Here is a 288,358-nt window from a genome sequence, read left to right on the forward strand (position 1 = left end):
ATAGTTATGCTTTCTTTAACAAGTCCATTCTCCACAGAAGAATCTGTTTATAACTACTCTTATATTCTCAAAATCAAGTAGTGAACTGAGCAAATAACCCACTGCTTTTTAAATTTTCAGAGCACATTGGGACGGCCGGTGATTCATTTGGGTGAGTGTCCAACTTCAGCTTAGGTCATAGTCTCACAGCTCATGAGTTCAAGCCCCGTGTTGGGATCTGTGCCAACAGCTCAGAGCCTGGAGCTTGCTTCAGATTCTGTGTCTCCTTCTCTCTCTCTCTGCCCTCGCCTCTCACTCTCTCTCTCTCTCAAAAATAAAAACATTAAAAAAATTTTTTTAAATTATCAGAGCACAATTATATATCATCACAATTATGATGAGTTAATATTACTTTTTTCCTCTAATCACACTTTATTTAATGTACCATTTTGGTCAGTTTTAGATTACTTAGTATATAAATGTAGGAGTCATAAGAGCAAATATTATATTAGTCCAATGGACAGTGCACAATTTTGGTTATTGGCTATTTTGACCTTACTTTTTTGACCCCCACAATTTGCATCTGACAATTTGACCCAATTTAAACCCAAGGATATTTTGACTATTTCTGTACACTAACATTTAAATCAGATTTATGCCAACATTAATGAATTTGGGTCAGTAAACTATTTTATTTGGTGGGGGAAAATACCTTCTATTAGTTAATTTTGTTTCTTAATTTTTGAATAGCAGTGTTAAACTATTTATGGTTTTATCCTTTTTTATTCTACTAAGCTTATTTTAATTAGACTACCATGTTTTGTGTCAATTTTAAAATAAATATTTGATTCATTGATTGTTTTATTTTACATTAAGATTCATCAACTTCATGACTTATTTTTGTGGATTTTACAGGATGATATGATTCCTCTATCAATTTTTGGTCAATAAATTTTTACCATGAGAAGTTTTAGTTAGTGTCAATTCTATTTTTTGTTAACTATTTCTCTAAAAGTTTAATTTCTTCTAAGGTCAATTTTTGCAGTGTTTATTATTGTTAATAATATGTGATTCTTCAACTTTTTTTTATTAAAAAAGAAAAAATGCTTCACTATATATATGCTTAGCATTGCTAGTTTTATTTTGACATAATTATTTCTACTTGATCTAATTTTACTTGGGTCAAGTTGCATTTTGTCTTAAGTGTCCTTAGGGTCAAAATGCCAGGATTAAAATATTCTACGATAATCTTAATTGCTCCTTATTTTTTCTCTTAGAATATCAGTGTTAGCTAGAGCTGTTACAATTGCTAATTATTGCTAAAACAGGTTTGACTCCACATAGAAATTCCAGAGAGCCTAGAGACATCTTGAGAGGAGCATATGTAAATTTAAGGGAAAAGGGCACATTTCTTTTTTAGGCAAAACATGTTATGTAAGGCTGACTTCTGATTCCCCGGGAAAGAGCTCTTTCCTTACCTTGGAGCTTTTATTTCCCCTGGCAATCCAAGCTGTCTTTCTCTTTCTCTGTACTATTGACTGCCTCTTGGCACAAAATATTGCAATCAATTATTCCACATCTGTGTGAACAAGGGTCTTAAGAAGAAGAAACTGATTAAAATATAGGGTCTCCTTAGGCTGTTAAATAGGACACCCTTCATTTTAGTTTTTGATAGTTTGCGTTAAGTAGCTGCAATGTGTATTATCTCTCATTATTAATACTTGAAATGGTTTGGATTTTGCCTGCCTACTCTTCAAAATTATTAAAAACAGATAAAGTTGGCTATTCTGGAGTGGGATTCATTTTATTTCCCAAATGTTTTTTATTTTTGAATTTTCTTGAGAATTAGGAAAGCTGCTCTCCTGGTCTTTTATTAACAACAACAATACTAAAATAGTTGTGTATATAGCACTTAGTATTTGTTGGAAACTATTCTAAATTGCCTTACATATGCTAATTTACTCAATCTACCCAATGACTCTTTGATGTTGGTTCTATTTTCCCATTTTACAGATGATGAAACAGGCATAGGAGAGATTATGTAACTTGCTCAAGCAAGTGCAATAAAGATCTGACAAACTGCATGAAGTTGTCTATTTTTAAAAAGACTTTTCTTAATGAAAAACAAACTTTTGGTTCCTTGCCTTAGGAAATGGGGTGAGCCTGTAATTTCTCATTTACATATCCTTATAGCCCATAGATAGATGGAGATGAAGTTTAAGGGATTTGATAAACTGGGTTTGGCTTTTCCACTTGTTTGCAACAGAAAAATGAAGTGATTTCTCCATATCAGACTGAGACCACAGATCCAATCCCACTCACTTATTTTTCCTAACGTGCCTCTTAGTGTAATTCTTCCCTGTAGCACATGCATGGTATTTCATAGAGCCAACAAAAATGGTCATATTACTAAGGAGTTGGTGGCCACAAACTATATTCAGATGAAATTTATTAAATTCTCAGTTTCTTGTTCCTTAAACAGGGAAATTACATTTTCCCTTCCATTCCTGCTTTTCCCTGTCTCTGAAAGCACTGATTCCTCTCACTAGCCTACCTCATTCCCACTCTGATTCTGTATCACAGCTTTCTTTTTTAATATGAAATTTATTGTCAAATTGGTTTTCATACAACACCCAGTGCTCATCCCAACAGGTGCCTTTTTCGATGCCCATCTCCCACTTTCCCCTCCCTCCTACCCCCCCATCAACCCTCAGTTTACTCTCAGTTTCTAAGAGTCTCTTATGGTTTGCCTCCCTCCCTCTCTAACTTTTTTTCCCGTTCCCTCCCCCATGGTCTTCTGTTAAATTTCTCAGGATCCACATAAGAGTGAAAACATCTGGTATCTGTCTTTCTCTGTATGACTTATTTCACTTAGCATAACACTCTCCAGTTCCATCCACGTTGCTACAAAAGGCCATATTTCATTCTTTCTCCTTGCCAAGTAGTATTCCATTGTATATATAAAGCACAACTTCTTTATCCATTCATCAGGTGATGGACATTTAGGCTTTTCCATAAGAATAGCCATAATTTGGCTATTGTTGAAAGTGCTGCTATAAACATTGGGGTACAAGTGCCCCTATGCATCAGCACTCCTGTATCCTTTGGGTAAATTCCTAGCAGTGCTACTGCTGGGTCATACGGTAGATCTATTTTTAATTTTTTGAGGAACCTCCACACTGTTTTCCAGAGCGGCTGCATCAGTTTGCATTCCCACCAACAGTGCAAGAGGGTTCCCGTTTCTCCACATCCTCTCCAGCATCTATAGTCTTCTGACTTGTTCATTTTAGCCACTGTGACTGGCATGAGGTGATATCTCAGTGTGGTTTTGATTTGTATTTCCCTGATGAGGAGTGACGTTGAGCATCTTTTCATGTGCCTGTTGGCCATCTGGATGTCTTCTGTAGAGAAGTGTCTATTCATGTTTTCTGCCCATTTCTTCACTGGATTATTTGTTTTTCAGGTGTGGAGTTTGGTGACTTCTTTATAGATTTTGGATACTAGCCCTTTGTCCAATATGTCATTTGCAAATATCTTTTCCCATTCCATCGGTTGCCTTTCTGTTTTGTTGATTGTTTCCTTTGCAGTGCAGAAGTTATCTTCATGAGGTCCCAATAGTTCATTTTTGCTTTTAATTCCCTTGCCTTTGGGGATGTGTCAAGTAAGAAATTGCTGCGGCTGAGGTCAGAGAGGTCTTTTCCTGCTTTCTCCTCTAGGGTTTTGATGGTTTCCTGTCTCACATTCAGGTGCTTTATCCATTTTGAGTTTATTTTTGTGAATGGTGTAAGAAAGTGGTCTAGTTTCAATCTTCTGCATGTTGCTGTCCAGTTCTCCCAGCACCATTTGTTAAAGAGACTGTCTTTTTTTCTTTGGATATTCTTTCCTACTTCATCAAAGATTAGTTGGCCATACTTTTGTGGGTCCAATTCTGCGGTCTCTATTCTATTCCATTGGTCTATGTGTCTGTTTTTGTGCCAATACTATCCTGTCTTGATGATTATAGCTTTGTAGTAGAGGCTAAAGTCTGGGATTGTGATGCCTCCCACTTTGGTCTTCTTCAAAATTACTTTGGCTATTCGGGATCTTTTGTGGTTCCATACAAATTTGAGGATTGCTTGTTCTAGCTTCGAGAAGAATGCTGGTGCAATTTTGATTGGGATTGCATTGAATGTGTAGATAGCTTTGGGTAGTATTGACATTTTAACAATATTTATTCTTCCAATCCATGAGCATAGGATGTTTTTCCATTTCTTTGTCTCTTCTTCAATTTCCTTCATAAGCATCTGATCCTGTCAAACGATGCAGAAAAAGCATTTGACAAAATCCAGCACCCTTCCTTAATAAAAACCCTTGAGAAAGTCGGGATAGAAGGAACATACTTAAACATCATAAAAGCCATTTATGAAAAGCCCACTGCTAATATCATCCTCAATGATGATAGCATTAGCTATCTATTAGCTAATCAATTAGCAACTGAGAGCTTTCTCCCTGAGATCAGGAACACAACAGGGATGTCCACTTTCACTGCTGTTGTTTAACATAGTGTTGGAAGTTCTGGCATCAGCAATCAGACAACAAAAGGAAATCAAAGGCATCAAAATTGACAAAGATGAAGTCAAGCTTTCACTTTTTGCAGATAGACTCCACCAAAAGTCTGCTAGAACTGATACATGAATTCAGCAAAGTTGCAGGATACAAAATTAATGTATAGAAATCTGTTGCATTCTTATACACTGATAATGAAGCAACACAAAGACAAATAAAGAAACTGATCCCATTCACAATTGTATCACAGCTTTTGGGTGCTACTCAGTTCCTGTTTGATGTCTGCAGGAAACCAAGATACACCTGTGAATGTCCATTGAATGTTCTGAATACAACCTATATGTAATAGTCTCTACTAAGGCTGCTCGGGTTTCTGCTTCAAACTTTATTGCTTCTGTCCCTTCTCTGAAGCCTATGAGACCAACTCTGAAGCTTCCTGGTACTCCACTCTCTCCACTTTAGAACAGGAAAGTCTGGGTAGGCTGTATCCTGAATTCACTATTTCTTGATCTTTGGCAGTTATAGGCATTTTTATTCAACAAGCATTTATGCAGGACCTAACATATGCCAATAGTTTTAGAGCCTGAAGAAATTTAGGGATCATCTTCAATCCCTCTGTTTTCTGGTTAAGAGACCGAGTTTAGAAGGGTTACAGAACATGCCCCAGATCCCTCAGATTGTTTGTGCTGGGCCAGGATTAGGCTCCGATCTTAGAACCTGGGCTCTTTCAACATGATGCTTTTTTGTGTTTATACTTTTAATTTGTGGTTTTTGGTTGTACCTAGACTTTCAAATATTCTTAAATTTCCCCTAAAAGCTTAAAAATGTTAACAAATATCCCCTTGCTTTTGTAACCAGATAACAAGGATGCCTTATTATGCAAAATGGGTCCAGATCCCTACCTTATGTTTACAATCAGAGATCCATGATACATATTAACAAGAGTGCCCATTCATTTATTTCTGTCTACTTTTATAGCTACATATTTATCACACAGTTTGGTGTGCTTTTATAGGCTAGAGTGGGAAGAGAACACTTTAGTACAAGGGCAAGAGGTCAGGAATACTTATTCTACATAAATTGCATGGAAGAGGTCACCTTTAGGTATTTATATAAACACACCCTTGGCCATCTTTGCAATACGAAACAATGCTTGGGAACATTCTGATCAACATCCTGCCTGAGTCAATTCCAAGAGTTGGAGGGATGAAAAGAATTATAAAGGGTGGAATTGTTTTACATAAAATAATTCCAATAAACAAGTCACTAAAGTGATAGTCTCCCTCCTAAAATAGTTATTTCAGTTGTGGATAGGTATGGGTAGAAGTTAGGAGCTATGAATATGAGGAGCCCAGAAATTCTTTCCTCCTAGAGCTAAAGGAAAGTCTATACTGTTAGTTTTAGGAACTGGACATTCTTTGCAAGGTTACTAGGTCTGACTTTTAAAGCCAGAGGGTGGAGTGTTTACAAATATAATTTCAGGACCATCCTTAGTGGAAAAGATTTCCACTTAAAAAAATTTTTTTTACTGTTTATTTATTTTTGAGAGAGAGAGAGACAGAGAGACAGAGACAGAGTATGAGCGGGGGAAGGGCAGAGAGACAGGGAGACACAGAATTCCAAGTGGGCTCCTAGGCTCCAGGCTCAGAGTGCTCACCAGAGAGCCAGATGTAGGACACGAACTCATGGACTGCAAGATCATGATCTGAGCCAAAGTCGGATGCTTAACAGAATGAGCCACCCAGGCCCCCCTCAATTTCACTTTTAAACATTAATAGTTTCTTTGCTCAGTGCTTGCTGAGAAAACTGGATAGTTTACATGAGCAAGTATGATTGGGGCTTGCAGCTATGAGCTGAAAGTAGTAACATGACAAAGAAACAGGAAACTTTAAAACCTGGTATTTGGTTAACCTGGTCCACTTTTATTTTTCAATCCTCTGGTGAAGTTTTATCTTTCCTTTCTTCATAAGCTTAGCTAACTTCTTCAGTTATTGACAAAGAAAGCTATTTGTTTTTTGTATTGATGAAACAACAGAATGGCATTTAATTGGAAATGTGAATAAAGAATGAATAAATTTTGATTTTGATTTTAAGTAATAATTTGTGTGCTGAAATTATTATTACAAAATTGAAAATCAACCTCTGTTTGGAGATTGATTTAAATTGTCTTAGAAAATGAAATAATGATACATTCTCAAAATAGAAAGTTCTATCATGGCAGATTCTTTCTGTGAATCACTGTTATCATCTCAATTGTAATCATTGCATTGAAAAGAACAAGTAATTATTCCACCCCAGTTCTTTCTTCTCTTTGTTTTAGGAATTCCTAAAAGTTTTAATCATCCTTAAAACCAAAAATACAAAAAGTAACATTGTTTAAAAATATTTCTGATATGATGCTTAACAGATTATTTGTTTTATACTGAAGTATGTAAGTAGTAAGAAGGGAAGGAATTACTTTTGCTTTCTTTGGATGTCTTGCATAAAACCATAAGAATATGAAAGATGTGTGCCAGCGAGGCAAATCTCCATTGGACTGTAGGTTAGTATTGCTGACAAATTTTAATGTGCATTTAACTGGTTAGTACTTAATGTTCCATACAGAAACCTTTGTGTTCTGAAATAGATTGCAGCATAGTGTCTAAGCAGTAAACATACAGAACATTCTCATAGTTGCATATGCCAAAGGGAGCAGAATTCCCTTTGACAATAACAGACATCTTTGGGAATACATTTTCAGGACACCAATGCTTGATTTTGAGCATTTGCTCTGAATTTGTGGAGTGTTGTGTATGTGTACAATGTGAAAGAGAGAGGGAGAGCCAAGATTGATTTTATTGTTATATCAAGGTACCCACTTAAAGCAGACTTTACAAACATATCTTCCAAAAAAAAAAAACAACAGAAAAACCCCCTGAGTTTATGCCACCTATGCCAGAACCCATTGGGATCTTCAGAACAAGTAATTACTCAAGTCAGTGATTGTGACAAGGACCTTGTCCTTGATTGGTCAGATGGTCTTGTTAAATGTGATACTTAGCAGGGGACTTTTTATTTTTCTTGATTGGTTACTCTGTCAAATAATTCTGGTTAAAGCAAAATTTCTTTTTTTAAATGTTTTTTACATTTATTTATTTTTGAGAGACAGAGAGAGATAGCGTGAGAAGGGGAGGGAGGGGGATAGAGAGAGGGAGACACAGAATCAGAAGCAGGCTCCAGGCTCTGAGCTGTCAGCACAGAGCCCAACACGGGGCTCAAACCCACGAACCGTGAGATCATGACCTGAGCCGAAGTCAGACGCTTAACCGACTGAGCCACCCAAGTGCCCCTAAAGCAAAATTTCTTGATAATACTGACATTTTATTCCAATGCCTGGCTTAGTGATGCAATACCAGCCTGAATAAATATTGACAAAAAATTGTTAGTTGTTTGTTAAACTTTTATAAACATAGCTAAATGCTCTTTTGAGAAAATACAAACTAATATATTTCCTAAGCATAGGGAACATGATGTAAAAATGCAATGCAAAAAGTTGGCTTTTCATATAATGAACACATTTGTTTAAGTTTATCTGTTGAGAGAGAGAGAGAGAGAGATTGAGAGAGAGAATCCCAAGCAGGCTCTGCACTGATAGCATGGAGCCTGATCCAGGTCTCGAACTCAAGAATGGTGAGTTCATGACCTGAGCTTTGGAAATCAAGAGTCAGATGCTTAACCTACTGAGTCACCCAGGCACCCCTCATTTAATGAACATATTAAACTGGGTCTAAAATATATAAAGTTTAGTATTAGCACTAACAATTTAATATATCAAATATGGCATGCATGCTAATCAAGCTTCTGTAATCATAACATCCCCCTTGTGCTTCACATATTCACTGCATCTTGATTTACATTGTTTCAGACATTTTTTCCCCTAAAATATGTGCTAAAGAAACTTGACTGCTCAACCTTGTCTTTTTTCTGTTCTATTCTTCATATGTTTGCTAAGTACTTAAACTATGAATCAGGTACAGTTTCTATTATGATACAAAGTAGCTTATAGAGTAAAAAGCTTTCCTAAGAAAAAGCATAGAATTTTTTTTAAAATGACACTGAAGAAGCACAGGACTGGAAAAAGAGTAGTGCAAAAGCCACATTAAATTTTAAAGGCAAATTATTGTTCAGCATTTCTAGTTTTGGAACAGGTTTTCTGGAAGCCATCATGCTTGTTGGTTTCTCTAATGAGATTTGAGAGAAAGGTTAAATTCAAATCAATACGGTAAAACTAGCTGATGTGAATGTGTCATTAACTTTAGCTAGTTATAACCATATTTATACATTTTCCTCTCGTGTGATTCACTATTTCCTTGACACACTGAATTTCCCCATACCAAATTTTCCTTCCTTCACCCAGTCTCTCACTCACCTTTCAAAGTCCAGCTCAAATGCCACCTTCTTAATTAAAGGCTTTCCTGGTTTCCTCAGCCAAATGTGAACTGTCCTTTCCCCTTATTTGTTATACTCCTCTTCAAAGCACTCAGTTCTTCCTGTGTTACAGTGTGTGTGTGTGTGTGTGTGTGTGTGTGTGTGTGTGTGTGCATTCCCACTTCTACACTGCAATTCTCTTCCTAAAGGATTTGTTTCTTTCTCATCTTTGTGTCTCTGGTCATGCTTCACAGGGTTAAGTGATCAGTGAAATAAAATCAGTTCTATTTGATATGCAGAGAAAACTGTTCGGAGGTTAAAATCAACTCTGGTCAGGACATGTTTGTATTTTAAGGTCTCTCTGTCACTGAACAGCATCACAGATTGCCTAAGTCTCTAAGTTCAAGAACTGTTGGAGATGGGGTGTGTGAAGGCCCATTTGGGTGGGTCAGAAAAGCCCAAAAGTGGTCATTTTGGAGGCCAGAAAAGCACCAGAAGCCAAAGCCAAGAAAGGAAGAGTAAAGGTTATCCCTTCTCTTTTTCTAAATTCTCACTAGTAAGATAAAAGAATATAGAGTGGGTGGCATTGGCGTGGGGATTAAAATTTAGTTGGCTTCTTAGGAAAATAGGAAGGAGAAGGGAAATTTTTCATTGAAAACCTAGGATGTGACAAACATTTTACACATTTATTTATTTATTGTAAAACAGTAATAATAATCATCATACTTTTTAAAATTCACGAAAATGTGATACTTTTTTTGTTTTATTTATCTATCTATTTATTTGTATTTTTAATATAATTTATTGACAAGTTGGCTAACATACAGTGTATACCATGTGCTCTTGGTTTTGGGGGTAGATTCCCGTGATTCATTGCTTATAAACAACACCCAGTGCTCATCCCAGCATGTGTTCTCCTCACCCGTTCTGGGCTGTCAGCACAGAGCCTGACATGGGGCTCAAACCCACAAACTGTGAGATCATGACCTGAGCTGAAATCAAGAGTCTGCCACTTATTTGCAACAATGTGGATGGAAGCAGAGGTATTATGCTAAGCAAAATAAGTCAGTCAGAGAAAAACAGAAGTCATCTGATTTTACTCATACATGGAATTTGAGAAACTCAACAGATGAAAATAGGAGAAGGAAAGGAAAAGTAAGATAAAAACAGAGAAGGAGGCAAACCATAAGAGAATCTTAAATACAGAGAACAAACTGAGGGTTGCTGGAGGGGAGGTAGGTAAGGGGATGGGATAAATGGGTGATGGGCACTGAGGGGCGCACTTTTCAGGATGAGCACTGGGTGTCATAAGAAAGAGATGAATCACTAGGTTCTACTTCCGAGGCTAAGACTACACTGTATGGTAACTAACTTGAGTTAAAAAAAAAAAAAAGGAGCAGGCTGCTTAACAGACTAACTCACCCCAGCACCCTGAGTTGTCTTTTAAATCCATTAAGAGCTTTTTATTTCTTCATGTACAGTAACACTGGTTATATTTTGTTGTAAAACTTCCATGATTTAGAACATGCATGGGAAATTTTTGTTTATTAAGCAGGTAATACCATAATTTAAGAGTTTTGACTAAATATATATTACTAAATAGATAAACACATCTTAGTAAGAGTGGGGGAAAAGTGAACATTAAGAAATAGATACAAATTTCAGAGACAATGTAGAAATGTTTCTCACTCTTGCACTGATACTAGTCTTGGCCTAAGTGGAAGGCAGTACTGATCTCTCCTTGGATTGGTATCATTTTGGCATAGAAAAATGCCCAGAGCTACTTTTTACTTGAGAACATAGGGCTGCCTAATCCTGAGTCAAAAACAAATGTCTCAGAAATTCTGTCAAGTCCCTGGAAGATTGAGAAGACCTAGGGGGCGTTAGTTAAGAGTTCAAGTGTTGGTTGGATCACTTGATTGGCTGGACGCATTGGTTGGGGCATTTGATTTTGTAAACTCTTGTAGCTGCCTTAATTCAGCTATCCCACCATTAGGAAGCCGCAGGAATGATTGGAATTGGCCTGTAACCTGAGTTATCTTCAACCTGAAGTACCCACCTGTGCACAACTGTGCAGACCTTTCCATTAAGCTGCTCTAAAAGATGCCACCTCAGTCCTCTGAGAACTTTCTCTTATGTCACTGAAATCAACACAGGAATCTATGGCTAAAGAAACCGAGAGCTACAGTGATTTTGCGGATAGAATCAATGTCTTTTAGAAGTAGAAACTGTACTAAAACCCCTCTAAAATATTTTACTCATTTAAAAAAGTAGTAGTGAGAGGGAAAATAACATGTTAGTTTGCAGGCCTTTGTGGCAAATAAAATCTGAAAGAATTACCCTTAGAAAAATGTTGGGAATCTTACCCCATATTATTTCTTCTTTATGAACCTTAGGCTAGAGGTACCACCTATCCTTGGCTGTCTTAAGCAGTAGAGGTCAACCGTTGACAGAAACATCACTGAAATAACCCAAGTGACTAAAAAGTGACACTATCTTACTCCTGTCTTGCAAACTCATCATTATCTCTCTCAGAAAGCAAGTTGGAAATCTGAAAGGCTGTCAGGCTTTTAAAATATGAGAGCACAGCACTTCTTAAGTCATTTTTATGATGCATTCTGGCCAATACTTGCATGCACACCATTATGAAAAGCCTAACTGGCATCAGCCTATGTGGGAGAATAAATATAAAATAGTAGCACAAATAACTTTAAAAGGACAGCTTTAGGAGACACTTCATTACTTGTTCATAACAAATATTGAACCAGTGGCTACTATGAACCTGAACTACTGTTCTGGGTAGTGGAACATACAGTAGGAAACAAAACAAAGCCCCTGTCCTCTTAGAACTTGTATTCTAGTGGAGAAGACAGACCATAAATAAGATGACTAATACATAGTTGAAATATGACTGTATTTTGAACCAGAGAAGTGACTTGCTAAGGTGACACAGGCTTTGCAGCTGAAATCAAGATGCCAGATAGCTTGTTGTTCATGTCCGTTAATTAAATGGACTGTTTGAATCTCTGAACTTGGACTACCTGAATGTCTGAAGTAATATGAGTATCTTTGTGGGACTTTCTGTTCGGAAAAAGTAGAATTTTATTTTCTTCCATGTTGAGTGTGTGTGTGTTTCTGTGTGTGTCTGAGAAAGAGAGAGAAAGCTTACATATAGCTATTTGAATCTCACAAACATGATGATAACAGAAGACTAAAAAAAAATCCCACCTCATATTTCATTTGTGGAAAGTTCCAAATAACCCAAATTAAATTATATTATTGAAGAGTGCATAGGAGATGATAAGCTACAAGGAAAATAGGAAAAAAAATGATCACAAATCCCAGGATAGTGGTTACCTCTAGCAAGGAGGTAACTGCTTAGTATTCCATTGTCTGACTATACCATCATTTATTTACCTTCTCCACTTTTAGTGGCCATTGAGTTGTTTTGAATTTTGGCTATTACAAACAATGCTTCCATGAACATTATCGTCTGTATATGTTTGTACACCTATGCAGTAGTTCAGGATAAAGTTTAGGACAGAAATTGCTCTGTCATAGGATCAGGCCATGCCAAACTTCCAAAGCGGTTCTACGGATTTTATTTTCACAGGAAGTGCATGAGTTTCCACTACTCCACATATTTGTCAACACCCCTTATTATCAAACTTTTCACTTTTTGCAAGAGTTTGGAAGGTATATAGTTACTTCTTTTTTGTGGTTTCATTTTCATGTGCCTAATTATTAATGAGATTGAATACGAATACTACTTTACTATTTATTGACCATTTGGATTTCCTCTTCTGAAGTTCCTACCTAAGTCTTTTGCTCCCTTTTCTATTGTCATTTTTTTTCTCTTTGACCCATAGTTCTTTATATATCCTTGGCATTAATAATGAAATGTTATAGTGTTACTACTATCCTCTATGGATGTCGTGTCTCTGTCTTTATTGAGTCTTTTGATGAACAGAGTTTCTTATTTTTGTTGTAGTTAAATTTATCACTTATTTCTTTTATGACTAGTACTTTTTGTACTATTGCTTAAAAAATCCTGTCTCTGAGGTCATAAAGACTTTATAACTTAACTTTTCACTTAAGGTCTTTCTATCTGGAATTGATTTTTGTGTCTAATGTGAGTAGAGCTCCAAGTTTATTATTTTTTTCTTTATAGATATCCATTGTCCTATCACCATGTGTTGAGGAAAATGTACATTTACTGATTGTTTGATCTGTTTTATAATAGTGAGAAATACTGAGAAAATATCTTAAAGTCTATGATTGTGGATTTTGTAATTTCTCCCTGTAGTTCTATACATTTATTTTTTATTTATTTATTTTAATGTTTGAGAGATAGAGAGAGAGAGCAGGGAAAGGGCAGAGAGAGAGAGAGGGAGACACAGAATCCAAAGCAGGCTCCAGGCTGTGAGTTGTGGGGCTTGAACTCACGAACCATGAGATCATGACCTGAGCCAAAGTCCACACTTAATCGACTGAGCCACCCAGGCGCCCCTCTTCCTCTACTGTTTTCAAAGTAATATATGCTAGTTCTACTCTTTTAAAAAGTGCAACATGCATACTTATTCAAATTAAAAATTTATTAATATTTCACCCTTTTCTATAAAAGAAGACTATAATGCTTCAATTCTTGGATTACATTCTATTATTGCCATAATTTTCTCATTTTATTTAACTCCACAAGACTTTATTGTTATTATTTATATAGCCAGTGATCATTCCTTCCCTCCCCTGTAGTTCTTCACTCTTCATTTCTTCTTTCATCAAAGACCTTCCATCTGGGTCACTTTTTCTTCTCTCAGAAATATATGTTAATGAAGTTCTGATGGCAAACACTTTTTTATTTTTATTTTTTTGCTTGAAAGTTTCTTTATTTCATTCTTTTTCTTGAACAAATTGTCACTAGATATAGTATTCTATGTTGGCAGTAATTTTCTTTCATTGCCTCTCTCCAACATCTTTATTCTCTTTCCAGAAATCTGATTTGACATATATTAAAACTTTTCACTCTATGCTCAGTGTATCAACTAATCTTTGATATTTTCCATTTTTAGTTTCTCTCGTCTGCATTCTAAATAATTTATTTTGAGTTACTTTCTTGTTTGCCGATTGTCTCCTTGGCTTTGTCTAATCTGATATCAAGCTTCTCCATGGAGTTTTACATTTTATCTATTGTGTTTTTCTTTTTTTTTTAATTTTTATTTTTTAACGTTTATTTATTTATTTTTTTAAATTTTTTTTAACGTTTATTTATTTTTGAAACAGAGAGACAGAGCATGAACGGGGGAGGGGCAGAGAGAGAGGGAGACACAGAACCGGAAGCAGGCTCTAGGCTCTGAGCCATCAGCCCAGAGCCGGAAGCCTGGCTCGAACTCACTGACCGTGAGATCGTGACCTGAGCTGAAGTCAGACGCTTAACCGACTGAGCCACCCAGGCGCCCCTGTTTTTTATTTTTGAGACAGAGAGAGACAGAGCATGAACGGGGGAGGGTCAGAGAGAGGGAGACACACAATCCGAAACAGGCTCCAGGCTCTGAGCTGTCAGCACAGAGCCCAATGCGGGGCTCGAACTCACGGGCTGTGAGATCATGATCTGAGCCGAAGTCGGCCAATTAACTGACTGAGCCATCCAGGCGCCCCTACTGTGTTTTTCACTTCCAGACTCCATTTGCTTTATTTTTGAATTTGCTAGGTAGTTTTTCAAAATAGTTCTTCCCATTTATTTTCAAGTTTGTCTTGTATCTCCGAAAAAAACCAAAGCAAATCAAAACAAAACAGTAAGCATAGTTGTTTTATAATCTGGGACTAAGCATGTAAATATCTTAAGACTTTATGGGTCTATTTCTGTTTTCTATGTATTATCTAGTTCTTTCGTGGTATCTTGTTTCCTTATGTAATTTATTATTTTTATTATTGTTTGCTGCATATTTTCTTTGGAAAATTATTTGTGAGCATTTTTAGAATAATATGCATTCCAATGGAGGTGTGTTGTTTGTCAACTGCCTAGGAATACCTACAGATTGCCCCCGTCCTTCTGAGAATACTTCACATACACTGCAAATTCAAATGAAGGTGTTCTCCCATCTTTCTCTTCAGTGTCAAGGTGATTTTGTTAAGGGTGAGGTAGGTTTCACTCTGAGGCTGTATGTAGCCCTTTGGAGTTCCAACTTAGTGAAGTGATGTTTTCCTACTTGACTCCTTATCTTGAGTAGCCTCTGGTCTGTGTCTTCTGTTTCCCTTGCTCCTTGAATTTTTTTAAGTTGGTAAATATCTTTGAGGCTATAGTAGCTTTAGTAGTACCTTTATCTCTGGGTTCCCACTTTCACTTAGATTTTGGACTGGTATTACTTCACTGTTTTGTCAGCTTTCCAGTGCTATTACGAAGATATTCTTTAAGTTTTATATCCAGAATTTGTAGTTTTTGTGGGGGTGGGAGGGAGTTGAACCTCTCATACTTTTGGAATTAGAGCTAACAGGTAGACTTTTACTTATGGGTTTATTTTCACAGTTTTATATTACTACCATCATGCCAGATTATGAGACAAACTCATCTTCAGTGTTAGATTCCCCTTCCCTAGTCTTTCATTCTCACCTCCAAATCTATCTAGAATGTAAAAGAAGTAAGATCAAAGTTTTCTTTTGACAATGAGCTCCAATATGTTCCATCTCTTTGTGAAAAATCCATTTTGTGAGGAAAAAATATTCATGAGCATTTCTGCCTCACAGATGCTCTATAGAATTTACAAGTATAAAATCCAGGCTATTTTATCTTCGACTTGATCCAAGGAGACAGGACTATAGGAGAAATTGAGATAAGTCCCCAGGCATCCATTCCAAGTGATTATCTTGTTTTGTAACACATACCCACTCCCCCACCCCCCCATCCCAGCCCTGAGCAAGAAGAATCTCTCTCTTTCTCTTTTCTCTGAATGGAGATACACTTTTGGGTGGGTCATGCAGTGGGTTCTGTGTAATTCCTGTTGTCTGCTATTCCCCCTTTTGTCATTCTAAATAGCTAGTCTGACCCATTGATGAAAGACCATAGTTTACCACAATTTTTCCTCAATTATCCTATAAGTAGAGGCATTCATCTAATATAGATTCTAATGTATATTTCACCTGTAGTTTTTATTTGAATAGAAAGTATGCACTAAATTGTGTTTTCTCCCCTACATTCAGGCCCAGGAATAGGGATGTTTTTCCAGTGATTATTATCTTCCATCTTCTTGAGTTGTGGCAAAAGTCAGAGTTAATGTGCAGTTTAATTTTGTTCTCATCAATAACCTGTGGACAATATGAGGAGGTAGGAGAGATGTTATCACTAGCTACCAAACTGTTTTATGCATTTGTGATAAATTGACAAATCCTTGCTATTTTTCTTTAGTAGTGTTTATTCCTAAATTCAACAAAAAGTTTTTTACTCAATTATAATTTTAAAGAATTTTCTCTTTTTTTTTATTTTTGTAACTATATAATGATGAAAACTATCATTTCTCCTAAACTTTATTCCTTTACTGTTCTATTGGCTGAATTCTGCAGATAGAAAGGCAAGATGAAGTCACTTATTTTTTTATTTAGGGCAAGTAAATATACTCTTCATTTTCTATCTCTGGTAGTGAAATTGTTATATTTTCTAGGAGGTAAGGGAATAGGGTCTTGCATTATAATGAAATGCACAACCTATGGTACTGAAAGAAAATAAGGAATTGTTCCAGTGCAATTAAAGTATGTCATGGCTCCTTTTTTTTTTTTTTTGAGCACCTGATGTTGAGCAATAAAATACAAATATGGTTAGAAAGAAATATTAGCAACCCCAAGCTGATAACATTCCAACTCAATTCATGTTCTTGTTTGCTTCTAGACTCTCTTTTTAAATCAATATCGATTCAGAATTTTATTCATTCTGAGAAGATATGTGATTATCCAATAATTCATGGCTGTTCTATAGCACAAATTCACTGCTTTGTGACAGTAGTCAAGAAAAATCATTTTTTCAGAAGTGCATTTCCAATGCCCCTAAATGTGCATCTTTCAGCACTGCCTATAAAATCAGTCTATGAAGAAGCAGCCCGAGTATTTTATATATGTTTTCTTTTGCCCGTTCAGTGGAAGTGGAGGTTGTTCAACTGAATGTAAATGACACATGTTCGTATAGGGCAAATTATTTCAAATGGTGATGCAAACTACTTAGAAACCACCACTGTGATTAGAAAAACCTTTCTTAAAGCAGGAGATTTGACATTCTTGATGTAACATAGGGTGATTTATCATTCCATATGTTTAGGAAATTACTCAGACTGGGAGAAAAACAACCATCTTAAGGTCATGGTACCACAGTATTGTTTGATTTGAATCGGTGCTGAAGGAGTCTCATTTGCATTTCCATTAATCTTGCCATGTCCAATGTGGGGTCGTGTTTCTGCCCTAGATGAACTTCTGGAATGCACATCATTTTCTGTATGAGGCATTGCCTTCATTAGGTGATGAAACATGTCACCGTGCCCTTTATTTCACCCCCACCAATTGTGTTCCTTTGTAATGCTTTTGGGATTGCCTCATCCTCTCACTGCTGCAGCGTCAGTCAGGTTCTTACCATCTTATGTTTGAAATACAACAGCAATCTTCTTGTTGGTCCCTCTGCCTTAACTTTCCTATTTCTTCTGCATCATTCAGATGCACAAAAGCATGTCAATTGTATTACTTTCTCGGAAGACTTGAGGGGCTTTGTAAATCTTGCCCCAACTCCTGGTGTGTCGTTCTTCTAACTGCTTTCTTGTCTCCTCACCGAGGCATAGCTCTTTGCTCTGGCAGAGCATGTGCTTTTGTGTGGCTTTCCCAGTTGACACATAAGTATCCTAAAATTCCTCTCTTCCAAAAAGCTATTAAGTTATTCCATAAATGTCACATCCAGCTTAGTCATGGAAACCTTTCTAGAATTATTGGTGTCCCTAAGGTCAATGTGAAAATTCAACTTAAGTTGGGTTGCATGGATTCTACACTGATATACTTTGGTTATGAGGGTAATATACATGTATTTTACTCCTTCCCATGGTCACCCCAAAGGCAGAAATTGATTCTTTTTTCATTATGAAAGAAAAAAAATTTTTTGCTATTTATCATTTTATATATGGCATAATGGACGTTCAGAGAGAAAAAATTGTAATTCTCCCAAGATCATACAGTCATAGGTGGCAGAGATAACATTTGATACCACATAATTTGATACCCAATTTTTATTCACTAGTATGGGATAATGTCTTCATTACTTCCTTTGTAAGCTCCTACTGGTCTTTTTGTTGTTGTTGTTGTTGTTTAGTTTATTTATTGAGGGAGAGAGAGAGAGAGAGAGCATGCTAGTGGTGGGGGGCACAAGGAAAGGGAGAAAACCCCAAACAGGCTCTGTGCTATCAGCTCAGAGCCTTATAAGGGGCTCAATCCCATGAACTGTGAGATCACGATCTGAGCTGAAATCAAGAGTCGGACACTTAACCAACTGAACACCCAGGCATCCCTCCTACTGGTACTGACATTACAAATTGAATGCTGAATTAATAGAGAGAGTAATTTTTCGCATCAATGCAATTCTAGGAGTCTATTAACTTGCCTTTATTCCAAGTGAAATCTATCTGCAGTGATTAGCTAGTAATTGTCAAGGTTGATCTCCTATTTGTGTTTTCATTACCTAAATAAAAGATATGAATTCAAAATTACATTGACATTAAAAAAAATTTACCTCAAAAACATTTATTGAGTGCCTGTTATGTATGTATATATGAGGCACCAAAGTAGGTAATAGCAATAGAACAATAACCAAACTCTGGTGTCTGCCCTAAAGGAGCTATGAATCCAGTAGGAGAAATAGTCATGTATATTAGCTTCCTCTTGTTGCTATAATGATTACCACAAATGTGGTGGCTTATAATCACACAAATTTTTTATCTCACAATTCTGGAGGTCAGAAGTCCAAAATAAGTCTTAATGGGCTAAAATGAAGGCATAGGCCCAAATGCATTTCTTTCTAGAGAAATGAATCTTCTAGGGAAGAATCCATTTTCTTACTCTTCCAGCTTCTAGAGACTGCCACATTCCTTGGCACACAACTCCCTTTCATCTTCAAAGCCAGCAATGGCCAATTGAGTTTTTCTCATATCACATCACTCTGACCTTGTTTTCATAGTCACATCTCCTTCTTTGACACTTCTGTCTCTTTCTTCCCCATTTATGGACCCTTGTAATTATATTGTGCTCACCTACATAATCCAGGATAATCTCCCCATTTTACAGTTCTCAACTTAATCACACCCACAAAGTGCCTTTTGCCCTGTAAAGTAAAATATTCACAAATTTGGGGAATTAGGACACAGGCATCTCTCTACCACAGCAAATGCCTTGTGGTATAGTGTACCAAGTGCAACAATGCAAATAATAAGTATATATGTCTCAGAGATGAATGCAATGAGCTACTTTGGGAACATATGAAAGTTATATGGGGTTATATGAAAGTTCTCAGCACTGATCTCTAGTCAAAGTGGGCTCCACCCACTGGCACAGTAGCCAGTAGAATGTCTTGGTTCTTGTTCTTCTCCTAGAGGATGTGTGGGTAATTTGTAAGGAAACTATATGATTTCTTTAGCCATTATCCAAGAACAAAGAGGGGAAAGGCATATTGTTCAAAGGGCACTATGCAAAACACCTGATTTAGGCTGGAATCATAGCAGTACAGAATGGCTAGAAGATCAAGTTTGAAGTGAGGGATGGTAGAAGATGAGGCTGGTGAGATGGGTCAGTTTGTGGGAGGCCATGTGTATTGGGCTAAGAAATAGGAATATTCTCCCTGTAAGAAATGGCAAAGACACGGTCCCTTATCTTTTGTTGATACTTGGAGGAGAGGGAATCTTTTCCTCAGACGAAGTGGCAGGACCTCATTTATACATAGAATCATAAACATGTTTGAAAAACAAAGTGTAAAACAAGTATTTAATTATTCACAATTTTCCACTAGCTGTTGTAGAATATTAAAGCAAGACTTAATTTTCTACTACATCATTTTTCCTTGGTTTTGGAAAGCTATCTGACTTGGTCGCTAATAATAGCTCTAATTCCCACTTTGCCCCAACTTACAGTTCTCTTTTTGCTCTCTAAACCACATTACATTCTCTGAAGAATATACTTGAAAAAATAATATTAAAGGTTTATGATTTTTGCTTTTTTTTAAATTATTTTTTATTATTATGATTAAGGTATAACTGACAAACACATTATATTAGTTTCAAGTGTATAACATAATGACTGGATATTTGTATATATTGCAAAATGATCACATAATAAGTAGGGTTAATATCCAGCACCATACATAGTTACAGAATTTTTTTTCTTATAATGAGAATTTTTAAGATTTAATTTGTTAACAACTTTCAAATATACAATACAGTATTATTAACTATGGTCACCATGCTTAGATCCCCATGAGTTATTTTTAAAAAGTAATTAATTATTTTATTATTTTTTAAAATTTAAATTCAAGTTAGTTAACATATAGTGTAATAATGATTTCAGGAATAGAATTTAGTGATTCATTACTTACATATAATACCCAGTGCTCATTCCAACAAGTGTCCTCTTTAATGCCCCTTGCCCATTTATCCCATCCCCCCACCCAACACCCCACCAGCAACCCTCAGGTTGTTCTCTGTATTTAAGAGCCTCTTATGGTTTGTCTCTCTCTCTCTGTTTTTATATAGTAATTGCTTCCATTCCCTTATGTTCGTCTGTTTTGAATCTTAAATTCCACATATGAGTGAAATCATATATTTGTCTTTCTCTGACTGACTTATTTCGCTTAGCATAAAACCCTCCAGTTCCATCCATGTTGTTGCAAATGGCAATATTTCATTCTTTTTGATTGCCAAGTATTATTCTGTTGTATATATACCACATCTTCTTTATCATTTATCAGTTGATGGACATTTGGGCTCTTTCCATACTTCAGCTATTGTTGATAGTGCTGCTATAACCATTGGGGTGCATGTGCCCCTTGGAATCAGCACTCCTGTATCCTTTGGATAAATACCTAATAGGGCAATTGCTGGGCTATAGGGTAGTTCTAGTTTTAATTTTTGGGAAACCTCCATACTCTTTTCCAGAGTGGCTGCACCAGTTTGTGCTCCCACCAACAATGCAAAAGGGTTCCTTTTTCTCTGCATCCTCGCCAACATCTGTTGTTGCCTAAGTTGCTAATGTTAGCCATTCTGACAAGTGTGAGGTGGTATCTCATTGTGATTTTGGTTTGTATTTCCCTGATGATGAGTGATGTTGAGCATCTTCTCATGTGTCTGTTAGCCATCTGTATGTCTTCTTTAGAGAAGTATCTATTCATGTCTCTTGCCCATTTCTTCACTGGATTATTTGTTTTTTGGGTGTTGAGTTTGCAATGTTCTCTATAGATTTTGGATACTAACTCCTATTATATGTCGTTTGCAAATATCTTTTCCCATTCTGTTGGTTGCCTTTTAGTTTTGTTGTTTCCTTCGCTGTGCAGAAGCTTTTTATCTTGATGAGGTCCCAATAGTCCATTTTGGCTTTTGTTTCCCTTGCCCCTGGAGAAATGTCAAGTAAGATGTTGCTGCAGTTGAAGTCAAAGAGGTTGTTGCCTGTTTTCTCCTCTAGGATTTTGATGGTTTCCTCTCTCACATTTAGGTCTTTCATCCATTTTGAATTTATTTTTGTGTATGGTGTAAGAAACTGATCCAGTTTCATTCTTCTGCACATCGCTGTTCAGTTTCCCCAGCACCATTTGCTGAAGAGACTATCTTTTTTCCATTGGATACTCTTTTTGTTTCTTTTTTTTTTTTTCCAAAGATTAGTTGGCCATTCATTTGTGGGTCCATTTCCGGCTTGTCTATTCTGTTGATCTATGTGTCTGTTTTTGTGCTAGTACCATACTGTCTTGATGATTACAGCTTTGTCATACTGTTTCAAGTCTGGAATTGTGATGCCTTCAGCTTTGGTTTTCTTTTTCGGGGATTGCTTTGGCTATTTGGGGTCTTTTCTGGTTCCATATAAATTTTAGGATTGTTTGTTCTAGCTCTGTGAAGAATGCTGGTGTCATTTTGATAGGGATTGTTTTGAAAATGTAGATTGCTTTGGGTAGTATCAACATTTTAACAATATTTGTTCTTCCAATCCATGAGCATGGAATGTTTTCCATTTTTTGTGTGTCTGCTTCAATTTCTTTCATAAGCTTTGTATAGTTTGCAGTGTATAGATTTTTCACCTCTTTGGTTAGGTTTATCCCAAGGTATTTTATGATTTTTTTATGCAATTGTAAATGGGATTGATTTCTTGATTTCTCTGCTTCATTATTGGTGTGTAGAAGTGCAAACCATTTCTGTACATTGATTTTATATCCTGTGACTGCTGAATTCATGTGTCAGTTCTAGCAGTTTTTTGGTGGAGTCTTTTGGATTTTACACATAGAATATCATGTCATCTGCAAAGAGTAAAATTTGGCCTCCTCCTTGCTGACTTGGATGCCTTTTATTTCTTTGTGTTATCTGATTGCTGAGCCTAGGACTTCCAACATTATGTTGAATAACAGTGGTGAGAGTGGATATCCTTGTTTTCTTGATCTTAGGGAGAAAGATCTCAGTTTTTCTCCATAGAGGATGATATTAGTGGTGGGAATTTAATATATGGACTTCATGATCTTGAGATATGATCCTTCTATCCCTACTTTCTTGAGGGTTTTTTTATGAAGAAAGGATATTGTATTTTGTCAAATGCTTTTCCTGCATCTATTGAGAAAATTATGTGGTTCTTATCTTTTCTTTTATTAATGTGATGTGTCACATTGATAATTTGTGGATATTGAACCAGCCCTGATTCACAGGAATAGGTCCCAGTTGATCATGGTGAATAATGTATTTAATGTATTGTTGGATCCAGTTTGCTAGTGTCTTTTTGAGGATTTTTGCATCCATGGTTACCAGGGAAATGGTCTGTAGTTCTCCTTTCTTGTGGGTTCTTTGATTTTGGAATCAGGTAATGCTGGCCTTGTAGAATGAGTTTGGATGTTTTCCTTCCATTTCTATTTTTGGAACAGCTTCAAAAGAATAGGTGTTATCATTTCTTTAAATATTTGGTAGATTTCCCCTGGAAAGCCATCCAGCCCTGGACCCTTGTTTGTTGGGAGATTTTTGATTACAGATTCAATATGTTTACTGGTTTTGGTCTGTTCAAATTTTCTATTTCTTCCTGTTTCAGTTTTGATAATTTATATATTTCTAGATTTTGTCCATTTCTTCCAAATTGCCAAGTTTGTTGGTATATAATTGCTCATAATATTCTCTTATTATTGTTTGTATTTCTGCAGTGTTGGTTTTGATTTTTCCTTTTTCATTCGTGATTTTAAAATTTGGGTCCTTTCCTTTTTCTTTTTGATCAGTCGGGCTAAGGGTTTATCAATTGTGTTAATTCTTTCAAAGAAACCGCTCCTGGTTTCATTGATCTGTTCTACTGTTTTTTTTTTTATTTTGATATCATTTATTTCTGCTCTAATCTTTATTATTTCCTGTCTTCTGCTGTTTGGGGGCTTTATTTGCTGTTCTTTTTCCAGTTCTTTTAGGTGTAAGGTTAGGTTGTGTACTTGAGACGTTTCTTCCTTCTTTGGGAAGGACTGGATTTCTATATACTTCCCTTTATGATAGCTTTTGGTGCATCCCAGAGGTTTTGGGATCTTGTGTTTTCATTTTCATTGGCTTCCATGTACTTTTGAATTTCTTCTTATTTTCTTGGTTAATCCACTAATTCTTTAGTAGGATGTGCTTTAATTTCCAAGTATTCATTGTCTTTCCAATTTTTTTCTTGTAGTTGTTTTTGTATTTCATAGTGTTGTGGTCTGAAAATATGCAAGCTATGATTTCAGTCTTTTTGTGCTTATTGAGGCTGATTTGTGACCCAGTATGTGATCTCTTCTGGAGAATGTTCCATGTACACTTGAGAAGAATGGGTATTCTGCTGCTTTAGGATGCAATGTTCTGAATATATCTGTTAAGTCCATCTGGTCCAGTGTGTCATTCAAAGCCATTGTTTCCTTGTTGATTTTCTGCTTACATGAGCTGTCCATTGTTGTAAGTGGGGTGTTGAAGTCCCCTACTATTATGGTAATATTAACAATGAGTTTCTTTATGTTTGTGAATAATTTATTTACATATTTGGGTTCTTACACATTGGGGGCATAAAGATTTATGGTGGTAGATCTCTTGTTGAATGGACCCCTTAAGATATAATGCCCTTCTTCATCTCTTGTTACTGTCTTTATTTTAAAATCTAGTTTGTCTGATATGAGTATGGCTATTCCAGCTTTCTTTTGGTGACTGTGAGCATGATGGATGGTTCTCCGTGACCTTACTTTCAATCCACAGGTGTCTTTAGGTCTAAAATGGGTCTCTTGTAAGCTGCATATAGATGGGTCTTGTTTTCTTGTCCATTCTGATACACTATGCCTTTTGATTGGAGCATTTAGTCCATTGATATTTAGAATGAGTACTGAAAGATATGAATTTACTGCCATTGTGTTGCTTGTAGAGTTGGTGTTTCTGGTGATGTTTTCTGGTCCTTTATAGTCTTTGTTGCTTTTGGACTTTTTTCTTTTGGTTTGTCTTTTCTCCACTCGAAAAGTCCCCCTTAAAATTTCTTGCAAGTTTAGTGGTCATGAACTCCTTTAGTTTTTGTCTGGGAAACTCTTTATCTCTCCTTTTATTTTGAATGACAACCTTGGTGGGTAAAGAATTCTTGGCTGCATATTTTTCTAATTCAGCACATTGAATATATCCTGCCACTCCTTTCTGGCCTGCCAAGTTTCTGTGGATAGGTCTGCTGTGAACCTGATCTGTCTTCCCTTTTAGGTTAAGGATTCTTTTTCTCTTGCTGCTTTCACAATTTTTTCCTTGTCTGTGTATTTTGTGAATTTGACTATGATATGCCATGCTGATGGTCAGTTCTTGTTGAATCTAATGGAAGTTCTCTGTGCTTCTTGGATTTTGATGTCTGTGTCCTTCCCCAGATTAGGAAAGTTTTCTGCTCTAATTTGCTTACATAAACATTCTGCCCTTCTTTCTCTCTCTTCATCTTTTGGGATTCCTATGATTTTGATGTTATTTCTTTTTAAGAAGTCAGAGTTCTCTAAGTCTTGTATCATGATCTTTTGCCTTTGTGTACCTCATTTTTTCTGCTTCATTATTCTCCATATTTTGTCTTCTATATCACTTAGTCACTGCTGTGCTTTGTCCATCCTTGCTGTTGTGGCTTCCATTTGGGATTGCATCTCAGTTATAGCATTTTTAATTTTGTCCTGACTAGATTTTATCTCTTTTATCTCCACAGAAAGGGATTCTATGCTCTTTTTCATCCCTAGCTAGTATTCTTATTATTGTGGTCCTAAACTCTAGTTCAGACACCTTGCTTATATCTATGTTGATGAAGCACCTTGCTGTCATTTCTTTCTGTTCTTTCTGTTGAGGTGAATTTCTTTGATTTGTCTTTTTGGAGGAAGAAAATAATAAAATGAAAAATGGAAATCAAAAAATTAGAAACAAAACAAAAAATCAAATAAAGGAAGCTAGATCGTAGTGTATTTTGGTCTGCTTGTTGAACGGAGCTTCATAAAATAGAGAATCTATCTACCCCTCGCCTGGTTTTGCTATGTCTCTCTTTGTCTCTCTCTCTCTCTCTTAAGAATAAATAGACATTAAAAAAATTACAAAAAAAAAAATTAGTGCCTCGGTGGCTCAGTCCATTAAACATCTAGTTTCAACTCAGGTCATGATCTCATGGTTTGTGGGTTTGAGCCCAATTCAGGCTCTATGCTGACAGCTCAGAGCCTGGAGCCTGCTTTGGATTCTGTGTCTCCCGCTCTCTGCCTCTCCCCTGCTCGTACTCTGTCTCTCTCTGTCTCTGTCTCTCTGTCTCTCTCTCAAGAATAAACATTAAAAAATTTTTACAAAATATGAAATAGAGAAAATAGGGAAAGAAAAGAAAAAAAGTAAGAAAAATTTTAAAAAATTAAAAAATTACATAATAAAATAGAATAAAATGAAATAAAGGAAATGAAATAGCATAACAAATTTTTACAAATAAAAAATAAAGTAAAAAAATAAAATTTTCTTTTTCTGTATCCAAGAAAGAAGAAGAAAAGAATGAAAACAAAGAAAAAAAGAAAACAATTTAAATAAAAACAAAAGCAAAGAAAATGAACAAATAAATGAACCAACAAACAAAATGAAACCCTAATGAGGTTTTGTCCAGTTTCCCCTAGAACTGAAACTATGAAGCCCTCTATAGTCTGTACACTAAGTAGGTGGTGTGACTTGTGTTGGTCTTCCAGGGGACATGCTTGGAGGGCACAGTTAGGTGGGGCTAGGTATAATAGTTCCATTCTGCAATAGGTGGTGCTGCTTAACTTACTGGAGTGGATCAGTGTGGCCCCCATGCTCCTGCAAGTATGTTCCTGCCTGGGAGAAGTAGAAATGGCTTCACCCAGCTCCCAAGTCTCTGGCACAGGAACTTCACTCTCTGACCAACCCATGATCAAGCATCCCTCCTTTGTCTCGGCCTCTGTTCACTTCCTGCCTGTACACTGTTCATGTCCAAGCTGTCCACCTGCCAAGTGGCACCTTCCTTCAGAGTTTTATCTCAGATAAAACACAACTCCACACTTCAGAGATCCCTGCGTCTTGGACCTCCATTGACTTTCTGGGGGAGGGGTCTTGCTGAGCAATGACTGGGTGCCAGCTTGCCCCAGAAAATATCGCTCAGTGGCAGAGGTTCAGAGATTATGGCAAGTCACAGTACATAGTCAGAACCAGGTTTCACCCCATTCTGGTTCCTTTATCCTAATACCAGCAAATACCTAATACCAGCTGCTCTCTGAGGTCCACTGGGACCTTTGTTGTGAGGAGGCCATATGGCCTCTATCAAATGCACTCCAAGCGGGGGAACCACCTCTCCCCATGTGGCACACAGACCCTTTAGACCCTGCTGCCTGCTGCTGGGGATTTATCCTACTTCCTCACCAGAACTGCCAGGCACTGAGCTCTGGAACTTCAGACTCTGTACTCCACTGTTTATAGAATCCTGGTGGTATTGAAACCCTCTCCTTTCTTCCCATCAATGGTTTTGGGGAACAGATTTCTTGTTCAGTCCCCTGTGAGTGTTTTCACTCTTTCTCTTTCTCTCCAGCTACTTTTGGGGAATGTTTTCTTGAATGATACCAATGTGCTGCATTATCCCTCTTTCTCTTTCTCTCTCTGCAAGAACCGCTCCCTACCCTCTGTGGCTTTTCTTTCCCCCAGTTCACCTCTCCACACCATGTGCCTGCTGAGTTCTGTGGCTCAAGTTATGCAGATTGTTGAGTTAATCCTCAGATCAATTTCCTAAGTGTTCAAAATGGTTTGGTGCTGATCTAGCTGCATTTCAGGGATGAAACAAGCTCAGAGTCTCCATGCTGCTCTGCCAAATTAACTCCTCTCCCCAAATTTTGCTTTTTGTAACTGATCAATGGTAGTTATATTGTTATTTTTCTTTGAGAAACAGATTGCTTTTAAAGAAAAGAGTCTTTCCAAGCATAACTTGCTGCTTTATCTTACAATTTGCATTCAACAAAATTATGTGAAATCCACACCCACGAGTTGAATTAATTACCCGAACTATTCTTCTTAATCTTCCTCAATTATTTCTAAGAAGAAAAATTGTATTGTATAAGTAAAATAACAACTTTATCTATAATAAGTAACTTATATTATAAATGTTTTTAGGGATTCTGTTGTCAAATAATTTTGGTGATCGGAGAATCACATGAACTTAAGGAGGTATTAAAATGATTGCCTAATTATAATTATTTTTTTCTGTAAGTTAGAAATATGATTGTATTCAACTAGCTAAGCCATAGGATAGTTAAGCATTGTGGCTCTTTTCACTTAGCTGGCCTCTCAGTCTATTTATTCCAGAGATGCAATTAGAGACTGTGAGGGCCTCTGAAAAAGCAAGGGCCTGTATGGATTTCAGGAAATAAAAAAATTTGCATGACAATACAAGTTCTGCCAACACATGGGGCAGGCTGAAGTCATCACTTTCCAGCTGTCATCACTATATGGAATCAGCTAAATCTTATCGTTTGACTGTGGCTTTAGTTTAGTATATTTTCAACTGAAATAAAAGGCAGCCAGGATTTACAATCAGAAAGTGTCAGCTTTTCAGACAGATTTGACAATGGCATTTCATTTACACTGTGATCCACTTTTTAACTTTGTAAAGTGCAAATCACACCAAAATTGGAAGCCAGCCTAGGTACCTTTTTTAAAAAGTAATCTTTTCATCAAATGTGGGGCTCAAACTCACAGCCTCTGAGATTGAGTTGCATGTTCTACCAACTGGTAGCCAGCCAGGTGTCCCTCCAGCCCAGGTACTTTTAAACCAGTTTTGACTATCTTTAATGTAAAAAGTGAATAATTACAAGATCAATATAAGTTGATTTCTCTGACTTATTTCAGTTAGCATAATATACTCTAGTTCCATCCACATTGTTGCAAATGGCATTAAGGAGGGCACTTTCCAGGATGAGCACTGGGTGTCATATGTAAGAGATGAATCACTGGGTTCTACTCCTAAAACCAAGACTACACTGTATGTTAACTGAATTTAAATGCTTTTTTTAAATTTCATTTTTTTTTTTAGTTTTGAAAGAGAAAGTGCATAAGTGGGGGAGGGGCAGAGAGAAAGGGAGACACAGAATCTGAAGTAGGCTCTAGGCTCTATGCTGTTAACACAGAGCCCAACACAGGGCTCGAACCTGTAAACTGCGAGATCATAACCTGGGCCAAAGTTGGACGCTTAACTGACTGAGCCACCCAGACACCCCTAACTTGAATTTAAATAAATAAACAAAAAGATGAATATAAGTTGCTAAGCCCTTTTCGTCTGCTTCCTCTCTCCGCTTATCTGTGGAAGTTCTTTGAGATCACCAATGAGCAACTTTCTGTCAAGTGGCTCAACATAGGCTTTGGAATCAGACCATGTGCCTTCTAATTATGCTAAGGGTAATAGGGCAAATTAGCTTCCCCTCTGTACCTCAACTTCCTCATTTATAAAATGGAATTTTGACAATGACATATATCACAGAATTATGGGGCATTAAATAACATAATAAATATACCAGGGATTTGTGTAGTGCAAGGGAGTACAACTCACATGTGTTCTATGTGTAATTGTGCACAATGGCAGATATATGTGCAAAGTACTTACAGCAGTCCCACATATAAATAAGCATTCAGTTAGTAATCATTTTCCAGTAGAATTCATAATCTCTCATTCATGGAATTCTTTAGCTTTCTTGAATGTCACTTTCTGGTTTTTTTCGGTAACTGTTTAATTTTACCTTTTACCCTTAACTGTGGTGTTTCCCAAAGCTCATACACATCATGATGACCTGCTTTTCTCTTTCTTACTCCATCAACTTTGGTCCGTTATGAACAGCTAGAATTAAGAATTATGTACAAACTGAGACTGAGGTTAAGAATGAGATTCAGAATAAAATCAAGTAGTCTTGGTGGTCTCCAAATCTGATTATATATTAGGATTATCTGATGGGACAATTAAAGATACAGATTCTCATGCCCACCCCATACGAAGAGAATTGTAGTATTTGGTGCGAGGGGCTGGTAACTTGTATCCCCAAACAGTTTTTAAGCTGTAAAGCCAGATTTGTGAACTAAAACCTGGAACCAGCAAGAATACCAACATTAGTGTTCCACATCAGAGTGGAAGATCCGAGTCTAAGAGCACAGGAGTCAGAGGGCAGGTAGAACATGGAGCCCAAGTTGAGTCAGTCAGGAATTGGAGAAACCTATCCACTCATGACCCCACTCTGTGCCCCATGGTACCCTCTTCATGTCTCTATCATGGCTCTACTACCCAGTGTTGAAATTATACTTTTGAGCTTATGTGTCTTATTCAACTGTGAGATTTATGAAGGCAGACTTAGTGTCAAGAATTCATTCTTGAATCTCCACTCTGTTCATAGCAAGAATACAATGTGTTGTTAAAATGAATTATTGAAACCTAAATCAAGACAAGAGAGTTAGTTTATAAGTGGGACTCTTTGGTTGCTATAAGGGACATGAACTAGCAAAAAGCAAGAAAAGGGAATTTGGTGTAAGTATACAACGTATCTCATGAAACAACCCTGGGCCTTAGGTAGGAACTGGACCAAGAAGCTATATAGCCCACCAGGACTTCCACCTCTGTCTCACTTAACGTATTTGCTTCAGTAATTTCTTTCTGAAAGCTAGTGTTCTCTGCTTCCCTGGTCTTCAGGCTTTATGTTTTGTACTTCTAATCTCCCACTGACTAACTTACTGTCCATTCTAATTCAAAATTTCTGGGATACAGTGACCAGGAATGACTGGCTCAGCTTGGGCCTAGTGTCCAAACGAGATTCAGTCCCTGCTTGCCAAGGAACAGGCATATGGGAGAAATCTACCCACTCCTATGGATTAGAGAGGAGGTCAGTTACCAGTTGGGCAGAATTAGACAAGCAGTCAGGAAAAGAGAAATTGACAATGTGTCAGAGAATTCGACATTGAAGTATATATGGACTATCTCAAACAGGAAACATTTTACATGCTTCCCCTTGGAGTAGAAGCCAACATTGGCATTGCAGGGGAAGGCCAGTGGGATCTGTTCTGTTGCAATAAGACTACACAGAGTGTGGATCCCAGGTAGGGCATCTTCTTAGCCTCTCCATGCCTTGTTTTATTTTCATATGTAAAGTGAGGCTAGTAATGGTTTCCAATCTATCTACATAATAAGGTTTTTGTATCAAAGTAAGCAAAATAATGCATATGAATGCTGTACACTTAGCATTTAATGCTAAAAACATGTTAAATATTATTGTTATTGTTGCTATAGTAACATTATAACTGCCAGGTCCTGCAGTTCTTCTTTGTGGAGTTCATCACTTGTCATGATATAAATTCTGTGACTTCCACATATTTATCTTAAGACTTGACCCAAGACTCCAGTTTAACTCTGGTTGAATGCTAGACTTACAATCAGATATCACTTCAAAATCAATCTCATGCTCTTTTTCTTATAACAATTTTACAGTTTCTTCCACCTACTAATGTTCTCAAACTGTTTCAGTGGCATCAATCTCTCCTTAAGCCTGGGCAAAAGACTAAAAGTGATTAAGAATTGGTCACTTGATCTCAAGCCATCTTTGACTTCTCTCTTTTACACCCCATGTCATTCATCAAGTTTTATTTATTTTTTTCATGTAATTACATTGACTAATAATGAACATTCACTGGGGGTTTACTATGTGCCAGATCCTGCTTTAAGCACTTTTTTTTTTAATTTACATCCAAGTTACTTAACATATGGTGCAACAATGATTTCAGGAGTAGATTCCTTAATGCCCCTTACCCATTTAGCCCATCTCTCCTCCCACAACCCCTCCAGCAATCTTCTGTTTGTTCTTTATATTTAAGAGTCTCTTATATTTTGTCCCCCTCCCTGTTTTTATATTCTTTTCGCTTCCCTTCCCTTATGTTCATCTGTTTTGTATCTTAAAGTCCTATTGTGGGTGAAGTCATATATTTGTCTTTCTCTAATTTTGCTTAGCATAATACCCTCCAGTTCCATCCACGTAGTTACAAATGACAAGATTTCATTCTTTTTAGTTGCTGAGTAATACTCCATTGTATATATATACCACATCTTCTTTATCCACTCATCTATTGATGGACATTTGGGATCTTTCCATACTTTGGCTATTGTTGATAGTGCTGCTATAAACATTGGGGTGCATGTGCTCCTTCGAAACAGCATATCTGTATCCCTTGGATAAATACTTACTAGTGCAATTGCTGAGTTGTAGGGTAGTTCTATTTTTAATTTTTTGAGGAAACTCCATACTGTTTTCCAGAGTCGATGCACCAGTTTGCATTCCCACCAGCAGTGCAAAAGAGATCCTCTTTCTCCACAACCTCACCAACATCTGTTGTTACCTGAGTTGTTCATGTTAGCCATTCTGACAGGTGTAAGGTGGTATCTCATTGTGGTTTTGATTTGTATGTCCCTGATGATGAATGATGTTGAGCATTTTTTCATATGTCGGTTGGCCATCTGGATGTCTACTTTGGAGAATGTCTATTCATGTCTTTTGCCCATTTCTTCACTGGATTATTTGTTTTTTGGGTGTTGAGTTTGATAAGGTCTTTGTGGATTTTGGATACGGACCCTTTATCTGATATGTCGTTTGCAAATACCTTCTCCCATTCCGTCAGTTGCCTTTTAATTTTGCTGATTGTTTCCTTCACTGTGCAGAAACTTTTTATTTTGATGAGGTCCCAATAGTTCATTTTCGCTTTTGTTTCCCTTGCCGGTAGAGACGTTTGAGTAAGAAGTTGCTGTGGCCAATGTCAAAGAGGTTTTTGCCTGCTTTCTCCTCAAGGATTTTGACGATTTCCTGTCTTACATCTAGGTCTTTCATCCATTTTGAGTTTATTTTTGTGTATGGTGTAAGAAAGTGGTCCAGGTTCACTTGTCTGCCTGTCGCTGTCCAGTTTTCCCAGCACCACTTGCTGAAGAGACTGTCTTTATTCCATTGGATATTTTTTCCTGCTTTGTCAAAGATTAGTCATATGTTTGTGGGTCCATTTATGGGTTCTCCATTCTGTTCCATTGATCTGAGTGTCTGTTCTTGTGCCATTACCATACTGTCTTGATGATTACAGCTTTGTAATACAGCTTGAAGTCCAGGATTGTGATGCCTCCTGCTTTGGTTCTCTTTTTCAAGATTGCTTTGGCTATTCGGGGTCTTTTCTGGTTTCATACAAATTTTAGGATTGTTTGTTCTAGCTCTGTGAAGAATGCCAGTGTTATTTTGATAGGTATTGCATTGAATATGTGTATTGTTTTGGGTAGTATTGACATTTGAACACTATTTGTTCTTCCTATCCAGGAGCATGGAATATTTTCCCTTTGTTTTTGTGTCTTCTTCAATTTCTTTCATAAGCTTTCTATAGTTTTCAGCATATAGGTTTTTCACCTCTTTGGTTTCCCTGTTTGTGCACACATTCTCTCTCTCCCTCTCCCTCTCTCTCTCTCTTAAAAAAAAGAAACAAAAAAAAAAACCCAAAGACAAAATCTTCTATCCCAGATTTTTAGGCTTTCTATAGTCTGATCCTATGGTATCTATTCAGTTTTTCCCCCCTCCTCCTATCCCATTATTTATTATTCCAATCAGGCTGATCTTTTCACCATCCCCACAAACATGCTAATCATATCTACCCTAGGTGACTTCATTCATCGCCACAGGTCTAAACTTCACCTGTCTAACTTAAAATATTGTGGCTCTAATCTCAACTGAAAGTGACATTTCCTTCCCTGGATCTCATAACACTTTCTTTGTACCCCTTTTATGATATAATGTTCTGCCTTGTATTATAACAATTTTGGTACTTTTCTTATTTCTCTCCCTGCTCATCAGTTAGGTTGCTGAAGACAGAGACCGTTTCACTAAATCTTGTATCCCCTGCAGTGTCTCTTTCAATGCAGAACACGTAACATGTGATCAATAAATAGCTACTGAATTTAACAGAATTCTAGTTTCATTCACACAAAATGTTTTTCTTTGCCTTTTGTTTTATTCTAATCTTTCACAAAAGTCTCATTTTCTTGAATGAAACCCTTGTGACTCTTCTAATCTTTGATGAAACCTACTTTCTTAGAAGTCTTATAACACTTAAGGCTGATACCACATAATATGGTTCTTTATTAGTTGTTTTATATGGTATGTTCATTGTTCATGTGTTACAACACAGGGCCTGGTAAATAAAGATTCTTAAGGACTTTTGTTGAATAAATCAATGCATTGATCTTGTCCCACCAATTGTAAGGTCTCTGAGATAGGGACCATGCCTTAAATATCTTCTGTGCCCTTGGATCTCTCAGCATATAATAGGTGCTTTATGAATATTCACTGACTGAGTGGCTCTTGGATTTCTGTTGCATGTTTGTCTTTACATTCCTGTTGTTTTGTCCTCAGCAGATGATTACACTAAAGAGGTCTCTGAGTCCTCAGACCTCATCTCCCCATTTACAGGCAGAGTCAGGTTGCTGACACACGCGTTTGGTGGTGGTGGTGGTTGTTGTTGTTGTTTTGCCATTCTGTTTAGGAATGTTGTCTTTAATTCCAGGATTAAGCCTTCTCAAAGGACAAATCCCTAGAGGAAGCAGGGGGTGGAGGGTGGGATTGCAAAATACAGATCCCTGGCCAGAATGATTTTACAGAACTTGCTCCTGGGTCTGCTTACACAGTACATGCCAGGGGAAAAAAAACATTCTGTGTGTACCTTGTACGGTTTAAAAATGAGGGTAATATATCACAATCATGATGCAACAATGCATCATGATGTGGCCTAAGATGTATAAAATAACTTCCATCCTAGGGCACCTGGTGACTCAGTTGGTAGGATCTTAAAATATCAATTAAAAATAATGTTTATATAGTATGATAGTGACTTGTATATACCATATAGCCAATGTGGCAGAGACCAACAATATTTCAACCTCTTGAAGGAAAGCCTAATCTACTGAGAGAAAGGGGAGAACTAGATAAGTAAGCATCTCTATGATATTTTGCACCTCACAAGATGCAATACTTGATGATGGCAGATGGTAGAATGGCTTTGCAGACCAGAAGAGCTCCAAGTTTTGCTACCCTGGATGCAATCTATAATGTTATTATCCAGAACAAAGGGAGGTATGTGTACAGTATGCACAGAATATGGTCCTTAACAACTCTTCCTGGTCTTGCTTCTAGCTGGAGAGAGGGAAAAGGATTGGCAGATGTAACCAAGGCAAAACTGATGTTTCCTTGGACCAAAGATTGAATACAGCATTACACTGGGCAGTAGCCAAGTTGTAGATTTTTCTTTATTAATATTGTGTATGTATTTATTTGCCATTTCATTGGCATATATGCTTAAAAACTTCTTTGTTTTAGATGCAGGTGATCCAAAGACATTTGATCTGAATTTCAAAGGGCCTGTTGCCAAAAGGTAAGCAATTCTTTTCTTGGAAATATATTTCTTGACAAACACAGAAAGCTTATCTTTGGTACCATTTTCTGGTCAATGGAGAATTATGTCTGTTATGAAGGGGAAATGACTTATTTTTTGCCTAAATGTCACGTTCTTTATGTAGAGAAAATACAGAGAACAAATCTTTCCATGAGTCATGGATATCCTGTCCTATTCAGCAAATGAACTGCCTTAAATTATTGGACCAGAGAGTGTGTTTTTCAAAAAGAAAAGCCTAAAAATGCTTTATAAGATTTAACCACTTTGTAGAGAAGCAAACACATTTGATAGTTGTTTGATGCACCTGTTTACTGTGTGATTCACCATTGTAAATGCAAAGTTGCTATGCCAACTTCTTCCACACCAGGTATTTGTGCTACGCAGCTTCCCAAAGCAGACAGCTTTCTTGGAGATAACCATTCACCAAGGCATCATGTAAGCTGTAGGATATTTTAGACTGCTCTAGGGAAATATGTACTTGTCTCAACTGGTGCTTCTTTCTCAAAGTTGTATGGCATTTAAAAACTATCCAGTAATTCATAGGCCTCTTTTATTATTATTTTTACCCTCTATTCCCAGGCTTCCTGCTAATCAAAACAGGGGTTTACAGGGTGGAATAGGTAAGAATGAGGAGAAAATTATGCTGTTGGCAGCTGGGTTTTGCTTAGCTTTCACCTTGATTTCTGGCAGTTGTATGTCATAACAGACTGTTAGGTGAAATAGCATGAATAGCACGATCAGCATGCTTGTTGTTTGAGCTGCCAACCATCAGCATGTACATTAGCGTTTACTGTTACGTGCCTATAATATTCCAGCTTTAAACAAATGTGTATTCAGTTTATTCTAATTCTGTAAAAAGCCAGGCCATTTGTTTGGGGTTACTTATTTGAGGGTGCACCAATGCCTTCTTTAGAGTAAGTCTGAAATCTCTTGTTCTTTCCATGGTAACACCATGAATACATTCTGTTGTCCAGTATACAAACAGCCTCATTCAGTATGTAGGTTACTTTTACTGCACTTACATTCATTTTCCAAAAACTAATTTGTGCTAATTGAACCTAGCCTATTGGCCTTAAGGGACCACTAGATATAATCCAGATTCAATAGTAGTAGTAGTAGAAGTAGAAGTAGTAGTAGTATATGGTAGTAATAATGAGGATTATAATATAAATTGCTGTCACATTTGGACAGACAAAATACAGATTATAGGTATGCCTTTTCTTCCTTTGTTTTCCATAACATTTATTTATTTTTTTAAATCTTTTAAAAAATGCATTTATTAATTTACATCCAAGTTAGTTAGCATATGGTGCAACAATGATTTCAGGAGTAGATTTCTTAATGCCCCTTACCCACTTAGAGCCCATCCCCCCTTCCACCACCCCTCCAGCAACCCTCTGTTTGTTCTCTATATTTATGAGTCTCTTCTGTTTTGTCCCCCTCCCTGTTTTTATATTCTTTTTGCTCCCCTTCCCTTATGTTCATCTGTTTTGCATCTTAAAGTCCTCATGTGAGTGACGTCATATGATATTTGTCTTTCTCTGAGTGACTAATTTTGCTTAGCATAATACCCTCCAGTTCCATCCACGTAGGTGTGCCTTTTCTAGCCATAGAGAAGAAAGCAGAGTTAAGCCTGGCTGGCTTTAGGTGTGGGGAAGGAGTTGAGATCTGTCTTCATTTATTTAGAATATAATGATGGAATCAGGTAGTCCAGGTAAAGTCTAAAAAACTGTGATAACCACTGTGAGGAAAGTAATTTATTTTTACTGAGGGCCTTTTGTGATGCCCCAGCACCACAAGGCCTTCAAAGGTGAAATGGTCATTATGTGGGCATACTTCCCCCACTCTTCAATCCAAGAACAGGGGAAAGTGTTGTAAAACCACAGGAGCTTAGTGACAGAAAGACACAGCTGACCCATTTGTAACTTTTCGGGCTGCAGGATTTTATAATGCCCTTCCTGGAAAAACAATTAGAGTGTTTAAAGAGCAAATGAGAAATCCCAAATTCTTCACATTACCTCTGGCAACAGAATGAGCTTTAATAACCTCTTTTGCTTACAGATATCACTTCTCTTCTGAAAGATCCAAAGTATTATCAGAGATCCAGGACAATTCTTACACCATTCTCTGCTTGTCAGTCAGCCATCTTCTATACACCTCTCTCAGTTCACAAGAACATCATTTTGTCCCCTTTATTCAACAGAATTTTTTTAAAGGTTGTTTTGCATTGGGTTGAGATTGTGAGCTTGGTAAAAATGAGTGTCTAGCACCCTTAGCAGTACATTAGGCAATGAAAATGAATGCACATAGAAAACAAAGACATAAGGCTCTTTTATAAGATGCTGCATAAGAAATTCCTCTTGTAATTTAGAACAAATAAATTTTTAATTTAATGGCAAATTATTATACTTTCTTCCATTATATAAAGAGAACTATGTAATCCAGCATATTTTTCTTTTGTACTGAATTGTAGAAGGCCCACTGATAAATTCAATTTCAATGCCAGCAACTACATTAGCCTTTGAGTCAAGAATTTCTTTTTGGGAATTTGAATTTCTATTTCTACTTTAATAACTCTCTTGCACCCAGGTGTTTTAAATCATTTCATTTAAGTTTTTTTCCTGGAAAGAGGCAGCATATAGGTAGACAGGTAAATAGAAATAAAAGGCCTACATGTTCCATAATTACCTTTTTCCTCTATACAAAAAATAGATGAAGGACATATGACTCATACTAATCAAATTGGTAGGTTTCACAATGCTTAAAATAACTATTATTATAAAAGGTAGAAAATCTATCTGAAATGTAATAAGATGCATTTATTTCTACCTGAAGCATTCGGCGGAGGTGGCAAATTCTCTAACTCTCAAGATGAGAGAGGAGAAACATTCATTACAGATGTGGTAGAGGGGATTCATTCACATAAAGAAGTGGGACTAAATGACCTCTAAGTCCTTTGCAATCTTAAAATTTCAAGACTGTGATTCGACTCTTAATGCCAAAGTACAGAAGAGTCCAGCTTCTGGCTTAAGTGACACACATAGAAAGCACTGTACTGATGCCCTCTTGTGAATTCTGAAGTGCCATTATCAAGTAGACATCTCAAGTTATTGTGAGGACACAATGTTGTTTCCTAAATTTATGCACTTCCCATATTGGCTACCTGTTGAAATAATTGGTGTGCTCTTTGTTATACCAATTATGACACCATTTATTTTTATTTCTCTTAATTTCCTTTCAGATTTTGAGGCTGAGAGTTTTCAAAGGGAGTGCTATGGATATAGGCTTTTTATTTCAAACTATTTTACAAATCAAAATGGTTTGTAGCCTCCTCTCTTCCCTCATATTCTCTCCAGTAGAGGTTTATTGTGTAGCACTCTCCTCAAACTGATTTTGAGAAGGTTACCAGTGATCTCAATCTTTCCAAGTGCAGTGGTGGTGACTTTTGTTTTAACCTCACAGCAGCATTTGACAAAGGTGACCACTCTCTACTTTTTGAAATGTTCTTTTCTTTTGGCTTCCTTGCCATGATACTCACCTGAAGCTTCTTTCACCTCATTGGCTTCTACTTTTCAGTTTCTTCAATCTTTGTTTGATCTCCAAATGTTGGAATGCCACAGGACTTGGCCTTTTCTTCTCTTTCTTTAGTCTGTTTTTACACTAGGCCAATAATTTTAAATATTATCTGTATGTCAATGACCCTCAAGCTTCTATTGCTACCAATGACCCTTCCATTGGCCTCCATGTTTCTGTATTTAGCTGCCTACTCAACATTTGTCTTTAGATTCTCAATACTTATTCAAACTTAATTTGGCTCAGCTGAAATCTTGATTCCTACTCCTGCTCCAAAGTTCTAAAACCTCCTGCCTCAGTCTTTTCATCTCAGAAAATGACACCAGTATCCATCAGGTTACAGATCCTTGGTTTCTTTTTGTTTTTCTCATCTCCCATATTCACTCCAATAGGAAGTCTTATTGATATAACTCCATAATATGTCACCAAATCAACTGTTTATCCATCTTTCCTTCTACCACCTATACTTTTGCACTGGAATCTAGAATGGTCCTCCTTCTTTCACTCCTGCTTCTCTTAAATCATTATCCACACAAGACCCTGAGTGAACTTTCAAATCACAGATGAAATTATGCAGCTCTTCTACTTATATATTTTCAATAGCTTCCCATAGCACTTTGATTAAAACTCAAATTTATGGGGCCTTTTGCGAGAGCCCTCTGTGTAACTCACTGACCTTATCCCCTATCACTCTTTCTCTCTTTAACCTCTCATTGTAGCTACACTTGCTTTCTTCCCATTTTTTGAACAAGTCTAAATTTGCATCCTCCTTGAGGACTTTGTGTTTGTTATTCCTCTGACTGAGATATTTTGCTCCCAGACTTTTGCATGACTGGCTTCCTCTTATCATCCTGTTCCTGTCATTGCCCCAGACGCCTTAATGACAATCCAGTCCTGCAGCCATACACACTCTCTCTCTCTCTCTCTCTCTCTCTCTCTTTTTTTAGTAGTTTCAGGTTTTAAATTGCAGCTAGTTAACATAGTCACTCTCTGCTACATTAATTAATTGTATTTATACGTTTTATCACTATTGAAAAACTGCTTTATTTATTTCTTCGCTTATATAATTAATGTCCTGTCTATAGTATCATGTCAGTGAAAATCAAGAACCTCGTATATTTTGTTCATCGCTCTATCCCCTGGACTTACAAATTCCCTGACACGTATGCATTTGTTGGATGACTAAATGAACTATCATCCTAGCTTTAAAACTGAAAACATGCTGGAAAGGATAGAAGCTAGTTGGAATGAAGGTAGGGAACCATTTAGAAGACTCCTTCAGTAATCTGCCTGACAAATGATTAAAACCTGGACTAAGGCAATGGCCCTGGGAGAAAAGAAATTTAAGAGGTAATGAAAAGGCAAAACCTTTAAGGCTTTAGGACTGATTGTATGTTGGGTATTGAAGAGAGAATCTAGCATGACTATGCCCAATAACCAGATGGATTGTGGTTACAATCACCAAAGTAGGGAACACATGAAGAAAAGCAGAGAAATCATGTGCTTAGATTTTGAAATGTTGAGTTGAGGATGCCTATGGCATATCCAGGTAGGAATATTTAGTAGAAAGTAAGAAATACACTTCTGAGGCTCTTTGAAATATTGATATGTTTATTTTAACTAAAAAGGTATCTAAGTAAAGAGGGAAGTTTGAAAGAATATTAAAGTAGAATAAAAAATGTAAGTTTTCCCTGATCATCCCTAGAGTAAACTGCAGGTACTTTCTCTGGTGCTTGCAGAGTACTCTATGTGCTTATAATATTGTGTTGTAGTTGTTTGCTTGGCTAACTCAACTGAACCATGAGTTCTGCTAAGCAGAACTGCACATAGTAGACCTGTGAGTAACAGTTTTGATCATGTTGCACCTCCTACTCAAGTTTCACTAGTGAGTTCCCACTGCCTGAACATTAATATTATATTCACATCTCTACACAGATTTGTCTCAATGTATCTGCCTAAACTACTCTCCCCTCCCCTTCCCTCCCCTCTTGTCCTCTCCTCTCCTCTCCTCTCCTCTCCTCTCCTCTCCTCTCCTCTTCTCTTCTCTTCTCTTCTCTTCTCTTCTCTTCTCTTCTCTTCTCTTCTCTTCTCTCTCTCTGTCTGTCTCCCCTGCCACTCTGTCTCTCTAGGGTTTTGAAACCCTTGAATGAGCTTTCTGTTGAACCAAACCAGTCCTGTATACTTCTACAGGGTCTGAAAACTTATTATGTCACTGTCCTGGAAGTACAACAACAACAACAACTCAGGGATGATGGCTGGCACTAACAAAGCTCACAAGAGACTGATGTATAAAACCAGAATGCCAATACAGTAATTTACATTAAGAAATTTAATTGCTGAGCAGACCTGGTCTTCATGTTGACCTGACCAGCACATTGCTCCCTTGAGACAAACTGCATGAGAAACTTAATTATCAATAGGTTACTTGATGAGTATATAGTTAGAACAAGGGAATTGCATGAGTGGGATGTCTAGTGACATCAGGTGCTGGCTGCCTATGGTGTCTATCAACAGAGTGGGATCTTCACATCAGTTTGACTTGGTGCCCTAACCTGGAGAGTGTTTGGAAGGGCGATGCTGTTTGATCGTTATTTGCAATTCTCCTTAGATTTGTTAATAAATTCAGTAAATTTAAAGTTAGGCTTGCTGGACTGGGAAGCTTACAGTATCATTGAAGTGACTACATACGTCTCTGCTTTAATTATGTGTTGATTTCATAGTTTAACTCTTAGAAAGTAGTATTATTTTCTATTCTCTCAAGTTTTGGGGAAGCACCTTACTGTTACATAAAGTGGTAGTCTTCCTTGCTTAATGGTCTGACTCAGGATCCACCTCTTCTGACCCTAGTCTCAGAGTGCCTTCCCTCCACTGTCATCCTGCAGCTTGTGCTATGAATGATACATACACTTGCTTTTTAACTTTTGTACTCATGTATTGTTTTGTCATCTGGCTTGTCAGTCTCTTGGACGACAGAGATCTACATTCAGTATAAGTGTAATTAATGATGAGGGCTGGCTCTTCCCTGCCCCGTCCCCCACCTCAATATACCACTGGTTAGAGCACCTACTCCTTGGATGGAATTCTGCTTATAAAGAATAGGGTTATTTCTTTCATAGCTATGCTTACAAATGTTAACATTCTTTTAATCTTCATCTTTCAGGTCTGCTTTTCTATGAAAAAAAATAAGTAAAATAAACAAATTCCATCTCCATGTCCTGAGAAGATAATATATGATCTTTATCACAGGGTGCCAAGTGTAGCAATTTGGACCTTATTTTTTCAGATTTGGATCATAGGTCAAGAAAATGGTCATACCATTTTAATGGTTTTGCTCTAACACAAAATGAATGAGATAAACAGATTAAACTGAACTTTTTACACTGGGACCTATAAATCTCTGACCTGCCTTGACATAGCATTCTGGGATCTGCACTGCATACAGTGTCATGCCTTCTGTGGACACTTCATGAAAACTAATTGAGTTGAAAATTGGTCTGAGGTAGATTTCATAAGCCCTGATAATGCCAATAACTCAGAGAACTCTCATACCATGCTCCTCTTAGCTGAGAGTTGCATTTAGGAATTTGAACACCCATATTACACTAATGTCATCTGAAGATGGTATAGAATTTGGATAGCTTCTCAGCAAGAGCTTTAAATATGACTTTAAAGTCTTAGAGTTCAAATCTATTAGTAAAGCTTTACTTATGCCTGTATATGGTAACTGTTTTGCCTCAAATGTGATAGCACTATAGCCATTATTCAGCCTCTTCTGAGGTTCACCCTTATATTTATTTATAGGTTCTATGTCACTTTGCTTCTTCCCCATCCCTGTTTTCCTTTATTCCTTAAACCAATATTTATAGTACATCTAACTTTATAATAAGAATTATGCTAGTTGGTGATAATATAAAGATAGGATGTCCTTTCCTCAAGGAATTAGATAATAGAAGAAACAGACAACTGAAAAGACTTTAAGGTTCAATGTGGGAAGTACAAGCTGTGGAAGAGAACAAAAGACCTGGCTTTCAGCTGTGGATGTCATACGTGGCTACTATTCCAAAGATTAATATTAATTTATTTTCATTCAACAAATATTTATTGTTCATATATTATTCTCCCAATATCCCCTAGGCATTCGAGATATAGTGATGAGCAAGATAAACAAGGCCTCTGGTTTTTGGAAGGGAAAAGAGACAGGCAGACAACATCTGAAAAATGAATGTGACAGTTTCAGAAAGTGAAAACTGTGAGGAAGAAAACAAAACAGGATGGTGTGATGATAATGCCTAGCTGAGAATGGGGGTGGGCTTTAATTTAGATTTTGTGGCCACAATAGACCTCTTAGAGCTGACAATGAAATGAGACTTGAATAATAAGGAGGACCTAGCTGTGCAAAGATTGAGAACATAGCACTTCAGACAGAGAAATAGCAAAACATAAAGTGTCTAAGGCAGGAATAAGCTTAGTATGTTCAAAGAGCAGAGTGAAGGCTGGTGTGAGTGCGGTATGATAGAAGGGGGAGAGGTTGGGGAGTGGGTTGGTAGGTGATTCCAGCAAGCACATTACAGTTTGTATGTACAAGTGTGACAGAAAGTCATTGGAGAGTTTTAGAAGAGTGAGTTAATCTAATACATGTTCTTAAAACTCATTTTTACTGCTGTGTGGAGAATGGCTTTTAAGAATCCAAAAGCATCAGCAGGGAGATCAATAGGATGCTTTTGCAGTCATCTAAGTGGAGGAGTCAGTGACTTGGACCATGGTGATGATAGTGGAGAAGGATAGATGTGAATAGATTCAATATATGTTTTGATAGTAGAGGTGAGAAGTGAGAGAAACAGAGGAGTCTAGGATAACTGCTAGATAGGTAACTGGAACAACTGAGTGGATGATGATCCTGTATACAAAGAATGGAAAGATTAGGGGAGGAGCAAGTTTGCTATTGCAGGACTTCTGTTTTGACTGTGTTAAATTTGAGTTGCAGAATAGATATTCCTATGATGATGTTATATATGACTCTGAAGCTCAGTGAAGAATAAAGTGAGGGCTGGATATTGAGAGTTGGAGGGTCATTAGCATAGAGATAATATTTAAAACCAAGTGTCTGGATAGGATCACTTAAGAGGGTGAAGAATATACCTAAGGACAAACTCTGGACTTGACAACATTTAAGGGAACCAGCACAGGAGATAGAAAAAGCACCCAATGGGTTAGCAGAAAAGCAAGGAGAATGAAACATTTTAGAAGCTAAATGTAGTATTACAAGAAGAGATGGATGGATGGATGGATGGATGGATGGATGGATGGATGGATGGAGTCAACTGTGTTGATTGCTTTGGGAGGTCAAGTAAGATAAAAACTAAGAGGTAACCATTGGATTTGGCAACACAAAAGTCATTAGTGACTTCATTATCTCAATCTCAATGATGTAGTGGGCACTTAAGTCTGACTGGGGAAACTCAGAGAATGTCAGGTGAAAGCTTGGAGGTAGCCATTAGAGATAACTCTTTCAATAAGTTTTGTTGGAAGATGAGGGGAATCTGGGATCAAAGTAGAGTTTTCTAAAGATAGAAGATACTACAACATGGTAGTGTGTGGTGCTGGAGATGATCCAGGACACTGATGATGCAAGAGAAAGGGGACATTATAGAAAGAAAATCCTGAAGATGGAATCTAGAACATGATCAGACATTGGCCTTAGGTAGGAACAGAGATTCCTAGTCCATACTGTAAGATGGTAAGCAGGGAATAAGACGTCAATATTTCTGACGATGAGAAGAGGGAGATTCTTACTGCTGGCTTCTAGTTTCTCAGTGAATTATGAGGTAAGGTCATTAGACAGGGATGGGCTAATGGTGGCAGTAGAGGTGGTAGCAGGCCTATGTGCCTGAGGATTGAGAGGAGAAAGTATGAAATGATCATTTTGGAAAGTGAGAAGGTGAACATTATAAATTATTAATCCAGAATATATATGTTTTGCATTTCCCATATAGTTTATTTTTCTAGTCTTACAAAGATTTAAGGGTGGACAAACTTTGGTCACTGTTCTGATGGAGCATAATGATTTTTAGACACATAATTAGATACCTAAATTATGTGAACAAGAAGATCCTGAGGTAGCTGGAATTGGATGGCAGTACCTTAGGGTAATTCACATACAAAGAGGATCTTGAACGATATTTTGAAGAAAGGATCATGCTGTCAAAGAGACAACTTTTATGTGATGGCTTAAAGACAGGTTAAGCATGTTCCATACCAAGCAGATGTGCTTAGCTAGTGTGGAAAGCAGGGACTATATATAACATATAGGTAAAAAAAAATAGAGAGGCTGGGCATATGTATGAAATATTGGAGAGGAAATATTGGCAGCATTTTTTTTTTTGCTAAAATGGAGGAGGAAAAAAGAAGAGGTTTAGGTAGATTCTAGATCATGCATTAGTTTTTTCTTTCATTCATAACTCTTATCTGTTATGCCCTGTGGGCATACAGAAGTGAATAGGACAGACTACGCTCTCAAAAAACTTAAAATTTAAACTACTAACTTTAATATAAAAATTATCAACTTGCTACACAGAGATACAGGCATAAATCAGGGCAATAGAGCAAAATGAGTGAAATGAATAATTATTCCCTATTGGAAGGATGAGGAAATATTTCTTGAAGGTATCATTTGAGCTGGACCTTAGAAGAAGAGAATGATTTTGATAGAGAATGAAGAAGAGAATCAGACTCATGGAAGCAGGTGTTGCAGATTCAGTTCTCTGGAAGCAGATGCTGAACTGGAGTCTGGGGTGCAAGCTCTTTATTAGGGATCAACACCAGTGAAAAGAAGGGGGAAGGAAGTGGGATTGCACAGAGGGAGATGTCCAACTGCTACCACAAAGCCTCAGTCCACCCAGCAGGGAGCTCTGGAGTGAGCACTGTCCCTCCCAGAGGTCTGGAGTATCTCTGAAACAATCACACCTTTATGAGCCCACTTGGCTCAGTTCCTGGTTTGCCAGCTGTCCTGGGAGGGCATGACGTGGTGTGAAACAGCTGAGGTGGACTCTGAAGGTCCTGGTGGGCTAGAGGCTGTTTATGACCACACGTGCCACAGCCAGGCAGCAAGTCCTTCTTGAAGGGGAATCTGGGTGGTACATCTCCATGTGGACCACAGCATGTGAGTGCATGGTGTATTCCGTGGCGCTCCAGAGGGGCTGGAACAGAGACTAGGGTGAAACACACCTTGGGAAGGAAGCTGAGCAGGTCATTTGGGATTACTGAGAAGTTTAAAAGGCAGGATGAGGATTTGGGACTCTTTTTCCTTTGGGGATTTGTTAAGGGAGTTATGTAGGACTATGTGATTGATCATGTAATGCTCTGATTTCAGGAGAGAACCCCAAGCAGTGAAGTTAGGGCAGCAGAACCTCTTAGTAGTAAGGGTTGCCATAGAACACAGCTTAATGAATTTGTGTGTGGCAGGGAGGAAGATACACTGCACACTGTGTCCATTTTCATTTGGGTCTGTTGTTACTTTATAATAGTATCCTTGATGTTTCATTCAACACAGACATTTGACCCTTCACCTTTACTATGATGATAATTAAAATGTTTCTAACAGACCCACAGCTTCTTTTTTTTTTCTGGAAAAGCTAATGTTTACCTTTATTACTATATGTCTATATACCATATGCCCTTTTACCATATACCTGTATCAGAAGAATTTATTACCACATACTCTTCAAACATTGTTGCAGTCAGGCTGTTTTGCAACTGAATGAATTTGTTTTTCATTTGCTCTCAATCCATCATTGTATACTTTAAGTGTGAATTCTTTTGGCAGGACATTGGGGAAAGAAAATATTTTTCTGTTTAAAAAATTGAATGTACTTGGCATGCAGTTGTAGCAGGAGGCCAGCGAGTGGGCAGAGTTGGGAAGCCAATAGGGGTGAAGGCAACAGGCAGCTTCCAAGGGCCTGGGCCCTGGGGTGTGGCACTCACTCTGTGACTGGGCTGGATAATGTGAGATGAAGACTGTGGAGGCAATCTTAGTAGCAGCATCCCATTAGGGAATTTCTAAGTCATTCAGACACCAGCAGTGTGGAGCCAGGTTACCAAGTCTTAATAGAACCACAGAAAACCAAGGAGTAGAAAGAGCATTATCAGGAGGCAGAAAGTCAAGGCCTAGTAGAATTTTCTCCACTCACTAGTATGTGACTTTAATTACTTTTCTTAATGCAATGACTATGCAAGTTTTTGATGCGAAGGTGATTTTCTAGTTAGATCTGTGACGAAAAATTAGTGAAGAAATATTATCAAATTTTATCTAGGTATTGGCATTTAATTTAAATCTTTTCCAAACTGTGCATTGGCTTTTTTGATGATTACTTTGATTGGTTGGTTAAATAAGGAATTGTTGTAGAAAGAGTGTATGCAGAGCACCTGGGTGGTTCAGTCATTAAGTGTCAAACTTCAGCTCAAGTCATGACCTCACCACTCCTGAGTTCGGGCCCCGTGTTGGGCTCCGTGCTGACAGCTCAGAGCCTGGAGCCTGCTTCAGATTCTGTCTCCATCCCTCTCTGCCCCTCCCCTGCTCACTCTCTGTCTCTGTCTCTCTCTCAAATATAAAAAATAAAACATAAAAAATATTTACAAAAAAAAAAAAAGAAAGTGTATGCAAATGTCAATGAAGCATTACTTGAAATGCCTTTCTATTTTGGTAATGAAACTATCACTCAGATATGACCCTTCACTTGATATGAGCTTGTCCAAATTCTATATATAGCCTCTCAGAGAAAAAAACAAAAGAAAACAAAACAAAAAAAAACCCAAAAATAAAAAACAAAAAACAAAACAGAACAAAACAAAAAACAGCTTCTTATTGTGAACCTTATAAACCCAAATGGACAAAGTCAGGATATGATAAAATTAGACTAAAACTTCCCAACACATGTAATATTGTCATTTTGATTTAAGTTACTTGTTGAAAATTTGTCTAAGATGTCATTGTTTTTCATGATTTACACACATAGATATCACTTTACATGCTCTAGACTTTTGAATTCAGGTCATTATGAGTTTATTTCAACTGGAAGTCTCCTATTTATTTGGTGAAATATCTGCAAGAATTAATTCCTTCATGTTAGTAACATTGTGGCCCTGTGAATTATAGTTTATCTTCTGTTTTTTTGGTAAATGTCACCTATTCCTCATAGGATGCTCTCTTGTCAGACATAGTAAAAAAAAGAAGCTCAATGCTGAAAATTAAAATAAGTATTGTTTGCTCAAAATTTCAGGTAAAAAAATCAGAGTTGATGGTCTCCATGTGCTTTATTCTTAATGTTTCTTTCTTAAAAATACTCCATTGTAATGTGCATAACATTTTATAGATCCCCCTTGTCCCCCACAGTAAGTACAGAAGAAGTGGAGAAGGTACTGTTATTTTACATTTGTGCATTTGGTATCACAATTTGTTTTTTTCAGATTTAGGAAACCAAAGGTACAACCACATAAGCCATCTTCTCCATATACATTATCCATAATTTAATTTAATTTTATTCAATAAGAGGGAATGAAACTCCATCTTTTCCTTTCTGGAAGAAGTTTGATTTGCTATCCCATTGCTAACACCTTCCTGCTTAAAACTCTGGCTTTGATATTTGTGCATAATATCTGTGCTGAATTTATAAATTTATTTTATATTCTTGGTTCCCTAATCTATGTTATTATAGTTTTGGTGTGCTATTTATTGACTCTGTGATCTATTTTGGATTAGTAGACCATGTCTACTTCCCTAACCTGATATGCCATCCGTATCATTTACAATTCCATTGGGGATTTAAAACTAACACACATAAACTTTCGAGAGTTGTTAAGTGCTAAACCATGATGGTAATTGTAAGAGCAATAGAATTTCTAGTTATAGAAGAAAAAGCTCAGTTAAGTGATAAAGATGAGATTTAATGTACATGAGAGCTTTTGAATTGAGTCTAAAAGATGGATGAGTATTTTGCAAGAAAAGACAAAGTATTCCAAGTTTCAAAAAATCCGTAAAGGCAAAAAGTCTTCATTCAGTATGTGGAATACTATTCTGAACATAGGGCTTCATCTCTGGTAGATGAAGAGTCCAGTTTGCATTAGGAGCTGAGCCCACCTGGTGAAATTTATTTAAATTGAGCTGTACCCTCTTTGAACTAGGCCAGCTTTTTCACTGGATTGGTCATATTGACTAATTATCTTGATATTGGGTAGATATAGTCTCAGCATCCTTAATGAGGAACACAATATTTTCTCTTAATGTCTCTAACTTTTATTGCCTGAGTGTGCTAAAATGTGAGAAGCCCTTTGGCAACAATCGTGATTTGAGAGTTATATTTTAATTCCCTTAAAAATCGGAAGCTGGTATTACACACGCTGAATTGTTTTACACTCCTGGGAATATTCAGAGTAAGATAAGACTATGTTATTTACTAGTTGCAAGAGCCATAGAAAGTGTTCTAAGGAATTTATTCATTTATTTAGTTAGGTAGTACATGTGGGTGAACAATTCAAACAGTACAGAAAAGGCATAGAGTCCCTAGCGCCTCAGAATCCTGCCTCAGAGATAGCAAATATTATAAGTGAATTGTGTAGCATTTCAAATAAATGTATGCATTTAAAACTATACATTTGCATGCATATACATATACACATAGATATATATCTTGTGTATTCCCCTCCTTATATAAATAACAGCATGCTCTAATAGCTTTCTATACTGTTTTTAACCTTACACTACATCTGGGAAATCAATTCATCAGGACACATAGATAGCAAAGTCATAAGTGTTTGAAGAGAGGTCTTGAAGGAAAATGCATTAGATTCTTAAAATTTTATTATTATCCACATAATTTGAAGAAATAATGTTCTCAATACTCTTCTTGGTCTTCTACTTATATGTAAAGGTCAAATTCACATATTTCTTGTCTAACTCTTAGTCCTAGTTACTCTCTGGCAGAATCCATTGCTCTTTTGTCTGTGTTCTCTAAATATTTTATACATTATACATACTCCATTTATGACCTTGATCACACTGAGGGTTTTTTGCTTGCTTCTTTATCTGTTTTTATCCATGAATAGTTTGTGAGTCCCTTGAAGCTTTTCTTTCTTTCTGGATTCTTATTTCCTAGTGTAGAGTCTGGTATATAATAGGTGCTCAATACACGTTTGGCTGATTTTAAAAAAAGCAGGAAGCCCTTAAACTTTACCATTCATAGATTCGATATTTTTGTTTCCTGGTTGTTATCTTTGGCATTTGTCTTGAAATACTTATATCCTCATGATAACTACCTTTTTTTTTTTTTTGGCCATGAAGCAGAAAAAGAATTATGGGTAAAAAATAAAACAAAGAAGTCACCTGGAAATATTTATACAATGCATCTTTTATAAAGTTTAATGAGAAAAATAGATGATCCTTTCCATTTTGTATTACAAATTGCTGAGGAAAGGCTGATGTGGCCAAAATAAATATACACCCTCCAGTCTGGAGTAATTACCCAGAGATGTGTTTGCATAATATACACTTCTTGAGCCTACTCTTTGACGTATGCACACATTTGTGTAATGCTCACAAAGATGCTTCATGTCATTACTTTGAAAATCTTCATGTTTGGCTTAGTCAAGCAAAAACTGCTTTAATAGCATCTTAGATTTTGTTACCATGCTATAAGACTACAGAACTGTATTTTCATTCATATAGCACTATGCTCCACTCATTTATATCATCCTCCTTTGCTTGCAATACTTAATGGAACTTTTGGTGTAAATGCAAATCGTTGAGAGAATTATTTTGTATTTGTTCATACTACAGAGCTTATGGGTCTGCTGTAACTATCCTTACTCAGAGCATGAGCATTTTTCTTCACTTTGCTTTAAAGATCATTTAAGACTCATCTTTAAACTGCCTCGTTATGTCTTTCAGAAATACAGTTCTCATATAACAACTAATCAGGAAATTCAAAGTATTTGAAGTATGTTAAGAAAAACAGATGTTTTCTATTTAAAGTACTGCAGATGATTGTTATTTCTTTTTCTAGTCAAAAGACGTTCATATCCACGAAATAAATGTATTGTCTTTAAGTGTGCATCCTTCTGTGTCACAGTGGTGGGAAGTCTTCGCTGCTAGAGTTAGAAATGAAGCTGTTCTACTAATGTTCTGCTTAACTATTCATTTTGCACAGTAGGGAAGCTTGGGTTAGGAAAACATCAGTAAATTTCACTCTTCTTAGCCTGACATGAAAAACAGACAATGCAGTTGTTGGCTGGTTGCTTTGAAATACTAGAGTGCTGAATGAATTCAATCGCCTTTTTTTACCCCAAGTAAACTTAGCTTTTGTAGAAAGACTATATCTTACAAACATAGATGTTAATATGTTAAGCAACTAACTATGAAGCCAAATCTAAAGGAGCAGGAAGAATTAGCTAAACATATTTAGCCATTGAACTCAACTGTAGAATTTAAAAGATTTAGTATCATTTGATACTTTTGTTGACACAGAATCATAATTATCTATTTACTTTAAAAAGAACTTGAGGGTTTATTTGGTTCAGCATTCTGTTTTGGGGTGGGAAACAAAAGACTAGAGAAATGAAAAGGCTTTCCCAAGATTGCCTGATGACTTGATGGCAAAGGTGGGGTTTGAATCCAGGTCTCCAGGTTATGAGTCTACAGTTCTTCCTTCTGTATTTCTCTGAGACCATTTTTCAGTAAATCTGTCACATTTCATTTCATGGCATCATTTTATTTGTTTTTCTTTTTTGATGAGTGGAAATTCAAGCTTAGAGTGCAAGGGAAACCATATCTGTGTGATGGATGGAGGAAGAGGAAATAAACAGGGTAGCAGAAGGGAAGAACTTTTGGAGAACAAAAATGCCAACTGGGGAATGTTTTCATGTTTCTGACATTTGTCATATACCATGTGTCCTCCTATCGCCCCCCCCCCCACCATGATTACTTCAGCAAACTTCTATTCCCTGACTCCTTTGGAGAGCTGGATCCATTTTGATGGATATGATTAAAATGCTGAGGATACCCTCTGGGTGGGTGGGGTCAAGAGCCCAGCCTGTCACTTGGAGGACTGCCACACATAGTTATTTGTGGGATTATTTGACTAAGTCTCTTTTCTAAAACTATGAAAACTACAAGAGTGAGCCATGAGTCTACCCGTTCACTTTTAAGTCTTCAGTACCAAGTACATTGCCTGGCATATAGTACATGCAAAATAAATGTGCTGGTGTCTATTAGAACTCAAATATAAGGTGATTCCTTCTTTGAAAAGGGTATGCATCAGACATTTGATCCCCAGAACAGTTTAATCTCGGGACGTCTCTACAAGGTTTTTATTTCTAACTGCCATTTATAGATAAGGAGCTGAGACTTGGAGGAGAGCAAGTCACTTTCCAATGGCATGGAACTCATTAGTGGCAAAGCAGGTATATTGAAGGAGCAGCTAGGCTATCTGGCATCAAAAGTTAGTCTTTCATCAGACTAAGAAGATGGTTCTAAAACCATATTTTTCTTGGGGTGCCTGGGTGGCTCAGTTAAGCAGCTGACTTCAGCTCAGATCATGATCTCCCAGTTTGTGAATTCGAACCCCATGTTGAGCTCTGGGTTAAGAGAGCTCAGAGCCTGGAGCCTGCTTCAGATTCTGTGTCTCCCTCTCCTTCTGCCTCTTCCCTGCTTGTGCTCTGTTTATCTCTATCAAAAAATGAATAAATGTTAAAAAAATTAAAAAGACCCATGTTTTCCTCAAAAATACCCCAAATTTCTAATTTTTTCTGATTGTTGAATACTTCTGGAGTCTTAAGAATATTTCCCAATGACTGAGTGATTTCTCAATTATTTTATTTAGAAGGATTAAGTGACATTTGGAGAAGACACACGAGCAAGTAACAGAAAGCTACTTTGGGATTGCTATCGAGATCGCCTGGTGAAATGAGATTTTAAAAAGAGAGTGGGCAAGAATATAGATTTGTTACTTTTGGCCATATGAAATATTGGATGTTATTGTAAAAATGCTCTATTAAAGATCAATTTTAAAGTAGTACCGTAAGTAGTTACAATGTGGAGACTGCAAATGGGAAATTTGGAATTGAATTTCCTGTGGAAGTATCACCAATAGATTAAAAAACTTTGTATCTCAGACAATTTAGAGGTCTAAATGACTAGACTATGTGACTAAGAAATCCAGTGATGACAAAGACATGGAGGTTAAAGATGAATCAAATGATTTTTTGGTGAAATTTAAAAAGAAAAACTCATTAATATCAAATCAATATATAATTTATATTTATTTAATGCGCAATTTTACAAGTGCATGTGTAAAACTTTTAAATCAAATATACAAGTTGATCTTTAATTATTTTATCAACTTCACTGTATTTTGATTGATCCCTCCCCTCCATTTTTAATTTTCTCACTGGGAAGATAGGAACTTGTCATACATTTGGGGCTGTAATATGAGTTATATAATATTGTTTCTGTCTGTTTTTTTCCCTTCAAATAATCCAATTATCAAAGTAGTATTTGTAGCAAGAAAGGATTTGTTAGTTGTTAAAATGATAAATTGGAAAAAAGTAAACTTGTTGAGAATGGAGCATGAATTCACTAGAGACAAAATGCCAATAAATAAAGGCATATGACTTTTTTTCATTAAAGTTGAGATATCTGTAATTATATATAGATAGAAATTTCTGAGAAATAAATGCTTTTTCTGATATCATAAAGATATAAATAATCAACGTATTATAAAATGATATAAAATTTGCATTTTCTCCTATATATTTATGGTAAAAATTCATATTTCTTTGCTTTTTGCCTTACTGTAGCAATACAACAATGGTAAATAAGCATACTCACTTAGAATCCCAGCCTGATTTTCTGAAACAAGGTCATGTATCATTAGCTTATTTGTGCTGCCCCAACCTTTTACCAGAAGGCTCTTAAGGGATTTGTGAATTAAATCTCTGAGTGCATTTGAAAAGCTTGCTTGGTAATTGGACAGAAAGAGACCCTTAAGAATAAGGTCATCTAACCAAAACTATTATTTAGGTCACATACCTCTCTAATATTAAACAGTTAGGAAGACACACATATAATTAAATGATCCATACTATTTAATGAACATCTCTTTGTCATTCAAAATATTGCTCCCATTAGGGAAAGGTGGCAACTATTAATATTCAGCCCTTTAGGCTATAACTTAAAGATGAATTTATATCCTTAGGCTTAGAGAATGGATTTAACCTTCCTCACCTTACAAGAAAAACTGTGTACATTTTTTTTGGCTTTTTCTTTGGTTATGTTAAACCTGCTCGGAGCACAGAGCATAGGTATTTCTTTCCATACAAATTAATGTCATGTTGTATTCAGTCTCTAAAGACTTATCACATAATTTTGATATTTGCTACAGGGCAAATGAATGATAAAATCATGCTTTTAAAATATCTTTCATTTATAGGTTTTGTGTAAAGAATTCCCTTGTGTTTTCTTGTTCGTTTCTCTTTCTATGAATTTCTTTGATTGCTCTTATGTTTTTTTCTGCTGCTAGTCAGATATAGCTTGATAGCATTCTCTATTATTTTTTCAAAGCTGTATTTCTTTTGGAGGCTGCTGGTAGGTAACTAAATATAAGTATAAGCCTTAATGTAAATTCTATTCCACTTGAGACTTATATGCCATACATTCTTGACTTTCCAGCATATTTGAATTACAAATAGTTAACTTTCTTTTTCTGTTTATAAGTAATCATCTTCTCTTTATGCTTCTATTTACACATGCTAAAAGGGTCTAAATTCTTTTAAAAGAATCAGAGTAAAAATGATGCAGGAGAGGAGATTTGGAAAGTGACGGATAACAGGTTTTCCAACTCAAGTGCAAAAGCCAAGCATTTAACAAACGTACTAGGACAATGAAATGAGAAAAGTTCACTCTGTATTCTAAATTTAAGTCATTTATTTCATCATCTGTTACTTTTATTGAAGTCTATCTTCTTTCCTTGTCTGGGATTTATTATTATATTACCTACTATATTTTGGAAGCCTTCTGTTGGGCTTCTCACATATAATCATTTTATTTTCTGTCTCTATAATCCATACTAATGTAAGAAAGCTAAGACATGAATGGCCCAAGACAGTCCAAACTAAACCTGACATTAGAGTTAAACAGATACAACTTTGTCTCTCCTAGCAGGGAGGCAAGAATGCACTAGTAGGCTTACCTCTTTTGGGGGTCTGCAGAATAAAATTCTGGAAACTAAAGGGCAGATCTTGAGTCTGGGACCCAAGATCCTTTTCCTTTACTGCTTTTAGAAGAGTTAGTAATGACTTAAATAAATCAATAATAAAACTACTTTAACAGAGCTAAGAGTTTTCTTCATCTTTTAGTATTACCTCTAAAAAGAGTAGATTGAGAGGTATTATCGAGGTCCATACTGCATGAAAATCAAAGTAAAAAAGGCTTTGTAACAAATTTCAAAAAAAAACTATGAACCAGCAATTATGTTTATACATTTTTCTGTCATCTGAGTTGATATGGCATGTGGAACAAATGCTACTTCTTGTCTGCTGCTCATATATTCAGAGAGGATATATTTGCCTGGGGTTTCAGGGTGGAGAGAGAAGGAAAGATTTTATTTCTCTTTTGTACAAATATTAATGTATCCCAAAGCACACAGAAATCTCTACAGACTCGTATGGAGCTAAATAAAAATCAACATAACCCACTGTTTACCAGCCTAGCATCAAAATGTCAGCTTAGCTAGAGTTTTGTGGGCCTTCTTATTTGATAGTCTCGATGTGCTTTTGTTAACTAAGCACACATCTCTGAAAATTTGCAGATCCAGAAAGGCCTTGAAAATATGGTATAGGGAGATATGTGTTGGATGTGAGATTTGGGCTGGATATTTGGAATGAAGAATACTAGATTAACTTTGCATATTGGCTCTGAAGAATAGGAAGCAGGCTTTGCCCTTCACTTAATTCTGGTGCTCACCTCTCCATATAGGACAGCTGCCAAGAATGCCAAGGAGACTATGTAACAAGGGATCCACAAAGACTGATGCTGGCCAGAAGCTCTGGACCAAAAAATGAAGCTTAGAGTAGAATATTAAAGAGCTAGCCAAGGATGAGGCTTCTGCATTGAAAGCCAGAAGACAATGTAGGTTAACCTGGCATTTGTATCTGGCATTCTTTTGTCTCTTTCAGGATTTTCTGTGTCCTGAGATTCAAGGACATGGAGCCTCAACCCAGTATATGAAACCCATATGCACATGTCATGAAACTCCACTTTATCTGTGTTTTGGCTAAAACAGTCCAGATCATCTTGCTAAAAATTAAATATATACTTACAAAAGTCAAATGTTTAAACGTGCCTCTTACTTTTGGTCTATATGGTAAATTTAAATAATCTCCTTTAACTCTATTTTAGTAAGAGGTTTTAATATAGAAAAAAATAGATAGTATATGCAACCTGGAATAGGTTCTACACTGGCACCATATAGTATGGGAGATGCTACTTACCTGATGCTATGGACTGAAAGTTTATATCCCCCAAAATGCATATTTTGAAGCCCTACTCCCCTAGTGATATTTGGAGGTAGGGATTTTGGAAGTAATTAGCTGCAGATGAGGTTATGAGGGTGGGGTCCTCATGTTGGAATTAGTGCCCTTATAAGAAAAGATCAGAAAGCTAACTCTCTCTCTCCACCATAAAGAGGGATGAGGATACAGCAAATTAGCAGCTATCTGTAAGTCAAAAAAGATCTCTCCAGAACCTGACCATGCTGGCAGTGTGAACCCAAACTTCCCAACTTCCAGAACTGTGAGAAATAAATGTTTGTTCTTTAAGCCACCCCATCGATGGTATTTTGTTATAGCAGCCTGAGCTAAGACACATGGGATGTTCAGTCTGCCCACTAGGATAATGTTTTTATTTTATTTTAATTTGATTGTCAACTCTGTTATTATTGAATACAATATACATAAACATTATCAGAGTAAGTGCCCAACCAGGATAGTGTTTTTAAATGATGTATGCATCCCCTTAGTTTAAGAATTTATCTTCAGTTGTGTGTGAAAGGAATTTTGTGATAATATTATAGAAACATTGGGGTGCCTGGGTGGCTCAGTCAGTTGAGTATCCAACTCTTGGTTTTGGCTCAAGTCATGGTCTCACAGTCATGAATTTGAGACCCACGTTGGGCTCTGCACGGAGTGTGGAGCCTGCTTGGGATTCTCTCTCACCCTCTTTCTCTGCTCCTCCCCCCCAAAAAGAAATAAATAAACTTTAAAAAACACAAAACATAGAAACATTAATTGAGAATAAGTGTCTGAACCCAAGGAATTTGCAGTGTATAATTGTTCAACTAATCTTAGCAATTTCAGCACCAATCTATTATGTAGGCATCAAAACACGATGATTCTACTATTCATTCCCAGTTCTGTTCAATTAATAGGTGGGAAAACTGGTGGGGGAAGGGTCTCTGTCCTAGTACCAGTTAAGTTCTTCCTTAGTCTCAGTCCTGCTGTGGTCTTGGCCTTTTCTGGGTTTGCACTGACCCGCTTTTGCTCTGTATATCCTGTCTATCCCTAGATAAGTCCAAGCTAAGTGATCACCTTCTTGTTATTGGAGATGATTGAAAAACTGGAGCATTCATAGGCTGTGTGTCTAAAATCATACTTCTTTTTTTAATTTATTTACTTGACATTTATTTATTTTTTGAGAGACAGAGCATGAGCAGGGAGGGACAGAGAGAGAAGGAGACAAAGAATCCAAAGCAGGCTTCAGGCTCTGAACTGTCAGCACAGAGCCCAATGTGGAGCTCGAACTCACGAACTGCAAGATCCTGACCTGAGCTGAAGTTGAACGCTTAACCAACTGAGCCACCCAGGCACCCCTAAAATCATACTTCTTGAATATAGAATATTATATGGTCTGAGAAGATCTAATATTCTAGTCATATGTGCAGTCCAGTTTTTATAAAGTGTACACTCATTTTTTTCTATTTCTATTGCTGTTGAGATTTTCTTCTCTTAATTAGTAATTCCACAGATGTGTAAAATGCTGGAGGTGTGCCTTCTTTCAACATAAATAGACTCTGCAAAAATGTCTGCTGTAAAATGCCTCCTGCACATTTTGCAATGCCTATGAATGTCCTCCATGCATTTTCAGGAGGGCTTTCATTGATCTCCATAGCTTTTGGTGAGTAAAAAACAACTTTTGTCCGAATGTTACTGGAAACAATCTCAGAATTGCTTAAGAATCATTCAACTTATAGCTGCTGCCTATGTCTGCTTGCTGCCTCTCGCAGTTTTGCTAGTTGAACCATACACGTCTGCTTTCATGTGGGTTGCATATATATGACAGGGTTCATTCTGACCATGTGGACTGGTTTTATGTTGTCATTTCTTTCAGGACAACATTAAATCCATCTGGTAAGAACAAATGCATTATCCAGTAAAAATGAAAAAGGGGGATATGATACAAAAAGAGGAAAGAAGCATTCTACAATATATTAAATCACAATGTCCTCTCATTTTTTAAAAAAAATGTTTATTTTTGAGAGTGAGAGTCAGAGTGCAAGTGGTGGAGGGACAGAGAGAATGGGAGACACAGAATCTAAAGCAGGCTCCAGGCTCTGAGCTGTCAGCACAGAGCCTTATGTGGGGCTCGAACCTACGAACTGTGAGATCATGACCTGAGTCAAAGTCAGACACTTAACCGACTGAGCCACCCAGGTGCCCCTCCTCTCATTGTAACCAAAAAACTTTCCAGCTTTTTTGTATAATAAATTCATTCATTCATTCATTCAACAAATATTTATTAATTCCTAATTAGACATTGTTCTAGAAGTAATGTTATAGATATAATTAAGTCCCACGTTCTGCCCTTAAGTTTCCCACATTCTAGTGGCAGAGTCAATTATGTACAAATAATTAAAACACAGTTCTGTGGCAGAGGTATGACAAAGTGTTAAGGGGACACAGAGAAGGTATCTGCTCTTTAACCTAGCGTGGCCAATAATTGTCTCCCAGAGGAGATTACATTTGAGCTGGTTCTTGATGTTTTGACAAGTAAGGGTGAAAGGGCATTCAGGCAGAGAAAAAAACATTATTAGTTGAGCCATATGAAATGACCATTTTTAAGGTAAAACCAGTTAAATATCAGCCATTTCATATAGTTTAACCAAATACAAAGCCACTAAGATTTGGGAGAGTATAGGTTATTTGTGAGAGTGGATAGAAGATAGAAAGTAATTTTAAGCAGCTTAGTAAAGGCCAGACTAAGAAGTTGGATTTCATTTTGTAAGCAGTTGAGAATCTTAAAAGGATTTGACCAATGGATTTATGTCAGGTTCTGTATTTTATGATGTGTGTATGATGGTTCAGAGAGAGCAAGATGCTATTTGGAAGGTGTGGTATCAGTCCTGATAGGAGATGATGAAGCCTCAACTAAACAGTGGCAGTGAGATTGAAGAAAAGGAAGCAGGACACTGTAGCGTGGAGAATCAGTAGGACTTGTCAGTCAAGTAGATGTGGACGATGAGAGGGGAGTCAAGAAGAGCACAGTTTTTGGGTTAAGTGAAAGAGTGAGTGATAGAAATAGACAATGAAAAGAAAGAAAAATTTTGGACCTCTGAGAGCAATAGATAGTGAATTCAATCTTGGACATTTCAATTTAAAAATAAGGGGCTGGAATTCAAGAGAAAAGTTAGGGCTGTTCATGGCTGAAGCTTCGGAAACCATATAGATACAGATGAGATCAACCTTGGATTAGAGCTGGAAGGTAAGGTGGATCACCTGCAACATTGAGATGCAGGTAGAGAAAGAACAGTCTGTGAAGAAGATTGAGAAGGTGCACAGAGATGAAAGAGGTAGGCATGTGAGAGAGTTTTTCTGGAAGACCAGGTAAGAGGATTTCATGGATGGAGTAGTGAATAATTGTGGTTTCCTGGGAAATTCATGTTTGGCAATACATTAAAAATATATTTTAAATATATTTTCACAATTATATATATATATAGCATAATATATATGTACATATCACAATCAATATATATCACAATATATTGTGTTGTGATATTCTGCCTAGTAAAATGAGAACCAATATTAAATATTATTGGCAGATTTCAGAGCTTAGATGTTAAAAAGAAATGATTTTTTTAGATTGGTACAAATTCTTTCCAGTCCTAAATCTTAAAAAAAAATTTTTTTAATGTTTATTCATTTTTGAGAGACAGAGAAAGACAGAGCACAAGTCGGGATGGGGGCAAAAGAGAGGAAGACACAGGATTGGAAGCGGGCTCCAGGCTCTGAGCTGTCAGGACAGAGCACAACGGGGCTCAAACTCACGAACCATGAGATCATGACCTGAGCCGAAGTCGGATGCTTAACTGACTGAGCCACCCAGGTGCCCCATAACTCACCTTTTTCTGTGGGAAGTTCTACACGCTTTACAGATGTTGCATAATTCATCTTCCACCCCTCTACTCTGCGTTGTTGATAGAAACAGTAACTTGGGACTCAAAGCTAAAGTAAAGCAGTGCTAAGAGACTTGCAAGGTATTAACTTTAGATAGAACATAAATTCCCAGACTATCATCCTCAAGGCAATGTTGACCTCAAGGAGAAAGCCCAGATTGAGAAGTGACTGTATTTTGAATATCTTCCCCTCTGTTTTACAGCAAGATGAAGCAGAGAAGAATGACTAAGTACTACAGTTCAGCTACTTAAAATTAAGACTTTATTCTTCTGGGAAAACTCTTGGTGAACATAAACCAAGATGAAGCAATCATATTAACTTACTTTCCTAAATTTAAGATCAAATTTGATGGATTAAAATTCTGAAAAGCTACCAGTGAGCTCAACAGAAGTGTTCATCAAGAGTTGGGGATGGTTCAGTTATTTGAGGATTCCATGAGAAGAGAGTTTTAGGAGTCCCAATTACCTTTCCAAACACTTGCATTAATTAAAGTAAACTCCAGTTCTTTTTGTACCCAGCATATTTCATTTGGCCTTATTAAGTCTTTAGGCAGTATCTCAGCTGTGGTTATTGCTGATACTGCAGCCCTAGAGTCAATTAAAATCTAAAGACAGGCTGATCCTCTACCCACTTTGGCACATTTAATTTTTTTTTACTTTTATTTATTTTTGAGAGGCAGAGAGAGACAGAGCACTAGTGGGGGACAGGCAGAGAGAGAATGAGACACAGAATCCGAAGCAGGCTCCAGGCTCTGAGCTCTCAGCACAGAGCCCAATGCAGGGCTCGAACTCACAAACCGTGAGATCGTGACCTGAGCCGAAGTCGGACGCTTAACCGACTGAGCCACCCAGGTGCCCCGGGCACATTTATCCAGTAACTAAAAGATGAAGTAAGGGTGAACGTCTGAAAATATCCCAGCTTTCCATAATAAACTGCTACTGAACGCACACAGTTTTTACATCAAAGTATGAAAGATGATGCTTGCATGTTTCCTGTTACTCAGCATTAATTAGCAGCCCTTCTGGGACCAGGCTGCAAAGACATGAAGTTTAGGTAGATTCTCCAAGAGAATTAATAGGATAGACAGAAAGAGAAACACAGGTCTGTTGATTGGCTTTTTGGTAGTTGACACATAGTGGTTGTATCAGAAAGGAATTAGCTATAAATGTTTTAAGAAGGGGAACAATGGGTACAAAAAACAGATGTCCTTGAACTTTGCTCTAGTATACAACCTTTATTATTTGTTCAAATCACTTAAACTATAACTAAAAGTAAAGAAATTAAATCTCAGGTAATTTAATAACTATCATCCACATTTCTTTTGCATATACATACATTACTACTTTTATAACTGGATGCATGGACCTGCTTTTAGATTTTTTCCAAGCCATAACAGATTTCAGTAAGTGTCCTTATGTATAGCCTCTCTCTTTTTTTTTGTTTATACCATATTAATATTTTCCCTGCATTTTTCTTGGTCTTGTTTCTCTGATTTCTTCTCTTTTGCCTTTTTCCTTCTCAGTCTTTACCTTAATTCTGATTTTCAACGGGAGCCCTACTTTTTTCTCTTTATTTTTCTTCTTTAATTCTCTTTTCAGCTAATTTCTCTCTTGGTTTTGTCTTGCCTTCAGATGTCACTTTTCTCTTTCTCTTCCTGTTGTTTACTCTGTCTTTGCCCACTTATATGCCGTTGACAAGAGCTAGAAACAACACAATTCAACAACTTGTCATATGTATTGTTAGTAATGGACAGTCTACATCCAGGAGCATTCAGGGCCAGCTCACTTTCTATGTAGCCCTTGGGAATTAAAACCAACAAAAGAGCAACCCTTCATGTCCATTACAGAAAAGACAGATGTCAGCTAACTACATTCACAGCAGAAAACTGAAAAATGAGATCTTTGATCTCCAAAAGCTCAGAGAAAATATATTCTTATCAAGTTGATATAATAGAAAAGTGGAACAGAGTGCTTTGAAGACTGTAGGAGAGATAAATATAAGATTGTGCTGAAAGATTTGTGAGCTTCCCATTCTCCCTCTGTGTTAGAAACCATTAGGGAGAAATCTATTCACATCCGTTCCAGTCCATGAGGCATCTTTGTGGAATTGTAAACTGTCTCCATGCTGTGACATTTATCGTCCCAATATCCTGGTGACCCAGGAAAACAGACATGCATGGGAGGCTGGTGATGCTGATGAGGCAGAACTGGTCCTGGTTTCAGTTGCTTCTGTCTTGCCATCCGCTAGCTCAACCCTCATTTTCCTAATTCTCATCCTTTTGCACTCACGCCTTCATCCCCATATATTCTCCATCCTGGTGCCAAATAAATCTAACTAAAATACTGTTTTGATATATTACTTCCCCTTTCAAGCACTTTCAGTAAAAAAATGAGCTGAAATTGTGGTCACGAGTTACCTAATTTGTAAAATGATGTGTTAACAACACCTCTCCTATCAACTTTATATAAAGTTTTTGTAATGATCCAAATAAAATAATGCATGTCAGAATGAGCCTTGAACTCTCAAGTCCTTTAATGTATAAAATATGGTAACTAGACTGGTAGACAAGTTCAAATTGAGGACTATTAAGTCATTCTGTTTTACCAACTTCCTCATGCACTACCATCACCCTTTCTCCTCTGTGTTGTGTTCGCACTGCCCATCTGTCAGCTCCCAGGACAACCCTGGCCTCACCTGTTCTCAGGACTTTGCATTTCTTGTTTACTCTGCCTGAAACACAATCCCCACCACCTCTTTATTTCACCCATCCCCAGCTTTACTGAGATGTAATTGACATAAACATTATATAAATTTAAGATGAGCAGTGTGTTAATTTGGTACACAGGTATTGCAAATTGATTACCACTGTCGTGTTAGCTAACACCTCCATCCCATCACATAATTACCATTTCTTTTTTGTGGTGAGAACACTTAAGACTAGTTTCTTAGCTACTTGGAAGTATATCATATAGTATCGTTGACTATAATCACTACACTGTGATTCTGACTGCAAGTTTATACTCTTGACCAACATCTCCCTATTTACACCACCCTCTGGTAACCGCCATTCTACTTGGTTTCCCAAGGTCAGCTTTTTAAAATTGCACACATAAATGATAACATACAGAATTTGTCTTTCTCTGACTTATTACACTTAGCATAATGCCTTCAGATTCCCTTTATGTTGTCAAAAATGGCAGGATTTCCTTCTTTATGATGGCTGAATAATGTTCCATTGATGTATGTATGTGAGATTTATATATAATTATCTCACATCTTCATCCATTCATCCATCAGTTTTTACTTAGGTTGTGTCTATATCTTGGCTATTGTGAATAATGCTGCAGTGAATGTGGGAGTACAGATTTCTCTTCAGGATCCTGTTTCATTGCCTTTGGATATATATCCGGGAGTGAGCTTGTGGATCATATGGTAGTTCTATTTTTAATTTTTTGAGGAATCTCTATCCTGCTTTCCATTGGGACTGTACAAATTTGCATTCCCACCAATAGTACACAAGGATTCCCTTTTCTTCACATCCTTGCCAACACTTATCTTTTGTTTTTTGTTTTTTGAAATTTTTTAATGTTCATTTATTTCTGAGAGAGACAGAGACAGAATGCGAGTGGGTTAGGGGCAGAGAGAGAGGGAGACACAGAATCTGAAGCAGGCTCCGGGCTCTGAGCTGTCAGCACAGAGACCAATGCGGGGCTCAAACTCACCAGCTGTGAGATCATGACCTGAGCCGAAGTCGGACGCTCAACCGACCGAGCCACCCAGGTGCTCATATCTTTTGTTTTTTTATGGTAGCCATTCTAACAGGTGTGAAATGATGCCTCATTGTGGCTTTGATTTGCATTTTCCTGATAATTAGTGATGGAAAGCACCTTTTCATGTTGGCCATCTGTATGTCTTCTTTGGAAAAATGTCTACTTAGATCCTCTGCTCATTTTTTAATTGGGTTGTTTGTTGCTATTGCGTTGTGTTGAGTTTTTTAAATATATTTTGAATATTAACCCCTTATCAGATATACAGTTTGCAAATGTTTTCTCCCATTCTATAGGTTGTCTTTTCACTTTGTTGGTGGTTTCTATTGCTATACAGAAGCTTTTTAGTTTGATGTAGTCTCACTTATTTATTTTTGCCTTTGTTGCTTATACTTTCGGTGTCATATCTTAAAACAAACAAATAAACAAACAAACAACATTGCTAAGACCAATGCTAAGGAGGTTTTTCCTTAATTTTTCTCCTGGAAGTTCTATAGTTTCAGATCTTCCATTTAAGCCTTTAATCCATTTTGAATTAAGTATTTGTGAGTGGTATAAAATAGGTGTATAATTTCATTTTTCTGTATGTGGTTATCCAGTTTTCCCAACACCATTTGTTGAAGAGACTGTCCTTTCCCTACTGAGTAGTCTTGATTCCTTTGTCAAATATTAGTTGACCACATATGTAGGGGGTGATTTCTGGGCTCTCAGTTCTGGCCCACTGATCTATGAGTCTGTTTTTTTTTTTTTTTTTTTTTTTTTAAATTTTTTTTTTTTCAACGTTTATTTATTTTTGGGACAGAGAGAGACAGAGCATGAACGGGGGAGGGGCAGAGAGAGAGGGAGACACAGAATCGGAAACAGGCTCCAGGCTCCAAGCCATCAGCCCAGAGCCTGACGCGGGGCTCGAACTCACGGACCGCGAGATCGTGACCTGGCTGAAGTCGGACGCTTAACCGACTGCGCCACCCAGGCGCCCCACTATGAGTCTGTTTTTATGTCAATACCATACTGTTTTGATTACTATAGCTCTGTAATATATTTTGAAATGAGGAAGTGTAATGCTTCCAACTTTGTTCTTTTTTACTCCAGGTTGCTTTGGATATTTGAGGTCTTTGTGACTCTGTATGAATTTTCATCACTCACTTCCTCTTTAGAGAGCACTTTCCCATGCACCCAACCCTTATTATTCTCTTCCACACTATCATATTTGTTTTCTTTCTAGTACTTATCATATAATCAATCATCATTTGATTGTTTGATCTTTACTTATGTATTGCCTATTTCCCACACTAACTTGTAAACTCCATAAGAAAAGACATCTTGTCTGTCTGGAATGTACTACAGTACCTGGCGCAGAATAGGTATCAAGTAAATATTACATAAATAAAAGAATGAGTCTTTTTTGATTGTAGGATATATTGTAGTCTGTTTTTATAATTTCTTCCAATAAGAATGTCAGCCAACCTGGTTTCCTTAATCCTATCAGCCATCCTTAATTTCACATCTTTGTTCCTGTACTTCTTTTTTGCCTAGAAGAAACCTCTTTTCTCCACAAGTCAGAGTCTCCCTAATTCAAAATCTTAACTCATCTTTTGTAATTAACATGTCTTACATACAATAAGTCTCACTGAGATTTTTCCACTCTAACCATCTAGATCCTTTCTACCAATAGTACTTATTTTTACCTCTATATTTTAAACAGTATTTATTTTCTAATGTTAATCTTCTAGGTGCATTAATCTTTTATTTTTAAATTATGAAAAATAGAGCATTTGAAGTATAAGGTCATATTATTTTTCGGCTTTATATCTCCTCTCTCCTAACAGTCTTGGTTTCCCTTCATCTCGATCCTGCCCCTCTCCTTCTCTTATACTCATGGGCGCACATGCATATACACGTCTCATAATAGTAACAAATAATAGACACTTAACAAATGGCCATTGAAAAAAATTTGCTAGGGTCGTTTTTTTAAACCCTAAGGAGGAAGGACTTATGTTTAGGGAAGCCTTGGAAAATATGGGTCCTCCATGAACTTACTCAGAATGCCAGGAAAGATGATAAAAACAGGAACTGAGACCCATTATGTATGATGCATCATAGTATTTTGTTATAAGAAAACTGGGACCATTCTTAGACAAAATTAAATATAAGATTGCCTAGTGACTCCCATACTTACTGTTAAGATGCTACTCTGAATATCTTATGTTGAAATAAAAGAGACTTATTGGCATAGTATGTGATACATTTTATGTCCAATGATTAATAAAAGATGTATATTAACTTAAAGAAGCTTTGTATTTTAATAATCAGCTTAGGACAATTGCATTTGTATATATTTACTATGGCTGGATTTAAATTTCAAGGCCCGTTCCAGTGAACATGAACGTCAAGAATTATTTAATTAATTGAATATGAAATATAAAATTATTCAAAAATAAGATCTAACAATTTGTTATTTTGCTGTTTTTGATATCAGCTTTAGAATACAGTTGGCTATAAAATTAATCTTAGTTTGACTTAAATTCTGAGAGAATATACAATATCGAGTTTTCCTATGTTAATCTTATAAAATGCGTTTATTATTTAATAATATTTGCAGAGAAAAACACATATTCTTTGGCATAATCCATTTGGGTTCACTATACATAATTACAATGGGGAAATCTTTTTATATTTATGGTTGTTTAAATAATCTCACTAGTAGCTGTGGTACATTCTGTAATTTGTCCCTCTGAACATCCATTCCAAACCATCTTCTCTTTCCTCCTTTATTAAAGAAGCTAAAAAGCTAAACACTCAATTTTCCCTACCACCTTCTAGGCAAGCGATGGCCATGAGACACAGTTCTGGCCAATGAACTAAAAGGAAACAGGAAGGACCTTCTTTTTTACATAAAAAGACAAAGTTTGATAGAATAAATTTAGATATCTTGAGTGCAGCAGTTAACGTGTGACATGAGGTACAGCATGAAGATGAATGTCTATAAGCTAAGGATGAAGGAGGTAGAAAGATGAAATGAGTCAGGTCCTTAATGGCATCAGTGAATGACATACCATACCAGCTCAGGACTGCCAACTGTAGGATTTCTTGTTGTATGGAGCAAATAAATTCCTTGGAGTTAAGCCATTGTTTCTAGCATAAATTTTCTGGTATTTGCAATTGAACACATTCTTAACTAATACACAGGTTCATATTTAAACTGAATTACACAGAGACTGTATTTAATAACTTCAAATCAATAAATATTTAGAAAACATTTAGTTTTATCTTAAAAACCCTAAAAAGTTTAAGTCCTATTTAAAATTAATAAGCATGACCCTATCCTTTAGTAGTAGGAATGCTTTGTTACAGTATATACAACTTGTAGGATAAAATATATCAGCAAATATTTACAGAAAAGAAAGAAATTTATATACTACTTCAGTCTCTAACAGATGGTTGAAATTTCTTTGCTGAGCAGTTTGCTGAACAGTTTGAGAACAGAGGGACACAGCGTTTTTATACATTTTTGAAAATGTCTACCGTGTATTAATGTCTAATGTTCAGGTAACCCTTTCACTTACTCATTCAATAGACATGTGTTGAATGCCCATGCTTATTTTCTATGGACGAGTAATGAAAACTCTCTATTTCTTCTTATACCATCTCACAAATCTGTTAATTTTTCTTCCTCAAACTGATAGAGACCTTCCACCTTACAGTAAAGATTTACCAATAAGCATGCTAGTATCCTTTCCAATATCGTTAAGCCATTAAATTTGTCATGTTGCATTTATTGTTTTCCTTTGAATATTGAAATAATTGCTAAAATAAACAAGTGAAAAATTTTTATGGTGGAGAAACCTTGTTTTCAATCAATTCAATCTTTCAATCAAGATGAGTGGGTAGATCTGTAATCCCAATAAAGAATTTTAGTTAGAGTATATTCCTAATGACTTTATAGCCATATAGTTTATAGTTTAATTTCTGTTAAATTAAGTTTATTTCTTTCCCCCCATTCATTTTCATGGTTAATAGTTGACATTATTTGAGGTCATTTCTATTCTAAAATAATGCCAAATTTATACTCAAATGACTTTATTTTAAAATTTACTTATTTCTTATGTTTGATACATGATTTAAAAGTTACAAAAGGATATATGTGAAAAGTAGGTCTTCCTTATTTCTTCCCAGACACACAGTTCCCCTTCTTGAGGCAACTACTCCCCAATTCCTTATGTAGTCTTACCTAAAATTATTTTAAATTTACTCCTTTATCTAATGGGCACTCAAACAATTATAGGTATAAAAATGTTTTACAACTGAGGTGATTGCATTGCTAAATTAATTTCCAAAATAAATTTTTATTTTGTGTTCTGAAAGCACTAGGATGATTTTAGGACACTCTGTTAAGGGTAAGTGTGGAGGTAATAAATATTCTAAGCAGACACAAAGTTCTAAGATCTCCACTGAATAAATATTATCTTCAGATAATTAACAGAGGGGTTTTTATTATTCAGCTTTGCTGAATATACATAGAGGAAATGACAAAAATAGGCATAACATCAAATCATAAAGACTTGATTAGTGAAAGTTTAAAGGCCAACTCTTTTCATTTTATGACATGCTTCAAATAAAAACTCGGGGTCTGTATCTTATATAGTTCATGAGATTATTATGGTCACTGGTTGATGTAGTTGTGATTTGAAAGATGTTTTAATGAGGCATTTTTGGATGCATATTTTCAATTCCATTCCCACTTAGGAATGTTTGAGCATTAAGAAAGATTAATCAGAAAACAATGCCTCCCCCCACCCAACACACACACTTTTAGTAGCACTTTTTGTTTAAAGAACACAAAAGAGATGTGTGTTTTGAATTTTAATCAATAATGATCAAGAAAAAAGTGAAACCAGAAGATCATAGTTTGAGGGGATCAGAAAGAATAAGTCAACAATCTATTTGTAGTTGTAAAATCTAGCCTATGTGTCTCTATTATAAATGCAATTTGTGTTTATTGTGGAAGCTTTGAAAAAAACAGATAAAGTAAAAAGGAAAAATAGAATCACCCAGAGATAATGACCACTAACATTTTTTTATATATTCTTTTGTCTTGTTAAGCATTTATGCACATTTTATAAAAACTTATAACCGTACGAACATGTTCCATGATCTACTTTTTACTGAATACATTATGAATGTGTTTTCATATAATTGTTCTACACATAATTTCCATCTTTTCTTCATTATAAAGAGCACAATGTTTTAAATCCCTATAAATAAATTCTTGCTTCTTCTATACATATTTCCATGGTATAAATTACTAGAAAAGAACTTACTAGCTCAAAGGGCATGCAATTTTCCGAGGCTCCCATCATTAATAAGCCATTATTTCTTATTATTAAAAGTTTCGGTGACAGATAGTAATCTCTATTTAATGTACATGCCTGATTACTAAAAAATTAGCTATTTATAATATAATTATTAGAAGGCATGAAGTTTTAAGAAAAATTTAATCGCTGAATTTCAATAGCCATCTCAGTCATGAAATTTTTCAGAAGTTCATTGTTTCAACAAATATTTTGAGCACCTACTCAAAATTTCTATGTAGTAGGGAGTCTAACCTATTTCAAGAAGATTAAAGAGCATTCTAAACTGTTATGGGTTACCTTTAAAATTAGTTAATAACTTTGGATTAATGTTCCAAGGCTGTTCTAAGCTGGGTTTCCTACCACCTATTCTGTGTGGTATCTTTTATTCATGATGCCACATGTAATACGGGCAATAACTATGATCTGGCTCTCACTTTACTAGCAATTTGTTGAGTGGTTTCTACCTACTGACAGATCCTTAAATATTATGCAAGTTTTACAAAGATGATGAATCACATAGTAAAACCAATTATGTCTGACCTTGTCCCATTTGAAACAAAAAAGACATTTATATAGACATCACTTAAACTTCTCTGTATGAAAAAAATGAGGTTCTATTTCCCTCATTACAGTTAGAAAATATAAACCACAGCTGGTTAAAGCTACTCTCTCAATGCAATGGAAACCCAAATGCAAACTGGATAGAAGAAAAGATTATCCATAGAGGATAGAGAAATTTTTGAGATCTAAATATCATCTTATATGATCTAATAAATTTGAACTACATTATCAACATCATCCTATAATTTCTTAGGATATCAAGTTATTTGGTGTATTTTATTACAGCAAGTTTAAAAAATGTTAAAAAATAATAATCTCACAAAATTAACACTCCTTTCTTAATGATTGGATGCCAGAATTATCTTCTAAAGTAGATGTAAAATTTCCTTAAAATTTTTTTGAGATTTGAAAACCTTGCATTAAAATTGAACACCTGAAAAAACCTATTCTTATAATTAAAAACTCATTTATAGCTTCCTGATTCCAGTAATAGTGTAATTCTTCAAGATATTCTTTTAACCTCTTAGTATCCTTGTAGAAGTTATAAGTATAACTTATTTCTGAGATCTCAACTTTCTCACACACACACACAGACACATACACACACAGACACACACACACACACACACACACACAGAGTACATGACATAACCTGAAGCTGTGGGAACAGAACAATAGAAAAATTTTAGACAAGCTGTCTGGGAGGGAGAAGAGAAGCTGGGAACATGTGGAAAAGATATAATTAACCCCTTCAAACACAAGCTCTTAAACAACGTTTCTCTCACAAAATTACCCAAATCTCCACTAATAGTGAAGAGTGGAGGAATAGAGGTAAAACATTTTTTAACTCACGCAAAATTTTACCCTGAATAGCCCAGATTTTGAGTTTGCTGACTTATTACCATGAGTTCGGATGATCTGTCCACTTCATGCCACACTCTGAAGTTTGCCAACTGTATGTCAGGGAAGCTTGGAGGGTGGCCCCAAAGTGCATTGTCCTTCAATAAAGCCTCATGGAGGCGAAGCAGTCCTATTTCCTGGAACAGACTTCTGCAGTAAGAATCTGAGAGGTAACAGATGACTTTAATGGCATTGTGCAGGTGCCAGCAGAACCACAGAGGAGCAATGCTTCTAAATTGTGAGTTATAAACGCAGCCATGTTGTAGACAGATGTATGCAGGTGACACCAAGAACTTAAGAATAAGAGGTGATCATCCGACTGGAATTACAGGCAGTGGACAATCCCTAAACTGAATCATTAAACACAAATGGATGATCTGTCAGAGAATAATGACTTTTAGGACTTTCATTCTCGCTCTAATGCTTGATAATAATGACCTTTCAGAATGGCTGATATCGTTGGAATTTCATCTGCTACAAAGAAAGAAAACCAGTAAATGAATCAGTTTCTGAATGAAGGTAGAAAACTGTCCCTGAAAAGAAAGCAGAATGACAGTTGTTGGAGAGTAAGAACTGGTGTAGAACTGAAATATGCATTTAACAAACAAAACTCTTTCATTACCTCCTAATTTAATCTCATGGGGTTGTGTAGGGCAGAGGAGGAAGGGAGCGGGGGTGGGGGGTGGCGAGGGGAGAGAGAGAGGGAGAGGGAAAGAAACAGAGACAGAGACAGAGAGACAGAGTGGTGCTGATTTATTTTACTGGAGACAGTAATGTCCAGGTCATAAGCTTAAGCTTGACAAAAAAAAAAAAAAAAAATTGAATCCCCAGACAACATATCACTATATAGAGAGCTCCTCCTCCCACAAAAGCCTGAAATTTGAGACCTAGCACTTTTAATTTCACAAGAGCCTGCTTATGATACATTAGCCTGTCAGCAGTAAGAGGTGTGTTTTAGTGATCATTCATGTGATTGTATTTCTGTAACATGTAAGGCTCTGTACCAAATGTTGCCATAGAGGACTTTATGGTGTAGGTCAAAGGTCTGCAAGGTTTCCATAAAGGTCCAGGTAGCAAATATTTTAGGTTTTTAAGGCCAGATGGTTTCTACTGCAACTATTTAACTCAGTCACTATAGCACAAAAGTAGCCTTAGATAATATAAATATAAGTAAATAAAATATAAATATATACAAATAAGTGTGGCTCTTTCCCAGAAATCTTTATTTATGGACACTGAAATTTGAATTTTGTATAATTTGTATGTCATAAAATTTTTTTAACCATTAAAAATATAAAAACCACTTTTAATTCACAAGTTATACAAAACAGACAGTAGACCAAATTTAGCTTAGTCTAACCCCTTGGTCTAGGTTATAATAAATGGAAGATAGTTGCTCTGAGGATGTACAAACAAAATTCCTGTAAGTCTACAAAGATTAGAGGGAACTCTTACGTCAAAATTTCATGAAGGAGGTGGTGATATTTGAAATGAGTTGAAGGACGGAATTTTAATTTTAAAAAATTTTACATGTAATTATTTTTTACATTTCTATTCACTCATTTGATACCATATTAAGCTTATTCCTAGAAAAATCTTAAATTCAAAGAATATGTGACACGGAACAAATATATTCCTGTATATTGTGACCCAGCAGTGATTATGTTTTACATGCTATAATTTTTTACGGTAAGAACACTTAATATGAAATCTACCCTCTTAACAAATTTTTAAGTGCTCAGTACAAAATTGTTAAATGTAGGCACAATGTAGTACCACAGATCTCTTTTATCATCTTGTGTAATTGAAATTTATACCCATTGAACAGCAGGTCCTCATTTTCCCCTCCCTCCAGTGCCTGGTAACTACTGTTCTACTTTCTGCTTCTATGAATTTGACTACTTTAGGTATCTCATATAAGTGGAATCATCAGTATTTGTCCTTTTGTGATTGGTATATTTTCCCTAGCACAGTGTCCTCCAAGTTCATCCATGTTTATCCAAAAGAATTGAAATCAGGGTCACAAACAGGTATCTGCACTCCCATGTTCATTGCAGTATTATCCACCATAGCTAATATGTACAAAATGTAATGTCCATTACCAAATGAATGAATTTTTTAAATGTGGTACACACACACACACACACACACACACACACACACACACACACAATGGAGTATTATTCAACACTAAAAAAGGAAAAGAATCCTATCATGAGGGATTTTGTAGATGGGTTGGAGATCCACACAGGGACACTTTTGTGGGTAAAAGGGAGCACTAATAATGGTTACTCCAGGACTAAACCCTGGCTGTTCCATGCAAATTTGGACATATGGGTTATTCCAAGAGAAGAAATCTAAAGGGGCATTAGCAGAGAACCCTGAGTATAGTCAAGGGAGAGTGCAGGGGTGTACTCAATGAATGAAAAAGCCCAAGTTGGTTGAAGCACATTGAGAGGAATGGTGGGAGATAAAGCTAGAAAGATAGTGTGGGGCTTGAATTAGGATTGAACTTGTAGGTTCTTAAACATAAAGCCAAGACATTTGGAAATTACTAAATAGATGGTGGAGAGGCACTGCCATTTTTTAAACAATAAAATGACATCATCACATAATAGTGATAATCAGTGATGTGCAGACTGAATTGGATCAAGCAGAGACTATATGCAGGAGTCCAATTAAGAGACTACGGCAATAGCTTGAAGAGAAGATCAGAGAATTTGGACGGAATCCAGGTAGCAGGAATAGAAAGGAAGGGGTAGATGAAAGACACACCAGAGAAAAGGAGTCAAGAGAATTTGTCAATTGAATATAAAAGATAAGCTAAGAAAGGGAAAGTCAAAGGAAACTCCCAGGATTTAAATTGAGGTTAATATAGACATAGTATATTTGTGGGTTCCAGATAGGAAGGATGGGGATATCTGCAAACACATAATACAATTGGGATCATATTCTTCATATTGCAATTTGGAAAAATAGATATGTTAGAAACGGTATTTCTGTAGTTTAACTTTTGAAAATACTTTTACACCAGGGCAGCTCAATCTGAATAGGGTTTTGAATAGCTTTCTGATAAATGTGAAAGTGAGCATCTTGTTTTGAAAAAGTTGTTCTTTGATTTGGAGGTAGGGTGAGGGAGAGACTTGGGGCATATTTCTCTTTCACTGTTCTTTCTTTCTTCTTTCTGGGACCCGGTGGGATGCAGCACATTTTAGTTTAGCACAATGGTTCTTAGTGCTTTCTATGAAAGTAAAAATGAATCCACCTGAGGTATAGGTACAGCTATGAGAGGTCTCTAGCTAAAATATGATTCAGAATGATTTTCAACCATGAGCTGGTATCACCTAGTTATTTCTATAGCTGTCTTGAGAGTCTTAAAATTATCCAAATTAAATCTTTAGTTTTTAAAAATAACTCATTTCCCATGGTTGACTTCGAGTTTCAAGACCAGAAATGATACAGAAACTATAACAACAGTAGAACAGATCAATGAGACCAGGAGCTGGTTCTCTGAAAAAATTAATAAAATTGATAAACCCCTAGCCAGACTTAATCAAAAAAGAAAAGAGAAAGGACCCATATAAATAAAATCACAAATGAGAGAGGAGAAATAACAAACACCACAGAAATACAAACAATTATCAGAGAATATTATGAAAAATTATATGCCACCAAATTGGACAATCTGGAAAAAAAATGGAAAAATTCCTAGAGACATATAAACTATGAAAACTGAAACAAGAAGAAATAGAAAACTTCAACAGACCGATAATGAGCAAAGAAATTGAATCAGAATCAAAAATCTCCCCACAAACAAAATTCCAGGCTCAGATGGCTTCCCAGAGGAATTCTACCAAACATTTAAAGAAAAATTCATACCTATTCTTCTCTAACTGTTCTTAAAAAAAAAAAAAAACAGAAATGGAAAGAAAACTTCCAAACTCATTCTGTAAGACCAGCAATACCCTTATTCCAAAACTGGACAAAGACCCCACTAAAAGGAAGAACTACAGGCCAAAATCCCTGATGAACATGGATGGAAAAATTCTCAACAAGATACTAGCAAATTGAATCCAACAGTACATTAAGAGAATCACTCACCACGATCAAGTGGGATTTACTCCCGGGTTGCAAGTGTGGTTCAATATTCTCAAATCAATCAACGTGATACACAATATTAATGACAGAATAAGAACCATTTGATCCTCTCAATAGATGCAGAAAAAGTATTTGACAAAGTACAACATCTATTCATGATAAAAACCCTCAACAAAGTAGGGATAGAGGGAACATACCTCATCATAAAGGCCACATGTAAAAAACCCAATAGCTAATATCATCCCTAATGAGGAAAACCTGAGAGCTTTTCCTCAGGATGTCCACTCTCACCACTGTTATTTAACATAGTACTGGAAGTCCCAGCCTCAGCAATCAGACAACAAAAAGAAACAAAAGGCACCCAAATTAGCAAGGAAGAAGTCAAACTTTCACTATTTGCAGATGACATGATATTCTATATAGAAAACCCAAAAGACTCCAAAAAAAATTGCTAGAACTGATACACTAATTTAGTGAAGTCACAGGATATAAAATCAACACACTGAAATCTTTTGCATTTCTATAGACCAATAATGAAGCAGCAGAAAGAGAAATCAAGGAAGGAATCCATTTACAAATTGCACCCAAGATACCTAGGAATAAACCTAACCATAGAGGTAAAATATTTGTACTCTGAAAACTAGAAAACATTTATGAAAGAAAGTGAGGAGGACACAAAGAGATGGGAAAACATTCCATGCTCATGGATTGGAAGAACAAATGTTATTAAAATGTCTACACTTCCCAAAGCAATCCACATATTTAATGCAATCCCTATCAAAATACTAAGAACATCTTTCTCAGAGCTAGAACAAACAATCCTAAAATTTGTATGAAACCACAAAAGAACCCCCAAATAGCCAAAGCAATCCTAAAAAGAAAAACAAAGCTGGAGATATCATGATTCTGGACTTCAAGCTATATTACAAAGTTGTATTGATCAAGACAGTATGATACTGGCACAAATACAGACATACAGATCAATGAAACAGAATAGAAAAACTAGAAATGGACCCACAACCATATGGTCAACTGATCTTTGATGAAGCAGGAAAGAATATCCAACGGAAAAAAGACAGTCTCTTTAGCAAATGGTGCTGGGAGAATTAAACAACAACATGCAGAAGAATGAAACTGGACCACTTTCTTACACCATACACAAAGATAAACTCAAAATGGATGAAAGACCTAAATGTGAGACAGGAAACCATCAAAATCCTAGAGGAGAACACAGGCAGCAACCTCTTTGACCTTGGCCACAGCAACTTCTTACTATACATGTCACTGGATGCAAGGGTAATAAAAAATGAACTATTTGGACTTAAGATAAAAAGCTTCTGCATAGTGAAGGAAACAATCAAGAAAACTAAAAGGCAACCTTTGGAATGGGAGAAGATATTTGTAAAGGACATGTCTGATAAAGGATTAATATCCAAAATCTATAAAGAACTTACCAAACTTAACACCCTCCCCAAAGAAATAACCCAGCTAAAAAAGTGGAGAACATAAATAGACATTTTCCCAAAAAAGACATACAGATGGCTAATAGACACATGAAAAGATGTGTGACATCACTCATCATCAGAGAAATACAAATCAAAACTACAGAGAAATATCTCCTCACACCTGTCAGAATGGCTAAAATTAACAACATAGGAAACCAGCAGGTGTTGGCCAGGATGAGGAGTAAGGGAAACCCTCTCACTGTCGGTGGGAACGCAAACTGGTGCAGGCACTCTGGAAAACAGTATAGAGGTTTGTCAAAAAGATAAAAATAGAACTACCCTTATGATCCAGCAATTGCACTACTGGGTGTTTACCCAAAGGATACAAAAATACTGATTTGAAGAAATACATGCACCCTGATGTTTATAGTAACTTCATCAACAATAGTCAAACTATGGAGAGAGCCCAAATGCCGAATGACTGGGGAATGGATAAAGAAGATATGGTGTGTGTGTATATATATGTGTATATGCACACACACAATGGATACTCAGCCGTAAGAAGAATGAAATATTACCATTTCTTTGGATGTGGATTGAGTTAGAGAGTATTATGCTAAGCGAAATAAGGCAGAGAAAGACAAATACTTAGGATTTCACTCATAAGTGGAATTTAAGAAACAAAACAGATGAACATAGTGGGGAAAAGAGAGAGGCAAACCAGAAAACAGACTCTCAACTGTGGAGAACAAACAGAGTTACTGGAGGGGAGGTGGTTGTGAGGGATGAGTTAAATGGGTGATGGGCATTAATAAGGGCACTTGTGATGAGCATTGGGTGTTATATGTAAGTGATGAACAGCTAAATTCTACATGTGAAACTAATATTACACTGTACATTAAGTAACTGGAATTTAAATTAAAACTTGAAAAAATAAAAATAAAAACAACTCATTTCCTATAGAATACTTAGGATTATGACAGATGCCCTGAAATAAAAAGAGATGAACAATAAGATGCTACGACTTCTAAAAATTTGAATTAAGCTTCTGCTATGTTCCTCACAAAATGGTGCCCAAGTTATATTTGATATTTTGTCCAAGTTCAATTTTCCAATAGTTTTCTATTTTTTAAGTTTCTTTATTATTTATTTTGAGAGAGAGAGAGAGAGAGAGAGAGAGAGAGAGAGAGAGACAATCCCAAGCAGGCTCTTCACTGTGAGCACAGAGCTCCAAGAGGGGCTGTATCTTATCAACAGTGAGATAGTGACCTGAGCTACCCAGGTGCTCCCAATAGCTTCCTAAACAGTATTTCCACCCCCCACCCCCGACAGAGTATATCTGAAGAAAGGGAGAAAAGCATTAATGGGGAAAAATGGCAGGTAATTGTAATTTCCTGATTTTACACACATGTGGGCACACACCCACACCCCTATTTTAAGAGGAAATTTCTAAAATAACAGAGAGGTTCATGTTGAAAATGGCGGAGGCAGCTGGGTGCCAGATTTTGGGGCTGCTAGGTGGGTCCTGGGCATAGTTGAACGGGTCCAGGTGGAGTGGCAACCACAGTGATGAGGGTTCAGCTCGCCTGTGGAATGCCCTCACCTACTTTGTAGTGCTTTCCGGCATGGGATTGATAGTGCTGAACATCTTCCTGAAGTCACACCATGAGAGCACAAGAGAGCAGAGTTCTTTGTTGCCTACTCCCATCTCCGCATCAGGTCCAAGCCCTTTACATGGGGAGATGGTAATTATACTCTATTTCATAACACTCATGTGAATCTACTTCTGACTGGCTGTGAAGATGAATAAAGAGAACTTGGACCACTACCCAATGGGGACCACAGCACTGGTCTGGACCATGACTCTGCACAGGGAGGAGAAAAGCATATGGGACCTTAAGCTCAACTTCCTTACTTGTGTTGAATGCTGACCAGTATACTGATATTCCATCCCTTTGCTTTAGGAGGAGATAACTTTAATAAATAGACTGGACCATGAAAAAACAAACAAAAACAGAAAAAAGGAAACAAATCACTACAGGAACAAATTCAGAAACAGGAATGTTTTATCTAGAAAAACTCTCCTGCTTTTTGAGATGAATTTTCTATTCATAATTTTCAGTTTGTTCAACATTCTTTTGTGTTTAAATAATATAAAATTAAGCAGTCTGGCCAGGGGGTATGGTCCACTTTTTCTCTAAATCTGTGTACCAGAAAAACAAAGCAGACTTGAATACATTATCCTCCCTGGTCTCAGAATATAATCCCCAACACCTGAAAGTGTGAATTATTGAGAAATGCTATTCCACTATGATAGGAACTGCTGGGGGATGGTTGTGTGGGCCTGGAGTAGTCCGTGGTGCTGCAGTCTATCCTTGGCACCAAAAAAAGAGAGAAACCATAGTGTAAAACCTAAATTGGGCCAAAACTCCAACTAATGCCTGTTCATCAGTGCCAGTAGCTGATGAGTATGGGTTTTAGTCTTAAATTTCCTTTTGGGGTCTGCTTCTTTGTGCCTTGTCCTTTCAGATTGGTAAGTTTCCTACATTCATCTTTCTAGTATGTTTACCCTTCCTTGTGCTTGCGACATAGCATCATAAACATGTAACATTATAATGCTATGTAATATTAGTTTTTTATAAAAAAGCATTATAGTACATATTATATATAATGTGAGTATATAGATATAAACATATTATAGATAAATAATTACAAGATGGTAGCCAATTTGGCTGATGCTTCTGGTCACACCCACTCTCCCTCTTCTTGGTAGTTATTATTAAACACAAGGGCTTTGACAACTCCAAGGTTTCTAATTAAGGCACACCAGTGTTCTAATTTTCCCTCCTTTAGTTCCCTACCTGCAGGCATCACACTAATTTAACAACTGCTCTCAATTTAACAACCCCTCTGACAGGATGAAAACCTGATCCTGAACAGGATATGTAAGAATTCATGTGAACCAGATACTCACCTCACCCCCAAGCAGGTTTTTGCTTTTCAGTGACTGTCAAAGAAAGAAAGCTAGAGCACCTGTTTCTTCCCTTTTTACTACTATTCTCATAATTCTTAGACAAAATGAAATTTAAAATTCCTGGGTTGTATTTGGATTTAAGCAAATGATAGTTTGTTTCTGGATTGAGCATGATTAACTTTCTCTATGAAAGATTCGTTTCCTATTGAGGTAATAGGAACACGTGAAAAAATTTTAGATATGGCTAACTTGAGGCTTTACAGAAAATTGAAATAATATTAGAATAAGTACTAAATTAAAAGGGTTAGGCATTGGAAACCTAGATATTTGGTTTACCTTACCCTCTCTCTACCTCTCTCTCATGGACCTTAAATAAGTCAACTCCCCTAAAAACCTAAAGGTATCCTTAAGAAACTCACAATGTATGTGAATGCAGTAAAGGTATAGTAGGGCTTTATCAATGTAAGGCATTATTGTGTCTGTTACTGTACAACTCCTATTCGTTATTATTACTACCACCATCACAAAAAATAGTGTGTAACTTCAACCTCCCTGTGCTAAAATATTAGAGCATATATCCATATGCCCTCAAGAGCCAGAAGTTTTTGCTCTGAAAATTCTCATGTGCAACTTTTAATCCTCTCAAATAATTTAATCTTTTTTCTTTACGAATACATTTTTCATTAAGTTTTCAAGTAGAGAATAGGTGTATTGTTTTTCACTTTCAAGCATTTGGCCTTCCAGACCACTTATAAGCTGAACAAGATATAATATTAGAAGTAGGAAGTACTTTAGTTGAAAGAATTGAGCATCTCTACTGGATTTTAGCCTGATTTGTGATTCTTAGCAAATCACTGAATCTCTATCAAGCCAGATTTTCTCTAAACCTAATTTGACAATATCTAATTTATAGAATAGTTGGTAAAAGTACAGTTTTGAGCCATTTTGTTTTTTAATGCATTAGATACACTATTGTTAGTATAGTTGCACCTCTACACCCCATAGAAAGTTTGTGTAGTCGGTCATTTATTTAATAAATAGTATGCTTTAAATATGTGTATAGAAAGATAATGGAGAAAGGGAGATATAGATGTTTTATATGTTGATGTTGTTATATTCCAGTCTCTAAAAATATCTTACAAATAAAGAAGCAAGAGAGAATAAACGTGAAGAATCCTGGGGAAACTTCTTTAATCATGGAGCTATGACCAGTCCATTGCTAATGAAGTCTTTGATTACAGAAATACATCTGATATACCTTTAAGAATTACTGGGTATAAAATGGCATATCACAATTATTTTTCCCCTTTCCCATATTTGTTCACTAAATAAGATGTCATGTTGGATCGCTTTTAATTCTTTATTCCTTTTTGTTTTTAGGAGTTGTACAGATGTTCTGTGCTGCATAATCTTCATACTGTGCATTATTGGCTACATTATTTTAGGACTTTTGGGTGAGTAAATACGGGTATAGAAGATATGTAAAATTTGCTGATGAAGTAACTAAGTCAATGTCCCATTTTTAACATTAATCATTTTCTTCGCAGAGCCTTGTTATTATTGATTCTTGTCTTTTCTGGAGGGAATGTGCCTCACCAGTACTCATTGGGTAGCAGATTCAATGAATAATAAACACAAAGTAATTTATTCAAAGACAAACCTTAATTACTTAAGTAAGTACAATTATAAAGAAGGAAAAAAAAGTTTATGGTTTCTTTTTAATCATTTTTACTTTTGAAATTCTGTTAAGCTGCTAATTATGTTCATGTTGCTGTTTACTAATATGTACCAAGACCTAGATTAGTTGAGATAATACATAAACTTTTCTTTCTATAAGCAAATTTATTTTTTTTTTAATTTTTTTTCAACGTTTATTTATTTTTGGGACAGAGAGAGACAGAGCATAAACGGGGGAGGGGCAGAGAGAGAGGGAGACACAGAATCGGAAAGAGGCTCCAGGCTCTGAGCCATCAGCCCAGAGCCCGACGCGGGGCTCGAACTCACGGACTGCGAGATCGTGACCTGGCTGAAGTCGGACGCTTAACCGACTGCGCCACCCAGGCGCCCCAATAAGCAAATTTAAAAGAAGGAACAATCATTAAGAATTTTACCACATAATTCATTGATGTTTAAGAAGTCTCATTGTCTTTGCCTACCAGAAAGAGATATTCTGTTGTTTACTGTTAGGTTAAAGATTTTTCTATGAAAGTGAAAATAAAGAGGATAAATATACAAATTATTTACATTTTTAAAATACTAGCAGAGGATAGTGAATATTTTCTGTAAAAAGTTTCACAATTGCATGTAAATATATCACTATTTCCCTCTGAGACTTAAGTCCTGCCCCTTAGATGCTGACTTAGGAAACTTTAATATATTATTATTAGAGCAGGGGCCAGAAAACTTCATTAATTCTAGTACCAATAATGAATGGCCTAGAGTTAGTGTGGATAGAATGCATAAGTAGCTGTGCCTACATTGGAAACAATGGAAAATGCTCTTCCCTGTTCTTCAGTTTTATCTCCCAATAAGAGAAATACTTTGAGAATAGCAATTAAAACTAATTTCCAAAAGATCATCTCAGTAATATTATGCAAAAGCTATACAGAATTGGAGAATTCAAAAAAGTAAGGCAGGAAGAAAAGTAGGGAGAGAAGAATAAAGGAGAATAAACCACAAAATTAAATAATGTTTTCTAAGACCTTCAGAAGATTCCTTGGTTATTTCTTCAGAGTATTTTAACTTGAAAACATTAAAGCCATTATAGCACAATACACAGTCTATAAATTGAATATTACAGCATAAATTTCCTTACAGAATTAACAGAATTTTAGCTTCTCTAACTTTGGGACACATTTTTCTGATCTGATTTTTTTGGTTGTTTTTACTTTTTTGTCATAGAATTGAAATTGGTTGCATAAGAGAAAGGAGTTGGAGCCAAGTTGATCTAGGGTTTGCTTGCATTATTTGGTGGACTTGGACTGGTTTCTTAACCTCAATTTTCTCATCTGTGAAATATAGGAACACTACCTACTTTGCAGGGCTGTTGTGAGAAGTAAGTGAAATGATATCCAGGTATACAAATAATAGTACATAATACTGCTAGGCAGTATTTCATTTGCTGCCATTGTGTATTCTAGTTGTTCTGAATTTTAAGAAATTGTTTTTAAATTAATTTATTATATCATCCCTCTATGGCAACCCATAATTTTGGTTATTAAAGTTTGAATGCACACAGAAACTTCACAAGGATCTCTTAGTTTGCCTGGACTCTTTCCATCAGGGGATCTTCTGGCATAACAAATAGGTCTCCTCCATATCTCAGAGCCAGTGTGTTGTAATTCACAGAGAAATGTGTTCTGTCCTTATATAGAACTGGGAAAGCCACTGCCACTCTCCTGTTGACACAGTAGAGAAAAAGGATGGGAGTGCACACCGTCATTCCCTCTGGAGCAAAATAAGAACTTTGCTTCTTTAAGATCTCCAGATTTGGTTTATAAATACCTTAATTAATATAAATAAGTTGGAGAATAAATGTTCCTCAATGAAAAACTGTGTCCAATACTGGATTTAGTGATTCTTCCACATTAATCCTGATGCCACTGATTAAAACGAATGACTCACAAAATTTACTGAATATATACGTATACATATGTGTGTGTGTATTTATATATTTTTCTCATTCCTGAACCACAAATAGTCTAACTAGTCTAAAATAAACTTACCTCTTCAGTTATGTCTTATATTGGATTTAAAGGAAGAACGGCAGAAAACGATTAGCAGAGGTTACCAGGAGTGTGAAAAATTTTTTGGCATGAAAGAATATATACCTTCACCTGAGGAAAGATGATGTTATCTCAATCACACCAATATGTTATAAGTAGTGTGAAAGTCAATAAAAGGAAATATTTTTTAAAAATTTTTAACGTTGATTTATTTTTGAGAGAGACAGAGTGTGAGCGGGAGAGGGGCAGAGAGAGGGAGATGCAGAATCTGAAGCACGCTCTAGGCTCTGAGCTAGCAGCACAAATGTGGGGCTTGAACTCATGAACCATTGAGATCATGATCTGAGCCCAAGTTGGCCACTTAACCGACTGAGCCACTGAATGCCCCAAGGAAATCTTGTTTAAGATGGAGTTGGGAAGCCAACAGAGGAGCTCTCATGCCTGCCACTCGTCATTGATTGCACATCCAATGGGAAGAGAGGTACCCCCCAAGTCAGTAGGACTTTACTTATTTATTTTAAAAGATACAAGTGTTTTTATTTTATTTGTAAACTTTAATTCCAGTATAGTTAACATACAGTGTTATAGCAGTTTCAGATTTACAATACAGTGATTCAACAAGGTCAGTCCTGCTTTAGCTGCTACTTTACTATCCCTGCAGAAGGAAGAAAAGTCTCACCCCAGCAACAGCCCAGCCAATGAGAGACAGTCACAACTCAGCACATGAAAAGCCACTATACTTCAATTCCCAGGTTACTCCAGTTGAGTTTTTGATTATAATAGCCCTCTCAACTTCCTTTTTTGCCCTATTAAAGGAGTGTTCCTCTTCAGTTTTGTTGTAGCTTGCTCTGCTATTCCCAGGTAAACCTGTTTTTGCCGGTAAACCAACTGGCAGTTTTATTTTAAAGGTTAATAGTGGTTTGACATCTTTTGCCATTTTGTTAGATCAGGACCTTCTAAGGCATATCTTCCATCCATTTCTTTTCATAAGAAGTTTTACCATGAAAGAGCCATGTTTCTCACAAATTCAGCTGAGGAAAAAAACAAAAAAACAACCTGTTCTTTGCCCTTTATGTGGAATATGGCCAGCTAGGTAACACTTGGATGCAACAAAGGCACTTGACATTCTGCTAATGAAAAGCAGAAGTGGAGTCTGGATAGAAGGTAATCACATCTCCTTGAAAGATCAAACTAACGTTTATGATAATAGCTCTCTTTTGTCCCACTTCACTGATGGTTGCTATTCAATTATTGTACTAGCTAGAAAAAAGAATTGGAATATTTATTATGCAAATTGTCCTTTGTTATCCTTGTGCTAACATTATGCAATAATAGCAGAATTTTAACATTTAATAAATTTTTCTTTTTCTTTTACTTCCTCTTTAAAAAAATTAATTCTAGTATAGTTAAAATACTAGTTTCAGGTGTACAATACAGTGATTCAATTCTATACATTACTTAGTGCTTATCAAGGGAAGTGTACTTTTAATCCCCTTCCCCTATTCCACCCACCTCCCCTCTGATAATCATCAGTTGTGTATAGTTAAAAGTCTGGTTGTTGGTTTTTTGGTTTTTTTTTGTTTTTGTTTTTTTTGGTTTGTCTTTTTATTTTTCCTGTTTGTTTTCTTAAATTCCACATATGATCCAAATCATGGAATTTGTCATATTTCTTTTCTTTTCAAATGTATTTCCAGTTAAGTGTGTTAGTTCGTTGTGTTTACGTGGGATGCACCTGAAGTTAGGGTCCAAAGTTTGTGTTTGTTTTTGTTTTTCTGTCTTAGGGATAATTATCCCTGTTAGTTGAGATGCTAGGAAATTAACAAGAAAGTAAAATAATGTAAACAAGCCGAGAACTCTCGCCATGCTGTGAGAGGCCTAAACCACGTGGAGAAGCCCTGTGTAGGGAACTTGATCAGCAGGCTCAGCTGAACTCCCAGAAATAGTGTTTGCCATCAGCTTCATAAGGTTTTCAGATGATTGAAGCCCCCGGCAACATGTGACTTCATGAAAGATCTCAAGAGCCCCAGCTGAGCCTTCCCCAGATTTCTAACTGCTGAAATCATGAGCAAAATAAAATGGTTGTATTAAGCTAGTGGGTTTAGGGGTGTAAAAACAGATAAGCAGAACAAAATTTTGTACCTGGAAGAGGAATGCTACTTAACAAAACCTAAAACATGGGCATTGGTTTTCAAACCAGGGCATGTTCAGAAACCCAATGGATTTTGAGGAAACTGTCAGAGTTCGAAGGAAAGTGAGAAAAATGCAATTAGAAACAGGACAGAAGGGCACCTTGTGACATAGTGTTGAAAGTTTGGCAGCATTGCTGCTCCTGCTGCTGCAGATGGTAATGTGGGAGGCAAGAAATGTACCTAATGAATTCAGTGATCTAGCTAAAGATTGTGCTTAGGAGAACCACCAGCTCTGAAGAACATCATCCACACCTGGGCCTTACTTAGGTGATGAGATCCAGACCCTGAGCCTGAGCCTGATTCTTTAATTGGATGAGGCTTCTGAGGACCTTGGGAGAGTATAAACCGATTTGATTGTGGAGGGAATGTAAACAGTGTGTGGCCAGAGGCTGGACTATAGTAGTTTTAATACATGGCTGTGACTTCTTTGCCCCTCTTTCTGCCAAGAGGTATGTGCCTGTGTCTCTTTCCCTTGAATCTGGTAAAGCTTAGGATTGCTTCTTTAATAGAGAAATGAACTAAGCCAAATAAGACTAGTTAAGGGCCTTGACATGCAGGTGATGTATAGATCATTGCAAAAGATTAAAGGAAGGTCATCATGGGTCCACTGGACCTCTCAGTAGGACTGAAAGTACCAAGTACAGAGAGGAGGAGGCTTAAATTCTTCATCATTCAGTCTTAAATCCCTCATAGGATGAGGTAGAAAATAAAATAGCTAAGTTAATATCTAAATGTGGTCAAACTTGACTCCATCATTTCTGGTATTAAAGTATATGGGGGTAATAATACAGTCACATGTGTACTTTTCTATTCATTGCTTCAGGAAGTCCAGCATATCATTCCCTTCCCTGACTTGAACTGCCCCAAAATGCCCAGGAAGGTGAAGCCTTACTTCCAGTTTCTAGGTGGAGAGAGAAACCTTATAGTCTACTGGAGCTCTGACATTTTGGTTGGTGCTATTTGGTATCATTTCTTAGTCAGTTACTCATCTGGATCCTTCTACTACTGTAGGGTTTTCTACACTAGGATCCAAAAATAGAGCTTTTTTTTAATGTTATTTAATGGGGTACCTTGGTGGCTCAGTCGGTTGAGTGTCTGCTTTAGCTCAGGTCGTGATCTCATGGTGTGTGACTTTGAGCCCCACATTGGGTTTGCTGCTGTCAGTGGAGAGCCTTCTTCGGATCCTCTGTTCCCCTCTCTCTGCCCCTCCCCCCACTTGTGCTCTCTCTAAAAACAAAAATTTAAGTAATCTCTACACCCAACATGGGGCTTGAACTCATGACCCCAAAATCAAGAGTCACATGTTCCTCTGAGTGAGCCAGCCAAATACTCCCCAAAATATAGCTTTTAAGTCTTTAGGTAGTGATCAGTCATTTCTCCTCAAAGCATGACTAGTGTCTGAATGCAGCCCCTACTCTTTTAGGCCCTTATGATGCCTAAATACCAGCTCAGTCTCTGCCTTCAAGGCAGGTTCCCTTTTGTAGTATTTGAATTCCTTTTGGCCCTAAGACCTAATTCAAGGTCAGTCGTTTCCATCCTAAATTAAAATCTCAGGGAGAAAAGTTTGAGTTCTTCTTTCTTATAAAGAAAATTGATCCTCCCCAAACCAAGGAGTATAAAAAAAAGGGAGAAACCATGTTTTCTTAACTGAGAGGTCACTCAACTGACCTTTTGAGGAACAAAAATAATTCCAAGGTGACTTTGGTTCTGTCTATACACGGAAGCAATGAACAGTTCATCTTACTAATAAATAAGTATAATTAAATAAGTTATGCCTCCCCAGGTGTCCTGTTATAGTTTGTGAGCTTGGTGGTAGGATCCTAATGATCATGGTAAGGGGAAACTGGTGATGGGCAGTGGCTCTGATAGGATGTCCCACTATGTTTTTAGTCTACTTGGAATGAAAATGAGCATGCCTATCTGATCACGGCTTGGAAACATTGTTTTAACACAGGAAAACCATTTCTTCCAATAAAAAAGTAAGAAATATAAAGCATTCTAGTTCCCATATTTTATTTTTTTTAAGTTTGTTTATTTTGAGAGAGAACATAAAGGAGGGGCAGAGAGAGAGAATCTCAGGCAGGCTCTGCACTGCCAGCCTGACACAGGGCTTGAACAAAAACCTGTGAGATCATGACTTGAGCCAAACCCAAGAGTCAGGTGCTTAACCAGTTGAGCCACCCAGACTCACCTCCTTTATTTTTAAAGTTGTTCTAGTAAGCTTTTCTTTTTTAAAAAAGTTTTCTTTTGGGGTGCCTGGGTGGATCAGTCGGTTAAGCATCTGACTTCGGCTCGGGTCATGATCTTATTTTTTTTTTTTAATATATGAAATTTATTGTCAAATTGGTTTCCATACAACACCCAGTGCTCATCCCAAAAGGTGCCCTCCTCAATACCCATCACCCACCCTCTCCTCCCTCCCACCCCCCATCAACCCTCAGTTTGTTCTCAGTTTTTAACAGTCTCTTATGCTTTGGCTCTCTCCCACTCTAACCTCTTTCTTTTTTTTTTTTTCTTTTTTCTTTTTTCCTCCCCCTCCCCCATGGGTTCCTGTTAAGTTTCTCAGGATCCACATAAGAGTGAAACCATATGGCATCTGTCTTTCTCTGTATGGCTTATTTCACTTAGCATCACACTCTCCAGTTCCATCCACGTTGCTACAAAAGGCCATATTTCATTTTTTCTCATTGCCACGTAGTATTCCATTGTGTATATATACCACAATTTCTTTATCCATTCATCAGTTGATGGACATTTAGGCTCTTTCCATAATTTGGCTATTGTTGAGAGTGCTGCTATGAACATTGGGGTAGAAGTGCCCCTATGCATCTGTACTCCTGTATCCCTTGGATAAATTCCTAGCAGTGCTATTGCTGGGTCATAGGGTAGGTCTATTTTTAATTGTCTGAGGAACCTCCACACTGCTTTCCAGAGCGGCTGCACCAATCTGCATTCCCACCAACAGTGCAAGAGGGTTCCCGTTTCTCCACATCCTCTCCAGCATCTATAGTCTCCTGGTTTGTTCATTTTGGCCACTCTGACTGGCGTGAGGTGATACCTGAGTGTGGTTTTGATTTGTATTTCCCTGATAAGGAGAGACGCTGAACATCTTTTCATGTGCCTGTTGGCCATCCGGATGTCTTCTTTAGAGAAGTGTCTATTCATGTTTTCTGCCCATTTCTTCACTGGGTTATTTGTTTTTCGGGTGTGGAGTTTGGTGAGCTCTTTATAGATTTTGGATACTAGCCCTTTGTCCAATATGTCATTTACAAATATCTTTTCCCATTCCGTTGGTTGCCTTTTAGTTTTGTTGGTTGTTTCCTTTGCTGTGCAGAAGCTTTTTATCTTCATAAGGTCCCAGTAATTCACTTTTGCTTTTAATTCCCTTGCCTTTGGGGATGTGTCGAGTAAGAGATTGCTATGGCTGAGGTCAGAGAGGTCTTTTCCTGCTTTCTCCTCTAAGGTTTTGATGGTTTCCTGTCTCACATTCAGGTCCTTTATCCATTTTGAGTTTATTTTTGTGAATGGTGTGAGAAAGTGGTCTAGTTTCAACCTTCTGCATGTTGCTGTCCAGTTCTCCCAGCACCATTTGTTAAAGAGGCTGTCTTTTTTCCATTGGATGTTCTTTCCTGCTTTGTCAAAGATGAGTTGGCCATACGTTTGTGGATCTAGTTCTGGGGTTTCTATTCTATTCCATTGGTCTATGTGTCTGCTTTTGTGCCAATACCATGCTATCTTGATGATGACAGCTTTGTAGTAGAGGCTAAAGTCTGGGATTGTGATGCCTCCTGCTTTGGTCTTCTTCAAAATTCCTTTGGCTATTCGGGGCCTTTTGTGGTTCCATATGAATTTTAGGATTGCTTGTTCTAGTTTCGAGAAGAATGCTGGTGCAATTTTGATTGGGATTGCATTGAATGTGTAGATAGCTTTGGGTAGTATTGACATTTTGACAATATTTATTTTTCCAATCCATGAGCAGGGAATGTCTTTCCATTTCTTTAAATCTTCTTCAATTACCTTCATAAGCTTTCTATAGTTTTCAGCATACAGATCCTTTACATCTTTGGTTAGATTTATTCCTAGGTATTTTATGCTTCTTGGTGCAATTGTGAATGGGATCAGTTTCTTTATTTGTCTTTCTGTTGCTTCATTGTTAGTGTATAAGAATGCAACTGATTTCTGTACATTGATTTTGTATCCTGCAACTTTGCTGAATTCATGTATCAGTTCTAGCAGACTTTTGGTGGAGTCTATCGGATTTTCCATGTATAATATCATGTCATCTGCAAAAAGCGAAAGCTTGACTTCATCTTTGCCAATTTGGATGCCTTTGATTTCCTTTTGTTGTCTGCTGATGCTAGAACTTCCAACACTATGTTAAACAACAGCGGTGAGAGTGGGCATCCCTGTCGTGTTCCTGATCTCAGGGAAAAAGCTCTCAGTTTTTCCCCATTGAGGATGATGTTAGCTGTGGGCTTTTCATAAATGGCTTTTATGATCTTTAAGTATGTTCCTTCTATCCCGACTTTCTCAAGGGTTTTTATTAAGAAAGGGTGCTAAATTTTGTCAAAGGCCTTTTCTGCATCGATTGACAGGATCATATGGTTCTTATCTTTTTTTTTGTTAATGTGATGTATCACGTTGATTGATTTGCGAATGTTGAACCAGCCCTGCATCCCAGGAATGAATCCCACTTGATCATGGTGAATAATTCTTTTTATATGCTGTTGAATTCGATTTGCTAGTATCTTATTGAGAATTTTTGCATCCATATTCATCAGGGATATTGGCCGGTAGTTCTCTTTTTTTACTGGGTCTCTGTCTGGTTTAGGAATCAAAGGAATACTGGCTTCATAGAATGAGTCTGGAAGTTTTCCTTCCCTTTCTATTTCTTGGAATAGCTTGAGAAGGATAGGTATTATCTCTGCTTTAAACGTCTGGTAGAACTCCCCTGGGAAGCCATCTGGTCCTGGACTCTTATTTGTTGGGAGATTTTTGATAACCGATTCAATTTCTTCGCTGGTTATGGGTCTGTTCAAGCTTTCTATTTCCTCCTGATTGAGTTTTGGAAGAGTGTGGGTGTTCAGGAATTTGTCCATTTCTTCCAGGTTGTCCAATTTGTTGGCATATAATTTTTCATAGTATTCCCTGATAATTGTTTGTATCTCTGAGGGATTGGTTGTAATAATTCCATTTTCATTCATGATTTTATCTATTTGGGTCATCTCCCTTTTCTTTTTGAGAAGCCTGGCTAGCGGTTTGTCAATTTTGTTTATTTTTTCAAAAAACCAACTCTTGGTTTCGTTGATCTGCTCTACAGTTTTTTTAGATTCTATATTGTTTATTTCTGCTCTGATCTTTATTATTTCTCTTCTTCTGCTGGGTTTAGGCTGCCTTTGCTGTTCTGCTTCTATTTCCTTTAGGTGTGCTGTTAGATTTTGTATTTGGGATTTTTCTTGTTTCTTGAGATAGGCCTGGATTGCAATGTATTTTCCTCTCAGGACTGCCTTCGCTGCGTCCCAAAGCGTTTGGATTGTTGTATTTTCATTTTCGTTTGTTTCCATATGTTTTTTGATTTCTTCTCTAATTGCCTGGTTGACCCACTCATTATTTAGTAGGGTGTTCTTTAACCTCCATGCTTTTGGAGGTTTTCCAGACTTTTTCCTGTGGTTGATTTCAAGCTTCATAGCATTGTGGTCTGAAAGTATGCATGGTATAATTTCAATTCTTGTAAACTTATGAAGGGCTGTTTTGTGACCCAGTATATGATCTATCTTGGAGAATGTTCCATGTGCACTCGAGAAGAAGGTATATTCTGTTGCTTTGGGATGCAGAGTTCTAAATATATCTGTCAAGTCCATCTGATCCAATGTCTCATTCAGGGCCCTTGTTTCTTTTTTGACCATGTGTCTAGATGATCTATCCATTTCTGTAAGTGGGGTGTTAAAGTCCCCTGCAATTACCACATTCTTATCAATAAGGTTGCTTATGTTTATGAGTAGTTGTTTTATATATTTGGGGGCTCCGGTATTCGGCGCATAGACATTTATAATTGTTAGCTCTTCCTGATGGATAGACCCTGTAACTATTATATAATATCCTTCTTCATCTCTTGTTACAGTGTTTAATTTAAAGTCTAGTTTGTCTGATATAAGTATGGCTACTCCAGCTTTCTTTTGGCTTCCAGTAGCATGATAAATAGTTCTCCATCCCCTCACTCTCAATCTGAATGCATCCTCAGGTATAAAATGAGTCTCTTGTAGACAGCAAATAGATGGGTCTTGTTTTTTTATCCATTCTGATACCCTATGTCTTTTGGTTGGCGCATTTAATCCATTTACATTCAGTGTTATTATAGAAAGATACGGGTTTAGAGTCATTGTGATGTCTGTATGTTTTATGCTTGTAGTGATGTCTCTGGTACTTTGTCTCACAGGGTCCCCCTTAGGATCTCTTGTAGGGCTGGTTTAGTGGTGACAAATTCCTTCAGTTTTTGTTTGTTTGGGAAGACCTTTATCTCTCCTTCTATTCTAAATGACAGACTTGCTGGATAAAGGATTCTCGGCTGCATATTTTTTCTGTCTAGCACACTGAAAATCTCGTGCCAATTCTTTCTGGCCTGCCAAGTTTCAAAAGTGAGATCAGTCACGAGTCTTATAGGTCTCCCTTTATATGTGAGGGCACGTTTACCCCTTGCTGCTTTCAGAATTTTCTCTTTATCCTTGTATTTTGCCAGTTTCACTATGATATGTCGTGCAGAAGATTGATTCAAGTTACGTCTGAAGGGAGTTCTCTGTGCCTCTTGGATTTCAATGCCTTTTTCCTTCCCCAGTTCAGGGAAGTTCTCAGCTATTATTTCTTCAAGTACCCCTTCAGCACCTTTCCCTCTCTCTTCCTCCTCTGGGATACCAATTATGCGTATATTATTTCTTTTTAGTGTATCACTTAGTTCTCTAATTTTCCCCTCATACTCCTGGATTTTTTTATCTCTCTTTTTCTCAGCTTCCTCTTTTTCCATAGCTTTATCTTCTAGTTCACCTATTCTCTCCTCTGCCTCTTCCATCCGAGCCGTGGTGGTTTCCATTTTGTTTTGCATTTCCTTTAAAGCGTTTTTCAGCTCCTCGTGACTGTTCCTTAGTCCCTGATCTCTGTAGCAAGAGATTCTCTGCTGTCCTGTATGCTGTTTTCCAGCCCAGCGATTAATTTTATGACTATTATTCTAAATTCACTTTCTGTTATATTATTTAAATCCTTTTTGATCAGCTCATTAGCTGTTGTTATTTCCTGGAGATTCTTCTGAGGGGAATTCTTCCGCTTGGTCATTTTGGATAGTCCCTGGTGTGGTGAGGACCTGCAGGGCACTTCCCCTGTGCTGTGGTGTATAACTGGAGTTGGTGGGCGGGGCCGCAGTCTGACCTGATGTCTGCCCCCAGCCCACCGCTGGGACCACAGTCAGACTGGTGTGTGCCTTCTCTTCCCCTCTCCTAGGGGCGGGATTCACTGTGGGGTGGCGTGACCCGTCTGGTCTACTTGCACACTGCCAGGCTTGTGATGCTGGGGATCTGGCGTATTAGCTGGGGTGGGTAGGCAAAGTGCACAGGGGCAGGAGGGGCAAGCTTAGCTCTCTTCTCCTTAGGTGATCCACTTCAGGAGGGGCCCTGTGGCAGCGGGAGGGAGTCAGATCCGCTGCTGGAGGTTTGGCTCAGCAGAAGCACAGAGTTGGGTGTTTGCTCGGAGCGAGCAAGTTCCCTGGCAGGAACTGGTTCTCTTTGGGATTTTGGCTGGGGGATGGGCGGGGGAGATGGCGCTGGCGAGCGCCTTTGTTCCCCACCAAACTGAGCTCTGTCGTCTGGGGGCTCCGCAGCTCTCCCTCCCTTTGTCCTCCAGCCTTCCCGCTTTCTGAGCAGAGCTGTTAACTTATGACCTCCCAGACGCTAAGTCGCGCTTGCTGTCGGAACACAGTCCATCAGGCCCCTCTGCTTTTGCAAGCCAGACTCGGGGGCTCTGCTTGGTCGGCGAGCCACCCCTCCACCCCGGCTCCCTCCCGCCAGTCCGGGGAGCGCGCACCACCTCGCCGCCCTTCCTACCCTCTTCCGTGGGCCTCTCGTCTGCGCTTGGCTCCGGCGACTCCATTCTGCTAATCCTCTGGCGGTTTTCTGGGTTATTTAGGCAGGTGTAGGTGGAATCTAAGTGATCAGCAGGACGCGCGGTGAGCCCAGCGTCCTCCTATGCCGCCATCTTCCCTCATCCCCCTCAGGTCATGATCTTAAGGTTCATGGATTCGAGCCCTGCATCGGGCTCCCTGCTGACAGTGTGGAGCTTGCTTGGGATTCTCTTTCTCTCCCTCTCTCTCTACACCCTCCCCCCATTCACACTTTCTCTCTCTCAAAAATAAACTTTAAAAATAAATAAATAAAAATTAAAAGTTTTTCTTTAAAAATTTTTAATTCCAGCATAGTTAACATACAGTGTTATATTAGTTTCAGGTGTACAATATAGTTATTTGACAATTTGATACATTACTCAGCACTCATCCTGATCAGTTTATGCTTAATGCCCTTCCCCTATTTCACCAATCCCCACCCTCCACCCATAACCATCAGTTTGTTCTCTATAGTTGAGTCTGTTTCTTGGTTTGTCTGCTTTTTGTTGGTGTGGGCTTTTTTTTCCCACATGTGGGTGAAATCATAAGATATTTTGTCTTTCACTTATTTCAGTTAGCAGTATACTATCTATACCTATGTTATTACAAATTGCAAGATTTCATTCTTTTTTAAGGCTGAGTAATATTCTGTTGTGTGTATATATATCACTTCTTTATCCATTCATCTATCGATGGACACTTGGGCTGCTTCCATATCTTAAGTTATTGTAAATAATGTTACAATAAACATAGAGAAACATATATCTTTTCAAATTAGTGTTTTTATATTCTTTGGGTAAATACCCAGTAGTGGAATTACTGGGTCATATGGTAGTTCTATTTTTAATATTTTGAGTAACCTCCATAACCTGCATATTGTTTTCCGCAGTGGCCGCACCAGTTTGCATTTCCATCAACAGCGCATGAGAGTTCCTGTCTCTCTACATCCTAGCTAAGAAACTTGGTGTTTCTTGTGTTTTTGATTTTTGCCATTCTTACAGGTGTGAAGTGACATTTCATTGTGGTTTTGATTTTCATTTTCCTGATGATTAACGATGTTGAACATTCTCTCCTATGTCTGGTGGTCTACTGTGTATCTTTTTTGGAGAGATATCTGTTTATGTCTTCTGCACATTTTTAAATTGGATTGTTTGTTGTTTTGGATATTGAGTTGTATAAGATCTTTATATATTTTGGATACTCACACTTTATTGGATATGTCATTTGCAAATACCTTTTCTCATTCAGTAGGTTGCCCTTCAGCAGGTAGTTTTGTTGATTGTTTTCTTTGCTGTGCAGAAACTTTTTATTTTGATGTTGTCCCAATAGTTTATTTTTGCTTTTTAAAAAAATTTTTTGAGAGAGCATGAGCAGGGCAGAGGGGCAGAAAGAGACAAAGAGAGAGAATCTTAAGCAGACTCCACGTTCAGCATGGAGCCCAATGTGTTTAGTGATAAATTCCTTTAACTTTTGTTTGGGAAATCTTTTATCTCTCCTTCTATTCTGAATGATAGCCTTGCTAGATAGAGCATTGTTGGCTACAGGTCTTTTTCTTTCAGTACATTGGTTTTGTTTTGTTTTTTAATAATTTATTGTCAAATTGGTTTCCATACAACACCCAGTGCTCATCCCAACAGGTGTCCTCCTCAATGCCCATCACCCACTTTCCCCTTTCCCCCAGCCCCATCAACCCTCAGTTTGTTCTCTGTGTTTAAGAGTCTCTTATGGTTTGCCTATCTCCCTCTCTGTAACTTTTTTTTTCTTCCCCCTTTCCCCTCCCCCCGGTCTTCTGTTAAGTTTCTCAGGATCCACATATGAGTGAAAACATATGGTATCTGTCTTTCTCTGCCTGACATATTTCACTTAGCATAACACTCTCCAGTTCCATCCACATTGCTACAAACGGCCAGATTTCATTCTTTCTCATTGCCAAGTAGTATCCCATTGTATATATAAACCACATCTTCTTTATCCATTCGTCAGTTGATGGACATTTAGGCTCTTTCCATAATTTGGCTATTGTTGAGAGTGCTGCTATAAACATTGGGGTACAAGTGCCCCTATACCTCAGCACTCCTGTATCCCTTGGGTAAATTCCTAGCAGTGCTATTGCTGGGTCATAGGGTAGATCTATTTTTAATTTTTTGAGGAACCTCCACACTGTTTTCCAGAGCAGCTGCACCAGTTTGCATTCCCACCAACAGTGCAAGAGGGTTCCCCTTTCTTCTTTCAGCACTTTGAATATATCCTACCATCCCTTTCTGGGCTGCAAAGTTTCTGTGAAAAATAATTGGCTCATTGCCTTATAAAGTTTCCCTTGTATATAATTGTTTTCTTTTCTCTTGCTACTTCTAAAATTCTCTCTTTATCATTACTTTTTGTCATTTTAATTACTATATGTCCTGGTGTGGACCTCCCTTGGTTGATTTTTATTGGAGCTTTTCTGTGCCTTCTGGATCTAGATTTCTGTTTCCTTCTCCAGATTTGGGAAGTTTTCAGCTGTTATTTCCTCAGATAAGTTTTCTGCCCCCTTCTCTCTCTCTCTCTTCTTTCTGGGACCCATATAGTGTGAATGTTATTATGCTTGATGGTATTCCTGAATTCCCTAAGTCTATTTTCATTTTGTATTATTTTTTCTCTTTCCTATTTGGCTCAATTGCTTTCCATTACTCTGTCCTCTAGGTCACTGCTTTGTTTCTCTGCTTCCTCTAGTCTACTATTTATTACATCTAGTATATTTTTAGTTTTAGTTATTGTTTCTTCATCTCTGATTTGTTCTTTTTTTATGTTTTCTATCTCTTTGTTGAAGGTCTCACTTAGGTCCTCCACTCTTTTCTCAAGTCCATTGAGTATTTTTGTGACCATTACTTTAAATTCTCTATCAGACATATCTATTGTTTATGTCCATTATATTTAGCTCCCTCACTATGATTTTGTCCTGTTCTTTTATTTGGGACAAATTCCTCTGTCTCCTCATTTTGTGTAACACTCCATGTCTGTTTCTATGTGTTAGGAAAGTCTGCTATGTCTTTTGCTCTTGAAAGTAGTGGCCTTATGAAGAAGATGTCCTATAGTGCCTTGCAATATGATGTCCCCTGTTCACCAGAACCTGGCGCTTCAGGGGTATCTCCTATGTGTGTTCCATGTGTCTTGCTGTTGTGTGTAAGCTGTGTTTGCCTTTAGTCCACTTGTCTACAATGGTTCTTTGTTTGTTGTGGGCAACATTTGGTTCCTATGGTGGTAGTGGGCCATTCTGGGGCTGCCATGTGCTTGAGTTGATTTAGACCAGGTATTTGCTAGAGCTGAGGTAGCACCAAACTGCAGGTGCTTTCCTTGTGTTGTCCCCTGAGAAGCTTTTGTTGGTGAATGGGGCTGTACTTGGACCAGATGTCTGCCCCCAGCCTCTTACTGGGGCCCCAATCAGTGCATGTGGTTATCTTCCCCTCTCCTTGGGTTAGGAGTCACTTTGGAGTTGTACTAGCCCCTCTGGGCTGCTTGCACTCTGCCAGGCTTGTGACATTGCTTTGGGTGTTCTCTGCTGAAGGGAATACTGGAGAGCACAGGTCTACAGGTGAACGTGGGGGCAGAGTGTGTGGGTACCAGCAGTGTCCTCACTGGTCCGCTTCAGGAGTGGACCTTCAGCTGCCTGGGGGAATTTCTGCTGAAGCTGTTAATGGATGGGACAGATCTGCAAAAGCCCACAGGGGCAGGCACACTGTTAGCACACTAGGTGGAAAGTGTTCAGGCTGCACTAGTTCCTGCAGGTGCCTGTGTATTTAGGCTGGGAGTGGAGGAGGGACATGTCACCTGCCAGCTCTTTTGTTCTTAGAGAAGTCTCCCAAAGATCCCTGCCCCTCCAGCACAGGCTCTGATATTAGTAAATACATCTCCATCCCCTCTACCCCAGGCATTTTTAAAAAGTGCTGCCTCTAGGGACGCTTGGCTGGCTCAGTCAATAGAGCATGCAACTTTTGACCTTGCAGTTGTGAGTTTGAATCCCACGTTGGGTGTAGAGATTACTTAAAAATAAAAATCTTAAAAAAAAAAAACTACTTCTATATTGTATCTCAGAGTTGCTATTTGTTATACTGTTTCTTTAAGGGTGGTGACTCTGGTTTATCATCCTTTGGCCCTCCTAGAGCCAAGCAGCTGATTTTGAAGTTCCAGATGTTAAGCCCCATGATAATAAGACCTTATGAAGTTAGGCCCCTATGGTTTTCAAAGCTAAATATTATGGGTATTCATATTCAAAGTGCAGGCCCCCTGCCTGGAGTGTAAGGTTCTGTTTCTCTTTCTTCCCTGTGCGCATGGCATGCATCCCTCCCATGGGCAGTCGTGTGGGTCCATTTAGCTCTCCACTGTGTTTCTGCCCTTCCTATATTTTCCATGTGGCCTCTTCACTACATTTAGCAATGGAGAGTCTGCTCTCCCAGTCTTTCGGTAGTTTTCTGGGTTTTTACACTGATGTGGATGTTATCTGGTTGTATCCATGGAAAGAAGTGAGCTTAGGGTCCTTCCCATCCTTTTCCCCAGAAGTCAAGTAAGCTTTTATCAATGAAAAATCTGTTGTGTCAACCAGAACCAGTATTAAATGTCCTTTTTCATTCTTTACAAATATATAAACATTTATTAAATAAACTATATACCTACACTTCCTTTTTTTTTTTTTGAATTCTTTATCTTACAAAAGGAAAGACTTAGTTTTGACTGTTACTTGAATAGATTTTTTTAGCATTGAGTGAGATTTATTTCTGTTTGTTTTATTTTGCTGAATGCATGCATTCCAGATCTTTGCAAGTGGAATATGGTTAGCATGAGAGAGACTGATTTGTGTTCAAGGACATGACCCTAAACTCACCATTGGGTGGAAGAGGCCACCTGTGAAATGATAAACAACATTTTTCTTATCCAGGCAACTGGATACAGGGCTGCTTCCAAAAATGTTTCTACAGCAGAAGTGTCATCAACACAGATTTTCAAATTCGGTATCATGTGTCCTATTATCTGCTTCATTGCATTTGTAAATTGCTTGTGTTAAAAAGCCATAAGCACAATTTGGCAGGCCTGTTTCTCACATATTAAAACAGTTAAAATGTACCTTTAAGGGATACAAAATAATGATTTGAAAGCCAACATTCCCAACCAGCAAGTGTTTAGGGAATGTCTTAGCTGCCCCAAACAGATTTGCAGTTAATTTTTAAGTGTCAGTGCAAGCAGTTGGTCTAATCACATTTTCTCCTTGACAGAGGGCTTTTTAATGGCTGCAACTTCTGACTCAGCCCTAGAGCACAACAGGAACATGCTTTGCAAATGTTGAAATTGAGAGCTAATACTAGATAATAATGCTTGCTCCTGGTACTTCAGTAACATACATTTCCTTGATAGGAGTGAAAGATAATTTTCTTGAGTAAAATTTTCACCCATCTTTTACCAACCTTTGCTTATCTGCTATGAATTACTCAAGTAGTATTTTACAAATAATTTCTCCTCTGTTTCTCTTATATACACCAACCCCACCCCCACCCCTCCCCCACCCCCACACAAATGTATCTGCTTAGCTAAAAGTGGTCTTTTGAAGTTATTTCTAAGACAGTGAGAAAATTAGGGGATGATTGATCTAGATTTATATCGATTGCTATATCACTTTGTCATTTGGTTTTATTCACCAAAATAACCCAGACAATTTAATTTTAGAGCCTGTGCTCTTAACCACCGTACAATATTGACTTTTATTTAATGAAGAGGGTGATGAGGATTCTTTGTAAGTAATAGAGATTACTAAGAGGAGGTCAGAGCAGAACCCCATGATATCCTCCTAATGCTTTTCTCTCCTTCTCTTCCCCTGTTAATTTCACACACTGGGCTTAAAACAGCAAGTGTCAGAAGAGTCAGTGGGAAGTGGGTATTCTTTTGCAAGCAAAAACAATGAATACTCTAACAGTTTCATCTTAACCACGAGAGCCTGAGTATGTGTTTACTCTGCGGCAGTGTCATTGTTTACATTCAGTGGTTGTTTGCAAAATTAGCCTATTAAGTACACACTAAAAAGAGGAGCATGTTCTTTATGCTAATCGATACATAGATTTGGGTTTTTTCCTTTAGTTAGTGCTTGTCCTATAGAGTAAATAAAATGTCAGGCAGTATCTTATTCTTTGTTTTGTTTTGCTTTGGCCAGGAAGACCTCAAACGATTTCCCATGAAAAAAAGGTGTATTTGCTAGTAGATATTAATGAATATTCCATGTAGCATTTTCAGATGTAATAAATTATGTCAATTTTCAGGAATGATGAGAGATCTTCCTTCATACGAAGTAAGGGTATGTTGCCAATTATGGAACTACAATTAAGCAAACACCAAGATGAGTTAAACTGAATATATGACCTTGACTTTTTCAAGGAAAATTTGAATAGGAAGAGAACAGCGCCTCTGCTGTGGGTTGTATGCTGACTGTGACAACCTTATTATGCTAAAACCATCTCTCTGTAGTTCATTATAGAAAATAACCCAAGATACTGCCTGTCCATCCACATGTGAAACCATGAGACAGCCTGTGTATGCACCACAGTGTTTTCCTTTTCCTTTCTAGTACCCACCATGGCCTACCCCACACAGGGCCTTTTTCCATGTATCCATCTAACGGAAGCCTCTTTGTGCCTCCATTCGTTTTTCAGATCTCAGCTCCTGCATTACCTCTTCAGGGACATCATCCCCGACCTCTCTCATTTGGTCGTTTGCTTCTATGAATCCCTGGCTTTGTGCCATTTATTGCTTCTTTGCAGTACTTGTCAGAATTGAAATTTCATGTTTGTACAATTTATTATCTCTTTCCCCCGATAGACTCTAGGCTCCTCTAGCAAGAACCTTTATACAACCAGGGTTTAGCATAGTGCTGACACATAATAGGTACTGAAAAATGTTTGTGGAATGAATGAAGAAAAGAACAAATAAATTTCTGTCCTCATTATTTCTAACTACTTCTTTACCTTAAAAAAGCAGAAAGACACATCTTCTAGTGTGAATCAAAACCTTAAACAGATCATGAATAGTGATAGGCAAACATCTAGAATAACTAGAAAAAGTATGTTAAGGTAAGCAGCTTAGAGTCGGTTTTGCTAATAAAGAATACAACAAAGATGCTGTGAAAAACTAATTTAGTTTCTTGGCTATTTGGCTGTTTTTCCATTTTCTTTCACTTCCTTGGGTTTGTTGTTGCTGTTGCTGTTGTTGTTGTTGTGTGAGTGTGTGTGTGTGTGTGTGCATGTGTGTGTGTGTGCCTATTTAATCTTTCTTTAAAATATGTTTTCCCTCTTTTACCTTTTACTTTCACCCCTCCCATTTCAGACTCTGAAATATAGAATGTGTGTCTTTCTGCTCTTTTCTTTTGCCGTCCCTTGTGGCAGTAACTTCTGACAAAAGAGAATCTGAAATCTTTTCTCTCTGGTTATTCTGTTTACTCTTTTGTTCTTAATAAAGTCCTAAACGTCTTGTTGAATATATCTAGAGTTCTAATCTTGGGTAGTCTTGTCAGTTACTGAGAATATAGGCTGAGTATTTTTCCTTTTCCCCTCTGGTTTCCTTCTCTACCTGCTCTTCACCCTCCTCTGTTCCGTAAGAGACTCGTATATAAATCATGCGGATTACATCAACAGGCTCTCTTGTCCTGTGGCTTCCTATATGGTTTTGCTAGTGAGAGGTATCAACAGTAGATTGCAGGGTAGGAAAAGGGGTTTGTGAAATGTATTCTTTTGGCTCTCTTGCTGGTGGGTCACTTCAGGGTAGCTATACCTCTCTCCCTAAGACTTTAATTCTTACCAGTTTTGCTTTTTTTCATTTGGCTTCTCTTTCTGAGTTTGGGTAACCTTTTCCTTCTTTGTCCCTTCAGGCATAGAGGTGGAAGTGACTCCCAATTGTTGCCATCCTCTGGGTTCTGTACCAAGTCTGGTTTCCCATAACTCTACCTATAACTTTGTAAATATTTGCTCAACTCTTTACAATTATCCTGTGTGAGTGTAACCTGTATTTCCTACTAGAATCCTGCTGTATTCTAAAAAAAATAACAACCTAACCTTGACAGGTATTGCTTCCTAAGTAGTGCCTTAACTGGATTTTCCATAGGGTATTCACCTGTTCCATAAGGCTGGCTGGTTCAGGGTTGGTCATTCACTGCTAGCAAATTTGTCACATAAGCACTGTTAGGATCCAAGTCAGCCTTTCTGAATAAAACTCCATGTTATCCTAATCCTCACATAATCTTCATCCCTGTTGTCATGATCACTTTTTCACAAAATCATGGAATGAGTGCTTTAACCTTTGATTATTGAAAGATACCTCTACACAAGGGTCTTGACTAAGCAACCGCATGGAACATCAATATCTTCATATTCTAGGTCCATTTTGAGGTCAGTCCTTCTAGTTATTTCTCAAACTTCCTTGACACTGATTGTCTAATGTTCTTAATTTACAGTTCATGATAACGTGACGAAGTTGTTGGCTTCTGTTCATAAATAGATTGATGATTCAGCTCATCTCTTCTTTCAGCCAAAGTAGATAACGAGGAAAATTTCCCTTGATCAGTGCCAACAGATCCTCCATATTCAACTATAAATCTGGTTTAATTTTATCTTTCCCAGTCAACTATCATAGGGCCCTTTTCATGAGTCATGGGGACTTGTTAAGACAGTGCCTGAGGAGTCAACACACTATTATTGTGAGCAATCTTCGTATGTAACTTTCTTGTGCCTTCATGACCTTCTCAAGCACTATATGACTATACCTCTTCTACTCAATAATGGAGTGCTGCTAGGCACAGCTAATTTTAGGCTTGATGGATCAGATAACATCCAGTTTATGATGGGCTTCTTATGTCATCAAATGATCATTCAGATTCTGGGAAGATGGCGGCGTAGGAGGACGCTGAGCTCACCGCGCGTCCTGCTGATCACTTAGATTCCACCTACACCTGCCTAAATAACCCAGAAAACCGCCAGAGGATTAGCAGAACAGAGTCACCAGACCCAAGTGCAGACGAGAGGCCCACGGAAGAGGGTAGGAAGGGCGGCGAGGCGGTGCGCGCTCCACGGACTGGCGGGAGGGAGCCGGGGCGGAGGGGCGGCTCGCCGGCCAAGCAGAGCCCCCGAGTCCGGCTTGCAAAAGCGGAGGGGCCTGACGGACTGTGTTCCGACAGCAAGCGCGACTTAGCGTCTGGGAGGTCATAAGTTAACAGCTCTGCTCAGAAAGCGGGAAGGCTGGAGGACAAAGGGAGGGTGAGCTGCGGAGCCCCCGGACGACAGAGCTCAGTTTGGCGGGGAACAAAGGCGCTCGCCAGCGCCATCTCCCCCGCCCATCCCCCAGCCAAAATCCCAAAGGGAACCGGTTCCGGCCAGGGAAATTGCTCGCTCCGTGCAAACACCCAACTCTGTGCTTCTGATGAGCCAAACCTCTGGCAGCGGATCTGACTCCCTCCCGCTGCCACAGGGCCCCTCCTGAAGTGGATCACCTAAGGAGAAGCGAGCTAAGCCTGCCCCCCCTGCCGCCGTGCACCTTGCCTTCCCACCCCAGCTAATACGACAGATCCCCAGCATCACAAGCCTGGCAGTGTGCAAGTAGCCCAGACGGGCCACGCCACCCCACAGTGAATCCCGCCCCTAGGAGAGGGGAAGAGAAGGCACACACCAGTCTGACTGTGGCCCCAGCGGTGGGCTGGGGGCAGACATCAGGTCGGACTGCGGCCCCGCCCACCAACTCCAGTTATACACCACAGCACAGGGGAAGTGCCCTGCAGGCCCTCACCACACCAGGGACTATCCAAAATGACCAAGCGGAAGAATTCCCCTCAGAAGAATCTCCAGGAAATAACAACAGCTAATGAGCTGATCAAAAAGGATTTAAACAATATAACAGAAAGTGAATTTAGAATAATAGTCATAAAATTAATCGCTGGGCTGGAAAACAGCATACAGGACAGCAGAGAATCTCTTGCTACAGACATCAGGGGACTAAGGAACAGTCACGAGGAGCTGAAAAACGCTTTAAAGGAAATGGAAAACAAAATGCAAACCACCACGGCTCGGATGGAAGAGGCAGAGGAGAGAATAGGTGAACTAGAAGATAAAGCTATGGAAAAAGAGGAAGCTGAGAAAAAGAGAGATAAAAAAATCCAGGAGTATGAGGGGAAAATTAGAGAACTAAGTGATACACTAAAAAGAAATAATATACGCATAATTGGTATCCCAGAGGAGGAAGAGAGAGGGAAAGGTGCTGAAGGGGTACTTGAAGAAATAATAGCTGAGAACTTCCCTGAACTGGGGAAGGAAAAAGGCATTGAAATCCAAGAGGCACAGAGAACTCCCTTCAGACGTAACTTGAATCGATCTTCTGCACGACATATCATAGTGAAACTGGCAAAATACAAGGATAAAGAGAAAATTCTGAAAGCAGCAAGGGGTAAACGTGCCCTCACATATAAAGGGAGACCTATAAGACTCGTGACTGATCTCTCTTTTGAAACTTGGCAGGCCAGAAAGAATTGGCACGAGATTTTCAGGGTGCTAGACAGAAAAAATATGCAGCCGAGAATCCTTTATCCAGCAAGTCTGTCATTTAGAATAGAAGGAGAGATAAAGGTCTTCCCAAACAAACAAAAACTGAAGGAATTTGTCACCACTAAACCAGCCCTACAAGAGATCCTAAGGGGGACCCTGTGAGACAAAGTACCAGAGACATCACTACAAGCATAAAACATACAGACATCACAATGACTCTAAACCCGTATCTTTCTATAATAACACTGAATGTAAATGGATTAAATGCGCCAACCAAAAGACATAGGGTATCAGAATGGATAAAAAAACAAGACCCATCTATTTGCTGTCTACAAGAGACTCATTTTAGACCTGAGGACACCTTTAGATTCAGAGTGAGGGGATGGAGAACTATTTATCATGCTACTGGAAGCCAGAAGAAAGCTGGAGTAGCCATACTTATATCAGACAAACTAGACTTTAAATTAAAGGCTGTAACAAGAGATGAAGAAGGACATTATATAATAGTTACAGGGTCTATCCATCAGGAAGAGCTAACAATTATAAATGTCTATGCGCCGAATACCGGAGCCCCCAAATATATAAAACAATTACTCATAAACAGAAGCAACCTTATTGATAAGAATGTGGTAATTGCTGGGGACTTTAACACCCCACTTACAGAAATGGATAGATCATCTAGACACACGGTCAATAAAGAAACAAGGGCCCTGAATGAGACACTGGATCAGATGGACTTGACAGATATATTTAGAACTCTGCATCCCAAAGCAACAGCATATACTTTCTTCTCGAGTGCACATGGAACATTCTCCAAGATAGATCATATACTGGGTCACAAAACAGCCCTTCATAAGTTTACAAGAATTGAAATTATACCATGCATACTTTCAGACCACAATGCTATGAAGCTTGAAATCAACCACAGGAAAAAGTCTGGAAAACCTCCAAAAGCGTGGAGGTTAAAGAACACCCTACTAACGAATGAGTGGGTCAACCAGGCAATTAGAGAAGAACTCAAAAAATATATGGAAACAAACGAAAATGAAAATACAACAATCCAAACGCTTTGGGACGCAGCGAAGGCAGTCCTGAGAGGAAAATACATTGCAATCCAGGCCTATCTCAAGAAACAAGAAAAATCCCAAATACAAAATCTAACAGCACACCTAAAGGAAATAGAAGCAGAACAGCAAAGGCAGCCTAAACCCAGCAGAAGAAGAGAAATAATAAAGATCAGAGCAGAAATAAACAATATAGAATCTAAAAAAACTGTAGAGCAGATCAACGAAACCAAGAGTTGGTTTTTTGAAAAAATAAACAAAATTGACAAACCGCTAGCCAGGCTTCTCAAAAAGAAAAGGGAGATGACCCAAATAGATAAAATCATGAATGAAAATGGAATTATTACAACCAATCCCTCAGAGATACAAACAATTATCAGGGAATACTATGAAAAATTATATGCCAACAAATTGGACAACCTGGAAGAAATGGACAAATTCCTGAACACCCACACTCTTCCAAAACTCAATCAGGAGGAAATAGAAAGCTTGAACAGACCCATAACCAGCGAAGAAATTGAATCGGTTATCAAAAATCTCCCAACAAATAAGAGTCCAGGACCAGATGGCTTCCCAGGGGAGTTCTACCAGACGTTTAAAGCAGAGATAATACCTATCCTTCTCAAGCTATTCCAAGAAATAGAAAGGGAAGGAAAACTTCCAGACTCATTCTATGAAGCCAGTATTACTTTGATTCCTAAACCAGACAGAGACCCAGTAAAAAAAGAGAACTACAGGCCAATATCCCTGATGAATATGGATGCAAAAATTCTCAATAAGATACTAGCAAATCGAATTCAACAGCATATAAAAAGAATTATTCACCATGATCAAGTGGGATTCATTCCTGGGATGCAGGGCTGGTTCAACATTCGCAAATCAATCAACGTGATACGTCACATTAACAAAAAAAAAGAGAAGAACCATATGATCCTGTCAATCGATGCAGAAAAGGCCTTTGACAAAATCCAGCACCCTTTCTTAATAAAAACCCTTGAGAAAGTCGGGATAGAAGGAACATACTTAAAGATCATAAAAGCCATTTATGAAAAGCCCACAGCTAACATCATCCTCAACGGGGAAAAACTGAGAGCTTTTTCCCTGAGATCAGGAACACGGCAGGGATGCCCACTCTCACCGTTGTTGTTTAACATAGTGCTGGAAGTTCTAGCATCAGCAATCAGACAACAAAAGGAAATCAAAGGCATCAAAATTGGCAAAGATGAAGTCAAGCTTTCGCTTTTTGCAGATGACATGATATTATACATGGAAAATCCGATAGACTACACCAAAAGTCTGCTAGAACTGATACATGAATTCAGCAAAGTTGCAGGATACAAAATCAATGTACAGAAATCAGTTGCATTCTTATACACTAACAATGAAGCAACAGAAAGACAAATAAAGAAACTGATCCCATTCACAATTGCACCAAGAAGCATAAAATACCTAGGAATGAATCTAACCAAAGATGTAAAGGATCTGTATGCTGAAAACTATAGAAAGCTTATGAAGGTAATTGAAGAAGATTTAAAGAAATGGAAAGACATTCCCTGCTCATGGATTGGAAAAATAAATATTGTCAAAATGTCAATACTACCCAAAGCTATCTACACATTCAATGCAATCCCAATCAAAATTGCACCAGCATTCTTCTCGAAACTAGAACAAGCAATCCTAAAATTCATATGGAACCACAAAAGGCCCCGAATAGCCAAAGGAATTTTGAAGAAGAAGACCAAAGCAGGAGGCATCACAATCCCAGACTTTAGCCTCTACTACAAAGCTGTCATCATCAAGACAGCATGGTATTGGCACAAAAACAGACACACAGACCAATGGAATAGAATAGAAACCCCAGAACTAGACCCACAAACGTATGGCCAACTCATCTTTGACAAAGCAGGAAAGAACATCCAATGGAAAAAAGACAGCCTCTTTAACAAATGGTGCTGGGAGAACTGGACAGCAACATGCAGAAGGTTGAAACTAGACCACTTTCTCACACCATTTACAAAAATAAACTCAAAATGGATAAAGGACCTAAATGTGAGACAGGAAACCATCAAAACCTTAGAGGAGAAAGCAGGAAAAGACCTCTCTGACCTCAGCCGTAGCAATCTCTTACTCGACACATCCCCAAAGGCAAGGGAATTAAAAGCAAAAGTGAATTACTGGGACCTTATGAAGATAAAAAGCTTCTGCACAGCAAAGGAAACAACCAACAAAACTAAAAGGCAACCAACGGAATGGGAAAAGATATTTGCAAATGACATATCGGACAAAGGGCTAGTATCTAAAATCTATAAAGAGCTCACCAAACTCCACACCCGAAAAACAAATAACCCAGTGAAGAAATGGGCAGAAAACATGAATAGACACTTCTCTAAAGAAGACATCCAGATGGCCAATAGGCACATGAAAAGATGTTCAGTGTCGCTCCTTATCAGGGAAATACAAATCAAAACCACACTCAGGTATCACCTCACACCAGTCAGAGTGGCCAAAGTGAACAAATCAGGAGACTATAGATGCTGGAGAGGATGTGGAGAAACGGGAACCCTCTTGCACTGTTGGTGGGAATGCAAATTGGTGCAGCCGCTCTGGAAAGCAGTGTGGAGGTTCCTCAGAAAATTAAAAATAGACCTACCCTATGACCCAGCAATAGCACTGCTAGGAATTTACCCAAGGGATACAGGAGTACTGATGCATAGGGGCACTTGTACCCCAATGTTCATAGCAGCACTGTCAACAATAGCCAAAGTATGGAAAGAGCCTAAATGTCCATCAACTGATGAATGGATAAAGAAATTGTGGTTTATATACACAATGGAATACTACGTGGCAATGAGAAAAAATGAAATATGGCCTTTTGTAGCAACGTGGATGGAACTGGAGAGTGTGATGCTAAGTGAAATAAGCCATACAGAGAAAGACAGATACCATATGGTTTCACTCTTATGTGGATCCTGAGAAACTTAACAGGAACCCATGGGGGAGGGGAAGGAAAAAAAAAAAAAAAAAAAAGGACGTTAGAGTGGGAGAGAGCCAAAGCGTAAGAGACTGTTAAAAACTGAGAACAAACTGAGGGTTGATGGGGGGTGGGAGGGAGGGGCGGGTGGGTGATGGGTATTGAGGAGGGCACCTTTTGGGATGAGCACTGGGTGTTGTATGGAAACCAATTTGTCAATAAATTTCATATTAAAAAAAAATGATCATTCAGAGTCCAGGAGCAACTTCTCAAAAGAACTGTTATTTGCTGAAACAACATGGGTTTTCTCCAAAACCCTGGGAAACTCCACTTGTGATTCTTTTTTTCTTTTTTTTTTTTTTAATTTTTTTTTTCAACGTTTATTTATTTTTGGGACAGAGAGAGACAGAGCATGAACGGGGGAGGGGCAGAGAGAGAGGGAGACACAGAATCGGAAACAGGCTCCAGGCTCCGAGCCATCAGCCCAGAGCCTGACGCGGGGCTCGAACTCACGGACCGCGAGATCGTGACCTGGCTGAAGTCGGACGCTTAACCGACTGCGCCACCCAGGCGCCCCCCACTTGTGATTCTTAAAAAGGCATTTGTCACAGGCCCCATACAGCATCCTGTTCTGACAGATAGTTTAAGCATCATTGAGTCCATTATGCATATAGATTTGCACAATAGCCTGGATTATCTGAAAAAAATTTATTCTCTGGGCTGTACTCATATCTGGCAGGTGATTACAGTTGTGCCTTTTCTTAATAGAGAATGCAAGGTGCAGCAACTTATCTTTCACTTTGAAAGAGATAGGTCTACTGGACTCCTAAGGTCTCTATTAGAAGACTCTTGCATTTCCATGCGATTTATTTCCCATACATTAGCATACATAAGACTTTATTTTTTTTTTAATATTTTTTAATGTTTATTTATTTTTGACAGAGAGAGAGACAGAGCATGAGCAGGGGAGGGGCAGAGAGAGAGGGAGACACAGAATCTGAAGCAGACTCCAGGCTCTGAGTTGTCAGCACAGAGCCTGACACGGGGCTCGAACTCACGGACCGTGAGATCATGACCTGAGCTGAAGTTGGATGCTTAACCGACCGAGCCACCCAGGTGCCCCAGCATACATAAGACTTTCTTTTTTTTTTTTTTTTTTTTTTTTTTTTGGTATTTTAACGTTTATTTATTTTTGGGACAGAGAGAGACAGAGCATGAACGGGGGAGGGGCAGAGAGAGAGGGAGACACAGAATCGGAAACAGGCTCCAGGCTCTGAGCCATCAGCCCAGAGCCTGACGCGGAGCTCGAACTCACGGACCGCAAGATCGTGACCTGGCTGAAGTCGGACGCTTAACCGACTGCGCCACCCAGGCGCCCCTACATAAGACTTTCTAAGGCATTGAGATTACATGCTTTCCAGTATTCTCCAGATCTTTTCTTCAGGATGCCATCAATGTAAGGAATCTGCGTGGTATCCTGTGGAGTAAAGATATTATCAAAACCCTGCAAACTAAATTGTGGCAAAGAGCTAGGAAGTCCTATGACCTTGAAGAAAGATAGTGAGGATGCAGTACTATTTCTGCCAGGTGAAAGCAAATTCCCTTGGTGTTTTCTACTTATTGGGAAAGGGAGAGAACTTTTGTCAGATCAACTGTTGCAACCAAGGTGGCAGAGGCCACTTTGATTTGTTCTAGTAGAAAGACTACAACTTTTGAAGAGCAGTTAAAATTGAGGTCATAACTTGGTTAAGCTAGAGATAATTCATTACCATTCTCCAGAAGCCATCCTCTCTCTGCACTGGCCAATCAGGGTGAAACATAGTTTCCTTAGGGAGATTGTGTTAATTATACAATAGTATTCTACTAAATATGAATGTGTTCACTTCTATATCTTCAGAGTCTTTGTGTGCCTATCACAAGTAAGGCCCAATGAATGAATGACTAAATGGATGGAAATATGATTGACAATTCAGTATGAATGAATGAATGAGTGGGAGTTTCACCATATTCTAGATTGGCATTTTAAAGCTTTTCATATTGACTTTAGGGATTAAAATTATTTTTTTAATGTTTATTTTTGAGAGAAATAGAGCACAAGAGGTAGAAGGGCAGAGAGAGAGAGACACACACACAGAATCCAAAGCAGGCTCCAGGCTCTGAGCTGTTGGCACAGAGCCTGACATGGGGCTTGGACTCCTGGACCATGAGATTATGACCTGAGCCTAAGTCAGATGCTTAACCAACTGAGCCAGGTGCACCAAGAATTAAAGTTAATAGATATTAGATAGTGTATAATTAATTAGGTCCTAGGGAATATCTAAATCAAGTTGAGGACTCCATGTATTAAATCATGTAGTGAAGAAACAAAAATTCCTAAAATCCTAGCAATTGTAGCTATAAGTTAAATAACATAGCAAAATAAATCAAATAGAAAAGAGGATTTAATTATTATTATAAATATTTATATGGAGAAGAGAAAGATAATTTAACTGAATCCTTCAAGTATATAAAATATTTCTAAAAGCTATGTGGTAATTAGTTCTCTATTGCTACATACCAAATTACCCTGAAAATTGACAACATAAAGCAAGGAATGTTTCACATGTCAATTTCTGTGGTCAGAAGTTGGGAACAGTTTAACCAGGTGGCTCTGGCTCTGAGTTCATGGCTTCATGAGGCTGTAGTCAATTTTAAACCAAGGCTGCATTCAGCTGAAGATTTGACTAAAGTGGAGAATCTGCCTTCAAGATGGCTCACTTACATTAATGTTGTCAGGAAGCTTCAGTTCTTAGTGACTGTTGACAACTATGTGGGCTTTTCTATAGGACTTTCTGAGTACCTCAAGCCTTAAAGCTAGTGATCTAAAGGAGAGCAAAGAGTAAGCTGCAATGCCTTTTATGACCTACTCTTGGAAGTCACCCAAATGTAATTTCTGCCACATTGTATTCATTAGAAGCAAGTCCAGTCCAGACTCCACGGAAAAACGTGAAGTAATTTATGGACATATTTGAAAGTCACCATAGATAGTGATCAGCTGAATAAAAGTAAATGGGAGTAAATTATAAGAAAGAACTCCATGATAGCATATCCCCCCCATAAAATCTGGAAGCAAAGAAAGATAATCTGGGATATGTGTGTGTGTGTGTGTGTGTGTGTGTGTGTGTGTGTACATACATACATATATATGTATATATATGTGTGTGTGTGTGTATACGCGTATATGTATGTGTATATATACACGTATATATGTGTGTATATATCTCAAATTATAAGAGTGTGAATGAACATGCAAATCAATGGATCTCAATCAAAGCAGTAGGACTGCCTAGGGAGTCTTTTTTTGATTGTCACAGTGTTTAAGGGGAGTACTCCTGGCATTTAGTGGATGGGATCTGGGAAAGGTAGATGTCTTGTAATATCTAGGATAGTCCTACACAACCAGGAAATGTCCCATTTCTTGCCAGACTTTCCCATGTTCCTCTCATGGAGATGACAACTCATTTTTAAGTAACAAATGTTATTTTTTGCATAGTTTCAGTAAATACCAAGGGAATTTGAAGAAATAGTGTACTTTTTTGTTAAAATAGACTATAATTTGTTCATTTAGGAGAAGTCTATCACTGACAGCACACCTGTATTATTTAAGTCTCCTACACAATACACCTGCATCTTCTCGTAGTTATAGCTGTTACATTCAATGAGCCTATTTATAGGTGCATACACTGACTTAATTCACTGTCTTTTGATTTAGTCACTTGTGAGCATTTGCACGTTGATATGCACACTATTTAATTATAAATTATCTCTTTATTTCTCATTTACATTACATTAGGACATGTTATGGATATTTTATTTTATTTATTTTTGAGAGAGAGCATGAGCAGGGCAGGGACAGAGAGAGAGGGAAGGATCCAAAATGAGCTCTGCGCTGACAGCAGAGAGACCGATGCAGGGCTCGAACTTACAAATCATGAGACCATGACCTGAACTGAAGTTGAGTGCTCAACCAACTGACCCACCCAGGTGCCCCATGTTATTGATATTTTAAAAGAAAGTCTGTATATGGGTAAGTATTGTTACCTGTATTATTTCAAGATTGTAAAAGGAATGTGGCAACATATTAGTTATAAAAAGGATGCATTGGGCATAATGGGGTTAGAAAAGGACTGACACAAAAATATGTGATGTTATGGCACTATTAATCACCTTATATGAAAAGCCCTTGACAATTGTGGAGAAATAATCTAGAACAGATCTGTAGGGGAGAAACAAAGTGTGAGTCATCTATAAATTTTCCAGTAGCCATATTTAAGAGACTAAAAAGAGACAAGTGAAATTAATTTTAATAATATATTTAAGAATGACTATTATCATTTCAGATATTCTCAATATAAAAATTATTGAAATTTTTATACTTTTTTTTCTACATACTGTCTTTAAAATCTGGCATGGATTTTACACTTATTATGTGTCTGAATTCAGGTAAGCCACATTTACATGCTCAGTGGACATGAGTGCCTAATGGCTACCATATTGTACAGCACATTCCTAAAATTGCCATGAATAGAGAAATTCCAAAAAAAGGAGTAAAATGTGAGAAATCCCTTAATTTATTAACAGACAAAATGCTGCTGTTGCACATCTCCTTGTTCTCCTCTTTTTTTTCCCCCAGTCAAGTTCTTCCAGTGCAGGTGTGGGAAGACAGGAACTGATGGAGAAGATAAAGAAAACTAGGGGTGCCTGGGTAGCTCAGTTGTTTGGCTCAGGTCATGATCTCCAGGTTTGTGAGACTGAGCCCTGCATCAGGCTCTGTGCTGACAGTGAGGAGCCTGCTTTAGATTCTCTCTCTCCCCCTCTCTCTGCCCTTCCCCTGTGCATGTGCATGCTCTCTCTCTCAAAATAAATTTTTTTTTTAAATTTTTTTTCAACGTTTATTTATTTTTGGGACAGAGAGAGACAGAGCATGAACGGGGGAGGGGCAGAGAGAGAGGGAGACACAGAATCGGAAACAGGCTCCAGGCTCTGAGCCATCAGCCCAGAGCCTGACGCGGGGCTCGAACTCCCGGACCGCGAGATCGTGACCTGGCTGAAGTCGGACGCTTAACCGACTGCGCCACCCAGGCGCCCCTCAAAATAAATTTTAAAAAATTAAAGAGAAAACTAGATATCCTTGACTGTGGGGACTTGGTTGAACTGGCTCTTGAAGCTTCTAGGTCACAGATTTGATGTTACAGCTCAAACACAGATGATCTGCAGCACAACTTCTGTGCCAGAGTCTGCCTGGAGAGGTGTAGCAGCAACTCAGTAAACACAGCCACCTGCTGCAATTCAAAACTACAGAAACAAGAAAGAATTCTTCCCTTGATAATTAGATCTCCCCCCCCCCCCCCCCGCCTTCTCCTTTGTTCCCAGGCATCCGATGCCGCTCAACCAGATACTCTCCCTCTTCTGCCAAGTACAAAGCTTTTTCTTTCCAAATGACAAAGCCTCCAAAATTACCGGTGTCATCTCCTTTCCTACCATATGTGTCCAACATACTGCTGATCCTCATGTTGCTGACATCCATATTGTTTCCCACTGTTAACAGGCTCATTCCTAATTTATCCTTTAGTGGGTAGCATTATAGCTTTGATAGCTCAGTGGTTTAAGCTTGAGCCTTAGACAGCAACATACCTGAATTCAAACCCTTGTTTATGCCACTGAAAAACTGAGAAGTAAACCTTGAGAAGTAAATAAAATTCTGAGCTACAGTTATCTATAGAGTTAAGGTGAAAATGATATCAACCTCATAGAACTATTGTGAGACTCAAATGAGACAATGGATGTAATACTTTTAGCATAGTACCTGATACATTGTGAGCAATTAATATACCAAAGCTCTTATTCTATTGTTTCCTCAGTCTGTAATTTCTTCCCTGCTCTTGGCCACCTGTCCGAATCCTAGTCATTTTTCAGTCTTTCCCAGATCCCATCTCTTCTCTATGGCTCTTGCAAATTTTATCGTCTCCTTTTCATGTGTTTCTTAAGAAATCTGACATAAATTGACTTCTCATACAGCATACACAATGGCCATTTAGCAAATTCTTTGGTTAATTGATTTATGAAAAAGGGAAAGGAAATCATAGCAGATTCTGCTGATGTCCTACCCCACATCCCCTCGGTTCTTCAGAGTTTGCTTGCGGCTATGGTAGACTATGTCATCACGCCCACCAACAAGCATGTTCTATATGGTTCCTCAGAAGGTCCCCAGCAGGATGGAGTCACCATGGCTCCCAACAGTATCCCACTTGTTAATATGCCCTTTTTTGGCTTTCTTCCTTCCCTCACTCCCACTTAAACTTCCTAGAATTATCTCCCAAATTAACCTAACTGTAGCAAAGTCCTTGTCTCAGGGTTTGGTTTTGGGGAAACCTAAATAAGACAGGAACTAACATTACCAAGTCCATACTTCATGCCAAGCAGTTGGGCTTTCTATTATATTATCTTCTTTCATATTCCCAACATTCTTACGGGGTTTGGCATTATTATACCCATTTTACAGTAACAAATTAGAAAGCCAAGACTGAAACAAGCAACTTACTCAGGGCCATAAATATATTAAGTAGCCAACCTAGCTAATCTAAATACTCCTTCAGGTGCCATTTCTGAATTAATATTTGTATGGAAAAGGGATAAAATATTTCAGGGCAAAATTTAAAAATACATTACAGAAGATAGGTAAAATTGAACCTCTTAGTTTTAGCCAAAATGTGACAAAAATAATATATAAAAACAATATAATTAAATAGTATCCAGAGACATTATCCACTGAATGCTTAGATGACATTTAAATTCTTTATTTATAGCCTACTTTCTTCTGGGAAATAAAGATAAGAAGATAAGGCAGCAGAAGACTGCCTGAATGTAGTCAGATTTTGTAAGACTATTAGAAGATGAAACCTATTTGGCCTTCATGACATTGAAGAAAGAATGAGACACAGGAGACTTTTCTGGGTACTTAGCTACTAAAAGGAAAGACGTGGATGAGAAAAATTGTGAAAAATTTCTCTTCCATATTATATGATTCTCATTCAGAATTGATTTTTTTGTATCTTCTCAAGTCACACAGGCCATGTACATAAGGGTGACTGAATTATTACATGAACTGTCAAATCCGATAAATGTGGGTGAGGATATAGCTGGGCACATGTTAAAGGAAGCAACGGACAAAGAGATATGTTTTCTATATGCAGAGGCAAGTAGTACTACATGACCAATGCATTTTCTAGAGTTTTTAGGGATTTTTCAAACTAAAAAAGTTTAGAAGCCTTCAGTTAGATATTCTGTAGGCTAGCTGTCAGTCAAGTTTCTAATTCTTGGAAAATAAGCATGATGAGTCTGTATGAGGTAGAGCCCAGCATCTTCCGAGAAAACAGAATCAAGTTTTTGTTTTTGTGAAGTTTGAGAATACTTGGTATTTGTAGTAAGCTTTGAGATTAACAGACAAAATGTACAGCGAATCTTTATTATATATTGCACTAAAGTTGCTAATATTTGCCTTTAGAATGTCACATGAAGTCAGAAAGAACCAGTTAATGTGAATTAGGCATTACAGTTTCATTCCTTTGAATTTTTTAATGGTTTTCACTTATGTATAACCCAAAAGGATGACATCATAATATTGGCTGTAAATTTATTAGCTCTCCTATGAAGTCATCCAGTTTTAAGCCTTAGAAAAAGTGTCTTTCAGCCAACCAAGCATTTGTAGTGTGCCCTCTAACTCACATTCTAATAAATGTCATTTTCTAAATGCATTACCTCAGGTTTTGGCTACAACCCAGATGAATCCTGAGAGATTAAGAGAAATGTGTTTTCTGACTGATTCATCCATATTTTATTTTACTTTTCATTAAGAAATTACTCTTTGAAGAAAATCAATAATCTCCTGTGACTGAGGGGAGAGGTTAATGTGTTGCAGTGATGCATTCTAATTTCTCAAATCAGACTGCCTTTAGTCGGCTATTGCTGATGGAGTTTTTGTCTTTTCTTGTTCCTGCAGCCTGGGTACATGGCGACCCCAGGAGAGTGGCCTACCCTACAGACAGCAAGGGCCACTTTTGTGGCCAGAAGGGCACCCCCAATGAGTGAGTATGGCCCCCTTTCCTTTGTCTGGTTTTATTGTCTAAGCTGGAACTTAGGAATTGTAACCAAACCAACGTGAGTTTGCTCCTTGGTGAGTCACAGATAGAAACTACACCAAGTGAGTTGTCACACAAAGGAAACTTGATTTGTACCAAATAAGGAAATCGCAGGAATAACTTCCAAAGTTGTGACTCCCTGGGCAAGAGTGAAAGTGTTCCTTTTATTTAGGGTCAGGATGAATATTTAATAGGGAAGCCTTGTCATTGTATGTAGAAGTGGGCATATGGTCACACATGTACCTTAAAGAAACATGCCTAAATGTATATTATATGTTATGTAAATGAGGCTTGTGCTCCATGCTGGGCAGAGATTTTAGTACTATAATTAGGTAAAGGTTATTGTTGGTCATTCCAGAAGTCACCCCATGGTCCATTTGTGTAGGAGTGAGTTGTGGGATTAGCTCAAACTGGTCTGGGTGGTCTGGGCCAGCAGAGCTCTTCCTCAGAAAGTCATTATTGCTTGAGGGGTAGTTTTGTTTGCCATCACAGGATGCTATGCCCATAAGGTCCTTTGTCTGAGTTAAGAGATAAGTAGAGCTTAAGGGAAATGTGGGACAAGTGTTGGTGGATACAAGCATGTGAGCAGTAAAGGCCAGGTTTTGGGGTCTAGCTAGTGACAAAATCACTTTTACATTAATCCTAGTAGGCTTAGTAAGAAGATTAAAATTCATAAAGGAAGTTTTCCCTCCCTTTTTTCCTAGAGACAATTTGTAAGGAATTGGGAAATTTCATACTATATGATTTAGGACAAGTTGTCATTGTTATACAGCATTTTATTGGGATGCATGAAGATTCTGCTTAGTAAAAGTATAATTTTGATGGATGAGTTGGACGAATGATTTTATCAGAAGCCGTGTTTTAAAATTCCTTAGGAAATGGGCTTTTGGAAGGCTGAGTTCTAAGTAGCCAAACAGTGCAGTTAGAATTGTTTTTGCCACAGTACCTACTGGCAAATCACTTTACTTCCCAAAGGGGTGCACACAGAAAGTCTTCAGCGAGTGGTAGGTTTTTCAAGGCTACTTGGCTAGTAGAGACAGTGACTGACTAGCTGAAGCAAACAAAGGAGAATGTTTTATCAAATTCCTTTCTAATGTTAGTCATAACAAAAGTTTCCAATTTCTGAAGGCAAGTTTTCTATTTTTTTACCTTAAAAACAAGACAAAACATGAATCTCACTTTTTAAACAATTTTTCTCTTTCTCAGTGGTCCATTTCTTGAAATACCTGGGTTTTTACTAGATCTCCTAGTTTTTCATAACCAATTCAGTTTCTATAAAAGTTGGTATTGAATGGATGAAATACAAAAACAACAGCCCTTGCTACCACTAAAAACAAGAAAAAACAAGGCTCAAAACATTGTGTGTGTGTGTGTGTGTGTGTGTGTGTGTGTGTGTGTGTGTGTGAACATTTGTTGTGTTACTTATGTTGCCCACCCATAACTTGGGAGCTTATTATTCCAAGAGATATACAAATTAAATAATAGATTCAGGAAAGGGTTAATAAAATTCACAGAGTAGAATCATTACATATAATAAAAAAAAACCTAGACATTGGGTAGTGGGGCAGGGGGGAGGGTCAAATCCTTAATCATGTCAGATTGAGTTTATGGCAGACAAGCTGACCTGTACAAAAAGGTCCTCCTTGCCTATCAGAGAGTGGATTAAATCCTCAAGTAGGGTGGGAATTCTTATTTTAACCTCAGTAACTCAAAAAATCCTAGACATTGCCAACAAAACTTTCATACTATGAAGGACAAAGAAAACACCAGGTAGTAAAAAAAAAAAAAAAAAAAAAAAAAAAAAAAAAAAAAAAAAAAAATCCTACACATGTGTCTCTAGCTCTTAAAATAGGATATTTTTAAAAAGGCCTCTGTAACAATAAGTGTTCTACACCTAAGCCAATGACCTACTTATTTCCAACAAAAATGGGATATCACAAATTTCAGCACATAAAGATTATTCAAAGACAAAACAAAGCAAAATAAAGATACGTTCGTTAATGTCTTATTTATAATAACAATGTGTTGGAAGCCATACAGAGATCCAACAATATGTAGATGATAGTAAATTAGGACTTCTCTCATGTAACGGAGTCATTAAAATTTATGTTTATATTTTCAAGGAGTGATTCTATTGATTTTCCTTTATAGTTTCTGGATCTTGTGTCATGATTATAACTGCTTTCCTACTCTGGAAAATAACATTCACCTGTATTTCTGTAATATTTTTATGGCTTCCTTTTTTATATTTAAATTTCTAATCTACATGGAATTTCTTTTTTGTAGAGGGACTGAAGTAGTAATCAAATGTGTTTCCAATTGCATATGCAGTTATCTCCAAATAGTTGTGAATAATATGCTCTTTTCCCCTCTGATTTCTGATACCATATTTATCACACAATAATTATATAATATATAATTTATATTTTTTCTGCATCTGTGCTATTCCAATGTATATTTTTAAGCTTCTCAATTGTTATAATTCTTATAATAAGTGTATATTAATTTGAAAACTTAACAAGAAAGTTCAAATGATAGCATTTTTAATAGTAAGCGAAAACATTTATGAAAATATTATATTTTAATCACTTAAAGCACTGTGGAAGTATCCTAGAAATAGGCAGGAAGAAATAAATATAAGTATAAATTTGGAATGTGATAAAGATGAGATTTCAAGTCAGTAGCAAAGAGATGAATTATTAAATCATACTGAATTAATTGAAATGCTATTTATGAATATAAAATAGATATTTATCTCCTACCTTACACCAAAATGAGCCCTGAAAATTTGAAGATTCTGTATATAAAATATACAATAAAGTAAGAGAAGAAAATTCAGGGGTATATTTATAGAATTATGGGGTAAAGAAGTCTTTATTTGAAAATATATTACCACTATATTACCACTTTTCTCACTGTATACAAAGTTAAAAGATAAACGGCAATCCAGAAAAAAATATTTTCAATGTATATATATCTGACAATAGGTCAATAGCTTTATTATATGAACTACTGCTACAGAACCAAAGAGGAAAACACAGTAATTCAATATAAAAGTTGGTAAAAGTCGTAAACAGAAAACAAATAATGGTCAATAATAGAAAGCACTGTTCACCCACAGTTAAAGAAATGCAAATTAATACATTTTTTTTTTGCTTATTAGGTTACCAAATTAAAAACCTTAAAATCTGACAGTGTTGATCAAAGTGAGGAGAAAAAAGCATATCCTTTTCTACTGTAGTAGTGAAATATAATATTTATCACATTTTATCAAACATATGGTGTGTAAATGTAATATCTCACCTGAGTGGATGGGGCCTCCAAATGTGGGATGACAATCACATGGAAGCTGGTGGCACAGACAGTGAAAAGAATTCACCAGAGGCAACAAAGGAGAGACATTTATTGAATACGGAGCAAGGGAGCTGTGGGCAGGACAGCAGAGGAGAGGCTGTCTGCAAGGAGGGCAGTGGGTAGGGACAGTTTTTAAAGGAAGAAGGTGAGGAGGTACGGTGACCTATGGAATATCCTGTTTTGGTAACTATGACTGGTTATAAGTAGCCCATTTATTGGTTAGGGCCTATGGATATTCTGAGGTAGGCTGCCTGATGGGCCTGTCTGTATCCAGCCAGGGTGTTTTGGTCACTTTGGGCCCTTCTGCCTCAATGAAGTTCCAGTGCTCAAGCCTGTTGTCTAAAAGTGGCTTTGGGGTGCCTGGGTGGCTCAGGTCATGATTCTGGAGCCTGCTTCAGATTCTGTGTCTCCCTCACTCTCTGCCCCTCCCCTGCTCATGCTCTCTCTCTCTCTCTCTCTTTCTCTCTCTCTCTCTCTCTCTCTCTCTCTCTCTCTCAAAAATAAATAAATATTAAGAGTGGCCTCTATACAATATTTATAAAATTTGTATATTCTTTTTGATTCAGCAGTTTTCATCCTAGAAACTTATCTAGTGGAAATTTGCATAAAATTTTCTAATGTTATAGTGATATAGGTACCATGAAATAGTAGACATTTAGGCTATTTCCATTTTATTACTATCAATAGGAGATTGATTAAATAAATTATGATATAGTCCTATAACATATATTTACCAGTCCTAAAAATCTTGAATATAAATGGGTAAACTATCATTTAATTAAAACACACACAAATAAATTACTATTGTAAAATGCATTAATTTAGGCATCCCAAACAAATATTTGTTAGACTGTAACAGGGTGTTTATACTTGTTAGTGTCATTATGTACACACAACACCACCTAGATTCCCCATTCTCAAAGACATTCCTTATAACTAAGTGTAAATTCCATGTTAAGAGATGGTGTGGTAGTATTCAGGATGTGGTAGAATTTGGCTACTGTGTGCTTTTTTTTATCCATGCCTAACCAAAAGGATGCTAGGGGAAGCACTGGGGGTTTTCTAAAATGTCGAAACAGATGAAAAAGAGAGACCTCAAAGGAAATGGAGTGCTTTGTTGATGTAACTTTCTCTGCCTGTTGAGTTTTAGGGAAGTTATTCTTGATATTTGAGTATGCTCCTTTTCTTGGGGATTTCCACTCAATTGATTTTGATGCCATCTTCTGGCTACTACAAAAACTTCAGCTTATAACAAGTGCTTAAAACAATTTCGAATATTGTCTGATGCAGCACAGTTACCAAATTAGATTAAAATACCCATCCCTTATTATAAGGTTTAGTTAAAGAAACAGTAATATTAAGAGGACAAAACTCTTCCATTTAAATTTTGCATCAATTTGGCATCTAAGTCAAGCAATAAAACTTGTCTTCAATTTGCTGTAGAACCTCTCATAAAATGGCAAAGAGTTCTCACAAATTTGTTTGAATACACTACAAGTCCAGGTGTACTTACTACCTGATTTAATTTTTAAAATCTATATCAATACAATAAATACATGTGAAAGTAAACCAAACATTAATGAAGAGCTTATAAAAACAATAAAAGCAATGACCTTCTGTCCGCACTCCTTACCCACAATTTCATTCCACAGAGACCATCTCTTCTCTCTCTGGTTCTCTTAGTAAGTTAAGGCTGCTGTAACAGAATGCCATCAACCGAGGGACTTATAAACAACAGAAATTAATTTCTCACAGTTCTAGGGACTGGAAGTCCAAGATTTGGGTGCCAGCGTGGTCAGGTTCTTGGTGAGGACCCATTCCCCACCCTGAGGACAGCAGTCCTCACTCTGCATCCTCAAATGGAGGACGGGGCTCTCTGGGGTCTCTCATAAGAGCACTAATCCTGCTCACAAGGGCTCCAGTCACATCCCAAAAGTTCCATCTCCTAGTACTATCACATTGGGGGTTAGTATTTCAATAAATGAATTTGCAGGGGAACACATTCAGTCTATTACACTGGTCTTAGTTCTTCTGGTGTTTTTCTTTTTTGCATAACTTTAAATAATATACGTATTCTTTTGTTTTGTGCTTTATTAACGTTAGAAGTAGCCATTGACAGCCTGCTATGAAAAATATTTAATTCCTTTATATTATCTCTTTTCCTGATCCCGTCTTCCTCCCTTGTTTGCAGTTAGATTATTAACTTTTAGATTTTCACATAGTTACTTCTGTGACTTTAAATAGTATACTAATGCCTCTATTTCTTGTTCCATTAACTTTTGTCAGTGTTTTGACTTCTCTTTATAAAAAAGGAGTTTATTATCCTGCTACCCTTCTCTCCCTCCTTCTTTTCCATTTCACCTTCCACTTTCTTTTTTTTTTTTTTTTTTTAAATTTTTTTTTTCAACGTTTATTTATTTTTGGGACAGAGAGAGACAGAGCATGAACGGGGGAGGGGCAGAGAGAGAGGCAGACACAGAATCGGAAACAGGCTCCAGGCTCTGAGCCATCAGCCCAGAGCCTGATGCGGGGCTCGAACTCACGGACCGCGAGATCGTGACCTGGCTGAAGTCGGACGCTTAACCGACTGCGCCACCCAGGCGCCCCTCACCTTCCACTTTCTATATTTACCCTTTATAGAATCAAATTTGTCATTAAGTTCAGTTCTGCAACTTTAACAGACCTTTCATGTTCTACTGGTAGAACTACTGGTAGGTTGATTCTAGAAGTTGGAAACAAGAGACTTTTATTTTGTTATAACTGTGTAAATGTTATTCAATACCAGGCCATTACATTTTCACGTCTACTAGGTCACTGGTATTAAAGTCAAATCCTTTGCTCTTTTAGTGGCTTGGTATCATCCCACATTTTTGTTTGCTTTAACATAGGGCATTGACATTCTTTATAATATTTTATTTGCCAGCAAGTTCTTTTCCTTTTAAAAAAATTTTAATGGACCTGTAGTTGACTTCTAATGTTACATTAGTTTCAGGTGTGCAACATAGTGATTGGACAACTATACATTTCTGTATGCTCAGCATGTTAAGGGTAGTTACCACCTGTCATCACAGAAAGTTATTACAATATTATTGGCTTTATTCCCTATGCTGTACTTCTCATCCCCATGACCTATTTATTTTATAATTAGAAATGTGTACCTCTTAATCCCCATTCACCTATTTTGCCTATCCCCTTATCCCTTCCCCATTGGCAACCACCAGCCTATTTTCTATATTTACAAGTCTGTTTCTCTTTTGTTGTCGTTATTTGTCCAATTGTTTTGTGGTATATATACACAATGGAATATTAGCCATTAAAAAAAAAAAAAAGAATGAAACCTTGCTGTTTGTGACAACATGGATGGACCTAGAAGGTGTTGTACTTTTTTATTTGAATAGGTTTAATCAGGGCCACAAGGTTTTTTACCATCACAATCACACCATTTTTCAGAGGCCCCCTTTTCTTTGAAGGCCTACCTTGCAGAGCTTCTGTTTTCTCTCACTCAGGACCTGGCAAATTGTAGGTCTACTAAATAGCTTTAATTCTGGGACTTGTCTACCTCATAAGATCAGACCCTGATTTTAGAGTTGCCAGCTCTAGCAAACAAAAACATAGAATGACTGCTTACATTTTAATTTTAGATGAACAACAAACACCTTTTTTAATATGCGTCCCATATTCTGTTTCCTATATGCCAATTTCTTTCTTTCCTTTTGGACACCCTAGTTGTGATGGAGAAATTCTTAATGATTTTACTAAGAAAAGGAAGCACAGGAGGTATATTTGCTGAGTCTCTGGAAATATTTTTCTTTTCTCTCTCTATAGTTGATTGATGGTCTACTGATATATTTGTACCTTTAAAGACAATTGTGTCAGAAATTTGAAGACATTGCTTCAATGCTTTTGGTGTTCAGTGTGTCCAGTGCCAGTGTGGTTCACATACCTTGTGGTAACTGTCTTCCCTGGGAAAAATTTAAAATAATTTCTTTATTCTTAGAGTTTTGAAATCTCACAGTGTGGTGTAGGTCTTTTTCTCTTTTTAAATTCTTTTTGTTCAGTCCTGGGTCCTTTAATTCTGAAGAACTAGGACTCATCAGCCTGGAAAATTTTTTCAATTATCTCTTTGTGTTTTCATTCTTTACATTTTATTGGCTGTGTTTTTGGAACTCTTGTTACTCAAATCTTGGACCTCCTGGCTTCATCTTTTAATTTTTTTAAGTTTCACATTTTTATTTAAATTCCAGTTAGTAAACATACAGTGTAGTATTACTTTCAGATGTAGAATTTAATGATTCAGCACTTCTGTGAATTAATTCGCCAGTGCTAATTATAACCAGTGCCCTACTTAATACCCATTTAACCCATCCCCCAACACACCTCCCTTCCAGCAACCCTCAGTTTGTTCTCTGTATTTAAGAGTCCTGGGGTGCCTGAGTGGCTCAGCTGGTTAAGCGTCCTACCTCCGCTCAGGTCATGATCTCATGGTTCGTGACTCTGAACCCCACATGGGGATATGTGCTGACAGCTCAGAGTCTGGGGCCTGCTTCCAATTCTGTGTCTCCCTTTCTCTCTGCCCCTCCCCCACTCTCTCTCGTGCACGCGCGCTTTCTCTCTGTCTCTGTCGCTCTCTCTCTCAAAATGAATAAACATTGGGCGCCTGGGTGGCTCAATTGGTTAAGCCTCTGACTTTGGCTCAGGTCATGATCTTCGGGCTTCTGAGTTCGAGTCCTCTGTCAGGCTCTGTGCTGACAGCTCAGAGCCTGGAGCCTGCTTCAGATTCTGTCTCCCTCTCTCTGCCCCTCCACACCCACACTCTGTCTCTCTTTCTCTCTCAAAAATAAATAAAACATTAAAAATGAATAAACATTAAAAAATGTTTTTTAAAGTCTGTTTCTTAGTTTATCTTTCTCTTTTTCCCCCTTATGTTCCTTTGTTTTGTTTCTTAAATAACATATATGAATGAAATCATAAGGTATTTTTCTTTCGCTGACTAATTTACTTCACTCTAGCATAATACTCATAATACTGGAGCATAAAGCTCCAGTCACGTTGTTGCAAATGGCAAGATTTCATTCTTTTTGATGGCTGAGTAATGTTATGTATATGTATATACCACATCTTCCTTATCCATTCATCAGTCAGTGGACATGTGGGCTCTTTCCATAATTTGGCTGTTGATAATGCTGCTATAAACGTCAGGGTGTATGTATCCCTTCAAATCAGTATTTTTGTATCCTTAGGGTAAATACCTAGTGGTGCAATTGCTGTACATAGGGTAGATCTATTTTGAACTTTTCGAGGAACCTGCCTACTATTTTCCAGAAGGGCTGTATCAGTTTGCATTCCCACTAACAGTGTAAAAGGGTTCCCCTTTCTCCACATCCTCACCAACACCTACTGTTTCCTAAGTTGTTAATTTTAGCCATTCTGACAGGTGTGAGGAGATAGCTCACTGTAGTTTTGATTTGTTTTTCTCTGATGATGAGTGATGCACATCTTTTCATGTGTCTGTTACCCATCTGGATGTCTTCTTTGGAAAAATGTCTATTTATGTCTTCCCATTTTTAAGTGGATTAATCGTTTGGGGAGGGTGTTGAGTTTGATAAGCTCCTTATAGATTTTGGATACCAATCCTTTATCAGGTATGTCCTTTGCAAATATCTTCTCCCATTTCAAAGGTTGCCTTTTAGTTTTGAATATTGTTTCCTTTGTGTGCAGAAGCTTTTTATATGGATGAAGTCCCAATAGTTTATGTTTGATCTTGTTTCCCTTGTTTCTGGAGACATATCTAGTAAGAAGTTGTTACGGCCACTATCAAAGAGGTTACTGCCTGTGTTCTCCTCTAGGATTTTGATGATTTCCTGTCTCACATTTAGGTCTTTCATCCATTTTGAATTTAGTTTTGTGTATGGTGTAAGTAAGTGGTCCAGTTTCATTTTTCTGTGTGTTACTGTCTAGTTTTCCCAACACCTTTTTTAGACGAGACTGTCTTTTTTCCAATGGATATTCTTTCCTGCCTTGACAAAGAGTTGACCATATAGTTATGGGTCCATTTCTGGGTTTTCTATTCTGTTCCATTGATCTATATGTCTGTTTTTGTGTCAGTATCATACTGTCTTAATCACTACAGCTTTATAATGTACAAAGTCTGGAATAGTGATGCCTCCAGCTTTGCTTTGCTTTTTCAGGATTGTTTTGGCTATTTGGAGTATTTTGTAGTTTCATGCAAATTTTGGATTTTTCATTATAACTGTGAAAAATGCTGGTGGTATTTTGATAGGGATTGCATTAAGTGTGTGGATAGTTTTGAGTAGAATAGACATTTTAACAGTGTTTGTTCTTGCAATCCATGAGCATGGAATGTTTTTCCATTTCTTTGTGTCCTCTTCAATTTCTTTCATAAGTGTTTTATAAGTTTTTAGAGTACAGATCTTTTACCTTTGTGGTTAGGTTTATTCCTAGGTATCTTAGGGTTTTTGGTGCAATTGTAAATGGAATTGATTCCTTGATTTTTCTTTTTGCTTCTTCAATATTGGTGTATAGAAATGCAACAGATATCTGTACACTAACTTTGTGTCCTGAGACATTACTGAATTTGTGTGTCAGTTCTAGCAATTTTTTGATGGAGTCTTTTGGGTTTTCTACATAAAGTGTAATGTCATGCAAATAGTGATAATTGGACATCTTCCTTGCAAATTTGGATGCCTTTTATTTCTCCTTGTTGATTGATTGCTGAGGCTAGTACTTCCAGTACTATGTTAGATAACAGTGGTGAGAGTGGACATCCCTCTCTTGTTTCTGATTAGAGAGGAAAAGCTCTCAGTTTTTCCCCATTGAGGATGATAATAGCTGTGGGTCTTTCATATACGGCCTTTATGAGGTATGTCCCTTCTATCCCTACTTTGTTGAATGTTTATCATGAATGAATGAATGGATGCTGTACTTTGTCAGATGCTTTTTCTGCATCTATTATGAGAATCATATGGCTCTTTTATAATGTAGTATCATGTTGATTGATTTGTGAATATTAAATCACTCCTGCAACCTGGGAATAAATAGCAACTTGATCGGTGAATTCTTTTAATGTACTGTTGGATTCAATTTGCTAGTGTTTTGTTGACAATTTTTGCATCCGTGTTCATCAAGGATATTGGCTTGTCATTCTCCTTTTTAGTGGAGTCTTTGTCTAGTTTTGGAATCAAGGTAATTCTGGCCTCATGGAATGAGTTTGGAAGCTTTCATTCCATTTCTATTTTTTTAAATAGTTTTGAGAAGAGTAGGTATTTTTTTTAAAATTTTTTTTTTCAACGTTTATTTTTGGGACAGAGAGAGACAGAGCATGAACGGGGGAGGGGCAGAGAGAGAGGGAGACACAGAATCGGAAACAGGCTCCAGGCTCTGAGCCATCAGCCTAGAGCCTGACACAGGGCTCGAACCCACAGACCGCGAGATCGTGACCTGGCTGAAGTCGGACGCTTAACCGACTGCGCCACCCAGGCGCCCCGAGAAGGGTAGGTATTAACTTGTCTTTAAATATTTGGTAGAATTCCCCTGGGAAGCCATCTGGCTTACACTTTTGCTTACTGGAAGATTTTTGATTACTGATTCAATTTCTTTGATGGTATTGGTCTGTTCAAGTTTTCTCTTTCTTCATGTTTTCAGTTTTGGTAGTTTATATGTTTCTAGGAATTTGCCCATTTCTTCCAGATTGCCCAATTTGTTGGCTTACAATTTTTAATAATATTCTATTATAGTTTGTATTTCTGTGGTGTTGGTTATGATCTCTCCTCTCTCACATTTGGGTCCTTTCTCTTTTCTTTTTTGATAAGTCTGGCTAGGGGCTTATCAGTTTTGTTAATTCTTTCAAAGAATGAGCTCTTGGTTTCATTGATCTAGTGTTTCTTTTTTCTTTCTATATCATTTATTTCTGCTCTAGTCTCTATTATTTCCTCTCTTCTGATGGCTTTAGGCTTCACTTGCTCTTCTTTTTCAACTGCTTTATGCATAAAATTAGGTTGTGTATTTGAGTTATTTCTTGCTTCTTGAGGCAGGCCTATATTGCTACATACTTCCCTCTTATGACTGCTTTTGCTGTTTCACAAAGATTTTGGACTGTTGTGTTTTTTATTATTTTCTTCCATGTATTTTTTAAAATTTCTTCTTTAACTTCATAGTTGATCATTCTTTAGGAGGATGTTCTTTAACCTTCATGTGAGTGTGATCTTTCCAAATTTTTTCTTGTGATTGACTTCAGGTTTCATAGTATTGTGGTCTGAAAATATGCATGGTATGATCTCAATCTATTCGTGCTTGTTGAGGACTAATTTGTGACCAATGTGTGATATAATCTGGAGAATGTTCTGTGTGCACTCGAAAAGAATGTATGTTGTGCTGCTTTGTACTTGTCAAGGATGGATTTGTGACCTAGTATGTGATGTATTCCAGAGAATATCTCATGTGAATTTAAAAGAATATGTATTCTGCTGCTTAGGATAAAATGTTCTGAATATATCTGTTAAGTCCATCTGCTCTAGTGTGTCATTCAAGGCCATTGTTTCCTTGTTGATTTTCTGCTTAGATCTGTCCATTGAGGTAGTGTGGTGTTAAAGTCCCCTACTATTATTGTATTATTATCAATGAGTTCCTTGATGTTTGTTACTATTTTATATATTTGGGTGCTCTCAAGTTGGGGGCATAAATATTTACAACTGTTAGATCTTCCTGTTGGATAGACCCCTTTATTGTGGTGTGGTGCCCTTCTTCATCTCGTTACAGTCTTTGGCTTAAAATCTAGTTGTCGGATAGAAGTATGGCTACTCTGGTTTTCTTTTGGCGTCCATTAGCATGGTGGTTGGTTCTCCATCTCCTCACTTTCAATATGTAAATGTTTTTAGATCTAAAATGAGTCTCTAGTAGGTAGCATATAGATGGGTCTTATTTCTTTTATTCATTCTGACACCCTATGTCTTTTGATTAGAGCATTTAGTCTATTTACATTCAGAGTGATTATTGATAGATATAAATTAAAAAAAATTTTTTTGAGAGAGAGAGAGAGAGAGATTGAGAGAGAGAGCAATCAGGGGAGGGGCAGAAAGAGAGGGAGAATGAGAATCCTGAGCAGGCTCCATACTGTCAGTGCAGAGCCCGATGCAGGGGTTGATCTCTGTCATATCATGACCTGAGCTGAAATTAAGACTCAGATGCTCAACTGACTGAGCCACCCAAGTGCCCCTGATAGACATGAATTTAGTGCCATTGTATTACCTGTGAAGTCATTGTTTCTGGTGATATTCTCTGTTCTTTTCTAGTCTTTGTTGCTTTTGTGACCACCAAACTGCTGGTTTAGTTAACTAAACTCCTTTAGTTTTTGTTTGTCTGGGAAACTCTTTATCTCTCCTTCTATCCTGAATGACAGCCTTGCTGGCTAGAGTATTCTTGGCTGCATATTTTTCTCAGTCAGTAAGTTCAATATATCACGCCACTCCCTATTGGCCTGCCAACTTCCTATGGAATGATCTGCTAACCTTATTTGTCTTCCCTTGTAACTTAGGGGCATCTTTTGTCTTGCTGCCTTTAAGATTTTTTTTCTTTATCACTATATTTTGCAAATTTAACTGCAATATGTCTAGGTGTTGGCCTGATTTTGTTGATTTTTATGGGAGTTCTCTGTTCCTCCTGGATTTGGATGTCTGTTTCCTTCTCTAGATTAGAGAAGCTATAATTTCCTCAAGTAAGCCTTCTGCCCCCTTTCCCTCTCTTCTTCTGAGACTCCTATGATATGAATGTTGTTAGGCTTTATGGAGTTAGTGAATTCCCTGAGTCTACATTTGTAATCCAGTATTGTTCTTTCTTCTTTTCAGTTTCATTATTTCCATAATTGTTTTCTATGTCACTTATTCACTTCTCTGCTTCTTTCATCTTTGTGATCATTATATCCAGTTGGTTTCAAATCTCAGTTATTGCATTTTTCATTTTAGCCTGACTAGTTTTTAGGTCTTTATCTCTGTGATAAGGGGTTCCTAGGTATATTCTATGCTTTTTCCACGCCCAGCTAGTATACTTATGATTGTTGCTTTAAATTCTGGACTGGGCATATTATTTATTTTGTTTCAATTGGATTCCTGACAGTGACCTTTTCTTGTTCATTCTTTTGGGATGAATTCCTCTATCTTGGCATTTTGTCTATATCTCTGTCTTCTTCTGTATGTTAGGAAACCCTGTTAGGTTTCCTGCTCCTGAGAGCAATGGGTTTATGAAGAAGAAGTCATATAATGCCTAAGGCCTGATGCTTCCAGAAGTGTCTCTGGTGTATGTTGTGTGCACTATGTACTGTGTTGACTGCTCTTTACCTCAGGTCGATCTTCTGCAGTTTTTCTTTCCCTGCAGTGGGGAGTGTTTGAACCTTGGCCAAAGTGTGATGAGTTTTAACTAGGCGTGCTGTGGTCTGCTTGTTAAGACCTGATCTGTTTCTACCAGGGCTGAAGCTTTGCAGAACTCTGTGGTCAGTAGACATGGTATATGTGGGTGTTTGTGCTGATATTCTGGGATATTTTGCTGCTTCTCAGGCACACTTGTCCAAGAAAAGCAGCATACTTGTCCAAGAAAAGCAGCACCTGCTGCACCGTGGGGGCCAGGGCTTGGTGTAAGCAGGTTAGGCAGTCAGTGTTGGCCCTGTACTACTTACTGAGGTTAGTTTATGCTGAGAAATGATGCCTGGAGAGGCAATACCACCTCTCCCAGTTGCACTCCAAGAAGGAGGAACTGTCTATCCCAGTGCATCCCAGGGGATCCTTAGGTCTCACCATCTGCTCCCAGGCTATCTTCCCCCCTCCTTCACAGGAGCACAGCCCCACCCACTGGACTCCACACCAGCCACAGTGCTAACCTCTAAAACTCCAGTCTTTGAGCCTTGCTACTTGCAAAACTCACAAAAATCACCCCTTCTGATTTGGCCAGTAATTGCTCTGGAGAAGTGTTTTCCTTATGTGGTCCCCTATGCATTTCTCTCCCTTTCTCTTTTTCTCTTTTTGGCCTTTCTCTGTGACCAGGACTCTCTCCCCTCCACAGCACCCACAGTCCATTTCTTCCCCAAATCACGTCTCCACACCTCCTACTTTCCACAATGTGACCTCTTCTCTCCCCCTAGTTGTGTGGTTTACTCTGTCAGTCCGCAGATCTATTTCTTGGTTATTCATAATGATTTGATATTTATCTAGCTGTGATCAAGGGATGGGGCAAGCCCAGCATCCTCCTACTACCCTGCCATCTTAGCTCCTCTCCCTCCTGGATTTCTCTTAATGCCTTTTATTTTCTCCTTACATTTTTCATCTCATTTTATTCTGTATTCTAGGAGAGTTCCTCAAATGTTTTTTAGTTATTTTGTTATTTTTTTAAATTTGGTAATCATATTTTAAAAATTTTTTTCTCTTCAAGTAATTTAGTTTACTATGACTTTATTGTAATGACTTTTGAAATATTTGCTTGTCAGAAAACATCATTGGTTTGTTCTGATAATATTTAGCATTTGTTGTCTTGAAGCAAATATATACCTTGTGATTTGTCAATTTAAACATTAAAGTAGCATTGATAATAGGAAAGTTATTTTAAAATTTCTAAAAACAAAAAAATGCATGTTTATGATAAAAACAGTTTTTTAATATATACAGTTTTGCTAGTGAATGGATCTATGGAGCTCTGCATTCTGTCATGCTAGAAGTCTGTCAGTCCATTTCTCATTACATTTTATTTTTAAATTTTATTTTAATGTCAGTATAGTTAGTATACAATGTTTTAGTATACAGTGTAGTGATTCAACAATTGTATTCATTATTGTGTTCACGATGATAAGTGTGATTTTTAATCCCCTTTACCTATTTTACCCTTCCCCACCCCACCCCCTTACCTACCCTCTGGTTACCATCAGTTTATTCTGTATAATTAAGAGTCTGTTTTTGCATTTTCCCTTTTTCCTTTGTTCAATTGTTTTGTTTTTTAAATTGCACATATGAGTGAAATATTATATAATATCTGCCTTTCTTTGACTCGTATCACTTAGCATTATACCATCTAGACCCATTAATGTCATTGCAACTGGCAAGATTTCATTCTTTTTTATTCTTTCATTCTTTTTTATGGCTGAGTAATATTCCATTGTGTGTGTGTGTGTGTGTGTGTGTGTGTGTGTGTGTATGCCATTGTGTATGTATTTATGTCTGTGTTTGCGTGTGTGTGTGTGTGTGTGTGTGTGTGTGTGTGTACATGGTATGTATGATCCCACTGGGCTGTTTCCAGATCTTGACTATTATAAATAATGCTTCAGTTAACACAGGGGTATATATATCTTTTTGAATTAGTGTTTTTCTATTATTTGCGTAAACACCCATTAGTGGAATTACTGGATCATATGGTAATCATATGGTATTTTGAATTTTTTGAGGAAACTCCATACTGTTTTCCTCAGTGGCCGCACTAGTACACATTCTCACCAACAGTACATAAGGGTTCCCTTTTCTGCACATCTTGCTCAACACTGTTTTTTTTTTCTTATGTTTTTGATTTTAGTCATTCTGACAGGTGTGAGGTGATATCTCATTGTAGTTTTGATTTGCATTTTCCTGATGATAAGCAGTGTTGGGCATCCTTTTATGTGTCTGTTGACCATCTGTATGTCTTCAGAGATATGTCTGTTCATGCCTTCTGCCCTTTAAAAAATTTTTTTAACATTTATTCATTTTTGAGAGACCGAGAGAGAGTGTGAATTGAGGGGGGCAGTAGCGGAGGGGCAGAAAGAGGGAGGCACAGAATCCCAAGCAGGTTCCAGGCTCTGAGCTGTCAGCACAGAGCCCAATATGGGGCTCGAACTCACAAACCATGAGATCATAATCTGAGCTGAAGTTGGACTCTCAACCAACTGAACCACTCAGGTGCCCCTCTTCTGACTATTTTTTAATTGGATTATTTGTCTTCTGAGTGTTGAGTTGTATAAGATCATTATATATTTTGTATGCTAATCTTTTATTAGATAATGTCATTTGTAAATATCTTCTCCCATTCAGTAGGATGTCTTAGTTTTGTTGATTGTTTCCTTTGGTGTGCATAAGGTTTTTATTTGGATGTAGTCCTCGTAGTTTATTTTTGCTTTTGTTTCCCTTGCCTCAGAAGACATATCTAGAAAAATGTTGCTACAGCCAACGTCAGAGAAATTACTGCATTTGTTCACTTCTAGGATTTTTATGATTTTGGGTCTTACATTTAGATTCTTAATCCATTTTGAGTTTATTTTTGTGTATGGAGTAAACCAGTGGTCTGGTTTTGTTCTAGTGCATTTAGCTGTCCTGTTCTCCCAACACCATTTGCTAAAGAGACTTTTTCCATTGTACATTCTTGCCTCCATTTCCAAAGATTATTTGACCGTATAATCACAGGTTTATTTCTGGGGTCTCTATTCTGTTCTATTGATCTATGTGTCTATTTTTGTGCCAGTCCCATAATGTTTTGATTACTATAGTTTTAAAAAAATGTTTATGTATTTTGAGAGAGACAAAGAGCATGTGCAGGGGAGGGGCAGATAGAGAGGGAAAGAGGGAATCCCAAGCAGGCTTTGCACTGTCAGCACAGAGGCTGACACAGGACTTGATCTCACAAACTGAGATCATGACGTAAGCCAAAATTGAGAGTTGGATACTAAACCGACTGAGCCTCCCAGGTGCCCCTGATTACTATAGCTTTGTAGTATATCTTGAAATCTGGGATACCTCCAGTTTTGTCCTTTTTAAAGATCACTTTGGCTATTTGGGGTGTTTTGTGGTTCCATATGATTTTAGGAATGTTTGTTCCAGTTCTGTGAAAAATGCTGTTGATCATTTGATCAGGAATGCATTAAGTGTGTAGATCGCTTTGGGTAGTTTGGACATTTTAACAATATTCATTCTCCCAATCCATGAGCATGGAATATCTTTCCATTTATTTGTGTCATCTTCAATTTCTTTCATCAGTGTTTTATAATTTTCAGAGTACAGGTCTTTCACCTACTTCATTATGTTTATTGCTAGGTATTATTTTTGGCACAATGGTAAATGAGATTGTTTCCTTAATTTCTATTTCTGCCATTTCATCATTCATGTACAGAAATGCAACAAAATCTGTATATTGATTTTGTATCCTGCAACTTTACTGAATTCATTAGTTCAGTGAATGAATTCATTTATTCATTTCTGGTATTTTTTTGGTGGAGTCCTTAGGGTTTTCTATAGATTGTATCATATTATCTGCAAATAGTGAAACTTTTACTTCTTCCTTATCAATTTGGATGGCTTACATTTCTTTTTTCTTATCTGATTGCTGTGTTAAGACTGTGTAGTATTTTGAATAAAAGTGGTGAGAGTGGACATTCTTGTTTTGCTCCTGATTCTTAGGGGAAAAGCTCAGTTTTTCAGCATTAAACATAATATTAGCTGTGGGCTTTTCATTTAGGGTCTTTATTATGTTGAGGTATGTTCACTCTAAACCTTTTTGAGGGTTTTTATCACGAATGGTTGTTGTACTTTGTCTAATGCTTTTTCTGCATCTATTGAAATGATCATATGGTTTTTAACCTTTATCTTGTTTGTGTAATGTGTAATGTTGATTAATTTGCAAATATTGGACCGCCTTTGTATCCCAGGAAAAAAAAAACCCACTTTGTTGTGGTGAATGATTTTTTTAATGTATTGTTGGATTCCTTTTGCTAGTATTTTGTTGAGGATTTTTGTATCTGTCTTCATCAGAGGTATTGACCCATAGTTCTCTCTTTTTTTAATGTTTATTTTTGAGAGAGAGAGAGAGAGAGAGAGAAAGTGAGGGAGAGAGAGAGAGAGAGAGAGAGAGAGAGAGAGAGAGAATCCCAAGCAGGCTGTGCATTGTAAGTAGAAAGTCCAACATGGGACTCAAACTCATGAACTGTGAGATCATGACCTGAGCCAAAGTCAAAAGTTGGATGCTTAATTTTCTGAGCCACCCAAGCTTCCCCATAGTTCTCTTTTTTTTATAGTGTCCTTGCTGTTTTGGTTTCAGGGTAATGCTAGCCTCATAGACTAAATTTGGAAGATTTTCTTCCTTTTCTATTTTTTTTTAATAGTTTGAGAAGAACAAGTGTTAACCATTCTTTACATGTTTGGTAGAATTCACCTGTGAAGCTATCTGGTCCTGGACTTTTGCTTTTTTGGAGTTTTTTGAATACTTATTCAAGTTCATTGCTGATAATTAGTCTATTGATATTTTCTATTTGTTCTGGATTCAGTTTTAGGAAATTATAGGTTTCTAGGAATTTATCCAATTCTTTGAGGTTGTCCAATTTGTTGATATATATTTTTTCATAATATTCTCTTGTAATGCTTTATACTTCTGTGATATCAGTTATTTCACCTCTTTCATTTCTGATTTTCTTTGATTCCTCGCTCACACATGTGCTCTCACTCTTGCTCTCTCTGAGTCTGGCTAAAATTTATAAATTTTGTTGATCTTTTCAAAGAGCCAGCTTCTGATTTCATTGATCTGTTCAAATTTTTTTTAACTTTCTATTTCATTTATTTATGCTCTAATCTTTATTCTTTTTATTTTCCTTCTACTGTTTTTTTTTTCTAGCTCCTTTAGGTATAAGGTTTGGTTGCTTATTTAAGATTTTTCTTGCTTTTTGATGTCGTCCTGTATTGCTATAAACTTCCCTCCTAGAACAGCTTTTGCTGGATCCCAAAGATTTTGAACCATTGTGTTTTCACTTTCATTTGTCTCCTCTTTGATTTCTTGGTTGACCCATTCATTGTTTAGTAGTATGTTATTTAGCCTCCATGAATTTGTGTTCTTTTCAGATTTTTTCTTGTGGTTGATTTCTAGTTCATAGCATTGTGGTCAGAAAAGATGCATGGCATGACTTACTTCTTTTTGAATTTGTTGAGGCTTGTTTTGTGGACTAATATGTGATCTATTCCGGAGAATGTTCCATGTGCACTTCAAAAGAATGTGTTTCTGCTATTTTAAGATAGAATGTTCTGATACATCTTTTAGATTCACCTGGTCCCATTTGTCATTCAAAGCCACTGTCTCCTTATTGATTTTGTTTGGATAATCTATCCATTGATGTAAGTGAGGTGTTAAAGTCTCCTACCATTATTGTGTTACTATTGATCATTTCCTTTATATTTGTTATTAGCTGTTTTATGTATTTGGGTTCTTTTGTGTTGGGTGCATAAATATTTACAATTGTAATATCTTCTTAGATGGTTCCCTTTATCATTATCTACTGACCTTCTTTGACTCTTTTTACAGTCTTTGTTAGAAAGTTTATTTTGTCAGATATAAGTATTGCTACCCTGGTTTTCTTTTCACTTCCATTTTCCTGATAATTGCTTTTTTATCCTTCATTTTCAATCTGCATCTGTCATTAGGTCTGAAATGAGTGTCCTATAGGCAGCATATGGATGGGTCTTGTTTTTTTATCCATTCTATCACACAGTGTCTTTTGATTGGAGTGTTTAGTCCATTTATATTCAAAGTAATTATTGATAGGTATGTATTGCCATTTTCCTATTATTTTATGGGAGAGGAGGGTGTGTAGCTCTTCTTTGTTCCTTATCTTGCTCTCCTCTCTCACAGTTTGTTAGCTTTCTTTAGATGATTGGCTTGGATTCCTTTCTCCTTATTTTTGCATATTTGTTGCTAGTTTTTGATTTCTGGTTACCATTAGGTTTGTGTATAACATCTTTTTTTAAAGTTTATTCATTTTAAGGGAAAGAGAGAGTGTGTGCCAACAGGAGAGTGGTGGGGTGGGGTACAGAGAGAAAATGCCAAACAGGCTCCATTGATAGTGCAGAGCCTGATGCAGGCTTGAAATCCTGAACCATGAGATCATGACCTGAGCCAAAATCAAGAGTCCAACATCTAACCAACTGAGCCACCCAGGTGCCTCTGCATATAATATCTTATCCTTCTAACAGTCTGTACTAAGTTGATGGTCACTTAAATGTATACCCATTCTTTCCTCCTCTCCTCCCCATGTTTTAGGTGTATGATGTGATACTTTAAATCCTTTCATTTTGTGAATCCTTTGACTGATTTTTATAGATGTACTTAATTTTACTGCTTTTGTGCTTCCTACATTTTTTATTCCTGCTTATGGTCTTTTCTTTCCACTCAAAGAGTCCCCTTTAACATTTCTTGTAGGGCTGGTTTAAATGAAAGACTGAGTTCCATTAACTTTTGTTTATCTGGGAAACTCTTTATCTCTCCTTGTATTCTGAATGATAGCCTTGTTGGATGGAGATTTTTTCTTTTAGTACTTTGAATATATCATGCCACACCCTTCTGCCTTGCAAAGTTTCTGCTGAAAAAAATCAGCTGATAGCCTTCTTGTGTCCCTTGTATGCAACTGTTTTATTTTCTTTTGCTACTTTTAAAATTCTCTCTTTCTCACTAGTTTTATTACCAATTTAATTGCTGTGTGCCTTGATGTGGACCTTCCTGGATTGATTTTGTTGAGAGCTTTCTGTGCCTCTAAGATCTGGATTTCTAGTTCCTTCCCAGATTTGGGAAGTTTTCAGCTACTATTTCCTCAAATTTTCTCCCCCCTTTGTTCTCTCTTCTCTTTCTGGCATCTGCATAATTCAAATGTTAGTACACTTGATGGTGTCATTGAGGTCCTTCAGTCTATTTTCATTTTGTATTATTATTTTTTTTTTTAATTTTATTATTTTTTTGTTTCTCCTCTTCAGCTTGATTGCTTTCCATTACTCTGTCCTTGGGATCACTGATCTGTTTCTCTGCTTCCTCTAGTCTACTATTCATTACATCTAGTGTATTTTTAATTTTCGTTATTGTTTCTTCATCTCTGATTGTTTCTTTTTAATGTTTTCTATCCCTTTGTTGAGGGTCTCACTGAAGTCCTCCATTCCTTTCTCAAGTCCATTGAGTATTTTTGTGACTATAAATTTAAATTCTCTATCAGGCATATCTATTACTTACCTCCTTTACACTTAGCTCTCTTGCTGTGATTTTGTCCTGTTCTTTTATTTAGGACAAACTCCTCTGTCTCCTCATTTTGTGTAACACTCTATGTCTGTTTCTGTGTGTTAGGAGTCTCTGCTATGTCTTCTTCTCTTGAAAGTAATGGCTGTATGAAGAAGAGGTCCTATAGTGGCCTGTACTACAATGTCGCCTGTTCACCAGAATCTGGCACCTTAGGAATGTCTCTTATGTATGTTGCGTGTACCCTACTCTTGTGGCTGTGCTGCATTTGCCTTTAATTGAGTCATCCACAGTGGCTCTTTCCTTTTTTGGGGCAGTGTTTGGTCCCTATATTAATGGGCCAGTTTGTGGCCTACTTGCACTTGAGTTGAGTCAGACCAAGTATTTGCTAAAGATATCCATGGGATAAGGTATCCATGGGATAAGGTGAGCTTGGGGTCCTCCTCCTCTTCCATCTTCCTCATATTTTTAATCTTTAAAAACCATCTTATTCTCTAATTATTCCTTTGTAATGAAATAGTGTTTTTATTTTATAGACAATCTGCTTGAATTATTTTGAAAATACTGGATTTTTTTTAATGTCCATCCTATACCCTAAATTATTTGATTTCATCCAGCATCAGTTTTTGTTTACTTCAGTCTTTTTCTTTCATATTCTGATTTCTCCTTACTTTTCTGATTCTACTTGATCATCCAATATTACTAAAGAAAGACCTAAGTTGCTTGTGTGAATTCATTCCATGGCTACATTAGTAGGTCAGTTTTCCTGGGAGACCTCTGTCCTATTTAGGGTGAGGGGGCCATGTTTGCTTTCTGATTTCACTACAGCATAAAATGATGGGAAGCTGGCTGTCAGGCATAGGCTTTCAAAATGCCAGAATATGAAGGCTTGTAGGCTGGGGCACCAAATCCCATACAAGTCCTTGCTAACCCCAGAAGGTTCCACAAAAGAGGCCTCGGTTTTTGCCTATTTTTCCTGGACATTGGAATTCCAAGTGCAGGGGTATGGGAGAAGCAGAAAGGTGATGATTTGCATTGTAAATCTGTATATAAACCTTCAATTAATCTTGTTTTCAGCCACATTTTTCACTGTCAATTCTGAATCCAATATCTTATGATTTCTTTTTTATTTTAAGTTTATTTATTTTGAGAGAAAACATGCATGTGAGCAGGGAGGGGCAGAGAAGAGAGAGGGAGAGGGAATCCCAAGCAGACTCTGTGCTGTCAGCACAGAGCCCAATGTGGGACTCAATCTCATGAACCAGGAGATCATGATCCAAGCTGAAATCAAGAGTCAGATACTTAACCTACTGAGCCACCCAAGTACCATCAGCATCTCATGATTTCTAACATGCAAATTGTATCCCATTCTTCTATGCCCTGGTGTGGTGCATTCATTACTCAACACACTCTCATATGTTTTCCTTCTTCCAAAAATTGTTGAACTCCTTTATGCAATTGTGAATAGATCCTGTTTTTCCTACCCTTAGCTTGCATGGTGAGGTTTATAACTTTTTAAATTTAATTTTATTAAAATTTTTTTAATGTTTATCTATTTTTGAGAGAGAGAGAGAGAGAGAGAGAGAGAGAGAGAGAGAGAATGAGCAGAGGAGGGGCAGAGAGAGAGAGGAAGACACAGAACCAAAGGAGGCTCCAGGCTCTGAACTGTTAGCACACAGCCCAATGTGGGGCTCGAACTGCCAAGTTCTAATATCATGACCTGAGCTGAAGTCGGACACTTAACCAATACCTGAGCCACCCAGGTGCCCTGAGGTTTATTACTTTTTAAAAATTTCATTCTTTTATTTCTATGAGTCTCAGGAAATAGGAGAGATAGGCTTAAGTGCATGGTATATCCTCTTGAATTAGTAGTTTTCAGTTGATGATATTTTGTTGTTTTTTGGTGGAAATATAATTTAAGTTAAATAGTTACTTCCTCAGTCACTCCCACAGAATTGTTCAGCTGCAACCACCATCATCTACTCTGTACCTGAGGAATCTGAGGTTCACTGAAGTTTAAGGATATCAGATACACTGATAGAGTGACTATAGATTTGTGCTGGAAAACTAAGGAGGACTCTAAGATTAAATGACAATTACTTATTCTCGAATTGTTCTCATTCTACAACATTTAGTAAATATCTGGAATGGGCCAAGTACTAGGTTAAGTGTTGCCAAGATAGGGATATAAAGGTAAATAAGGTATAAACCTTACCCTTGACAATAGCATAATCTGGTGAGTAACTTGAGTTTATGTAGCATTTTGCAGTTTATAAATCAATTCTACCTATGGGAGACACTTGACACCTAGTGATTTACAATTCATAATTTTAACTATTCCCATGGAACTCCAGTGATCCATGACCTGCAATAATTGATTCATTTGCTTAGGTACAAATTTGAATCACATGTACCACAAGACTGTGGGTGGTAGGGTTGTTTGAGTGCTGAAAGAGCAAAGCTGGCTCTTAGGGAATCATGAAGTAGTCTTGTGAATACTGTGTATAAATTTATGGCCATATTCTTGAGTCATCTGAACTTGATAGGATTACAAACATGAAATTGGTTTATTTTTCCCCCATCATTGCCCTTAACAAAGTTCTTTCAAGTCTTTCTTCTTTGACATCTCGAGTAGATTCCATATCTTCCCAGGCCCTTACTATTGTTGTAGAGTTCAGTGTAGTCCAGTTTAATATTTGAATCTCATTTTTTCCAATCCCCTAGTTCAAGTTTGAACCCTGCAAGGGAACTGAGAAAGGAAGAGAGGGCCTGGTTTGCTGTCTTCCTTCTTTTCCCTCTCTTCTGGTTCTAGTTCTTTCTTTGTGTTGTGAGGGCTGGAAGGAGAAGGAGTGTCTGGCCACTGCCCTAGTCCTATGTGTTTGTTGCTACTACAGCTAAAACATAATTAACTAGCCATCAACACCCTCTTTAGGGGAAGCATCCAAAAATTGGCTCTCTCATGGTATACAAGGGGAAATTCTCTGGGAAAATCCTTACTAAATAGTCCTTTCATTTGAGAGATCAGCTTTGGCATGCCTGTATCCAAACCCTTTCAGCTCTATCCCTGGTGACTCACCTCCTGTCTCTTGATGGCAGATGAGGTATCACCAGGGAGGTGCAAGCCCATTTACTTGATTCCATATCCTCCTATAATAGGCTGCTTCAATGCTGCCCCCATTGGCTTTTTTTTTTTAACCCTCTTGTGGTCTCGTTGGGTCTCATTTCTCATTCCCACAATGGGCACAGAAGACTGATGAATAAGTCTGCCACAGAAGAGGTATACAGTTGGAAAATGACATGCTGATCTGCTCTTCCTACAGGTACCCTCAGTCTTTATGAGTGATTCTCAGAGCCCTCTGTAATTTGGAATTGAGAAAAAAACAATTCACAACTTCAATGAGGAGGAGATGGAAGATCCTCTAAATTGTGATCATTGTCTTACCAATACAACTATCTCTAGTCTGCTTCCCTACCCCCACCTTTTTGCTTACATAGACCAGGGCAGGAAGACTGTAGAAGTGATGCAGGAGTCTAGCCAGAAATTTTTGTGGAGAGCTTTCTTTATTCTTACCTTTGGGTCCTATTTGGTGATTCTGAGTCAGTAGGAAAAGTATTACTCAACACTCTGTTATACATTTCCTGCTATGAATGTAGTCACATTAATTAATTGGGGACTTGACAAGGTGTTGGGGACATTGAATGTTTAGGGCTGTGTTCTCTCAAGGTATGGCTTATAGACCACCTGTGTCTGAATCTGCTAGTGAGAAAAAGGAAAAAAATGTGAATTCCTAGGCCTCTTATGCTAATATTTGGGCTCTCAAAGGTAGAGAAGGGGTCAGGAATCACAATTTTCAACAGACACTCCCAAGATTTAGAGATACATACTAAAGTTGGACAACCACTTGTCATGAGTCCACAATATATTATTTTATCTCCTTTCAACACTTCTGTGAAGTAGGTAGGGCTGGTATTATCCTAATTATACAGATGAAATTGAGATTCAAAAGAGAACCATGAGTTGCCAAATGGCAGAGTAACCTGCTTCCTAAAATTAATGTATTGTGAATTTATCCATTAAACATTTTCTTCAACATTATTTTCTTTTTTTCTTTTTTTTTGTTTATTTATTTATTTTGAAGGGGGGAGACATGCAAGCCAGGGAGGAGGGGAGAGGGAGGGAAAGGGGGGAAGAGGGGGGAGAGGGGGGAGAGGGGGGGAGAGGGAGGAGAGGAAGGGAGAGGATCCCAAGCAGGCTCAGAGCCTGACACAGGGCTTGAAACCATGAACTGTAAGATCATGACTTGAGCCAAAATCAAAATTTGGCTTGACTGACTGAGCCACCCAGGCACCCCTCAACTTTATGTTCAATGACAATGTAATCTCCTTTGTGGATGTAGAATTCTTTATTTAATCAATCTGCTATTAATGCACAGTTTGATTATTTTAACTTTTTACTATTACAAAAAGGAGCTTTAAATGTTAGGCAGTTTAAAGGGGAGTTGGGAACTATATTGTAGCTGCCTAGAGAAAATGAAGCCAATTTTTAAAGGTCATTATATTAAAAGTATTTAGGATCTGAAATGATATGGCACATTCCATAGTCACTAAAACGATTATTTTATGTTGTTTTCTTAACAGAAACAAGACCATATTGTTTTACTTTAACTTATTCAGCTGTACCAGTCCCTCCGTGGTGATAAACCTACAGTGCCCTACCACACAGGTAAGACAAAAAATACCTTGAATGTTAGAAATTCCACCTGAATTCCATTTGAATTCTGTGTGTGTGTGGTTAATGATGAATTTATGGAAGGTGGGAAGACCTAAGCATGAGCTTGTGTTTACTCATATAAAATCAAAATGTAGCATCGCTAAGGAATCTCTTTGATTTTGTCCAACCACCTACCCCCAGAAGTGGTATTTTTTTCCAGACCAGTATTAGGAAGAGAAAAGCTAGCTACTATAACTAATAAACTCAAGTTTTTCAGTGACTTAACACAATAAAGTTTATTGTTGATCATATAACAGTTTAAGGCTAGTGTTTATGGTCAGTAGGCAACTCTTCTCTAGGCTTCTTTCATCTGGTGGCTCTGTCTTAAGTCCTTCTCATCATCTGTATCCACCTGCCAGAAGGAAATAGAAGATGAATAAAGCATCTCTGCTCTTAAAAGCCTTGGATTAGAAGTGTCACACATTGAAATTCTACTCATACAACATATATATTAGTTTTATATGTTCACACCTGCATGCAAGAAAGAAGGACTAAAGTAATGCAGTTAGGGGGTGAGGCACAGACTTCAGTGGGCATTTAGTTGTGTCTTCCATAGTCTGTCCATCTTTCCTCCAGAGAACCTTTCTTCTTTCCAAGGGAGACAACCCAGTGTCCCGTGTAGTACTGTCTTTAACCCAGAGTTCAGGATCTATGGGTGATACATTGTCTATCAGGTCTTTCCACTAAATGAACAGTGGGGAATGGAACTAGGAAAATTAGAATACAAACTCCCATTCAGAAAGGGAAGGGTGATAAACACATAGTGGTCTGTAGTGCATGGCACTGGAGAATGGTGCTTTATTTGACCTGGATTATATTTTCCATTTCATCCTATAAGTCCTTTACTCAACCAACTGTGGGGTTATTTCCTATCTGCTAGCTTCAGACCACATCACTACTGAGCATTGGAGATATCTGTGTGTGGGGGGGGATGCATAGAGTTCTAAAGCTCCCTTCATGTTGTGTAAATTCAGCAACTCAAAGATTATTTTAACAGTCAAAGGCCTTTTCAGGTTAGCTCATGAATTCTGTAGCAACACATCTGCCTCAAAAACGTAATAGGCTTTTAACCTATTTGCTGCTGCTTTGCTCCATGTGCCAGTAAACCATTGCCAAAGATCTTCCCTGATCTAGTTAGTAAATCTGTTTGCTTTTTTTCTTCCTCATGTCTCTCTCAGACTTTTAATCTCTTATTTACCACTGAGACTAAAGCCAACTTGAGATATTGACATCTTAGTTCTGTGACTACCTCTACCACAAGACTTTGTTTTCTACCATAGCCACCCACTCCCAAGGCCAAATCCTTGACCATGTCAGTACCAGTACTTGCCACCGTTGTAATATCAATTTCAGACATCCTACTGTCTGACCACCTCAATTCCTCTCACATTCCAACTCCAATAATTGTAACTCACCAGGACCTACAAACCCCTAATGCTAACCTCTTCACAGCATCCCTCAGTTCCCTCATGTTTTCATTTCTTTCTTTGTCTGACTTAGATTTCAAGGTCCCTCTTTAAATTCACTCCCATATAAAAACCCTCAATTTCTGTGCCCCCCTCCCACTTAGCTGTTCTTTCCTGGCAGAACTTCATCCCTACCTAAATGTGGCTCTCTGCCTATTATTCTATGCCTGAACTCAGGCAGCTGTGAGTTCTTGGAGAAAATACACATAACTGTCCTTTAGACTCAGAACTACTAACCTCAGTGTCCCTCAGTGCTGTCTCACAACTACACTACAGACCCCTTATCTGTTTTCTAGTCTTCTCTTATAGAAAACATTTCCATACCTTCTCTTCTTACCTCAGACGCCTAAGAACTCCTGCCCAATCTCCTTGTCAGCCTCTGACTTTGCTTCCTACTTCACTGAAAAAGTACAGGCATTCAGAAGACGACTTTTAAAAGCTCCTGCAGTAACATCCTCTTGCCTATCAAGTGTCATTTATGTTCATATATTTGTTCTGCTTTTCTTTGTCTCACTGTGTATGAACTGCCTGCCCTCCTAAAGTCAGCCTATCCATTTATGCATTATATCTCACCTGCTTTCATATACTCAAGCACATCATTGCAGAAATTTTGTGGTTTTTTTTTATTACCATTGTTCCTTCTCTACTAAATCATCTCCATCAATATACAAACATGCTGTTATTCCTTCTGTCTCAAAAAATTTTCTCCTTGATCCCACACCCCCTTCCAGATACTGCTCCATATCTCTGTACCTCTTTTTTGCAAGTCTTCAAAAGAGTAGTCTATATTCAGTGTGTCTAAATCCTTTCTTCTCATTCTCATTCAGGCTTTTACTCCTACTCTAATTGCCTCCAAATGATACCATTGACCTCCATATTATTAAACTAATGGCTAATTCTCATTCCACATGCATTTGATCAAACAGCATTGTTTATTCAAGCCCTCCTCCTTCAAACATTTTCCTGACTTGGCTTCCAGGGCACATTATTCTTCTTTGTTTCCTCCCAACTTTCTGGCTATTCCTTGTTAGTCTCCTTTGTTGGTTTTTCTTCATCTTTCCAACATCGTATAAACATTGGAGTTCTCTCCTATCACAAAACTTGGCCATTTTGAAAATCTACATTTACTCCCTTGGTGATCTCATTCACCAATTCTTTGTTTTTAACATCATCTGCGTGCTGACCTTGCTAGTTTACATGTCCAGAAAAGTCTGCTCTCTGAACTCCTGATCCTGATATGCAATCACCTGTGCAGTGTCTCTACATGGATATTTAGTTGACATCTCAAATTTAATATGTCCAAACTCAATTCCTAATCTCTGACTTCATCCTTAAATTTTTTCTCCAATCCCAACAATCGTCGCTGTTTCAGTTAAGGCCACCTCCAAATACCATGGTATCATCCTTGATTTTCTCTTTTCCTCTTACACTCATGTGTGAACAGTCAGCTAATTCTTCTGGTCTCCATTCAAAATATACCCTGGACCAAACTACTTTTTACTATCTCTTCCTTTTTTCAAAGAACCATGATCTCTTTAGATTAGTGCTATGACCTCCTGACTGGTCTCTCTGCCTCTATCCTTACCCCACTTTCAACCCCTTACAGTGTCTTTTCTACCCAGAAGCCAATGTGATCCTATTAAATATGTCACATTTATATCTCTCCTTTTTCAGTCCTCGTCCCCATAGCTTCTCAAGTTACTGAGATTAACAGTAAAGTCTTAACAATGGCCTTACAGGACCCTTCACTCTCTGTCCAACTCTCTGACTACATATGCTGTTACTATCCCTCTGCTCACTACACTCGGGCCATACAGCTAGTATGTTGTCTCTGAAGGATCCAGGAATGCTCCTGCCTCAGAGCCTTAGACTTTGCTGTTCTCCCTGCCTAGAGTACTCTTTCTCCAAATGACTATGGCTTGATCACTATTCTTCAAGACTCACATGTTACTTTTTTAGCAAGGCTTTCCTTGACTACCCATTTATTTATTTTTGGTTTATTTATTTATTTTGAGAAAGACAAAGCATGAGCAGGGGAGGGGCATAGAGGGAGAGAGAGAATCCCAATAAGGTTCTGTGCTGTCAGTGCAGAGCCTGACATGGGACTTGATCTTATGAACCATGAGATTATGACCTAAGCCGAAATCAAAAGTCCAAGAGTCAGACACTTAAACCAGCTGAGCCACCCAGGTGCCCCCTTGAGTTCCCATTTAAAACTGGAATCCCACTCAACTGCTTTTTATCCCCTAACTTCCTTTCTGGCTTTATTTGTCTCCATAGCACTTATTATCATCTTATAACAAACAATTTTACTTATTTGTTGTTATCATCTTCCCTCTACTAGAAGGTAAACAGCTTAAGGGCAAGTATTTTTATATTTTGTTCACTGCTGTGTCCCCAGTGCCTAGAACAGGCTCAGAGTAGGTGATCAATAAGTATTTGTTGAAGCAATAAATGAATGAATTAGTTAATATCTTTCTACTCCCAGTCTAGGAAATTTTCTATTATACACATCCATCATTTCCATGAGGAAACATACATACAAAAATATCCTATACATTATGCTTTTTTATGTACTCATGTATGTATGTTATTTATATTTAGGTACACTATAAATTATTTACTAGATCATGCTTTTTTCATAGTAAATGCAGTGCTTTAACCATCAGTATAACTCTCTTCTACTCACCAAATTCTTATTTGCATTAGAATATTAAACCTATATGAATTGAAGATATAAAAATAATGGTGAAGAACTACATTTAAAGTGCCTCTTTGTGATTACCCAAAGAGTCAGAATTGAGTCAGGATATATTTTAGCTGCCAATAATGGAGACTTGCTTTTAGTCTGCCAGACATTAGTGTATCTACTGACCCAAGCCATATTTTTATGCATTATGTTTTTTGTTAACTGCCAGCATGGTCCAGACATGTTTTGCAAGCATTTAAAGGACAGACTATGATCAATTAGGATACCCGACCTCAATGTGACCTTCATTTTTAGCTAATTATATGTTGATTGCTACTAATCAGCACCCTATTTGAAGTGAAAAAATTGGTCTGATAGATTGGGAGAGTAAAAAGCAGTAACTGTATTGTTTTTTAACAGCTCATTTGTGTCTGGGATGAAATTTGTTGTGATTCTCTTTAACAAACTACATTTTGCCATTTTAATTATTTTCTTGTATATGTTGCATACACAGCATTTTTAATATGTAGTATACATTGTATGTATGTATACTACATAATACAGAACTCATCATGGTCCCAACTCAGTAGTTCCTACTGTCATTTAGGCCTGTGAAAGCATTAGTACTTTCAGTGTTCATTTTAAAAATCCATTTAAATGTACCCAATGGGGGAACTAGTGAAGTTACCTTTCAAAGTCCTATAACTGTCAAAGTCTAAATGTCTGTAAAGTAGCTCCCAATTTGTTAACAGTTTGTTCAGCTCAGCTCCAATCAGAATGAAATTTTGACATTTGCATTGATAATAAGCTTAGCCTTCTTCTAAAAGATATGAGCATGCTGGATGCTTTGAACGTCCCTAAACAGTTCTTTGCCTTTTGTAGAAAGATACCTGTGAAACTTCAGTATTTCATCTAGAACTGTGTGAGTGTGTGTGAGAGAGACAGAGAGCCTATGTATGTATGAGGAACTGACAAAATGCATACAGAGACATGAATGTAGAGACAGGTTGTTTTGCCTTGTCAGAACGTCTAGAAGAGATTTAGACTGCTGCTACTACAAAACATTATTAACTGTGGGATTTGAGGTATCCATTTAGTTATTCACCTCCTACCTTAGCTGTGGGCCTGACACCAAAAATTTTTGTAGACACTAGAAACATGACCCAGCAGATAGCAAAGAGGTGTCAGCTCAGTGGCAGTGGATTGAGCTAGAATCTGGCCAGTCGGGTTACCAAAGCACAGCAGGGAGATGGAGCAAGTCAGAGCTGAGAAGGCTTTCATGAGGAGCAACTGGAGATGGAGGAGAGAACGAGGACCGCAACTTTCATGGTTAATAGGATCGTTGTTTTTTGTTTTTGTTTTTGTTTGTTTTAACTACAAGCAAAAACAAAGTCAACAGACTGCATCTTCTTGGATTCTGCTTTCTCTCTGGAGTTTCTAATTGGATTTCAGTCATTCCACATCAGCTCTGTGGACTACTAGCACAGTGATCTGGTTTGGCATTAATAGGCCCCCTAACTAAGTTCATTAATGTAAAATGATTGCATTGGTAACCTCTCTGTCCACAGTTGACAGAGTGTTGGTTAAATGACTATGATAATGATTGCCTGCCACACAGCCCTAATTTTGTTGGTTTCTTATGGTAATAAATACTCCTGTTTTGAGAACTGTTGTTGATAATTCACTGTCACTGATAGTAATTAGTGGAATAAGTTATCAATATCTGGAGCATTTTTAATCATTATTTTATCTATATGTAGGAAAGGAAGCAAGATTCTAACCCTGAAAATGCATAAACTACATAGGCAAAATTAATCTTGCATTATACTCTTATCTACTAACTGAGAGACTAATAAGAAAATATTTATTAAAAGTCCATTACTGTCTTGTGGTAGTGGTGACATTAATCTACACATGATAAAATTGCATAGAACTGTATGCTCACACACACACACACACACACACACACGAGCGTGCGTAAAACTGGTGAAATCTAAAGGTTAGTGGATGTAACAGTATCAATTTCCTGGTTGTGATATTGCTCTGTAATTGTGCAAGTTACTACCATTGGGTGAAACTGGGTGAAAGGTATGTGGAATATATTATTTTTCACAGCTGCAAGTAGATCTATAATTATCTCAAAATCAGAAGTTAAAAACAGTTCCATCATTGTACAACATCTGATTTGTTTAACACAGATCATTACTAAAGGGCAAGGAGTAGAGAGTGATAACTAGTGCATGACATTTTATTGTTTACATAAATTAGAAAATTGATTTAAGTTTCTAAGTTTCTTTATAGTGGTGAATAACTTAGAAATCTAACCTTATGGATATTTCCTTGATTTGCTTAACTCAATTCAGTTCCCACCACTGTGTTCCTTTTCTTCATAGATCTGTGTCTCCAAGTGCCCAGAAAAATTTTTAACCTACATGGAAATACAATTTACATACAGAACAAACAAAAACTATTGGACGTACTACAGCCAGTTCTGCAAGTCCACTTTTGTTAAGCCTGCAAAGGTATGTGTGTTTAAGCTTAAAGCTAGAGAAGAATTTAACTTTTGTTTCCTTTTTTTTTTTTTTTAATTAAATTTTTTTTTCAACGTTTATTTATTTTTGGGACAGAGAGAGACAGAGCATGAACGGGGGAGGGGCAGAGAGAGAGGGAGACTCAGAATCGGAAACAGGCTCCAGGCCCTGAGCCATCAGCCCAGAGCCTGACGCGGGGCTCGAACTCACGGACCGCAAGATTGTGACCTGGCTGAAGTCGGAAGCTTAACCGACTGCGCCACCCAGGCGCCCCTAACTTTTGTTTCTATCTCAAGTGTAACATGAGCATTTGTAATGGACAAGCTCCCAAATCTTCTAAGAAATGCTTAGGTACTGTTCCATTAAAACACAAATGCACATGTACATACAAACATACATACACCATTTATAGTATATCATTTTGTAGATTTGGGGTGTTAGCAAAGACTCGTTAAGTCTGGTAAGTTAGCTTTAGTCCCCGAAACCAACAAATTCTCTACTTGAATGAAGTGTATGCTGTGAAGATCTAGGAGTTAATGTCATTCATTTTATTAACGTCACCATTTCATTAATGTGGTGATGAAGATCCATGGCTACTTAGTAACAAGTAGCATTTTACTTTCAAACCCAATTTGATAATTATTCATTAAAAAGAACCCTCAAACCTTATCTAGATTTGAGACTTATAAAGGAATTCTAAAGCCTTATTATGTTAAATGGTATTAATGGCTTCTTAATTAGAAAAGATACTGTTTTTCCAGAAACAAAATCCAAGACTTAGAGATTCAGAATGTGACTAAGACATAGATACATGCTTTCAAAGATGTGCCTTGGTTTCAGTGGGTCTGGTTTTATTATCGATTTGAATTACAGTTAGGAAATTTAAGAGTGTTTGTCAAAAAAAAGTATGGGTGTGTGACAATCCTAAAATCCCTCTTATTAGGAGAGTAGTTTGGAATAATGAGATAATTATGGAGTTAAATTTTTTTTATATATATATATGAAATTTATTGTCCAATTGGTTTCCATACAACACCCAGTGCTCATCCCAAAAGGTGCCCTCCTCAATACCCATCACCCACCCTCCCCTCCCTCCCACCCCCCATCAACCCTCAGTTTGTTCTCAGTTTCCAACAGTTTCTTATGCTTTGGCTCTCTCCCACTCTAACCTCCTTTTTTTTTTTTTTTCCTTCCCCTCCCCCATGGGTTCCTGTTAAGTTTCTCAGGATCTTAACTGGAGTTAAATTTTTAAAGGACACAGTTTTTATATTGAAAATAAAAGTTGTCGTTACATAGCCTTTGAAATGCTAACATACTCTCCCTTCCATTTTAGACTCTCACACAAGTTTTACTGGATGATGATTGTCCAATAGCGATTTTTCCAAGTAAACCATGTAAGTGGTTTTTCCTTACCTTCGAACTCATAATCTACCAAACAGTTATTTAATTCAGTTCCCTTATTTCACTATTGAAACCGAGAATAGTTGTATGACTGGCTTAGTGTCCCAGAGCTAATTAGGAAGAAGCCAAAGCTAAAGCCCATTGTCACTCCAGCCAGGGATATTTCCATTGGAGCTCTGTTAGTTTTGGGGTTTTGCTATGTCAACATACACAAAAAAAGATTGAAGATTGATTTTAAAAGCCTAATAAGATTGATTATTTGGTGCTCCGTGAGCACATGTAAGCACACAAGGATGTAATCTTGCACACTCGTGCCTGAAATCAGCCTAAGAATTTGTTCAGAAGTTGCCTCAGGAGTGAAAGTGGGACATACATTTGTCATATAATTTGAAATTTAAAATGTTTATGTATCTCCTAAATGAATCAATATTTTATATTTTTAAGATTTATACATTTTATTTAAAGTTTATATAAAATTTATCTAACTTTTTTAAAAAATGAAATAATCACTAATTTTCATTTCTAACAAATATAATCCTAACTACAAAGAAGAATATTTTTACGTAAAGATGTCCGGCACAATGTTATCTGGAAGAAACAAAAATAAAAAAAAAAAGAAGAATAAAACACTCTGATATCCAAGAACAAGAATGTACTTAAATAAATTATGATGTATTCATTAAATGGAATATTTCAGAATTATTAAATATAAGTGTTGTATGTATACTATAATGTTAAATAAAATTTTATATGCATTATAATGACAAACATATATAGTTAAAATAAACAACAACAACAAAAAACTATTCAAAGAAAAAGATCACAAAGAAATATGCCAAAATAGTGTTTTGGAGGTGGCAAAACTATGGGCATTCCTCTCTTCTTTCTTCTTTTTTTCTATTGAAGTACAAAGGTATCCTTTTCTATTGGAGTAGAAAGTCAGGTGCCATCGAAGTAGCTACCATCAAACACAATGTCTTACATGCCCCCCATCCCTTTTCTTTGGGTCATTGAGGACTCTGAAACAAGGTCTTGCAAGCAACTACATTTTGCCAGGAAGCCCCCGAGCAACAAGTGTCGGTAGCCAAGAACAATGTTACAAAAAGGTAAAAATGAATCATTAGTCATTGAAGATAAAATGGATATGAAAGTATAAAACATCCCTGCCCTTACAAGTACAGATTGGTTAAATCACACAATATAAACTATATACTGGGGATTCAAAAATGAATAAAGCATAGTCCCTCACAGTATAGTAAAGGAGACATTATGGTAAACATTTCAATCAACTTGTATTCCCTCAATAGGGGACTAAGTATAGTACTTAATGGAATAGTATGCACCTAATGAAATTTACTCATTTAAGAGGTTATAAAAGAAAATAAGTAATATTAAAAGGAAGAAACCAGGGAAAGCGCTGAATTTATTTTATGGTTATGACTCTCGAAAAAATTTCAAGTAGAAGAAAAACAGGAAGGAAATACATCTAAAAAATTAATAGAGTTCATTGTGGGTTGTAGGACTATGTCTTGTTTTGTATCTCCCTTCATATTTTCTCTACTTTCCAAATATAAAATGAGCACATTTAGTGATTGAAACTAACCGACTGGATGAAATTGCCCAGAAAAAGGTTAGGGGGCTTTGTAGGTAGAAACAGTCATCTTTAAGGAGTGGAGAGGGGAAGAAAATACAGAAAGGCTGAAGGGAGGACAGGAGAGAATCTGGGAATGTAAACCAAAGGAAGAGCATTTCAAAAGGCAGGAGTTGCCTACCATGTCAAAGACAGAAAAGTTAATTCAGTAGCAAATAGTGCTGAGTTCCGTTATGTACCGAGCACTGTACTAGATAACGGGTTCAAGCAAGATGAAGACTAAAAGATATGTGGAGGTTTTGGCAATTAGGAGACCATTGAGATCACTGGGAGGCCAGTTTCCTTGTAATGATGGGGGAAGAATGTGATTGGATTGAGAGGGAATAGAGGCAGCTGGTGGGGGCTACTATGTCAAATTTGCCAGGGAAGAACCAGAGAGAGATGTGGAGGATACTGAAGCAATGGGCCATGTTTTAAATGCTACAGAAGGTGGGTGTGGGTAGACAAGAGATCATTTTAAGCCAGAAATGTCAGGAAAGGCTTGGGAAACACCTATTTCTTCTTTCCCTACATCAACGGCTTTAATATTTTCAAGTTTAAACTGCCTGCAAACCCATGCAAATCTGTGATGCTTCTTGTACCAAAAAATATAATAATGATCCATTTCTGATTTCTCTTCCCCCCTCATTTAAAATTGGGGTTTTGAAATATTTTTAGGAATACAGATATGTAAAGAAACAAGGATTCTATTTAATCAAAATAAGTGTATAGAAGATTTAACAGTGAGGTAACTTCTCAGAAATTGTGGTGACAGTCCATGCTTTGTGTGGGGACCATTTTGATAGCTTTAGAATTTCTATTTCCAGCTCCTCCAAAAACCCTGTGAATGAGAAAGCTGGAAGGGAGACAAATTATTAAGACCTCACAAATAAAAATTCAGTTGTCTTAATAGCCTAAAGTTTGAACTTGTTCTTCTTTCTTAAGGAACTGTTCACGAATCTCCAGTTTTCAAAGTTTCACTCAAGGAATATCTAGAATTTTTTTAATAAGAAAAAGTAAATTTAGTCATACAAGTAAATGAAGCCTTTTTATTAAAATGCTTTTACAATGTTAGATACGTTATCAATATTACTCTTTTAAAACCTGTGCTGTGCATCTTACTTATTGTCTGCTTGATGAATGTACCATGTGCAAAATAATCAACAAGTTTAGAGTGTAGCTTCTGATTGTGATCAAATTTTCTATCTATATCAGTCTTAGAACCATCAAAAGGCCTTCCTGATCATCAAGTAATGGGCGATTACCTATGTTGAGCAATGTATACATTATCCAGCAAAAATTTGATTGTAAAAGAAAGCTTAAGAAAAGGAGAACATCACATAGGAAGACGTAGAAAAGTGATTACCATAATTTTACTTTTTTACAGTTCTCCAGAGATGTTTCCCTGACTTCTCTACTAAAAATGGCACTCTCACAGTAGGAAATAAGACGACATTTGAAGATGGAAGTGGAAAGACAAGAAATGCTATAGAACTCAGGGCAGCTGCAAAGTATGTTTGTTTACATTCTTATTTTTAGTTTGGATGTATTCTGTTATCGTGCACAAGACTAAAGCTTCCATTAGGTTAAATGTTATAAAGGAAGAATTATGTATTATTATGAAATATACATGTCACTGTGGATTGGAGAAATTGGTGTATATTCATTAAGAAAAGCAGGTAAAGGAGAAACCAAAGAGAATTAGAAAGAGGAATGATGTTTTTCAAAATGGTTAAATCTCTCATTATTAACAGGTATAGAAATGAAACCTCAGTAAGCATATTGGAAGTCCTTAACATTATTTGTTGAATCAACACAATTAAAAAAACATGCTTTTTAAATCACTATTTAAAAAAATGACTGAAATAATAAAACTGCCAGATGTTGTAAAGGGAAGAGGGTCTTAGGAAAGGCTGTTTCAGAACCATATCAATTTCTACGTACTAACTACAGTGAAGTCAATTTACTGTTTCCCTTGCTGTACGTATCATGATGTTTCAGGTTATTGGGGAATATAATTCCCCGTGTGCATCCATTCACGTGTGTGCACAAAGACACAGTATCACTGCATAGCTCAGTTGTTGAATTAAAAGTGAAAAATAGGGCGCCTGGGTGGCGCAGTCGGTTAAACGTCCGACTTCAGCCAGGTCACGATCTCGCGGTCCGTGAGTTCGAGCCCCGCGTCAGGCTCTGGGCTGATGGCTCAGAGCCTGGAGCCTGTTTCCGATTCTGTGTCTCCCTCTCTCTCTGCCCCTTCCCCGTTCATGCTCTGTCTCTCTCTGTCCCAAAAATAAATAAACGTTGAAAAAAAAAATAAAAGTGAAAAATAAAGATATTCCAAAAATATATTTCTGTTCCTTGAAAGACTTTAGTAGTCCAAGTAGAATAGTGCAGGTCCTACATATTTAAAATGTCATAGCAACATGGATGGATTTCACAAATATAAAGCTTTGTGAAAGAAACCACAAAATAATAGTACAAGTACAGTTCCATTGATAGAAAAATTTAAAAATAAGCACAACTAAATTAAATTATACTGTGATGCCTATATAAGTGTTAAGACTAAAATGAAAACTAGGGAATTATTATCATAAAAGTCAGGATTGTGGTTACCTTAGGGGAAGGAGGGGTGTTGTAACTGGGGCACATGGGCAAAGGGGCAACAGGTTGTAGTTAAGTGCGTCCTCTTTGATAACTGATGAAACCAGACACTAATGATTTGTGGACTTTTCTGGATGTGCCCCATGGTGCCTTCCTGCTGCACAGCTCTCAGAGGATTAGAAAAGGGAATTAAGGATGATGTTTATTCTTGACTCTATGGATTTTGTAAGTTAAAGGCTAATCTTATTTAAATTCATTTCTTATAGTGAGGTTTCTGCAATATTGAGGACATGTCATGTACATTGAAAAGGATCTGTTCACCATTCTTGAATGTCACATTCTCTGTGTGTGTAGCTATAGCCACCTTTGTAGTCTACCAAAATGACATCTCACATATTGTTGTGGCTGGGGAAAGAGTGACTTTTGATAAATGATTTATAAAAATGTTTTGAACAGCAGCTTGCAAAACCCTTTTTATCATAACATGAACATTTCTGTTTAGTGGTGATCAAAAAATAATTGATCTTTTCCTTCTTTGAATTCAGCCGTGTCAATAAAATACTTGATGCAAGGACAATTGGAATGAAAATATTTGAAGACTATGCAACAACTTGGTATTGGATTCTCCTGTAAGTGAAAACATTGGTTTCTTCTCCAGCCCCAGTCTGGTTTTGTCCTTGTAGAACTCTTTCTTCAAATTCCCCATCCATATTTGTGAATAAAAGGTTGACTCAAATCTTAGTTCCTGCCATTTTCTTTTTCACATAGGATGAAGATGGGGCAAAGATATCTGGAAATATACCCAGTGTTACAAAGGTTATAAGAATATAAATTTGAACTCTGTTCATTAAATTACCAATAAAAGTATAAACATACATATAATATACTTCAAGTCGTGCAGGAACAACATCTGTAGTACATTTGCTTCCTATCATATGCTACAGTGGATGTAGTCTTATTTGTCTGGTTCTATTTTCTCATTTATCTTTCCATTGCCCTCCAAAGGATCATTTTTATTTTTAAACACATCCTTTCCACGAAATGTTTGTTATTACCATTATCAAAGGTCACTGTAGTTATGCAGAACTGAAAAAAATGTATGAAGGGAGGAGGAAATTAAAAATTTGCAGACATATGATTTGCATTCCTGAAAGGTAAGGGGAAATGCAGTTACTCTACTGAAGCAGGTACATCTTAGGTATATCTAAGGCTGTTGTTACTATCTGGCTCTTATGACTTAAAAGCATATATAGTTCCCTAGTGATCAAAAAACAAAGAGAAGGGCGCCTGGTTGGTTCAGTCGGTTAAGCGTCTGACTTGAGCTCAGGTCATGATCTCACAGTTTGTAGTTTCAAGCCCCACATTGGCTTCTGTGTTGACAGCTCATAACCTAGAGCCTGCTTCAGATTCTGTGTTTCCCTCTCTCTCTGCCGTCCTCTGCTCGCCCTCCGTCTCTCTCTCTCAAAAATAAATAGACATTAACAAAATTAAAGGAAAAAAACCAGAAAACTTCTTTAGATAATTGTAAGGCCCTTTACAACCTGGTCCAACTAGTTTTCCAGATTCATCTCCACCCATGTTGCTTGGTTAACCCTATATTCTCAACACGTCAAATAGCATGTGCATTTCTCAACTTTTGTGTCCTGGGCAACTCCATCTCCTTTAAAATGAGCTTTTGTGTAATTTATGAAGTCTTTCTTGACCTCTTCAGATATAGTTAATTTCTTTTCCTTCTGTGTTCCTCCTACCCACCTATCCACTGTGTGTGTGTTGTACACATGTGCGTACCTATACACACACACACACACACACACACACACACACACACACACACATAGCTATCATCTATATAGCACCTAGAATTTTGTATGTTATTTACCTGGTTCTTTTTCTCTGATAAACTCTGAACTCTTTACAGTGGTAACTCTAACTCACCTCCATTTTTCTAACTCCTCAGGCAGTTCTTGGAACATAGAAGATGCATAAAAAATGTGGGTTCAAGGAACAGTTATATAACCACTAGGAAAATAAGAGAGAGATATTTAACAATATGGTGCTTACTGAAGTCAAAATTGTAATGTGTGTAAAATACTAGTGACTAGTTTGTAGAGCTGTAAAACTAGATAGTTTTTTGAGAGTTTACTCACTTCAATGCTTTGTCTTAAACACAATAATTGGCATCAGTGTTTATCAGTATTTCAGAATATCTCTCCATAGCAGAGAGTATAGTCTATACTTGACAGGAGTTAAACTGGTTCCTCTATTGTCAGACTCAAATATTACTAGATAAGTTACACATTTCTTCTTTATTTTGGGCTTTTCAATTACTATCTGAAAAAAAGTATGCATTATGGCAGACCTTCCTGTTCACCTCATTCCCAACACACAGTGAAACCCTATGTAGACACCACTCACACCACTAGAACCTAAATACTCCCTTTATTTCCAACTCTTTTGCTCTCCATCTATCTCATAAATATAAAGCCAAAGACTAATGTGCTGGCCCTTAGTTTATGCAGTTAGAATTTTATGAAGGAATTAAAAACACAATAGACAGTTATATTTCATTTTTCTCCCTGACCTTTTTGAATATTTGCCTTGGACTAGGTCATAGAATAATCCTTCAAACATATTGAATATTTAAGCATTAAAGTATCTATTATTTAAAATTTTTTTTGATATTTATTTTTGAGAGACAGAGCACGAGTAGGGGAGGGTCAGAGAGACAGAGACACAGAATCTGAAGCAGGCTCAAGGCACAGAGCCCAATGTGGGGCTTGAATTCATGGACCGTGAGATCATGACCTGAGCCAAAGTTGGACGCTTAACCGACTGAACCACCAAGGTGCCCCGAGTATCTGTGATTTTAAAAGGGCATGGCTTGTATATAGAAAGAATATGCAAGAATATGACCTGAGAAGTTACTTTGATACAATGCTGTCATCTATCCAGTGACAACAATTAAGATTTTTTAAAAGATAATACTTGGAAGATGGTGGCATATGAGGATGCTGGCCTCACCTCATCCTGCTGATCACTTAGATTCCACCCACATTGGCCTAAATAACCCAGAAAACCGCCAGAAGACTAGAAGAATGGACTCTCTGGACCCAAGCATAGACAAGAGGCCCACGGAAGAGGGTAGGAAGGATGGAGAGGCGGTGTGCACCACACGGACTGGCAGGAGGGAGCCGGGACAGTGGAGGAGCAACTCTCCCTGCAAGGCAGAGCTCCCAAGTCTGGCTTGCAAAAGGGGAGGGGTTGGACTGTGTGAGTTCTGACAGCCAGTGGGACTTAACATCTGGAATGTTAAAAGTCAACAGCTCTGCTCTCAGAGAGCAGGGAGGGTGAGAGGACACTGGGAGGGAGACTTGTTGAGCCCTGGAAGACAGAGCTCAGCTCAGCGGGGGAACAAAGGTGCTGGCAGGCACCATCTGCCTCTCCCACACCCCAGCCAAAATTCCAGAGGGAACCAGTTCCCATCACCGAACTTGCTTGTACCATGCAAATGCCCAGTGCTGTGCGTCTGTGGATCCATGCCTCCCACGGGTCTGCTTCCCTCCCAGTGCTGCAGGATCCCTCCCAGAGGGGACCATCAATGGCAAAGCGAGCTAAGCCTGCCCCTCCTGCCCCTGTGCACCTTGCAGATCCACCCTAGCTAATGCATCAGATCCCATCGAAGCAGCACCATAAGCCTGGCAGTATGCAATTAGCCCGGACAGGGGCCACACCACTCCACAGTGAGTCCTGCCCCTGGGAGAGGGGAAGATAAGGTACACACCAGTCTGTGGCCCCAGCAGTGGGCTGGGGGCAGACATCGGGTCTGACTGTGGCCCCACCCACCAACACAAGTTTCTCCGGAGAGCACAGGGGAAGTGCCCTGCAGTTTGGAGCCACCCCAGGCACTACCCAAAATGATGAAACGGAAGAATTCTCCTCAAAAGAAACTCCAGAAAGTAGCGACAGCTAACAAATTGATCAAAACTGATTTAAGCAATATGATGGAACAAGAATTTAGAATAATAGTCATAAAACTAATCACTGGGCTTGAAAGAAGCATAGAGGACAGCAGAGAATCTATTGCTACAGAGATCAAGGGACTAAAAAATAGTCATGAGGAATTAAAAAATGATATAAGTGAGGTGCAAAATAAAACGGAGGCGGCCATAGCACAGATGGAAGAGGCAGAGGAGAGAATAGGTGAATTAGAAGATAAAATTATGGAAAAAGAGGAAGCTGAAAAAAGATTAAAAAAATCCAGGTGTATGAGGGGAGAATTAGAGAACTAAGTGATGCAATCAAACAGAACAATATCCGTATCATAGGAATTCCAGAAGAAGAAGAAAGAGAGAAAGGGGCTGAAGGTGTACTTGAACAAATCATAGCTGAGAACTTCCCTTATCTGGGGAAGGAAAAACGTATTGAAATGCAAGAGGCACAGAGAACTCCCTTCAGATGTAACTTGAATCCATCTTCTGCACGACATATCATAATGAAACTGGCAAATTACAAGGATAAAGGGAAAATTGTGAAGCAGCTAGAGATAAACAGGCTCTAAATTACAAAGGTAGACCCATAAGAGTAGTGGCAGACCTATATACTGAAACTTGGCAGGCCAGAAAGGAATGGCAGGAAATCTTCAATGTGATGGACAAAAAAAATATGCAGCCAAGAGTCCTTTATCCAGCAAGTCTGTCATTCAGAATAGAAAGCGAGATAAAGGTTTTCCCAGACAAACAAAAACTGAAGGAATTCATCACCACTAAACTAGCCCTACAAGAGATCCTAAGGGGAACTCTGTGAGTCAAATGTTGCAAGGACCACAAAGTAGCAGAGACATCACTACAAGCATGAAACCTAGAGACATCACAATGACTCTAAACCCATATCTTTCCATAATAACACTGAATGTAAATGGACTAAATGCTCCAACCAAAAGACATAGGGTATCAGAATGGATAAAAAAAAACAAGACCCATCTATTTGTTGTCTACAAGAGACTCATTTTGGACCTGAGGACACCTTCAGATTGAAAGTGAGGGGATGGAGAACAATCTATCATGCTACTGGAAGTCAAAAGAAAGCTGGAGTAGCCATACTTATATCAGACAAACTAGACTTTAAATTAAAGGTTGTAACAAGAGATGAAGAAGGGCATGATATAATAATTACAGGGTCTATCCATCAGGAAGAGCTAATAATTATAAATGTCTATACGCCAAATATGGGAGCCCCCAAATATATAAAACAATTAATCACAAACATAAGCAACCTTATTGATAAGAATGTGATAATTGCAAGGGACTTTAATACTCCACTTAAAATGGGTAGATCATCTAGACACAGGATCAATAAAGAAATAAGGGCCCTGAATGATACACTGGATCAGATGGACTTGACAGATATATTTTGAACTCTGCATCCCAAAGCAACAGAATATACTTTCTTGAAACTTGAAATCAACCACAGGAAAAAGTCTGGAAAACCTCCAAAAGCATGGAAGTTAAAGAACACCCTACTAAAGAATGAATGGGTCAACCAGGCAATTATAGAAAAATTAGAAAAAAATATGCAAACAAATGAAAATGAAAATAGAACAATCCAAATGCTTTGGGATGCAGCAAAGGCAGTCCTGAGAGGAAAATACATTGCAATCCAGGCCTATCTCAAGAAACAAGAAAAATCCCAAATATGAAACCTAATAGCATACCTAAAGGAAATAGAAGCAGAACAGCAAAGACACCCTCAACCCAGCAGAAGAGAAATAATAAAGATCACAGCAGAAAACAACAATATAGAATCTAAAAAAAACAGTAGAGCAGATCAATGAAACCAAGAGTTGTTTTTTTGAAAAAATAAACAAAATTGATAAATCTCTAGCCAGGCTTCTTAAAAAGAAAAGGGAGAGGACCAAAATAGATAAAATCATGAATGAAAATGGAATTATTACAACCAATCCCTCAGAAATACAAACAATTATCAGGGAATACTATGAAAAATTATATGCCAACAAACTGGACAACCTGGAAGAAATGGACAAATTCCTAAGCACCCACACACTTCCAAATCTCAAACAGGAAGAAATAGAAAATTTGAACAGACCCATAACAGCGAAGAAACTGAATCATTTATCAGAAACCTCCCAACAGGGGCGCCTGGGTGGCTCAGTCGGTTAAGCGTCCGACTTCAGCTCAGGTCATGATCTCACAGTCCATGAGTTCGAGCCCTGCGTCAGGCTCTGTGCTGACAGCTCGGAGCCTGGAGCCTGTTTCGGATTCTGTGTCTTCCTCTCTCTCTCTTCCCCTCCCCTACTCATGCTCTGTCTCATGCTCTGTGTCTCAAAAATAAATAAAAACATTAAAAAAAAAAACTCCCAACAAATAAGAGTCCAAGACCAGATGGCTTCCCTGGGGAATTCTACCAAACATTTAAAGCAGAGATAATACTTATCCTTCTCAAGCTGTTCCACAAAATAGAAAGGGAAGGAAAACTTCCAGAATCATTCTATGAAGCCAGCATTACTTTGATTCCCAAACCAGACAGAGACCCAGCAAAAAAAAGAGAACTACAAGCCAATATCCCTGATGAATAGGGATGCAGAAATTCTCAACAAGATATTAGTAAATCGAATTCAACAGCATATAAAATGAATTGTTCACCATGATCAAGTGGGATTCATTCCTGGGCTGCAGGGCTGGTTTAATATTCACAAATCAATCAATATGATACATCACATTAATGAAGGAAAAGATAAGAACCATATGATCCTGTCAATCGGTGCAGAAAAAGCATTTGACAAAATTCAGCATCCTTTCTTAATAAAAACCCTCGAGAAAGTCTGGATGGAAGGAACATACTTAAACATCATAAAAGCCATTTATGAAAAGCCCACAGCTAATATCATCCTCAATGGGGAAAAATAGAGCTTTTCCCCTGAGATCAGGACCACGACAGGGATGTCCACTCTCACTGCAGTTGTTTAACATAGTGTTGGAAGTGCTAGCATCAGCAATCAGACAACGAAAGGAAATCAGAGGCATCAACATTGGCAAAGATGAAGTCAAGCTTTCACTTTTTGCAGATTACATGATACTATACATGAAAACCCAATAGACTCCACCAAAAGTCTGCTAGAACTGATACATGAATTCAGCAAAGTTGCAGGACACAAAATTAATCTACAGAAATCAGTTGCATTCTTATACGCTAATAATGAAGCAACAAAAAGACAAAGAAATGGATCCCATTCACAAATGCACCAAGAATCATAAAATACCTAGGAATAAACCAAACCAAAGATGTAAAAGACCTGTATGCTGAAAACTGTAGAAAGCTTATGAAGGAAATTGAAGAAGAGACAAAGAAATGGAAAAGCATTCTGTGCTCATGGATTGGAAGAATAAATATTGTTAAAATGTCAATACTACCCAAAGCCATCTGCACATTCAATGCAATCCCAATCAAAATTGCACCAGCATTCTTCTCGAAGCTAGAGCAAGCAATCCTAAAATTTGTGTGGAACCACAAAAGACCCCGAATAGCCAAAGTAATTTTGAAGAAGAGGACCAAAGCAGGAGGCATCACAATCCCAGACTTTAGCCTCTACTACAAAGCTGTCATCATCAAGACAGCATGGTATTGGCACAAAAACAGACACATAGACCAATGGAATAGAAAAGAGACTCCAGAACTGGACCCACAAAATTATGACCAATTAATCTTTGACAAAGCAGGAAATAATATCCAATGGAAAAAAGACAGTCTCTTTAACAAATGGTGCTGGGAAAACTGGGCAGCAAAATACAGAAGAATGAAACTAGACCACTTTCTTACACCATTCACAAAAATAAACTCAAAATGGATAAAGGACCTGAATGTGAGACAGGAAACCATCAAAACCCTAGAGGAGAAAGCAGGAAAAATCCTCTCTGACCTAAGCCACAGCAGTTTCCTACTTGACACATCTCCAAAAGCAAGGGAATTAAAAGCAAAAATGAACTATTGAGACCTCATGAAGATAAAAAGCTTCTGCGCTGCAAAGGAAACAATCAACAAAACTAAAAGGCAACCAACGGAATGGGAAGTTATTTGCAAATGACATATCAGACAAAGGGCTAGTATCCAAAATCTATAAAGAAGTCACCAAACTCCACACCTGAAAAACAAATAATCCAGTGAAGAAATGGGCAGAAGACATGAATTGACACTTCTTAAAGAAGACATCCAGATGGCCAACAGGCACATGAAAAGATGCTCAATGTCACTCCTCATCAAGGAAATACAAATCAAAAGCACACTGAGATAACACCTCATGCCAGTGAGAGTGGCTAAAACGAACTAATCAGGGGACTATAGATGCTGGAGAGGATGTGGAGAAACAGGAACCCTCTTGCACTGTTGGTGGGAATGCAAACTGGTGCAGCCACTCTGGAAAACAGTGTGGAGGTTCCTCAAAAAATTCAAAATAGATCTACCCTATGACCCAGCAATAGCACTGCTAGGAATTTACCCAAGGGATACAGGAGTACTGATGCATAGGGGCACTTGTATCCCAATGTTTATAGCAGCACTTTCAACAATAGCCACATTATGGAAAAGCCTAAATGTCCATCAACTGATGAATGGATAAAGAAATTTTGGTTTATATACACAATGGAATACTACGTGGCAATGAGAAAAAATGAAATATGGCCTTTTGTAGCAACATGGATGGAACTGGAGAGTGTGATGCTAAGTGTAATAAGTCATACAGAGAAAGACAGATACCAGATGTTTTCACTCTTATGTGGATCCTGAGAAACTTAACAGAAGACCATGGGGGAGGAGAAGGAAAAAAAAAGTTAGAGAGGGAGAGAGCCAAAGCATAAGAGACTCTTAAAAACTGAGAATAAACTGAGGGTTGATGGATGGTGGGAGGGAGGGGAAAGTGGGTGATGGGCAGTGAGGAGTGAGGAGGGCACCTGTTGGGATGAGCATTGGGTGTTGTATGGAAACCAATTTAACAATCAGTATCATATTTAAAAAAATTCTTAAACAAAAAAAGATAATACTTAGAGACAATGAACTCAATAAATGTACCAAGCTGTGTTTCTATGTTTGGAAACTTAAAAAGAGCATCAGAGTTATCTTCTTAATGGAAGCATCATCCAAATTTCTACTCTTATGAGTTCTGTTTAATGAAAGTAAAGTAACAAGAGGAACTCAATATGACTATAACCTGGATATATGGGTGGGATGGGGGAGAAGCATCTCTACTAGCTCAAACTCCAGGAAGAAATTAAAACAGAAAAAAAATAGTCATGCTGCTGATGGCTTGATAAAGTCACATGGCCCAGGAGAGACAGAGGCCTTATCATGGCTCCATATAATGACCCATAGATCACTGGGGACCTGAAATATATGTCTGGTGATAGACATCACAAACTATTAGATAATTACACCATAATAATGACTACAAAATCATGGGTTCAGGAACTATGTGAGGGCAATTATTTTTCTTTTCTGCCCTAAGACTGCTCTCTTGCTTCTAGATAGTTCTGTTACATAAGGTTTCCTCCCATCAGTCAAGAGGTAGACAGAACAGCACAAATTATCACGGATATGTTTTATGACTTAGTGAGATGTGTGGAAGGGAAAAATATGGCATGGGCAGCTGTGGCAGATAGGCCAAAACTGTGGATTGGAGGAATTGTTTTTTTCCTTGAATAATGGTTACTGCCAGACTTCAGCTTATCCAGGTACACAAAGATTGACTCAGGTATGAAGTTCCTGATGGTCCTACTGTTTCATATAAAAGTCTTAATAGGAACTATTGTTTATGCATTTTAATATTATAAATGTTTCTATAGCTAGGTAAAATAAAGAGAATGATTTTGAATAGAAAAAAAAGTGTTATCTTGCTGTTAACATTATGTTATGTTTAGCACACTTGGCCTCCTTTATGTATTGTCTTCTCTTTCCTCTAGTGGCCTGATTATCGCCATGTTCCTTAGTTGGATGTTTGTGATACTCCTGAGATACATAGCTGGATTACTCTTCTGGGTCTTCATGGTGGGTGTGATTGGAATTATAGGTTATGGTAAGTATCACTCCTTTTAAAATCACCAAATGTCAAAGTAGTCCTTTTCTTGTCATTATCAATTTATGGCCAGTATCAGTTACCAGAAAGCATTTTACTTGCAGTGAATTTAATTATTCTTTACTCCCCTACCCCTAAAGTGTTAAACTGAGAAAAATTATATTTTGCATATATTATTTCTCTAACTTTTATCTTCTTTATCTTGAAAAAAAGTGCTGTCAAAATGTTCTACTCTTTTTCCTTAGTGACCTTTGGTTTCATGCCTCATAGTTATTAAGAAGGAGATAAAAAGAATACCTTTCAGGCTGATAAAAAATATTTCAGACAACTTATTTTATTCCTTTAAATTTTCTGTCTGGTCATAGGCTAGGTCTGCATAGTTACAGAAGTGTGATCTATTTTTCTCTTCGAACACAATACTTTTAACACAGGTACTGTCACACATTCTAATAATTGGCCCGTACTCCATAATGAGGCATCACCCTCTAGAGTCAAGTATTCTGAATTACACTCTTTGGGTGGAGGGTTACTGTATATAAAGGTTGAAATCTAATGAAAAACTCAGTCACCTCAAAAGCAGTACAGGTACAGTGTGAACACCAAAAAAGGCACTAAAGTCTCTCCCAAGGAACAATATAACACTTATGGCAGTTTCCTTTTAGTCTGCTAATACATATTTGGGTCAATATATGAATATTTGAGATGTTTCTATTCAAGTGATTTCCCCTACAATACCATTTGGATTGACAATGTAGTTTTATGGTAGTAGACACAAAAAATAGCAAAATTCTTATTTTTGTCACTCGAAGAAGAACTTCACACATATCCATATAAGAATGCAGTTGAATCTCCCAGTTCTGTGGTTAGCCTGAGTTCTAATCCCAACTCCATAACCTATAACTAAAGAACTTTGGAAAAGTTTCCTAATGATTGTAAGACCCAATAAAGTTCCTTATTCGTAACCTTAGCACAATAATAGTATCTCCATCTTACAAGATTGTGAAGATTAAATGAGACAATGAATATAACGCTCTTAGACCAATACCTGGAAAACAGGAAACACTCAATATGTGTTGGTTTATTGTTACTGTCCTCCTCGTTATCCTCAGTAGGTTTCTAGACAGTTGTTACGTCTCTGTAGGTATTCTTTATCTGCTCCTACTGTGCAGCTGCATGTGAAGAGGTGGGTCAAACAGGTGGAGGAATGTAAGAAGTGATACCCCTTAATCCAAAAACTCCCAAGAAAGCTTTTTGTTTAAAAGTCTTTTTTGTGTGTTTCACTTAGCGCTCAAAATAAACTCTGCCCTCTACCACTAGAGTCTGGGCATGTGATTCAATCACTTTTATTGTCATCAAGAAGGGAAGGACAATAAAGTCTGGTATTGATTTCACTGACTTGTTTTAGGGAGCAAGAAAAATCCGAGTTTGGCAGTAGTGACAGTTTGACAGTGGCAAGAGGGAAAAAGATTGTCAATATATCACAAGTGCAGGTGAAATAACCAATTTCAGCTCCCTGTTGACTCCCTAGGTGTAGTGCTAACTAAGCAATTAATGGTGTGGCAAATCAGCTTGAAACCATTCATTGAGTGGGGAAATGTCTAGCGAGACTGAGAAGTATAATATTACATATAACTGACCTCTGCTACTATCTTGGACAACTGAATTTCTCCACATCGTGGGAAACCAACCATTTGCTACTAATAGCCTATTTACTAAGGCAAACAACAATGTGGATGTGTCATACTAAGCAGAGAAAAAGCCAGGCTATTTGTGGGCAAGTGCCCTTGAACATCAGTGGAACAATTCTTACTGACCAGAACAAGTTAAGAGTTACATAGGAGAGACTATATAACTGGGGTTATAAGCATGAATTTGGAGATTGAAAAGGCACAATCCCAGGTTCATTGCATATTAACTGTGTGACCCTCTACAAGTACATAGTCTCTCTAATTTGTTGTGTCTTCAACTACACAATAGGACTCTGAGTATTTCTTTCTTCAAATTTTTACTTAATTCTAATGAATTAACTAACATACAGTGCAATATTGGTTTCAGGAGTAGAATTCAGTGATTCATCGATTACATACAACACCCAGTGCTCATCATAACAAATGCCCTCCTTAATATCCATCACCCTTCTAGCCCATCCCCCACCCACCTCCCTCCATCAAACCTCAGTTTGTTCTCTGTCTTTAATAGTCTCTTATGGTTTGTTCCTTTGCTCTCTGAGAATTTTTTTAAGATTTTTTTAGTGTTTATTTTTGAGAGAGAGAGACAGAGCATGGCAGGGGAGGGGCAGGAAGAGAGAGAGAGAGAGAGACACCAAATCTGAAGCGGTCTCCAGGCTCTCAGCACAGAGCCTGACATGGGGCTGGAACTCATGAGCCATGAGATTATGACCTGAGCCAAAGTCAGACACTTAACCCACTGAGCCATCCAGGCACCCCAGACCCTGAGTATTTTTTTTAAAATAATGTACATATAGTGTTTAGCTGCTTAGCACATAATAATTCCTCAATAAACAATCTTGGTTTACACAGGAATGGATGTTGAATTTTGTCATGTGCTTTTTCTGCATCTATTAAGATGATCCAAACAATTTTTATCTTTTCTTTCATTAATTTCATTAATGTGGCACATCACATTTATTGATTTGTGGGTGCTGAACTATCTTTGCATCGCTGGAATAAATCCCACTTGATCATGGTATATGATATTTTTAAAGTATTGTTTAATTCAGTTTGCTAATATTTTGTTGAGGATTTGTGCACCTAAGTTCATCAGGGATATTGGCCTATAATTTTTTTGTGGTGTCCTTGTCTGATTTTGGCATCAGAATAATACTGGCCTTGTAAAATGAGTTTAGAAATGTTTCCTACACTTCCATTTTTTAGAGGAGCTTGAGAAAGATGGTATTAATTCTTCTTTGAATTTTGGTAGAATCTACCCATGAAACCATCTGGTCCCGGCCTTTTGTTTGTTGGGAGATTTTTGATACCGATTCATTTTTCTTACTAGTTTGGTCTGTTCAGATATTCTGTTTCATCATGTATCCATCTAGGTGGGTTGTATATTTCTAGGAATTTATGCATTTCTTCTAAGTTGTTGAATTTGTTGGCATATAATTGTTCTTAATATAGTTGACACTTGAGCACCATGGGTTTGTACTGCATGGGTACACTTACATGAAAATTTTTAAAAAATCTTTATTTTTGAGAGAGAGAGAGAGAGAGGGAGGGAGAGAGGGAGAGGGAGAGAGAGGGAGAGATAGAACGAGTGGGGGAGGGGCAGAGGGTTAGGGGGAGAGAATCCCAAGCAGGCTCCACAATGTCAGCATGGAGCCTGAGGCAGGGCTCGAAGTCACTAACAGTGAGATCATGACCTGATCCAAAATCAATAGCTAGATGCTCAACCAACTGAGCCACCCAGGTGCCCTCAGGTTTTATATGTGTGTGTGTGTGTGTATATATATATATATATATATATATATGTGTGCGTGTGTGTGTGTGTATATATATATATACTGTATATATATATACACACACACACGCACACACACACATATATATATATACAGTACTATAAACATATTTTCTTTTCCTTATGATTTTCTTTTTTTTTAACTTATTTATTTTGAGGGAGAGAGACAAAGTATGTGTACACAAGCAGGGGAGGGGCAGAGAGAGAACGAGAGAGAAAATCCCAAGTAGGCTGTCAGTGCAGAGCCTGATGCATGGCTTGAAACCACAGACCGTGAGATCATGACTGGAGCCAAAATCAAGAGTCAGATGCTTCACTGAGCCACCCAGGTGCCCCTCCTTACAATTTTCTTCATAATATTATTTTCCCTAGCTTACTTTATTATAAGAATATAGTACATAGTATATATAGCATACTAAATACTAAATGTTAATATTTAGTATTAACTGCTAATGGTATTAGTAAGGCTTCTGGTCAACTCTGGGATTTTAGTAGTTGAGTTTTGGGGGAGCCATGGCTTTTTGACTGCATCAGGGGTAGGCACCCCTAACCTTCATGTTGCTTAAGGATCTACTGTAGTCTTCTATGATCCTTTGTATTTCTTTGATATCAGTGATAACCTCTCCTCTTTCATTTCTGATTTTATTTATTTGAGTCCTCTCTTTTTTTGTTGGTGAGTCTAGCTAATACTTGTCCATTTTGCTTATCTTTTCAAAGATCCAGCTCTCAGTTTCATTGATCTTCTATCTTTTTAGTTTCTATCACATTTATTTCTGCTCTAATCTTTTTTTTTCCCTTCTAACTTTGGGCTTCCTTTATTCTTTTTCTAGTTCCTTGAGTTCTAAAGTTAGGTTGTTTGTTTGAGACTTTTCTTGCTTCTTGAGATAAGCTGTGTCCTTATGAACTTCCCTCTTAGAACTGCTTTTGCTGTATCCCACAAATTTTGGTATGTTATTTCTCCATTTTCATTTGTCTCAAGTACTTTTTATTCACCTTTTGATTTCTTCTTGGACCTATTGGTTGTTCAGTAGCATGTTGTTTAATCTCCACATATTTGTGAATTTTCCAGTTTTCCTCATGTAATTAATTTCTAGTTTCATACCACTGTGGCCAGAGAAGATGATCAATATAATTTCAGTTCTTTTAAATTTATTAAGATTTGTTTTGTGGTCTAACATATGATCTATCCTTGAAAATGTTCCATGTGCACTTGAGAAGAATGTGTATTGTGTTGTTTTGGATGGAATAGTCTGTTTATATCTGTTAAGTCCGCCTGATCTAACATGTTGTTTAAAGCTGATGTTTCCTTACTGATTTTCTGTCTGGGAAATCTATCCATTTACAATCGCATTTAAAATTGCATCAGAAAAATAAAATACCTAGGAATAAATTTAACCAAGGAGGTTAAAGACCTATGTATTGAAAACTACAAGACATTAATAAATAGATTAGAGAAGATACAAATAAATGGAAAGATATTCTGTGCTCATGGATTAGGAGAATAAATATTGTTGAGATCTGCATAATACCCAAAGTAATCTACAGATTTGTTGCAATCCCTATCAAAATTCCAATTACACTTTTAAAAGAAGTAGAACAAATAATCCTAAAATTTGTATGGAAACACAAAAAAATCCCCACAAAACCTAAAAAGTCAAAGCAGTCTTGAGAAAAGAGAACAAAACTGGAGGCATAATGTACCCTGGTTTCAAGCTATATTACAAGCTATAGTAATTTTAAAAGTATGGTATTGGCATAAAAACAGACACATAGATCAGTGGAACAGAATAGAGAGCCCCAAAATAAGCCCACTCGTATATGGTCAGTTAATTTATGACAAAGGAGCCAAGATATACGATGGGAAAGGACAATTTCTTCAACAAATTGTGTTGGAAAAACTGGACTGCTTTCTTACACCTATATACAAAAATTTACTCAAAATGAATCTAAAGACCTGAATATAAGACCTGAAACCATAAAATTCCAGAAGAAAACAAAGGCAGTAAGCTCCTTGACACAGGTCTTAGCAATGATTTTTGTTAACAGGATGTAAAAATCAAAAGCAATAAAAGCAAAAATAAATAAGTGAACCTACATAATCTAAAAAGATTCTACACAGCAAAGTAATCCCTCAACAAAATGAAAAAGCAACCTATTGAATGGGAGAAAATATTTGCAAATCAGATATCTGATAAGGGGGCTAATATAAAGGACTCACAAAACTCAGTAGCCAAAAAACCAAAAACAAACAAAACAAAATCAACAACAACAACAAAATTGTTTAAAAATGGCTGGAAGAGCTGACTAGACATTTTCCCAAAGAAGGTATACAGATGGCCAACAGCTACATGGGAAGGTACTCAACATCGCTAATCATCAGGGAAATGCACATCAAAACCACAATAAGATAATACTTCACACATATTAGCAAAAAGAGAAGAAATAAATGTTGGAAAGATGTAGAGCTAAAGGAACCCTTCTGCACAAGTTGGGAGGAAATGTAAATTGGTTCAGCCACCATGGAAAACAGTATGGAGATTCTTTAAAAAAAATTAAAAATAGAACTACCATATGATTCAGCAATTCCACATGTGGGTATTTACCTGAAGAAGATGAAAGCACTAACTCAAAAAGACATATGCATCTCCATGCTCATTGCTGCATTATTTACAATAGCTAAGATAGGAAACAACCTAAGTGTCCATCAATGGATGAATGCATAAAGAAATTGTTAAAAAAAAATGGATAAAAAAGAATGAAATATTGCCATTGCAACAACATAGATGAATCTGGAGACTATTAAGTAAGTCTGAGAAAGACCAATACCACATGATTTTATGTATATATGGAATCTAAAAAACCAAATAAGCACAGAAACATACCCATAAATAGAACAAATTGGTAGTTGCCAGAGGTGAGGGAAGTGGGAAGATGGATGAAATCAGGGAAAGAAATTAAGAGGTACAAACTTCAAGTTATAAAATAAGCCATGGGGATGCAAAGTACAGCCCTGGGAATACAGTCAATAAAATTGTAATAACTATACGATGACAGATGGTAACTATACTTGCCATAGTAAACATTTTGTAATGTATAGAATTATTGAATCCCTACACCTGAAACTAATGTTATGTTGTAGGTCAACTACATTTTAATTAAAACTTAAAAATATAAAATTAAAAAAACAAGCTTGTACATACAGAGAACAGATGATATTTGCCAGAGGTGGAAGGTGGGGATGGTGGAGGGTGGAAAAAATTGGTGAAAGGAATATAAATTTATTTTAAATCCTTAACCAAAAGAGACCTGCAGTTGCCATAATAGATTTTAGAATAAAAAGCATTATTATAGCTAGAAAGGATTGAATTTGCTTAAAAGATATACCAATTCTAAACATATATGCATCTAATGAAATAGATTCAAGATTCATAAACCATAAGGATAAATAAATCATAAAAAACTTGTATGAGTTATGAATCTCCCTTGGGAGATCTCTTCTTATTTTTTTATTAAGTTTATTTATTTTGAGAGAAACAGAACAGTGAAAGTAGGGTAGAGGCAGAGAGAGATGGAGAGAGAGAATCCCAAGAAGGCTCTGCACTGCCAGCACAGAACCCGATGTGGGGCTTGAACTCACGAAACTGTGAGATCATGACCTGAGCTGAAACTGAAAGCTGGACGCTTAACTGACTGAGCCATTCAGGTGCCCTAACTCTTGAGCGATTTCAACACATCTTTTTCTTAAAACAAAAGAATAATCACAAAATTCAGAATAATTGTTCTTTGGCAGGGAGAGGCAGGGAGAGGATGAGATCTCAGAAGAGAAAAATTTATTTTGCTTAATTAGAGCAAAATTAAGATTATAAAATCTTAAACTAGGTGATGCATCTATATGTGTTCATTTGACTACATAATTTTGTATGTATCAGATATTCCAAAAGCATTTTTAAAGGAATTTTTTTTAATGTTTATTTATTTTTGAGAGACAGAGAGAGACAGCATGAGCGGGAGAGGGCAGAGAGAGAGAGGGAGACCCAGAATATGAAGCAGGCTCCAGGCTCTGAGCTGTCAGCACAGAGCCTGATACGGGGCTCAAACTCACCAGTGGTGAGATCATGACCTGAGCTGAAGTCGGACACTCAACCAACTGAGCCACCCAGGCGTCCCTCATTTTTAAAGGAATTTTTAAAAATACACTGGGAAAGCAGGACCAGAAAGAGATTTGTCTTATATCTCTTTGAGAAACAAATGTCCATTCTAGTCTAGTCTTGCCTCTCTCCATGGACCTCACCCTCTTTCTTACCTGATATCTAGAAAACAACCTGTTAGTTTACAGTTGGGGTTTAAAAGGAAGTTTTCCTCATGGGTGCCTGGGTGGCTCAGTCAGGGAAGCAACTGACTCTTGATTTCGCCTCGGGTCATGATCTCATGGTTTGTGGGATTGAGCCCCACATCGAGCTCTGCACTGACAGTGCAAAGCCTACTTGGCATTGTCTCTCTCCCTTACTCCCTTACTCCCCTGCTTGCGTGTACTCTCTCTCTAAATAAATAAATAAATAAACTTTATTTTTTTTAAAGCAGTTTTTCCTATTATTGCCTGGACATTTCCAATGGGCCTAATCCATACTCATTGGTCATAAAAATAAACTCATTAACTCTATTTTTTTATTCCCAATTTATCTAGACTATGTAAAAAGTCATTATACAGTCTGAAATACAGTGTCTTGGGGAAATCTAGTCAGTCCATATTTGCTTTGCCTGGATACAATCTTTGATAAGACTATACGTTAGATAATTCTATCAAGACATGACTTCACCTAAAATTTTTAATTCAAAAGCACTCCTTTTTCAACTTAAATCATTTTTAAAAATTTGCTTTTTAAATAGATTGTATTATTTATGTGCTTCAAATTTCAAAAGGTATAAAGTTTATACAGTGAAATTTGCCTTCTCATTTTACTCCTTGGTCAGTAAGTTTCCTTCTCTGGAGGTAAAAAAATGTATTTCTGTGTATCCTTCCAGAGATACTTTATGTGTACACAAGAAAGTATATATAAAGATTGTTCTACTTCTTATATGAATTACAGCACACTTTTTATGTCATTTTGTGCCTTGTTGTTTTCACTTAACAAAATATCTCAGTGATCATTGAATATCAGTACACTTTCTCTTCTTTATATAAAAAGATAGTATTCTACTATACAAATATACCATAATTTACTTAGCCAGTCCCTGTCGATGGACACTGAGGTTGTTTCTAGTCAAAAGGACATATAAAGCCAGATGTTGCCACAGTGAGCCAGGCAAATACTGGTAACATTTATTTGAATACAACAGCACATTTAGAATATTAGATTCACATAAAATGTTTACTCTGTAAATATGAATCTTGCCTTTGTAGATATATGTGATGTGTATAGCTTATATTTCAGAAAATAACATTTTATATTAGTCTGTTTTTCTTTTCTTTTCAAGGAATAGGCCACTGTTACCAGGAATACTGCAATCTTCAGGGACAGCCAAATTCTCATCTAACTGTATATGACATCGGGATTCAGACTGATATAAGCATGTACTTTCAACTGAAACAAACATGGTTCACATTTAGTGAGTGGATTTTAAAAACTGGTTTTGTTAAAGTTTTAATAATGAAAGGAAATTTTTTTTTTTTTTTTTTTTTTGCCTAAAGGAAATCTTGGGTTGGTGTAACCTGTTAAATATACTTATCACTAATGTCATAAAAGTAAATGTGTCTATGATTTTACTAGCTACAGTAAATAGAAAAGTCATTGAGGGAAATTTATTATATAATCTAAGGAAATATTACCTTACAACGATCTCATGCTATTTGCCTTCAACTTAAAATGTTTTGGATGTGGATGTTTATAGCCATTAACTTGATATCCAAGAAAGGTGTTTTGAAAGGAAAAAAAGTTGGATTTTTCAAATTTGTTTTAAAAACAGAAAAAAAAACATTTTTTTCATAGCAAGACTTTTAAACTATTATAGGAATTGTAATAATAAGTAACAAAATGAATTTACATTTTTGAAGTGTTCAGATTATTGAATTAGTTAAGGGTAAATTAAAAAAAATTTTTAAAGCAAGATGATTTCAGAGATCACTTTTATATTCCTAGAGTGGTTTTTATCATATTCTTTCCACTTCACGGAGATTAATATTCTTTAATCAAGATTTAAAAATAATCTCTATTTACATGTTGCTTTAAAAGAAACTCTTCATATTATTTAAGTTAGAGCACCAGGCAAAGCATATTCCAAGAGGCCTGGTAAGAAACCCAGAGAGAGCCTCAGAGGGGAGTAATATCTTGATGGGGGCATCATAGGTCCAGGTATGGGCCCCATCCCCATAATGTGAAAACTTGCTTTTGTCACTTCACCCAGAAGTCATCAGGTTTTCAAGGACAGGCCCATATCATGTCACCAGCCTTCCATTTTAGTTGTTTACACTAATAGGATACTCTTCCTGACCAGAATGCAGACATATTCCATCTAGGACACTGCTTTCCTGGGATCAAGGCATGTGAGCAACAAAATTAATAATGAGAAGCTTTTTTTTTTTTTTTTTTTTAGCAGGGGGCTTTGTATAATCTTGAGAGACTTTTTCTATAGGCTCATGCCAAGCTTGATGACCTAGCCCTTTTTTCTGCCACATTTGACTTTTCTTTTTCTCGGGCAATGCTAGGTCAAAATGTCACATCCTTGTTCTTTGGTTCCCATGTGCGGCTCTTATGCAGATTAGTTCCCTTCATAGAACACTTTTTTCCCCCAAATATGTTGCAGAAGAATTATTTCATTTGTAGTCATTTCTTTCTAACTAAAAATCAGAGGCATCTTAGGATTTGTATCCTCAACAGTTTTCCTGAATTTGAATGATTCCATATGTTGTCAGAAATCTACTGTGATTACCTACCATGTCTAAAGATGATGAATTTCATCCATTATGTTTTGAAACCTCTAATTTTATTATCAGATGGATCTTAGCTACAGGTTCTGTGGTCTTCCCACAGCTGTCTCTTCAGTGCCTTCCACACAAAAATCATTGACATGATCAGAATCTGCCACTGAAGAAGTTAAAGGATCTCCTTTGAGGAAAATACAGAGCTTGCTTTTATTTTCAAGTCTAGCAATACCAGTCTTTCCTCAAATGAGCCTCTACCTTCACAACCCATTTATCAGACAATAATTGATTACTTGCTCTGTTTGGACAAAATTCTAGGTACCAAAGAGAAAGGCGTAATGTGAAATTACACTCATTGATGGAAACACTAAAAATAAGCAGAGTTATACATACAAAAATTATCATTTTTATGAGTTTTGGGTAGTGTTAGGAGATGGTTCTATTGTCATTTCTGCTATTAGTTATCCCAGTCTCCTCCTCTGAGAAGTTAGAGTAACACCAACTTCTCTACAGGGTCTCAAAAACCAGATTTCCATTCTTTGCTCTTATTCAAACACAGGAAAAGAATATAATATTTAAATTCAAAAGACAATAAAATCCTTGTAATCATTTTTAGATATGTAGTTTTGTAAAGGGAGAAGTTTAATATGAAACGTTGTTTATCAACGCAATTTCAGAATATAGAGTGATTCTGGCATATCTTATATTAGGTTTGTTCTAAGATAATGATTTTAGCTTAATATGGCTATACCCCATAATTGTGGACTCAATTTAAGAGAATCAAATATGCATGAAAACATAAATACATAATTTCACTAAAAGAAGACATAGTGGCGAGATGATACGTTACTAAGATCCTCTCACATCTCTGGGTTAGCTGATTTCTACTTGGAGATGTTAAGTGATATGTGCTGTAACATCAGACTCTTGGTGGTATAACAATAGAATGAAATGAGTGCCCTGTCACTTGAAGTGTTCAAGCATGAGCAGAATTACTGTCTAGCAAGGATATAATGGAACAGATTCTTTCACAGATGGGAATTATAGCTTTCCCTTAAGTTTCTTCTATAGTTTCAGATTGTTATTAGCAGTGCTGTATTTCCTTAATTTTAAGATCCATAATGTTTCACTTTTTAACATCTCTGAAGTCAGGATGCATCTTATGATCAATGAAAAGATGTTTAATGAAGGATTTTCTTATTTTTCCTAAAAAAGTTATTACTAAGTTAAATATGCGTCTTAGAATTGAGGAAATATAATAATTAGGACCATTTGGATTCAAGTAAAAAGAAATTAATTTAAGGTAGCCAAAAAGGAAATTGGAACAAGCTAGGGGCAAGGCATTGGGACTTATTATAAGAATATGGAAGTGTCTCATCAAACTCAAAACAACAGAAAAGCAGCTGGACTTTCAAGTGTATTTGGATCCAGGAAACAGAAAGCCAAAAGAACCCAAGATTTCCTCTCTGCTCTGTTTCCTTAATATACATATACTTCATTCTTTCTTTGCAAATTCACTCACTTCACGTAAAGGTGGTTTTGACACAGTTCATTGAGTTTGTATAACTCAGAGGTCAAGAGCTTTATAACCTTTAATTCAAAACTGAAGTAGATTCCCTTAGTTCTAATTCTGAGACTTTGATCAGACAACTGGAGTTGGGTTTACACCCTGATTCCATCAATGGTAGCCATGATGAGTGGAGTCACAAAATAAAAATGTGGCAGGCAAGAGCCTGCCCTGTCAGTCAGCAAGGTCAATTAATGAAGAGGCATTGTGAGCAGGGTCGACAGCTCAAAAAGTTTTTTCTGTAATTCTCTTAATCAATGAAGTGTAAGTGAACACATCTAAAATAACACTGCCTAGAGCAGCCCTTCCTTCTGTCTCATTTTTACAAATGGTGTGAAATGTTTCTATAGATAAAATGGAAGCCTGATCAACTGAGTTGTTCAAACTCTAGCTAAAGGTTTTAATCTAGACTTCTCAGCATTTCTTGGAGGTTTTGCAAGTGAATTTCTAAGATTGGCATTTGGGGAGAGGTAGCACTGCTTAAATTATGGAGAGTCAGAATTGGCAGAAATAATCACGAAACTCAGTCCTAACTTTTGCGGAGAAAGTTTGTTTTTTGGATTGATTTGTATCACACACTAATTTTTTTTTTTTTCCTGTTTAAAGTGGTAATACTCTGCCTTCTTGAAGTGTTTATCATCCTCATGCTGATCTTCCTCAGGGAACGAATCCGCATCTCCATTGCCCTGCTGAAGGAAGGGAGCAAGTAAGGCCCTGATGGAGAAACTCATATGTGTATCAGTCAGTCAAATCAGTCACTGCCTATTGTGTAGATGCCCCAGATGATCTTCCCTTTAAGAAGACTTGTTAAAGAAATCTGCTTTCCATCAGGAAGACTTAAGTTCAGACGTTGCCAATTATTAGAAAGGTCATGCTAACAAATCCTTCAATATCTCCAAACCTCAATTATCATAGGGTGAAATAGGGCTCAAACCTATTAGTCTATGTATTAGCACTTTTTAAACACCAAATGTATATTAGGATAATAACGTGTGAGAGTGATAAGGTGCTATATAAAAGTAACTCGTATTGTATATTGTATTACTCCCATATTGAATCATATGTTAATATTGATGGTTGAGATCATTTGCAAAACTTTAAATCACCATAATTCTATAGTCAATTATATGCTATTACCATTTCTATATGAGTGACAAAATTTGCTAATAGAATAATTGATTCTAGGAGCACCAGACTATACATTTTATATATACAGCTCTTAATTCAGGAATTTTTTTATTAAAAAATGCTCTAGGGGTGCCTGGGTGGCTCAGTCAGTTAAGCATCCAACTTCCAACTTTGGCTCAGGTCATGATTTCATGGTTCGGTTTGTAAGTTCAACTCTGCAGCGGGCTCTGTGCTGATAGCTCGGAGCCTGGAGCCTGCTTCGGATTCTGTGTCTCCTGATCTCTCCACCCCTCCCTTATTCATGCTCTGTCTCTGAAAAATAAACAAACATTGAAAAAAAATTTTTTTAATGCTATAAAATAGGGGTTCCTGGGGCTCAGTCAATTAAGCATCTAACTTTTGCTTTAGGCTCAGGTCATGATCTCACAGTTTGTGAGATTGAGCCCAGAAGTTGGTGAGTTCAAGCCCATCAGACTCCATACTAACAGTGCAGAGACTGCTTGGGATTTTCTCTCTCTCCTTCTGTCTGCCTCTCTCTCTCTCAAAATAAATAAACTTAAAAAAAATGCTATAAAATAAACACTAAAATTCATGCAGGGAGGTAATGACACCTACAGTTTCTAAACTATTCCAAAAGGTCACTTGAGGATAATACTTTAAACTTTTGAATACTGCATGGAAGAAACAAGAAAAGCATTACTATAAAGCCAACAGACCATCTTTCTATTTAGAACAATGGAAACTAAGTTCTAATGACCAGAGAGCAAATATTTTAAATCATCTGTAAGGATTATTTTAACAAAATTGTCATCTATAACTATAATAGTGCCACCTGAATCCAATGGTTTAAATAGTTAACAAGAAGTTTGTTAAACCCTCCTTCCTATAATAACTGAAGCCCAATCATTAGCCACTGAAAACTACTGATATTCTGGGTTTATTTATTAAGTAATATGATACTGTAATTCACTGTAACTTGCCCCACTATTACACCTCTGTGTGGGGGGGGGGGTAGAGGGCAATACAACTATGACAGGTTGATTTTTTTTTTTCAAGGGAAGTTAGAGCTGGAATAAATTGGTGTGGGAATACAGGGTAAACATGAGATTCTCAATGATTCACCTAACAGCAGTATCTGCAGAAAGGTGACAAAACATAGCTCAAATAGGTGAACGAGGTAACAAATGCAAAAGGAATCTAAGATATGCCAATGCATTAGGAGTGGAAATAGTTCCATCATAAATCTCAGTGGCTAAATCAAACAGTATTGGGTTTTCAGTGTCATATGCTGAAAAGATCATTCAAAAGTAGGAATAGGGCTACTAGGATGGTGAACATTGCAGACACTATGACTTATGAGAAAATATCAAGGGAATGATTATACTGGAACATAATAGTAACTTGAAGGGCTGCTATATGAAAAAGGTGAACATTTCTTTTCCAAAAGGTAGTGGATGAGTAACAGTCCAGGATATGAGGAAGAACTTTCTAAATTTCATATGACAGAGAATAAGCTCTGTCATACAAAAGTAAGTCTTTACCACTTAATGTGGTTACTAGAAACAAACATATTTAGAAAATAGTATAGAAGGGATTCCTGAATTAGGGAGGGATTCTCACATTTGATCAGATGATGTTCAAGGTTCTCTCCAATTTTGAAAGTCTAAGAATGTAAACAAAAGGAAGAACTATGATTATGATATATCAAATCTTTGAGTCATAAGGAAATAGCCAAAGACAAAAAAGTTTGGGGTATCAAATCTTTGAGTCACACAGAAACTTGGGGAACTTTGGGGAACTTTTGGCAGGAATAAAATATGAGCATTAAAACAAGGCCTCTAATTTACTAAAAACAAATAAAACTTAAGTAAAATGTAAAGCCAACCAAGAATATGCCAGAATGATTAGCAAAAAAGTGTCAATAGTTATTACCACAGTTCTTGAATCAATTCAGTATAAAGCTTATTTCTAGTGTAAACAGAGAAAACTTTGAGAATTTATATCTTGTGGATCATTTTGAATTTCAACTATTGTTTTATTTCAGAGCCATTGGATATATCCCTACTACATTAGTTTATCCACTTTTAACTTTCATTTTCCTCTCCATCTGTATTTCCTACTGGGCGGTGATAGCAGTGTATCCTTTGGTAATTGACATCTTTAAACCTCAGGTCCACTCTATTATTCAAGAACCAAGAGTTTGTGTCCAGTGTTTTCCATCCTGGGAAGACTAGAAACACACTAAAGGTTTTTTATTTTTGTTTTTCCTTTTTTTTTTTTTTTTTTGCTAAGCTCTAAAAAAAAGTTTTTCTACTGATTGAATTTCCCCTCAGATAGGTCATATGGTAGATTTTGTTTTGTCTTCACATATGGTGCTTCTTCTTGGCAATAACTGAAGAAAATTCCTTTGTATTTTAATGTTAAGGGATCACTCAGTACAGCTAACCCATCTTCTATTATTCTGGGTCTGAAAAATGTATGAATTATTAAAAGATTAGAAGTTTTTTTGAAGTTAATCTCTCAGTGGACTTTTGAGTGATTTGCATTATTTTCTTGTCTATCTACTTTCAATCTACCAGCAAATAGTTTATCCTTAATAGACTAACCCAGTTACTTGGCTACATCAGGGGTACCTGTATACAAAGTCATAACCCCAGAAGGGCAATGTAAACATGAAAATACAACCTGTGACCCAGAGGTAAGTAAAAGAAACTAACTCTTTAACTTACTTCAATACAGAAGTCTACTACATTTCACCTAGCAATTGTAAAAACCATTCTGAAATAGTGGCATTAATGGGAATCACTGTTAAGAAGGGAAGGGTGGATCAGATGTTAGGAGAGCACTGAAAATGGCAGGCAGAATAGAGAGAAAGCACTATTCTTTCCTGAGCTCATCTGTTCTGTTACATACCCAACAAGCAGGTATGGTCAACAACAACACTAATAAATGTGAAATTTTAGCGGGGGCAGAGTGGTGAACATATCAAGGAAAATCAAACACTTCCAGAGCTCATTAAAGAATAATGTAAAGTGATGGGAGAGAAAATAGGAATAATAGCAGAAGCTAATGGGGGAATAGTAGGACATGCAATTGGGGGCTACATAAGTGGAGAAAGGAAAGGTGTTATCTTAGAATGGCATTTAATATGATATCTGTATTTTTTTTTTCTGAGTGCAGATTTTTAATACAACTGAAATTGCCAAAGCTTGCCCTGGGGCTCAGTGTAACTTTGCTTTCTATGGTGGAAAGAGCCTGTACCATCAGTACATCCCTACCTTCCAGATATTCAATCTATTTGTCTTTCTCTGGCTTATAAACTTCGTCATTGCACTGGGTCAGTGTGCCCTTGCTGGTGCCTTTGCTTCTTATTACTGGGCCTTGAAAAAACCTGATGATATCCCACCATATCCACTTTTTACTGCATTTGGACGAGCCATACGGTAAGTTTCACATTGAGCCCTACATCTATCTTCTCAGTTGTGTTTAGTGTGCTTGTAATTCAGTCTTATGCTTATGTAATTCAAGTGGAAAGGTAAAAATGAGGTCAAAGACAAGATTTAAAATTCATGGATGTCCACTAGCTATGTCTGATTTTACAGCTACAGTTTTATAATCCCAAACCAGGCCGAAATCCTTGTAAAAGCCACAAGTTTCTGGTGGAGCACCTGGCTGGTTCAGTTGGTGGAGCATGTGACTCTTGATCTTGGGGTTGTGAGTTCAAGCCCCATGTTGGGTGTAGAGATTACCTAAAATCTTTAAAAAAAAAAAAGCCATAGGTTTCTGGAGAGAAGTGGTAGGGGAGGGCACCAAATTAAAAATTAAGCATTAACTTAGCTGTGTCTCTCCATTGCTTCACCCAAACATTCTATTTGACTGTAATGTGCTATTGGTATCATTTTTGTAGATGAAGGGCAAAATAGATGTTTATCACTTAAAATCCTCTGTGAAGACTTTTATCAGTCTGAATAAGAAAGTGTAAGCAGCTCTTCCCTAGCAATCTGCCTGCAGATCCTTTTTACCTATTACAATTTTTTAGCATACTTTTAGTTAATAGTAAAGATATTTTAACTTTAATTACCATTTTATCTTTACCCAGATATCACACAGGATCCCTAGCATTTGGATCTTTAATTCTTGCATCAATTCAAATATTTAGAATAGTCTTAGAATACTTAGACCGCCATCTTAAAGGTAAGACTTCAGAATTATGTTTTCTCAGATTTCCTGACTTTTGTGAAGAGAATAGATTGGGGCAGAGAGTTGGGGGGAACATGATGACTACAAGTTGGACTAGGATAATAAGGATGGAGGTGGTCAGGCCAGGGATATGTTTGGAAGGAAAAGCCAGTGGGACTTGCTGAGAGGATATGGGGCAGGAGGGGATAGGAAGAGGAGCAGTGGTGAAGAAAAGAGAGAAAATGTGTGTGTGATGTTATTTTCTAAGATGTAGAAACCAGGAGAAGCAAATTTCAAAGAAAAGATGAAAAACTGTGTTTTGGCATGGTGGAGATGTCAAGCAGTTTCAAACCTGGGGCTCAGGATGAGTAAGGATTAAAATATAAATGTAGGTGTCATCAGCATAAACCTTTACACATAACACATATAGTTTACAAACAAACTCTACTTTGAATGCACTTTAAAATATTTTATTGGCAAAACAATCTTCAAACAGAACAAAGTTGAACACTCCCAGATACCTCATTTCAAAATTTAATATAAAGCTACAGTAATCAGGGTGCCTGGGTGGCTCAGTTGGTTAAGCGTCCGACTTCGGCTCAGGTCTTGATCTTGTGGTTCACAAGTTCCAGCCCCGCATTGGGCTCTGTGCTGACAGCTTAGAGCCTGGAGCCTGCTTCAGATTCTGTGTCTCTTTGTCTCTCTGCCCCTTCCCTGCTTTCTGTCTCTCACAAAAATAAACAAACATTAATTTAAAAAAAAAAGCTACAGTAATCAAAACAGTGTGGGGGGCACCTGGGTGGCTCAGTCGGTTGGGTGTCCAACTTCAGTTCAGGTCATGATCTCACAGCTCATGAGTTCAAGCTCTGCATCGGGCTCTGTGCTGACAGCTCAGAGCCTGGAGCCTGCTTCGGATTCTGTGTTTCCCTCTCTCTCTCTCTACCCTCCAGAGCTCATGCTATCTCTCTGTCTCAAAAATAAATAAACATAAAAAAAAAGTGTGGTGCTGGCATAAGGACAGACACATAGACCTGGAATACAGAACCCTAAAATGAACCCTCACATATGAGGCCATTCAATGGGGAAAGGACCATTTTTTCAATTGACATTTCTAGAAAAACTGGATATCCACATACAAAAGGACTAAGTTGGGCCCATATTCTACACCATATACAAAAATCAATTCAAAATGGATCAAAGGCTTAAACATAAAAACTAAAACAAAAGTAAAACTCTAGAAGAAAGCAGAGGAGGAAATCTTTGTGGACGCTGGATTTGATGAAGATTCCTTAGATGTAACACCAAAAGCACAGGCAACAAAAGAAAAAAAAAGATTAATTAGATTTCACACACACATACAAACAGCTTGTGCATCAAAAGACATTACTAAGAGACATTACTAATGAAAAGACAACCATAGGAGAAAATATTTGCAAATCATCTACCAGATAAGCAATATTCAGAATATATAAAGAGCTTCTACAACTCAACAATAACAATCCAATTCACCATGAGCAAAGGATTCTTAAAATTATGTAAATTTTTTCAGCTTTATTGAGGTATAATTTGCAAAATTGTAATATATTTATAGTATACAACATGTGATTTGATATATACATACGTTGTGAAAGGAATCCCACATTCAAGGTAACAAACATGTCCATTACCTCATATATTTATCTTTTCTTTTTCTCCTTCCTTCCTTCCATTTCTTTTCTTTTCTTTTTCTTTTCTTTTTCTTTTCTTTTCTTTCTCTCTCTCATTATTTTTGATGAGAATGCTTAAATTCTACCTTTCAGCAAATTTAAATTGTACAATGTAGTATTATCAACTATATTCACCATGTTGTGCATTGGATGCTAAGACCTTTTTCATCACCTTTTTCACCCTTTCAACTTACAACTTCAAATTTGTACTTTTTACCAGTTCTCCCTATTTTCCCCATTCCCCAGCCTGTGGTGACCCCCATTCTAAGATGAGTTCAACATTTTAAAAAATTCTACATATAAGTGATATCATGTGTATTTGTCTTCTTCTATTTGGCTTATTTCCCTTAGTATCATGCCCATCAAGTTCATCTGTGTTGCTGCAAAAAGCAGGATTTCCTTTTTAAAAGGTGAATAATGTTCCTTGTGTGTTTATATCACATTTTCTTCATCCACTGATCCGTTAAATGACGTTTCCATACATTTATATCGTAAATGATGCTGCAGTGAACATAGGAATACAAATATCTCTTTGAGACAGTGATTTCATTTTCTTTGAATATATACACAAAAGTAGAATTGCTGGATAGTATGATAGTTCTATTTTTAACTTCTTGAGGAACTTCCATACTGTTTTCCATAGTAGATGTACCAATTTACATTCCTACCAACAACAGTATACAAGAATTCCCTTTTCTCCACATCCACACCTCCACATCCTTATCTTTTGTCTTTTGGATAACAGGCATCCTATCTTCTATCTCATTGTGATTTTTGATTTACTTTCTCTGATAAGTAGTGATGTCAAGCACTGTTTCATGTACCTATTAGCTATCTTTATGTCTTTTTTGGGAAAATGTCTGTCTGGGTCCTTTGCCCATTTTTTAAAAATACGTATTTATTTTGGGGAGAGTGCAGTGGGGATGGGGCAGAAAGAGAGGGGCAGAGGATCCAAAGCAGGCTCTGCACTGACAGGCAGCAGTGAGCCCAATGTGGGGCTTGAACTCACAAATGAGATCATGACCCGAGGCAAACTTGGATGCTCAACTGACTGAACCACCCTGGTGCCCCGCCCCCCATTTTTTAAAATTGGGTTGTTTTTTGTTTTTTGTTATTAAGTTCTAGGAGTTCCTTGTATATTTTGGAAATTAACTCATTATCACATATATGGTTTGCAAATATTTTTCCCTATTCCATAGATTGCCTTTTAATTTTGTTGATAGTTTCCTATGCTGTGCAGAAGCTTTTTAGTTTGATGCAGTCCCACTTGTTTATTTTTTCTTTTGTTGCCTTTGCTTTTGGTATTAAATCCAGTCATTTCTAAGACCAATGTCAAAGAGCTTACCCTATGATTTCTTCTAGGAGTTTTATGGTTTCAGGTCTCCATTCAAATCTTTCATCCATTTTGAGTTGTTTTGTGTGGTCTAAGGGTCCAATTTTATTCTTTTGCATGTGGACATTCAGTTTTCCCAAAACAACTGAATTGAAGAGACTAACCTTTCTCCACTGTATATTCTTGACTCCTTCTTTGAAAATTAATTGAGCATATATACATGGGTGTATTTCTGGGCTTTCCATTTATTCTGTTCCATTCATTTGTGTGTCTATTTCTTTCCCAGTGCTATATACTATTTTGATTACCATTGCGTTGTAATATAGTTTGAAATCAGGACATGTAATGCCTTCAGCTTTGTTTTTCTTTCTTAATTGTTTTGGCTATTCAGTCTTTTGTGGTTCCAAACAAATTTTAGGATTGTTTTTCCCATTTGTGTGAGAAATTCCATTGGAATTTTGATAGGAATTACGTTGATTTTTGTAGATTGTATTGGATATTATGTACATTTAATAATATTAATTTTTCCAACTCATGAATATGGAATATTTTCATTTATTTGTATCTTTATTTCATCAATAGCTTATGGTTTTCTTTTTTTTTTTTTTTTTTTTTTTTTATATGAAGTTTATTGACAAATTGGTTTCCATACAACACCCAGTGCTCATCCCAAAAGGTGCCCTCCTCAATACCCATCACCCACCCGCCCCTCCCTCCCACCCCCCATCAACCCTCAGTTTGTTCTCAGTTTTTAACAGTCTCTTATGCTTTGGCTCTCTCCCACTCTAACGTCCTTTTTTTTTTTTTTTCCTTCCCCTCCCCCATGGGTTCCTGTTAAGTTTCTCAGGATCCACATAAGAGTGAAACCATATGGTATCTGTCTTTCTCTGTATGGCTTATTTCACTTAGCATCACACTCTCCAGTTCCATCCACGTTGCTACAAAAGGCCATATTTCATTTTTTCTCATTGCCACGTAGTATTCCATTGTGTATATAAACCACAATTTCTTTATCCATTCATCAGTTGATGGACATTTAGGCTCTTTCCATAATTTGGCTATTGTTGAGAGTGCTGCTATGAACATTGGGGTACAAGTGCCCCTATGCATCAGTACTCCTGTATCCCTTGGGTAGATTCCTAGCAGTGCTATTGCTGGGTCATAGGGTAGGTCTATTTTTAATTTTCTGAGGAACCTCCACCCTGCTTTCCAGAGCGGCTGCACCAATTTGCATTCCCACCAACAGTGCAAGAGGGTTCCCGTTTCTCCACATCCTCTCCAGCATCTATAGTCTCCTGATTTGTTCATTTTGGCCACTCTGACTGGCGTGAGGTGATACCTGAGTGTGGTTTTGATTTGTATTTCCCTGATAAGGAGCGACGCTGAACATCTTTTCATGTGCCTGTTGGCCATCTGGATGTCTTCTTTAGAGAAGTGTCTATTCATGTTTTCTGCCCATTTCTTCACTGGGTTATTTGTTTTTCGGGTGTGGAGTTTGGTGAGCTCTTTATAGATTTTAGATACTAGCCCTTTGTCCGATATGTCATTTGCAAATATCTTTTCCCATTCCGTTGGTTGCCTTTTAGTTTTGTTGGTTGTTTCCTTTGCTGTGCAGAAGCTTTTTATCTGCATAAGGTCCCAGTAATTCACTTTTGCTTTTAATTCCCTTGCCTTTGGGGATGTGTCGAGTAAGAGATTGCTATGGCTGAGGTCAGAGAGGTCTTTTCCTGCTTTCTCCTCTAAGGTTCTGATGGTTTCCTGTCTCACATTTAGGTCCTTTATCCATTTTGAGTTTATTTTTGTAAATGGTGTGAGAAAGTGGTCTAGTTTCAACCTTCTGCATGTTGCTGTCCAGTTCTCCCAACACCATTTGTTAAAGAGGCTGTCTTTTTTCCATTGGATGTTCTTTCCTGCTTTGTCAAAGATGAGTTGGCCATATGTTTGTGGGTCTAGTTCTGGGGTTTCTATTCTATTCCATTGGTCCATGTGTCTGTTTTTGTGCCAATACCATGCTGTCTTGATGATGACAGCTTTGTAGTAGAGGCTGAAGTCTGGGATTGTGATGCCTCCTGCTTTGGTCTTCTTCTTCAAAATTCCTTTGGCTATTCGGGGCCTTTTGTGGTTCCATATGAATTTTAGGATTGCTTGTTCTAGTTTCGAGAAGAATGCTGGTGCAATTTTGATTGGGATTGCATTGAATGTGTAGATAGCTTTGGGTAGTATTGACATTTTGACAATATTTATTTTTCCAATCCATGAGCAGGGAATGTCTTTCCATTTCTTTAAATCTTCTTCAATTACCTTCATAAGCTTTCTATAGTTTTCAGCATACAGATCCTTTACATCTTTGGTTAGATTTATTCCTAGGTATTTTATGCTTCTTGGTGCAATTGTGAATGGGATCAGTTTCTTTATTTGTCTTTCTGTTGCTTCGTTGTTAGTGTATAAGAATGCAACTGATTTCTGTACATTGATTTTGTATCCTGCAACTTTGCTGAATTCATGTATCAGTTCTAGCAGACTTTTGGTGGAGTCTATCGGATTTTCCATGTATAATATCATGTCATCTGCAAAAAGCGAAAGCTTGACTTCATCTTTGCCAATTTTGATGCCTTTGATTTCCTTTTGTTGTCTGATTGCTGATGCTAGCACTTCCAGCACTATGTTAAACAACAACGGTGAGAGTGGGCATCCCTGTCGTGTTCCTGATCTCAGGGAAAAAGCTCTCAGTTTTTCCCCGTTGAGGATGATGTTAGCTGTGGGCTTTTCATAAATGGCTTTTATGATCTTTAAGTATGTTCCTTCTATCCCGACTTTCTCCAGGGTTTTTATTAAGAAAGGGTGCTGGATTTTGTCAAAGGCCTTTTCTGCATCGATTGACAGGATCATATGGTTCTTCTCTTTTTTTTTGTTAATGTGATGTATCACGTTGATTGATTTGCGAATGTTGAACCAGCCCTGCATCCCAGGAATGAATCCCACTTGATCATGGTGAACAATGCTTTTTATATGCTGTTGAATTCGATTTGCTAGTATCTTATTGAGAATTTTGGCATCCATATTCATCAGGGATATTGGCCTGTAGTTCTCTTTTTTTACTGGGTCTCTGTCTGGTTTAGGAATCAAAGTAATACTGGCTTCATAGAATGAGTCTGGAAGTTTTCCTTCCCTTTCTATTTCTTGGAATAGCTTGAGAAGGATAGGTATTATCTCTGCTTTAAACGTCTGGTAGAACTCCCCTGGGAAGCCATCTGGTCCTGGACTCTTATTTGTTGGGAGATTTTTGATAACCGATTCAATTTCTTCGCTGGTTATGGGTCTGTTCAAGCTTTCTATTTCCTCCTGATTGAGTTTTGGAAGAGTGTGGGTGTTCAGGAATTTGTCCATTTCTTCCAGGTTGTCCAATTTGTTGGCATATAATTTTTCATAGTATTCCCTGATAATTGTTTGTATCTCTGAGGGATTGGTTGTAATAATTCCATTTTCATTCATGAGTTTATCTATTTGGGTCATCTCCCTTTTCTTTTTGAGAAGCCTGGCTAGAGGTTTGTCAATTTTGTTTATTTTTTCAAAAAACCAACTCTTGGTTTCGTTGATGTGCTCTACAGTTTTTTTAGATTCTATATTGTTTATTTCTGCTCTGATCTTTATTATTTCTCTTCTTCTGCTGGGTTTAGGCTGCCTTTGCTGTTCTGCTTCTATTTCCTTTAGGTGTGCTGTTAGATTTTGTATTTGGGATTTTTCTTGTTTCTTGAGATAGGCCTGGATTGCAATGTATTTTCCTCTCAGGACTGCCTTCGCTGCGTCCCAAAGCGTTTGGATTGTTGTATTTTCATTTTCGTTTGTTTCCATATATTTTTTGATTTCTTCTCTAATTGCCTGGTTGACCCACTCATTCGTTAGTAGGGTGTTCTTTAACCTCCATGCTTTTGGAGGTTTTCCAGATTTTTTCCTGTGGTTGACTTCAAGCTTCATAGCATTGTGGTCTGAAAGTATGCATGGTATAATTTCAATTCTTGTAAACTTATGAAGGGCTGTTTTGTGACCCAGTATATGATCTATCTTGGAGAATGTTCCATGTGCACTCGAGAAGAAAGTATATTCTGTTGCTTTGGGATGCAGAGTTCTAAATATATCTGTCAAGTCCATCTGATCCAGTGTCTCATTCAGGGCCCTTGTTTCTTTATTGACCGTGTGTCTAGATGATCTATCCATTTCTGTAAGTGGGGTGTTAAAGTCCCCAGCAATTACCACATTCTTATCAATAAGTTTGCTTCTGTTTATGAGTAATTGTTTTATATATTTGGGGGCTCCGGTATTCGGCGCATAGACATTTATAATTGTTAGCTCTTCCTGATGGATAGACCCTGTAACTATTATATAATGTCCTTCTTCATCTCTTGTTACAGCCTTTAATTTAAAGTCTAGTTTGTCTGATATAAGTATGGCTACTCCAGCTTTCTTTTGGCTTCCAGTAGCATGATAAATAGTTCTCCATCCCCTCACTCTCAATCTAAAGGTGTCCTCAGGTCTAAAATGAGTCTCTTGTAGACAGCAAATAGATGGGTCTTGTTTTTTTATCCATTCTGATACCCTATGTCTTTTGGTTGGCGCATTTAATCCATTTACATTCAGTGTTATTATAGAAAGATACGGGTTTAGAGTCATTGTGATGTCTGTATGTTTTATGCTTGTAGTGATGTCTCTGGTACTTTGTCTCACAGGGTCCCCCTTAGGATCTCTTGTAGGGCTGGTTTAGTGGTGACAAATTCCTTCAGTTTTTGTTTGTTTGGGAAGACCTTTATCTCTCCTTCTATTCTAAATGACAGACTTGCTGGATAAAGGATTCTTGGCTGCATATTTTTGCTGTCTAGCACCCTGAAAATCTCGTGCCAATTCTTTCTGGCCTGCCAAGTTTCAAAAGAGAGATCAGTCACGAGTCTTATAGGTCTCCCTTTATATGTGAGGGCACGTTTACCCCTTGCTGCTTTCAGAATTTTCTCTTTATCCTTGTATTTTGCCAGTTTCACTATGATATGTCGTGCAGAAGATCGATTCAAGTTACGTCTGAAGGGAGTTCTCTGTGCCTCTTGGATTTCAATGCCTTTTTCCTTCCCCAGTTCAGGGAAGTTCTCAGCTATTATTTCTTCAAGTACCCCTTCAGCACCTTTCCCTCTCTCTTCCTCCTCTGGGATACCAATTATGCGTATATTATTTCTTTTTAGTGTATCACTTAGTTCTCTAATTTTCCCCTCATACTCCTGGATTTTTTTATCTCTCTTTTTCTCAGCTTCCTCTTTTTCCATAACTTTATCTTCTAGTTCACCTATTCTCTCCTCTGCCTCTTCCATCCGAGCTGTGGTGGTTTGCATTTTGTTTTCCATTTCCTTTAAAGCGTTTTTCAGCTCCTCGTGACTGTTCATTAGTCCCCTGATGTCTGTAGCAAGAGATTCTCTGCTGTCCTGTATGCTGTTTTCCAGCCCAGCGATTAATTTTATGACTATTATTCTAAATTCACTTTCTGTTATATTATTTAAGTCCTTTTTGATCAGCTCATTAGCTGTTGTTATTTCCTGGAGATTCTTCTGAGGGGAATTCTTCCGCTTGGTCATTTTGGATAGTCTCTGGTGTGTTGAGGGCCTGCAGGGCACTTCCCCTGTGCTGTGGTGTATAACTGGAGTTGGTGGGCGGGGCCGCAGTCCGACCTGATGTCTGCCCCCAGCCCACCGCTGGGGCCACAGTCAGACTGGTGTGTGCCTTCTCTTCCCCTCTCCTAGGGGCGGGATTCACTGTGGGGTGGTGTGGCCCGTCTGGGCTACTTGCACACTGCCAGGCTTGTGATGCTGGGGATCTGGCGTATTAGCTGGGGTGGGAAGGCAAGGTGCACGGCGGCAGGGGGGGCAGGCTTAGCTCGCTTCTCCTTAGGTGATCCACTTCAGGAGGGGCCCTGTGGCAGCCGGAGGGAGTCAGATCGCTGCCGGAGGTTTGGCTCCGCAGAAGCACAGAGTTGGGTGTTCGCGCGGAGCGAGCAATTTCCCTGGCCGGAGCCGGTTCCCTTTGGGATTTTGGCTGGGGGATGGGCGGGGGAGATGGCGCTGGCGAGCGCCTTTGTTCCCCGCCAAACTGAGCTCTGTCGTCCAGGGGCTCCGCAGCTCACCCTCCCTTTGTCCTCCAGCCTTCCCGCTTTCCGAGCAGAGCTGTTAACTTATGACCTCCCAGACGCTAAGTCGCGCTTGCTGTCGGAACACAGTCCGTCAGGCCCCTCCGCTTTTGCAAGCCGGACTCGGGGGCTCTGCTTGGCCGGCGAGCCGCCCCTCCGCCCTGGCTCCCTCCCGCCAGTCCGTGGAGCGCGCACCGCTTCGCCGCCCTTCCTACCCTCTTCCGTGGGCCTCTCGTCTGCACTTGGGTCCGGTGACTCTGTTCTGCTAATCCTCTGGCGGTTTTCTGGGTTATTTAGGCAGGTGTAGGTGGAATCTAAGTGATCAGCAGGACGCGCGGTGAGCCCAGCGTCCTCCTACGCCGCCATCTTCCTCGAAATCTCAATAGCTTATGGTTTTCAATACACAAGTAATTCCCCACCTTAGTTAATTTTGTTTCTAGGTATTTTCTTGGTTTTGATGCAGTTTTTTTTTTTTTAATTTTTTTTCAACGTTTTATTTTATTTTGGGGACAGAGAGAGAGCATGAATGGGGGAGGGGCAGAGAGAGAGGGAGACACAGAATCGGAAACAGGCTCCAGGCTCTGAGCCATCAGCCCAGAGCCTGACGCGGGGCTCGAACTCACGGACCGCGAGATCGTGACCTGGCTGAAGTCGGACGCTTAACCGACTGCGCCACCCAGGCGCCCCTTGATGCAGTTTTAAATGGGATTGTTTTCTTAATTTCTCTTTCCAATAGTTGGTTGTTAGTATATAGAAATGCAGCTGAATTTTGAATATTGGCTTTGTTTCCTATATTTCACTGAATTCATTTATTAGTTCTAATAGTATTTGTTTGCTGGACTATAGGGTTTTGTATAAATACTATTGTATTATCTGCAAAGACAGTTTTATTTCAACTTTTCCAATTTTAATGTCTTTTACTTGTTTTATTGCCTAATTGCTCTGACTAGGATTTCCATTACTATGTTGAATAAAAATGACAATAATGGACATCCTTGTTTTGTTCCTGATTTTAGAGCAAAGGCTTTCAGCTTTTTACCATTGATTATGATGTTAGCTGTAGGCTTGTCATATATGGCTTTTATTATGTTGAGGACTTATATAACCAATTTATTGTGAGTTTTTATGATGAAAGGAGGTTGAATTTTGTCAAATTAATTTTCTGCATCTACTGAGATGATGATGATTTTTATCCTTCATTTTGTTAATGTGGTACATCACATTTATTGATTTGCATGTATTGAACCATCCTTATATCCCTTGGATAAATCCACTTGATCTTGGTGTATTATCCTTTTAATATACTACTGAATACAGTTTGCTAATATTTTGTTGAGGATTTTTGCATTTATAAATGATGGGTACTCCAATGATGGGTACATAAATATAATTTTTATATTATTTTGATGAACACACTCCTTCATCACTGTATAATGGCCTTCATGTTACAGTTTTTGGCTTAATGTCTATTTTGTGTGATATAAGTAAACCTATTCCCACTTTAGTTTGGTTTCTTTTTGCATGAAAAATATTTTCCCAATCCCTCACTTTCATTTCAAAACCTGTGTTTTAAAGGTGACCTGAGACTCTTGTAGGTAGCTTTTAGTTGAGTTTTTTTTTTTTTTAATCCACTCACTCTTTTGATTGGAGAATTTAGTTCATTTACATTATTGATAGTTATGGACTTTGTATTGCTATTTTGTTATTTTCTGGCTGTATATTTTATGTCAAATGTCTTATAGTTCTATCAATCTATTTTAAGCTGATGACTTAATTTTGAATATGTACAAACACTCTACATTTTTACACTTTCCCCACATTTTATGCTACGGTGTTTTTGGTGACACAATTTACATATTTTTATATTTTGTATTGTAGTTGTAGTTATCTTTAATATTTTGTATTTTAATCTTTATACTAGAGTTGTGATTTACCTGCCACCATTACAATTTTAGAGTGTTCTGAATTTAACTATTTACCTTTTATCAGTGAGTTTTATACTTTCACATATTTTCAGCTATCAATTAGCATCCTTTTGTTTCAGCCTAAAGAACTCCCTTTTACATTCCTTGTAAGGCTGTTCTAGTGGTGATGTACTCTTTCAGCTTTTGTGAGGAAAACTTTATCTGTCCTTCATTCTGAAGGACAATTTTGCCACATTGAGTTTCTTCCTTGGCAGTTGTTTTTTCTTTCATCACTTTGCATATATCATTCCACTTCTTTTTTCTGGCCTATAAGTATTCTGCTGAAAAATCTGATAGTCTTACGGAAGGAGGTAAAAGTCACTTTTCTACCACTGCTTTTAACTACCTTTCAACTTTTGAAAATTTAATTTTGTGTGTTTCAGTGTAGGTCTCTTTAGATTCATCTTTTTTGGTATTCTTTAGGCTTTCTGGATCTGGATGTCTGTTTGTTTTTCCAGATTAGAGAAGTTTTCCACCATTATTTCTTTAAATAAACTTTCTGCCCCTTTCTTTCTCTCCTCCTTCTGGCATCTCCATATTGGTCTGTTTGGTGGTGTCCAATACATCCATCACTCTATCCATTCTTTTCTCTTTTTGCTTCTCTAATTGGATGAATTCAACTGTCCAACCACAATGAGCGCTACCATATGTGCTTGTACAGAACTGCCTATTTGTGTTGCATAGTGCTGTGGGACTTGTGGTTATAAACCCCACTGGCTTTCAGAGATAAGAGTTTTGGCGGCCTGTGCTTTGTGTAGTTGCCTTAAAAGTTGGAATCCTATATGTGCTGTCCAAACCTTCCACTCCTCAGGAAGAGCCTGATATTGGGGGGTATCTTCCTTATAGTATGGTTCTGTGCCAGAAATTGGCTTTACAGGAAGTTTGTCTAAACCTTTCCTACCCGGTTCACTATGGTCATTTTCTTAGTTTCCTGATGGGGTAGGAGTCATTCAGTTAGTCTCTGTTTTTTTTCTCAGAAGACATTGTTCCACATGTAGCTGTACTTTAAGTGCATCTGAAGGAGGGAAGTTCAGGAACCTCCTATGTCACCATCTTGGTCCCTTCTACAAAGGATTTGCATATACATTGCTCCAAAGAAGATACACAAATCACGAATAAGCACATGGAAAGATGCTCAGTATTATTCATTAGGGAAATGCAAATCAAAACTGTAATGAGGTACCACTTCACATCCATTAGAATGGCTACTATTTTAAAAAATGAAAATAACTAATATTTGTAGGATGAAGATAAACTAGGAACCTTAGTATATTGCTGATGGAAATGTAAAATAGTATAGCCATTGTGGAGAACATTATGGTGATTCTTCAGGAAGCTAAAGATAGAATTGCCATATGATCCAGCAATTTCACTTCTACAGGTATATACTCAAAAGAATTGAAAACAGGAATTGAAACAGAGACTTGCACACAAGTTTCACAGTAGCCAAAAGGTAGAAAAACCCAAATTTCCATTAGCAGATAAAAGGATAAACAAAATGTGATATATACCTGCAATGGAATGTTGTTAAAGGAATGAAATGATAAACATTAAAAACTTTGTTAAGTGAAATAAGCGAGACACAAAAAGATAAATATTGTATCATTTCACTTCCATGAGGTATCTAGAAGAGGCAAATTCATACAAAATACAATAGAGGTTACCAGGAGCTGGGAAAAGGGGAGAATGAAGTGATTGTTTAATAGGCACAGAGTCTCTATTTGAGATGAAAAGTTCTGGAAATGGATAGTGATAATGGTGGTACAACACTGTGAATGCACTTACTGGATTGAACTGAACTGTATAGTATTTTACACAATTGAATTAATACACTTAAAATGGTTAAAATGGTAACTTTTATGTATATTTTACCACAGTTGAAAAAAATTAAAAGCCTGTTTTTAAAGCTTTTGTGTTTTTGATTCCTAGAGTTTAGTCACAAATAATTCATCAATTTGAATATCTCATTTTCATAGAGGCCCAGAACAACATTTCTAAATTTCTACAATGCTGCCTGAAATGCTGTTTCTGGTGTTTGGAAACAGTGGTAAAGTTTTTGAACAGAAATGCCTATATTATGGTAAGTAGATTACTTTTTATTTACTAAGTTTCTTCTTTGCAAACCCCAACCCCATGTCTACATTTCCCATCTCTAACACTTTTTACATCATGCAGTTGAATTTACCACCATGATGATATAAGGATTTGTGAATCCAATGCATGATTCAGGGCCATGCTTTCCTAGTTGAGTAGTATGTTAACTGTACTTCATTATTACTGTTAATATCTTTTTAAAGAGGGAAAATATTTACCTTAGAAATTTTAAAATGTGCTAGATTGAAAAGATTTTGTGTGTCTTTGACATAGCTTAGTGGGAAGAAAGCTTAGTCTATGCATCACTCTGAGGAAAAAGAAAAAATACCTTCCTGGGATTCACATACAGAATGGTCTTTTTAAGAAATCTTATGTTGAAATGTGTGGGCATTGACCAGGCCTAACTGAATATGTTACTTATTTCCTATGGGAATAGGGAAGCTACTGAAGAGATTTTTTAAAATAGGAGCTCCAAAAGTATAATTCTTCTAAAATTTAGCAACTACAACCTTATGATACTGGTTTGTTATCACCATGACACAGAGTCTGCAGGAGTGATCCAAATAGTCATGAAGATTCAAACTGTCATTAATTTACCTCCAGTGAGAATACTGTATTGAATCTTCTAATGAGTAAATCAAATGTATCAAAAGGCACTGGTTTCCTGAGAGTAATTATTAATTTGAACGCTGCAACACTTAACCCATTTACAATAAACCTTAGCCAAAACACTTCAAAGACAGAAGCCATGTCCTGATATTTGAGAAAAAGACATGCCTCTGTTTGGTGTGGTCTAATTCCCATGGAGTTTACAAACATATAGCATCTGAAGTGCACCTTATTGTCAATGCCCCTGACAGCTGTGCAGAGTTGAGAACACATAGTTCCCATGTCTCTCACGTACCCAAATGCTGGAAAGAGGAATGAGAGTAGCTGTTTGGGTGACAAGAGAATGAATTCATTCTCCTCTCACTGGGTTGTCTATTGGTCTTGTTAGGGTATGTTACTGACTCTAGAATAATATCAACTGTTTTCTTCAGATTGCAATATATGGCAAAAACTTCTGCAAGTCAGCAAGAGAGGCTTTCAATCTGCTGATGAGAAATGTTTTAAAGTAAGTAAGTAATCAGGTTGAGTTTGCAAAAGACAATTTGGTGAACCTTGAGCATCATATACTTCACATGTTATTTAAAGTGATGGTGGTCTTTTAGACATGAATATTATCTTTCAATTTGATAGATTTAAATCTACTCTCTCATACTATTTCTTTTTATATCTTAGAATTGTTGCTTCCCTCATTCATCTATATCTTCACACCCACTGGCATTTTATACATTTTTATTATCCCCACTACTCAAGAAATTCTCTACACGAACATCATGTTTCTGGCATTTTCCCTCTCCCAAAATTGACAGAGTCTGAATAGCAAAACCAGGGAAGATATGAAACATCCTCAGGAGTCAGGGTGTCTTAGGCTTCAAAATAGGCTGACACCAATAGTGCCTGACAATGCCATCTTCTGTTTACTTCATCAAAATTAAGTCAGAACTTAATCCCCAGAGGCTGTCTTCATTCCTTGCACTGAACAAATGCCAAATAGAATTTCCATCAAAGACATATCAAAATGAGCTCAAAAAAATTAAATACTTAAAATTTTTTTTAGTGTTTATTTATTTTTGAGAGAGAGAGTTAGAGAGAGAGACAGAACCTGAGCAGGGGAGGGGCAGAGAGAGAGAGAATCCGAATACAGGCTCCAGGCTTTGAGCTATCAGCATAGAGCCTGATGCAGGGCTCGAACTCAGAAACAGGAAGATCATGACCTGAGCTGAAGTCGGACGCTCGACCAACTGAACCACCTAGGCACCCCATGAATTATTTTCTTTAATAAATTTCAAGTAACAAATGTAATTTAAACACAAAATTATACTTTCTTTTTTCTAATTCTTAGAGTTGCAGTTATGGATAACGTTACAGACTTTGTACTAATCCTGGGGAAAATTCTAGTTACTGGATGTATAGGTAAGTAATAATAATAAACATAACTTTAGAAGGTATTAGGAGAAACTCCTTTAGTACAAAAAACTATTCCTTTGCAAGTACATAATAGACATGTTCTGCCTTTCCAATGTAGGTGTGCTGGCCTTCTTACTCTTCACACAAAGATTGCCAACGATTATAGAAGGACCAACATCTTTAAATTACTACTGGGTACCTTTGCTGGTAAGAGCTGGTGTCTTACTTCAGGCTTCTATAACAAAAATATCATAGATTGGGTGGCTTAAACAAGAATTTATTCCTCACAGTTCTGAAGGCTAAGAAGCCCAAGATTAAAGTGCCCACAGATTCAGTTCCTGGTGAGAGCTCTCTTCCTGGTTTGCAAAGGGACACCTTCTCGTTGTATCCTAATATGGTGGAGAGAGAGGTCATCATCTCTCCTGTCTCCTCTTACAATGGCACTAATCCCACTGATTAAGGCCCAGCCTCATGACCTAATTACCTCCCTCAAACCTCACCTCGAGATAACATCACATTGGGGATTAGACTTCAACATATGCATTTTGAGAGGTCACAATTCATTCATAGCAACTAGGTAACACTGACTGATTGATCAGAGATGACAGAAGAAAAAACAAAAAGGAATTAGAAAAATAAAGACAGCTAACATTATTGGTCTTACTTCGTGCCAAGACTTATTCTGCTTTAGATTGTATTCCTTAGAAACAACCTCTGAGAGAGAGGATTGCATGTGGAAGGTTTATTAGGAAGTGCTCTCCTGAGATACCCTTGAAAAAGGAAGTAAGGAGGCAGACATGGGCAAAGGAAGAAGCTGACCGATGCTGCATTTATAGCTGAGCCCTCAGACATAATTACAGGAAGTTCTGACAAAAGAATTTGCATGCTGCATCAGGCAGCTGTTGGCCAGGGGTCGTCCCCTAGATGGGGCTATAAGCTTGGGTGAGGCAGTCCCTGCAGTGAGGGCAATTCCTAATGAGGGAACCTGCTCCGTCATCAGCAGCCTACATTCCTAACTGGGGGATAGATGCAGCAGCTGGAGAGGACCTGGGAGGAGCCCTGCAGTATGTATAACAATTAACTCACTCCATATGTCAGAGCCCTGCAGTATCTATAATAATTAACTCCATATGTCATAAATATTATTGCTATTCACATTCTTCCCTTGCCCACCAATAACTTTTTATGGGAGGCAGCAAGCACAGTGAGGTTAAGTAACTTGTTAACTGAGAGCCTGACATGTGATTCAAACCTAGGCAGTGTGTTACATTAACTCCCATGCTTTACTGCCTTAAAAAAAAATTGGGATATTTTTGGTGGGCATTTGGGATAGGGGTAAAACAACTGGCAGGTAATCTAATACATTTAAATCCCAGTACAAGGCACCCAAAAACGTTACCATTGGATTTCCTTGGTCTCTATATTGAAAGATTTTCTAACATAGGGTACTTCAAAGTTTCTCTTCATGACTTTCATTTAAAGCTGCATTATTGTTCTTCTGGATGAGTTAATAACATCTTCATTTTCTTTACTCATTTACAGACAGTCATTATTGGATCTTACCTAGTTGCACATGGGTTCTTCAGCGTCTATGCAATGTGTGTTGATACAATTTTCATCTGCTTCTGTAAGTTTTCAGTATATGTGTTTCCCCCCTTTGGAGAGTAACTGAAAGATAAGAAGGTTAAGACCCATGTCCTTAGCTGGCTTGTGGATTTGCTATGACCTGGCTGCAACTACCAAATAGTGCTTATTTGAAAAGAGACATTGTTTAGTAGATGCTCTTTAAACCTTAACATCTGAGAGAATGGAGTTTGCAAAGCACAGCAGGGTCAGCCACTGAAATGAACCTCAGGCTTCATGGCATGGTGTTAGTACTTTCAACTTTAGTATTTCTTAGTGTTTTCAAATTTATGATAATGAGTGGATTCTGTTGTGTTTTATTAACAGAACTGAGAATATGACTGGGCTTTGAGACTGGACTTTAGGAATTCTTTGAAGAGAGCCTTTATAGATTCTGATAGAGCCAAGCTGGCAATGGTTTCAAAGACACATACAGCCAATTCATACTAGACAGATAGGATTCATAGAGGAGAATGTCCAGGAAACAGATCAGTTCTGATGCTTCGAGTTAAAATACTTCCTATGAGCTTTGATCACTGACTTTGCTGTGCTTCTGGGTGGCATGTGTAACTCAGAATGGATAGGTTTTCTATCAGTAGCTCCTCTTAAAATCCCTGGAGAACCTAGCACCTTAGGAGCTTGATCTGGCCTTCACTTTCAGGCTAGAGAAAGTAGGCTCTGAGGATGAAAGAACAAATTGTTAGCCATACAGCTGTACCTTCTGAGAGATCATTTCTCTGTCACATTGCTCTTAAAAAAAGCAGAGAAAACATTCTGTGAAGGCATTATTGAGTGATCCACTTGTATAAAACTGACTATTTATTTATTTATTTATTTGGGGGCATAGCTCACAAGGAGACACAGAACCTAAAGCAGGCTCCAGGCTCTGAGCTGTCAGCACAGAACCCGACACGGGACTCAAACTCACAAGCCCTGAGATCATGACCCGAGCCAAAGTCGGATGCTTATCTGACTGAGCCACCCAGGTGCCCTGAAACATGGCATCTTTTTTACATTACAAGGCAATGAGAAGTCTGGTCCCAGTATGAGAAAACAGTAGTAGTTGTAGATGATTATTAGTGTGATCCATACTAGGCATCCTAACAATGCCTCAAATGGTAATAACAATATAGATATATGATCTATCATACAGAAATATGAAGGTGAAAGAACAAAAATGTTCAGTGTCCATCATATTCCCCCCTTAGCTTTTCATTTTGTATGTAAGGAAGGTCACTATGAAGTCTAATGCAAAAATCTAAATCATCCAACCATTCCCAAAAGATAAGGATGAAAAATAATTTAGATTTATTCCATAAATCCATAATTATCCTATATGATTTTATATATTTCTTATCCTTTGTCATAATAAGGACTATGAATAACAAAATCTTTTTTAATATACCAGTGAAAACATAGAATTAAGTTGCACTTGTATGTTTATTGATAGATATTATCTGCTGCAAATTGCATGTAGCTTTTAGGAAAGCTAATTACACACTGACTTGTCTTTGCTTCTCAGCATCCTTCTGATGCTTTCCCTGAAACACCCAATATGTGTTAGTGAACACACCATCATTTAATTACTAGCCTAGGCACAATAGGAAGTTAAATTCCTGTATTACGTGAAGTCAGAGAACATTAGTTTTCTAATGCAATCTGAAGGGATTTAAAACAGGATGCCTTATATAGTTAAGTAGGACAAGAACTGAACTAAGTGACAAGAGGCTGGATCCTCACCTCATTCCGATTGCCTCAGAGCTTTTGACTTCAGGAGAATCATTTCATATAGCCGGGCCTCCCATTTCTTCATCTGTAACGTTAGGGTGTGGACTACCATTAAAAGTGACTTTGAACTCTGAAAATGAATTATTGTTCTACATTTATCACAGGATCATACACTTTTTGTTCAGATTCATCTCCGAGGATGTGACATTTTACCGTTCTGAAATGAACAGTCACCATTGAGAGATAATACTTTTGAAAGGACATGAAAGATCTTATTAGCCTTTACACTACCAAAATAAACCTCTTTGAGCATTGGGGGGGGATTTAGGAAGTTTTAGTGCTTCCTGTCATAAGTTGAAATTTCTTACTTTGTCGAGCATCAGCAACTTAATGGTACTAATTTGTCTTATATTTGACTTTCTAACACTAATTTCTCTGATTTTTCCCTGTTTGACTCTCCAATTTCTAAAAATATTTAATTGTGCTGCCGCTTGCTGCTTTTGCCTGCTTTGGCTGCTGCATATACAGGTGAAGATCTGGAAAGAAATGATGGATCCACAGAAAAACCCTACTTCCTAGCCCCTACCCTGCACGGAACTCTGAACAAGATGCAACTAGTTTCCCAGAAGCAGAAAGAGTAGAAAAGCTCCAAACAGTGACATTCATTTTTAAATAGAAGTTTTGTAAATTAGATCATGTGTAACTCAAAAATGAGGCTTTTGAGTAATGTGAAATTTCTATGCTTATTGCTGAAAAGCCAGAACCTGGTACCACTTGAGGTGACAGACATTTGATGACAGTAGCCTCTGTGAACTAGGATACTTTATAGACTGTGGTCCCAGCCGAAGAGCAAGGTGTAAATGTCAAACATATTTTTAAAGCCTATAGCTGAAAGTGTTTTAAACAATACTTTTATAACTCAGAGTGCTGTTTCCCATTGCAGCACTTTGATAGCCTTTCTTTTTATAAATGTGTTTGTAAAAGATATTCAGGCAATTTTTGAAAGCACTATAAATGTATCGTCAATTAGCCATAAAAAAGATTGATAGAGTTAACCAGCTTATGGTACTAAATTCATAAATATGGTACTATGCCTATATAGCTGCTCAAGCTAGTGGACAGCTATCTAAACTGTGATTAAATTTGTATTCATGTTTCTCTAGGAAGTATATTTCAGTACATGAATCAAGACCATAATATACATAGAGATGTTAATGTTATGCAAGATCCATAGAGAGCATTATTAGGTAAAAATTACTGTGAAACCTTCATAGCCCACTTCGTTTTAGTGTAATTATATTCATAGTGAAGCTGAATCTGAGTTCTGGAATACCATTTCCAATAATATGAACCTCTGGCCACTGTGAAAATATTCTGAACAAAACTGAAATGGCCATGTAATGCATTCCTCTTGTCTCTTACCCAAACAGAGACAAATTCCTATTTCCCTATTCCTGCCATATAGAAAACTGGAATGGATTTGTTTCAGAGGAGTGATTATATATTTTATAAGCATACCTGTTTTTATAAGCAAACCTGTTTTTCTAGATTAAAGACATTGTTTGGCTTCATTCTACAAAAGGTTTAGTTTGAGTTCAACTTTGGGGAAAGAGAATAGATGAGTAAGACCTTCAGATTTTACTCTAAGGAAATATACCTAAGCACTCCATAGGTACCTTGTCTGGTACCTTTACAGGGGTATATACGGTGGGTTAGGAAATCTCCCTCAGAGCTTAGCAGGAAAGTTATTTTTATACTCCACCCCTGCTGGCCAGAGCAACAAGTTGGTTTCTGGCAACCATCCCCTTAGTCTTTTGTATGGTGGAGCAAAGCATAAATCAGACACTCAAGCACTTTTCCTGCCCAATCTCTGTGTGCACATTTGTATGATTTGGCTAACGGTATAAAAGTTACCCCAAAAGGAACACTTAATCAAGTAGTATTGTTTTGGCTTTTACACTAAACTTGTGTATAAGAATTATTTAAGTGTTGACAGAAAGGGACGTGTTGATCTAACATTTTGATCTAAATGTGATCCATGAATTTTTATTAAAAAGAGTCAGAAATGTATCATTGTGCCACAAGTTAATATAAAAACTAATTTCTTTAATGATTCTGAAGTATGGGAACCTAGATGTAGACTAACTCTGTGACAGCTTAAATAAGGAAGATTTTCAAAACAGTGGTCTTTATAATGGCCACCATCTTGTTCTTATTTTCTTGAGAGCATTATAGTCAAAAGTGTCACTTGTCTTCACATCTTGGCCAAGGGCCTTCTTCACTCTCATTCTCCTTGAATCATAATTCAGAGAAGAGTGATAATCTATCTTTCTGGATGGTTATAATTATTAGTCAATAGTACAGAAGTTACAACTGAGATCTAGTAAATAGTTACCTCTCAAGTGTTGAAAAGTGATGGGAAATAAATCCCCTTTAGGAGTAGTCTAATGTTGATACATAATCATGAAACAAAACAATTTTAATTGTTTTGTATGCATCAGAATTGCTCTGAGAACTTGTTATAAATATAGATGCCTGTGCCCCTTCCTTAAGAAATTCTGAGACATTGTATTTGGGTGCAGGGCAGCTTGTGAATTATTATAAAATTCTCTAGCTGATTCTGATACACATAAAACTTGGAAAATCACTTGAATAAAATACAAATCAACATGCGAGAAACTGATTGGCTTATTTTCTCCTTACATTCTTGGCTGTTCCAGGAGTTAGAAAATTAAGACAAAGATTAATTTGGAGACTTCTAATAGTCACAACTTCTGCATTTAGAATCTTAGACTAGATGGGGCCCGTATATTAAATGTTTAACATTATATATGCTGATTAGACCAAAAAATTCACTAGAGTAAAAGTGTTCACTGCCTAAATGGAGGCACATTCTAAAACTGGCTATATTTTAAGGATATAACCCCTTGGTGCAAATCATAGGAAAAGGAATGCTGTTTGGTTCAATATTTTTAAATAACTTCTTTACTACTTAGAGATTCTTTAAGTGTAGAAGTTTTAACTATATATGGGCTTATTTCTAGTCAGAAAAAATATTCCCCACTAGTTACTTTTTGTATAATTGATAGTAAAAATGAGTATTGGTTTTGGGGGGGGGGAAATAGAAGCTGTTATCTTACAAAGCAATTAAAGTCATAACTGCAAAAAACATTTTTTTCAAAACATGCAGTTTAAAATATACTGAAATTTCACAAATCTTATTTTTTAAAACTACGCTACATAAATTGTTGATTGCAAAACAAAAGAAATTTTGACACATATGGTAATTTGGGAAGTGAATTGAGTACATACTACTTTTCAGGAATTTGAAGGTGAATTTAGAAATTCCTGGGGGATTTTTTTTTCTTTTTTAAGTTTACTATCCAAAAGAAGGTAAAAGTTATTTCCTCAATCATGCAGCTGAGAAGCATGCATATTGACAGAATATGAGCTGGTACACACAATGAGATAATATTTTACTAACATAATAACAAGGGCTGCTTGTTTTCTCATAGGTATGTTTACAATAATGTTGATGCCAAAACTGTGCTATTAAAAAAAAAAAATCTTAAACTGCTGTAAAGCAAGTATGCAGTAGATGGCGACGTTACTTCTCTTACAGTTTTGCTTTGATATTTACTCTGTGCCATTCTTCCTCCTAGTGGAAGATATGGAAAGAAACGATGGTTCTACTGAAAGGCCCTATTACATGAGTCAGTCTCTCCTGAAGATTCTGAACGAGCCAAGTATGCAAACTAAGAAGCCTTAGAAGTGCAAACTGTGGTCATCGTGCAGCGGTGTGTTACCAAATCTTCATCTGCTGTGTCTGCACAATGCTAGCTTCATAAGTGCTTTGTGTTGGGAACACTGTATTCATGACCTTGTTGGCTTTTATTTGCATGCTTAATACCAAAGCTTATACTGTAATATGTGAAGCCATCTGAAGTCGCAAGGGAATTGTTAATAACATGGTACATTTTTATACTAAGATCTTCTGTTTTGTAATTCATTTTTAAATAGAGTGGCTTGGATGTTTTGAAAACACCAGTGAATATGTTCATATTCTTTTAAATACTGGATTGAAAAATGATACATTATTTGAATTGATAGCTCCTAATATATTTTTTAAATTGCAACTAAAAGACTTCTGCAGGGAAAATTGGTAAACAAACTGAAAGAGAAAATTTTAAAGTTTTCCCAACTCCCGTTTGACAGTAAATTGGTAAAAGGACTGCCTGCTCCAGATTTTGCTCTAAGTATAGAATGTTTCCTATTAAACAAATTGCCAACCATCCAGCCTTTACTACTTCGTCCTCTCTGACAAAGTGCCTTACTGGCTGTTTAATATTACCCAGCTTTTGTGGGCAAGTTTACAAACATCGTTTAAACACACACACACACACACACACACACACACACAAAACCTGCAATGTTTAGTGATTGAAACAAGTCTTCTTGCATTTGTTTCCCTCTTAGCTCACTGACTGGAAACCACTTGTCATTTCAGTATGTTTGAGATCCTAGTGACTATGTAGAGTACGTTTTGCAGCATAAACAATTTCCCTTGCGCCTAGTGGACATTCACAAATGTGTACTACACGCAAGAAAAAAAAACTGAAAGGATGCTTGTTGATCTTTTTTTTTTTTTTACACTAAAAGTGAGAAGTTTAAAAATCTAATCTTTTCTATAGTAGATCTTTGAAAATACAATAGGTGTAAGACTACATTTCTCAGTGTTTTATACAGTTTGGAAAGGGACACTTTGAAAAATTACAAAGGGAAACTCTACCCCTGCAAAGGGTGCTCATAGCTGTCATGTACTGAATTAGCTCTGTTTTGAATGATTATTATCATCAAGGAGTGTTCTATGTATTTTATTTCATTTTCTAACTTTTGATATGAAATAATCAGTTTATTTATAATGTTAACTTTTATTGTGCTAATATAAACAGAACATAATTTGTAATTAAATTTTAAATAATTTTACTAGTACTACTAACTTGAAAGAAAATGAATTCAGTTTGTTACTCAGTGTTAAAGTATTTACCCCAAGGGAATGTCCATCAAATATGATAATTTGTGAAAGCTTTGAGAATCAACAGTAAGTTACTGTCAGCTTATCTATGATCACATTTGTTTGAATGTGACTTTAGATATTCTTTTATGCCAAAAAAACTCACATGAGCACATGACAGTCTGAGCTCTATAATCATTGTGCTTCTGCTGTGCAGAAATATTAGGAACATATTGTCTAAATATCTTTGATAACTAAAATGTTTAATATTTAATGAAATTTGCTGTTACTCATCGTTTTAAATGTTTTTTTTCTTCTAATAAAGATTTAGATAAAAAAAACGTTTTTATTTCTTTAAGCTAGAAAATGTGAAAAGCTTTAGTGTTTAAAACCTACCATAGTATAACAGAATCTTCTTTTTATCAACAAAGGTGATTTTTTTTAACATCTAAATTTATCTTTTTAAAAATTTCCATTTTTCTCTAGCTGTGCACTGATTGTGAGATCAAATAATGGAAACTGATAATTTATCTAAAGTAATTATATCAAAATGAATGGATAAGAGATGGATTTTTTAAAACCCAAACAGTGACCTGAATTAGTTGGTCTTTGTTTTAATTTGCCAAAAGTTTGCTCTGTCCCTCCTTTGGTTTTACCTACATTGTATGAAGCAAATTTCATCATTTTAAAGGCAGGGATGAATTTAGAGAACCTACAAAATGTCAACACTGACTAACAATAGTTTCCCAAAGCAAGATTAAGTAGACCTATCACTGTTTAACTTAAGCTAAAAGATTTCTTAGGTCTAGCTATTTATTCCTTGACAAATATGTAAGAATCTATTTTTTAGTTGAATTATGTTAAATCTTCAAAATTAATTTTTTCTTTAATATTTAAAGGATTTCTTTAAATGAAAACATAAAACAATATTCTTACAGTTTTCAATGTCCTTTTAAAATGTTACAAATTGAATTAGATATTAATTAATGATTCTTATTTAAAATAAAGGTATAGTTTGGTTTCCAGAAGAAATCTAAATTCTGCTTTAAATCTTATTAACTCCCACTTTAGATGATAAGGGACTAATCATATTTCTAAATAAAGTGTTTGAAATTGGATTATGATTAGATGTTTTTGTGTCACCTACAAAGTTTAAAAAGAATTTGTGAATCCATACACTAAAATCACAATATTGAAGGTTCTGGGAGATTGCCAGGCATAATGTAGTTATTATTTAAACTAATATTGGAAAACAGGCTCTGTGCAACAATTTTGTATTTTTCTTTTACTATATAGCTGAACAGCACTCATTCCAATGTATGTTCTTTCACTTTTACAAGTGGTGCCTCAGGAAATTGCTCTTAAACTCTAACCAGGCACAATAATTATCTCCAGTATTATCTGGTTCTGGAGTAGGGAACATGCTTTATAAATCAGTCTTTGTTGGCATAAGATGGGACAAAATTGAACTAAAATTATTATTGCAGACCACGATATATGAAATGGTGTCTTGACATTCTTTCCAGTTTCTTGCAAATATTATCCTTAAGTGTTTGCAAATGTTTGTTTTTAAATTATAGCTATAGGATTATAAGAATACAATTCAATAAATCATAGATGAAAAGAAATGGCTTACTGATATAACAGGAATAATTTACTTTTCCAAAGTAACTTTCCATAAACCATGTTTTTTGTCCTGGAACTAACATGGATATTGAAGACTTCTCTCAGGATCTAGCTGAGTTACTTATGACCCTTACTAATCTATCACACCCAGGAAAACAAAGCTAACCCACATTAAAAGAAATGTGACTGATTCATTCATGACAATTGAATACCACATTATACAAGGCTTGGACATCAGAGTAATGTCAAGGTCATGGACCCTCTTAAATTTATCAGGTCAAATTAACCAACTTCTCCACCACTTTCCAAATTCCTACAAGAAAAGGTAGCCAAAATGGCACAGATTCTGGCAATATCTTCTCTAATGGTTTCTATGCTGGGAAGAATGGAGTCTGTTATGTGACACACTTAAAAGCAATCAGTTTGAAAGTTCCAGGGAAGATGGCAAAGTAGCAGGATCGTAAACTCACCTCCTTCCAGGGATACAAGTAGATAATCCCCACATCAGTGTAAATAACTCAGGAAACAACCCAAAGACTGGCCCAACAGACTATCCCTAGCTAAATGCAGAGAAGAGGCTATATCAAAGAAGGTAGGAAGGATAGAAATGCAGTTTGGAGCTAAAGGGACCCACAGAACTGTATTTGGGAAAGAGGGATGCTATAAGTATGGAGAGGGGAGAGGAGAACTTCACACCAGGCACACCAGGCATGGGGAACCCACACAAGGATGAGGAATCTCTAACATCTGGCTTTGAAAACCAAAGGGGCAGATTTCACAAGTTCTTACAGTCAGTGGGGTTTAAAACCTGCAACTTTAAATAACAGCAGGCTTGCCTCTGGAAGAATTCGGAGGGCAATAGGAATCTGAGTCCTCACCCTTAAAGAGACAGCACAACAAATAGCCCCAGAGTACAGCACAGATGCTGAACTTTGAAAAGTGCCTGGGGTATACCAGAGGGAGACTTATTTACTAATCTCAGAGCCTGTGCTGAAGGGGCAAGGATCTTTGGGAGGCTTCAGGAACAAAATTGCCAGAGGGTACCATTTCCCTTCCCTACCTCTCAGACTAGATAAACAGACACCTGCAGAAATGAGCATAGTGTCAACACTCTCTATCTAGCTTGCTAACAATGTGCACCACCACTGTATGCTTCTGTAGATTTGCCCCCTCCAGCTCAGCAGGAGTTTTGCCTGGCAGCTATAGGTCCCCTCCCATAGCAAACCGAGGGACCTTGCTAGCACCACAAGCCCTGTTGCAGAGTCGTTCCCTTTAGCCCTGCAGCAACAGTTTATAAAGCAGCTCCAGGTCCTCTCCCACAGCAGTCCCACACAAATCTTGCTAACAACATGCACCCTGCCCCTTATTCTACTGCAGACTTGTCCCCTCTGATACATCCTTTGCTGATGCCCATCTAAAGCAGTGCCAAAGCCCGGCAGTACACAAGCACCCAACAGGGGCCAGAACTACTCCAAAGTGACTCCTGCTCCAGTGAGAGGGGAAGATAATTACCAATCCAACTGCAGCCCTAGCAAGGGACTGGGGCAGACTTCTTATCTGACTGTAGGCCCCACCTACCAACAAGAGCTTCTCAGAGGGAAACAAGAAAAAGTACCATGTGGTTTGGTGTTACTGCATTTCTGGCAAATGCCTAGTCTGATGAAAGTCAAGCCCAAGGCCACCCCAGATTGGACCACTAATGATGCATGTTCCAAACCCTGCCCACAACAGGAAAAGGGAGCTATTACAGATGAATGGACAAAAGGCAAATGCAGCTCAACCACAACAGTAGGACACACACAACATGGGAGACACCTCTGAAGCACCAAGTTCTGGGGAACAGGCAACACTGCACTGTAGGCCACTGCTTTCAAGAGCAGGAGACATAGTACAAGGAAACAGAGACAGCTAAAATGAGGACACAGAAGAATATGTCTCCTAAAAGAAGACAAAACCACAGCAAGAGACCTAAACAAAATGGAGGAAGGTAATATGCATGCTAGAGAATTTAAAGTAATGATCATAAAGATACTGACTAGACTTGAGAAAAGAGTGAAGGACCTCAGTGAGACCCTTAACAAAGAAAAAACACAAAAATGAACCAATCAGAGATGAAGACTCAATAATTGAAATTAACATTATAATAAATAGAATAAATTCTAGAATACAGGAAGCAGAAGAATGGATCAACAAACTAGAGGACTGAGTAATAGAAATCAATCAAGCTGAACAGAGAGAAAAAATAAAAAATAAAAATGTCTTGAGAACCTCAGCAACACTATTAAGTGTAACAACATTCCCATTATACAAATCCCAGAAGGAAAAAAAGAGACAAAGGGGGGGAGGCAGAAAATGTATTTGAAGAAATAATAGCTGAAAATTTCCCAAATCTGGGGAAGAAAAGAGAAATCCAGATCCAAGAGGCACAGAGAGCCCCCAACAAAATCAACCCAAGGAAGTCCACACCAAGACACATTTTAATTAAAATGGCAAAAAGAAGTGATAAAGAAAGAATTGTAAAAGCAGTGAGAAAAACAGTTACATGCAAGGGAAACCTCATAAGGCAATCAGTTGATTTTTCAGCAGAAACGTTGTAGGCCAGAAGGGAGTGTCATGATATATTCAAAGTGGTGAAAGGAAAGGATCTGCAGCCAAGAATACACTACCCAGCAAAGCTATTATTCAGAATAGAGGATAGATAGCTTTCCAGACAAATGAGAGTTAAAGGAATTCATAACCACTAAATGGGCCCTACAAGAAGTGTTAAGGTAAACTCTGTAAGTGGAAAACAAAAGTCATAAGAAAGAGTAAGAAAAATAGGAAGCACAAAAGCAAAAAAAAAAAAAAAATTAAGTGCGTCTGTAAAAATTGGTCAAGTGAAACACAAAGGATGTAAAATATGATACCAAATACTTGAAAAGTGGAGGGGAAAAGAGTAAAGAATGAGATCAAAATTAAGTGACCATCAGCTTAATATAGATTGCTATAAACAGAAGATGCTATATATAAAATGAATGGTAACCACAAATCAAAAAACTAATAGATATGCAACTAGCAAAACAAGAGAAGAACTACCAAAACAACCATAAAGCAAGTAACAAAAAGGCAATAACTATACACATATCAATAATTACTTTGAATGTAAATGGGCTAAATGCTCCAATCAAAAACATAGGGTGACAGAATGGATAAAAAAGTTGTACTTATCTATATGCTGCTACAAGGGACTCAATTCAGACCTAAAGACACATGCAGAAAGTGAAAGTGAAAGGATGAAGAAACACTTATCATGAAAATGTAAGTGAAAAGACAGTTGGGCTATCAATACTTGTATTGGACAAATATGCTTTAAAACAAAGATGGTAACGAGATAAGGACAATACATAATCATAAATGGTACAATCCAACAAAAAGATATAAAAATTGCAAGTGTTTATGCACCCAACATGGTGGAATCAAAATAAATAAAGTAGTTAATAACAAACATAAAGGAAGTAATCACTACTAATATAATAGTAGTAGGGGACTCTAACAGCCCACCTACATCAATGGATAGATCATCCAAGCAAAAAAAATCAGCAAGGAAACAGTGGCTTTGAGTGACTCATTGGATCTAATTCATTGGATCCTAGATGGATCTAACAGATATATTCAGAACACTGTATCCTAAAACAACAGAATACACATTCTTTTCTTTTTTTAAATTTTTTTAAGATTTATTTATTTTTGAGAGACAGAGTGTGAGTGGGGGGAGGGGCAGAGAGGGAGACACAGAATCTGAAGCAGGCTCCAGGCTCTGAGCTGTCAGCACAGAGCCTGACATGGGGCTCAAACCCACTAACTATGAGATCATGACCTGAGTTGAAGTCAGACGCTTAACCCACTGAGCCACCCAGGCACCCCAAAACACATTCTTTTCAAGTGCACATGGAACATTCTCTAGAAGAGATCACATATTAGACCACAAAACAAATCTCAACAAATTAAAAAAAAAAAAATGGAAGTCCTACCATACATCTTTTCTGACCAAAACACTATGAAACTAGAAATCAACCACAAGAAAAAACCTAGAAAGCACAGAAATAGAGGGAGATTAAATAATATACTACTAAATAATGAATGGGTCAACCAAAAAATCAAAGAGGAAATAAAAAAATATATGGACACAGATGAAAATGAAAACACAACAGTCCCAAATCTTTGGGATGCAGTAAACCTGTTCTAAGAAGGAAGTTTATAGCATTACATGTCTGTCTAAAGAAGCAAGAAAAACTGCAAATAAATAAACTAACCTTACACCTAGAGGAACTAGAACAAGAAGAACAAAGTTGAAAAATCACTAGAAGGAAATAATAAAAATTAGAACTGAAATTAACAAAATAGAAACTAAATAAATAATAAAACAGACCAATGAAACAAAGAGCTGCCTCTTTGAAAAGATCAACAAAATCAATAAGGTTTTAGCCAGACTAATTAAGAAACAAACAGAGAGAGGACTCAAATAAATAAATCCTGAATGAAAGGGGAGAAATAACAACTGACACCACAGAAATATAAAAGATTGTAAGAGAATATTATGAAAAGATATGTACCAACAAACACAACCTAGAAGAAATGGATAAAGTTCTAGAAACATATAACCTCCCAAAATTGAATCAGGAAGAAAAAGAAAATGTGAACAGACCAAATACCAGTAATGAAATTGAATCAATAATCACAGAACTACCAGCTAACAAAATTCCAGAGCCAGATGGCTTCAGAGATGAATTATACCAAACATCTAAAGAAGAGTTAAAAACCTATTCTTCTCAAACTATTCAAAAAAACAGAAGAGGAAGGAAAACTCCTAATTCATTCTATGAAGCCAGCATTACCCTGACACCAAAACCAGATAAAGACACTACAAAAACACAGAACTATAGGCCAATATCTGATGAACACAGGTGCAAAATTCCTCAACAAAATATTAGCACACAATCCAACAAAACATAAAAACAATCATTCACCACAATCAAGCGGGATTTTATCCCTTGGGATGCAATGTGATTCAATATTCACAAATCAATCAATGTTATACATCACATCAATAAAAGAAGGACAAAAACCATATGATCATTTCAATAGATGCAGAAAAGGCATTTGACAAAATACAAAATCCACTCATGATAAAATCCCTCAACAATGTAGGATTGGAGGGAACACCTCAACATAATAAAGGCCATATATGAAAAACCCACAGCTAACATCATACTCAATGTTAAAAAACTGAAGGCATTTCTCCTAAGGTCAAGAACAAGACAAGGATATCCACTCTCACCACTATTACTTAACTAGTACTAGCAGTCCTAGCCACAGCAATCAGATAAGAAAATGAAATAAAAGGCTGGTGTCAAAAATAGTTTAGAATCCCTCTCTGTGGAGATAAAAGAAGTAAAAGCTAGCCAGGATGAAATAAAAAAAATGCTAAACTGAGCTTCAATCTTGATTGGATGCCACAGCAGCAAGGATGGATGAGGTAGAGCAGCAAATAGGTGATATAGAGGACAAAGTTATGGAGAATAATGAAGCAGAAAAAAAGAGGGAGACTAAGGCAAAAGAGCACGATTTAAGAATTAGAGAAATCAGTGACTCATTAAAAAGGAACAACATCAGAATCATAGGGGTCCCAGAAGATGAAGAGAAACAAAAAGGGGTAGAAGGGTTTTGTGAGCCAATCATAGTGGAAAGCTTTCCCTAAACTGGGGAAAGACATAGACATTAAAATTCAGGAAGCACAGAGGACTCCCATAAGATTCAACAAAAACTGACCATCAGCAAGGCATATCATAGTCAAATTCACAAAATACTCAGGCAAGGAAAGAATCATGAAAGGAGCAAAGGAAAAAAAAGTCCTTAACCTACAAGGGAAGATAGATCAGGTTTGCAGCAGACCTATCCACAGAAACTTGGCAGGCCAGAAAGAAGTGGCAGGATATATTCAATGTGCTGAATCAGAAAAATATGCAGCCAAGAATTCTTTTCCAGCAAGGCTATCATTCAAAATAGAAGGAGAGATAAAAAGTTTCCCAGACAAACAAAAATTAAAGGAGTTTGTGACCACTAAACCAGCCCTGCAAGAAATGTTAAGGGGAACTCTCTGAAGGGGAAAAAAAAAGATGAAAAAAAATATCAAAAGCAACAAAGACTAGAAAAGACCAGAGAACACCACCAGAAACTCCAACTCTACGCAACATAATGGCAATAAACTCATATCTTTCAGTACTCACTCTAAACGTCAATGGACTAAATGCTCCAATCAAAAGACATAGGGTAACAGAATGGATAAGAAAACAAGATCCATCTATATGCTGTTTACAAGAGACCCACTTTAGACCTAAAGACACCTTCAGATTGAAAGTGAGGGGATGGAGAATCATCTATCATGCTAATGATCGACAAAAGAAAGCCAGAGTAGCCATACTTATATCAGACAATCTAGACTTGAAAATAAAGACTGTTACAAGAGATAAAGAAGGGCATTATATCATAATTAAGGGGTCTATCCACCAAGAAAACCTAACAATAGTAAACATTTATGCTCCAAATGTGGAAGGACACAAATACATAAATCAGTTAATCACAAACATAAAGAAACTCATTGATAATAATACCATAATAGTAGGAGACTTTAACACCCCACTTAACAACAATGGACAGATCATCTAAACATAAAATCAGCAAGGAAACAATGGCTTTGAATGACACACTGGACCTGACTTAAAAGATATATTCAGAACATTTCATCCTAAAGCAGCAGAATATGCACTCTTCTCTAGTGCACATGGAACGTTCTCCAGAATAGATCACACAGTGGGACACAAATCAGCCTTCAACAAGTACAAAAAGATCAAGATCGTATGGTGCATATTTTTCACACCACAATGCTATGAAGCTAGAAATCAAACACAAGAAAAAGTTTGGAAAGATAATACTTGTAGACTAAAGAACATCCTACTAAAGAATTAATGGGCTAACCAAGAAGTTAATTGGTAATTAAGAAGCAAATGGAAGCCAATGAAAATGATAACACCACAGCCCAAAACCTCTGGGATGCAGCAAGGCAGTCATAAGAGGGAAGTATATAGTAATCCAGGCCTTCCAAAAGAAGGAAGAAAGGTTTCAGATACACAACCTAACCTTACACCTTAAAGATCTGGAAAAAGAACAGCAAATAAAACCCCAAACCAGCAGAAGACAGAAGACATGAAATAATGAAGATTAGAGCAGAAATCAATGCTATCGAAACCAAAACAACCACAACAACAACAAGAAAAAAAACAGTGGAAGAAATCAATGAAACCAGGAGCTGGTTCTTTGAAAGAATTTTAAAAAAATGATAAACCCCTAGCCAGTTTGATCAAACAGAAAAAGGAAAGGCCCCAAGTAAATAAAATCAAGAATGAAAGAGGAGGGAGAAAGTGGTTCCCTCCCTGGAGAGCTGCATTATAGCACAGAATCTGTCTGCGTCCGCCACCCCAGGTGCAGTGGCTAGGCTGAGGGCACAGTCTGCAGGAGGATAAGGCGGCTGTTTCCCTGGAGTGCTGTGGGAAAACACAAAGCCTGCTTGCAACTGCCACTCCGGGGGCTTGGTCTCGCAGCAAGGGCAGCGGCTCTCAGTCTGCAATAGGAGAAGTCAGTTCTCCCTGTAGTCTGGTGGCACAGACAAAGCCAGCCAGGACCACACATCATGGCATTGAGAGATGCTCCCCCAGTGCCAGAGTGCATGGAGCAAGACTTTGAATCCTAGCCAAGTGCAGGGTCAGGGGAGTTGGTGGAGTGAGAAGGACTGCCCCTGTCTGCACCCGCTGCACAGTGAGGACAACTCAAACGGAGTCCACCAGGTCCTGCTCCATGGAGAAGACACTGGGAGAGCACCATTCCCACTTGCCCCCCCCCACCAAGGTGGGGCCTCAGGGATCACTCCTGGGGCCCATAGTGGAGGTGGGTCCAGAAAACACCAAACCACACCCCCTTGTACTGAGTAAATGCATATTCACCGGATCTGATCGCGAAGACCCTGCAGACAGCTACTACCTGCAAGCAATGTAGCATTGCGTGGATTAACTCTAGGTCAATTCTGGATATATAGATATATTCTCCGCCCACCCACCCCCCCATTTCTCTTCATTTCTTCCCTCCCCTAGGCTAGTTACTCTGGTTATTGGTCTGTCTAAACAGGCATATTTAATTCATTGTCTTGATACATGTTCTAGAACCTTCTTTACACTCCTTTCTTTCTCTCCGGAATAATTAAGCCATAAAGTTACTTTGAGTAATTTTATCTTTGTCTCCTTTTCCATGCCTCCTTCTTTACCTTTCTCTCTCTGGATTAAGCCATTTAGTCTCTCTGCCTAATCAACGTTTACTCATCCCCACCAAGTCATTTCTCTTTTTGTATATGCTCTTCCATCAGCACTGTCTCCACCCTCTTCTTTACTTGTAGTCAGTGTTTTTGGGTTTTTTGTTTTTAGTCTTTAGGTTTTTGTTTGTTTGTTTGTGTTATTTGTTTGTGTGTTTGAGTCTCTTTGTCTCCTGTTTATCTGTTTTCCTTTACAGGGCTACACCAAGGAACAAAGCAAAGCACACCTGGTGAAGGGTACAAAATATTACTATGAGTAGGGTAATAAAATAACCAAAGTCACAACAACAGAAAGCAAGTAACAATCCCTGAAAAAATACCTCCTGAAGGGCCAGAACCTGGACAGTGTATGACCCTCCATTAATATAGCAGTGCTTGCAGGTGCAGAGCACAAAGCTTTTAATATGCATAAGGGACAGAAAACTAGCCAAAATGACTAAATGGAAGAATTCGCCTCAAAAGAAACTCCAGAAAGTAGCGACAGCTAACGAATTGATCAAAACTGATTTAAGCAATATAATGGAAAAAGAATTTAGAATAATAGCCATAAAATTAATCGCTGGGCTTGAAAAATGCATAGAGGACAGCAGAGAATCTATTGCTACAGAGATCAAGGGACTAAAAAATAGTCATGAGGAATTAAAAAATGATATAAGTGAGGTGCAAAATAAAATGGAGGTGGCTATAGCATGGATGGAAGAGGCAGAGGAGAGAATAGGTGAATTAAAAGATAAAATTATGGAAAAAGAGGAAGCTGAAAAAAAAAGATTAAAAAAATCCAGGTGTATGAGGGAAGAATTAGAGAACTAAGTGATGCAATCAAACAGAACAATATCCATAACATAGGAATTCTAGAAGAAGAAAAAAGAGAGAAAGGGGCTGAAGGTGTACTTGAACAAATCATAGCTGAGAACTTCCCTTATCTGGGGAAGGAAAAACGTATTGAAATGCAAGAGGCACAGAGAACTCCCTTCAGATGTAACTTGAATCCATCTGCACAACGTATCATAGTGAAACTGGCAGATTACAAGGATAAAGGGAAAATTGTGAAGCAGCTAGAGATAAACAGGCTCTAAATTACAAAGGTGGACCCATAAGAGTAGTGGCAGACCTATATACTGAAACTTGGCAGGCCAGAAAGGAATGGCAGGAAATCTTCAATGTGATGGACAAAAAAAATATGCAGCCAAGAGTCCTTTATCCAGCAAGTCTGTCATTCAGAATAGAAAGCGAGATAAAGGTTTTCCCAAACAAACAAAAACTGAAGGAATTCATCACCACTAAACTAGCCCTACAAGAGATTCTAAGGGGAACTCTGTGAGTCAAATGTTGCAAGGACCACAAAGTAGCAGAGACATCACTACAAGCATGAAACCTAGAGACATCACAATGACTCTAAACCCATATCTTTCCATAACAACACTGAATGTAAATGGACTAAATGCTCCAACTAAAAGACATAGGGTATCAGAATGGATAAAAAAAACAAGACCCATCTATTTGTTGTCTACAAGAGACTCATTTTGGACCTGAGGACACCTTCAGATTGAAAGTGAGGGGATGGAGAACTATCTATCATTCTACTGGAAGTCAAAAGAAAGCTGGAGTAGCCATACTTATATCAGACAAACTAGACTTTACATGAAAGGTTGTAACAAGAGATGAAGAAGGGCATGATATAATAATTACAGGGTCTATCCATCAGGAAGAGCTAACAATTATAAATGTCTATGCGCCAAATATGGGAGCCCCCAAATATATAAAACAATTAATCACAAACATAAGCAACCTTATTGATAGGAATGTGATAATTGCAAGGGACTTTAATACTCTACTTACAACGATGGGTAGATCATCTAGACACAGGATCAATAAAGAAATAAGGGCCCTGAATAATACACTGGATCAGATGGATTTGACAGATATATTTCAAACTCTGCATCCCAAAGCAACAGAATATACTTTCTTGAAACTTGAAATCAACCACAGGAAAAAGCCTGGAAACCTCCAAAAGCATGGAGGTTAAAGAACACCCTACTAAAGAATGAATAGGTCAACCAGGCAATTATAGAAAAATTAAAAAATATATGCAAACAAATGAAAATGAAAATAGAACAATCCAAATGCTTTGGGATGCAGCAAAGGCAGTCCTGAGAGGAAAATACATTGCAATCCAGGCCTATCTCAAGAAACAAGAAAAATCCCAAATATGAAACCTAATAGCATACCTAAAGGAAATAGAAGCAGAACAGCAAAGACACCCTCAACCCAGCAGAAGAAGAGAAATAATAAAGATCACAGCAGAAAACAACAATATAGAATCTAAAAAAAAAACAAAAAAAAAACAGTAGAGCAGATCAATGAAACCAAGAGTTGTTTTTTTGAAAAAAATAAACAAAATTGATAAACCTCTAGCCAGGCTTCTCAAAAAAAGGAGGGGGGGGGAGACAAAAATAGATAAAATCATGAATGAAAATGGAATTATTACAACCAATCCCTCAGAAATACAAACAATTATCAGGGAATACTATGAAAAATTATATGCCAACAAACTGGACAACCTGGAAGAAATGGACAAATTCCTAAGCACCCACACACTTCCAAATTTCAAACAGGAAGAAATAGAAAGTTTGAACAGACCCATAACCAATGAAGAAATTGAATCAGTTATCAAAAATCTCCCAACAAATAAGAGTCCAGGACCAGATGTCTTCCCTGGGGAATTCTACCAGACATTTAAAGCAGAGATAATACCTATCCTTCTCTAGCTGTTCCAAAAAACAGAAAGGGAAGGAAAACTTCTAGACACATTGTATGAAGCCAGAATTACTTTGATTCCCAAACCAGACAGAGACCCAGCAAAAAACTGGCCTGAACTACAGACCAATATCCCTGATGAATATGGATGCAAAAATTCTCAACAAGATACTAGCAAATCGAATTCAACAGCATATAAAAAGAATTATTCACCATGATCAAGTGGGATTCATTCCTGGGCTGCAGGGCTGGTTTAATATTTGCAAATCAATCAATGTGATACATCACATTAATAAAAGAAAAGATAAGAACCATATGATCCTGTCAATCGGTACAGAAAAAGATTTGAAAAAATTCAACATACTTTCTTAGTAAAAACCCTCAAGAAAGTCTGTATAGAAGGAACATACTTAAACATCGAAAAGCATTTATGAAAAGCTCACAGCTAATATCATTCTCAATGGGGAAAAACTGAGAGTTTTCTCCCTGAGATCAGGAACATGACAGGGATGTCCACTCTCACAGCTGTTGTTTAACATAGTGTTGGAAGTTCTAGCATCAGCAACCAGACAACAAAAGGAAATCAAAGGCATCCAAATTGGCAAAGATGAAGTCAAGCTTTCACTTTTTGCAGATTACATGATATTATACATGGAAAACCCGACAGACTCCACCAAAAGTCTGCTAGAACTGATACATGAATTCAGCAAAGTTGCAGGATACAAAATTAATCTACAGAAATCAGTTGCATTCTTATACACTAATAATGAAGCATCACAAAGACAAATAAAGAAATGGATCCCACTCACAATTGCACCAAGAATCATAAAATACCTAGGAATAAACCTAACTAAAGATGGAAAAGATCTGTATCCTGAAAACTATAGAAAGCTTATGAAGGAAATTGAGAAGAGACAAAGAAATGGAAAAAACATTCTGTGCTCATGGATTAGAAGAATAAATATTCTTAAAATGTCAATACTACCCAAAGCCATCTACACATTCACTGCAATCCCAATCAAAATTGCACCAGCATTCTTCTTGAAGCTAGAACAAGCAATCCTAAAATTTGTGTGGAACCACAAAAGACCCCGAATAGCCAAAGGAATTTTGAAGAAGAAGACCAAAGCAGGAGGCCTCACAATCCCAGATTTTAGCCTCTACTACAAAGCTGTCATCATCAAGACAGCATGGTATTGGCACAAAAACAGACACATAGACCAATGGAATAGAATAGAGACTCCAGAATTGGACCCACAAAAGTATGGCCAATTAATCTTTGACAAAGCAGGAAAGAATATCCAATGGAAAAAAGACAGTCTCTTTAACAAATGGTGCTGGGAGAGCTGGACAGCAACATGCAGAAGAATGAAACTAGACCACTTTCTTACACCATACACAAAAATAAGCTCAAAATGGATGAAGGACCTGAAAAGAGGAAAACATCAAAACCCTAGAGGAGAAAGCAGGAAAAGACCTCTCTGACCTCAGCCGTAGCAATTTCTTACTTGACACATCCCCAAAGGCAAGGGAATTAAAAGCAAAAATGAATTATTGCGACCTCATGAAGATAAAAAGTTCTGTACTGCAAAGGAAACAATCAACAAAACTGAAAGGCAACTGACAGAATGGGAAAAGATATTTGCAAATGACATATCAGACAAAGGGCTAGTATCCAAAATCTAAAAAGAAGTCACCAAACTCCACAACCAAAAAACAAATAATCCAGTGAAGAAATGGGCAGAAGACATGAATAGACACTTCTTAAAGAAGACATCCAGATGGCCAACAGGCACATGAAAAGATGCTCAACGTCACTCCTCATTGGGGAAATACAAATCAAAAGCCCACTAACATATTACCTCATGTCAGTCACAGTGGCTAAAATGAACAAGTCAGGAGACTATAGATGCTGGAGAGGATGTGGAGAAACGGGAACCCTCTCGCACTGTTGGTGGGAGTGCAAACTGGTGCAGCCACTCTGGAAAATAGTGTGGAGGTTCCTCAAAAAATTCAAAATAGATCTACCCTATGACCCAGCAATAGCACTGCTAGGAATTTACTCAAGGGATACAGGAGTGCTGATGCATAGGGGCACTTGTACCCCAATGTTTATAGCAGCACTCTCAACAATAGCCAAATTATGGAAAGAGCCTAAATGTCCATCAACTGGTGAATGGATAAAGAAATTATGTTTTATATATACAATGGAATACTATTTGGCAATGAGAAAGAATAAAATATGGCATTTTGCAGCAACGTAGATGGACCTGGAGAGTGTTATGCTAAGTGAAATAAGTCATACAGAGAAAGACAGATACCACATGTTTTCACTCTTATGTGGATCCTGAGAAACTTAACAGAAGACCATGGGGGATAGGAAGGGGAAACAAAAGTTAGAGAGGGAGGGAGGCAAACCATAAGAGACTCTTAAAAACTGAGAATAAACTGAGGGTTGATGGGTGGTGGGAGGGAGGGGAAAGTGGGTGATGGGCATTGAGGAGGGCACCTGTTGGGATGAGCGCTGGGTGTTGTATGGAAACCAATTTGACAATAAATTTCATATTTAAAAAAAAAGAATGAACGAGGAGAGTTCACAACCAACACAGCAGAAATAAAAACAATAAGAGAATATTATGAGTAATTATACACCAATAAAATGGGAAATCTGGAAGAAACTGACAAATTCCTACAAACATATAAACTACCAAAACTGAAACAGGAAAAAATAGAAAATTTGAACAGACCCATAAGCAATAAAGAAATCAAATTAGTAATCCAAAATCTCCCAAAAAACAAGAGTCCAGGGCCAAATGGCTTTCCAGGAGAATTCTACTAAACATTTAAGGAAGAGTTAAAACCTATTGTGTTGAATAGGTGCTTCCAAAAAATAGAAATGGAAGGAAAACTTCCAAACTGTTTCTATGAAGCCAGCATTACTTTGATTCCAAAACCAGACAAAGACCCCACTAAAAAGTAGAACTATAGACCAATTTCCCTGATGAACATGGATGCAAAAATCCTAAACAAGATATTAGCCAACTGGATCCAATAATACAGTAAAAAAAGTATTCACCACGACCATGGATTTATACCTGGGATGCAGGTCTGGTTCAATATCCGCAAAACAATCAATGTGATTCATCACATCAATAAAAGAAAGGACAAGAACCATATGATCATCTCAATAGATGAAGAGAAAGCATTTGACAAAATACAGCATCCTTTCTTGATAAAAAACCCTCAAGAAAGTAGGGAAAGAAGGAGCATACCTCGAGATCATAAAAGCCATACATGAAAGACCCAATGCTAATATCATCCTCAATGGGGAAAAAATGAGAGCTTTCCCCATGAGATTAGGAACACGACAGGGATGTCCACTCTCACCACTGTTATTCAACATAGTATTGGAAGTCTTGGTCTCAGCAATCAGACAACACCAAGAAATAAAAGGCATTCAAGTTGGCCAGGAGGAGGTCAAACGTTCACTCTTTGCAGATGACATGATACACTATATGGAAAACCCAAAAGATTCCACCAAAAAACTGCTAGAACTGATCCATGAATTCAACAGTGCCAGGATATAAAATTGATGCACAGAAATCGGTTGCATTCCTATATACCAACAATGAAGCAACAGAAAGAGAAAGCAAGGAATCAATCCCATTTACAATTGCACCAAATCCAAAAATACCTAGGAATAAATCTAACCAAAGAGGTGAAAAATCTATACACTGAAAACTAGAAAGCTTATGGAAGAAATTGAAGAAGACACAAAAGCAATGGAAAAATATTCCATGCTCTTGGGTAGGAAGAACAAATATTGTTAAAATGTCAATACTGGGGCACCTGGGTGGCTCAGTCAGTTGAGCGTCTAACATCGGCTCAGGTCATGATCTCACAGCTCATGAGTTTGAGCCCTGCGTCAGGCTCTGTGCTGACATCTCAGAGCCTGGAGCCTGCTTCGGATTCTGTGACTATCTCTCTCTCTGCCCCAACCCACTTGCATTCTTCTCTGTCTCTCTCAAAAATAAATAAACATTAAAAAAAATTTATAAAAAAATAAAATAAAATGTCAATACTACCCAAAGCAATTCACATATTCAATGCAATCCCTATCAAAATAACACCAGCATTCTTCACAGAGCTAGAACAAACAATCCTAAAATTTGTATGCAACCAGAAAAGACTCCAAATAGCCAAAGCAATCTTGAAAAAGAAAACCAAAGCAGGAGGCATCACAATCCCGGACTTCAAGCTGTATTACAAAGCTGTAATCAGAGGGGCGTCTGGGTGGCTCAGTTGGTTAAGCGTCCGACTTCAGCTCAGGTCATGATCTCACAGTCTGTGAGTTTGAGCCCCACATTGGGCTCTGTGCTGACAGTCAGAGCCTGGAGCCTGCTTTGGATTCTGTGTCTCCCTCTTTCTCTGCCCCTCCCCTGCTCATGCTCTGTCTCTGTCTCAAAAGTAAATAAAAACATTAAAAAAAAAAAGACACTCAGATCAGTGGAACAGAATAGAGAACCTAGAAATGGACCCACAACCATATGACCAACTAATCTTTGACAAAGCAGGAAAGAATATCCAATGGAATAAAGACAGTCTCTTTAGCAAGTGATGCTGGGAAAACTGGACAGCAACATACAGAAAAATGAACCTGGACCACTTTCTTACACCATACACAAAAATAAACTCAAAATGGATGAAAGACCCAAATATAAGACAGGAAGCTTCAAAATCCTCAAGGAGAAAGCAGGAAAAAAAACCTCTTTTATCTTGGCCACAGCAACTTCTTACTCAACACCTCTCTGGAAGCAAGGGAAACAAAACCAAAAATGAACTATTGGGACCTCATCAAAATAAAAACTTCTGCACAGTGAAGGAAACAACCAGCAAAACTAACAGGCAATCAACGGAATGGGAAAAGATATTTGCAAATGCCATATCAGACAAAGGGCTAGTATCCAAAATCTAAAAAAGAACTCACCAAACTCCACAACCAAAAAACAAATAATCCAGTGAAGAAATGGGCAAAAGACATGAGTAGACACTTCTCCAAAAAAGACATCCAGATGGCCAACTGACACATCAAAAAATGCTCAACATCATTCATCATCAGGGAAATGCAACTCAAAGCTACCAGATACAACCTTACACCTGTCAGAATGGCTACCATGAACAATTCAGGCAATAACAGATGTTGGCGAGGATGTGGAGAAAGAGGATCTCTTTTGCATTGTTGGTGGGAATGCAAGCTGGTGCAGCCACTCTGGAAAACAGTATGGAGATTCCTCAAAAAACTAAAAATAGAACTACCCTATGACCCAGCAATTGCACTACTAGGCATTTATTCACAGGATACAGGTGTGCTGTTTCGAAGGGGCACATGCACCCCAATGTTTATAGCAGCAAGATCAACAATAGCCAAAGTATGGAAAGAGACCAAATGTCCATCAGTGGATGAACGGATAAAGAAAATGTGGTGTGTGTATGTATGTATACACACACACACACACACACACACACACACACACACACACACACAAATGGAGTATTACTCGGCAATCAAAAAGAATGAAATCTTGCCATTCTCAACTACGTGGATGGAACTAGAGGATATTATGCTAAGTAAAATTAGTCAGAGAAAGACAAATATCATATGACTTCACTCATATGAGGACTTTACAATACAAAACAGATGAACATAAGGGAAGGGAAGCAAAAATAATATAAAAACAGGGAGGAGGATAAAAACATAAGAGACTCAAATATGCAGAACAGAGGTTTGCTGGAGGGGTTTGGGAGGGGGGATGGGCTAAATGGGTAAGGTGCATTAAGGAATCTACTCCTGAAATCATTGTTGCACTATATGCTAACTTGGATGTAAATTTTTAAAAATAAATTAAATAAAAATTAAAAAAAGGAAAATGAAATGAAAGGTATCGAAAATGATAAGAAAGAAGTAAAATTCATACTATTTGTATATGACATGATAGTATGTATAGAAAGCCCTAAAGTTTCCACCAAGAAACTCTGGAATTGAGAAACAAATTCAGTAAAGTTTCAGGATAAAAATCAATGTGAACAAATCTGTGGCATTTTTATATACTAATAATGAAGCAACAGAAAGAGAAATTAAGAAAGCAATCCCATTTATAACTGGACCAACAATAATAAAATATCTCGGAATAAACTTAGCCAAGGAGTGAAAGATCTGTACTCTGAAAACAATAAAACACTGATGAAAGCTATTGAAGATGACACAAACAAGTGAAAAGATATTCCTTACTCATGGATTGGAAGAACAAATATTGTTAAAATGTCTCTATTACCAACAGCAATCTACAGATTTAATGCAATCTCTATCAAAATACTGACAACATTTTTCACAGAACTAGAACAAACAATCCTAAAATTTGTATGGAACCACAAAAGTCCCGAAATAGCTGAAACAATGTTGAAAAAGAAAAACAAAGCTGGAAGTATCACAATTCTAGATTTCAAGATATATTACAAAGCAGTAGTAATCAAAACAATATGGCACTGCCACAAAAATAAGCACACAGATCAATGGAATAGAATAGAAAGGCCAGAAATAACCCACAATTATATGGTCAATTAATCTTTGACAAAGGAGAAAAGAATATGCAATGTGAATAAGCCTCTTCAACAAATTGTGTTGGGAGAATTAGATAGCTACATGCAGAAGAATGAAATTGGACCACTGGCTTATACCAAACACAAATATAAACTCAAAATGGATTAAGGACCTAAGTGTAGACCTACAGAAGGGAGCAGAGGCAATAATTTTTCTGACATTAGCTGTAGCAACATTTTTCTAGACACATCTTCTGAGGCAGGGGAAACAAAAGCAAAAATAAATTACTGGGACTACATCAAAATAAAAAACTTCTGCACAGCAAAGAAAACAAACAAAACTAAGATAACCTATTGAATGGGAGAAGATATTTGCAAAAGATGTATTCAATAATGGTTTAGTCTCTAAACTTACACAACTCACATAACTCAACACCAAAAAATCAAATAATCCAATTAAAAATTGGCAGAAGACATGGACAGTTATTTCTCCAAAGAAAACATACAGATGGCCAACAGACACATGAAAAGATGCTCAGCATCATTCATCATCAGGGAAATGCACATCAAAACTACAGAGATATCACCTCTCACCTGTCAGAATGGCTAAAATAAAAAACACAAGAAACAAGTTTTGGTGAGGATGTGGAGAAACAGGAACCTTCATGTACTATGGTGGGAATGCAAAAGGGTACAGCCACTGTAGAAAACAGTATAGAGATTCTTCAAAAAATTAAAAATAAAATTACCATATGACTCAGTAATTCCACTACTGGGTATTTACCCAAAGAATATGAAAACATTAATTTGAAAGGATATATGCACCCCTATGTTTATTGCAGCATTATTTACAATAGTCAAATTATGGAATTACAGAAACAGCCCAAGTGTCCATCAATTGATGAATGGATAAAGAAGAAGTGTCATATACATATACTTATTTCACTTAATTGTATGCTCCCTAAATCCATCCATGTCATTGTAAATGGCGAGATGTGGTTCTTTTCAATGGCCTAATAATATTCTATACACAATATACTGCTAATGAAATAAGTCAGTCAGAGAAAGACAAATACCATATGATTTCAATCATATGTGGAATTTAAGAAAAAAAAAGAGCAAAGAAAAAAAGAGACACACTTAAAAACAATAGAGGACAAACTGATGGTTACCAAAGGGGAGGTGGGTGGGGAGATGGGTAAAATGGGTGATGGGGATTAAGATGATGAGCACTGAGTCATGTATAGAATTGTTGAATCACTATATTGTATACCTGAAACTAATATAACACTGTATGCTAACTATATGTAATTAAAATTTTTAAAAAGCAATAAATTTAACTATTTGAAGTCACTAACTTTTTTTTAATGCCTTATTTTTCTTCCAGTCCTTTGAATTTATTGTATGATTTGGAATAATTTAAAGAAGTGGAGAAAACAATCTTGTGAATGAAGTAAAATGCCCTTCTACTGAAGGCTTGCAAATACGGGCATGTTAATATTCTGGCCCTTTGCTACTAAAAAGCACTGTGTTTTAAAAGGGGTGGGAGAAGCTTATCAAGAAAAGATGTTTCCACTTTGCATGCAAATTCAAGGGAGCCCTGACTTGATGCATTGTTAGATTAACCTCGAAATCTCTACATTTTTCCAGCCAGATGAATTTCTTCTGCTGCAACAGTGTCTGCAGTGCACAGGAAAAAAAAAAAAAAAAAAAAAGAAAAAAGAAAAGAAAAGAAAAGAAAAGAAAAGAAAAGAAAAGAAAAGAAAAGAAAAGAAAGGAAGATGTTGGGAAATGCATTGGTATCCAGGGAAAGAATAGAAAAAGCTATGGATAGATTTAAAAAGTCTCTAGCAGGATACAAGAGAGCAATGTTACAGAAAGTGGGATGCCCTCTGAATGTAATTCATAAATTTATTGAAAAAGAAACTCAACAAATTAGAAGCCAGTAATAAAATAGTTTTCCTCTTCTGATAAACATTGAAACATTATAACAAAATCAATCACATAGATGTATTTAGCCCAAGTAAACAAAGAAAAAAGAATGATGTCCCAACATGATTTATGATTAAGGGATTAAAAAACATCTGCCTCCTTTTCTCGGTGCTCCGGTATGTTAGCCAAAGTTTTGCTGTTATGATAAGCTGGTGTATTTCTCTTCACTCTAATTCACTCTCTATTTCACTTCCCCTTGCCTATAAGAAATTGAGGTTTTAATAAGGTCCTTGCAAAGAAATGGGGTTGGGAGAGGAAAAGGAGGAATAAAAATGAAGACTTCCACTAGAAGCTTGGGTTCTGGTATAAAGTATCAGGTTCATGGAATGAGTTCTGAACACCACAACACTAAGAATGCCAAATGACAGACACCAGGAATAGAGCACAGTGGATGTTAGGATGGAGTTTAGAAGCAGGCATCAGGTAAGCTTTGGTTCCAAGTTAACCCTGGTACTATGTGACCATGGACAGACAAGGTGTTAACTGCTCAGAAGCTTTCTTAGCATGAAATGGCATCATGTGCATCGTGCCTGTGATTGACAGGGCGAGTTAAACAGAAACACTCTGTGCCTGGTAGCCATTAATGATGTTCTCTTGACTGAGAACTTCCCAGGCCCCCTGATAACTTGACTTTACCACTGCCTTCTATCCAGCAGACAGCTTATCTGGGCCTCTCTGAGAAGCTAGTGAAGGGCATGGTAGCAGTAGGGGCCTCCTCCCATCACCACCCCCACAGCCAGGCCAGAGTAAATGTCCTCAGAACATGGGTCACTCTCAATCCTTCCCTGGTGCTTCATTTCAAATCCCAAATGAGATGTACTTAACAAAGCCCGAGTTCTTGGCTCACTAATGACAGACCCTTTTTGAGTAGCCAAGGGAAATTTCACCGAGATTTCAGCTCTTCTGACTCATACTTCCTCACTGTCACCTTCTTTTTTCTAAATTCCAGCATTAAGCCAGGCTGGTGAAGTTGGTAAATTGGATGGCATTTCTACAGTCTCTTAACCTTTACTTGTTCTCTAAGTAATGCTGAAAACCAAATAACATTTCAATTTAAAGTTGTACAACTGAACAATCGTAGCCTTCAAAATTGGGGCCACAGATCTGCACTTTATATGTCTGGTTGGTGGCTTTTCTCCACAGGCCCTGCTACTTAAGTTTCTGTAGATCTATGGAATATCTTTTTCATTCTGCTTCTTACAGTGGCTTCCCAGGCAGAAGGTCCTCAATAAAATGCAGGTTTCAGGCCTTTCTTGGGAACTGTTTCAGGCTTCTATGAGGGCTCCTATTTTCCTGAGGCAGAACAATATGGTCCCACAAATCATAAACAAAATCAGCCAAGAAAAAATCCAAGCTTAAAGTCAAGTATTCCTTTTTTTTGGGGGGGGAGGGGGGGGTCCTAATTATCTTTTGGTGGCCATTAAAAAAAAAAAGGAAAGCTAGAAATCATTTTATGCCGTGTCATGTAAATAACGGTGTTTATTTCAACTTGCCATGTAAACTGATGAATAGGCAAATTATTTTGCCATCTTTAACAGGAAACTTGAAATACCACTGTGTTGTTGGAACATGACATCAAGAGAAATCAAACTACTAAAAGATGTTAGGAATTGTACAATCATGTTCTTTTTCACATGATTTACTTGAAGTAGTAGGGTATTTTTCAGACTGCTAATGTAGCATTTATATGATAGAAAGAGGTAGAGAATATATGAGCACAAAATATGTTTCCAAGCTCATAAAAAGTAGATGTTAAAGGAACAAAAAATATGGTATAAAACATACCAAATGTTAAAAATGTTCCTACGTTTTCCTAATTTATAATTTTAAAATTAAACTACTTCTTGAGATGTTTAATTTAACTCTTTTTTTTGGAAAACAAAGTTGTTTTATTTTTGCTGTTTGGAACTTCTTTTTAAAATAATTTTGGTCTGTTCCTGACACATTGTTCTCCTTGTTGTTGTTTTGCATGTTAGTCTTGAGCATAAAACCTCCTCTTTAGCTGGTTTTACCAGGGGTGGGCTCTTAAGAAATAGTCACTCTCAAATGGTACTTAATGGAACTTAAAAGCAGAAAATAAACCACAAATAGGGAGGCCTTTTGATGGGCCTTGATTGCCTCAGAGCACTGTGCCCACAGTGTGTGTGCCTGCACGTGTGGAAGAAGTGCAACTGTGTGTGTATTCAGAGGGTGGTATGGTGTATGTGCCTAGCATACAGTATGAGCATGAGTGTGAGTCCATCTCATCCATTGCTACTATTTCAGAAATACTAAAAACAATCTCTATCTCTGTAAGAAGCTTTTAGCCAGATACCATAATGACCTTAAGGACAGAAATAAAAGCTGATCTAAAATATTTCCTATTGTGTGCTGCTATCTTTCACCAAACCACTGAAAACCCTCATTAAGTTTCTAACATGGTGATTTTGGAGGGAAGAATAGTACTGACACAGTCTTCAAAGGGAAAATTCACAAGTATGGCAGTGCAAGCTATTTGGCTGTCATTTGTTCTCCAGCCAGCTTTTAACTGAATTCACATTAAAGTGTGCCATGTGTATTTCATTCAAGCTCCAGAGAATTGGAATTCCTGCCAGTACCACCCAGTAAGCCCCTGAAGAAGCAGCTGCTTGATCCAGGATGTGCTTACATCCATGCAGAACTGCTCCAAGAATTTTTCCCACCTGGCACTGACCACTTGAATATCAACCATCTATGAGGTATCCTAGTCCTCAAAGACCCTGGAGTACAGCAATGATACTCACATGCCCCAGAGGCAAATGCATGGGTATAGATCCTGCCACAAGGTCTTTTCTCAGATTTGAAAAAAACTCAACTTCATAGTTAGCAAACTCTTTCTGCATGGGGGTAATGTGGATGAGATAAAAGTATATTAAATTGTCCTTGCCCTGTGCTTTGCCTCCATAGCTGTCATTACAAGCTATAGCCCCCCACTTGACTATAAGCTCAGTGAGGGCACGAACTGTCTCTCTCTTGTTCTCTACTCTCTCCTGGGCCTGTTATATATAGCTACTCATTGAATGCTTCTTTAATAAGTGAATGAGATGGAAGAAGACTTAATGGAGAAGGCAGGACTTGCACTGTCTTTGGAAGGATACTGAGGGTAGATATAAGATATTGAAGAAAGATGTTAGAGATAAAAAGAAAATGGGAATTCCAAAAGGGAGATGAAAAGAGAGAGAAATGAATTCCATGTTTTGAACACTGGTTTGTGCATTGTTGGGGCAGGCATAGCAGACAATGTTGATGAATGACTGACTACAGGGGCTTGAAGTATAACATAACAAATGTTTGATGCAGGGGGACCATGGAAGCCCCAGGAATGGATACCATCTGATAGATGTATCCATCGTGCTCGTGGGTGTGAGCACAAGAGCTGGGGAAGCCTATTGGAATGAAGTCCAGAAAGATTGAGCAATAAGTCTCAGAGACCAGAAAAAAGAAAGAAAGAGAGAGTAACCCAAAAGGTGGAATAAGAATAGCCTGTTTCCTTTTTCTTCCTCTCATATCACCAGCTGGCAGGGCCCCTTGCTATTATTGGCTACCAGGTAAAGTCTTCCCTTGAGAAGGGGTTTAGAGGCATGGTGCACCATTCACACATTCATTCTTGGACAAGTTACTTTACCTCTCTGAAATTCAGATTTCTCAGTGAAGTTGGGATGACACCTACCTCTTGGTATTGGGATAAAATTATTAAAATTAAATGTGATAAGGCATCTAAAGCACTAAATACACAGTACCTGACACCTCACAAAGCTTGATGATTGGTAGATAGATACAGAAATAGCTATAGATATAGATATAAAATATAGATAGATATAGATACAAATAATGTTTTCTTCCTCCCACTTAACCGTTTAGTCCTAGTCTCAGAAGACTTAATTTTGAGGTCTCACTTGACCACTAAGCTAATGTGTGATCATGTGTCTCAGTTTCTTCACTGAGGAAAACATGAGGGAATGAGGTCTATCCCTAAACTTCAAGCTCTAGATTCTCTAATTCTCAGAATATAAGGAGGAATGATTGGGAACCACATATTTAAGCCTTTTAACAATGTAATTTCTCAGGAGAGGCAGAAATCACAAAATAACTAGTCTTCACTTAGCCTCACCAATAAGTTTTAAGGATGCCATGACAATGCTTTCTGATCTTCCTATCATAGGCAATGGGTGTGTCCATGAGACTTAATTCTTAGGAGAATCACTCATGAGTTAATAGAAGGGTTTAAGTCCAAGAGAGAAACTCCCTGCTTTCCCTTGAGGCACTGTAAAATTAAGTGTCTCAGCCTCAGACAGAGACACTGAAATGAATAATGAAAGCACAGGTGGTGGCTATAAATGCTGGAAAGGAAGGCTATCAAATGCAGAGGCGGCATTACATTGAAAGCACATTTCTGTACAAATCCTCATGGTGTTGTTTAGTAAGTATACTATCTCCAGAGTCATAGATTCTTAGAACATAACAATTATGTCAGGAACCAGACTTACTGAGCCTCTAGTCCAGGACTCTGCCTCAGGCCAGGTCCCAAGCAACCCATGGTGAAATGCCTCGTGCCTGCTCCTTACCATCCCATCCACCAGATGATAACAACCTTCAGGATGCTGGCCTTATTCTTTGGGTACTGCCACAGCCCTCAGCATGGAGTCCTACATAGAGACAGCACTCAGAAATGCAGGGTAAATGAGTGAAAGGTAGAAGGTATGCCCCCCCAAATCCTAGTCACCCTCAGTAATGGCTAACGTGCAATACAGTAAGAAGCTATCTAAGCCTTTTTAAAATTTGTTTCATATTTTCAGCCTGTATAAGTTTAAATAATTAGTGACAGAGTGCTTCCATTCATTTGTTTTAAACCGTTATTTCCTGCTTTGAAGCACCTCCTCAAGAAACCCTTGGTTTGATAGGAGAGATAGCAGATGCATAAATAGAAATTACAAAGCAGAATGTGAATCACCATAAAGACAGTAAACAAAGTACCACAGGTATTTAAAGGACAGGATGACTTTCAAGGAAACAGAAATGTTTTGTGGACTGAATCATATCTGAGTCAAGAATTTGAGTAACAGGGGTGCCTGGGTGCTTCAGTTGGTTGAGTGTCCCTCTCTTGATTTTGGCTCAGGTCATGATCCCAGGGTGGTGGGATTGAGCACCCTGTCAGCCTCTGAGTTGATGGTGGAGCCTACTTAATCTCTCTCTTTCTCTCTTCCTCTGCCCCTCCCCCACTCACATGTGTGTGTGTGTGTGTGTGTGTGTGTGTGTGTGTGTGTGCTCTCTCTCTAAAAAAATAATAAAGTAAAAAAGACTTTGAGTAACAGAAATAAAAGAAGTACGATGACATTTCAAGCACATTATAGAGCCTGTGCAAGGCATGAAGGCAGAAAGTGAAAAACACATCCTGAAAGCAACTAGGCAGATTAAATGTAGGCTACTTAGATAAATTAGATTAGATGTAGGCTAGGGATTGTAGGAGTTAAGGCAGAAGCACTGGCTGAGGTTTTATTGTGAAGAGATTTTATTTACTATTCAATTATGCAAGCCATAATATTTTAGCAGGAAGAACAGGATCAAAGTTTAGGAATACTAACCTGAAAATTAGATTAAAAAAGAAAACATCTGGATTCTGGAGCTCTCACTAGACTAACTGCCTTGCTCCCAAGAGTGTGGTAGGTAACCAGCAGCTTTGGCACCACCTGGAGCTTGTTACAAATGTGGAAACTGGTTGTCCCAGACCAACAGAATCAGAATCTGCATTAGAACAAGATTCCCAGGTGATCAGCGTGGTCATTAAAATATAAGAAGCTCAGGTCAAAGGAGGGCTAAAGAGAGCCTGAACACAAGCAGCTGCTCAAAGACAAAGGAGGAGACAGAGAAGAGATGTGAAGAGACAACCCAGGGCATCCAGGGCATCTGAAGCTTTGCACTGGGACCAAGAAATGGTGGGATCATTCTCAGGAGTCTCAGGAAGGAAAGGATATAGGGCTCATGGGATAACAGGAAAGGTGAAATACTCTTTGCTTATAGAGGTGGAGAAGTCTGCAGGGAGTATCTAGGTATAGATACCCAGAAGGTATTTAGATCACAAAGTCACTTTACAGCAAATAAAAAATTAAAAAAAGAAAACCCCACAACTCCAAGGAAACACAGATGTTATCTAGTCTACCCCTCTCTTGTAATAGAAATTGTAGGCCCAGGAAGAAGTGATTTTGACAAGTAACTCAGAAAAATACCTCAGCCAGGTACTTGTCACCTGACTGCCAACCCAGGGCTTATGCCACTTCACTGTTACTCTAAATGTATTGGCCTTGGGAACTAGGAATGCCAAAATTGGCTTCAAGGAAGATATGGCTAGAAATCCCAAAAGAACCCATATAAGTCTTAGCAAACGCCTCCGCAAGAAAACTTAAGGAATTTTGTAAACTAGCCTCTTTCCATGGTTCCCAGACCTTGGCCAGGTTTTAGGGTTATTTCAGAACATACTTAGTATTGGCATACCAAGACCAACTCTAACCTGGAATGTTTATTTTATGACAATCATACTAACTAGCATTTATATAGCACTTACTATATGTTGGGGACTTTAACAAGTGCCTTGTATATATTAACTCACTTAACACAACAACTGTATGAAATAGGCACTAACATTCTCCCCATTTTACAGATAGAGAATCTGAGGCACAAACACACTAAATAACCTATTCATGGTCACACTACCAGTAACTGGTACCACTAGGATTCAAACATTCAACTGCTTAGAAGGTGATCATACATGCTTTGCCTCTTTTTCATGTAAATCTGTAGAACTTTCAGCAAGCATTAGTTCTAACCCTACAGATTGTTGGGCTAACAGAAGTGCTTGGCTTGGGGTCATGCATTAGTTTATATCCTCTTTGGTTAATCCTTGCACAGTGTTGATGTAACACTGGCTTCTATCCAGTGATGTTAATCCACTTCCATATCCCTTTTAACGCTTTTCAGTCCCATTATCTTTAGGTCATTTCTAGTGACCACCTTAATGTATCTGCCTCTCAATTTGGTCCAGTAACAGGAAACAAGAAAAGACACTGCTTCTATTGTTTTCCAAGGACAAAGCCTTCTTATCTGGGTTTTCCCTTGTTTGGAGCTGAGATATCTGTTCAGTGGAGCTGAGTTTTCCTTAGATGGAGATCAGGGCTACTGGCTGTGGTTGGCTCCTTCTTTTGATCCCAAGGAAGATTCTTCCAGCGTGCCACCTGCGCCTCCTTTGCAGCATCCTTTGGTAAACGTGCTCCGACTGTGTTTCCCTTGGAAGATGCTGGCACAGCTTCCCTGAAATAAATCCTCCCAGCTGGAGAGAGAGCCTGAGCTGAGGGCGGGGTGCAGAAGCAGAGGCTAGGCTGTCTTATGGGGACCTTCATTAATGGCTTTGTGGGTTGCCTTGATTTTCCACACGTCTGACCAAGTCAATTTCCTGTCTTGGATCTCTTTCCTTCTTGTCAAATCCTAAGTTTGCTGCTCTTCATTCTTGGCCTGGCTGTGTGGGTGATTGATTTTAATTATTCTGCTTGAAATGTACCAAGTGTTTGCCTTCTGGAAAACAGTCCAGAGCAGTCTCAGGAGAAAGACCCAAAGTTTAGTTTTCTCCAAATTATAAAACAAAGTCTATTTTCTTTCCTTCCTCCCTTTTTTTTAATTAAAAAAATTTAAATGTATGTACAATAAAACTGACCTTTTAAATCTATGATTCTATGCACTGAACAAATGTAGAGTCATGTAACCTTCAGCATAATCAATTCTCTTTTTTAACTCCAACTCTTGGGACAAAATATTAAGTAAACATGTTAATACTTCATATAACATAATAAAACTATTATTGGCACAAGACTTGGTGGCTTTTATTTCCCTAAAGGTTGTTATTCCAGACATTTTAAACATTGCAATGTTTTGTTTCTCTTTAAGAGAAATGCAGAAATCTGAATATGCAGATATAAGTGAACAAAATTAACATTTTCATGGTTAAATACAATTGATTCTACCAAGTATACCTTTAAATTTCTTGGACTAGTATAAATGGTGTTTTGAAGATTTGTTTTAAAGAATCTTGATTTTATTACTTTGAGCAGTTATTCATTTATGGCAAGATATATAAATCTTATGTGGTTGAGAAATGATATTTACATCTCATAATGTAAAAAAAACAGTGTTGTGAAAACAAAATAAGGGACACAAATGTAGTCAAATTTGACTCTCACTTCAAATCACAATTTCCGGATTTGGGGAAAAGTAGTCATCATGTGAGAATGTGGCTAAGGGTAACAATCTGTTTTCAACTTTGCATTTGAAACTAAAAAATACAGGGGGAAAAAGAATTTGATTAATGGAGAATAATCTGTTTGATTCTGAATGGCAAAACAAAAGCCCAGAAAGTCAATTTAAATAGTCTTAACTTGTAAGTTCTTGAGAAAAAATATTTTTCCCTTAGATTTCTTTATTGAAGAGTCTTTGCACACTTTGTCCATTTCTCTCTCTGGCCTCTCACTTTCTAAGACACAGCTGAGAAAAATACTTCTCTGAAAATCATTTCTGATTCCTCAGGGTGGAATTAGCCATTCTCTCATTTGTGTTCAGTTCAAACATCTCCTAGAGATAACCATTATGTGTGACAAACATCTATTTATAAGTCTCTCTTCCTCCTTGAGCTGTGAACTCCTTGAGTAAGGGGCCATGGCCTATTCACCCTTATTTTGGCAGAGTCCTAGCAAATAACCCACTTGTTAATGAATGAGTAACTATCATTGAGCAGTTGATTAAATGGCCAATATTCATATTCATTCAAATTATTATTATTAGTTAGGCACAACAAGATGTTGGAAACACAATGTTGAACAAAATTGCCTTGGTCTTTGCCCTTGTAGAGCTTACAATCTGGTGAGGGAAAAGAACAATAAAAATATCAATTTTAGAGAGGATGTTTTTATTGATTAGTAGAATGCATTTTAAATCCAGTGGGTTAATATAATTTCCTATATCATTTTTATGGCACTACTAACATTTGATATTACTCTGAGATATTAGTTTCAGCAAAGGGCTACTAAATATGATGGCAACATAATCAGAAAATATATGGGTGTTTTCATTTCTTGGGTTTTCTTTGTCTTAGTAAGTTACAATATATAAAGATTTAGTTTTATATACTAAAGATTAGTTGAATCTGGTAAAGACATCAAAAAATTCAAGTTAGAAGATGACCATTCTAACTCTAGGTTTGCCACTAAGCAACTCTGTGTCCTTAATGTTAACAGATCTCTCTCTTCTCAGCATTCAGACCTCTAAAAAACAATGTTGTGTGGCCTATATAAAAACTGTAAAATCAAATAAATTTAAAAATACAATGATATTGCAAATTTTAGGTAAGTTATCCAATTCAAGCAAGGAAGTAATTATTGAGTGTCTTCTCTGTTAGGCACACTGGCCCAGTTAACATAAATGAGGAATCTAGAAAAAGCTACTCTGTAGAGAGAGGAAAATGGATTTGATTCCAGGTTTTTCTAGAATTAACTGCAATTTATTTGGGCAAAAGAGGAGAGGAGAAGAAGGGTCTGAATGACATTTAGTTTTCTATTTTATCTTACTCTTTGAGTTCTTGTAGGAGAATTCTGAAATAGTTCTTGACATTATCCAAGGTGTCCACAGTTGGGACTGCCCAATTAGAGTTAAGAATCCTACCACAGATACACTCAGAGGAAATTATAACTTTTTCTTCAAGGTTTTAAGAAACTTTCATCTTAAGAATGTATCATATAGAAATGTTCTCAGCATTGATGTTGTCAGCAACAGTGGATAAATGGAGGTCTTCAAATAGGCCATTCAGTGGAGAAGGTAGGCCTCTCAGGGGCTTTCTCAGTAAGGCAGGTGGAAGAAAAAAACAAGCTTTAACCACCAGACAGCCTTTAACTTGTATTTTTATTACATACTAGAATTTGGCACTAAATTAAACTTACGTGAGTGCAATTGAAAAAATAAAACTACTACCTCAACCTAATACCATTACTTTACGAATTCTGGTGAAATTTTAAAATCTCTGGAAGGTTGAGGTATGACACACTTGATGCTGAAAACTTGCCTTTAGACCCATTCCATACATTACATCGTACCCACAGCTGCATGTGCCCAATGTACTGACATTGAAGAGAATCAAGTGACTTACACTTCACTTTAAGGTTTGAGTTATATTTATGATATTTTTATAAATTCATGGTTTGCTTGGCTAACCTAGTTAGTAACTTGCATTCAAATCAGCCAAATGTTGATGCAAACTTTCTTTTTAGAAAATGGTTTAATTAAATACAAGAATGCCAAGGAGAAAGAAAGCATCCTAATTTTCTATTTATTCACCGGTGTTTTGTTTTCCTTCATTCCAAGAAAGAAGCAGCCTGCTTATATTTTGATGATGCTGTTTACCTGTTGATGATACAGGCAGGAGGCAGCTGTTTACCATAAAGATATGTTAGGAAATGACAATGGCACTATCTACAAAGGCAGATGCTATGTGATACCATTTCTAGGGAGTAGTCCCTTTTGAAGTATAGTAGGAGGGTTTTCTAAAAAACAGGCCAAGATGTCAGGAATAGTTAGTGCTGATACATGCCAAAGTCAGTGAAAAATAAGTAGCAAGGAACATAAAGTCCTCTTTGAAGGACAAAGGAAAGGTTCAGAAGGTGGTTAAAAACAGGCAATGCCCACAAAGTGTGTTGAAAGGGGGACTGATAAAACTGTCTGATTGTTAGGCTGGAAGTTGAAAGCTGTGGCCACTGTTACTGGTGCCAGATCATTGCAGATGTCTTCATAATGAAGGTTAGGGGACTGAGTTTAATAATGGAGGGAAGAGAAAGCAAAGCTCAGAAGTCTTCACATGCTTGGAGCTAGGTTTTTTGTTTTTTTGTTTTTTTGTTTTTTTTTCTTCACCCGAGGTGATTGCCCATTAAAGGACATTAAGAATTCTCCTCACAGTCACCAAAGAAGAATCGTCTCCACACATACAGCGCTGGACCCAGACCTGGGATGCACATGGATGAGAGGCAAGACAAATGGCAGAAGTTCCAGAAAAGGGAGATCCAGGGAGAGGGAACTGTGAAGGTATGATCCATGAAAAATGAACATGGGATAAGGGATTAAGGAGAGACAGGACAAACTTCCATTAAATGTTTTAAAAGCTGTCATATAGGTCTGTGAGTTCCTGGAGACTGGACTAGAGTCCACAGAAAAAAAGTCACAAAATTTGTAATATGAAATTAAATCAGTATGTTGGATAAGCAAAGTGTGAGGGTTATAAACACAAATGAAAGTTGACTTTCACTTCACACTATCTCTTTAAACCTGCTCTTTGAGAATTGTGTTGCCCTAACCTGGATTAAAAGCTGAGGCAATTACATGACTTTTCTGTTCCCTTTTAAGTAAAAGAAAGTTCTACAACTACTTAAGGTAAAAAAACACAGCCTCACACCAGTAATTAGAAATGACAGGGTCCAGGGAAGATGGAGGAACAGGAGGACCCTAAGCTCACTTGTTTCATGGATACAACTAGATAACACCCACATCAGTATAAAGAGCCCAGAAAACTACCTGAAGACTGGTAGAACAAATGCTCCATAGCTAAATACAGAGAAGAGGCCACATCAGAGAGTGGTTTTCCAAGCTTAAGAGACCCATGGACTGTCCACAGGAGAGAGAGATACTGCGGGCATGAAGAAGGGAGAGAAACAGACTCTGACACCAGGGAACCCACTCAGAAAAGACAAACGCCCTTAACATTTGGCTTTGACAAACAGAGTTTTCAATCAGTTCTTTTGTGAGTTCTTACAATCAGTGGGGCTTAACACCAAGAACTTTAAAAATCAGGGGCACCAGAGTGGCTCAGTTAGATGATCGGCCAACTTTGGTTCAGGTCATGATCTCACAGTTCATGAATTCCAGCCCCATATGGGCTTGCTGCTGTCAGCGTGGAGTCCGCTTCAGATTCTCTGTCCTCTCTCTCTGCTTGTGCCCTCTCTCAAAAATAAATAAAACATATTAAAAAAAATCAGTAGGCTTATGGGAGAGCTAGGAGAGTGAGAGGAAATAAAGTCCCTACTCCTTTTTTTTTAAGTTTATTTATTTATTTTGAGAGAGACAGAGAGACTGAGAGCGCAGGTACGTGCGCATGCACACACACACACACACACACACACACACACACACACACACACACGTGAGGGAGGGGCCGACAGAATTCCAAGCAGGTTTATCATTGTGAGCACAAAGCCCAACACAGGGCCTGAACTCACAAAACATGAGACCATGATCTAAGTCAAAACCAAGAGTCAGATGCTCAACTGACTGAGCCACCCAGGCACCCCCAAAGTCCTTACTCTTAAAAAAGACAACACAATAAACAGCCCTACAGAGATGCAGTATAGAAACAGTGGTTTGAAAAACACCTGGAATATACAGGAGGGAGTTTTATTTATTTATCTCAGAGCCTGTGCTGGAGGGGCAGGGACCTTTGGGAGACTTCTCTAAGAACAAAGGAGTCAGTGGGCACCACTGGCCTCCCCTACCCCCTGGCATAAACACATAGACAGCTGCATACCACCAATACCCACTACATAACAGGGCACCATGCCCTTGCATTCTCCAGCAAGTGAGCTCCCTCCAGCTAGGCCTCAGCACCAGGTCCCCTCCTTGCTAACACCATGCATCCCACACCTATGCACTTCTGCAGATCTGCCACCTCCAAACAGGCCCATCTCATCCTGACAGCTGAAGATGCCCCCAGACAATGCAGACCCTGATAGCACTATGGTCTGCTGCAGGTCAGCACTACTGTGTCTCTGGCAAATACCTGATCTGTCTCAACTCAATCCCAAGGCTGCCCTGGGTTAGCCCACTAACGACACAGGGACAAAACTCTGTCCCACAGTTCACTGCAGATGCCTAAACTGAAGGCAAAAGCTGCTCAGTCATAAAATCAAGGTGCACATAATACACATAGGAGACACCCCAGAGGTGCTAGTTTCTGAGAAAGAGGGTCAGTGCACTACAGGGCACTATAGGACCTCTTCTCCATAAGGCCACTATTATCAAGAGCAGGAGATATAGCTGAATTAGACAAAATAAAGAGACAGTGAAATATATCCCAAATGAAAGAACAGGACAAAATCATAGCAAGAGAGCTAAATGAAATGGAGATAAGCACTATGCTTGATAGAGGATTTAAAGTAATGGTCATAAAGATACTCACTGGACTTGAGAGTGGAGGACCTCAGTAAGACTTTTGACAAAGATAAAAAACATAAAAAAGAACTAGAGATGAAGAACTCAGTAACTGAAATTAGAAAATACACTACATGGATTAAATAGTAGACTAAAGGAATCAGAAGAATGAATCAGTGACCAAGAGGACAGAGTAATGGCAAGCAATCAAACTGAACAGGAGAGAGGAAAAAATAAAAATAATAAAAGAAAATAGACTTAGGGACTTCAACAACACTACCAAGCATAATGACACTTGCAGTATGGGGATCCCAAAAGTAAAACAGAGAAAATAGAGGGCTAAAATTTTATTTGAGGAAATAAAAACTGAAAACTTCCCAAATCTGAGGAAGGAAACAGAAATCATGATCTTGCAGGCACAGAGAGCCCCCAACAAAATGAACCCAAGGAGGTTGATACCAAGACATATAGTAATTAAAATGGCCAAAAAATAAAAAAGCAATAAAGAAATAATTTTAAAGGTTGCAAGAGAAAAGACGACAGTTAAATGTATCAGCTCATTTTTCAGCAGAAATATAGCAGGCCAGAAGGGAGTGCCAAGATATATTCAAAGTGCTGAAAGAAAAAAAAAAAAAAGCCTTCGACCAAGAATATCCCATGCAGCAAGGCATATTCAGAATAGAAGGAGAGATAAGGAGAATTCCAGACAAACAGAAGTTTAACAAATTCATGACCAATGAACCACCCTACAAGAAATGTGAAAGGGGACTCTTTGAGTGGAAAGGAAAGACCCTAAGTAGGAGTAGGAAAATTAGGAAACATAAAAGCAGTAAAATTAGATATACCTATAAAAATCAGTTAAGGGATTCACAAAATGAAAGGATGTCAAGTATGACACCATATACCTAAAATGTTGGGGGAGAAATGTTAAGAATAGATTCAAACTTAAGCAACTATCAACTTAGTATGAACTCCTATACCTAAGATGCCATATATAAACCTAACAGTAATCACAAATCAAAATCCAATAATAGATATGCAAAAAATAAGGACAAAGGAATCCAAGTATATCACTAAAGAAAGCCAGCAAACTACAAAAGAAGAGAGCAAGAGAAGAAAGGAACAGAGAAGAACTACAAAAACAACCATACAGCAAGTAACAAAATGGCAATAAAGACATACCTATCAAAAATTACTTTGAATGTAAATGGACTAAAAGCTCCAATCAAAATACATGGGTAATGGAAAGGGAAAAAAATAAAAAAGCAAGACCCATCTATATGCTGCCTACAAGAGACTCATTTTAGACCTAAAAACACACACAGATTGAAAGGGAAGGGATGGAAAAGCATTTATCATGCAAATGGAAGTAAAAAAAAAAAAAAAGCTGAGGTAGCAATAATTATGTCAGAAAAAAATTGACATTCTAACAAAGACTGTAACAAAGATAAAACACACACACTATTATATATATATATATATTATATATAACATATATATATAATGTATATATAATCATAAAGAGAACAATCTAACAAGACAACATAAAAATTGTAAATATGTATGCACCCAACATGGAAGGACCCAAATACACAAGGCAGCTGATAACATAAAGGAAGTAATTGATACTAATACAATAATAGTAGGGGACCTTTAATACCACTAACATCAAATGTGTAGATTATCCAAACAGAAAACCAGCAAGGAAACAATGGCTTTGAGTGACACAATAGGCCAGATGGATATAACAGATATATTTGGAACATAGGATCCTAAACAGCAAAATACACATTTTTCTCAAGTGCACATCAAACCATCTCCAGTAGAGATCACATGAGGCCACAAAACAAGCCTCAACAAATTCAAAAAGATGGAAAACATACCATGCATCTTTTCTGACCACAGTGCTATAAAACTAGAAATCAAACACAAGAAAAAATCTGGAAAGAACATAATAAACACATAGAAGTTAAATAAAATGCTAGTAAACAATGAATGGGTCAACCAAACAATCAATGAAGAATAAAAAAAATATGTGGAGACAGATGAAAATGAAAAACACAACATTCCAAAATCTGCGGGATGCAGCAAAGGCTATTCTAAGAGGGAAGTTTATAGTAACACAGGCCTACCTCAAAAAACAAGAAAAAACTCAACTAAACAACCTAATCTTATACCCAAAGGACCTAGAAAAGAAAAACAAAGAAAATCCAAAACCAGGGAAAAGAAGAAAATAATAAAGATTAGAGCAGAAATAAAAGAAATTCAAACTAAAAAAACACACAGTAGCACAGGTAATGAAACCAGGAGCTCAGCCTTTGAAAAGATCAATGAAATGGATAAACCTTTAGACAGACTCATGAGAGAGAAAGAGAGAGAGAGAACATGAGCAGAAGAGAGAGAGAGAGAGATAGCAGGAGAGAGAGAGCAGGAGAGAGAAGGAGAGGGCTAAAATAAAATCAGAAATGAAGGAGGAGAAATAACAACTGACACCAGAGAAATACAAAGAATTATAAAAGCATATAATGAAAAAGTAAATGCTAAAAAATTGGAAACCTAAAAGAAATGCATAAATTCCTAGAAACATATAACCTACCAAAGCTAAATCAGGAAGAAATAGAAAATTTGAACAGACTAATTACCAGCAATTTAAAATTTAATTTAAATTACCAGTAATTTAAAAACTCTGGGACCAGTGGTGCCTTGATGGCTCAGTCAGTTAAGCGTCTGACTCTTGGTTTTGGCTCAGGTCATGATGTCACAGTTTTGTGAGTTTAAGCCCCACGTTGGGCCCTGTGTTGACAGCTCAGAGCCTGAAGCCTGCTTTGGATTCTATGTTTCCCTCTCTCTCTGCCCCTCCCCAACTTTTGCATGCTTTCTCTCTCTCTCAAAAATAAATAAACTTAAAAAAATAAAAATAAAAATAAAAATTCCAGAACTAGTCAACTTCACAGGTGAATTTTATCAAACATTTAAAAAAGAGTTATACCTATTCTTCTCAAACTATTTCAAAAAATAGAAGAGGGAGAAAGCTTCCAAATTCAGTCCATGAGGCCAGCATTACTCTGATACCAAAACCAGTTAAAAACATAACAAAAAAGAAAACTACAAGCCAATATCTCTGATAAACATAGATGCAAAATTCCTTAACAAAATATTAGCAAAATAAATCCAACAGTACATTAATACAATTAGGCTCCATGATCAAGTAGGATTTATTCTTAGGATGTGAGGGTGGTTCAATATTCACAAATCAATCAATGTGATATATAACATCAACACAAGAAAGGGTAAAAACCATATGATTATTTCAACAGCTGCATAAAAAGTGTTTGACAAATTACAGCATCCATTTATGATAAAAACCCTCAACAAAGGTTTAGAGGAAACATACCTCAACATAATAAAGGCCATATATGAAAATCCTACACTAACATCATATTCAGTGTTGAAAAACTGAGAGCTCTTCCCAAAGTTCAGGAAAGACAAAGATGTCCACTCTTACCAGTTTAATTCAACATTGTACTGGAAGTGTTATCCACAGCAATTGGAAACAAAAGAAATAAGAGGCATCTAAATTGGTAAAGAAGAAATAAAACTTTCACTATTTTTTTTTTAATTTTTTTTTTAATGTTTATTTATTTTGGGGACAGAGAGAGACACAGCATGAATGGGGGAGGGGCAGAGAGAGAGGGAGACACAGAATCGGAAGCAGGCTCCAGGCTCTGAGCCATCAGCCCAGAGCCTGACGCGGGGCTCGAACTCACGGACCGCGAGATCGTGACCTGGCTGAAGTCGGACGCTTAACCGACTGCGCCACCCAGGCGCCCCATAACTTTCACTATTTTTTAAATTTTTAAAAAATATTTATTTATTTTTGAGACAGAGAAAGAGCATGAACGGGGGAGGGTCAGAGAAAGGGAGACACAGAATCTGAAGCAGGCTCCAGGCTCCAAGCTGGCAGCACAGAGCCCAAAGGAGGGCTCGAACTCACAGACTGTGAGATCATCACCGGAGCCGAAGTTGGACGCTTAACCGACTGAGCCACCCAGGTGCCCCCAAACTTTCACTATTTGCAGATGGATGATACTACATGTAGAAAACCCTAAAAACTCTACCAAAAAACCACTAGAACTGAGAAATGAATTCAGTAAGGTCTCAGGATATAAAAATCAACATACAGAAATCCACTGCATTTCTATACATTAATAATGAAGTAGCAGAAAGAGAAATTAAAACAATGTCATTTACGATTGCACCAATAATAATAACATACCTAGGAAAACCCTTAAGCAAGGAGGTGAAATACCTGTACTCAAAACTATACTGATGAAAGAAATTGAAGATGTCACAAACAAATGGAAAGATATTACATGTTTAAGGATTGGAAGAACAAATACTGTTAAAATGCCCATACTGACCAAAGCAATCTACAGACTTAATGCAATCCCCATCAAAGTACCAAAGCATTTTTCACTAGAATAATTCTAAAATTCATACTGAACCCCAAAAAGAGTCTGAATAACCAAAGCAATCTTGAAAAAGAACAAAACGGAAGAAATAACGATCCCAGACTTCATGATATACTACAAAGTGGTAGTAATCAAAACAGTATGGGCCTGGCACAAAAATAGACTCATAGTCAATGGAACAGAATAGAGAGCCCAGAAATAAACCCATGATTACATGGTCAATTAATCTTTGACAAAGGAGGCAAGAATATGCAATGGGAAAAGACAGTCTCTTCAACAAATGATGTTGGGAAAACTGGACACTACATGCAAAAGAATGAAACTGGACCACTGGCTTATACCATACACAAATATCAACCCCAAATGGTTAAAGACATAAATGTGAGACCTGAAACCATAAAAATCCTAGAAGAGAACAGAGGCAGTAATTTCTCTGACATCGACTGTAGCAAAGATTTTCTAGATAGGTTGCCAGAGGCAAGGGAAACAAAAGCAAAAATAAACTATTGGGCCTACACCAAAATAATAATCTTCTGCACAGCAAAGGAAACAATCAACAAAACTAAAAGACAACCTACTAAATGGATGAAGATATTTGCAAATGTCATATCTGATAAAGGATTAGTCTCCAAAATATGTAAACACTTTACACAATTCTACACCAATAAAAAAATAATCTAGTTAAAAAATGGGCAGAACATGGACAGACATTTCTCCAAAGACATACAGATGGTCAACACACACACAAAAAGATGCTCAATATCACTCATCATTAGGGAAATGCAAATCAAAACCACAATGAGATATCACCTCTCACCTGTCAGAAAGACTAAAATCAGAAACGCAAGAAACAAGTGTTGGTGAGGATGTGGGGAAACAGGAACCCTTGTGAACTGGTGGGAATGCAAACTGGTGTAGCCACTGTGGAAAACAGTATGGATTTCCCTCAAAAAATTAAAAATGGAATTACCATATGATCCCATAATTCCATTACTGGGTATTTATCCAAAGAATATGAAAACACTAATTTGAAAACACATATGCACCCCTATGTTTACTGCAGTATTATTTACAATAGCCAAATTGTGGAAGCAGCATAGGTGTCCATCAATAGATGAATGGATAAAGAATATACAACAGAATATTACTCAGCCATAAAAAAGGATAAAATCTTGCTATTTGCAACAACATGGATGGATGTAAGAAGCATACTGCTAAGTGAAATAAGTCTTTATTTTGACAAGCATTGAGTAATGTATAGAATTATTGAATCACTATACTATACACCTGAAACTAACATAACACTATATTAACTATACTGGAATTAAAATTTTTTAAATGACAATAAAAGAATTAAGTTTTGCTGACAACAACAAAATGACTGAGATGTTGGAATGGCCCTTCTCTGTTTCCCTGCCTCTTGTTTCTCCTCTCTCAGCCCGCTCACTGATTTCTGACCATTCCATTCCAGGCAGAAGCAAAGGAAGGAAGGAGAGATGATGGGGGCAAGAGAGGCCAATACATTTGCTACATGGTCTCATGTCCACAATGCCCTTGACCTGGGTGAATACAATCTAGTCTGACAGTTGCTTCTTTCCCTTCCGCCCCTAGTAATTTTATGCAGCTTCTCTTCTGCTGAGACTTTAGTGTTCTTTGGCTGGCCATTAAACAAAACCCCCACAATGGCTTCCCTTATACAGATACAAAGTGCAGGCCCCTCCCAATGCAGAAGGGTTTCTCCTCTGTTCTAGCTGGCCAGGCTTTTCTCTATTTCTCCTCCCTTGGTCCCTGCACCTGCCAGCTGGAGGAGGCAAGTGGACCACTGAAAGGGAAGCCCCTTTCCCTTGAATTGAGATGATGGTAAGGAAGAGACTCTCTAAACGTTCCTCCATGAAGACCTTTCCAATTTCTAAGAACTTGACCTTTTCATACCCTATATGTTGTAGACAAGTCCTCCAGCAGTTTCTCAGCCATAGCAGTCTATCTCACAATTCATTTTGGAATTTGGGTTTACTGTCAACAGGAACTGAAATAAGGAAAGTTCCATATTAACAACTTAGTACCCAAAAGAGGACTTTTTCAGGTATATAGTGCACTCTCATGCTGAGTTGGGGGCTTGAATCAGCTGGTACTTTTCCAAACTTTGGCCTTATTTTGTAATTTTATGGCAGTGCCTCAGGGGCTGTAGGTAAAGAAAAGAGGAATGTCTCAAAGGATGCTCTGGCTCCTCCATCCTTGCATCAGCTGGAGTATGTACACTATTGTGTTTCTGATACGTTGAGGTTTGATGTAAGACTTCATTGGAAGAGGGTTATGCTGACAAATAAAAGGCTGCTTACCCACTTAAAAACATTGTGATGACTCATTCACTTATTCGCCTCCTGTAAGCAAGACAGTAGTTTAGGCAAGTTTACTCTGACCTTGGGCTAGCACAGCTAATCAGCTGTTTTCAATTCTAATTATAATGAAAAAGAGCTCTTTTTAGGTAGGCCATTTACCTACTGGCGGAACTTGGGTGAGTTATTGAAATTCTTTCTCTCTCAATTTTCTCATCTATTAAATACCTATCTGGTACTATTGTTTTGAATCCTCTGTGTTGAGTGCCTAACATGATGTCTTTATCATCGTTGATACTCAGGAAATCACAGCTATATGCCCTTTCAGAGCTGCCTTCAAAGTAAATGACCAATGTTCCCAGAAACCATCCTCTACTATGTTATCAGTTTGAAGGATTTTGCCCTGGTGATACCTGTGCCAAGGGATCACCATGTCCTCTCAAACCATTTCCTTCTTCTATTCCCCAAATGAGAGATTTAAACCTCTCAGAGTTTCCTTGGAGACTTTTGTCATGGGTACAGGCACAAAGAACCCATCTGGGCAGCTGTTCCTAAACAGAAACCTGAGAAAACCTCATTGCTGGTAGCCCAAAAGTGTCCCCCACCAAGCTGAATGCAGACCTGCCCCAAGGCATTGGAAGGAAACTTTATGATGATAAAAGAATTAGCAACTGTTAGATTCTACTTGGAAACTGCAGTCACTTCAAGTCTGCTAATTTCCAATATCTCTTAGTGTCCCCAGCAAGTAATTCCTAATATCATAATTTCCAGATGAAGGATGAATCCTATAATGGTTCATTTTACATGTCAACATGGGTAGGCTATAGTGCCTAGTTGTTTGGCTTAGATGTTGCATGCAAGTAGACTTGAATAAATGGAGGTGGGCCTCATCCAATGATTTGAAGGTCTTAAGAACAAAAACTGAAGTTTCTTGGAGAGGAAGAAATTTGGTCCAACACTGCAACACAGAAACCCTGCCTTATTTTTCAGCCTGTCTGACCTACCATGTAGATCTCAAACTCAAGACTGCAACATCAACTTTTACATTTCTAGCCTTCTGGCCTCCTGTACATATTTCAGACTTGTCACCCCCAACAATAAATCATATGTGCCAGTTCCTTAAAATTAAATTCTTTCTCTATCTGTATATATCTGATTGGTCATTTCTCTGGAGGACCCTGACTGATAAAGAGCTCATCTTGTACTTCTCAAAGTACCAAGCACAGTGCTGAACTGACTTTTCTTGGGAGAGGTTCTTCATTCCTTGAACATGAATTAGAACATAAGTGGGCACAAGACTATATATGGAAAAGCACTGCCCTGGGTATCACTCTGCCCTGCCACTTACTACCTGTATCAGACTCACCTTTTGTGCTTAGTCCTGCACCTTCTTGGCAACTCAGCCACACACAGCCGAGGTCATTCCCTCTGATACTGCTTGTGATCTCTGCCCACATTCATGGCAGCAGTAACAATGACTTCAGCACCAAGTCAACTGACAGAACCCATGGAGACTCTGTCTCCCCAACAAGGAAAATTAACATCACACAGATAGATATTGATAAAAAGAAAGACAGGAGATAGGAAGGAGCCAATAGATAATGGTCTGCTTTCCTCTCCAAGATGTATTGTTCTGCGATACAATGGCTCCACATGGTTGTTCAGACTTTCTAGAAAAGCCCATGTGACCAAGCAAACCATTGTGGAGAAAAGCTCATAGTAAAGTACTCTTTTGAATTTGCTATCCCTTCTTCTGCCTCACTTTTCCTTTTCCTCCATTTATGATCCCTTAGAATTGTACAGACCCCCCCAAACCAAAGTGTCGACATATAAGGTTTATCTAATTTTTTTAGTGTTTATCTATTTATTTTGAGAGACAGGGGAGGAGCAGAGAGAAAAGGAGAGAAAGAATCCCAGGCAGGCTCCAAACTGTCAGTGCAGAGCCCAACATGGGGCTTGATCTCACAAACCTCAGATAATGACCTGAGTTGAAATCAAGAGTCAGACACACAACTGACTGAACCACCTAGGCACCCCCAATTTTTGTTTTCAAAAGACCTGGGCTAACACTAGCTGTATGGCCTTAGTAAATCACTTGACCAATCTAAGCTCCAATTTACTCATGTTTAACATGGAAACCACAACATAACATATGGAAACTATAGTAGGAATGGTTTGAGGACTGGATGGCATAATGCACAGCTCTTGGGGATGATTTTAATGAGTGAAAACTATAGCTGTTGCTAGCCCATGCAGAGAATGCACAGGGGTAGCCCCACATGGAGCAGGGGCTAAAACATTCCAAGGCTGACTAAATGGCTCAGTCCGTCTAATTCTGGGGCCAAGCCTGTTGCTGCTGTGCACATAAGTCACATTTTGTAATAACAGCAGAGCAGAATGCCTGTTCCCCAAGGGCAGCTGGCTCCGAAGGGAGAGAGGAATGAGGGCATTCCTAGCACTCCTCCTAACCTCACTTATCTAGTATGCCTGTTCCTGAAGGAAGGTGTAAAGGGTGCGTCAGTCAGCCAAGAGTGTTTAGAGAAAGTGCCTTCTCATGAAGACCAGGTGGTGAAGATATATTCCATCTGCTACCATGAATTGTAACACTTTATCATGTCCTATCTAGAATACAATGTTGTTGGGGTGGATTGAGGGGATTTCTCTAAAGGAAATGTCACTTATCTTGAAACAGGAAATAAGATGGATTTTGAGGCTGGAGTTCAGGACCAGAGCACATAATTAGAGGAAGGAGCTGGTCCTAGGCTCTAAGCTCTTACAGACCTATCTTGGGAAAAATGGCTGCAGAGTGTAGGGTGCATGCATGTGTGCATGTGTGTGTGTGTGTGTGTGTGTGTGTGTGTGTGTGTATGAAATAGAGAATCTATAGAACCAAGCATATAAAATGATTGAGAACTTGGGTTTATGGGGGTAGGGAGATTCAATAGGTAAGTATACCTAGTGCGGGGATTCAGAAGAAAGACATCCTCTTCTCTGTACCTGGAGAACACCCAGCTACACCAGAGACAGGACAAGCTTGATGTCACTTCCCTACTTCAGTGGACAGGGGCTATACCAGGCTCCAGGATTGCCAGGCTGAGGAGTGGGGGATCATGACTAAGTTACTAGGCTACCGATGTTTCAGTGACACCATATGAAGAAGGGAGTCTTCAACACAGAACAAAAAGTGTTCCCTCTTTAGGACCATCCTAATATAGAGACCTTCTAGGACTGAGGAACTATATAGTTGGGAGTCTAGAAGCTACTACAATAGAAAGGAAGAAATACACACTTGTTGATCCTAGAAGGTCTTAGAATTATTTCATTAAAATATTTGAAAGATCAGGTCCTTTTTTTAATTCCCTGAGTTGGTAACTTAAGATGGTTTCTTGTTTATGTCTTAGTTTTTTGGAGACAGAGTAGCATAATGATTAAGAATATATATTCTGGAGTTAAACTGCCTGCATCTAAGTCCTGGCTCTGCCACTTACAAACTTTATGACCTATGTTTTAGTTTACTCAAATGTGAAATAGGGACCCTAATAACTAACTCATGGGATATAGGTAGGATTAAAGAAAGTTAACACAGGGGCACCTGGGTGGCTCAGTCGGTAGAGCTTCCAACTCTTGATTTTGGCTCAGGTTGTGATCTCATGGTAGCCATGGGATGGAACCCTGCATTGGGCTCCATGCTGGGTATGAAGCCTGCTTGAGATTCTCTCTCTCCCTCTTCCTCTGTTCCTCCCCCACCTCTCAAAAATAAAAATTAAAAAAAAAATTGGGTATTTGGCACAGTGCCTGGCACATAATAAATGTTTACTAAATGTCAAGTAGTAATATAGCCTTTTTTTTTCCCCCTAGAGATCTTCCCTTCCCTTGTGGAAATGGAGGCTACCAAAAGCTTCCCAGAATAGGCTGAACATGCTCACGATCAACTCTTAATGCTGGAGCCTTTCTTCAAAAGAAAGAGACTGAGCTGAAAAGAGTCAGAATGACAAAATTCAGAGTTTGACGTTAGGGTTTTCAGCTAAGAGTTATTTTAAGGTACAAACAGGTACTGTCATGAAGACTTGGGAGCAGCTCAGTGATCCCACAGAGATGCCACTGGCAAGCAAATCATTTAGCAGAGCCCAGGTGCTCCTCAGAGATTCATGCAGGGGGCCTGAAATGGATTATTTTTGTTTCCATCTCTAAAGACAAGCTAGAAGGGAGGGGCATGTGGATTCAGAAAGAGTAAGTTGAGGGTACTGGATGAAATGATCTCTAAAGACTGTTCCAGCATCCTGCAAGGCACTGAGTCTCTGAGCATGACTAAAAGAAGGGGGATTAAAAAATATTCAATGCAGGAGAATTCAGGCAGATGCTCAGGAAAATATGTCCCAACCAAATTCCTGCTGAGCCTCAAAATATCCTGGTAAGGGAAATGATGTGAGTTTCATTTCGAGTCATGGAAAATAAAATGAAGCACAAAAGGTTGGGGGAAAGTCATACACTGGCAGAGAGGTAAGCCTCTTTTCCAGGCAGTCTCATTTCACGATAGCTAGAAGTTATGTTTTGTCAAAGAAAGCTTTAAAAGGATTTGGATGGACAAGTTCAACAGTAGCTACAATCAAATTATCCCTATTCTCTTTTAAGATCTCCTGTTTAAGCAATGGTTATTAGGCCCAGACTTACAAAGGGTAAAATAATTTGCAAATTATATTCAAGTGTGACTGTCAGAAGATCCTCAGGACTAATGTAATGGTCCCACATGTCTATACGAAGCAGTCCAAAGAGTTGTGATATGGAGTATAGTTTGTGTGCTATAAGGTCATGAAATTAGACTGTAAAACCCCATTTGATGGATAAGGATATTAAAATGGAATTAAAGTATTGTTGCAAGAGAGGAATTCTTGTGCTTCAAGAGATGAAAGATGGGGGAAGCTTTGGCAAGTCCAGGGATGAGACATGCAGCTGCTGTGCAAATCTCTATGCTATTATTTTACCAGAGCATCCCTGAAGTTTCCAGTCCACGATCTCTTGACCTACACAAACACCAATCATTCTGCCAAGATGTTGACTCAACATTCAGTGTAGGAGCTAAAGCCACTCTCTCTATTCAGTTCATCAGCAAAGTCTCAGACTCACCAGGCTCCTTCTCTCTTAGCCGGTCTCTAATACAGCCTTTGCTTACCATTATTTCCTTGGAGGAAAGAAGGGAAGGGAAAGGAAATAGTTATACAGCATCAACTGAAATCTGAGATGAGACAGCAGTCTTTCCCTAGTGCTGTCTTCCTGCTCACACCAAGTTTCACCATCTTAAAAACAGCACAATTCTAAAAAGCAAAGCAAACCATTAATGTTGTGGTTCCAGCTTGGGCAAACTTTTCTTGAGGCACAGAGGACATACCTGTTAACACTGATTCCCTTTACCTCCAGCTGCCAGCCTCTTTGGGAAAAGGATTCTCATATGAGAATGATCTCCGACAACACCAAGCATATTGAGTCCCAACTGTTTTTGGAAGAAGTGGCTATATTCATGCATACCAAGGAGAGAAAATGCACCAAAAGAAAGAAAGGAAGGAAAAGAAAGAAAGAAAAGAAAAGAAAAGAAAAGAAAAGAAAAGAAAGAAAAGAAAGAAAAGAAAGAAAAGAAACAGGAAGAAAAAGAAAGAAAGAAAGAAAGAAAGAAAGAAAGAAAGAAAGAAAGAAAGAAAGAAAGAAAAAAGACCCCATCTCTTGGTCACTGAGTGACTCAGATTTCCTACCTGAAAATTAGCAAACTAGTCTGAAGCCAGTGTCTCTGTGACTATCCAAAACATCTGAATATTTGAAAATATGTAGATGTAGGGTACTAACAAGCACTCATCCAGAGGACTGACTCACATTTTGGCAACTGTGTAATGCCAAATAGCATCTCGGTCAAAGATTTCATGGAATTAAAAAAAATCAGCAAAAGAATATTTGGTGTAAACAAAACAGACTCAATGTTCATTATAATTTTTTGAACCCCCAGGGATGATTTAGCTCTGAGTGTGCCTTGGTTGGTTCCCTCCCAGGCCACCTGTCTCACTCTTTCTCAACCTTCACGGTGACATATGTAGTGGAAAAAAACAAAACAAAACAAAACAAAACTAAGACCTAGGTTCAAATTCCAGCTTACTAGGAACATTTTGGCTACCCTGAACCCCAGTTGTATCATCTATAAAGTGGGAATAAGAATAATTTACACTGTGATATTTTTGTGAGTAAACATAAGGTACTGTAAGCCCCAGCTTACAGCAAACCTTTGATAAGTTAACAGCAGCTTGATAAGGGCAAAGAGTGTGAATTAGCACCTGCACAGGACACAATCATTTAACAAAAAACTACTGTTTAAATCTCCTCCTACTGCCTCAGGGTTTCTCAAAAGTGGGATCTCTCACCATTTGCTGCAGGTACCTCATAGTGCTTTTATATGAGAGACAGAGATTTCTGATCCCCATCCTCGATATGGCAAATCAGAATCTCTGGGTATAACCATTTCTAACATCTTCCCGGTCTCCAGATGACTCTTGAGTACCTTAAAATTTGAGGAACACTGAATTAGAGCACTATCTAAAACATATTACTCTTTTTTAGCCATTGGTTTGTAAAGACATAGATGGGTCTTATGTTTCAGTGATTTAAAAGCACTGAGTCCCGATGTCCACAGGTCCTTTCAAAGATTACATAACATGGTCAATTTGGGGAAGTTTAAAAAGTCAAGGTAGTTCGTAGGAAAGTTTTTTATTTTTCCTTGGTTCGTTGGTCAATTGAGTAATTCTCTGTTATTATTTAGGCCAAAGGGACAGCACTTACCAAATTCCCTGGGCTATTAAACACAGCTTTATATTGTTTGCTCATTTAGCTTAATAAAACTCCAAGTGCTGTAGAAGATACTTGGTCTCAAATCCACTTATTCTTAGACTCCACAGTCCAAAAGAAATTCTTGACCCAGGAGCACTGAAATCTTGAATTTACAGTTCAATAGAGAAAATTATTCAGCAGGCATGAGACACTGGGCTAGGGTGGATACATGTTAGCACAAAGGTAAGAGTCTGAATGGCAAACACTGGCCACTCCTTTGGCAATGGAGAAGTGTGGCCCTAGGGTATCTGCTGAAAAAAGCAAAAATGAAGTTGGCAGAGGTGTCAGATTACCAGTGTTCATGTAGCAGTGAAACCAGGGAAGCCCCATGAAGCCTGAAATATGAGCCAATTTCTCTGGCAAAGACTGGGAGTTCCTCCTCAGCATTAGTGAAGCCAGTATTGAATAGGACCCAGAGCTGAAGAGTGATATAGAGAATTTGGAGAGGAGCCATGAAAGGCAATCAAGATCAATCAGGCTTCAGAGGAATACATTCTTGGAGGGATTGGCTTCCTTTAGACCAATGAGTTGTGGGCTGGGAGGGTGGCTGCACAGAGGAGATTAACAGTGCATTTAGATGGGTAACTGATAGTTAGGAGTGTAAATATTTCTACTAACAACATCAAAAGAAGAAGCTTAGGCTGAACTTCAGCAGAAATTGGGCTTGAAATTGAAGACCTGGTTGTAAGGGAGAGTGTTATTCTGTTCTTAGTGTTTTAGGGAAAGCTCTAGTGCTGCTTTCCTGCTTCGGAGAACCCTCTCCCCTCTCCCCTGCCTCAGTCACCTCTTACTCTTAGTAGCCACTAGTTCCTGATTTAGGGCTGATAATACGCCAGATACTGGGCTAACTGCTTTATCTTTCCTTTCTCATTTATTTAATCTTCATGGCAGTCCTGCAGTGTGGATAATTGTATGCTCATTTATAAAAAAGAAAACAGGGTCCATGAGTTTAAGGAACTTTCCCAGGGTTACAGAGTCAGAAAGTGGCAGACTGGATGCCTTCTTCTAAATCTTGACAATTTTATTTTATCCTGCCCACTTGCCTGAAGCCCAGGAGGCCAGTGTGCTGAAAGCAAGAGAGCAGAGGAGTGAGTGAGTGAGTGGGGACAAGGGCAAGAGACAAGGTAAAAAATAACAGGCTGGAGCTGGGGGCAGCCACCTGGTAACAAGTGCCTTTCAAGGCTATGGAGGATGTTGGATTTTCTTCTGAATATGAAGGGAAGCTACTGGAGTGTTTTGAGCAGAAACATGCTAACCTAGGTTTTAAATAGATCTGTGTGAATATATTTTAGAGAAGAGGTGGAAGCCAGGAAAATAACTGTGTAGCTAATTTAATAGCCCTGATGAAAAATGATGGTTTACACCATTAGTGGTAAAGATGTAAGGAAGTAGGTAGATTCTACAAACACTTTAAGGTAAAACAAACAGCCTGTGATGAATTGGTAAATGATATGTCCAAGGTCACGTAGGTAATAAAGTTGGACTAGGCTGGGGTTGGAACAAGGCTCTATCTGAAACCAAACCCGGTGATCTTTCCCTGACTAGAGTGAGCCATGGCCATAGGTTACTGAGAAAGGGATTTCCTGAACCCGAGGCCAAAATATAGAAAGTTTCCAATGTGTGACATGACTGAGTTGTTTGTGTTTGTGTGTGCACATGTGTATGTATCCCGTATGTCCATGGCTCTTCTCTCTTTATACCAAAAAGAGGAGAGTTGACAGATTATCCAAAACACAGATAAAAAAGACAATTACCAACCTCATATCCAAACATTTCAGCCTATAAGATTACTGGAGTGAGGTCAGCTGTGGCCTTGAACAGCTACCATAGGCATGGTGAAAGGTAAATTTTATGTTTTAAGCTGTATTCGGTAGAGGATGGGAGGAGCCACTCAATAAATGAAAAGACTCTGTGGCCACATTTACACAGCAAAAGCCAAGTGGAAGATTGAGCAATTACCTAGTAACTGCAGGCTGGGGAATCAGCCAATTTGAGTAACTCAGATAAAAACATATGCTTTGGCTGCTTCTCTTGCCTGAATTACTCGATAATGGCCCAACTGTCTGTTTTGCTTAGCTGAAGAGAACAAGAAACAGGTCCATCCAAGTTGGAGACCTTCCATGGGCTATGGGGCAGCCCAAGCTGAGAAGCAGGCAGGGGAAAGGCTGCCCCCAGGAGCTTGCCTTCAGGCTGGCATGAAGCTGTCAGCCCTGGTAAAGTCACTGCTGGGTCAGTGTCCTTTGCTAGGTTCTAGAGACCCTAACATGAATGACCCTCATTCTGATGTTTCCCAAAGTCTAGTCTTAAGACAAACTTGAAAAAAGAAAATTATCAAAAAAAAAAAAAAAGGTGAAATATAGAGCTATCCTTTGAAGAAATGATGGGAACACAAAGGCAACAACTGGTCCACGCTGGGATGGGGTAGAGGGTGGGGAAGAGCCAGGGAAGGTTTCCTGGAGATGATGCCTGAGGTAAGTCCTAGAAGATGAGTAGTTATTAGCCAGAAAAAGAGAGTTGGGGAAAGGAGAAGGAAGGCTAGTGTGAAGGCTTGTGGCATCTTCCCTCTTTGCTATGCCCCTGACATCTCACTAAGCACTTTATAGGCATTGTATTGCATCTTCACAACAACCATTTGGGGATGGGACTATTATTATTCTGTTTTTTTCTTTTTATGAAAAAACCAAGGCACAGTTCAATAATTTTCCCAGAGTCACACCAATGGAGTGTGGCAAAACCAGGACTTCAGACTATATGACTTGAGAGTCTTTTCAGTTTTGACTTTGTCTGTAATGCATCTTCTGTATCCCTGGTACCACCATGCAGTTTCCACACATGTCCATGACAGATCAGAATAAACGCATGCTTCACAGAGGCCAGAAATCTGCTCTTAGAGCCAAATGGCCCGCCTGCTCCTGAATCAGCTCAACACTACCCAGACTCTGCCCTCTTTGGTACGTGGCACTTTGTTCCCAGCCGCATGTGAGCCCAGTGTGCTCATCAGAATCCATGAATTCCCTGCCGACTCTATCTCCACTTAGTTTCAGTACAATCTCCCTTCTGCCATCCTAACAGGAGTGCAACCCTGTCAGAGGATGGGAGTCATGTCTTTGTTAGAATTTTCTTGATCCCTCTACCACCTTCCTTCTACTACTGATCTCCTGCAAGTGCCAGGCTCTGCTAAAGAGCCTGTGAAGCTAGTTTTGCCCACCAAGACTCCTAAGACATGTTTTTTTACAATTGTCATGAAATGCAGCAGGCCATGTTCTAAAAGATAAATGATGAACTAGGAGAATTACACATGGTCTCACGCTTGGAGGAGTTTCAACCAAAGATGAAATTTTGTGGTTCAGAACCATGCTGGCAAAGTAGAAGACTCATTCCAGTGCATCTGAAAGAAGTGAGCTAATAACCAGTAGTGGTTCTCTAGAGACTTCACCCTAGTTCCGGGAAGTAAATATTTTGAAATTGAATTTGTAACAATGGTTTCCATTTTCAAATGTAGCATCATAACTCCTTTGGGTGAAAAAAAAACACCATATTTTGGCAAACAGTCACATCACCTCTGTAAGCTAAATCATATATAGATTTTCTACACCCAAATTATTGAAGGTAACACCTCTACTAGTCTGAAAAACTCTTTAAGATCAAGGAGTGAGTTTATGTGGAAAACCAATAGATGTTTTCCATTTGTGCTGAGGTTGGGATAAGAGAAGAACTTCATATGAGAAGATGGAACTCATTACCAGCATAGATACTCCACCTCTGACTTTATTTAAAGAAATGGATAGGGCACTGTCCTCCTGGGGTTGACGGGGGTAGGAGCCGTGCTTGCCAGACTTCTCATGCTCCAACAATCCAGCCTGGGCTTGCCTCATCTTCTGCCACTACCCCCACCCTCCTAAATTAATAGATCATGTTTTTACTATGTGTTTCTCATTCATCATGTCACTTTTGCCTCATAAAAAATCTTCCTTCTACTGTTGAGGAAACTGGCTTCCAGGGAGGTTAAGTGGATCCTTTTTATATATTTATTGGCATCACAGAATGTGCTAAAATCCAGGTGCCCTACATCTCATGTACTAGATGGCATGTAAATATATAAAATGCCATAGGTATACATATTTGCTGAAAGATGGAAGGATATTCAGAGAAATTAAGGAGAACTCCTTTAGAATTTGAAGTTTTCCTAGGATGCTCAAGTATTATTCTCCTTTCAACCTCATTCACTTAACTATTTGCCTAGTGTTTACTGTATTACACAGTGGAATGCAATGGAAAGCGAGTCCCTCCCAGGACTCATTAGCCCTTATTTCTTAACATCTGTTTCTCTTGCTGTGATATTCCCAACACACACACACACACACACACACACACACACACACACACACTCCACTCCTAAACTCTGCTGTCAGCTCCCACCAGCTACAGATCTTTGGTAAGTACTGTAAATACGGACACAACTGAGAAAGGGAGAAGAGCAGTTCCTGCAGGGGGGGATTCACATCCTCTAGGCCTGTGGAAGTCTATCTTCTTTGGAGTGCCTTATGAAGCCCAGGCAACTGGGAAGAACTTATGAATTTATTCTCCTGATGTCTTTACACAGATTTATTGAAATAATATGGTGCTCTGGAGACCTCTTGCATATCAAAACCAAAAGTCTAATTATATTAGTCAATGTTCCTTAAATTTCAGGTCCCCCATATGGGGACATGATAATATACAGAAAAACATTAGAAAGATGTGAGGGACCATGTAAATAAAGGTGACAATGTAATCATCAACAAAGCTAATAAAACATGATGGTATAAAAAGTGCCAGGTACTAAAGAAAAATATTTGATTGCAAGTGAATGAAACCTCAGCAGAACAAATCCTAAAGGATGTTCACTTAGCCATGAATGTAGAATAACTAAAGGAAGAAAGGTAACAAAAGTCGTGGCTTGTGTTTAACTTTACCCCTTTTGCAATAAATTAGTTTTCTGAAATGTAAATTAAAATCCCATATCAAGCAGTAAGAATGATCTTTTTGACTACCAAATTGGAAAAATAATTAAGATATTAATTCCACTGGTAGGCTGGAGAGACATGTGCTTTGGAAAATACCTCAAACACTGCTAGTGGAGATGTAAATTAGTGCAGCATTGTGGGGACAATTAATGACTTTCAAGAGACTTTAAATTGTATATACACATCCATTCCACTTCTAAGAATTTATATTTGGGAAATATAGATGTGAATAAAAAGGTAGCTATGACATGTGCATCATGGTATTATTTAAAATAGTGCTTGAAGTACAGAAGTTAAGAATGTATCTACAGGACGCCTGAATGGCTCAGCAGGTTAAAGGTCTGACTCCTGATTTTAGCTGAGGTCATGATCTTATGGTTTGTGGATTCTAGTCCTGCATCAGCTCTGTGCTGATGGTGTGGAGTCTGCTTGGGATTCTTTCTCCTTCTCTCTCTCTGCTTCTCTCCTGAGCACTCAAGGGCTCTCTCTCAAAATAAACTTAAGGAAAAAAAATGTGGTATCTAGTATCACTGAACTGCTAGATTCAAATTCTGGCTTTGTTACTTCTTACTGAGATACTGGACACACTACTTTTTAATTCCCACACTTGTAAAATAAGGCTGATAATAACAGAACCTGCTTCATGATGTGGCTATGAATATTTAACAAAATACATCTAAGGCACTCAGAACATACTAAAAGTACTTATGATGTTAGATATGTTCATTATAATGAACAATTAGAGACAATCTATATATCTAGTAAGTTTGTTTCATCCCAGCAATATAGTGCTATATATTAAAATGATGCTGTAGGTGAATATTTGACTTAGATGATTATAATATTAAAGGGAAAGAGAAAGCTGTAAAATAGCATTTACTATGTGACTGAATCAAAGCGGATGTTTATTAGACACTGTCTTGTGTACTTGAACTTGTTTTGAATTCAAATGCATTTATCTCTCTAAAAAATTTAGTTGCATTTCACAAGAGCAAAAATCAAATAGTGTTAATTTCAGTTCCTTACTTCCTGTGGCGGGGGGGGGGGGGAGGTCAATAAGAACGTTTCCTGGGCTAATATACTTTTGGTACTTACTGTATTGCAATCCAAATGACCTCTAATTATATAAAAAAAATTCTTTTACTAACAGGTATAGTCCTCAATGTCATAACAAAGTCCCAAGATACTATCCAGTGTCATAATGCTACTAGAGTAATTATATACATAATTTACCAAGAAATACTACAAGCTATCAGTGTTCAAGTTCCTACAATTTTTAAAAACACATATGATTCTAATAATGTTTATTATGATACTCAAAACAAATGTACTTCTAATTTAAAATAATGTGGGATTTTAAGAATGACATTTGCATAATATAAAAGTACTGCTAAATGTTAATGCCACCTTGTACAACTAATAAGAATCACTTAATGTGACTTTAGTTTCAATGTCTGAATTGGTGATTCAATTGATTTACATAGCAAAAAGTTATGCTCTCTTAATCTCTTACTTACTCTCTCATAGGTTATGAATCTCTGAATCCCTAAAAGATAACTATTATGTTACCCAGGTCTTTGCTAATCCAATGATAAAAAAATCTTCCTTCAATCCTCACAAAAGTTGTTTGATCACCTCCAATTTCAAGCAAATAAGCACTGTGCCTACATGCTTACACTATTACTAACACGGAAATACTCCAATTCTTTGCTAATGTTATAAAATTAGGATCTCCGATTTCCACTAGTAGAAATGAAAACACAGTCGTATGTTTGTATTACGTGTAAATTTTTTAGTGCATTCTTATCTATCTCATTTCATTATTAACAGCTTTATGTGCAGGATATAAATCTCATTCACCTTGACATCTTTGAACCTCTTTGTTATGGAAGTTTTACTTCAACTTTGGGCATTCATCTTCAGAACTAAAAAGTGTAGTGATATGGTTTGTAAAAACTCTGAACAGTCAGAGGGTGGTAAGCACAGGAAAATGACGAGAGAGAAAGAAAGAAAAAGAAAGAAAGAAAAAGAAAGAAAGAAAGAAAGAAAGAAAGAAAGAAAGAAAGAAAGAAAGAAAAGAAAAGAAAAGAAAAAAGAAAGGGAGGGAGGGAGGGAGGGAGGGAGGGAGGGAGGGAGGGAGGAAGGAAGGAAGGAAGGAAGGAAGAAAGAAAGAAAGAAAGAAAGAAAGAAAGAAAGAAAGAAAGAACACTCACAATCAAGCACCTCCCAAGCTAAATGATGCCAGTTATATCCAGCTGGGAAATGCTATAAACTGCTAACAGTGCAGAGCTTGGCTAGACTAGAAGAGCTTGTCTCAACATCTGGTAGAGGTAAAGCTGACCTCACCACTTCGTGCCTGGGACAGGTAGACAAAAACCCTTGGAGATTAGTATCAATCTCACACGATCAGTTAGAGTGACTATTGGCTACACTGTTTTTGGCCAAAAAAAAAAAAAAAAAAAAAAAATCTAACTGGAGTAGCAGGTTAAAAACAAAACAAAACAAAACAAAACAAAACAAAACAAAACAAAGCTTTTTTTCCTCCTTTCTCCCATAGTGAAACTTAGGCTTGTTACTTCTGGTTTGAGGCAGATAGTGAGTTACTTACAACCACGTGATTGCTTTCTGGTTGCATTTATGATTACTAGAATAGAATTACAAATACTCCACTATTACTTCCAGTCCTCAGCCAGATGTGAATCTGCTAAGTTAAACAAAGACTTAAACTTAAGATTCTTAAGAATTGTTTTTTATCCCATTACCTTCTTTTTCCCTTACTGGTATATGAAAAACAAGAAGTGAGTACTGATTAAGTTCTTTAAATCCAAAAATTAGTGAGGGTGGCGCCACTTACTTTTGTAATTCCAAGACAAGCGTCCACTGCTACATAGGATAAAGTCCTGGGGTTTAGATTTCAGCTCTCAGAATCACAATCCCTAAAGAGTGTTCACTAGGAAGAAAAAGTAAAGAGTCTGCTCTAGAAACATTGCTCATAAACTCCAAATACTTTTAGTTCTCCTTTTTCACCCCTGAAGAAATATATCCTCATGGCCCATATTTCATTTCTGACTTGGGTTACCCAAAAAGATCGTTTTGAAAAGTGCTCTACCTTTTCTTTCACATTAATTTTATTAGCTAGTTTAAAAGGATAATTTGCGAAATTAGATGTTTTCACGTGTTCTTTTGTTGAGTAAGTGCAATCGTCTACAAATAAGTTTCTTATTAAAATGTACTCAAAACGCAGCTCAAAACAAAATGACTTTTTAAAATTAAGAGTTGTTATATTTGAAAGAGACTAACGTCGACTTAATGTTGAAAGCACACACAAGAAAGGACAAATTGGTTGAAACTTTCACAAGAATGGAAAATGTTTAATAAACTTGGAGGGGTGGGCTTATTAAACTATAGTGTTATTTACAGCCATAATTCATCAACCACAAACACAATAATGTGTTTGCATGGCATGCTACAACAGAAGCTTTATTCAATTCATTCAGAAAACATTGGCAAAATAAATTGCAGTTGCAAAATTCACAGATACAAGCTTCAAAGTATAAAGTTGTATATAACAAAAAATACAGGTAATATTTATAACAATAACTTACAGATACAAACTAATGGTAAACTACGATTTCACAAAGGATTGTAAACATGTTGCACACTTGTCAGTCCTTTTGTTTTTTAGGCAAAGTGCTCTTTTGATGACAAATAAATTAACAGATACACACTAGAGTGAACTATTTCCAGACAATACAAAAAAAAAAGTTGATTTGTTTTCTTCTTGTAAACATAAATTTTACAAAAAAATGAAGAATCAATAAAAGTGTCTTGCAGGCCAACAATAGATACATACCTGGGCAGCAAAGTGATGTTGAAAATGCTTTGAGTGTTAAATAAAAAATTAACATTAATATCTTTTCAATGGTATTTTATACATAATAAATGACAAGATTATATCCTTAATCATTTCTATCCCTGAAAAAAGGAATTAGGTATGACTTATTGGCAGTTGTGTCATTGAATGGGGTAACAAGGGCTGGAGTCCAAGAGTTGTTGGTGAATGAGCTATAAAATAGAAAGAAATTCGTGGATCAGTTTTGTAGGGTGAATAGAACTGATTTAAAAACAAACCAAAACAATCCAAGGCAATGCACTTTCATTACTCTTTATAGCTGAGGGCACCAAGCTACACTCATTCCACTAACCTCAGCAGAAGCATTAACTTATTCAGCACAATGAATATAGTATTAAATGAGAATCCAGGAATAGTTTACCCCCAAAACCTCTTTTGGGGCCACAAGCTTTTGACACTTTAATGTCCTCCATCCATACCCCATTCACTGCACTTTACTTTGCAGCTAGAAAACATAAGCTTTGTCTGCAGAGACACTGCTAGCTTCTACATAAAGGTGTCTGTAGGATGACCCCCAATTTCTCATTTATGAATGCTTAACCACCTATTCTCTAAACATACATCAAAGCACATTTGACTCAGGCAAAACTATAGTCATTCATGTGAACACATACAATTTTAATGCTAGTATAATAGCAACCATGATACAGACTCTGATTTTTCATTTAACCCAAACTTAAAATGAGGTTTCCATTCTCAGCAAGGGCTATGATGCTTCAAACCAAACCTCCCTCTGAGAACAACTAGGAAAGCTGGACAAAATTTTTACAAATCTGTTGGAAGGCATCTGAAAGATACCAAGACAGTGAGAACTTGCAAAGCAAGTCCCAGAAGAGAAGGGAAATGAACCGAGGCTACTACCCTCCACCCCCTCCAAGTTTAATGACAATTTTAAAAGAAATGTCTGAGAGGCTGAGAACTGGAGCACACTTTCAGGATTTAGACTTTGGCTGGGTGGTGGGGAACAAACACGAAAGATCAGGGACCAATGAAGAGAAGCCTTCATTTAAAACAACAGAAACAAAACACAGGCTCTGTCTGGGATCCTAGAAGGCTAAACATAAATAGTGACCCAGAAATATACCAGCCTTTGTAAGCAGTGATGCCTCATTGGATTAAGTTGATCTTATCCTAGCCTAACTTTCTGCCAGAGGTGAAACCAAATCCTCTCTGGTGGAAGAGATCATCCGGAGTCTCAAATTATTTCTAATTTTTCATACACAATGTCTGAAGTGCAATAAAAAATGAAAAGGCAAATAAGAAGACATGACTTGACTGAAAACAAAGAGATCCAGATATTGGAGTTATCAGACATAAATTTAGTATAACTATAATTAATATAATTTTGTTAAGGAATAAAGTGGCAAAAATAGAGGATTCCAGCATAGAAGTGGAAACTATAAAAGAATGAAATAGAAATTCTAAAACTGAATTTAAGTTAATTTCGATAACTGAAATTAAGAACTCAGTGGGTGAGTTTTACAGCATATTAGATAGAGAATTAGTGAACTGGAGAGAAGTCAGAAGAAAATACCTCAATGCATGGAAGTTCAAAGGGGTGGAAAATATGGGATATTTTCATAGGGGGTAGAAACAATATTTAAAGACACAAAAACAGACTTTTCCTTAATGAAATACATCAAACTACATATTCAAGAAGCATATCTAGGCACATTATAATAAAACTGAAAAACAAATACAAAGAGAAAAGCTGCAGTAAAATGACATTCACTTTCAAAAGAGCAAGAATTAGGCCAATAGCTGATTTCAACAAGTAGCATCAGATTAACTACCCATATTCTAAACAATAGAAACAATGCAAGCCAGAACCTAATGTTACCTTCAAAGTCCTGGGGGGAAAAAAAACTGGCAACCTAGATTTTCACATACAGAGGAAATACCATTAACAACTGCATCAAAACAAATACTTATGAATGAACCTTAGATGTGCTAAACCAAAAACTCTGGAATATAAAAAAGTACTTAAAGATGGTCTAAATAAATAGACAAAGTTCATAGTGTGGAAGGTGATATTATTAAGATGGCAGTTTCTTACAAATTGGTCTAATAGACTATATCAAAATTTCAATTGTTTGTGGGTTTTGTGGTGGAAATTGACAAGCTGGTAAAATTTATGGAAATGCAAAGGGTCAAGAATGAGCAACACAAACTTGAGTAACAAGAAAGTAGAAAGACTTTTCTACTGGATATAAAGAATTGTAGGCTTTGCATAATTAAAACACTAAGGTATTATTATGAAAATAAACAGACCAACAAAATAGAGTGTACAGAAATTGACACCTACATTATATGAACAGTTGATTTATGAGAAATGTAGCACTATAAAACAGCTGAGACATTGGTATTTTAATCAATATAACAAGAGCTTTGCTTCCTATTTCATACCACATACAAAATTCAATTCCAGATGGGCTGTAAATCTAAAGATCAAAGGGAAGACAGTTTCTAGAAGATAGCATAAGAGGTACATGTTCATTATCTTTGAGAGAAACAATTACTTGAACAGGTCACAAAAAAAGCACTGCCCGTGAATGGGGGAAAAAAAAACACACCTGATGAAATGAACTATATTAAAATTAGGAACTTGTGCTCAACAAAACATACCCTTAAGGGAGTATAAAAAGGCAAGCCACTGAAAAGTAGGCGATGTCTGCAATACATATAATCATCAAAAAACTTTTTTATATGCAGAATATAGGAAGAACGAAGATAAATCAAGGAAAAAACAACAGACAAACCAACAGACCAACAGACAAAAGACATGAATAAGCTCTTCACAAAAAAAGGATATACAAATGTCCAGTGAAAACATGTTCAATCTCACCAGTCATGAGGAAAAAGCAAATTAAAATAAGGAGATAAGCACTACACAACTATCAAATTGGCTAAAAGTAAGAAGTCACACCATATCAAGTGTTAGCAAGGATGTGGAGCACCTTGAAGTCTCACCCACTGCTGGTCCGAGTGTAAACTGGCTCAACCACTATGGGAAACTGGCAGAATCCGCTGAAGTTGAGTGTATGTATAGCCTGTGACCCTAAGTTTCATTCCCAGGTGCATTCCAAACAGAAGTGTGAATTAATGTGCACCAAAAGGCATGCACAATAAAGTCCACAGCAGCATATTCATAAAAGCCTAAGCACACTCAAGCACAAATGTTTATCAACCATAAAATGGTTAAACTGTGGTATATTCCTACAGTGGAATTCTATAGAATAAAACAAATCACTGATCCTTGCAACAATACAGATGAATCTCACGAACAATGTAGTGGAAAGAAGTGAGATACACAAGAATACGTTCCATATGGTGCAGTTTATGTAAAGCTCAAGAACAGGCAAAACTAAAACATGACTTTGGAAGTCAAGGCAATGCTGCTTTGGAAGAAGAGGATAATGATTGAAAGGGTACATAAGACAGGTTTCTGGGGTGTTAATTATGTCCTACTACTTCATCTAGTCAGTATTTACGTGGATGTGTTCACTGTAATAGTTCACCAAGCTGGATACTTTTTACGTGTACACTTTTCTATATGTATGTTTTGCTTCTATATAAAAGTTTCTTTGACAAAACTCCGTAAATTCCAATCTAAAACTCTGAGTGTGAATACTTTCTCTGACCATAGGAAAATAAATTATTTAAATACCAGGTGGAAAGCCAAAAAAAAAAAAAAATTTAACGTCCTAAGTAAAAAATCAAGCACTAATAGTCATTATTAATATTTGTATTTTAGCTGTAAAGTGGGTGTTAAACTTCCCTTAAAATGTTGTTATAGAAATAAGAATGTTTGGACAGTTCTGCCCCCTACTGCACTTCCCCACAATATTTTTCATCTACTACTAAGGTAATATTTCAAAATATGAGTCCTATCAACAATCTAATATTAGAAACGATCACTTATTGGTTGCTTGGGAAACAGCTGTTAAAGGTTGGGATACCTACCATCCATGTAACTATGCAGCGCAGTTAGCATCGTCCCATCTTGGGGCACATAGGCAGAATAAGCCATTTCTTCTAACATGGGTGGAGACAGCCGGGAGGGTGGGACTGCTGTGACTGGGGCCGAGGAGGAGTGATTAGGACTGACGTGTTTCTTGTGGCGTGCTCTACAATTCTGAAACCACACCTGAGGGAGGAGAAAAGCAATGTAGGCACGTCACATCTCAGCTTCTGAATACGTTATCAACTCAGTTTAAAAAGAAATGCATCCCCTGTCAAACTGTTCACTATTAAGGCTAAAAAAGAAAAAGAAATGTATCCTAAATTTCTCTACCATATAAGCACAATACAAATCGAAATAAGCTTTTGAGGCACCTGGGTGACTCAGTTGGTTGAGAGGCCGACTCTTGATTTCAGCTCAGGTCATGATCTCATGGTGATACTGAGCCTGCATTAATTTGGCTCTGCACTGACAGTGCGGAGCCTGCTTAGGATTCTCTGTTTCTCTCTCTCTCTCTCTGCCCTTACCCCACTTGAGTGCACGAGCATATGCTCTCTCAAAAGAAATAAAAGTTAAAAAAAAAAATCTAAGTAAGATTTTTAAACAGTTCTATAGACTGAAGAGAACATTTGCACAAATATCAATGGTCATTTTCTTTGCTCAAATAATAACTATCTGGTGATTTATTTAAAAGCCAATTCTATACTACACTGGCATCTTCGAAAATAAAAAGGAAGGGAGGAAGTTCGAGAATTCCAGAAAAGTTTCCTCGTCTTTAACCACTGGCATTTGGGACAAAAAGAAAAACAAACAAAAAAGTCATTTTAATCAGAACTTAAAAAAAAACAAAAAACAACTAAATGACACCTGCTGGACTTATTTCAAATCTTTTCCCAAATGACTAAAATCCCTACTGAGAACTTAAAGCTTTCTACAAACCTCTTGATTCAGTTATTCCAATCACATTTTAACCTGCTGAGTTCAATTTTTCTTAGTAAATACATAGACTATTCCCTAAGAAGTATGTTAAGGTCAGGTTTATAATAAGAAAAAAATGAGTAATATTTAAGCAAAATAAAATACAAACATATCCATTAGTAAAACAGTTCACAAAATGTAAAAAGCTAATCATGAAAGAGTGGTCCACTCTATCATAGAAATAAAGGAATCAAATTCAGGGCAGGCATCGTTTTGCTTCCAGGTCAGGGTGAGGGAGGCTAGGCTGCCCAGAATACTTCCAGTAATTAATCTGCCTGTGTTCGAACTCCCTATCACTAGATGAAACTAGACTATAGAGTGTTACTCTATTAAAATGTTAAAATATTATAGCACTTATTTGCTGTCACTCCAAACACTTCGTCATGAGGAGAAAGAGAAGTGGAGGAATAAAAACTTTTAGGAAATGAAGACAAAGAACATTTTAGTTTCAGGACAGAGGGCCAGGGAGAGATCAAGGACATAAGCTTCTGCCCTGGGCTGGTAGGTGTTTGATGGCACAAGGGAATTGGGGTTGAATAATGTCAAACAGAAGGAATCTGCAAAAAGATTTATATAAAAAAGCTGACCTGATTTCAAACACACATCCTGTCCTTGGGACTCAAAAATAGAGGGCTTTCAAAGTATAAACTCAAGGGGTTAAAACTAAAGTAATAGTTAATAATGCAGCAGGGTAGGGGCACCTGGGTGGCTCAGTCAGTTAAGCATCCAACTTCAGCTCCGGTCATGATCTCACAGTTCATGGGTTCAAGCCCCACGTTGGGCTCTGTGCTGACAGCTCAGAGCCTGGAGTCTGCTTGGGATTCTGTGCCTCCCTCTCTCTCTGCCCCTCCCCCACTTGTGCTCTCTCTCAAAAATGAATAAATGTTAAAAAAAAATTTTTTTTTTTAAATAATGCAATGGGGTATGCATCCCTGGCCAGGTGGCTGAAAGGTACCACCTGAGGAAGTTTCAGGAAAAAGATGTAGGCATATATCAAGAAAAAGTAGTGGGAAGTCACAGCCTTCTCCCCCATTTTCTGGAGTATTAGGCTCTTAGATATGTAAATAGAGATCCAGAGTCTTCACAGTTCCCTCCACAGGTTCCTTAACAGTAAGCGTCATTACTGTCACCCACCCAGTCAAGAAGATACACTCACACGTTCTCAAACTTGTAAGAGAAAACGGCTGTCACCAGTCTTTTCCCCAACAGCACCCAGAAGACATGTACCCCAGTGGACTACATGCAACCTAATACACATGGTACTATGGTTGCCAGAGTTCTTTCAAAGTATCTTATGTTTCCAATAAATTATGTACTGGATGGAACCTACTCAGTAGTTTAAAAAAAAAATTCCAGATTTTGGAAATAATATGAAAAAGGTATGACATAAACAGCAGAAAAATTACCTTAATACGGATTCAAATAGCTCTTTGGAAAGATCATCAATAGGTGATCAAGCAGAGAGGTTTGTAAACACAAAATGTCATGGGGGCACCTGGGTGGCTCAGTCGTTTGAGCTGCTGACTTTAGCTCAGGTCATGATCTCACGGTCTGTGGGTTCGAGCCCCTCATCGGGCTCTGAGCTGACATCAGCTCAGAACCTGGAGCCTGTTTTGGATTCTGTGTCTTGCTCTCTCTCTGCCCCTCCCCTGCTTGCTCTCTGTCTCTCTCTCTGTCTCTCTCAAAAATAATAAACATTAAAAATTTTTTTTTAATGTCATGTAACTTGTACAGAAAAATATAGTTGACAATTCCAGACTTTAGAAAATAACTTCTGACATGAGGGCTACCAGCTTTAGAATTCAAATACAAGTACTTTTGACCTTCCTCTCTGACTCAAAATTTCTTCCTTCTGTTTTGCAAACCTCTAAAAGAGTTAAAAAAAACTTTAAAATATTTTGAGTTCCAAATTGTAAACTCTATAAGCTAAGAGTAGGCTATGTAGATATTCTGTGAAAGAAAAGACTAATCCATAAGATGAATCTCTGAGAAAGCCCAAAGAGCCAAACAGAAGACTTATGTGTATGAAAAAAATGGAATTTTAAATTATTGAGAATGAATGGGATAATACTGATTTAGAGAAACCTGGCTAATCATCTGTGAGGAAAAAAATGGTAAACTCCCTACACCTCACTAGTAACCAAAAGTCAATTCCAGGTAAATTAAAAATTAGATGGAAATAATTGGAACCATAAATGTTTAAGAGAAAACAAAAGTTAATATTGATAACTTCTAGGTGAGGAAGTATAAAAAAGGCCAAAGCTATAAGAAAAAAATACTGAGAGATATTAATATATAAAAATATAAAAGTTCTATGTGGAGAAAATAAATGAAAAAGAAACTAGGGAAGTCTAACACAATAAACAATAAAAATCAGTAAGATGGAAAAGTAACCATGTAATAGAAAAGTGGACTAAAAACATACAATTTCTAAAATTACAAAATAAACAGACATGTTAAAGTTATTGATAATAAAAGAAGCATAAACAAAAACAATGAGATTTTCTGCCAAAATTAGAAAGAATGTAAAAGAATGATGGTATTCAGGATTTGTAGGAGTTAGTGAAAGGGAACTTGCATATGTAGCTCCCGGCAGAATAAACTGGTATGAACTTTCTGGAAGCTGACTTTTGTACTATTAGTTCATTAGTTAAAGGCCCTAAAATGTTTTAGCTTTTGACTCAACAACCCCCCTTCTAGAAATTTATCCTATGGAAACTATTGAACCAGTGAGCAAGGTGTATATAGAGTGTTGTTCATTTCAGCATTTTTTATGATAATGAAAAATTGGAAATAAACTAAATTGTTTAATGCTTAAGATGTGCAACAATAAAAATCATGTAAATTTCAATATGGATATGTACTCCCAAGACACTAATTGGAAGAAATAGCATTGCTTTATCCTGTTTCCATAAGATGAACAATTCATAATTCACCTATTGGAAAGGGCATGTGAACGGTGATTGTATCTGAATGCAGTGTTAAAAGTAAAATCATCTATATTTTGTGATTTCAGTACAACAAAGATCTGCTGTTACTAATATCTCGCTAAGCAGACTTTAGTTGGTAAAGGTGAGACTGTCTCTGTGTATCAGACCACTGTTTTTACCTAATCGTTGGATAACCTAGTTTGCACATTAAAATCAAGGCCTAGTAATCAAAACTCTAATTTTTCTAAAATGTGCCCAATCCCAGGAAGTAGACTGGACGTAGAGACTATGACTACTATCTGAGATAACAGAAATTGACTCTTCAAAATTACCATGAAGGACGATATGTATATATACAAATAATATATATATTTGCATGCTCCTTCCTTTGCCATCCTATCAAAAATATTTAAATCCAATCCTCGCATATTAGAAGCCACCATCGAACAATATATTCTCCAGGTTCTAGTACTTGGATCCAAGATAACTTGCACATAATACTGGTGACCTAAATACTTAGAAATCACATGACATTGCCTGGGGTCATTATTTATTGAAATAATAAGAAACCTTCTCAGAAAATCTTTCATTTTCCTTTGCTTCCAAATTCAAAATAATCTAAAACATAATAATAATGAATTGACTCAGCTGGAGCAATCATGGTCATTGAACGTATAGACTCTCAGATTAGAAGAACCTTCAACCCGTTCAGTCTGTACTACCTCAACAAAGGAAGCTCCATGTTCGGGCACAGGAAACTCACTATCTCCAATGGCAGCCCACTCATTTTCACAGACTTTCATGCTGAAAAAGTTCTTCATTATAAGTAAACTCAGCTTTTTCCTATATTCCTTTGCAAAGACCTGATTTTGCTAGTCTGCAGGGCAGCCTTCCACATATACTTAAAGTTACTTAGTCTTTTTATCCTATTCCTTCCCTTAGCATCTCATCTCCAGATAAGTATTCTTATTACTGTTAATATTAGCACATGATTTCTAGTTCTGTCATGACCTTGTTAGCCTGCCTCTAAAGGAAGCAGTCTGTTCAGATTGGTTCCTTGTTAGACCCCTTTTTAAAATCTGGCACTCTGAAATAAACACAATACCCTGGATATCTGAAAAGCATTGAGGATGTGTGGCTCACTTCCTCAGAGAACCTCATTAGAGTGCTGTCAGCCAAATCCACTGAGAATCTAAGTCTTTAGAGAAGCTGTAGTACCATCAGGTCTTTCCCCATCAGATACTCTATATAGATGATTTATTAATTATGAAACAGCTCAGCCTTGACAAGAATAAACTGAAAAATAAGCACCTATTTATCAACCACTCAACTGAGGAAATGAAACACATGTATAATGTTGGACTTTACCTCCCCCTGCTCCCTGCAACTGAATTTCATCTTGCTGGTTATGGTTACTTGCATTAATTCCTTAAACTTTTTGAATCTTGAGTGTTACTTAAAATTATTTTCCATTTCCCTGATTTCTCTATAAGATCTTGACACAGTTGATCACCTCTGCCTTGAACACATTCCTCTGGCTTCCATGATGCCTCCATACTAGACTCATTCCTTGATCCCAGCTGTCACTGCATCCCTTTCAAATAGTATCTCTTACCCTGCTCTCTCCCTAAAGTCCATTCTTCTCTTTTTACTGTTTATGATCTTGTTCTAAAGGATTTTACCCAATTTCATGGCATTGGATCTTTTTGCTTAGTCCTGCTCATCTTTTAAAATACTTGTTTAAATCCCCAAATTCCACAATCACTGCATGACTAGCACAGCTAGTGTCCCATTAGAGTGTCCAGGTCCTTTTCTTGTCTTTCTCCCATCTGTGCAATCAATAAAATGTTTCTCAGTGAACTCTAGGTCACTACCTCATTTAAGCCTATCTTCAAAAAACGACTACTTTGCCGGGTATCCCAACTAACCATATATCTCTAGCTTCTTTCTACCCTAATTCTTCCCATGTACTGCCACTAGCCCTTTCTTCCTGAATTCACATACCATGGCTTTCTCCTGCTCAGGAGAGAACTCTATACTTGCAGGTCCCTCCAAGTTCAGTTCCAGCACTTTCAGCTCTCACAATTTGCAAATATAAATCTTACGTTTCAATGAATTCACTCTAATTTATCCTTTTCCTGACTTTATTCATACCACTATCTCTACTTGGATCTTTAACAAAGGCCATCAACCTCACCCCTAGACACACGCACTCACACAATCACAGAAAAGTTGGAAAAAAAATTACTGGCTTCAGAACCAGATCTAGCTTGGAACCATATTTGCCTTTTTCAGCTTGAGGATCTTAGGGTTGCTGTGAGCACGGAATGAAGTAACTTATGCACAAAGTCATTAACAATCGGTAGCCTAGCCCTTGCAAGCCAATTATCAGAGTTAAAAAGCTGAAGTAGAGTGTAAAGAGACCTAAAATAGAAAGCAAATGTTTTTTGCCATTTCTTCACACACAAAAAACTAATGCACACTAATAAAGGCCTAGAATAGAGCTTTTAGTATCTCTTGATTAACCTTAAAAATAATCACCTGTATCACACGTCTGCTCAAGCCTGTCCTTTCTGCCAGTTTCTGGAGAGTCTGTGCATCTGGGTTGTTGTCCTGAGCAAATTGTGCTTGCATTACCTGTTTTTTTAAAAAAAGTATAGGTAGTAAATAGCTATATATAAGAAGCTCAATCTTCTGCATTTTGATGACAGGAGAGATAAGACATGAACAAGAAGATAGGATACTTGTATTTTATTACTTGAAAATCAGTTTGGGGAAATATGCATAAATGAAAAGAAAGCATATCTTGTAAATTTACAAACAAGTTGCTATGTTGAGACCTTTTAAAAAATAATCCATTTCAGCATAAAACTTCTCTCTCAACTATGCTGTTAAAAATGAGCTCCCTTTTGCTCTTCTTCCATTCTTACAACATACAAATGAAATGAATAAATGGTATAAGCCTGTTTACTATTTTTTTCCATTTTGTTAAAAATTTCTTGCATTAGAAAACTTGTAAAAATACTATCACATTTATCTCCAACTGCTACTGAGCTAAACAGGCCCATACTATAACTTTCATCAGTCAGCAAATAGCATACAGTGCAAAAGATAGATACCATTTAATTGTAATTAGTACATTAATTGTTTTGAACACTTGTTCTATGCAAAACAATATCTGGGATCTGACACCCATAAGAACTTCCTGGGATCTAACCATCTGTATATTGAAAAAGCTCCCAGGTGATTCAATATGAACTTTTGGATTAGAACCACGGTGCCAAGGGTCATGAGACAGTGATATATGAAAAAATTGTCCCTGGCCTCAACTTTTTGAGACAAAGATATGGACATGTCAATAACTACCAAGAATACAAAGTAAAAGGAGAAACATGGAGAGGGAATATCAGAGTAAAGCACAAGTCAAGGGCTTTGTATTCTTTCTGAAGAGGGAATCAAGAGGGATATTTGAATTTTATAACTTAAAAGCCAATCAACTTAGGGAACTAGTATAAAATATGGAAGAGGGGAGTCTGTCATCCAACATGATTATGCATGTCCATAGGTATGGGATGGGGGTAACCAACCTACCTAAAGACCTTAAGTACCAGTGGCCTCAGCATCATTTCCAATAGGCAAAATTAATTGTACGCTCCACTATGCTCCTCATATAATACAGTCTTCTGCCACTACACATGTCACAAGGTAGCTAAATAACTCAGTGGCAAGTATAGCTCTCAATAGCAGAAAATAAGCATCTTGAGGGCAAAGGAAATGTCTTATTCTTCATTTCCTCAGGAGCTAATACCCCTTCCCATCACATAGTACATGCTTAAGTGTTTGTAACAGAATGAACGCTGACAACGTGAGAAAAATCTGAAGATAGTGTAGAGAAAAAGACCAATGTTGTTCCAGGAAACCTTATGAGGTTTGCAATTTTTTTTAATTAAGTTCCGAAGAGTGACTCTTCTAGAATAAGGTATTCCCGACTTCCTCTCCAACCATATTTGTTCACACACTCTCTGTAAACAGCACATGTATTTTTACTTTAAAAAATGGGCAGAAATGGCCTAAAAGTTTATAATCTCATTCAGTTCACCTCATTCTCCCTTTCTTATTCAAAATGTGTTGTTTCAACACTGTCATGTACAAATAGTTGTGTTTACATGTAGTTGAGCATGTAACATCTCAAAGAGAAAAAAGAATGAGCAAGTTAACAGTCTTTATATTTTAATTTTTCAAGAAGAAAAGCTAAACAGATATTTAAGGATTTGCTTGTTAGACCATTATTGATAATTTATAAAACAAAAGACAGCATGCTTTTCACAAATGCATTTCAAATTCACAAGTTTAATAATGGAACCAAGTTACATTTAATAAAGCAATTTCTCATCAAAGGAATAAAGCAAAAACTTAAATGAATACTGATGGTTTAAAATTGGTATATACTAAAGGGAAAGTAATACATGCTTATCAATGTTTAATCTCACAAAATAAACGTTTTCATTTCTACTTAATTTCATTGTTCTCCAGTCACTAATGATGTTGAAACCCACCCCACTCCTTTTCTGCGCTCTTTTTAATGTGGTCAAGGAGTGAACCTTTGTAGACACTCATCATTTTAAGGCCAGGAAATCTCAGAGATGACAGGCATCTGCATAGTAGCAACTGACCAACTCAATCTGAAAGTAGATTAAAGTAGTTGCTAACTTTGGAATGTTTAATATTAATAATCACGGAGCAAGTGCTTCCAACTACAATAAGCAAACCATAATATTGGCAGGAACTTCTTAAATACCATTTCTACACATGGGGCAATATTTGAAATATTCTTGCCAACACAAAATATTGTTCTGTTTTGTGAATCTTAAGATCTTTTCTTCCCATAAATTTCTAAATAATTTTGGGAAATCATCTTGTTTATTCTTCTCATGTTAACTCTCCTCTGTCCAAAGCAGTGCTTCATTAATAGTCTTGACTTACTGATCATCTATAGTATTTTATTATTTTGCTGAATTAAAGCACTACTAGAATATATTCAACTTTCTGAAAGGACAATTTGACATAAAGGGTACACTGCCTGATGTATCAGAGGTTCTGGCAAAATATAGTGATTTAAGTATTTAAAAATTTACAGCTACGGGGCGCCTAGGTGGCTCAATCTATTAAGCGCCTGACTCTTGATTTCAGCTCAGGTCATGATCTCATGGTTCCTGAGATGGTGCCCTGCATTGGGCTCTCACTGACAGTGCTGTCTGTTTGGGATTCTTTCTCTCCTCTCTCTCTGCCCCTCCCCCTGCCCACAGGCATGCACTCTCTCTCAAAATAAACAAACACTTAAAAAAAAACTTTACAGCTATGTATCCCAGATTCCCAAGATATAAAAAATCACTTGAGGACAAAGATTGTATCTCATTTGTTTCAGCCATTCATGGCATAGAATAGATACTAATAAATACTGAAAAAAAAATGAGTATATGCTTTGAAAGCATGTCATTTCTATTTTCATTTTTTTAAAACCTATGATTCCCAAATACATCTTTAAAAACTCATGAGTCAGATCACATTTTCATATAAAAATGCATGTGATGATACAAATAGCTCATGCATGTGTGCAATTTAAAACTATGAGGCTAACATACAAGATTCAGACTCTAACTCTTGTTTTAGCTGCTGCTGCTATTAAGTGGAACTTTTATTCCACTCATGGTCTGGAGGCCAAGCAAAAGACCAGAGGATTGGGGAAGTTTGCAAATCTCTTCTCTGCCATTCCATTGGTAGTCTGATTTGAGGGGGGTTCCTACACCTCTTGGAAGAGGCTACCTACATCAAAGAATTATTGTTAAGAATTAAAGGAGACAGTGTAAATAAATGCCTAGTGTAGGAATCGACACACAAAGACCTTCACAAATATTCCCTCTTTAATCAGTACCTATGATTATCTTCCTGTATGAAATGGTATATCTACCTAAAGTTGTTTCAAATTTTCACAATTTTAATAACTTTAATTTCATATAAAATTTTACTGTCAGACTTATAATTATTAAAATTATAGCCAGACCTTCATGGAAACAGCCCATTTTAAAAACAGAATATATTTATACTAGAAATTCTATTTTAACTCAGACATTTTGTAGCTACTGGATATTTTGCTTCCAGGTCTCTCACAGGTACTCATATCTCCTAATTTAGGGTTTTATGTAATCCAAGTTCCCTTGGAATATTTGTATCACGTCAAGGTTTCTTTCTTAATCTTTCTCCAAATAAAAAAAATTTTTCCTGAAACCCTTTTACTATATTCATCTTAAATACTGGCAAGTCTTAGAATACTATTTGTGATTTTCAGAATACTACTTTTACTCAGTTGTTAACGTTGTATAACTAACCTTTAAGGTTTGAGCTAAGGCCGATACTATGTGTAAAGCACCCAGCAGTACAAGGTAGGCGCTCAATAAATGTTACTTTACCTTAACATAAAACAAATACCTCATCCACATTAATCTTTTAGAAAATGTGATTTCTTTATCTGAAAAAATGCCAGAAAGAATCATTATATGTGTAGACTTAATTATAAGTAATTATTTAATTATTTTCTTGACAAGTGACATGGATTGAATTTATAACAATTATATTTAGGACAACCAAACAGAAAATAATCCTTCCTTTTTCAGGAGACATAATCAACCATTAGCATCATATAGAATTACCTCCCTTTATCCCGCTTAAAAAGAAGAAAATGTCTACTTGATTGGAGTCAATAACTAGATTCCTGTTGTTTATGGTAAGGCATATTCAATTCTTTCCTATTCAGAAAATGTACAATCTTAGCCATTAAAAGGCTCATCGCAATTTCTTAAAAAGGCAGCACATTAGCGTCCCACAGACCCACACACTGTATGTCTCTTTCTGTTAATAGTCTTAAACTATTTTGTCTTCTATCACAATTATAGGTAGTAATGTAAATAAATGCCTGAGTTACATTGATTTTTTCAGGACAGATCAACATATTGTTTGCACTTTGACATTAATACCAATAGAACCCAGGAAAATAAAGCTTGAATGACTAATACCAGATCATGACTCTGAGAATATTGATAAACATTTTAGGGAAATAAGTATGTTTTCATACATTCATCAAGTTAGCTTTCTTTAAAAGCACAGGCCAACTTTTTTGAAAACATGAAAATGTTTTTAGGCAGCACGGAGATTGTTTTGGGGTTTGTTTGGTTTTTTTTTTTTGGAGGGAGGAGGGATTGGGTTTTCTTTGTGTGTATTTTTTATTTTCATCAGGAGTGAATTCAAAAATCATGAATTCATTGTCATGTCTACCTGGAGCTGATCTGCTGTAAAGCTGGTCCGAGCTCTTTTTGCTGGTTTTGGATGATTAACATCTTGCTCTGTGAGGAGGGCACCTTCAACACTAATCCCATTACCTGCATTTAAAAACAACAGCATATATACTGGTAACTCAAATGGCTCTACTGATCAAGCAGTAATATATTTCTTGCATCTCTTGGCTCAGTGCAAAATTGGAAATTGTCCAAATCTGGGAGTTAAGTTTTAAAACACACTACAAATATTCTGTGGAAACAACACTCCACTTATAGGCTTGTATATTTTAGTCAAAAGTGCAAAAATTAGAAGAGCACATATCTAAGATTCATCCTTAGGAGACAAACACAGGAAAACTGGTTACGAAAAGCCAAACAGACCCTAAATTCAAGGCTGCTGCCTGAAAATATGGTACAAGGCTAATACGCATGCCATGGCATTCCCTGTAAATAAACAGATGGAGATCATCACTAACAGTATATGCTTAATGACTTTTACCACAATTACACTGCACAAAATAATGCATTAAAATGACCTTAGGAAAAATCTTTTTTATTCCCTGTATTCACCGTCCCCAAAGACTCTAAAGTATTTTAAGTATATATTTACCATTTTCCACTTCTCTTTTCAAATTATCCAGCATACAGTCATAATGCACTCTGCAGAGGACTTTCTCTTCCACCAAAGCAAACTCCTCTCCCGTGGAAAGCTGCCTTTTGCAAGAAAAGCAGGCAAAGCATGCCAAGTGATAGACATTCCCCTTGGCCCTCCGGACCCAGTCAGTAGAATGGATGTGCCTCCCACAACGAGAGCAGCGAGTTCCATACCTTCTACATAAATAGAAGAGCAGGAGGTAAAGATTTTAATGTTTGATGAGATACTTATAAGCCTAAGAGTAAACTAACACATTATAATACTCACTAGATTAACCTAAGTGTTTAAATCTTTTGAAAGTGAAACAGGAATCAATTACTTTTCTAGAAGTCAATATGGTAAGCAATCAAGACTTGACATAACGGTCATAATTCAAACCTGTTTATAAAACAAAAACTCCTCATTGTTACGTTAAAGGAAGACTGGATTTTTCCTTTTAAAATAAATGCAGTATGAGTTTCAATATCCTTTTTGTAACAAATATAAATAAGTTTATATTTTATAAATTACCTAGAAACTCAAGATACAAACATACATATATTGCAGACTGAAACCTAAAAGTGTAAAAGCATACCACTGAAGATAAATGACTTCTTAAAACCAAATTGAGATAATTTAAAAATGCTTTCAATATCATTTTTTTTTAATTAAAATATTTAAACATTTAAAACTGATAGTATCAAAAAAATGGGTAGAACAGAAGACTTTCACCCTGAGGGTGAGGAAGGAAAACTCAGGTATGTTTCCAATGGTGAATAAGCTATCATATCATTATCCACAGGAGGGGGAGAAATACATATCCACATCAAACTAGATGGGTGTCTGTTTCTATTCATTAATATATTGTTAGAGGGACTGCCCGTTTTTTTAAGTCAATCTGAAGAACTGAATCCTAAAACTAAATTTCAAAATATGATAAAATATGAAGTATAAAAAAATCCTGAAGAACTAGATTTTCAATAGGTCTCTGAAACCAAACCTTTCAAAAAGCTTTAAATTATGTTTAAAAAATTAAAGAGTTTCATATTTTAAGTCAAAGAGGAGACAAATTGCTACTATTTTTGAGGAAATGGAGAGTAAACCTGATGAGAAATATGTTTCTAGTAATTATAAAATTCTGTGACTTTTTAAAATAAAGGACTCTACGTTTTATGAATTGCTTTAAATTAGCAATTTTTATTCAAATCAATCACTAAACTCTCTGAAACCAGTTTCTGAAGCTGAGAATAAACAACATAATTGGAATTACAAACTTCATTATACAGTATCAATTTCACAATAAACATTATTCTTCATTTGGAAATGCAAATAAAGAAAAAATATAGCAATTTTAAAAAATCATGCTTAGGGATAATTTCAATTTCTAGATAGCTATCCATTAAAAACTGAATTATATTGTAGAAGAAACTGTACATTTAAGAAATGTTTAGAGAGTTCATAGAGAAAATGTTAATATCTTAGACCAATACAATCTCACAAGACAAAAATCAAAGAAGAGACAAAAAGAAATCAGATATTCACACAGAATAATCAAACTTGGTGTATTTGATATTGGAATGGTTGGTTCCTCTAAATTATATGACTTATCATAGTCTCCAAACTGCTGACATTTTGTAGGGTATAGCTAGGGATTATTCTATAGTAAATTGATAAACACTTAACAAAATCTTGATTCCCCCCACCCCATAATTATTTCATTTTATCTTATCATGCCCTGCAAACAAGGGTCTCTGTCACAATAAATCATCTTATATTTTACATTTTACCTATGCACAGCAAGAAGAAGTCCCCCCCCCTTTTTTTTTAATATCTCAAACTTTCATTCCTCCAAGTGGGAATAATTATTTTAAATTAGTGTTTGTATATTGAATTCTTAAAACACATAAACATGCTTATTTTATTTGTTTTAGTAGAAGCTATACCTTAAAAATGTGAAGCATTCTCATTCTGAAATCCATTATACAAGAAAACGGGTTTTTAATATGTAAAACCAGACCAGAAAGCTTATTTACAAAATTTTCTTTGCAAAATAATTTCTTGGAGTGTCTACTAAAAATATTCCATAGTGTACCTGAAATAATCAAGTTTGCAGAAAATGTCTTTGTCTTTAATATAACAGCTGGTATGCCTTCCTAAGGAGGTCCTGCAGACACTGCAGGAGAGACACCGAACATGCCAGCACAGGTCATTCACCTGTAAAGGGAAATAAGAAACCATTTTAATACCATATTTATCAGAGTATCATTCCACCGGTTTTGCACACTGAGAAATTTTAAAACCCAGGTCCTTAATATTTTAACATATGCTCTGAATGTTTCTATCTAAATGGTGTCATTTACACAAATATCAGTCTAGATATATTCTCTTTTAGACACCACAAAAGATCACAACTGTATATTTTCTATTTTGTGTTTATTTTTTTATTTGTCTGAAGAAATCAGAGTATGTGCTTTTTTTTTTTTCTTTTGGAAATCAAACTTCTATGAACACGGAAAATTTTGGTCATTCTGAAATCCTACATACAGGCTTATTTTATTTTTTTCTTTTACTAAGGTCTTCCTGCCATGAAACCTGGTGGCTGAAGAAGTCAAGCCACACACCTTCTCAATCTACTTTCTGGCCAATTATAAATGGTGTACTAAAGTGAGAGAGAAAGATGGTGAAAAAGAAGCCTTGTAAGATACTTACCCTTATAAATAAGGCAGGCAATCCATTTCCCTTACCAAACAGAAATGGCTAAGGTAGATTTAAATGTTGATATGGCAGAAGTCCCGGCTACTTTCTAACATTAAATAATAGAATCAAGGAGTAAAGTATTGGTAACCCTACCTAATGATTTGATTACTGGAGAAGAAATTAATCTGATTATAAGTGGTTCTAAGAAGGCACCCAGGCACTGTTTGCCATTTGTATTTCAAGTAGTAAGGCATAAAATAGGGTTTAATAAATCACGCCACCTTATATCTTTTAAATAGGCACATGAAATATTATCAATTCAGAGAACAAATCATAACCCTCACCTTAAACTGTTGCTATCATACTATAAGCACTACAACTTGGGCTTTCAAGAATGAAGATGTGTACAGGATTGAACCTGCCTGTATGTAACACACGCTCCCAAAGTTTGCTCTTGTTAAATGGACACAAGAACTGAGTTTATGCTTCACTAATTAAGCATAATTTCATTTCATATGAAAGAACTGCAATGATGCAAAAACACAGTTACACCCTACAAGTGGATCTAATGTTTCAAATATTTAGGAAATTGTGAAAATGGGAAATTGTGAAATGGTCTTTATCATGAAATACTGTAGCAAAAGCCCTATTTGTCCAATGATTTGTCCAAGATTAGTACTACTCTTCAAAATGTTTTCCTGTGATACAAAACATAAAAGGTACTTTAAAGCTGAAGGAAAAAATTTCACTTACTTCTAATTACAGTTATGGGCCTCCTTCCAAAGCATTAATGAGAATATCATTTTGGTAAAATTTTTTAAATTTTAAGTTTGGGTCTTGAACTACAATGTTTACTACACGAGAAAACTTGGAAAATAAAAGAAAGAAAAGAAAAGAAAGAAAGAAAGAAAGAAAGAGAGAGAAAGAAAGAAAGAAAATGAATTTGAGGAAGTCAGAATAAAAAAGTACTAACAATGGTTAATATTGTCCTAGAAATAAGTGTGTATTTTCCTTCTATTTTTTCATAACATAGTCCAATTAAAGTTTAAAAATATAAGCTTCCTTTAGTATTCAATGCTTAGGGACTTCTACATTTTGATCTTATCCAGGATCTTTTTTTTTTCTTCTCCTCAAGCAAGTGTAGATTCAGGCTTCAGGGCAGAGTCATGGCCACCCTCTAACTTCCTAAAGCCAAACCTAATGCTTGGTTTGCTACCTTTCCTTAAAGTTTACTTAAAAAAAAAAAAAAAAAAAAAAACACACACACACACCTCCTCATCTTCCATTACTTTCCAGAAAGGAAAGTAAGGTAAAGAGAAAATTCTGAAGAACATAGACCTTTCCTGATGGCTGGTATTGATCCAGTATATAAATGTATATAAGAGCAAGCCAGAAAGTCTACCCAAACGACAGGGCACTGAAATATTAGATGAAGCCAAAGACCCATCTAATTCCTCTCCTACATTTTTGTCTTAACTCCATTTTACTTGCCTCATGAGGTGATGTTTTTCTATATTAAATGGTTTTTATTATAGATCGTTGTACCCTCAAATACTCTACTAGGTCTAGATCCAACAATTTTCACCAGTGACTCAAATTGAATTTAAACTTCTCTTTTAGAATAAGTATACAAATTAAAAAAAACTCAACATTTTTATATAATCATACAGTGTCAAATTTTAGTTAGAGCTAATATACTAATATGTACAAATATATATATATTTTTGTATATAATATGTACAGAATAAGGGTGTGCATAGAAGACCTCACTGGATTACATTCCTACAAAGAAAAGCTTTATGTAACTCATTTAGGTAACTTAGATATTTTACATCATACAAGTAAATAATATGAGGTACAAGTAAATTTTTAACATATAAAAGTGAACACTAGAAATAACTTATGTATTTCAGAGGTGTGTTAAGAGTCACTTTATAATACCCTTTTTTTCTAGATTCTCTCTGGAGGAGCTAGAAAAGCCTTTATAGCCTTTAAGAATGTTCAGAAACATTCTTAAAGATTATGCTAATTATGAAGAGGTTTCATTGACAATAAACTAATTTTGATCCAAAAAATGACTTTGAGATATTAGGTCTAGAAACAGTGAAAGGCTCAGGTCTAGAAACAGTGAAAAGGGTATCCTAGGAATGCAGATTTAAAGAGAAAGCCATGCTAATTTGTCAACTTTAAGAAGCAATCACCAATTAAGATTTAGTTACTTTTAATTTTTTCACCAAAACTTCTTTTGATGCTCTATCTAGGTTGTATCTATAGGGCTTTATTCCCACTTTACAGATTAAGCAGCTTTATACACTGAGGTAGAAATTTAAAGGAGCCCAATAACTAGCTTTTTGAACTCGTACTCTCTATAATTAATCCTTTTGAAAAAATGGGGATGTTGGGTGTGGACAGATTGGTGAGGAGGGAATAGAAAGTGAATTGGCTTGCTACTAATTTAGTGTAGGAGAGATCATTATTTTAAATAGTAGTCTTAAAAAGCTATTGAAGTTGAAAACCCATGGTATTAGGAGTAAGACACATGGGACCATGATCCTTCATTCAATGGCATGGGTAACTGTGGCCTACCAGAATTTTGACTCCAAAACTCCCGCACAATATTTTAAGAAGTGAAACCAATTAAGACAGTCACCTCTCCAACTACCACATGAAGCACTTCATCCCAGGCATCCATAGATCCTTCTCTTCTTTCTTTTTGCTTTCCTTTCTGTTTTCTTTCATTCCTGCCTTCCCTCCCTCCCTCCCTCCTTCTCTCTCTTTTGGTCTAACTTTATATCAATTTCTATTTTTTTCCCCACAAGCACTGGAGGTGACATGAAAAAAAGCATTGGGTGGCCTCCAAGTATTAAGCCTTAACAAGAGGCTCTTAAGAGCCTGAAAACGGTTTTTATTTAAATGTTCCTACAAATTTTTTCTTTGAAAAAGGTTGAAGTAACTTACTAAAAATAAGACTATGTAAAAAATCTGTCCAGAAAAGGCCCTTTAAAGCGCTTTGCAGTGGTCCTCACCAAAGGAGACACTGCAAAGGGGAATCAGCCAACATATACTGACCAGGAGCTCTTAGAAGCAGGCAGGTGTGTGGGTGTTATCGGGGGTGGATGGACCATAACCTGGACTCTGTTTCCAAATGAGTAAAAAGATTAGCCCACTTTTGCTTTTCTATAAGTAGGTGGCTGACTCCAGTACGTCCACCCGGGGTATCGGCACTTGTAGACCACGACGTGTCATCAACAAGCTGTATTACAACATGGGAGATTCTAAGATTTCTTCTCCCTGGACCGGGCTGTTCTGCTGAGAAAGCCTACAACCTGCAGAGACAACTTGAAAGGAAAAGAAGGAAAAACTTTTCTCTTTTCCTAGAGTAACCCCGCTCCCCTTGGGCCTCGCGGCTCCACCCTACCTTGAGAAGGTACTTGTCCACGATCTCCAGGCCGCAGCTGTTGCACACACACTTGCCAGGGGGGCAGACGGAGCCCGAGGCCATGGACCGGGGCGAGGACGACGGGGACAGCGGGGCCGAGGAGGAGCACGAGTCCTCGTCCCCCGCTCCCTGGGGGCTCACCTGAAGGAAGCCGTGAGGCGCAGTCGCAGGCGGTTCTAGACCCCTCCTCTTCTCCTCATCCCACCGACCCACCGGGATTCCCCCTTCCCCTCCTTTTCCTCAGGCCACCCCCAGTTCATGAGGTCTCCCTTCCTGTTCTTACTCCTCCTCCCCCCCGCCAAGTCCAAGCTCCTGCCACCCACCCGCTGGGGCTGTTGACCCTGACCTCAAGGACCCAAGGGCGCCTTACAGCCCTGCACCACCGTCCAGCCGGCCCAGCTTTCCACCCCGCCCTGCCCCAGGCCTTCCTTGCACCCGGTCCTCGGAGGGCCAGCTGGGCCCACGGAGGAGCGCGCGGACAGCGGCCTTTCGTCCTGGGCCGTCTCCACACCTCCAGCCTCCAACAGCCGTGTCCCTCCCCACTCACCAGTCCCTCTTCCCCGGCGCCTTTCCGAGTCCTCCCGGCCGCCAGGGCTGCAATCCGCCCGCACTCCTCCGACATGAGCCCCGGGCACTGCGGGGTGAGCGGAAGGGGAAAGTGGGGAGAAACGGTGAGGAAAACTTCAGAGCCGGCAAGCGCAGCCCAGAGCCTCGGCTTCTTGGCACGCGGAGCGGGCTAATGAAGGCCCCCAGCGCGCCCGGCCGCGCGTGCAGCCGTCAGGGCTCCTGGGCCCCGGGGCCGCCGGCAAACGCGCGGGAGCGCAGCCTCTCCGTTGTCCGCCGCGGGCGGCGGCTGCGCAGCCCCAGCGCGCGGCGAGGCGGCCACCCGGGCGCTAAAGGCTTGCCCGGCGCGCCGCGGCGCTCTCGCGGCTGCGGGTCCCTAGCGCTCGCCGAAGCAAGTCGGTTCCCCGCCCCCCTACCGGGGGTAACAAGTTAATAACAATCATCCCAGCACAAAGCATTTTCTTTCTAGACGTCAATCACGGCGGAGCGGGGATCACCAGACTAAAGCGGGTGCAAGGGGCGGGAAGGGAGGGGGGGTGGAGTGGGAGAGAAGAAAAGAGGATTGAGGAGGGGGTGGGGGAAGAAACTTGATTTCTTTAATAACCTCAATTAAAAGAGCAAGACACATATATATTTTTTAAAAGGAGCGTTTTGAATTGGATAGCCCGAAAGGTGAAGAGGTTTAATAGGATACTTGAAAGCTAATTACAGCGGGATTTAAGAAGCCTGGTGTTTGTTCCGATGACAATTTGAATGAAAATGCTTCAGATTAAACCGAGCCAGCAGCTCTTTCGTAAACTTACAGCAATTAGAGCTGCGAGTGATTTACACTCGTTTCTTTAAGGTGTAAATTGCCACTTACTGCTCAGTAAGTCAACATTTGAGCTACTAGAGAATTATTTTTAACCAGCGCAAAAAGCGGGTCGAATAATGGAAAATATCCAGCTGAATTTAATTTGTGCCATTAAAACTCACCCAACCTCGGTCAAACTGTTTTAAAGCAACAGCGCGCATTACTCAAGTGTTCCCAAGCCTTTACTGGAGTTTTGTTCCTAAACGAAAACGCAGCCTCTCCTAGGCTTTTTCTGCCTTCGTTTACGAAAACTCCTGTTTGCGCGGAGGGGGTGCCGAACTCCGGCGGCCCACACCTGCGTTTCTGACTCTTCGCCTCCCTCGTCCTCCTTCTGGCTGCACCAGACGAGATACTGTCCGAACCTGGGAGTCCCCCGGCCCTCAGCGGGGACCCTCCGGTGCGCTCCCTGGGCTGGACCCAGCGCCGCCACACGGAGGCCGCATCCTCGCAGACACGAGGAGAGTTTAAGCAGTAAAGCCCCGCGTTCGCCGGGTGTTCCCCGCCACCGTCCCAGCAAAGATCAAGTCAGCGGTATCCGGTGCGGGACCCTCTGCCGCGCTCGAACAGGCTGCAGATGATTTTCAAACTTAAAACGCGAGACACCCACGGGTCCTGCCTCCAGAGTGACGTGAGAGCTTGTCAGTTTTCCCCCACTTACTAGACTAGACGAAAGGTGTGATTCGCGTGCCCTGGGGGTTGTTGTTGTTGTTGTTGTTTGGTATTTTAAGTAAAATGGCCCTCTTGGCCCTCCCTGGGATGCCCCAGGGCCTTCCAGGAGCCACGACTTCTTGTGTTTGTGCGTGCGCCCGCGTCAGCGCGGGTCGCGCTGCGGCGGGTTCCGCGCCTTTGCGCGGGTCAATGCCCGCGGGCAGCTGCACGCACGGAGCCAAGCCTCTAGTCCCACCCGACAGCCGCCCGGACCTCCCGACACGCTCTTCCCCACCGCCAAGATCAATCACCACGGCAAATAGAACAAAAGCAAGACTCACATGTACCCGAGAACGCCTTAGGCTCGAGGCTTCGTCTCCCAAATTACAGTCTCCATGCCTCAGGTTAAGTGAGCTTGTGGGGAGGGGAGGCAATGATTACTGACTAACGCTACTACGTAATAAAAAAAAAAAAAAATTGCCAGGTCTGAAGTTGAGGCCGTTACAGGTAATTTCTGAACCTCGTTTAGGAGCCCAAACAGCTCGCGTTGTATGGAAACTGCAATTCAGCTGGTCTGGCCAGACGTAGGCTCGCTCACCTTCTTAGGGGGAACTGCCAGCTCCGGCACGTCCTTTTCTTCTAGTTTACACACAAACATCTGATCGCTTTTCCAATACATGGCACTGCTAGGGCTGCTTATCACATACCAACTCCAAAGGGTCAGCGGCTGTCCGTGCCTGACGGTCTGCCCCCCTCCCCCGCCCCAACACACTAATAAAAGCCGACCCCGAGAAGAGTAAGAAAGCTACAAACAAGTCTTCGTCCAAAGAGGCCGCTGTGGCCGTTACCACTGACGGGCTGTTCCTAAGATTCCTATTCCAACTTCACTGAACTCTGTCCCTCCAGGAAAAGGAAAAAAAAAAGTTTTGTTTTCCAGAGGGTGGAACCTTGCATAAAGGGAGGGAAGGGGGTGTGTGGGGGGGGTGGGGGGGGAGTCTTTTCCTGGAGGAATAGCCTCACCTCCTTAAGGAAAACCCGCCTTCTGTACATGTTAAGATCTTTATCAGGGCAAGCCAACTTACTCCAGATTTACTATTAAAGAAAAAAAAAAACATTGGGAATGGCCTGTTAACTTTTGACTTAAAAAAAAAAAAAATCTGCTCTCTGCATTTGCCGTGGCTTTTTAATTCTCGCTCCCCAACCAAAACCTAAACAAAGATTCAGGTTACATCTCTTTCTGCAGCAAGCAGAAGGGGAAGCGGAGGTCTGAGTGACTTAAACTTTTTAGTCATTCTTCTGAAACATGCAGCTCTCCGGTGTAGCCCGGGAACTCGACCGCTCCCTGGCAGCCTGGGGGCTGACTTATCAGAGGTTGGCGCTCCCTTTGCGAAAAGTTTTCTCATTAAGATAAAGAAGGAACATCTGAGCAGCACAAAAGCTTATGATTTGCAACTAGATTTGAAATCAAGGCTACAAGAAAGACAAAAGTATGTTGCTAATAGTATTGCTCTTTCATCTCCTCCTAGACAAAATTTAAGCCCTAGAAGGGACCAGCTCCTGCCTCAAATTTTGGCTGCGGGTTTGCGAAGGGGGCGGTGTTCTCAGAATACCGTAATTTTGATTAGGATTG

General features: G+C 37.6%; 2 protein-coding genes across 3 annotated transcripts in view; one reads left to right on the forward strand and one right to left on the reverse strand.

Moving 5' to 3' along the window:
- The first annotated feature begins 26,721 nt into the window (after positions 1 to 26,721).
- SLC44A5 (solute carrier family 44 member 5) lies at positions 26,722 to 201,117 on the forward strand. Its single transcript, XM_047082343.1, has 22 exons — positions 26,722 to 26,782; positions 35,012 to 35,066; positions 80,635 to 80,708; positions 115,926 to 116,010; positions 142,054 to 142,138; positions 148,735 to 148,863; positions 150,206 to 150,266; positions 153,291 to 153,414; positions 155,050 to 155,133; positions 164,470 to 164,582; positions 173,538 to 173,669; positions 177,155 to 177,254; positions 179,721 to 179,813; positions 180,287 to 180,374; positions 180,857 to 181,119; positions 181,776 to 181,870; positions 194,995 to 195,098; positions 196,153 to 196,226; positions 197,061 to 197,131; positions 197,244 to 197,332; positions 198,668 to 198,752; positions 201,005 to 201,117. Exons 1-22 carry the CDS (start codon positions 26,722 to 26,724, stop codon positions 201,115 to 201,117), a joined length of 2,178 nt encoding a protein of 725 aa, XP_046938299.1.
- Positions 201,118 to 262,768: 61,651 nt separating this feature from the next.
- Positions 262,769 to 288,358, reverse strand: part of LHX8 (LIM homeobox 8) — a 26,684-nt gene continuing 1,094 nt past the window's right edge. The window contains exons 2-11 of one of the 2 annotated variants that reach the window (XM_047085890.1): positions 287,749 to 287,885; positions 287,070 to 287,142; positions 285,211 to 285,297; positions 284,643 to 284,804; positions 280,620 to 280,741; positions 278,504 to 278,724; positions 277,892 to 277,995; positions 273,104 to 273,199; positions 266,657 to 266,840; positions 262,769 to 262,845 (exon numbers count right to left, since the gene is read on the reverse strand). In XM_047085890.1, coding sequence (XP_046941846.1) covers positions 262,769 to 262,845; positions 266,657 to 266,840; positions 273,104 to 273,199; positions 277,892 to 277,995; positions 278,504 to 278,724; positions 280,620 to 280,741; positions 284,643 to 284,804; positions 285,211 to 285,297; positions 287,070 to 287,142; positions 287,749 to 287,885 — 1,263 coding nt within the window. Of the gene's footprint in view, positions 262,846 to 266,656; positions 266,841 to 273,103; positions 273,200 to 277,891; positions 277,996 to 278,503; positions 278,725 to 280,619; positions 280,742 to 284,642; positions 284,805 to 285,210; positions 285,310 to 287,069; positions 287,143 to 287,748; positions 287,886 to 288,358 lie in introns of those variants that run through there. The other variant, XM_047085891.1, reaches the window with a different exon arrangement.

Source organism: Lynx rufus, unplaced genomic scaffold, assembly GCF_022079265.1.
Source record: "Lynx rufus isolate CCGP_SWC_20201006 ecotype Redwood Valley unplaced genomic scaffold, mLynRuf1.p SCAF_2, whole genome shotgun sequence".
Classification (NCBI taxonomy): domain Eukaryota; kingdom Metazoa; phylum Chordata; class Mammalia; order Carnivora; family Felidae; genus Lynx; species Lynx rufus.

Excerpts from the sequence above, each read along its gene's own strand:
- SLC44A5 (XM_047082343.1), top strand. The coding sequence starts at position 26,722 with ATGACTGGGTGCCAGCTTGCCCCAGAAAATATCGCTCAGTGGCAGAGG. Across the intron at positions 155,134-164,469 it reads ACTTGGTATTGGATTCTCCT|TGGCCTGATTATCGCCATGT; the intron begins GTAAGTGAAAAC and ends TCTTTCCTCTAG. Across the intron at positions 198,753-201,004 it reads TACAATTTTCATCTGCTTCT|GTGAAGATCTGGAAAGAAAT; the intron begins GTAAGTTTTCAG and ends CTGCATATACAG.